This window comes from Dryobates pubescens, chromosome 11 (genome assembly GCF_014839835.1).
Source record: "Dryobates pubescens isolate bDryPub1 chromosome 11, bDryPub1.pri, whole genome shotgun sequence".
Lineage (NCBI taxonomy): Eukaryota > Metazoa > Chordata > Aves > Piciformes > Picidae > Dryobates > Dryobates pubescens.
Window position 1 is genome coordinate 29,402,725 of NC_071622.1, and position 254,329 is coordinate 29,657,053.

At 42.8% G+C, this 254,329-nt stretch overlaps 3 protein-coding genes across 7 annotated transcripts in view; 2 read left to right on the top strand and 1 right to left on the bottom strand.

Annotated features, from left to right (window-relative positions):
- KANK4 (KN motif and ankyrin repeat domains 4) overlaps positions 1 to 22,535 on the top strand; it is a 25,784-nt gene extending 3,249 nt beyond the window's left edge. Inside the window, exons 1-9 of one of the 4 annotated variants that reach the window (XM_054165096.1) lie at positions 5,994 to 6,817; positions 10,476 to 10,558; positions 12,530 to 14,464; positions 15,620 to 15,731; positions 17,089 to 17,319; positions 17,903 to 17,990; positions 18,410 to 18,629; positions 19,967 to 20,109; positions 21,896 to 22,535. In XM_054165096.1, the coding sequence (XP_054021071.1) occupies positions 10,543 to 10,558; positions 12,530 to 14,464; positions 15,620 to 15,731; positions 17,089 to 17,319; positions 17,903 to 17,990; positions 18,410 to 18,629; positions 19,967 to 20,109; positions 21,896 to 22,192 (3,042 nt within the window). In that variant the 5' untranslated portion in view covers positions 5,994 to 6,817; positions 10,476 to 10,542 and the 3' untranslated portion in view covers positions 22,193 to 22,535. Of the gene's footprint in view, positions 1 to 5,993; positions 6,818 to 10,475; positions 10,559 to 12,529; positions 14,465 to 15,619; positions 15,732 to 17,088; positions 17,320 to 17,902; positions 17,991 to 18,409; positions 18,630 to 19,966; positions 20,110 to 21,895 lie in introns of those variants that run through there. The other 3 variants (XM_054165097.1, XM_054165095.1, XM_054165098.1) reach the window with 3 other exon arrangements.
- Positions 22,536 to 33,781: 11,246 nt separating this feature from the next.
- On the bottom strand, positions 33,782 to 201,822 carry PATJ (PATJ crumbs cell polarity complex component). The gene is made up of 45 exons (XM_054165049.1): positions 201,761 to 201,822; positions 196,358 to 196,413; positions 196,109 to 196,275; positions 194,310 to 194,501; positions 192,796 to 192,935; positions 190,802 to 191,000; positions 188,998 to 189,126; positions 186,727 to 186,939; positions 182,645 to 182,747; positions 180,926 to 181,014; positions 179,659 to 179,797; positions 179,225 to 179,359; positions 174,051 to 174,127; positions 171,132 to 171,188; positions 169,776 to 169,910; positions 166,514 to 166,678; positions 164,494 to 164,622; positions 149,095 to 149,304; positions 148,098 to 148,211; positions 144,885 to 145,256; positions 141,626 to 141,737; positions 140,673 to 140,829; positions 137,997 to 138,068; positions 136,957 to 137,134; positions 135,568 to 135,678; positions 133,401 to 133,478; positions 128,506 to 128,620; positions 103,224 to 103,420; positions 93,589 to 93,680; positions 81,849 to 81,921; positions 77,422 to 77,514; positions 72,638 to 72,709; positions 72,017 to 72,134; positions 71,227 to 71,360; positions 57,469 to 57,552; positions 55,342 to 55,535; positions 53,231 to 53,378; positions 52,026 to 52,112; positions 49,118 to 49,235; positions 47,295 to 47,332; positions 46,888 to 47,010; positions 45,637 to 45,741; positions 40,708 to 40,811; positions 38,725 to 38,848; positions 33,782 to 36,968 (listed from the first exon to the last, which is right to left on the bottom strand). The coding sequence occupies exons 2-45, from the start codon at positions 196,377 to 196,379 to the stop codon at positions 36,822 to 36,824; spliced, it is 5,661 nt and encodes a 1,886-aa protein (XP_054021024.1). The 5' UTR covers positions 196,380 to 196,413; positions 201,761 to 201,822; the 3' UTR covers positions 33,782 to 36,821.
- A 3,531-nt stretch (positions 201,823 to 205,353) lies between these two features.
- On the top strand, positions 205,354 to 226,976 carry TM2D1 (TM2 domain containing 1). 2 transcript variants are annotated; one of them, XM_054165277.1, is made up of 7 exons: positions 205,354 to 205,554; positions 206,686 to 206,759; positions 209,190 to 209,298; positions 213,309 to 213,400; positions 216,823 to 216,896; positions 218,117 to 218,235; positions 225,498 to 226,976. In XM_054165277.1, the coding sequence occupies exons 1-6, from the start codon at positions 205,397 to 205,399 to the stop codon at positions 218,225 to 218,227; spliced, it is 618 nt and encodes a 205-aa protein (XP_054021252.1). In that variant the 5' UTR covers positions 205,354 to 205,396; the 3' UTR covers positions 218,228 to 218,235; positions 225,498 to 226,976. The 2 variants fall into 2 exon arrangements, with proteins under 2 accessions (XP_054021252.1, XP_054021250.1); XM_054165275.1 differs by lacking the exon at positions 225,498 to 226,976 and having other exon boundaries at positions 218,117 to 220,106.
- Positions 226,977 to 254,329: the final 27,353 nt, after the last annotated feature.

Below are 254,329 nucleotides of genomic sequence, written 5' to 3' on the forward strand. Positions count from 1 at the left end.
TGTGATAATGTACTGCCCAAGTAGACAATTTGGTGCAGTGAGAAACAAGAAATATGGTAGAAACCCCACCTGCAGGCAGAGGATCCAGTCTTCCAAATGTGATTGTCATGAATTCATCATTGCAGCCAGTTCCTGATCCATCAGGGCTGAATGTGAGCCTTGGTGCAAATGAGAAAGCTGGAAACACCTGCAGCCTGAGCATGGTCAAAAAAGTGGAGGAAAGCCCTTGTTTCCTAAACCCTCCCCATAACCTGTGTGAGCAGGTGGGAAACATGGCTGCAAGGCTCCAGAATCCTGGCATCCACATGGAAATCACTGGCAGAGGAATAAGGTGGCACATCCCCCCTGTGATCCTGATCAACATGGGGAGTAGTTTCAGGGGGCCTGAACAGTGATTCTTCCTGTCTGAAGAGGTTTTGAAACCTGTTACGGGTGTGATCAATCTGAGTCTTGTTGTCTCAGGCCAGAAATCAGTATAAGATGGCCCTGTGTCACCATGGGGGTCTGCAGTGGTTGCCCAGGGAAGAGGGAGAAAAGAGGAATGCAGAAAATAAGGGCTTTCCTAAAAATCCCTGAGAGTCCTGCTTTCTGCAGCAGAGGAGCTGTATTAGTGATGAGACCTTTACTAGGATCAGACAGGACAGACACTGGATTGCCTGTCAGCTTTCACAACCACAACTGCCCTTTTTGGCAGTTTCTCAGGCTGGTGGCTTTAGGAAACCCTGTTTGTGTGTCAGGATGGGTTTCTTCAGTTCCACAAACTCCAGTGTTTAATTTCTCAGTAAGCACAAAGGAGATCAGACCTGGTACAACAGCCTTCCTTCCCTGTGCTGCCCTCTCCATCTCATGTCTTGGTAAACAGCTGAGCAAGAGCAAGGTGCAAGAGCCTCTCCTAACAAGCAGGAGAAAAACTTGGTTTGATGGTTCTGCTCCACACCCAGCTTCTGAAAACATCCAAAAGATCCTATTCTTCTTCAATAAATGGAAGATGTTCCCAGCTCGTCTTGTGCCAAACTTCTTGTTCCTGAGAGCAAGATGAGCGCAGGAGCCCCAAGGATGCACCAAGCCCTGGCCAAGTCAAGGACAACCCCGTTGTTATAAAGTTGTTACCAACTTCTTTGACCACATGGAAGTTATTTGGCACTGTAGCAGCAAACTTGACCTGTCCCACGGTCAACTTGTGGGATTGAGACAAAATAACATTGAAAATGAGGCACTTCAGATTTTTGTGCTGCCTTCTGACCATGGAGCACTTTCACTTCATGGCTTCTGGTGGTTTTTCTGATCGCCTGCCTCTGGGAAAGAAGACTTTAGGGAAAATGCCACAGTTTTCAAGGCATGGGATAGAAGCATGAGAACTGACCAAGGCTTTTGTAATACTATGGCTAGAATGAGCTGAAGGTCAGTTGGAAAAGAGGTTATCAGAGGAGGGGATGAATGTGATCGTTTTCCCCTCCTGGTGAGCTATAAAAGGCAGCAAGAGTTTGGATATTTGATACCTTCAGGTCTTGTCCTGACCCGTGTCTAATGGAAATGCTGGCAGGAAGCTTGTGGCATTTATTAAACAGCAATAAGCAGCTTTAATAAAATCAGCATCTGTACAGCTTTATTACTGCCATTTGAAAAGGTGCCTGAAATAGGTGTTTAAGGACCACTGGCTGCTGAGGGCTGCCTGCTTACGCTGAACGTGATAGTTTCCTTTATTAAGTGGCTCTGGGTTAATTATTCAGGTTCCTCAGGAGCCCACTGCTCTCTCAAACAGCAATGAGGCTCCACACACCTCCAGGATATTTCCTATGGGAGCAGTGCTCCCATCACCCAGCCAAGGAGTGATTTGTTGCAGCCCCCATCTGCATGTTCAGCCCCTCTCTCCAGCTTCATGTACATAATTTTTTACAGGGGGTGATGGCTGATGGAGGGCTGAACACAATGATGCGAGGCAAGCCCAAATCTCTCCATCAGTGCAATCACAAGCTGATAGGTTGCAGTGGGAGCTCATCCCACTTGAACACCCACAAACCACTTCCAGCTCCCAGCTTTTGTCTCAGGGAGCTCCAGGCAGGCAGCAGCTGTGTGAGCTTCAGCCTTGGTTTTGCAATAAAACATCGGCCCAAGCACCACAGGGTACTTGTTGTCATAAGCCTGTCTGTCCTCTTGCCCTGGGACAGAGGGTGAATTTTAAGCAGGCATCTGGACTGTGGAATCAAAGAATCATGGAATGGGTTTTGTTGGAAAAGACCTTGAAGATCGTTAAACCCAACTGTTAACCCATCTCAGTTAACAGTTAACTTGGCACCACAGCTGCGTGGCTCCAGGGGTGGGGACTCCACCACTGCCCTAGGCACCCTATTGCAGGGCTTGAAAACCCTTTCAGGGAAGAAGTTTTTCCTTATGTCCAAATTAAACCTCCTCTGGTGCATCTTGAGGGCATGTTCTCTTGTCCTATTGCTTTTTACTTGGGAGAAGAGACTGATCCCACCTCATTCCAGCCTCCTTTCAGGAAACTGAAGAGAGCAAGATGGTTTCCCCTCAGCCTCCTTTTCTCCAGACTAAACAAACCCTGGTTCCCTCAGCTGTTCCTCACAAGACACGAGCTCTAGACTGCGCATCATTTTGCTTCTAGAGAGGTTAAAGCTTTATGTCCTTTTGCTCATCATACGTTTTCACCTGCTGCCTCCACTCTACCCATACAGTGGCTGGTTTTGCATCCCTGAATCTATGCCTTGCTCCACTTCAGCAGATGCCGCTGGGTAACTCCAGCACCAAGAGAAGCCTGCCCAGCTGCATGTGGCTGCTGAGTGTGTGCCAGGCTGGGATGAATCTGGTGTGCCAGCTCACCGTTCTGGGTGCTGATAGGTTTACAGCAGCAGGCTTCCTGGGGCTCTGGCATCATCTGGTATCCCCACTTTAATTTTGGGTCTGCTCCCCTGCCTTCTGCCCTTCCAAAGGAAGCACAGAGTAGTGTGCCCATACTCACTCTGGTCCCAGCTGCTGTTTTTGAGGATGCTATGGGGTGTGGGGCTCCTAACAGTGATGGAGGAATGGAAAAAAAAAATAGAAATGGGTAGATTCAGATTGGATGTTAGGAAGAAGTTCTTCCCCATGAGGGTTGTGAGATACTGGAACAGGTTGCCCAGGGAGGTGGTAGAAGCCCCATCCCTGCAGGATTTTAAGGCCAAGCTGGTTGCTGTGAGCAACCTGATCTAGTGTGAGGTGTCCCTGCCCACATCAAGGGGGTTGGAACTACATGATCCTTGAGGTCCCTTCCAACCCTAATAATTCTATGATTCTATGTCAAATACACTCAGGAAGGTGATTGATCTGGCTGAGGGGATTGAGTCAGTCATCAGTAAATTTGTGGGTGACACCAAGTTGGGAGCAGGTGTTGATCAGTTAGAGGGTAGAAGGGCTCTCCAGAGGGATCTTGACCATCTGGACAGATGGGCAGAGTCCAGCATGATGGCATTCAACAAGTCCAAGTGCCAGGTGCTACCCTTTGGCCACAACAACCCCATGGAGCGCTACAGGCTGGGGCCAGAGTGGCTGGAGAGCTGCCAAACAGAAAGAGACCTGGGGGTGCTGATTGACAGCTGCCTAAACATGAGCCAGCAGTGTGGCCAGGTGGCCAAGAAGGCCAGTGGCATCCTGGCCTGCATCAAGAACAGTGTGGCCAGCAGGAGCAGGGAAGTCATTGTGCCCCTGTACTCAGCACTGGTCAGGCCACACCTTGAGTACTGTGTCCAGTTCTGGGCCCCTCAATTTAAGAAGGACATTGAGATACTTGAACGTGTCCAGAAAAGGGCAACGAGGCTGGGGAGAGGCCTTGAGCACAAGTCCTACGAGGAGAGGCTGAGGGAGCTGGGATTGTTTAGCCTGGAGAAGAGGAGGCTCAGGGGAGACCTTATTGCTGTCTACAACTACCTGAAGGGAGGATGTAGCCAGGAGGGGGTTGGTCTCTTCTCTCTAGCAACCAGCACCAGAAAGAGAGGACACAGTCTCAAGCTGCACCAGGGGAGGTTTAGGCTGGAGGTGAGGAGAAAGTTGTTCACTGAGAGAGTTGTTAGCCCTTGGAATGTGCTGCCCAGGGAGGTGGTGGAGTCGGCATCCCTAGAGGTGTTCAAGAGGGGATTGGATATGGCATTTGGTGCCATGGTCTAGTAGGCATGAGGTCTTGGGTGACAGGTTGGACTTGATGATCTTTGAGGTCTTTTCCAACCTTGTTGATTCTATGATTCTATGTGTTCCCATGATGCCAGATCTCTTACAGCAGAAACCCTCTTTGCTCTCACATTGGGACAACCTCCTGACAAACTTTTGCAATGTGAGCCAGGACTTTAAACTGCTTTTATTTACTCCTTTATTTATTTAATCTCACAAAGTTTCCAAACTTCTTTTTTTCCCTTTCCTTCTGGAAGGAAACTCCTTCCATGCCTGTGCCAGCCGCTCACAGCCCACCACCGCACCATGGAGATCCCACCCTTGTGGAGGTCCCCAGCAGACTGGAAATGAGTTATTTTTCTTCCTTTGCTGTGAAAACAGAATTGAAAACTCTGTACAACAAATATTCCCCAAGAGGCTGTATTTATTCCTGGTATGTCCACTTGCAATAACAGCTCGGCTGGTTGTTGTGCAATCCAGCAGACCGCCTGGATGGACTGGGTTTGGGTGTAACCCTTTGGGTACCGAGGGTTAGCTCCATTTGTCTGTGGGTCTCTGTAGGTCTGTGTAGCAGTGGGGGAAGCCCAAACCTGCTGTCTCACAGCGGTTCTGCCTGGGGGAGAGAAGGAAGGCAGCTGCTTTGCCCATTGGCCCTGTGAGCATCCAAGGGGGCAGTGGTGGTCATGGTGGGAACGGGCCAGGACCAATGGGATGGCTTTTGAGCTGTTTCATGGCCGTCTGTTTCCTATCATTCATGGGAGCAGCCTGCAAAGCAAAATCCCCCCTGACAGCTCTGGTGTATAACATAAAGCAGCAGAAATTTTAGGCCATGACCCCAGTCCACACACTTGTGGGATGATCTCAGGTCATGGCCAGGTGAAACTCTTCCCCATTTCATAGTATCATGGAATGGTCTGGGTTGCAAGGGACCTCTAAAGGTGATCTAGTCCAACCCCCTCTGCTTTAAGAAGGGGCATTCTCAACTAGATCAGATTGCCCAGAGCCCAGCCTGTGCTGGCCCCATTGGGCAAAGTGATCAAAAGTCGATTGTAGCTCCATCAAGCACCATTGTTTAATGAATTTGTATTTTTTCACTCCATCCATTTGTAGTTCCTAATTAAAAGCATATTTAAAGGGACATAGACTTGAAGACCTTCTTCAGGCCCATGGGGAATTACATCTGGGAAAATCTGTAGGTTGCATATGTGTCATTACAATAAGGAAATGCTCCAAATAAAAGCTTCCTGCTGGGTCTTTCCTGTGGGAAAACAAAACCAGTCTTTTAGGCTTGCTTCAAGATCAGCACCATATAGAACTATATATATTTTCCCATGGTGGAGAGCACAAGCAGCAACTCCCTATGAACACGCTGGGGAGAGAGGTGCAAGCATCACTAAACCAGAAAATATTTGGAGTAAACATGAAATGAGCCAGCGTGCTCTCAAGTTTGTTTTGAACCCCAAGCACAGTAATTGCTTGTGAAAGCAGCAAGCTGTCAACACGGAGTCAGGGCCCTCGGTGGTGTGGGATGCTGGAGCTGCGTGGGAAAGGCAGCATTGAACTGGCTGCTGAAGTGAGGGGGTATTTTTCATTCCTTGGGTAAGAAGTTGACCCATCTGTGCCTTGGGGAACATTAGCAAGCACTAAGGGCTGCTGTTTCTCTTCACATCCAGGCTATTTTGCTTCCTGTGAAGGCAAAACTTCTCTGCTTTTCTTCAAACTTGACTTGTTAAAGTTGCATTTAGTAGTTGCACAAGCACAGGGAGCCCTCAGGAGCGCCTGCAGCTCTGCTCTGTAGGCAGAGAGTCATGAAATGTGTTTTTCCCTGCTAACATAAGCATTTTGATTGTGCTGCTTGTTAAGTGGTGAGAAAGGTGCTGGTGCTGCTCCATGATGTGAGTCCTTGGTGAAAGCCCCCGGTGAAAGTTCCTGGCAGAACCAAGTTCCAGTGGGATGCCTCCACTTTTCTTTCACAGCCCTCGAGGAGGTTCACAGATCAGTGTCTGATCCCTTCCGCCTTTGCAAGCCTGAAGTTGTTGCAAATTCAGTGCAGAAGCTGAGGATTCTTTTTCCTTGTTGTCAGCCTGAGGCTGCAGCACTCCGGGCTGCCCGATGGGAACCCCAGCAGAGGGGCTCGGGATGGCTGGTCTGCCCATCACCGTGCACAGAACCACACCGCGGCTGCTCTGCCAGCTGACTCCTGCCCCCTATTTGAAGTTTGCATTGATAAGCCCACTGCAAAGGGCTGGGACTTTTTATTTATAGACTCCCACAGGAGGTTGGGGCGGGGGTTGCCTGTCCCTTCTCACAGCAGCGCGGAGAGCCAGGCATCCTCCTCCTGTGCTGCGGTTACACATGGTCGCGTTCCTGCCATCACCGCGTCCTGTTCAGCATCTCCTGGGGACGGCGGCTGGCTGGGCGCGACGTGAGGGGCCCGGGCTGCGGGGCTGTTTCTGTTCCACTCGTGGGAACGGGGCTTCAGCAGGATTTATTACGGACGCTGAGACCTTCTGCGGCTCCTGAAGACGCTGCCTTCTAGTCGCGGCAGGCGCTGGCGTTTCCTTGGGCGAGGCGCGCAGCAGAATAACTAATGAATGCCTTCAGCCTGGAAGAGTGCAGCATGCGGAGGGCGAGCTCCGGCCGCAGCCCGCAGCACCAGGTACAGTCAAAACCCCATCGTTAATAATTGACTGTCTGTTCAATAATCTCTCCTGAATAAGGCAGGCAGCCCGCTCACAGCCCAAGCTCAGCGGGGTTGTGTTTTATGGAAGAGGTAACTATGCTGTGAGGAGTACCTCGCTGTATAGGGTGGGCTTCAGCTGTCCTCGGAAAGGTCGCAGGAGATCGATCAGCTGCTTTATTAGAAAATTAATCCCGCTTTTATGTTTCTTGTTTTAAACTTGCATTTGCTTTCCGAGCAAGGTCACTGCTCAGCTGACCAACTTTTTAGCAACTGGCAAAGGCAGGTTTGCTGCTACAAACCCTTCGCTGACCGCTCTTGGTGTGGGAAAAGATGCTTTTGAGGGAGGAAAGTGTTGCTGCTTCCCGGTGGGCTTGTAGGTGGGAGTGTGAGAGGGCAACACGTCGAGGTGCTTTTCTAAACGTAGTTTTTTCCTTCCACTATGAAATGCTAAAGCCGTTGCTGCAGTGCAGAACAGGCAGAGCTCAAAACATGTTGTGTTATAGCTAATGAGACTCTGTTAATGTACAGCTTCGCAAGGGGGAATTATCTTCGTATTTATAGGCATAGGGTCAAACGTTTCCAACTTCAAATGACTAGTGAGAGGCTCTGGAAGGATGAAATTCATATACATTTTTCTTTGTGGTTGAGTTAATTTTGTTCTCTAGGACTGCTTGAGTGTAATGGTGCTCTCCTTTCCACTGGCTGGAGTGGAGGGGGGAGCAGGTGGGTGCTTACATTTCTTGGTGAGTGGGACAGAGCACAAGAGAGGTTAAATGTGACTGTAAAGAGCCAGTGTTGGAGACAGGGCTAGTTAAAAAGGCAGTATGTTGTCCCTGCAGATGGGCTGCCCCAGGGATTAAGCCCACTTCACTGTGCTGGTGCCTTCTCACATATTTGGCTTCTTGATTTCCATTTCTATCTATCTTTATTCCTGCCTTGAGAAAAGCACCGTAATTCAGATCTGGATGAATCCTCCCCACAGCCTTTCCATCTAGGGAAGGTGAAAATCAGCAATGCTGTGCACGTGGCCATGTTGCCTGCCTGGAGAGAGAAATAAGTGCTCTTCAGATTTATTCCACGGAGGACAACTCAGCACATACAGAACCCAACAGAGGGTTGACTTAACAAGTATTAGCAGGATGGAGACCCACCTAGAAGTACTGCCATGCCCCAAACTGTGGGCCAGACTCTGTACATCCAGGCATGCTTTTTCTGGTGGATTTCTTCATTTTTTAAATCTCATTTTTATTAGGGGCAGACACTGGAGAGCAGCCATAGGGTCTAAAGAACCATGGGTTTTGGCTCAAAGCTATCCACCCTGTGTCTGAGTTGCCCCACATGGGGACAGGAGAACATCAGCAAGCTGGTAGGGAACATTCAGCATCCTTTTATGAGGTGATTTTGAAGTAGATTGGTCAAAAGGGAGAAGTTGTAGTATCAATTTGGGCTGCAGAGTTGGGACCAAGTCAGCTCATGAATGAACTGATTAGATGCAATTATCTAGATATTAAAAAGCATCCTATTCACTAGCTTCTAAATAAATGCTGGAAGAGTGAAGTGTAGCTGGTCAGACTGGAACTGGGATCTGTAAGTGCTTCATAATTGACTGCTATTGGAAAACAAACAAACCCCCCAACATTTGAGAAAGAGGTCTGTGTTGGTTTTGGCACATGCTGTTTATTGGCAGGAGGAGAGGGAAAAATCACTCTTTATAGCAGAAAAGCAGTGAACTGAAGAGCACATCAGGAGGCTGCTGGTCAAGGTGTTTCAGAAGTTTGTATAGTGTTCTTTGGTCATCAATGTTGCCGTCCAGCCACACAGGCATCAAGGAGGTACCAACCCTGGAGGTGCTTTTGAAAGTTTTAATATTCTCCTTGGGTTGGGACCCTCCAAAGTTTCCATCTGGGATATGAATTGACAGTAAACTTGCATGCCTGAATGATAGAACTAATTGTTTCAGTAAAGGGTTTTGGTCTTTCGAAGTATCCATCCTATGATAACGATATGACAGGACCTGGCTTTGTTTTCCCGCTGGTCTCCATTGTAGTTACAGCATGTCAGGGGAATACTTCTAGAAGAGAATGCTAGCATCACCTGTATGCTCTGCATGTCCTTGCCTGTACTTCATGTCCAGTTATCTTGCTGTTGCCACAAGAAGAAAGATGACTTGTACAACACAAAAATAATTATGCCATAAAAGGAGTATATAGAAGCTGCAGAATGGAGAAGACCAACAAGACAGACTTGCTCCTAAGACAGTGAATGAACCAGAGGTCTCCAGAGATGTTTCTGGTGGTGGATGTTGCAGAAGAAAAAGTAGAAAGGTGCGCAAGACTGCTGCTGGGTAACTACGTGGTGAGATGAAGCGAGGGGCTGGAGGCTCTTCAGGGGGAGCTCTGGAAGCATGGTCGAGTGCTAAAGCCCTCCTAGGCAAACTAGTACAAGCAGAGAATGAATCCAGAATCTGATGTTTTGATCAAAGAGAAGAATGGGATCAGGATTCTGGAATAACTAGTCCTGGCCCTGTCCCCAGCTGCTTTGGGCTGGCTTGACATGGGCTTTGTGCTCCTTGGTCCTACCCTTGAGAATCTTGCCTAACAAAGGGATGCACCGAAGGCAGAGGTGGACTTCCAAGCTGCTGTGGCACCAGGGACCAAATTAGATACTTGAAGGAAAATTCCAAACAAGCAACCTGCTCTCCAAGAACACCCCCACTTTATGCTGTGTAGTAGGAATTAAAAGACAGACTTTCTCACTCTGAGCAATGTTGTTCTTCTTGTACTAGTCAGGAAGCCTCCTAATGTGATGTCCAGATGCCTCAGTTTCGTCCATCTTTGCCTGTCTTCTCCTTGTGTCTTTCTAAAGGACATGGAGGAGAGAAGCTTCACCCAGGACCTTTCTTGGTTGTTTCCAGCCTTAATCTCTTCGCATGCTCCAGAAGGGTATCACCTGTGTCCATGTGATGGGAAGAGCTGGAGAGTAATACAGACCAGGATGGGTGTGAAGTTCATCATACAGGCTGTGGTAGATCTCCATGTGAAGCTTTTCCCTAATGTGAAAGCAATGTGTCTGGGTTATAGTACAATTTGGAGAAAATTCTTTACAACAGTATGGACATGCTCTGCTCTAATGGATTTCAGTGGAATGAGATTTAAATTCAATTCTGAATCTTTGGTTGCTATGCATTAAAAAATAAAAAGGTGTCAAACCAGTCAGTTCTGTGTAGAGTTTATATCCCTTGCTGTTCTCAGAGATGTCATTTTATGTTGGATATATCTATTCAGCTTACAGGAATCAAGGAGAAGTTCCTGGGCTGTCTGTCTCAAGCCCAGTAGAAGTTATCCTCAATGTCTTTCGGTGTTTGCAGCCAAATCCATCTGTAGTGCAGGAGATGGTTTGTATGAAGTAGCTGCTTGGGATGTGTCTGTGAAGCACGAGTCGTCACCAGAAAAGGAACTATTGATCTGAGCGTCTTGAAAGTGCTTAGCAGACACAGTCAGGCTGCAGAATATGAGCAAGATGAAGGGGGGGGTGGCCTCAGAAGAGTTATGAGGCTTTAAGGAGAGAAGAAGTTCAGAACATGGAGCTGTTTTAAAAAAAAATTAAGTATCTGTTTGTGGTTTTTTTTTCCAAGGGTGAAGTGACTCATCTACCCTAGCTTGTCAGAGGATGTTTAACTGACGGCCCAACTGGACCACACCATGGAGAAGACAGATGGTATGGAAGCTGCAGGGTATTTGTTTGCTCATTTGTTTCTGGGAAAAAATCCTCAACAAACCCCCAAAGTAATTTCCTTACCAGAAATACTGTAAATAACCTGCTATAGAGATGTGGTAGGGTCAGGAGATGAGAAATGCATGGTTCATGTATTATGCAGACTTCCTAAACCACAGCAAAAACTTGGTCACAGCAATCACTTCAGCACATATTTGTCCTCCTGTCCTCTGCAGCATGTAGGCAGAACTGATCTCCTCTGCTCCCACCATCCTGGCTTTGCCTTTGTGCTGTGTGACCCCAAAACAGATGTTTTCCCTCTGTTGTTCCTCTGACTTTCATGTGCTGTTGCCCATCAGAATGGTGTCTGCATCTCGGTGATGCTCCGTGACAAGCATCACCGAAAGCTGTGCCACATTCTCCCAGTCCCCACACAGCTGCTGCACTGGGATGGAGACAGAGAGAGCAGCTGGGAAACCTGTTTTCTCCTGGTCAAGCTGCTCCTCATCATCCTCACCAAGCTGTGTTCGTTTGCTCAGAGGTGGAGAGCAGCTTCAACCACTTTGATTTCAGGGATGTGCTGCATAAGGAAAACTGAGCAGCAATGCAGAGGTTTAACTGTTTGGACCCTGGAGCCTCTCTCTTATGAGGAGAGTCTGAGAGACCTGGGGCTCTGTAGCCTGGAGAAGAGCAGACTGAGAGGGGATGCTCAGCAAGAGCTAGTGGGTGGAGATCATGGGGATGGGGCTGGGTTCTTTTCACTGGTAGGTAGTGACAGGACAAGGGGCAGCAAGTACAGTCTAGAACACAGGAGGTTTTACTTGAACTTGAAGGAGAAAATTATTTGCTGTGAGGGTGCTGGAACCCTGGAGCAGACTGCCCAGAGAGGTTGTGGAGTCTCCTTCTCTGGAACATTGTGATCTGGACATTGTGATCCTGGGCAACCTGCTGTGGGTGACCTGGCTTTAGCAGGCGTGTTGGAACGGGCTGCCCAGGGAGGTGGTGGAGCCACCATCCATGGAGGTGTTCAAAAAAGAATTGGATGTGGCACTTGGAGCCATGGTTTAGTTGTCATGAGGTATGAGGTATTAGGTAATAGGTTGGACTTGATGGTCTCTGAGGTCTTTTCCAACCTGGTTGATTCTGTGATCCAGAGATCCCTTCCAACTCCTACCACTCTGTGATTCTTTGATTCTGTGACCCAAAATTTGGGGGGCTGTGAATTTTGGCAACCAGGATCTAACTGCATGAAGTGCTGATCCAGGAACCTGGTGCTGCTGGAGCCATGCCATTTGCTTGAGACAGACGGGTGGGCAAACCTGCTGCCACACATTTTGTGGCCATTTTCCTCAATTAGAAGCTGTGCTGGGTGCCATGCAACAGGTCACCTTGGGAGGCATGTGCTTCACTGCAGCTGCTGCTGCCTGCAGCTGGCTTCTGCTTGCTGCTGCATTCATCTTTTCTAAGGGCTAATTTGTGCCCCTGTGTTTGCAGATGAAACAAAGCAGTGATTTTCCTGTTTGGTGTGCACTGCTTATGCCACTGAGAAGTTAACACCAAACCCAATGCCTTGGAAAACGTAGTTGTCACAGATTGGTTCCACCTCCTGGTTTTGAGCTGGATTTATTACACGTCAGGCAGCTTTTTCTGCTTGCGCAGATATGTAGCTCCACCTGCAAAACCTGCTCTTTGCTTGATTGCCAGCTACATCTGTGATTCTAGCACATTTTCAGCTTCCTCAGTGCAACAGTTACCTGATTCACCTTTGGAAAACTGGATCAGACCTTTGCATGTGTAGCTGCATCTCTGTACAACTTCATGAGCCTCCATGATGGCAACCTGCAGCCCCTCACCTACCTAAAGCTGAGATGAGCAAAGCAGGAACATTTTCATCCTGCTTTAAACATACTTGGTTTTTGTTTTGTAATTGTCTTCAAACCTCAACCATCTCTTGGCTTTTTTGGGTTGTTTCAGCAGATGGCCAGCCACCCAAACCTGACGGGGAGAGGGAGCAGCCCCGCAGCCTCCCCTATTCTGTGGAGACACCCTACGGCTTTCACTTGGACCTGGACTTCCTGAAGTACGTGGATGACATCGAGAAAGGGAACACCATCAGAAGGATTCACATCCACCGGAAAGCCAAACAGCCCAAGTTCAGCACCCTGCCCCGAAACTTCAGCCTGCCCGAGAATGGCTCCCGTGGCTGCACATCTGCTCCCAGCAAGAGCTGGACGGCCACCTGCTCCTTCCCCCAGCGAAAGGCATCACTGGGGTCAGAGGAGACCCCCCATCCCCTCCCGCCCAGCGAGGCAGCCCTTCCTGTGGCCGATGAGCCGAGTTACCGGAGAAAAGCACTTCTGGCAGAGACACAGCGGCAGGTGGAGCTGGGGCGGCCACAGCTGCTGCGAGCCTCCAGCATGCCGGCTGCATTGCTACCTGGGCAGCCCCTGCCAGGGGATGGGAGGGTGCCCTCACCTCTCCGTCCACCTCCCCAGCACTGCCATGACCAGGTCAGCTTCAGCTCCAAAAGCACATTTCACCCCACAGTGCGTTCACCCAGCTCCAATGGCAGTGTGTTACATCTCCCCCAGGAGATGAGCTTCCAGCAAGATGCCTCCTTGGGGCAGAAGGAGCATCCTGATGGAGGAAGCCCAGGGCTGGGACAGATGCAGCCCCCCTGGCAGAGCCAGCATCCCACAGCACCACAGCTGCAGGTGGTGATGGAGAGCAGAGGTGAGGAGGGTGATGCCATCGATGACAGTGGTTGCTCCACCTTGGCTGGGAGTGAACAAGCCTCACTGGCTGCCCTCCAGCTTGCAGAGGAGAACATGAACCCTGGGGAAAAGGATTTAAGTGTGAGTGAAATAGCTCCAAAAGTGCTGAAGAAATCTGAGGAGGGGAGTGTCCAGGCTGGAGAGAACAAGGAGAGCTGTGTTGCTCAGCCTCATGTTGCTGGAGAGCCCGGTGGGGTTGCCGTGCTGAAGCAGCACATTGCTGCTCTGGAGGAGCAGCTGGGCAAGAAGAAGGAAGAGCTAGAGCAGATCAAGGCTGTGCTGGAGCAGCAGGATCAGGAGATCAAGGAAAAGGAAAAAAGCATTAAGTTACTGGCCAGCTCCAAAGCTCAGCTGGAAGAGAAGCTGCTTTGGGAAAGCAGCACAGAGGGCAAGTTGCCATCCAGGCAGAGTAGGGGAGCTTTGGAGTGCCACGATGCTGCAGTGAACACCGACCTCTTGCAGGTAACTGGGGCCAGGCAAGTCCATGATAAAGGCATCAACGTGAATATTCCAGTCCCCACCAAATCTGTGGGGTGCAGCATCCAGAGAACAGACAACATGAACACACAGACCGGGGAGCTGGGTACTTGGAGAGATCTGCCAGATGCTCCTGCCAGTGTCATTGGGGTGGGACCTGGACATTTGGGTGATGCCAACATTGAGTCTGGACTTCCCACACTGTGCTTTACCCAGCTGAAGGCTGCCGAGCGTCTCAGCGATGACAATCAGAACCACAGGAGTGACTGCTGTGCCCAGAGCCTTGCCGCGCACCCCGGGCCTGCAGAAAGCTATCAGGCAACAAGAAACAGCTCAGGCAGGGGAGAAAACAAAGCAGGCTCTGGAGAAGATAAACCTCCAGATGGGCTAGAAAAGGAAGGTCCCCATGACCACGAGGATCTCCCTGCTGTTGACCCCATTGGCCAATATGTAAAAAAAATCCAGGAGCTTCTGCAGGAGCAGTGGCTGTGTTTGGAGCATGGCTACCCTGAGTTAGCGAGTGCCATCAAGCAGCCGGCCTCCAAGCTCAGCTCCATCCAGAACCAGTTAGTTAATTCCTTAAACTCGCTGCTCTCTGCCTACTCTACGCGAGGGTCCGCCGATAAGGAGAACTCCAACACACACTATCAACAGTTGGGTAAATAATATTGGCGTAGGTTCGACATGGCCGGCCACAAATCTTCCCATTTCTTCAAGTGTTGAGCAGGGATGATGAGGTGGGATGATGAGTACCTGTCAGATCAGAAATAGCCCCTCCTAGACATGTAGGAGGAAGGCAAAGCTCTGCACTTCATTAACTATGTGGTCTTAAATGATGAAAAGAAAATAAACCCACCTAGGAGCTGGTAAAGCTTGTGGCTCAGTTACATGCAGCATCAGCTTCCAAACGTGGCTGCTCTTGTGTCTGTCCCATCAAATAACCTGTTTTCTTACTTGGTTTGAGCAAGGATTTGCAAGAACAGGGGACTTGTGCTCACCTGGGGTAAATCAGCATGGTGTTTACCAGAACCACGCCCAGTTCAAGCTAACTGAGCAAGGAGGCTGGGAGAAGACCCATCCCCACTCACAGCCCTTCGTTTCAAATAATGTTAGCTTATGTGAAAATGAGAATCCAAAACCAAAGGTTGCCTGTTCATGGTTGAAGGGGCCTTGCAAATAGATAAGTGACCTATGAGGAAGTTCCATCTAAACATGAGGAGGAACTTGTTTACTTTGAGAGAGAGAGCACTAGAACAGGCTGCCCAGAGAGGTGGTGGAGCCTCCTTCTCTGGAGTAATTCAAAACCTACCTGGATGCCATCCTGTGCAAACTGCTCTAGGTGAATCTGCTCTGTCATGGGTTTGGACTGGATGATCTCCAGAGATTCCTGCCAACCTTTATAATTCTGTGATTACTTGTAAGCAATACATAGTGAGACTACTTAAAGCCTGGTGGAAAGGCTGATCCATGTAGTATTTAGAAGATGTATATAGGAAATTCCCAATATATTACTATTTTAAAAACTAGAACAAAAACTATATTATCAAATATATCTTATATCCATAGGACACGTATATAATTCCTAGTCACTTCTTTTATATTCCCAGTCACTTGGAGATGTCTGAGATCCACATTTTAGGGGTGTCAGGGCAAGTTCCAGTTGTGGCCAGGTTCATCCATAGCATTGCAAGACATAAAAAGAGTCTCATGAGATGAAGTAAGATGCTTTGTAGTTCATTGCTGGAAGTTGGGAAGAATGATTGATAATTACTGCACATCTGCATAATTAATCTATTATTTTGTATTTTGCTAGAAACCTCTCCAACTACAAGTCTTAAATCTATCATGAAAAAGAAAGGTTATGGTTTCCGTGCAGGAGGCAATGAGACCAAAAAGAATCTTCAGTTTGTTGGGGTAAATGGTGGGTAAGCATCCGTTCAGAAGATTGAACTGCCTTTTAACATGTGATATTCTCTGTATGGCTGAAGGAGTCATTCTTCTCTTCCCCTCTTTTCTCCTCCAAACCTCTTGATTAAAAGGCTATTTGAAATGGAGCCTCTCTTCTCTCTTTTTTAATGCAGCTCTGATAACCTGTAAGTAACCCTGCAGAAAAGATGTTGGTGTGTTCAGAGCAGTGAGGGGGACACCCTGAGGACTGGCACTCTCTGCTCACCCATCTTTTGAGGCTTCATCCAAAACCCATAGGAAGATTCTTACTAACTTTGGTGGGTTTGGGAGGAGGTCAGCATTGCCTGGATGGGTATGCTGCCACTAACCTGCTTCCACACTCCAGTGACAGCCAACAAAAGTTGGTTCAGGGACTGAAAAAAACACTCCAGTCAGTAAGAAATGACCTGGGGGTGGAGACACATATTTTGAAGTTGTGCTCCAACACCCTGTCCCCTGTGTATCCAATATCTAACACCCTTTGGCCTTCAAGCTAACTAGATACACCAGCATGTGCTGTAGACACATCTCTAAGAGCAGCACTGGCACATCTTACATACATGTGCTGGCATGACAAGGGCAGGATGTATTGTTCTCTCCCTTCACTGTGCAAACAGCTGTGTGTGCAAGTGTGGTTGCTGGTTTCTGCTGACATCCTTCTCCAGTGTTCCAGCTCAATGGCTGCTGCTGTTGGGTTCATCAGGTGTTACTCTTGTTGCTTAGACCTTCTACCAACTGAAACAGGTACAACTTTTAGCAAGCAGAGGAATCTCATCTAGTTTGAGAAAAGTTTTGGGATCTCGCCGAGTGAAATGTTCTGATCACGGAAGATGTTGTTTTTATTAATACTTATGGACAACCAGAAGAGAAGTCTCTTTAGCAGAGCTGCTCAAATGGTGGCCTCAGGTCCATGTTGGAGCTGAAACCCAAGATTTTGTCTAGTGGTTGCCAAGGTTGCTGACATGCTGCCCTTGCCATAAGGTCCATGTGCTCCTCAGCTCCTCAGCATGCTGGCAGCTCTCAGCAGGGAGGTGGCACACAGCCCTTGCCTGGCCATGTTGAGTCTTGTGTGATGGACAGCCCTCCAAATCGAGTAATCCCTGAAGTAACCTTGCCTCCTGCTAATTAACTGCTTCTGTCACCCTCCTGCTGGCTTAAGAAGTCAAAACCAGACTAAACCTCAAGCTTGTTTGTGGCTCTAACCTTTTAACTTGCATATCCCTCTGGGCTTTGTCCAAGGCCCATTGGAGTCAGTGGGTGTCTTCCATGAGTCTTGGTCAGGCTCTGCAGTTGCTGATGGGAAAGGAGTGAATAACATGTGATGTCCTCAAATAGCTATGAAACAACTTCAAGTGAAGACACAAGTTGTGAGGACAGCCAGTCGGATGGTGACACCGAGAGTGAGACGGAAAGAAGACTCGATGACTTGGAGCCCACACAGGTGGAAGCTGGAGGTGAAAGCAAGGAGGCTTCCTCAGGGACCTCCTCGCAGGAGAAATGCAAGGATGATGGCCTTCAGAAACCATCGACAGAAGCAGCACCTTGCACTCAGCACAAGGCTGACAGGTAACCAGAAAACCAGCCTGTGATTGTGCTGTCCCTCTTGCTTCTGCAGTCACAGGACTTACAGCACTGCATTCAGTTGCTCCTACAGGGCCTCATCTGCTTGGTGGAAAGGCAGCTGCTGACCTCCACAGAAATGGGAAAAGGCTTGAAAGAGCTAAATAATTTTTGAGTTACTACAGAATCTAATGGGGATTGATTTAGGCCCTAGGCTTGACTGTGGAAAAGATGGAGTGAGTCATGTTTGGGAAGAATTAGGTCATTTCTCCCCTCTCATGGAAAATTTCTCAGTGAAGTCCCTTGCAGAGTCATGAATATGTTTTTTGGGAGTTTTTGTTACCCATTTTAAGGCATCTTCTAAAAGATGAAGTTGAGCATAAAGATCTGGAATTCCAAGCTGAAACACTTCTTTAAGTGCTTAACATTGTACCTGTGCCAAGCCAGTGGGACAAGTTGTGTCTGTGAAGTTAAGCACTTCAAGAAGCGTTGAACGTGTTCTGACCTAACCTGCATGTTCTCCTTCCTGCTTCAGTACTTCCTGCAAGTTCTGTCCCACAGTGGATTTACAAACGCATTTTCCCTTCAGATGCAAACCCTCTGAAGCTTTCCTTGCCAACTGCCAGCTCCTCAGCAAGCACCTCTCAGAAATCAGGACCACAAGTGACAAGCATCTGGTACTGATTTTTTTTTTTACTATTTTTTTCCAATCCCATTTCAGATGTGGTTCCCACCCTCTGTTACATTTAATGCGTAAGATTATCTTCATGGCTCGTTGCAGGCTGTGCTCTACCATGCCAGCTTTGTGAGGAGATGGGGGTGAGATGGCCTCTGAGTTACTCTGAATAGCAAAAAAGGAAGAAAGAAAAAAAAAAAAAAAGAAAAAGATGAATGCTCTCTCTGCTTACTTATTCAAGCTACCACAGGAAATTCCTTTCCCCCTTGAGTTACAGCAGTAATCCCAAACCCACAAGCCAAATACCATCTGGGTGATGCCGGAGCACAGGACCCAGCAGTGTGGGGCGAGGAGAAGGGGCAGTGACCAGTTTGCAGGATGACTGCCCCAGGAGTAATGACAAACCCTTGGTGTTTTTAGCGGCACATCCTGAACACTGTCTGCCAGGAGTGGTTCCGGGTGTCCAGCCACAAGAATTCCAGCACAGAGGTGGTCGCAGAGTATCTCAAGGAGCTGGGGGCCATCCAGCCCCAGATCCTGGACATGGTGGTGAACCTGGCTGACAGGAACGGCAATACAGCTCTTCACTACAGTGTTTCCCACTCCAACTTCCCAATTGCAAAGCTCCTGCTGGACACAGGTAGGAACAGCCATTCTGTGTAGCCATAGGTATGAATATGGCACTTACTTTATGTCACTCTTGCCACCGGGCATGAGATGACCACGGTGTGCAGAGCTAGGTAATGGAGGCCAATCAACCGTCCCATACATGGCAACCAGTGAATGAAGTCCAGGGTCTTCTCAGGAAGTTCAGTCAGGAGCAAAATGAGAGGTAACAGAGGTGGGGCTGGGGACCAGCTACAACTTACAGGCAAGGGAGCTATCGAGTAGACAAGCATGGAGCTCAGGTTCGTCCAGGAGACAAATGTGGGGCCAAGGTCCATCCAAGATACAGGCATGAGGCCAGGTGCCACTCAGGAGACATTGCTTCTCTGAAGACCAGCATCCTGGGCCCATGAGTGTAGGCAGGGAAATCCCAGCTGAGGCTCCTCAGGGTCATTAAGGCTCATTAGTGCCCACAGAGCACTGACCCATGTCAAGAGCTTTGCAATCTGACATTGGGGATGGCTCAGGATCCCCTTTGGCTAAGGGGTGTCTCTCATGGCCCCAGTCCAGGTGGGATTCTGTGGCTCCCCCAGCTTCTTGGTAGCAGCAAATGTCACATTGTGGCTTGGAGCAGGAGGATCAGCCCCCTGAGATCGTAACAAACCCATCCCCAGAGCAGAAAAACTCCACATTAAACTATTGAACTTTGCGCTTGCACTGCAGAGAAAGAAAAGTCTCAGCTGAGCTTTTACAGGGCAGGGGAAAAGAGCACGTGGCCCCCAAGGAATAAAGGCTCTTTGGCCTTTTCTCATGGGCCAGACAATCTGCTAAATGTTAGGGAAATGGCAGATTATCATACATATCTATAACCCAATTGTTGCTGCGGGGAGCCGCGGAGGCTTGTCCCCTCCTGCCTCTCAGTGCCTGTGGCGGCCGGGCCCTCGGGACAACGCTGGCCCTGAGCCCTAGCCAGTTAGACACGGCTTGTTCCTCGTGATGGAGTTGGAAATAGGCTCTTTGGGGTGAAAAGTGAGCGAAATGGGGCCAGGATGGCTTTAATCCACCCATTCATTGCTCTCTTGATGCAGGAATTGAAGCAAACAGCCCACAGCTCCACAACTGGCCTGTGCCCAAGGCACTAATTATTCCCCCCTCTCCCCCTTTTTTGTGTATAACGGTCTTCAAAGTTAATTAAGTTGACCCCAACAATTGTAATTAACTGTAGTAATTGCATAGCACCAAGGGCCCTTTAATGCAGTGCTCACGAGACACTAGATACTTAACAGTGATAAATCTCAGTGCTGTCTAATTCCCTGTTCCTGGGAATAGAAGCTGACACAAATCTGTATTTGTGGGTGCATTACCCACCAGGTGTATGCTGCCTGGACTTGCAGAACCGCGCCGGCTACACGGCAGTGATGCTCACCCCACTGGCAGCTGCTGAGACAGCTGAGGACATGGAGGTGGTGATGAAGCTGCTGAAGGAGGGGGATGTCAACCTGCGAGCAGCACAGGTGCGTTCCCAAAGTTCTGCTGTCTCTTAGAAAACTGAGTGTGGCCCCACAAGGGATTGTGCCAGGACTGAGGGCAAAGGCATCTGCAAAGGGACTCCTGCTGATCTTGTAGCCTGTTGATCACAGAATCACAGAAATACTCAGGTTGGAAAAGTCCCTCAGGATCACCAAATCCAACCAATAACCCTACTCTACAAGGTTCACTACCAAACCATATCCCCAAGCACCACATCCAAACCACCTTTAAATATATCCAGGGTTGGTGACTCAACCACCTCCCTGGGCAGCACATTCCAATGCCTGACCACTCTTGCTGTGACATTTTTTTTCCTAATGTCCAGTCTAAACCTCCCCAGTCAATACCTTGAGGCCATTCCCTCTTGTTCTATCACTAATTAGCTGTGAGAAGAGACTAGCACCAGCTATCACTGTGTGATTCCAGTTCAAGCTTTGGCATTGTGTAGATGTTGTGCTGAGCGACATGGTTTAGTGGTGAGCTAGCAGTGTTGGATTATTGGTTGGACTTGAGAATCTTTAAGGTCTCTTCCAACCAAAATGATTCTGATTTTGTATTCATCATGTCCCCACAGAGATCTAGAGCTTGAGTTGTGGAGGGGATATAATTCAGATTTCTTACACTGCTTGTGCAGCACTAGACTGACTCTCAGGAGTGGGTATTAGGTTGGAGTTGCTGCTTCCCAGAAGTTACAAAAGCAACCTCAGCTAAATTGCAGTGTGGCCACCTACCCTGTGAGGGGACACAAGAGATGCATAAGCTCAAGGAGCAAAAGGGAGGCTCAACAATTTGCAAAATAATTTTACTGAGCTAAAAAATTAAAGTCTGAAGAAGTGATACCAAGGAGGAGCAGTGTGGGATGGACTCCATGGCATGGGATCTAGGGAGGCTTGCTGATGAGCAGTGTTCAGAGTCACACATTTCAGTCTCAGAGATGACAGTGGCCTCATCCCGCTCCACTTCCAAACAGCTGTAAAAGTTAAACATCCCAAGAGGGGCAGGAGGACCCCTGCCTGGGAGCAGCTAGGGGCCAGGTGGTTTGGTCATGCTGCTGCTAATAATAATATGCAATAAAATGTGCAATATGCAATAATTATAGAATCATAGAATTGTTCTGGTTAGAAGAGACTGTTAAGATCAAGTCCAATTGCTAACCCAGCACTGCCAAGTCCACACTAAACCATGTTCCTCAGCACCACATATACATATCCCATAATTGCCTCAAGGATGAGGACTCCAGCACTGCCCTGGGTAGCTTCTTCCAGGACTTGCTCACCCTTTCAGGGCAGAGCCTGCTCCCAATGTCCAACCTAAACCTTCAATGGCACAACTTGCAGCCATTTCCTGTTGTCCTGCCACTTGCTACCTGGGAGAAGAGCTGAACCCTGACCTGGCGCCAACATCCTTTCAAGGAGCAAGAAGGCTTTCCCTGAGCCTCCTTTTCTCCAGACTAAATAATCCCAGTTCCCTCAGCCACTCCTCACCACCCTTTTCTTCAGACCCTTCACCAGCTCTGTTGCCCTTCTCTGTACACATTCCAGCACCTCAGTGTCCTTCTTGGAGTGAGGAGCCTAAAACTGAACTCAGTATTTGAGGTGCAGCCTCACCAGTGCCCAGTACAGGGGGATGATTATTGCCCTGATCCTGCTGACAACACATAATAATATGGATGATGATGACTGTTGTCTGAATGTTATAGCTATAGGACTATATAGGATTATAGGAGTTTGGTGTGTTGGAGGTGCTCATCCTTTCCCTGTGTGGTTGCAGGGGGGCCAGACTGCGCTGATGCTGGGGGTCAGCCACGAGCGGGATGACATGGTGCGAGCTCTTCTCTCCTGCCAGGCCGATGTCAACCTGCAGGACGAGGAGGGGACGACGGCACTGATGGTAGCCTGCAGGCAGGGCAATGCCGACATCGTCAAGCTCCTCTTGGCACAGCCTGGCTGCCAGGTCATGCTGACAGACAATGTAAGGCTCAGCCACTCCTCACCAGCCCTGTTCTCCAGACCCTTCACCAGCTTTGTTGCCCTTCTTTGTTCAGGCTCAATGTCCTTCTTGCAGTGAGGGGCCTGAAACTGAGCCCAGTATTTGAAGCACAGCCAAGTACAGGGACACGATCACTTCCCTATTCCTGCTGGCCACACTAATGTCTTCATCTCTTCCCTTCCCACAGGATGGTAACTCAGCCCTGTCACTGGCCCAGCAAGCTGCCTATGGGGACATTGCCACACTGCTGCGAGCCCACATCGAGCAGAGCCCATCGCTCTCTGTATGACTGAGTTGGGTGAAGAAATCAAGATGGGGAGTGGGAAACAAACAGCTCCTTCTTGTAACAGTCCCTCTGCTGCAGCCAACATCATGGTTTTCCACAGGTGCAGGGGGATGACCCCTGTCAGCTGTCTGCATACATTCCCCATGTCTATTCTCCTTAAGCCTGCTTATGTCCCCCTACTCTATGCCCATTGCCACAAAATGACTCCAAGCTCCCCTAGATGCTCTTCCCAGTATAGACTTGGCAGGTGAGTGAGCAAACTGAAGGAGAAAAGCACATTAGGAAAGCAATACTTAGTCTTTTGTAACCTTAGGTTATGGTTGTCCTTTTAATCAACTGCTTAACTGTATCTCTTTTAACTTGTAAGTTTGTGTCCTAATATTTATTGTGAGCTCTTCTGTAGGTGGTGGCAGGTGGCGATTACTCCCTACATGTAACTACAAACACAAGCAGAGTGGATTATGTAAAGTATAAAATCCTGTTTGTGTTTGCTCATGTGGGTCTGATACAAAGTGCAAAACTAATGCTCTAGGAAAATATTTGAGCCTGTCAGACCCAAACACACAGACATTGTTTTGTCTGCCTTCAGAATTACCATATGGCTCTGGTTTCTTCTCATGAAGTTTGAGCTGATGGGGAAATGCAGCCCACTGACATGCACCATGCATCCAGGCTTGCAATGCTGAGGCACAGCAGATCAGGTTAGCCCAAGCATGGCATGATAAGTTCACAACAGATTCTCATCCCAGGATGTGTTAGCGTTGTCCAAGAGTTTTGTGGAACAACTGTACTGATAGATGCTTCTTGGGCAAACATCTGCTCTTTGCTTTCCCTCATGCTTAATATTCAGATGCCCAAAACTATTCCTGTGTAAAGCCACTGCGTGATTTAGCTGCTGGAGTTGGCCAGTGCCAAGATCTCCCCCACCACAGGGTACCCACATGGTTGGCTCAGCATCACCTCAGATCATACACAGGACAGGGATTTTCTTCTTGAATCCCTTCTGTGCTGTCAAAGAAGGAGGTCTCACGTCTCACTTTTCCAAACATCTTTTTACTGTCATTAAGCCACTATCTGCCAGGAAATGTCCTTCCATGAGGCTGTACTGTATCAGAAGCCAGTGGATTATCTCTGTAGGCTTTGGTGGACCTGAATGTCATCACCATTTGAGCTGGTGTGTAGAACACCACTGTAATAACAGATGTACTTGGCATCACTAAAAGCACATGTCTCTAGTTAGCTAATTATATTTCACCTGAATAAGCAGAAGTTAACGCTGGACTTACTGTGGTTGTAAGTCAATTCACGTTGTGATGAAGTCTCTTTTGAGATGACTTTCTACCTTTCCTTATACTACAAAGTCCTTGCCAAGAGCCCTTGTTCTCACTCTAGCAACAGGGAGGGGAGGACAGCTCTGCCCGCCATGCTCTGGTTTCTTTCCTTCACATTTTCAGTCAGAAGCATTCATCATCTCAAGAGTCTGCCATTTTTTGACTCAAAATGCAGTTACCTCCTTTATGTCTAAATAAATCGGATCACAAGCTTATCTTGTGTTTGCTTCTGTGCCTGTCCCCATCACTGTGGTGCTCACCTAACAGATGGACAGACACCATGAACAGCAACAGGGTGGGAAGAGACAACCCTCAGCCCATGGTGGTTGCACATACCTGCACATTATTAAATCAGTGATTTCTGAAGGGTTTCTTCAGATCAGTGACCCCTAGGATGCCCTAGGCATGAGTTTACCACATAGTGATTTGCATTCCTGGGTGTTTAGCATGCAGCACCCAGAGCCAACATAGGCACCTGTTGCTTCACCACAACAGAATCACAGAATAGTTTTGGTTGGAAGACTCCTTTAAGGTCATCAAGTCCAACTGTTAACCCAGCACTGCCAGGTCACTGCTAAGCCATGTCCTTCAGCACCACATCTACACAGCTTTGAAACCCCTCCAGGGACTGGAACTCCACCACTGCCCTGGACATCTGATTCTGTGTTTGACAACCCTTCCAGGGAAGAAGCTTCTCCTAATATCCAAACTAAACCTCCACGGTGCAACTTGAGGCCATTTCCTCTTGTCCTATATCTGGTTTCCAATCCCCACCTTACTCCAACCTCCTTGTGGGGGGGTTGTAGATAGTGAGAAAGTCTCTCCTTGGCTTTTTATCCAGGGTAAGTAACCCCAGTTCCCTCAGTTGCTCCTCACAAGATTTGGGCTCTAGACTCTCTGCCAGTTTCATTGCCCTTCTCTGGATGCACTCCAGCACCTCAATATTCTTCTCATAATGAGGGGTCCAAAGGCCCCAGCTGCAAGCAAAAAGAGCCAAAATACTATTTTGTAAGAATTGTCACTGAGATTTTTTTGTCCCTGGCATTGCACTCACAGAGAGGAACTTTGTTCCACCTCTCACTGCTTCCCAGAGGGAGGTGAACTTTCTGGCTTCAACATACCAAATGTGGGAGATTTCCTACTAAGGATCAGGGTGGCTTTGGGAAGTGCCTGCAAGATCAGATCCCTTGGGATATTTGGCTTACCACAGAGTGGTCTGAGGATGTTATTTTGGGGGTGTGCTGCAGCTCTGAAACAGTGGCCTTTGCTGCCTTCCCCCTTCTTCATCCCCCTTTCCCTCTTGTTCTTGTCCCTGCAGCCCAGGCTGGATAACTACATTCCCAGAATGGTTATTTTCATGCCTTTGCCTCATATTTCCTCTTTTCCCCTCAAACCATCTCCCTGGGGAAGAGCAACTCCTCCCTCCTATGGACCCTGAGGGACCATGGATAGTTTGACACTGCCTTTGACATCTCCCAGTGCCCAGCATCCTGCTGTCCATGTTCCAAATTTCACAAAACCAAGAGAAAAATAATCTGTAGGGTCTCAATGGCACAAAGAGACCCAAGCCAGCCTTAATTTATGTATTTTGATATCATGGTAGAGATCAAGCTAAATATAGGCAAGCACAAACACATACCCAGTGCGAGTGCTCCACAATACAAACAGAGACGATTCAGTCACAGCAAGGAAAGAAATTAATCTCATGATCTTTACAGACTCACCATCTTGGAGCTATGAAGGGAAAGAATGACAAGAAACTTCAGCAGAATGTGATTTTTCCACTCTCCTTATGGCCACTTATACTGTGTTGCTTTCTTTTGCTGTAAGGAGAGCAGGGACTCGGTCTTATCCAAAGCACTTCCATCATCACAGGCAACCATGATGCTCTGCATAGCCTTCAGTGTCCAATGCTCCTCTGTTTCTTCCCTCTAATTTACTGATAACCTTCAGAGAAACCCTCTACCACTCAGACATTATCCCCTGACCCACATGCATGAGAGCCCATTGGGTGGCTCCAGAGACAGCATGATTGCATGATGCTGGACACCAAGTGCTCTGGTGGCAGAATGAGAATGGGAAGTGAGGATGGTGGTGCCAAAGAGAAGATGCCAAAGGAAAAACAGTTGCCTCCACTCAAATTCTGTCCTGGAGAGAGGGGGACATTCCAGGTCAGGTTGTCTGGGGCTCTAGAGCAACCTGCTCTAGTTGAAGATGCTGAGGCTCACTGCAGGGAAGCTGGACTAGATGGCCCTTAAACAGTCTCTTCCAACCCAAACTAGCCTTTGATTCTGTGCCTTATACCTGGAGACCTCATCCATGGCTGGCAGACTCCAGCTCCATGGCGAAAGCTGGGTTTGAAGCAAATGTACAACCATGTGGTGTGTGACCATGCAGAAGCCTCTGCTGGGGCTTGGATCCCTAGGGAAGTAAAGCCTCCAGTCCACCCTGTGGCTGCCATCTCTAGCACTTTTCTGCCAGCTCTCCTCTGTGCCCCAGTCAACCTCAGAAGAACTGGACCCAGACAAAGCCACATGAGACCCTCTCACCCCAGCCAGAGCCACTTGAGACCCCCTCATTCCAGCCAGCCACCTTCTGCATGTGGTTTGGTGTCCACATCCACAACAGATAATACATACAAAAGAAACAGCCATCACCTTCCCCTGCTCCTTGCTGAAAATCAAATGATCCAAAATTGTTCATCCAGCTGCTTTTGAGGTGCCATATTTCAGGAGTGATGCCTTCCTGGGAGCAGCAGGGTCGGAAGGCAGTATCCAGAAATTTGGGGGGAAAACACATGGGAAAATGGCCATGCTGTGACCCACTCAGAGCAGGACAGCTCCCACAGCCACCCTCACCCTGTCCTGACATCAGCTGTCAGATATGCGAGGAATGAAACTGGCAGGTCTGTGGCAAAATGGGTGGCCCCTGTGAGCCAGCAGGCTGGGACAAAAAGCTGCTTGTGCTCAGCACCCGTGTCCGTGGGGTGGTGAAAACATCCTGGGGCTTGTGCAGCAGGCATCCAGCTGGGAAAAGGATCAGAGAATCATTTTGGTTGGAAAAGACCTTTTAGATCATTATGTTAACAATTTTCTAACTCTGCCAAGGCTGGTGCTAAACCATGTCCCTCAGCACCACATCTCTGCACCTTTTAAACACCTCCAGGGGTGGGGATCCAACCACCTCCCTGGGCAGTCTGAGTGGCAAAGCAGACTCCATTCACACTGCAGGGGTTTGGATGGATCTTGCGCATCAGCTTGAGACCATTTAGAGCAGAACAGGGGATGAAATAGTGGCAATAAATCTCTAATGTTGTCCAGGCCACTGTAGAAGTTGGTGTTAGCTTTTGTTAAAGGTGAGCCAGTTTCTTGCGCTGTAAATCTCAGGTATGCTCAGCTTGTGGTGCAGTGGAGGACTTGGTGCCAATCCAGGCTGGAGGATGATGGAACTGAGCGCAGCCCAGTGGAGAAGGAATTTGGGGTGAAAAGCTGGACATGAGCCAGCAACATGTACTCACAGGCTAGAAGAAAGCAGTATCCTGAACTGATCCCCAGCAGCATGAGCAGCAGGTGGAGAGAGGGGATTATGCCCCTCTGCTCTGCTGAGACCCCACCTGCAGTGCTGGGGCCAGCTCTGTCCTCAGCACAGCAGAGACATGGACCTGTTGGAGGGGTGCCAGAGGAGGCCACTGTAATGATGGGAGGGCTGAAGCCCCTCTGCTATGAGGCCAGGCAGAGAGAGTTGGGGTTCAGTCTGGAGAAGAAGAGGCTCCAGGAACACCTTCTGGTGGAGTTTCAGGACTTAAAGGGCCCAATAAGAAAGATGGAGACAGACTTTTTATCAGGGCCTATTGGGATGGGGAAAAAGTTGATGGCTTAAAACTAGAGGAGGGAGATTTAGACTAGATCTAAGGAAGAAATGTTTTACATGAGGATGGTGAGACACTGGCCCAGAGTGCCCAGAGACACGGTACTCGCTCCAGTTGAGAAATTCCCTGCTAACACAGAGAACCCTTAAAGATCCCTTGTAATGCAAACCATTCAATTAAGCTATGAAGTGGGGCCAGAAGCCCCAAGGGCACACAGGTGTGGAGAGAACAGGGTTGGGGAAAAGCTACCAACCTCCTAAATGAGGCTGTGGACATATTCAAAGTGCAAGGAGAGTGCAGATGACCTCAAGCCTGCTGTACACACAAAGTCCCATGCAACTGGTGACCACATCCTCCACAGTTAATTAAATTAGCAGCTGTTCCAGGTGGTGTGGATGTGCCTTGGCTCAGCTCCTTGAACATCCGTGGGCAACTCCCGCCCAGTGCCTCTGCACAGAGGATAATGAGTGGGTGCTGGGATGAGCTCTTGAGAGTTAACGCTGGGGGAGAGGCAAAACCGACAATGGGCAGCTTCCCTGGGTTTGAGTCAAAACACAGGGCATGAAGCACAATTAATTCTCCTCTCTGTTTCCTCCTCCAGTCTTACTCATCACCTCTCATTTTATCACCCAGGAGCTGCTCTGTTGGTGGCTTGGACAGTGTCAGCTCAGTAACAATCAGCAAAATTTAATATTCTTAATAGAGATGAATGTCCCAGCAGCAAAGGCGGATTTATTTGCTGCAGAGCAATGAGCTGCCACAGGGGCACATCAACAGCATCTCTGCTTTGGGGTCAAACTGACCCCTAGCATCCTGACCCACCCCCACAGCTCAGAGTGGAAAGGTCACTTGGCATTGCTTTTGTCCAAGATGGAAGATCATTATTATGAGGGGAGAGATGGGCTGTGATTTCATTTCCTGGAAATCTCTCAGTGTGGTATCCAAGCATCTCCTCCGGCTTGCAGCGCCCATCTCTTCACAGGGGGAAAAGCCAGCTCAGAAGTTTGGGTGTGTGTTTTTGGATCTGGGCTGAGAGGATGAAGCATCTCAGAGCATCCCTCGGGACAGCCCCTCTGGCAGGGACAACAGGCCCTGGCTGAAGGCAGCAGAAACGCAATATTTTGTCAATTGCTCCATCTAGTGCCATTTCGGCAGAAAAAGCGGTGGGAGAGCAACGTCTGGAGCCGGGGCTCCGCCGCCGCTGGCGCCTGTGCAGCTTTCCCTGGCTGGTGGCTGTAGGGGCTTGGGGAGGCCATGGCAGGTCCTGGTCCCGGTCCAGCGGTGGTGACATCCCCTGGTCCAGTGCTGGTGCCATCAGCTGATGGCAGCCAAGTGTGAGGGTCTCCCCTGTATCCTGCTGGGTGGGATGAAAATAAGAACAAAAGTTGTAAATGATTTCTTACCAGCTCACAGGGAGTATTACGTTTCTAATGGCAGACGTTTCTAGGTAAAAGGTTTATTTTGAGGAAGGTGACAGAAACACAATAAGTGAAGCAAATGCTCTTGGATCTGCAAGGTAAGAATAGTTTTGAAGCTCTGTCAGGCTGAGCTCAAGCCGTGGAGGAGATGAGAACCAGCTGCCCACACCAATGAGTCCCAGGTGTCACCCAAAGACCAGAGACCACCTACTGCCATGTCCTGGCAACAGCTACAACAGAACCAATTCTGTTCAGTGGTTTTACCTCCCAGCTCAGTCTCTCCTCAGTGAGGCACTTTCTGCAGTTAAGGACAGGTTTTCACAGCCACTGTCTGCTTCTAGCAGTGAGAATATGATGGAGAGAGGCACTGCCAAGGGCTGGGCTGCAGATAGGCTCTGACTTGGACTTGCTCCTGTGCAGACCAAGGGCACTGCCACAGCTTGTGTGTTATGTAGGGATGCAGTAAGTGAAGCAGCTGCATTTGCACCAGGGAGGGGACATTGCAGGTGACCCAAAGCTGACCAACAAGGGATTCCATTCCACGTAAGTCATATTCAGTATAAAGTTGAGGGATCACAAGGATTAAGCCTCTTCTTCAATGGCTGGGACCTCAGAAGGACTGTCTGTTTTATGTTTGATCCCAATCCATGAGCTTCTGAAACCAGTTACTGAATCCCATTCCTGTCTGCTGCTGAGTGCAGCTGGACTCTAGGGAACCCTCTGGACTGAGGGTGGTGAGACACTTGCCCAAGGTGGTAGATGGGGGCACCTACTAGTCCAGGTCAGGTTGGACCAGGCTCTGAGCAGACTGATCTAATTGCAGATGTCTCTGCTCAGTGTGCAGGGGCTGGACAAGAAGACCTTTAAAGGTCCCTTGCAACCCAAACCATTTTATGGTTCTGTGATCCCCATTCAAATGCAAACAAATGCTTTCCCATAAAACATATTTTCTTCAGGAAAATGAGGCCTTTGAGGACCTATTTTTCATTGGCTCACGCCTTCCTTTGGCATCTCACTGGTGAGTTTACAAACATTACTGCGGTGCCATGTAATTTCTGGAGAGAAAATCCTTTTCCTAGGATGCAATGGAAAGGAAAAGTTGATCTCAGCAGATCTGCTTCCTGCCTAGGGCATCCTGGATGGGAACACAGTATAGAATAACTCCATGTAAACATGCTCTTAATTGGTACAATTACCTCGATTAGGATGTGGTTTTTAATTTTAATGGAGCAGTTACAGAGGCACAGAACCTAGAGCGGGGGCTGTGCTGTTAGGAATAAAGAGGGGTTTGTGCTGCAATTGCAGATTGTCCTTTTTGTGCAGGAACTGGGAACAAACTCCTCTTCAATCCTACAAGCCTTGTGAAACCAGCAGAGACCTAGAAGCCCACTGGGACAAGGCTGAAGAAGTCATAGAATCATAGAATGCATCAGGTTCAAAGGGACCCTTAAAGGTCATCTTGTCCAACCCTGCTGCAGTGAGTAGGAACATCAATTAGATCAGTTGCTCAGGGCCTCATCACATTTTTTCTCGAGTGTTTCCAGGGATGGAGCCTCCATGACACTTTTGGGCAACCTGTTCTAATATTTTACCAACCTCATAGTGAAGGACTTCCTCCTATAGTCCAACCTAAATCTGCCCTGCTCTATTTTCAAACCATTGCCCCTTGTACTATCACTACAAGGCCTTCTAAAACAGTCCCTCCCCAGCCTTTCTGCAGGTCCCTTTCAGATACTGTAATGTAGCTACAAGGTCTCCCCAGAGCCTTCTCTCCTCCTGGCTGAACAGCCCCAACTCTCTCACCCTGTCCTCACAGGAGATGTGCCCCAGCCCTCTGATCATCTTTGTGACCCTCTGTGTTGCTGTATAGATGTTTGACCACCCTGAGCAAAGCTTCCAGATCAAGATGTAATCAGGCAGAAATTTATTATGTTATACAGCAAAGTTATACAGTCTATCAGAAGGCACATGTGTCACATCTTAATTGGTTATTTTCTACTGGCATGCATGTAATTAAGGCATACAATAGGTCAAAATAACAAACCAATATTTTAACACATCCAACCAAATTCTGCCTAGTTTCTCTCCTTCAGTTACAAGATATTTACATTCTTTTCCGAGTCACAGACTAAACATAGCCTTCTCTAATTTGAGCAAAGGCAAATCTTCCCCTCCAAAGCTATCTGAAAACAGCCTTGTCCTACACCTCTGGACCCGCAGCCACGGTGATCCTTGTTCCTTTTCCATTTGGGATACTGTAGAACATGGATCTCTGCGATTTGTTGCCATCCTACAAGGTCCAACTGTTACAGGATTGCACGTTAGAGAACAAAATGTCCATTGCTGCTGAGAGGTAAAACAACGGCCGTGAGAGGGTGTTTAAGCAGAATGTAAATACAGCTAAATTATGGATGTAGAAGTGTGAAACCGTGGGGAGAGACGATAATGGAATTATGTATCAGTGCTCAGCACAACTGTAAAAACTAATGTTTTATACATGTGTGCCGTTGAATGAACTCATTCCAGTTCTTGCAGGCGAAGGTACATTAACTGCTCCATCTCGCCGTAATCATATTACCTCAACAGGCTCTCTAGATGTCATACTTCCAGGCTGGTAATCACCATCTGATTACAGGGAATTTAGAGACATTATGGGGATTCCTTATGCAGCAGCGCAGTGTGAGAGAGGCCACTCATCCCTCCAGATTTACCTGCTGTCCACAGTGACCCACCCTCCACCACCATGGCTCTCATCATTGCCTGAGCACCCTCCCAGGCTGCTTCTAAAGCTTGGCAGCAGAGATCATGCTGAGACAGACATTACTTCTCTGTGAAGCTCACATGGTGAGGAGGACACAAAAACTTCAAGCATCTCAGGCTCAGCCTTTAGAAGATGTGGTAGGTTGAGAGAGGGCCTAGCTCTCTCTCCTCCACAGAGAAAGAAACCACAGCTAACCCAGTCAGAGGAGCAAAGCTATATATTTACAAGCATATATGGAAAGCAGGTTATATATAACACAATATATACAGGTATTTACAACATATACACAGAAATATACAGCAAAGAGAAATAACACAACAAAAATCCCTCCCCGAGGGATTCCCTCCCTTTAACACCCTCTCTCCCCCCCTACCTCCTTTTTTTCCCCAAAAAGGGGTTAGAGAGAAAGAAAGGCAAGTTATAAAGGAAAAGAGTTGTTAGTAAGCTTCAAAAGCCCATGCAGGATTAGTTTTTGCTTATCTGAAGGCCACCTCCAGCTAGTTCACGAAGAAGCAGGCTGAAACCCAAACTCCCCCAACTCCCAAACCAAACTGAACTGAGAAAAAAAAATTCCAACTGCTTTACAATTTAAATTTGCATTTTATCCATCCACCAATGAAATTCATTTAGAATATCAGAATGTTTTTGTTCTAGTACCGAAAACATTTAGCCAGAGTGTCCCAGCACTGTTTGTTCTTAAAGGCACAGCCTCAAACGGTCACAGAAGAGGTCTAAACATATGTGTAACTTGCCTTTTTCTTTGTAGAGTTAGGCAAGAAATGCCAACAGCCCTAAGACGGCTCCTGGTGATGTCCTTGATGTTGCTACTGCAAACTGCAGGTTATTCCATGTCTCTGCAGGCGAGGAATCTGATGGAGGGACAGTTAACAGCACATGGTCCTTCTAAAAGAAAAGGCTCTGACAACTGAGACCTCAATCCAAGGCAGGAGAACTCTTCCCACCTGCATGTGCATTGAAATGGTGGTGAGTGGCACCTCTAAAGGGCTGCAAGACACCTATGGTATAGATGCTCCTCCTACAAGCATCCTTCTGGTTGATTTTGATTCCTTCTGGCACAAGAAGGATCACTCGGCACCTTCATCTCTTGGTTTTGCTGTCCATGCACCAAATCCTTTGTGCCTCATTCAAGAGTTTTTTTGGTATTCCCCTGATTACAACCTACTTACCTGTCTGGAGCCAGCTCACTGGGCAGCTGGAGCTTTCTGATGGAGAGCACTGGTGCATGGGATGGCTCCCTGTGACTGTCTTATGTGGGAGCAGTCCTACTCCCTGGATGCAGAGCTGGCTCTCACCACAGTTGGCTTCCACCATTCCTACAACAACTGCTGCTCCTGCTCAAGAAGGGCAACACAAGCCCTGCTTGGAACAGTAGATCAGAGAATCACAGAATGCCAGGGGTTCTAAGGCACTGCCTGAGGTCATCAAGTCCAACCACTCTGACAAAGCAGGATCACTTAAGGCAGGTCAAACAGGAATGCATCCAGATGCGTCTTGAAAGTCTCTAGAGGAGACTCCACAACTTCTCGGGACAGCCTGTTCCAGTGCTCCATTGCCTTCACAGTAAAGAAGTTTCTCCTCATGCTGAGGTGGAACTTCCTGTGTTTCAGTTGGTATCCATTGCCCCTTGCTATAACTCAGGACACCACTGAAAAGAACTGGGCCCCACCTTCCTGACATCCACCCTTCAACCTTTATAAACATTATTAGGATCCACTCTCAGTCTTTTCCTGTCCAGACTAAACAGCCCCAGGTCTTTCAGGCTTTCCTCATCAGACAGATGTTCCAGTCCCTTCATCACCCTCACAGCTTCTGTTGCACACTCTCCAGTATATCCCTGTGCCTCTTGAACTGGGCAAGCCCCAGATGTGGTCTCACCAGGGCAGAGTAGAAGGTGAGGAGACTCTCCCTTGACCTGAACTTGTCAAATGAAAGAACACACCTCATGCAACAGATGTTAACAGCGCCTTCAAACAGAAGAACCCAAATCAATAAACCCACAACTACTTATGCAACCAAGCTTTATTCAGAATCTTTGAAGTCATAAAATGTTTGATTTTACTGATATACATAAACATACAATCAGGAGCTTTCATTGCTTTTTCCCTTGTGCAGAAATCAAAGTTTTAAACAAACCAGAACACCCTAGCCCAGGCAAGCGTGATGCAGGTTTAGCTCTGTGGTCCTGTACATACAGCACACGCTTCCCTGCACGGGCACTGGTTTATCAATTAGTTACAATACTTTTTAATATTATTTTTTTTTGGCAGTAATATATTCAACACACAAAGTGCAAATTACAAGAAGCAAGAAAATGTTCTCTCTCTCTCATCAGCAATGGAGAAGTGCAAAATGTCCCAGCCCATAAATTGTACTCAATGAATATGAACAGGGTATGCACAACAGGCTAATAAAGAGCCATGTAAAACTGTATAGATTAAATGTGGCAGCATCTTAAAGTAGGAATGCAAGGGTTGTAGAAACATCATCAGAGCAATCATTATGTTTTGTTCAGGAATTCCAGAGGGTGCCTCTTCAGATTTCACCTACCTGCACTTAACTTCTGAGGGAAATGGGGTTGTTTAGCCTGGAGAAGAGGAGGCCCAGGGAAGACCTTATTGTTGTCTACAACTCCCTGAAGGGTGGTTGTAGCCAGGTGGGGGTTGGTCTCTTCTCCCAGGCAACCAGCAACAAAACAAGAGGACAGAGTCTCAAGCTGCATAGGGGGAAGTTTAGGCTTGATCTTAGAAAGAAGTCCCTCACATAAAGAATGATTGCCCATTGGAATGGGCTGCCCAGGGAGGTGGTGGGGTCAGTGTCCCTGGAGGTGTTTAAGAAAGGCCTGGATGAGGCACTAGTGCCATGGTCTAGTTAATTAGTTAGGGTTGGGTGATCAGTTGGACTTGACGATCTTGGAGGTCTCTTCCAACCTGGCTGATTCTGTGATTCTCATACCTTGGATATTTCTGCAACCAAAGGCAGTTAAGGAATCTCCAATTTGCTACCTCTGGACAAATTCCTGGGCTTCTACAATTGAGGTTCCACAGACACTTCGCTTGGCAAATCAAACAGTACAGTGGGAATCCACTGAAAATATCAAGTCTTTTCCAGGCACTGGTAATGAAATACCCACCAATGGTTCCAGCAGGCTAAATGCACTTTGTGATTACCTAAAGAAAACTTTTCAATGAAATTAAGAAACCTATTTCCATGAGAGCTAGTCACACCTTGCTTGCTTTGGTGTAGTTCATCTCACTTCATGGAAAGTGGGGGCATACCCACTTCTAGCTAAGCCATACCAAACAGCACTACCTTTAACACACAAATCCTGTGCTACTCATTTATTATACTACAGATTTATTCAGTTATTGTACCACAGATTTGGAATCTTCTTTTCATTTCATTCCAGGGATTTTTTTTCCACTGAAAATGAGCAGCCAATTTTGAACCCTGCCCACTTTTCATTTCTCCCAGCCACATCATCATTATAAATTATACCAAATAGTCCAAATCAGACTGGGCTGCTTCCTCTAAAACCCTACTGCTCCTCTGGATAGGAAGATTAAACCTCAACAACTTGCACCACCATTAATCTGCCTGCCAAATTCATTTGCTAAATCACTAAGGCCACAGTCATATAATCACTGCAGAAATGGCTGCAACACGGCTAACTTTGGGTTGAACCTTCCTGCATCCCAGTGCAAAGTGCAATAGGCCTTGGGAATGATCCTCATGGGCTTCAGCACACTTTCACCTAGCTGAGCTTAAACCAAAAGAAATAGTCTGGGGCTTCAGCTGAGCTGTCCTGACTTGCTGAAGGGACATGAAGAACCCCTGCCCTCAAAGGGATGGGCATGGCAGCCAGCCCCAGAAGGACATCATCTTCATCTGCTGCAGCGATCACCTCCCCACTGACTAGTATTATCCAAATTTGAACAGCAGCCTCAAGAGAGAATCATCTTCTGTGATGCATGAAAGCCTCTTCCTGCACTATCTGATGCTGGGGAGAGTCTTGGAAATGTGAAACGGTTTGCTGGTTTGGATTAACTTCATCAAGCCTTAAAGACAAGGTGCAGAGGGACTGCTCACCATCATTACTAGAATTATGGGATCATGCTGCTGGAGCTAACTTTTTGTCTTCATTAAAGTTTCAGGATGAACAATTATGCTGCAGCTTGGCACAACAACAACTGCCTTTGTATGCAACATGCCTGGCATATATCAACACATTTCTTCTTCTTTAAAAATATAATTAGAATAGAATGAGATAGGTTGTTGTTGTTCATGCTGCTTAAAGATCTGAAAAGGCTCAAATACTTTAGAAGCCTAAAAAAAAACAACCACACACCACCCCACACATTTCCCTCTCCCCTAGTTTATTTTTCACGCTAAAGGCAGCAAATTGACACATCACAGTAATTACCTCTGACTAACTTGCATAGACCTACCCAAAGAGATAAACATGAGAAGCTCACATTTGACTATCAGACTTACTGTGCCGAGCACAAATAATTTCCCAGAGGAGAATTTGATATTTCATCATTTGGAACAGTGGTAATTTAATTACATTGCTAATGTTTTCTGGCATACTTGAAAGGACAATTAGCATAAGTAAATCATGAGTGAGATGACAAGTCACTCGGCATTTATTTCTGCTCATCAGATGAGATCGGTTGACGATTGGAATTCTGTTTTGTGTGTGAACCGATTGCAGGTTCAGCAGCTGCAAGTGGGGTTCAGACCTAGTGTGGATAAACTGCTGTCTAAATACAGTCAAAGAGGATCTTGTTCTTTGAAGTCTCCCCATTAAACTCATCCAGAGATACCTCAAAAGCCACCAGACATAGGGGAGGGTGGGAAGAAAGGGTTGATAAGTGAGGAAGGCTTAAATGAAGCTGGAGATGCGCGCTACCCTTTCTGGCAATGCGGTGAACACTGATTCGGTTTTGCCAGGCTTTGCTTTACATCCTGCTGAGGGCTGCAGGGCATTATTAGAGCTCTGCTGATGTTCTAAAATAACCACATTCAGGACAACACTGTTAATGTTACAGTTCCTTTCTGGCGCTTCAGAATGGCCACAGCTTGCTCGTGGGTGACCCCTTCCAAAGCTTCCCCATTCACCGCCAGGATCTGGTCACCACGCTTCAGTCTGCCGTCGTCCGCAGCTGCTCCCTGCGAAGGGCAGAGCCATTTGTTAGTGGCCAGAGGCACGGAGCCCTCACACCTCTTGTTGTGCTGATGGGTGAAATGAGGAGGGATGTAGTGCTGGAAATCCTACCCTGACTGGGAGGGGACATGGGAAATGATAGTGATGAAGCCTCCCACACTGCTTGGACTATTGCCCATCACTCAGCTTGCTGACCCAACCTCGCATGGTCTGGGGCAGCGTAGGTGGGTGATGCACCCCTGGAAGAGGTGAATTGGCTTGTCTCTGAAAAAAATGTGGTGTGAAGGCTGGTTCTGGCTTTTGGGATTATGGAGAGGATTGTTAAAGCAGCACTGAAGTGTACTCCACAGACAGTGCTCAGAAATGAGCTAAAATATGGGGAGAAGAGGGACATGGAGCTCATGCAGCAGAACAGCCTGGGTATTGCCCCAAGCCCCAGAAGGAGCTGGGCTCCACTGAAGGCCCTGAGAAGCTCCCACAGAGCTTTAGAAATGGATGTTCTTCTGCAGAGGCCTCAGTGTGGCTCTTTAACCCAAATCCTGAGCCCTGCTCTGCCCAGAGGCCTGCTCATGGCGTTAATTTCTGCCCTCCATGGCCCCACCAGTGACTACAGTGTTTTCGCGCTTCAATTTAGGATTTCTCAGCTCTGCTTACATCTAGAAACTTGCAAATCTAGGCATCAGTTTAATGACACAAAGTCTCACCATGATAATAATTGAAAATTGTAAAAAGACCAGATACTTGTGGTTTGAGCACAGCAGTCACAGAAGCAGAGGAGACAGGACTTCTACTCAATCTTCAGATGAAGTCTTAATTATGTTACCTACACTGCTGGAAGTGCTGACAGAAGTGGCAGCAAGTAGGCACAGAACAAGCAAGTGCGTGTGACTGACTTCAAAGTTGCTTTGTGGAAAACATCCCTAATTCCCACTTCCTCCCCACCCCCTCCCATTTCTAGGACTGTCTTCAGGTGGCCATGTCTGATGCATCTTGCTGGCTCACACTGAGCAAGGGGATGGGTGGGAAAAGGAGCACTTCTTCCTTCACACCAGTGGCCATTCTGGGACTATCTGCCTCGAGGCTGTGCTGTGCTACATTTCTTCCTCAGCCTCGGTGGACACAGCTGCTGCTGTAGCTAGCTGGGACCCTCAAGTCCTCTCTTGACATGAAGCTGGGGTTGGAGATGGACTGAGACAGCCATGCCATGAGCACTTCCAGCACATGGGGATGGAGCACTCGTGGAGAGGCATGAGAGAGAAGCTGGAAGCAGGCGAGAACAACTGGAGCTGGGACTGATGTGTAATCCAATTCAATTTTGAGCCACCAAGTATGGTGTTTTTGGTGGGTTTCCCCATTGAGGTGACTATCTGGACACGGGAGCTTAATGCTGCTTTTCCACCAAGATACAGCATCTCTGCAACTGCCTCCTCTCCTGTACAGTGGGAAAAGTGATGTCTGCATTCCTCCTGAAAGGCACTCTGATATGTACAGATAAAAAACTGCTTTAATAAGTATTTTAATGTACAAAATCAAATTTCCCAAGTACAGAGAACAATTTTGCTGAGATAGTGTATCTTGTTTCAGCCATCAGTAATATGAAATATAAACCGAGAAGCCAGCTGTGAGATCTTAGACACATCAAATGTACTTAGACAGTACATTTTACTTTCTACTATATCATCTATTATCCAAGCCAAATCTTAGCTTTAAAGATAATACAGGAAAAGGGAGAAAACAACAACAACAAAAAAAGAAAGATACCTTGGCAAATATAGTCTTGACATAAATGGGCAGGTCTCCATGGGGACTTCCATACCCCCCTACAATACTAAATCCCAGTCCATCAGAGCCTTTCTCCAAAGTAATAATCTTAGGCTGAGGTGCTCTGAAAACACAACAAATATCACTTAGAATAGCAAGGTCTGTCTCTGGGGAACACAGCAGGAACACTTACAGAGACACTGATCTATCAAGAAGGTTTTCATACAGTCACAAACCATGACTCTTGCCCTGACACTGCAACACACTCCTGTACAGCCCCAATTCAAACACTGCTCTGTGTACATCAACTCCTCACTTGGAAAGGCCTTGTTTTTAACAAGAGCTCAACAAGAGCACTTATCTCTGCCGCAGCGAGCGAGGCTCTCCTCATCTGCAGTTGCTGCACGTGCCTAAAGGAGAGTTTGCTTCCTCAGTGGCCATGCTGTCATCCTCAGTCTGCACAAGTGGCAACTGCAACAATTTCCTTGCAGCATGAGTTTATTTCATGGCTTGAGAGGAATGAATCTAATAGTGTGCAGCCAGGAACCCTCAAGTTTATAGTCTCAGCTCTACTGCAGGCTGTTGGCCAACAATATTTGACCTATCTCCCCATGCATCATAACCCCAGGGGCTAACTCCAGAGACCCCCTCTACTTGGTGCACCACTGAGAGCCTGAACGTCTCTTCAGGGGCTTTTATGTCTACATTGAACAGAGAAACAATTTTGGAAGATTTTTTTATTGTCTACACTGAGCAGAGGAAGAATTCTGGAAGATTTTTATTGTCTGCATTGAGCAGGGAAAGAATTTTCGAAGATTTCTTATTGCCTGCATTGAACAGAGGAAGAATTTTGGAAGATTTTTGTCTACATTGAACAGAAGAAGAATTTTGGTGGAATTCAGACTGCTCAGCCCTATATCTACCTCAAATTCGAAGAGGGAAAAAAAAAGAAGTAGTAATTTCTACATATTTAGAAAGAATTACTGTGGACAAAAGCTGCTTGGCACCTTCCACCTGTATAAAGGTGCAGCCTGTGATAACCAGTATCTAGGCATTTCTTTAGGACAGAAGGTACACATAAACCTGATTCTGCTTCATATTTTCACATTCAAATTTCCTCACTCTTTTGAAATGAAAGTAAAAATCCTTTTGAGAAATAAGCAATTCTCCTTTGAGAGCAGCAACAAACCCAGCATCTCACATTGTAAGACTAGAGAATGCAGCATAAAAAGCTTAACTTCTATACCCCAACCCCCCTGAGGTAGGGCAGCAACTTGCATCTCAGCTTCTTAAAATAAATAGAATGAATCAAAGAATGAATATGAAGAACATAATGATGCTAATGAACCAGAATGAAGATCAAATGAATTTCAAAATGATAATTGGAATGTTATAAGCTGGCCTAAAAAAGCACACAACGGGGATTGATGCATGGCCATGGGAGGGGTGGATCTCTTAACTTGCATCACCATACAGAAGTGCTGTGTAGAAAATTCTTTAATCAGACTTTTTCAAACTGTAGAGCTAAAAAGATTCCAAAGACAAAGTTTTGGGACATGTTTTGAAACATTTGTCTCTGATACCAGGCTTTTGAACACCTCTTGCCTTAGCCTGCCAATGACAAATTATTTCAAATTGCTATGACTGTAACTCCTTTCAGGCAAGGAAGCCAACAGACAAGGCAGAACTCTCATGGCAGCATAACACACTAGAAAAGGAGGTACTTTTGGGCAGCTGGGGGGCAAATGTCTATAACTAGTGCTTGGAAGCACATTTTGTGCTTATTTACTCAAGTTTTTTCTGTCACTGGGAGAAGATGGAGCCAAGTCCATAATCAGCTTGGAGAATGTCACAGTTTTCATTTTGGAGGTGATAGAAAGTTAGAGACAAGCAATGGGAGAGACTTCCTTCACCAGCCCAGGCTTTTCCCTTGCATGGCAGGTAGAAAATCACCTCAGCTGTGCAAACTAAGGACAAACTTACTCAGGATCTTCAGAAGGATGCTCGGAAGAAGAGTTTAGGTTGCACCCTGCAGACATGCTCTCCAGCTGGGTGGCAATGGCACTGATGTTGGTATCAGCCACAACCTGAAGAGAAAGGATACAATGAAATACTCTCTGTTCACTTAATACCAAAGACATGTTGGCTAATTAGTATGTAGAAAACAGCTGATACTTTAGGAAAATCAATTGCTGATGGTTTTATCCAAGCACATTCCAAATACAAGTCCTACTCTCTTCAATGTCCTGCCAATTCAATGCTTTCCAATAAAAAATAGTAGTAGCATTTGTTGGGCTTGGAAGGAAAGGTCTTCCATGGAGAGCACTTTAGGCTTCAAGAAAATCCAGAGATCCAAAGCACTACTGGACAAAGGCCTTGAAATAATTTGGATCTGTTTGTTTGCTGAGCAGGGAATAAATTAATCCTTGGGTTCAATTCTTCTGCAATTTCCAGCATGAGTTCACCAAAACAGATTCTTAAACCTCCCAGGTCTGGCTCCCGTATTATTTTGAAACTACGACTGCCACCACACGGTAATTAACAGTGTTAATGGGGGGCTGGACAAGATGGTCTTCAGAGGTCTCTTCCAACTTCCATCATTCTGTGATTTTGATAGCTTTTGGAGCTCAGATTTTTAAAGCAACCATAGCAAAGAGAAGAAGGCTCAGGGAAGACCTCCTTCCTCTCTACAACTCCCTGAAAGGAGGTTGTAAATGAGGTGGGGGTCACTCTTTTCTTCAAAGGCCAAGAGGAAACACCTCAAATTGCATCAGGGAGGTTTAAGTTGCATATTAGGAGTAATTTCTTCACCAAGATTTGTCAAGCCCCAGAACAGGATGTCCAGGGAAGTGGTGGAGTCCCCCTCCCTGGAAGGATTGAAAAGTTGTGGAAACATGGTGCTGAGGGACATGGTTTAGTGGTGACCGGTCAGTGCTGGTTCAAAATGACTATGATTCTATATTGATGCCACATAGGTTGTGTACAAAGCCAGCTACGGCCTTCCTGATGAAACAGTTGCACCTTGAGGCCCAGGGTTTGCTGTTTACAAAGGTTTAGCCTTGCAAGGACAAAAGCTCACAGCTCCAATGGGATTTATTAAATACCAAGTGTCAATGCCCTCTCTAGCTCTTTTTTTAACCTGTCATTGCACACTAATTTTGTATTTCTGGGGGAAAAAATGAGGATATCACAACGAAGTCTTTTGGATTTTAAGTATCTACAGCTGAAAGGACGTGGATTTCCTAACAACCACAAGCTGTGGTTATCCCCTAGCTCCATCTCCTTGTGATGAGATATTCTTCTCTGCTTGATGTGTACTGTACAGCGCAAGAGTTCAGCTCAGAGACAGCAAGAAATGCCCAGTAAGTGTATTTTCAGTATCTCCTCTAGCTATCCATGGTGTTATCTTATCAAAACTGACAGGTACTTTTTCCACCCCTAGCTGTGCACATGGCTCAGGGGAAAGGTACCTTTTTGAAATTAAAAACAAAAAAAATCCATTATATAAATCCCTCGTTTTAACTGAATGCTCACAATTCTTCCACCACAATATTTCCCTCTTTCTAATCACTTGGAGCCAAGAGGGTGGTAGTGGTTTTCCAGGAAGGAAGATTAGTTCTCATGCAAATTGTGCATCCCAGGACTCAGGTTCTTGGATGCCCAAAATGAAGGGGTCCAGCAGACAAGACAGCTGCACCTGGCTCAGCCAGCAAAGACACCGCTAAGTTTTCCTTCCCATTGCAGTAGGGGAAAGAGTGCCAGCCACTATTTGTTGTATTTTGTTGTTAAATAAAACGAGGGCAAAATAAATCTATATTCAAAAAACTTCAGTTGGCAGTAAGAACGCATCAGAGTTCAACAACCTTGTAAAAAAGCTTCCCCTTATCTCATTACTACACCTGCAGAAAAGAAATTAAATTAAACCAAAGCATCAAAACAGCCGAAAGGGATGATTGTTCCCCTGAGACCCTAATCTCCCATTTGCAAACAGCATTTGCAAACTCTTTTAACCATCCTTCCCAGGACGTACTGATAATAAGCCTTTCCACACCACTGCACACAATTATCTGACCTTTCAAAGCAGTTTGCCATGAAGTGGTCTAACCTGATAATAAATAGAATTACTTAATGACACATCACTCATGATTATCACAGCGATAGGATTATTCCATTTAGATTGTTTTAATAAAACAAAAAGCAATCTGGTGACGGAGAAGTACCTGTGGTTAGTGTGTAAGGCAACCACAGCACCATGCTTTAAGGCAGCCACATCACCGTGTTTATGGCAGCCCCAGCACCATGCTTGAAGGTAGCTACAGAATCAGAGAGTCATAGAATGGCTTGGGGGTTGTCAAGGGCAGGAACACGTCCCACTAGGCCAGGTTGTTTAAGGCCTCATCCATGCTGGCCTTGAACACCTGCAGGGAGGGGGCATCTACCACCTCCCTGGGCAATCTGTTCCAGTGTTTCACCACTCTCACTAGAAAGAATTTCTTTCTAATCTCCAGTCTAAATCTCCACTCCTCAAGCCTCAATCCATTCCCTCCTGTCCTATCACTACCAGCCCTTGTAAAAAGTCCCTTCCCAGCTTTTTTCTTCTCCAGGCTGAAGAGCCCCAGCTGTCTCAGCCTGTCCCCACAGGGGAGGCGCTCTAAGCCCTCTGATCATCTAGTTGGCCTCCTCTGGACCTGCTCCAGCAGTTCCATGTCCTTCTTATGCTGGGGGTACCAGAACTGGATAAAGAGCAGAGGGGGAGAATCACCTCCCACATCCTGCTGAACACATTTCTTTTGATGCAGCCTAGGACATGGCTGCCTTCTGGGCTGCAAGTACACATTGCTGGCTCACGGTGAGTTTTTCATCAACTGACACCTCCAAGTCCTTCTCCTTGAGACTGCTCTCAAGCCACTCCTTACCCAGCCTGTGCCTGCTTAGCATTGCCTTGACCCAAGTGTAGGACCTTGCAGCTTGGCCTTGTTGAACTTCACAAGGTTGGCTTGGGCCCACCTCTAAGGTCTGCTTACAGCAACAACATCACCATGCTTATGGCTTCAACACTACTCCCTGCCCATAGGAAAATACATAGAATACATAGAATACATAGAATAAACCAGGTTGGAAGAGACCTTCAAGATCATCGCGTCCAACCCATCAACCAATCCAACACCGCCCAAGCAACTAACCCACGGCACCAAGCACCCTGTCAAGTCTTCTCCTAAAAACCTCCAGTGATGGCGACTCCACCACCTCCCCAGGCAGCCCATTCCAATGTGCAATCACTCTTTCTGTATAGAACTTTTTTCTAACATCCAGCCTGAATCTCCCCTGGCGCATACAACACCCCACCCGCCCCTGCCAGATCTTCAACAGAGGAAAACAGATTCTTCTATCAGAATAAACTTAACATTGTCTGTAAAAACAATTAAGCCCCTCTGAATCTAGACAGCAAAACCGTGGAAGAAACCCCAACAACTGGAAACCCCATCCAGGCTGGATGAGGCTCTGGACAGCCTGATCTAGTGTGGGGTGTCCCTGCCCATGGCAGGGGGGTTGGAACTAGATGATCCTTGTGGTCCCTTCCAACCCTGACTGATACGATGAACTGCTGAACTCAAAGACATTTCTGGAAGAACCTCTTTGTTTGTGTGAGCAGCCAACTGATAGCGTGCTTCATCAGGAGTATTTTTAACTGCATGATGAGGTGGAGTTTGCTGTATTACAGCTTTCAAGATTAGCAATTTTGGGTTCTGCAGCAAGCATTCATTTTCTATTCAGGGAATACTGTTGACACGAGAAGTGAAATTACTCAACATTAGTAACAATATGATAACTATAATTTAACAGAAAATCCTCAGCTGGTCTATATCTGTGTATTTCCTTCAACTTCAATGGAACTACACAAATACACCATCTGCTCTGGAACTGTCTCATCACTTAACAGGTCAGCAGTTCATGGGCAGACAAACCAAACAGTAAGCAAGTCTAAAACTAAGTTTGTTCTAATTTAATTTCCTTTTTAAAATCTTTGGGGTTTTTTTTTATTATTTTTAAATTTTTTAATTTTTTTTTTCCTGCCCAGTTTTTATAGTCACATTTGTGTTGCAATGAAAGCAAGAAGCCTGCAAAAGCCTGTCAAGATGTGTTCCAATCCAATGTGCTGTGATGATGAAGAAAATCAGAGCAGATTTTAGTGGTAGGTCTTAAGCTTTTTTTCCAATTGTGACCATGATTCTGCAAAGCATTTTGAATTCTCTCTGGCAAGCATTCTTCCCATTTCTTTGTGTAAACATAAAAATAAGCTGAAGATGAATATACTGGCAAGCAGCAATTAGAAGCAGAGTGGCAGAACATGCCTTCCTTTTAGCTAGCATATAAAGGGGGCTGTGATAACACTGTTTTCTCTCTCGAGTGTTATTATTCATTACCTGTGGAATAATCCATTCTAGGCAGCACTGTCTTAATGATGATGCTATCATTTTTACTAAATGCTGCTAGCATTTCTTTCTTCTTCACCTTTCAAGAACAAGGAAATTAACACTGTGGGCAGTTTGGTCACAGTCTAGTTGCATGCATGCATACACACACACACTCACATAATTTCTTGTTCCTAGTTAAATTAAAAAAAAGGCAAACTTGGAAGCTTGTTGATTTATCATGTGTAGCAACAAGTTATTTTGTTCTCTTTGTTATGCTTTTCTATAATCATGCTCACAGCCTGTATGAATGGCAATAAAGAATTTTTGAATGAAAATGATTTCTTGCTTTCATTCTGCTTAATTCCCATCAGCAAGCACCCTGCAATTCTGTGATGCCTTCTGCCAGTGATGCTTAGGGTTGGGATTTTTTTTCATTTCCCTCCTGAATGCCATTTATCTACCCTCATGCAGCTGCATGTTCAATTTATCACCATACCTGCAGGATAATGCTCCCATAAGCATTCTTTAGTAGATTAACCGCATCTGCATGAGACAGCCCATCCAAAGGTTGCCCATTAATACTGACAATCCGATCTCCAACCTGAAAGTACAACAGTAATGGAAAATTACTAGCATTAGGGAAAATTAAAATTAAGAATGCTTAAAAATTCCTCCTGAACTTGGCACTGCGGAGTCATGCTTCTCTTTTGCAGGATCCCTTTTGTGAGAATTCTCTGTTGCCAGTGATCATTCACCATTCTTCAGAGCAAGTACAATATGGATTTAAAAAAAACAAAACAAAACAATGAGATCAGAGAAACAAAGATGGGCTGTATTTTGTTATTTCCATTTCCAAGCAGACAGAGGGAGATTTTCACCCGCCCATTCAGAAAGGATTCGCCTGTGTCCATAATTGCAGAGAAGTTCATTCTAACCGACTATGTATGCATGGGCTGACTGTAGTACAGGAAAGCTGCTCTTCTGATATTAATCTAATTAATGTAGATGATTTCTTCCTCTTACACGTAAAATGGTCTTGACCCTGGCACTTGGTGCTATTGTATAATTCTGTTAGAGGCTCGGCATGAATGTAGCAGCAGGTACTAATGAATCTCATGGACCAAAGCAATCCTACCTATCTGACAATAAATTCTTTTCAACACTAATGATTCCTTAAAACTCTCTCCAAAACTGTAAGTGTTCACCACAGTCATCCCTGGAAGTCCAAATATCCCAGGGGTCTGATACAAGTGTCTGTCTTTAGCATTTCCTTATCAGGGTCTTAACATCCAAACAACTATCAATCTAGATGATCTTTGGAGGCCACTTTCCCACCAGGCTGGGATTTTGTGATTCCGGTTTCTAGTTGGTGTGAGCCCTAAATGATGCCCACTCTGCAGTCCCCTAAATGCCTATGCTTTCCACAGAGAATGCTGCTGCCCTCCCTGGGTCTGCATCAACACACACACACTCAAAGACCACTGCAAGGACATTTAGATTCTTTCCATTAATGTCACTTTTCCAATGTGGGCAACAATTGCCATTATCCCAAGATGCAACAAAATTAAAAAGGGAGAAGGAGGGCAGGTTTGGTTTTCAGTGTTTGGGTTTTTTTTATATAAAAAGAGGCAGAGTAGTCTCTGAGACATTATCAAAATGATGGTGCACACAGAAGTCTTTAAGATTCTTTCTCTGTGAGTCACATGGAAGATGAAATAGGAAACACTGAGAGGATCTCTTTACTCACTCTGAGTCTTTGGGTACGTGCAGCCACACCACTGGCTTGAATCATAGCAATGAAGATGGGAATATCTCCTAATGGACTTCCCTTCCCTCCTGCTATACTGATACCAAGTGCATCATTTGGTCCCTAAAACAAAGCAAACCAAATCAACATTTGCAATTGGAGCAACTTGTAGTTGCCAGCATTCAGGCTACAGCAATGACTGGTTTGATTTATGGAACAGGGGGAAAACAGACACGTTTGACAGACACGCACACCCTCACACGCGCAGCTCCCATAGCACAGGCAGGCATCCAACAACCCACTGCAAACATAAACAATGCAATTTTCCTTCTGAGAAACTCTACCAAAATGAACAACTTCAGTTAAAGGTGTCAGCTTTTTGAATGGGTAGAAAATAACTCACTGACCCTTGTTATCTCCACAGTCCTTGGGCCTGTATCTGCTCCTACTAATAAAGAAACAAACAATTAGCTTCTGTAATTAAGAGATAATATAATTAAGAGATAACACCGTCAGGTGACAATGGTCCCTTGCTGCCTAGTCAGAGTTATCACCCAGCAGAAGCAGAGCCTTCCTGTGCCAAAATAGGCAGTGCTGCTCACATGAGGAGGACAGGGTTTGTGTGATACCAGAGCTGAATACGGCTGGAAGCCGTCAGGCTGGTGGATGCCACCGAGCCGCCGCTCACCACAGTCTATTCAACAGCAGTGCTCTGCAGGCGTGGAGAAGAGCCCTGCTGTGCATTTCACTCCATTAGACACTGTCCTATTGTTCATAATTCACAGTGTCCCTGCCACAGAGGGTAGGGTCTGAGGCTGCTGAGGTTCCATTGATTTCCCCTTCTAATTTGCATTGTATTAGTAAATAATAGACAGCCAGGATGTCTGGCTGCCACATATCCAGCCGCTGGCCTCTAAATACTATACCTCAGAATTATATCTTCCTAAGGTACATATATAATTACCTATAATACAGATAATGGTATGAATCTATCTTATATCTATATTTATCTGTATTACATATAGATATCATATAATTATAAATGTCTAACATAAACATATATTAGTAAATATTTTAAAAAGTTATTATAAAGGGGACAGAAAAAGGGGAGGGGACAGAAAAAGGGGAGAGGTTCGGAGACATTTCAAAGGAAGAATCTGAACCAAAACTAAATCAGTCCTAGACCTCCTTGTGGCCTTTCAGGACTTAAAGGGGCTGATCAGAAAGCTGGAGGCAGACTTTTTAGCAGGGACTCTTGTGACAGGACAAGGGAGGATGGTTTGAAACTAAAAGAGATTTAGACAGGATAGAAGGAAGAAATGTTTTACCATGAGGATGGTGATACCCTGGCTCATATTGCCCAGAGAGGTGGGAGATAGCCTTTCCCTGGAATGATTCCAGGTCAGGTTGTTTGGGGCTCTGAGCAACCTGTTCTAGTTGCTGATGTTCCTTCTGACAGCAGGGGAGCTGGACTTCAAAATAGAATAGAATAAACCAGGTTTTAAAGGCCCTTCCAACTCAATCCAGCTCTGAGCAGCCAAGGTAGGCCTGATGAGGTGCTGCAAGGTCTGTGGCAGCAGGAAGCCCAGCCCCAGGGATGCTCAATCAAGGAGTGCAGACATGCAGTCTTAGTGCTGCATGGGCCTTCAAAATGGTACAAGGAAGGCTGCCCAAAACATCCCATGACTCCTCCACTGCATGCAAACTGGCAGAAGAAATGTCATCTTTTGCCTGTCGTCAGACAGGAGTAAAGGTGACCAACATCTGAGGTGGGTGAGAGCACACAAACATGGAGTTTCTCCACTCGCTACTGCAGGGTGAGGATTTGGCACTTGCTAAATCTGCAAACTGGACATTGAGACCTTCTTATTACAGAACACCCCTTTATATGCTCAGGAGCAACAAAGATATAAATGAAGTGGTGGCAGCTTTACTCCTTGAGAAATCCATTTCTAAAGTGAGAAGCTTGCTTGTGCTAAGTCTCTGACAAGGACATTAGGGAATAGCAAGGGAGAGGAATTCTGCTCTTTAAATAGAGAAGCCATAGCTCTGTTAGCAGATATAAAATCAGTGTCATCTGTTGGGAAGTGTTTGGGTCTTAAAACATCAGTGTTGTGTCTTCTGGGAGGCTGAGTAGGCAAATCAGATTCAAGTATTAGCTTTGCTTTCAAACCAGCACAAACATAAAGCAAACAACACACAGCTATTCTGACAGCTGCCCACAGAATACCTGAGTTTCTCTGAGACACGTCTGCTGAAGATCTTTTTGTGCTGACAAAATTCTGTAAGGTAGAGAGGACTGGAGCAAGAGCAGGGTGGAAGTGGCTATGGACATTCTGTTGGTTTGCCTGAAGACAAAAATAAACCAAAATCTGTGAGTCATAATCAAATGTTAACCCTGAACCAGTTCCTGCAACATATGGACACAGCTGTGCTGTATGCCAACTCCACTGGAAACACCACATCAACCACACAAATTCAAACTTCATTTCCACAAGCACCTACTTAAATCTATCCTTGAACTGTAGGCAACACCCAGAGCACTGTTCACAGTACTAAGTGCACATCTAACATCTAATTTGTTCAGGTCTGCTCTAGAGGCCTAACAAAGCAGGATTAAACTCCTTTGCTTTTTCCCATTTTGTCTCAGAACATGAGAGGGGGAGATGATGGTTGCTGATAAAGCTTGTGGACATCTTCCTCTACAAGTGTGTATGAAGCACCCAGGACACCTAACAGCTCTTCTCACACAAGGTGGGCTAACACTTACACCCATTTTGTTACACAGCAATAATCTACAAGCTCTGTTATTTTACCTGAACTATCTGATTACAAGGTCCTGAAACTGACTCCAAGCAAGAACCCACTCTTATTTCCAGAGTAACACCCTGGGTGCAGGATGAGATGCCTGTGTAGTACAGCTGACAAAAGGGAAAGCCTCCAAAGATGGCTGCTTGTACACATTACCAATGCTTGGCCATCCATTTCCAGCCCCCTTTTTCCCTATCTCCATATCTGGCTTTATCTTCAGACTCTGCCCCTCAAGGAAACATCATTATAAATTTAGGAAGTGTGTCTGAACAACAGGTTTCACCAAGGGCCAGACCTTTTCAGCTAAGCTGCTTTATACAAAACAAAGATCTGGTCTGTACTCCTCCATCCACAGCAGACCTTTCTGCCTCTAAATGCATTAAGGCGGCGAATCAAAAGCTCTGGCAGCATTTATCTCAACTGACCAGGGTGCAGCTGTCAGTGACAAACAACAGGCAGAGCACAATTTCCACCTCGAGCTGCCAATTCATGGGTCAGTTAACAGAATTTGCAATGTGCGTGAAAGAAATCACTGTCCTGCACCACAAGGCTTCAATTTCTACCATTAAAGGTATGCAATGGACCAAGAAAAAAAGCCAACTGGGGACAAAAGTTCTGGCTGCTCTTGGTCAGAAGCTTCTAAAACATTGCTTGCAGTTGTGCAAATCATTCAGGCTGATTTGCTGCATTATCTGCCAATAGTTTTAAAACTCTTAGAAGTGTTTTGCTGAGAAACATTTCTTCAGTATTTCAAAAACCACCAAGTCAGAAGTAGTGAGATGAAAGCTCTCAAATCACTCTCTGTTAAGAACAGCAATTAAGATTTCTTGCATTAAATGAAATACAGACATTGCCAGGTTCCTGCACAAGTCTCCTTTGCTACAAAGAAAAGGGCATGATGTCTGATTTGATTTTCTACCTAGAATCATGTTAGATACTACAGCATGTTGCTTCCTTTTCAGCCATGATTTTTTACACAATAAAACCAGGTGGATAACTCTTAACCATTGCCTTTTGGTTACAATGCTCTTGCTTAGGGTAGTCGTGGAGGCAATGACCAAACCCCAATGATACTCAAGACTGTTGCCTTTACTTAAAGCAATCAGCATAATTTTCCTCTGCTCATTCATTTCTCCTTGCCTCCCGCATATGGTGCAGATGTTTCTCTAATGATATTTAGTCACTATTTTTAAAGCCAGGCTTAGCCCAGCTGTTCCCACATGGCTAGGGGCTCTTTAGCCCTTCCTCGCACCTCGCCCACCCAAACAGCAGGCTGGATCACTGCTGGCCTTTGCAAAAGTCAAGAAATCACACCGCGTGACTAGGTTTTTGGCACCCTTGTTGGGTTGTTCATGCACAACATCAAGGACAAGCCTCCCCGCTTACTGACCTCCTTAAAAGCATTCCTGCTTTAACTTACACCCCCCTAAGCCTCCTACAGCTCCAGTTCCAAACTCAAGCCTTTCCTTTAGGATTTGTGGTGGCTGATCCCACTGGTGAGTAGCCTCCTCTGCCTGCTCACACATCAGCATGAGAAGGAGGTGCGTGGGCAATGTCTCCCAGGTCCCTGACAGCTGCCCCTGGACAAAGAGGGAAAAAAATACTCCAGAGCAATAGCATGGCTGTGAACTACAGCTTGTCTCTCTCAGGGACACTGGCAACTTACATATAACAGCATAGCAGTCAGTCTTCAGAAGGAAAATCCATTAAGAAAAGTTTTCTAAGTCATCTTGCCTTGTTTTTCTCCCCTTGCAGTACTCAGACTTTAATACTAACAGTATCAGTGTCTGAGCTGATTGAGGGGTGCAGGGAGAGGGGAAAAGCCCTGCACTGATTGAAAAATGAATTGTTGTCCTCGCTTCAGGTAAAAAGCAAGTGAAGCAGGAAATTGCTCTGTGTTTTCTTTGAGAGGAAAGCAGCTCTCATGTGGTTCTGCCACAAGATAGGCGAAGATACAGTTCAGTTTCATTAACTCGTTTTGATTGACAAAACAGCTGCAGAAAAGACATTCAGCATTTTTTGCAGGTCTAAAAAAAATAAATTATTTCTGGGCAGCATTGCTTGAGAAAGATATTACATATTTTTTTGGTATGTGTCAGGAAGACACTCCTTAAACAACAAAAAATATCTGTTAAGTAGCACTTCTACTTAAGCAGCCTTTCAGTGTGACACTTGCTTTGCAGTTCAGGACAGAAAATTGTTGTGATAAAGTATTTTGTTCCACATCCTCAGCAGTAAGTGTCTGTGGAAGGCTGAGCCTTCCTGTGCACTGTCCCCGTGCCCTGCGCTTCCCAGCTCCACTTTCTACAGCTGAATTTGTCACTAACCTGACTGTTTTGGGATGTTTTCCGTGATGACAGCCATGATCCAACTCGCAATCTCCCAAGCTCAAGATGTACAAGGCCTTGGGCACACTTGGAAAAGAAATAGAAATAAAATATACAATATTAAAGTAGATACAGAATATTTCATGCTCTCCTGGAGAGAATTATGTTTATATTCAGCATCGTGGCTCCATGAAGAAAACCACAAGGAATGCTCAAAACATTAACATTTGTATTTAGACAATATGAAAAGTGCCTGTCCTTGGATTAAGGTTTGTTCTGGAGGTTTCTCCTGGTTGCTGAAGCCAGTATGAATTTTCCTACTGGCAAAGTGCAGATGGACAATTACTCAGTAAAAATAAACATAAAGCTCCCAACTCTTAAACAGACATTTGCCACCAAAGCTCATGGGAAACACTTCAGAGGAAAAATGCTGCAGAAAAGGGTGAATTTAACACACATGCATTCAACCCTTGTAGCCCAAATTTCTAATTCTTAAATAGGTAAACTTTTGGCCAGGTACCAACCCCAAATGGAAAAAGCAAGGAAATAATTATCTTTTTCCTTCAAGAATGGAAGAAATCATATGGAGAAACACTAGTGGTGATGGTAGGTGAAAAGCCCTTGCCTCTAGGTGCATAGAAATGGGTCTGCAGCATTGCCTCCACACAGCCTTTCATCCCTGGTCCAGGCTGATGTTGTATGGATGAGCTCACATGAGGCACTCACAGCCAGGTCATCCTCTGCCCTCTCCTCTGAATCAAGCAGCAACATGCAAAAAAGCAACTTCTCCCAGACTGTACCACTTCAGAGCATAAAATCACTGCCGGAAGAAGGAAAGCTTTGCAGAAATGGAATTAAGCTGCCAGGTTAGTGCAGCAGAGCCAAAGGCATTCTATTTCAGTTCTGATTTGTATGCCTCTCATCTTTCCAAATATTTTTCTAACCTCTGAAATACACAGTTGCATTTTCAAATAAATGCTTAAATGCTACAAGGGTCTTTGTTTTCCTACTTCGTATCATCCCACTTCTAAATATCCATGGAGAAGTGATTTTAAGTGAATCTCCCAAAGTTATTTCAAATGAAATTCCTGTGTCAGTAATCAGTTTGAGCTGTCCTACTCATGTGTGAATAGCACTCCAGGATAATTACCTTGCATAGTATCAGTAACTGCAATTCAATACCTTAAAATGCATTATGTACTCACCTTAAGTATAGTGGCAACAGTCTCTTGTGAGGCATTTCTCATATCCTCTCCATTTACAGACAAAATCTGATCTCCTTGAATTAATCTTCCATCTAGGTCTGCAGCTCCTCCTTTAACAATGTCAGAGATAAACACTCCACTTCCATTTCTAACAATGCAAGAAGCATATGGCTAATTACACAATCCAATATTCTGTGGGAGACCAATTTAGATTACTTGCATTTAAGAGACATTAAAAGAAACCTGTGAGCAGAAGAAGGAACTAGTTTTACACCCCACTCAACTGTTTGAGTGTAAAAATTCAGTGAGTTTTAAAAGCAAGGCATATTTTGCTATATTTAATGCTGCCTTCCCCCTTGAACTGTTAGTTCTGACTGTATGATCCATAAAGATTCATAAAAAATACCACTTGAATGAATAAAAGGTTGAGGATGGGTCTAAGATGGAGTTAAACTATCTCCTGATATGCCTGATATGAATTATGCAGCCTCAGAGTTTTTCCTGTGCTCTCCCTAAAGATTCAGCTCAATTTCTTTACTAGAATTCTGGAGGCCCCCAACAGAAGAGCAGGGAGAAGTCTGCCGGAAAGACTGCTGTAAGTTTGCTTATGAGTTATGCAACAGAAACCCCATCTCCATGGCTGTCCACCTGCAGCAGGCAGGCAGCAAAGCTGGTGAGAGCGTCAGGCCATGCAGCCAAGGAGAATGAATTTATTTATCAGCTCCAACCTTCTCCCCTCCCAAGGCTGAAGACACCTCTGTGCTGGTCCCAGCTCCCCAGGCTGGCTGGTGTGAACTGGTTCCAGCTGCAATGTCAAGATTTGGCACCAGGTATCCTTCACCCTGAAGGACACGACACTTCACAACCTGAATGATAGCTGGGTACCATACAATCAGCTTCAGAAATCAGGCTACCTCAAAGGTGTAAATCCCCACAAGAGAAGCACTTAGCAATGGTACAGAAAGTTTTGCAAAGATGGGAGGGCTGGAGACTTGTGATTACCATCTGTAGGGTAATTTACATAAGCTAAATTAATTACCCAGCCCACAATCTGCTCACAACACCTGGGTTAAACATTGGCACTCTTGTGAAAAAAATTGCCACAGAAACTTTACTGACCATAAGCAGTCAGGATAATGACAAGATGATTTGTAATTGAGAAAATAAATTCTTTATGGCAATACAGAAGAGGAACCATATGACTCTTATGCACCAACACTGAACGGGTGCTCACCAGTGTCAGGCCATAAATCTCTTCTTGCAGTGAAAGCTTAGATCTACCAGTGCCCTGCTTCCAATGATCTAATAGCAATGGTTTAGAAATACATCAACAAAAAGTCACATTTTATTAAGCAGCTGCTACCACTGTATCTCATATTCTGTTTCAAGCTCACAGAACTGCTGTCTGCAGTGTGGTACAGTCACTTTGGTATCATTTAGTATTTGAGTCTAACTCAGCTTCTTATCTTCCACTGACACTAGCCCCTCTGAATTTGAGGAGCTACAGCTAACTCACAAATCTGTTTTAATAGAATGATAGAATGGTTTGGGTTATAAAGGACCTTAAAAGCTCACCTAATCCAAAACCCCTTCTGTCAGCAGGGACATCTTCAACTACATGAGGGTGCCCAGAGCTCCATCCAGCCTGACCTGCAATGGTTCCAGGGATAGGGCATCTACCATCTCTCTGAGTAACCTGGGCCAGTGTCTCACCACCCTCATGGTAAAAAAAATAAATTTAAAGGCATATCCTGGTATTTGGAAACAGGAAGGTTTCTGTTCCCATTTTGCAATCAGAAAAGCCTCCAAGCCCCAAGACAAAGCTACACTGAAGCCAGCAGAACAGTGAGATGATCCCAGGACACCTGCTCTGTGCACACCAGGAGCTCTCTGAGGCAACAGCAACCCTTAATACACAAGTATCATTGTTCTGACCAGGAAGCCAGGACCACAGCCCCATGGCATCCTTGAAAATACTTAGATCCAAAATTCTGTTCCTTACAGAGCTTTTCCTTGATTCCACAGTCCATTTAATGGTTACAGTTGTTCATGCAGCAGAAAGCAGAGCATTCCTCATTTGAAGTTCAGCCCAGTCAGCGAGACGCTCTTACCGTTTTCCAGCTATGCTGAGCCCTAGTCCTCGGCCTGTTTTCTTTTGTATGTCTACATAGAAAATCTCCAGGTTTTCTTCGTCTTTGTAATGTGCTTCGTCTCTATAAACAACCAACTGCACCTTCTGGGGAGTCTGTCTCAGGGCGGTGATAGCTTCTTCATGGCTGGCATTGCGCAGATCGATCCCATTCACCTGGAATAATCAGTGTTTTCTTTCCAAATGACATGTATAAATGATCTTTTCATCACACTCTCCCTTTTTGTGACAGGAGAAATTTGTCAAATTGACACGCCTTGGCACTCTAATCTAGTGCTCCCATTTCCAGAGAGTTGAGCTTCTGGATCTCCTACTGAGAGTGAGTTTGGTGCTTTGTGGAGTAAATCACAATAATCAAAACATCTGGCATGTAAGTTTTGTGGGTGTTCTTCCCCGCTTTCTAAATGATAGAACCTCAAACAATGCCTCTTTCTTACAACTAGACAAAGTGGGTCGTGCTCCTTTGAGCTTCCTAGATCTGCTCTTATTGCTCAGATTCCTTCTCCCCCAGCTTCACCAAGCTGAAGCCAGAAAAAGAATCAGAAACATGAGCAAGTGGGAACGGCAGAGGCCAGGAAGGACCTACAAAGTGGTTATTTTGCTTTGTTCCAATAGATGGCACACAAGACCGCTGCTGCAGCACTCGGTTACACTTAGCATAACCTGAAAAGGTTTCAGCATTTCAGCAACACCAGACAGAACAAGAAGTTCTGACTGAAATGCTCAAGTATTAAAAAAACCCCACTGTTGGAACATGAAACTTAATCTCTTCATTTTACCAAGCATGATCCACAGATGCCCTTTGAAGGTGTCTGCCAATTTCCTCTTGATAAAATCATATTTAATTTCTTAATAAGAAAAATAATAAAATCAATGCTTAAATACTTCTGGGAAGCCTTTTAAAGCAGTAGCATGAACTGCTATCAAACAACAGAACAATGTTAATCCACTTACATAGTAAGTTTTAAGATAATGGTAATATTTCTCAGTATTTCTAGATATGCAAAGTTATAATAATTCTTGATTTTACATTATGATAACTAAGCCTAATCTATAGTAATTATCATCTTTTGTACTAGTTCTGCACACATTTATTTACATACTGCGTCGGCCTCCTTTCCTCAACACCGACTTTATCATCATAATCTGAAAGTAATTCAGAGTTGTCTTTTTGATTCATTAGTAGGGCTTTTAAAAGCTGAAATAATAACAATATTGTGGCACACAAACATTAGCACTTTCCTGTTTGGCCAGAGAAGAATTAATTAACCTTCCCCCTTTTTACCCCGTAATTATTGTGCTCTGGTAATACACAGTTATTTATAAAATGAAAACAACATTCAGTCTTAAACGCTAAAAAGAAAATACAGTATTTTCAGTGAAAGAGCTGTAAAGACAACTCCCCAAGTACCCCTTGCTATTTTTCTAACCCTACACACCAAAGCCTTAATGGCCATGCTGGGAATTTGTCCTGATCTGACAGCGAGACGCTGCAAGCAGCTGCGCTGAACCCCTGCCTGACGCAAGTTCCATTTGCAGACCAACACTTCTCTCTTAACCCTTTCCCTCCTCCAGTTCCAGGCTTCTTTGTGGGAAGAACACTGCACTTATGACAGAAATAAGTCTGTGTGTTGTCTGGTTTTATGAGCCACGGCCTGAAGCTCCCCCAGCAATGCTCTACGTGGGTGCTGAGTTTTGCAGCAGGGATGCTGCTGGTGAGGCTGTGGCCACCCTTACCCTCTTGCCCTATGTTCTCCCAGCTCGGTGCTCCCTTTCAAGCAGCACAGAGATACTGGAGCAGGCTTCAAATGAAAGATTAAACAGATGAATAATACTGAGCTATTGGACATGACAGCTGAACTATGTAATTTGAGAACTGCCTTGCTCAATTAAATTTAATATATTCTCAATTTGTACCTTCCGTTTATATGAATATAGAAGGAAATATGAATTTGCCAGGATGTTCTTGGTGACAGAAAAGAAGCTTTGGGTACAGATGCTACTCAATGAGCTCTCTTTCCCTGGGCTGCACTAAAGCATACACAACAAAGGTACAACCAAGAATATACATAGAGAGAGACTCATTTACCTCCAGAATTTGATCCCCGGCCCAAAGCCTGCCATCTCGGGCTGCTGCCCCTTCTTCATACACTTCATGGATCACTATGGCATCCTGTGGGAAGAAGAGGGTGGTGTGAATCCGCCCTTCTAATACCCCCCAAACAAGCAGCCATGACCTGCCCCACACAACTCACTGCCCTACAGCAAAAAGGCACAGCACTCCATGGCAGGAGGAGCAAGGCTGTAATAGCTTTAGGTATTACTTGAATATTTTGGGATAAGAAATTAACTGCCATGACCAAAATACAGATAGCCAGTAGAACAGTAAAGAGGATTTTGTTCACCACTTCAGGGTAGCCTTGTCTAAAGCTTCTTAGGCTTCCATCACTTTTTTACACTGGCATTAGCAGGACGTGAACTCCGTGTGAACCACTGTGTTAATATCATCTACTTTTTTATGATATTATTTAAAACCAGATTCTTTGGAGCTATGAATATTTTTAGGGACTTGGCACAGAACTCAGCTTTAAGCAAGAGCTGAATGCCTTGTGGTAAATAGCGCTGGTTAAATCTGTAAGAAATGAAATCCAGAAGAAAGGAACAATGGCAAATGTTAGTTTATTACTGAGGTTGGAAAATGTAGGCAGTGGCAGATGTAGCTTCAGGGAAGGTTTCAGTGATTTAATCTTATTGCCAGCAATAGATGTCCCCAAAGAAAAAGCATTACAAAGAACATACTGTTCTCTTGCTGGTGCTTTCCCTTTGCATTGTTCTGGTTTGTTGGTTTTATTTCCCCCTGAAACAAATAGGTGAACATCCTGCTACACCTCTTCAGCTGCAGTCCTGACAGCTATCAGGATGGGACAGTGAACTGTGATTTCTCCAGCGTAACCAAGCAAACACTAGCCTCCAGCAGAACTGGCTTTGCTGCAAACTCTACAGCGGCTCGGGATAAGAAGGGGGTGATTTTCAATTAGACAGGTAGGTCTTGGATGACTCATTCTCAGGCTAACAGGCCCTTCAAAACCACTATGGTTGTGAAGTTCCCTCACCAGCCTGAAGCAGAAGTCAAAGAGGAGCCTTTGCGCAGCGTTTGCAACAAAAGGCAGTGAGGTTAGCAGCGTGCAAGCCCTGCTGTGCACCACCTTCCTGGAGCAGGAGCAGGAAATAGCTGCTGGGGTAGAACAAAGTACCTTGGTGTTTTGAAAACACCGTTAGATACTACATCTCTCATCACTGAGTTAACCCCCCTCCATGTTGCCACAATCCTTTCCCAGCACACATGGTGCATGTTGAACAGAGAGAAAACTCAAATGCCCTTAAGCTAGCGCCTCTGATCAAGACAACATTGAGAGCATTATTCTTTTTCATTCCCACTACACCTTATTTAATGATGTGGACTTGTATCTACAGCTGCCCTGCTGCTGCTGGAGCACAGCATCACTGTCACAGGCTCCCCTCTTTGATACACAGTCACCAGTCAGCAAGAAAAAGCCTGGAGGATTCTAATCACAAATGGATTACAGCTGATAAAAGTGTCCCAGATGTGGGAGAAGATTTCAATCTACATAAATGAAGGCAAAATACTATAAGCTGTGTAACAAGGTAATTAAGAAAATCAAAAGAACAGTTTGATTAAGAAAAAAATTATATATATATATATATACACACACATATATGTATACACACACGCAGACACACTACTGACAACTGCAGGGTTTTCTGAAATAGCTGAAGCAGCTATTAAGCAGTGGAACAGAGTAACACATGCACATCCATCTCAGCAGCATTGCCAAAATCCTCTGCTACATGTCTTAGATCTTTGCTCAGTTGTGGGGTTTTGGTTGTTGTGGGTTTTCGGTTGTTTGGTTTGGGGTTTTTAGGTTACCTTTGTTTTGGAAATGATCATATAACTCTAAGTCAACAGAAGAGACTTTTGCCTGGGTGAAAGCCAGGAGGGTGACAGTGATGTATATTTTTTCACCTGAGGCTGATCATGGGTAACTGAAAAAAATAGCTGAGTCTGTGGTTTAGAATCTCCACAGCACACTTCACTTCTAGTTTTTTAAATGTTTTTACAAAGTAAGGCACTTAAAAATGGCTTAATGAGATAGCATAAAATATTGACCAGCTTGTTAAGGTAGCATCATTCAACTAGGACACACCAGGGCCATGGATGAAGATGAGGTTTAGTAGAAAAATGGCAACGTGACCACGTAACAGCAGGCTGGGCACACATCCAAGATGGTCAAAGCAAGCACTTTCATACTGTGATTAATCTGGTATTTCCTAACCTCTGAGCAAGGAACCTTCAATCACATTTCTTTGAGTTTGTTTTCCATTTGTGGTCACAGTAAAGATGGTCATCAAACTGGAGTCACCAGCTGTTGCCAACACTGCATTATGAAATGTAAAACTGCACATACCTAAAGCTCAGATTCAGGAACCACCAAACACTATCAGACTGAACAATCTGCATCATCTATTTGAAAAGGCAACAATTCAGCACTACCCTGCGGTTCCTGCATGCATTAGAAGCCAGACCTAGAACTAAAAATACATATGGCATGAAGAGGTACATTCCTGTTCAGTCTGTGCCTTCCCTGCAGAAGGAAACTTCTCACTGATCTGCCAAAGCACTGTTTTGCTTAACTAGACGATTTTTTCAAAGCAGTATAATTGAATCAGCCTTATCAAATCAATTAAAACCAGAATGAAGCAATGTGTCCCTGATTTTTAAATAGTCCATAAGCATAAATATGAGAGTCTCACCTTTCTTGGCCTATAAACTATGACAAACAGGCATCTTTAACACTTCTGGGATCAGCTCAAAGTACATTTATCCCAGAAGTTATCTTTTTCCATTGGATCTAGCTGGATCTGGATAAGACTCTGATAGTTTTGATCATCCGTGACAAATCACTAAACCCAAACTACTGATGTTACTGAACATTTTTAAGTCCATGAACATCTTAAAGCAGTTTAAGCAGTAATGAGATGTAATGTCACACTCCATCTAAGCAAGCCCTAAACTGGATGGACTCACATTGAGTTGCTGGAGCATGTCCAGAGAAGGGCAGCAAAGCTAGTGAAGGATCTGCACAACAAGTCTTGTGAGGTGTGGCTCAGGGAACTAGGGATGTTTAGTTTGGAGAAGGCTGAGGGAAGACCTCATTGCTCTCTACAATTTCCTTAAATTAATTTCCTCTTATTCTATCACTAGTTACATGGGAGAGGAGACCAGCACTGACCTCACTTCAATCTTCTTTCAGGTGGACATGAAAAATGTGGATATAGCACTTCAAGACATGGTTTAATGGCCATGATGGCCCTAGGTTGACAGTTGGACTTGATGATCTTAGAGTCTTTTCCAACTGAAACAACTCCATGGTTCTATGACATGGTCTGGATTTAAGCTGTAACATCCTTCTCAGTGCCTCAGGAAAAGAACAGAATCTATCCTGACTAAAACAATACAAAATGTTTATTTAAAGGATGAGTTTTGGTAGCTGAACATCTTCAGTTCCTGCTCACCAGCTTCATATCTAGTCGGGTGCTTGATATCTCTAGAACTCAAGGCCTAAATAGCTCAAAATCAATTGATGAATCAAGAGGAAGGAAGGGAGAGTGTCATCAGTGTTCAACTAGAGGCTGTGAATTCCTGGTGATTCTAGATGCATTTTCACTCCCATCCCTCCAGGTACCAGTTTCATATAGATTATATAGCACTCCATGATATAGCTTGGCAGACTCACAAAAACTGTTCCCGTAGATGGGGGAAATAAAAATGCTCTCCTATCAAGAACGTGGTTGTTTAAAGAAACAGCTGCTGAAAGCACATACTTCACAAGGTTTACAAATCCATTCAACAAACTGGAGCTTTAATCTTTGTATATTTTGACAAAGAACAGCCTGGGACCATTATACAAATGGGGGACTAATGCAAAGTTAGAACATTTCTTGTATGGGAAGGAAGGATGAGGAATACAAGCCAGGGCATATAAGCAGCATTTTCCTATGCTAAACAAAGTCCACATTCACAGGTGTAACCTTAAAGTATCCAACTGTGACAACACTGAAAGACAAAAGAGGGGGGAATGTCTGCTATAGCTGAGGTTGTCATCCTGGGCTGAATGTGCTTATACTAAAAGGTCTGCAGTCCAGTCCAGTGATATTATTAGAGAACCATAGAATCATTAAGGTTGGAAAAGGCCTCTAAGATCACAAAATCCAATTGTCAACCCAACACCACCATGACCACTAAACCATGTGCCAAAGTGCCACGTCCATATGTTTTTTGAACACCTCCAGGCATGGTGATTCCACCACCTCCCTGGGCAGCCTGAAAACTCTTTCAAGAAAGAAACTCTTCCTAATATCCTACCTAATCCTCCCCCTGGTGCTACTTGAGCCCCTTTCCTCTTGTCTTATCATGCGTTACTTGAGAGAACAACATCCACCTCACTACAATCTCCTTTCAGTGAGTTGTGGAGAACAAGATCTCCCCTCAGGCTCCTCTTCTCCAGACTAAACAATCCCAGCTCCCTCAGCTGCTCCTCAGAAGAACCTTCACCAGCTGTGTTATCTATACTGTATGGTTAAAAATAATCATCTGCAAGCCAAGTTCCCAAACATAGCAAGAGCAGGCCTGATTTGTGTATAACGTGCACCAAATCTGTTCTCAAGTGGTAATACTTATTGAGCCTGCCAAGAGGTACACAAGACAGTATGCTGTAAGATTCAGACTTGAGCTGTGGGACAGTTACAGCCCCACCAGCAGGATAACACTGTGATAGCACAGTCTTCTTCACCAAAGGGAAGTCACATGAGTGACAACTCTTACACTGACTGACAAAGTGAGGTTTTGGTTGTGGAAGAAAAGGTAGACAAGAAATCATGGAACCTTAACTGACACCTTGAAGAACAATGCTGGTGAGGACTACTGAGCAGTAAGGGCAAGATAACCTCATAGAAATTAGCACCAATCCAAAAATCCACTTACGGAAAGCACAACTTGTAAAATGTGCACTTGCACTGCCTTCCATCTGAGGGAGCGGAGCAACCCTGAACTCTTGGGAAATCAGATCTCAACTCCCCCTCAAGCCATGGATTTTTTTTCTGCTTGAGTTATAACGACTTCAGAGAGCTGGTAGGGAAATAATATCACACTCACCCATCAGCAGAGAGCACAAATAGAAATGCAAGTGTTCACTAAGAGTGTCAGTTTAATCTTTGTATCTTGATAATTAAGAACTGCCATGGCAAAGACCCCAGGCAATGACCAAATAGCACTGTTTTGACTGACCCTTTGCGAGAAAGGTGGTAAACTCAGCTTCCTATTCAGGAAAATCACTGGCCAAGTGAACCTTAAAGCCTGCAGGACCATAAACAGTGGTGAGAAAGTCTCACAAGCTGTCTGGCTTCAGGCTTGGACTTCTCACATGCTTTGTGCAAGTTTATAGCTTCTGAGCCAGTCTTTCAGTGTTTCTTTTCTTCTATGCAGCTGTTCTTCAGAAGGACAAGCAGCAGCTTGCAACACAGGTGCCCTTCACCATTGAAAACCAGCCTCCAGACTGTTACTTGTAAATGCTGGGAGTGGAGAGAGTAAAAGGACAGAAGACATGAAGGAGGCTCAAACATTAAATACTGTGGATAGATTGATGAAGTTCTACCATGACAAAAGGTGGATCACTATGCAAGAGCATTCAAAAGAACTGGAGTAGAGAAACCCACACACACAGAGCGCTGGCTGGATTTGACAAGAGAATGGTCTGAATTTTGGTTAAAGAGGCTTCTTGAATAGTGCAGGATCCTTAACTACTGCAGATCAGTCACAACAAGCCATTTCTTTATCTGAGCTAATATTAGCTCTGATTTGAGTTTATCTTTGCTGTGTTATGAGATCCAGTCTTTATTTTAATAGGATCAAAGGTAGTCACAGAAGTAAGGTGAACCACTACATGATGAGGACTGAATAATCACCAGCACAGAGTGACACCGGGTAAGAGGGTAAAATATTCAGAAATGAGTTGTTTTGAAAACCCCAGACCATTTTTTCTAAGATATGCATTTTAAGGTTGCAGTCTTTAGACAAAAGAATCCTTCAGACAGCCCTGAGAGTAGAAACCAGACCCACAGCTGTGCCCTCTGGCTACAAGGCTATCTACCACCAGCCATTTGTCCCAGACCATGGGAGCATTATATGTGGAAAAGCTCCTGTTTCCCAGACACTGAGCACACACAGACAATGATGAAAGCCCAGGTCAATGCAGGGACACCAGATTTTTGGGAATCTATGTGGCTGGACAGTGCTAGAAAGCAGGCAGGGCAAACTGTTGGAAAGGCTGAGTGAACTGTGTCTCTTTAGCTTGGGGAAGAGAAGACTGAGGGGTGACCTCATTCATGTTTATAAAGATATAAAGGGTGAGTGTTGGGAGAACAGTGCCAGGCTCTGCTCAGTGATGTCCAATGATAGGACAACAGTGCAATGGGTGCAAGCTGGAGCAGAGAAGGTTCCATGTGAACACAAGGAAGTACTTTTTCACTGTGAGGGTGACAGAGCCCTGGAACAGGCTAGCCAGAGAAGTTGTGGAGTCTCCTTCTCTGGAAACATTCAGAAACAACACGGAAGTGTTCCTGTGTGAACTACTTTAGGTGGTCCTGCTCTGGCAGAGGGGTTGGTCTGGATCACCTTTCAAGGTCCCTTCCAGCCCCTAACACTCTGTGATTCTGTAGTTAGGTGAAGGAATCTCACCACTGCCCATAATTATGTACTTGGGGTAAGAAATTAAACTTTCTGCATGGATTAGAACACTTTCCTGAGGAAGCACAAACGTAAGGTACATATAAAACAACACTCAGGAAAAGACGTTTTCTGTCTTGGTTGACAAGTCATGTTTTTGTAAGCTAATATTACATAGTTTCAACAAATTTGCTACATAGCTGCAAATGTTATACTAAATTAGCATTCAGCACCAGTTCTAGGTCCCTCACTACAGGAAGGATATTGAGGTGCTGGAACCTGTCCAGAGAAGGGCAATGAGGCTGGTGAAGGGCCTGGAGCACATGGCCTAAGAGGAGCATCTGGAGAAGAGGAGGCCGAGGAGAAACCTCATCACTCTCTACAACTACCGGAAAGGAGGCTGAAGTGAGGAGGGGGCAGCCTCTTCTCCTTGGTGTCAAGTGACAGGACCAGAGCAAATGGTTACAAGCTGCATCAGGGGAGATTTAGGAAATATTTCTTCTCTGAAAGGGTTATTAAACATTGGCATAGTCTGCCCAGGATAGTGGTGGAATCACCATCCCTTGAGGTGTTCAAGCAGGGACATGGTTTAGTGTTGACCCTTTGGTGGTGGGTCGAAGGTTGGACGAGATGATCTTTGAGGTTACTTCCAACCGGATGTATTCTGTGTTTCTGCGATTAAAGATAATCAAGCTCCGAGGAGTTTTGCTGACTGCAGGATTACAGATTTATCTCTTTCCCAGGGCAAGTACGGTATCATTAGTCATTTCCTTTTCAACTTTTATAATATTTTGTCCAGAGTAATAAAATTGTCATTTCATTTTTATAGACTGGTTCACAGATGAAGTAGAAATCAGCTAGCTGCCCAGTGCATTTTGCTGAATAATCAGCCCCATAGAAGAATCTCCCAGTAGTTCAAATAAATCCAGCTGCTGGTTACTTGTAGGCAGAGGAAGTTTCAGCACTTGTATTATGATCTATGATCTTCCATTTGCAGATCCAAATGGAATCAAGAGATAACAGTTCAGCAACAAAAGCTGTAGGTCAACCCCAAGCAAATCCCTCCACTTCATAAAGGGGTTTATCTAATGCATGGTGCTGCACATCCCTCCTTCTCACACTCCCAATATTTTGCAACTGCCAGCATTCACAAACTATTAGCAGGCACCCAAAAGCCTAAGCCAAACACTACTGTTATAAACCAGGCTCTCTAACGTACAAATGTATTAGAGTGTTAATGTAAAAATGCTTTACATTGCACGATGCTGGAAAACTTCTCTACCCAAGGTCACAACAAAAGGCCTGTTTCCCATTTAAGAACAAGCCCTTGCAAGAGATGGCGTTCCCTTGCCAGCTTTCATAAAAAAAAGATTAATCCACAACATCAATATGAATATAATTTTTCATACTAAAATACAGATTTATTTTAAGGAAGTGGATAATATTTGTATTACATTTTATAGGCCCCTATAGTTACATCTGGTCCTTATTTATTTAAATTTTATTCAGCTTGCATAATATTTTTGCTTACAGTTATATTCTCTAAGATCAGAAAAGCTAAAACCTGAAAATTCAATGGCACTATTCATTAACATTCCTTCGGCCTGTAGTCATAGACATTTGCAAGCTCTCCTTTGATTCTGAAATAATAAAACTAAGGTAATAAGATGTTTAGTGTAAAAATATATGACTTAAGTCCAAATGATAGAAAGAGCTATGTTCCTGTGAATCACATGCCAAAGCAAACCAAAGTTTTTCACAAAGTATACATGCCCATTTTAGAGGGAATAATAAAACACAGAGCTACATATTAAAATGTTAACTCTCTCACTCTCATTATTTTATCAAATAAAAAAAGGGATGACAATTTTCAGTGTACAGCATAGAGCACAGGTTAGAAAGAATGCAGGAGATCCTGAATGTGTGGGGACAGGAAGCAAACAGCCAGTAGTTTCTACCAGCAGCAAGCAAGATCCTCCTGAAGTCCATTCTGACATGGCCTATTGCTTTCGTATATCGTTAGCTTAAATTTCATAGTTGATTTACAGTCCTGGAAGACACCGACTCCATCAAGCAAGGCAGTACTACGCAAACTAGACGTACAATCAGCTAAACCCTTGCCAAAGATCCATCAAAGGCATGGTTTGCAAAACTTACTACTCCAATTCCCACTTGGGATAAGTGATGTACAAAGCAGTTTGGTTCTTTTCATGCTGTTCTAAGCTAATGTCCTTCTGGAATGATGATGAATTCACCAACTTCACTTTAACATTATCCAAGCAAGAGTCAAAGCAATTCCTCACAATTTCAAGCTAACTGCTTTTACCACTCTGTCATTAAATTGCCTTATGTTTTATGGATGTGGGTGATGGTTAGGAAGTGATTGCACATTTTTCTCTCCAAACCACAAACTTTTCCTCTACAATACCAAAGCCACAATTAAAATCTTTGGACTTCTATTATGGCTTTTCATTCTATTGTTCCACTCACTGTGTGATAAACTTAACAGTACCTATAACCAATATAATGCTGACACTCTCCTGAGGCCAGTATCTTCCTTTTCATTTGTAGTTACAAAGTAAGCAGATTCCACTAGAATCCTTTCAGTCTTACCTGAACTTCATGACCGTCCAGGAAGTTGCTTAGACCTTTACTGTCTACAACTGATGAAGTTATTTTTGTCTGAATCTGAATATAACTGAGGTGAGGAGAAGGGAAGAAAGCTCAGCCAGGGGAGAAGTTTTTTGTTTAGTGACATGGAAGTTGCATTAGTCTTCATGTTTAGGTAGGTTCCCATTGCTGACTGCAGTATGGCACAAAACAGAGATATCAGCTTTGGCTTTGGTATTACTAACAGCCTGCTCTTGGCAGCGTGGAGATCCTAGAAGGGTAATTAGCCCTCACAGCTCCAGGGGCAAACATCGGGGCTTGAACAGCTGCAATTTAAAGTCAGTTTTCTTGATTATTCCCTTGCCCTTCCTTAACAGATGGGGTTTATGCAAGGTATGACTCACCTGGACTGACAGAATGCATCTAAATATTCTTCTGTCAAACTGCATCCCCACCACCATGAAGCTCCCCCTGCTCCTCCTCTGCCAGCCAGAAAACCTTCTGGGCTAACTGAGGTGATTAAAAAAGCTTTTTCCCCCCCTGTGACTCCAGCTTAACCAGCACTCACACCAACTAGTGTTAGCTGAGCACAGGCATATTCTGTTACATTTTGGAGCGCTGCTAAAGTGTTCCAGTTCCCAAGCTTCATGGATCACTTTATTTTACAGACAGAGTAACCTGAAAGTTTGTTCATGGCCTCAAAAATGCTTTTTATTAAGGTCAGCTGAAAGCAAAAGTAAAAAATAAATAAATTTGCCAAATTCAAAGTAGATAACCCAGTATAAAAATTCTGCAGAAGAGGTCTGCTGCTGTTTTGAATAAAGACACAATAAAATATGTTTCTCTCCTTCCTTTCTATGTAAGGTTCAGATGATTACCATCTCCAGGCTACTTCATCTCCAAAGAGCCTCATGGTTCCTGCTCCTGCAATCCTTTTGCTTTTATATGGCAGGTGTCTCTTCAGTACTTAACCGTGGTTTCAAACCCTCCCAAGGTTTGCTAACTCTGCCTGGGGGGAAATGTCCCTGTACCAGCCTCCACCAGTCTTGAAACTGCTGAATCCCTTCTGGCATGTCTGAGCATCTTAATCACCCGGGCAGCAAATACCAAGTCAATAACTATGAGTAATCAACTCAACCATTGCCAAATTATTCAGCTGGAAGCAAACCAGAGCTCTCACCTACTAAGAAAATGTTTGTGTCTCAGAATGATGCTTTCTCCACATACTGTCAAGAATAAAATCCCTGTCAATTGACAAACCTGATTTATAGAAAATGGCTCATTCCAGATTGCTAACCGGACAAGGCAACACAGGGTTTGGGTGATTTAACCTTACATGCCCCTCTGGAGGAGTACCAGGACACTTCCTTTCAAAAGACACCTTGATGCTCTGTTCTCAGATCATTTAATATGAAACTTTCTAGCAACACAGTTCTGGAGGAAACAACCCATTACTTTAAACTAAAACTGAAACGGCCCTTGCGCAAGGGGAACTTTAAGATGGATATTAAGATGGATATTAGAAAAAACTTCATTACTGAAAGAGTGGTCAGGCACTGGAACAGGCTGCCCAAGGAGGTGGTGGAGTCACCATCCCTGGAAGTGTTCAAAAAACATGCGGACATGGCACTTCAGGACATGTTTTAGTGGCCACGGCGGTGCTGGGTTGACAGTTGGACTTGATCTTAGACGTTTTTTCCAACCTTAATGATTCTATGACTCTATAAATTACTTGCTTTGAAACAATTTATGCAGAATGCAAAGAACCAAAAGCAGTATAACTGAGGAATATTTCCTAAATTTATGGTTAACAACTGGACTATCTGGTGCTGCCAGTCCTGTATCCTACAGGGTCCGTTAAGCATCCCAGACCCACAAGGTCCCAGCTGGTGCATCCTTGAGCCACTTGTCCATGTCAGCAATGGCCTGCTCCTGTGAACTGAAAAAGCCTGAAAGCTGAACTCCATGTCTAAGAGCCACAGCTTGTCCATGCTCAGAGTTAGCAGCCCAAGCAGCAGTATCCTGCCCAGCAGGTTGGGTTTGTGGTGCCTGCAGCTCTTGAAGCTGCACTGCAGGCACTGCCCAAACAGGTCTGCAGCATTCATGAAGCCTGAGCATCCTGCAGCTGGAGTGGTTCAGGCATCCCAGGAGCACTGCCAGCTGCTGAGTGACAATGACACCCCTGTCAGGTTTATGGCTGCCATTAGTGGTGGTGGAGCTGACAAGAATTTATATACAATTTTGCAACTGGGAGGACAAGAGGGCAGGATGGTGTCCTGGGGAGCAGAGTCAAAGCCTCAAACCTCATTTTGCGATGTTTCTGAAAACACTTTGGTTGGTTTTGTTTTTTTTTTCCCATTTAAATTCCCCCTCTGAGGTTATTTTTACAAGTTTGATTGGCCTACAACCAAGAAAAAAAAATCTCTTCTCACAAATATAGAGGACTGTACTTCAGCCAGCTCCATTCTGCAGTTTAATTGCTTTAAAGTAGAGGCCATGTGTTGTGTTCTCTCAGGGGTACGTGGGAAGGGGAAATGAAAGACAGTGAGGGGAAAAAAAATGAAAAAAAATCAACCAAATAAAATTAAATAGGATTGCTTGAGGGCTACAGCAGTTGGAAGATAAACAACATGAAGACAACTCTCAAGGACAATCCTTTCTTCCCCATGTCATTAATACAAGCACTTCTTTCCATCTGATGTTCTCCTGCTTCCCTGAGCACACAGCCACAGTCCTGACTTAAAATACAGGAAAGACTTTGAAAGTTTAATGGGATGGTCATCTTCTCAACTATTTAACTTCCCAACCTCCTGAATCAATTCACCTCCATATTCACAGGCTGTATTTTCCAAGCCTCTACTTGTTGGTTTCTGATGAGATTCCTAAGATTATGACTTAAAAGTTGCATTCAATATTTCATCCTGAAACAGTGTGTCCCATTAGTGGGCTGTCAGAGTTATTACTCCAAAAGCTGGGACTGTACATCAAGTGTTTAAGAAAGATCCAAAACACTCTGAAGTGAGCTTTCTCATCACTTACTGAAACCCTAGGAGGAGCCTTTAATGAGTAAACAAATGAAAGTATACTTAACCAAAGCCATTTACTCAGTTTAAGGAATAAAATCCTTTGCATTTTCTTCATCTGCTCTGTAAAGCAGACATTTATAATTTTCATTTATTTATATTAAAATCTCATGAAAGACATGTACCAGATTGTGTCTGACAGGCTGCCATGCATTATTTCCAAAATCCAGTTAAATGAAAAAGCAGAGAGATGACTAATGTTGAAATTCTTACTTGAATTTACTCAACAACGAAGATCTTGACAAAAAAGTTTGGGTACAACATGGCACATGGCTAGGCAGAGTGAAAACTATAAAGGAGGATTTGAGCCTTCAGCATAACTCAGATCTCTCTCCATGTCAAACAGAACAATTCATCCAAACCCTAATGGGAGATTTGGATAAATGGGACCAAAAGCTGAACCTTTTCCAGTTCCAGGTTTAATATTGCAAAATGAAACCTTCTTTTATTGTTTCAACTTCCCTGTTTGTTGGTTTGTTTTTTTTTTCCTCCTTAGTTTTTGATGGTTTGGAAAAGGATTTAGTGTAATACTTCAACTGTTTGTAGCTGCTGATGCTCTCAGAACTTCACTGCTTAATGATACACCACCATATTTTTGGGAACAATTACATGTAACAGGGCAGCTCTATTGTCTTAAGCAGGGGATTCAGGAGACCCCAGTAAAGACACCTCTGCAGTAGACTTGTTTACTGAAAGAACGGAATTTGACATTTAAAACACCCAGTCTGACATTCTGTTGTACTGTGACACAGCACCTCTTACATGGAAAGTGGAGTGGAAACAGAGACAGAGAAGGGTTTAGCATAATTTAACTTGATGACTTCACACTTGGACTCATACATTTTAATGTAGTTGAAGACATTTAAAAAAAAACAAACAAAAAACCAAACAGCATAACCAAGAGCAAGATTAAGCAAAAAGACACAAAACAACAAAAGATCACCTTTGGTTTACCTCTGTTCAGCAACAGCTTTTGCATTTATGCTCTCCAGACAGAGGTCTTAACCTTGCTGAAGTAGCTCTACCTCTGTGACATTCATTTCTAGTCCAACCATTCTGGTAACTTACCTGCTTGAAACTCTCAAGTCACAGTGGTTAAGAAAGAAAACATATCTGCCAAAAATGCATGACTGAAACACAAACCTTTCAATTTAAACATGAACAGAAAACAACTGATCTGCAAAAGGCAAAATTATCAATCTGGTATTGGAGATTGTAGTTGCTGGTTTATCCTCCCTGTACTGAACAATTTATTAGAGCAATTACAGATTAATGGCATCAGTAACTTCTATGTTTTCTATGTCTTCTATTCCTTCAAGAGACAGTAAATATTAGTTTAACAGAAACTCACCAGTGGAGTGTCTTTCCCCCCGACGATGCTGAGTCCTAGGCCTGATCGACCCTTAGATATCTCTATAGTCATCTCCTGCCCTGAAACTATAGGACACGTTGCTGGATCCACAGACAATGGAGATGGAAGGATGTCTGAGAATATGGAAAGGCAGAGAAAGAAGTCACACTAATTGATCAGAAAATGAAAACCATCAAAAGAATTGTATGAGAGCAACTAATGAAGCTCTTGTATTTTGCTCTCCACCTTTACCAATCTAAAATGAGCAAAAAGACTGCTCTGATTTACTTCTGAAGTCTCTAAATGAGAATGACTCTGGAGCTCTGGGAGTAAATCTTCAGAGTAAATGCCTGGAAGGACAACCAATGCAAGGTGCAGTCCATTCAGGACAGATAAGGCCATGTTTCAAGGGTTAGCACCAGACTTGGTAGCGTCAGATAATGGTTGGATTCTGGTCTTATAGGTCTTTTCCAACCAAAATGATTCTATGTTCCAGCAGCATGGGATGGACAGGATGTCCCAGATTGCCTTTCCTTCTGTTATAATTAAAAAGAGAAACAATGCTTTTGTAAGTCAAAGTCAAGAAAAGCAAGCAAAGATACCTTTAAGCTCTCATAAATTGTAAAAATGAGATAAAAATACAAGCACTTCATAAAATAACTTAAAATAGGTTATTGGATTTTCAAAGGAAAACATTTAGCAAAAGATATCTAGAAAACAAAATAGATATGTCCTGGATTAGTGTGCTAAAGATCCACTGGATTGGTGGAAAAAAACAACTGCTTCATACTATGGCTAGTGACTTCTGCCTCTGGAGAAAGGTAAGTAGGTGCTGGCACCAAGGGGATCTCCTGGAAGTTGACTGGTACTTTTGTTGAAGACTTGGGTTGTTTGATCTGGTTGAGGACCTAGAAGTAAAGCAGAAGCCAAAGAGATCAATTATCAACCACAGAAAGATGTGTTGTGTTGATATTATTATTAGATGTTGATTATTGCAGTTTACTACATCTAATATGTCAATAGAAGGGCAACAAGCAGTAAGCACAGATGAAGTGAAAACATTCTCTTCATACATAAATGGAAAATCAGGATAACTGGATAAATTGTGCTTCCAGAAATGCTCATGAAGGATATAAAGACAGGACTTCACCTTTCTCAGTTGTGCCTCTCCTACCAAACAATGTGGATTTGTTGCTCCTTTTGTTTCCTTTTAATCAGCAAAGAACATCCTTGACTCTAGCCTGTGTGACTGTTTTCACATACTTAAGAGAAGCCATCATTTTGTAAGTGTCCATTCAGAAAATTGTTTTCTTGTCTCTCTAGTTAACCCTGTCCTTTCATAAATCACTCCATTTTCAACTAGGTGAAGCCCCCAGATCCCTTCCTTATTGGTTAACATAAGCACACATACATTTTCCGGGAACTGCTCCTCTGTATCCTGCTGATCTGCCACCACTGGTTTGTCAGCTTTACTTTTCACATCCTAAAAAGTCAAGAAAAAAAGTGAGGTGCACTGAAACTGTCCCAGCAGCTGAAATAAAATATCCTCCACACATCAAACCGATGATTCTGTGCAAACACAGTGATTTTTTTTTTCATGTAAGGACATTTGTAGCACAACACAAAGCTGAAGCCCATAACTTAGAAGTAGAGAAAAAAACCCAGTATGAATACAGGAAGTAGTAGAAATTAGTAAAAGCACACCCAACAGTTTTGAAGGCACACAACATAAGGAAGGGATTTTTTGGGAGGAGATGATCATGCATGGTCTACATTGTTCCTGAGCAACATGAAGCTTTAAAGAAGGAAGTGTGTCCTCTGGGCTGACTGGGACAGCCTCTAGCACACAAGTAGTTGTGCAGGCCCTTTGGTGCCTACAGCAGGAAGAGGTTCAGATTCATCTGCTTTCTTTCCCCCTCCTTTTGTTGCTAGTCCTCAGCAGCACCAAGTATGCTGTTAGCAGTTACATAAAGTAACTGCTTAAAATGCATCATCCAGCCTCATTATAAATATCTCAAACAATGGCACTTCAATCATGCTCTCCACTTGTATCCTAATTTCTTCCCATATGCTTCCAAGACATTTAAAAACAAAACCCTTTTCTCTCCTCCTCCTACAACTGCTTCCAGGCAGTTACAGTGTCCTCCCCTTGTTAGCTCTTACCCAAACTTAGGCCACTTTGATCGTAGTATTTAGTTATCTTATCCCATGATTAAAAAACCTGATAAACAGTCTGGTTCCCAGAAAAGCTGAGTACCAACTTCAAAAGACAACAGAGAGATTCTGCATCTCAAAAGAATTTCTAATGAAGATGACAACTCATACATTATAAAAAATAATGCATAAATCAAATTTTAGGTAGCTAAGCTTGAAATACAGGCCTTGTTTCCTGGACTTTTATGATGTTAAATCATGCCAGGCCTCACGGGTTGGTTTTCTTTTTGTTTTTCCTTTTCCTTTCCTTTCCCTGTGTTTTCTTTTTCCCCTGCATTTATTATCCAAATGGATAACAAGAAAAAAAAAAACAACAGATAAAGTGGTGATCTCATTGTATTATCAGAGGTGTCAGGGGAGAAATGAGAAGACTGCTTTGTCATTTTATGAGGAATTGTTTTAATGAGCAATGAAAAATTATTCCATACTTCCCTTTCCCATTCTGGTATATGACTAAAATCTAAAGCTTCATTCTGGACATTAAGTGAGCACCAAGCATTACCTTTAATTCTCTCTGATCTTCTCCATTTAACTCAGACTAGAGGTACCTCAACAAAGTAAAAAGATTCCTAGCCCCTCAAGCTCTGATTGTACACTCAGCCATTTGTCATGAGCTTGAGACCTGACTTGTTCAACCTGATTCAATTCTCTCAAACGCATCTAAAAGCCTTTTTACAAAGCCCCTCCTCTGACAGAATTTCAAGGGCACGTTTTATGTTTGTAGTAAAGAGACTGCTGTTCTAAGTTCAGACCTTTTAGGGAAAATTAATCCATTCTCACATACCAAACCTTAGGTTAATTACCCCATCTACAGGACACTGAATTACATACATGCTCTGCCAGAACACTAACGATGCAAGGTGCTTCAGATCACACACAGCCGCTGCTCAAGCCATCTTCACCTTTGCAAAGTTAAGAGTTTTGAGAACATCTCAAATCCCCATGTAACAATTCCTTTCTAATGACACTTTATGGAAAGGCAGATAGCTGCAGTGCTCACAAAACTACAACCTTCTACTAGGCCACCTCAAACCTCAGCTCATAAGCATCCAGACTTTGCCTAACACTTCTACTGGCTCCAGTTCAAATATGAAGTTGTTTTCTTTCCCTCTTCTTATCATCCAAGTTCAAAATGATGTCCATTATATAACTTTATACTTTTCAAAGTGATGAAGTGACAACAAAAAGTACCTTGGGAGAGACTGACAAATTTATCAGCAACAAATGACTAGAGAATGATGTGAATTTTTTATTTTTGTTTAATTACAGCTGTCCTTTGGTGAGACATCCTGCCTGTGCTTTGAGCTGTGCCTACTTGTGGAAGATCTTTGCTGATAAGCACACACTTTTTATTTACTCTGTGAACTTGATCTTACTTGTTGACTTTTACATTCCTGATTTCTCCTACGATATGACTGAGAAATTCAGTAACAATGGTCAAGTAGCGTTAGGCTCTAGCAGCAACCATCATACTATGAAAAACAAGGCACTGTTTTCTTTTTTGCCTCAACAGCTACTAAAAGACTGTAAGAGAAATCTGTTTTTCTCCAAATAATGAGCTGCCTCATGCAGTGTCAAAGTCTTCATGTCAGTATCACTACACACCCACTTCCTTCTGGTCAGAAGGGACAGATCACAACCATCAGCAAGAATAAGAATAATAAGATATATAGAGAGAAATATTTGCCATCAAATCCTGATTGAAAGAAATTCTGAAATCATTAAATTATTCACCACTATTTCAGCACTATTTTTCATCCTCTAAACTATGGGTTGGTCCAACTGAAGGCATTATGGAATGAGCAGCTAGATCTATAAACATTCTCTAAATCCACCTCCCAGTTTTTCTGTATCTGTTGGAAAAATCAGGGAGTCACCTCTACGTAAATATCCATTGGATGAAGGCAATGACCAGAGAATGAGATACTCGTTGGCTTGTTTTCACCAATGACCCAGGGATAGTGGGGATAAAAATGCTGGCCCACTGGCTAAAGTATTTTGGATTCCTGAGAGAAATGTAAATAGTAGGAACCAGTTGCTGTTGCATGAACAATTTAAGTGCAAAGATGATATTAACTTGGTATGGACAGTGGGAAAGATAAATTAAGTACTTTACTGATGTTCTCCTAGCCTAGAGGCTCTCAACAAACCCACAGTTTTGTCTTCTCTTACCTTTCTGCCACTGCCCTGTTCTGGACAACTCTCAGCACCAATGTTTTATGCTTTCCTCTTTCAGTCTGAAATACTGTAGCTTCTACTCTTTGGCTCAGGAGTTCTCTTCCTTATTGCTTCAAATTTCAAAAGATGTCAATATACTGTGGGTTGTCTTGTTCCAGTGGCATCTTCCTTCCAAACCTGTCTTGGGTTGTTGCAGTTTTTTTTGTTTTGTTTCCCCATTGAAATTATGCTTGCAAAAAGCTGTGCAGCACAGTCCAGAACCAGAGAATCATACTGGTTGGAAAAGACCTTTAAGATCCTCAAGTCCAGCCATTCTCTAACTCTAGCAAAGTTAGTGGTAAACACATCGATGCCTCTTTTAAACACCTCTAGGGATGGGGATTCAACCACTTGCTCAGGGAGCCTGTTCCAGCGTTTGAGAACCCTTTCAGTGAAGGATTTTCTTTTAATGTCCAACTTAAACCTCCCCTGATACAACTTGAGGCCATTTGCTCTTGTGCCATGACTTGTTACCAGGAAAAAAGACCATCACCCACCTTGCTCCAACCTCCTCCCAGGTATTTATAGAGAGCAAGGAGGTCTCCCCTTAACCCCCTTTTCTTCAGAAGACTACACTACACCAACTGTTCCTTTTTGTGTAGTACATTTTATATAGTTTTATCCTCTTCAGTCTTTGAGCAACTTTGTGTATTATCCACTAATCCCTCAAATGTTTCTTGTCAAACTGAGCAAGAACAACAATAAAACCAGGTAACTTACATCTGTAAATAAAACCCTGATTCATTATATTCCAAAGAAGGGTTCTGCACAAGGCTAACATACAAATAATCCAACTTTTTTGTAATCCATTAGGAACACAAACCAATCTATCCTACATGGGTGACTACTCAAAGTGATTGAATAGCACATAACACTTCCTAACTCCTGGAGTTCATGGAGTCATTAATTAACATCATGTATATTCAATTAATATTTGTAAGCTCAGGACACTCTTTGCAAAGACTTGATGGAGCAGGAAGAAGATGCCTAGGGAACAAACAAATCAGGTTTCCCTAGCTGAGGACAGCACAAAGACTGTGCACACATAGCAATCCTCAGCCAACATGCTCCTTGAAAAAGATTGCTGGACTAAAAGACTGCCTCAGCAAATTTGATGTACCTCTAGGTTAGTCACTTCTCAGAATGTTTAGTAGTTTCCCATTTTAAACTTTTAACACAGGATCCAAAAAATGAAGATTAGAGCTGAGCCCTGCAGGACTTTCAGGTTTCTGATAATGCATAATCTTGACATATTAAGCAACAAAAAACCTCCATCTGCATCAATGAGAAATTCAGTATTTGTTACAGTGCACTCTGACAGGACCACATTAAATCAGGAGTTATGGGCTTGATGTAGAAATTACTGAGAGTAACTCTATAGCCATGTTATTCAGGAGGCAAGACTAGATTATGATAATAGACATTTTGGCCTTAGACTTTATGAAGCTATGAATATAAATATGATTTACAGGCCATGTTTTCTTCTGAAGCTTGTCACACATGTATGGCAAGCATGGAAACTCAATCCCCTCACTGGGAAAGAACTCAAGATGGGGCCAAAATGCTACATAAAGCTCTTATCTCAATCTTTGAACATGTTACACTGACTGCTTAGTTCATGATAACACTCTATGGATGTAAAGGTAAGAACTTGAATCTACTCTTACATGCACTAGATATTATTTGACAAAATGCAAAATGAAGTTAATAAACCTCCACTTTCTGAGATTTAATCACCATCAAGTACCAATTTAAGTCTCTTACAGCTTTGTTGGATAGCTCATCAGTCAAGCTTTTCATAAGAACTTCCAAACTTGGGTCTTCTTCGCTGCTGGTAGGTTCTGTGCCACCATGATCCTGGTAGAAAGGATTGGTAACAGGTTTTTAAACAGAGCTGTGATCCCCCATAATAGCTAAAGAAAAAAATAAATAAACCACCACACAATTTTACCTTTTCTTTTGTTTTTCTAAACAAGTAGCAGCCCAAAAAAGTAAAAAGATGCAAAATTAAAACAACCTAGTATCAGGAGACAAATAAGTGACACAAGTTTTGAAAGACATACTTTGTTCTCCACTTGGCTGGCCCAAAGTACTCTGAGTTAGTCCAACATTAGCACTTAGGTGAAGATCTGGGTCACCTTTCAAGGCCAGACTAATCCCTACCAACTATGAAAACTGCTAAGCTTCTATTAAGAGGCCTCCTCCTTACTCTTGTTGGGAGGGAGAGTCTCACACATGCTCAGTACATTAAAGGAAGCCAAATTTCCTTCACACAGTCTGAACAGGCTGCTGGCAGCAGAAACCAGTGCTCCACCCTGCAGGAACTGGTAAAGCTGAGGACATGGCCACTGAGCTCAGCAACCTTAAGCCAACAGTGGAACACATTCCTCAACCTGAAGTGTAAATCTATCCTCCAGATTCGTATTACTGTGAGAAGAGAATAGAATACTGCAAATGACATTCAATGACAACTACTGGGGAAGCAGCAAATGTAAGGCATGTCTCAACAGAAGTATTTTCTCCTAGATGGGCTCCAGAACTTTCTTCTGCAGGAAGATTTTCTGTAGAGGATTCCCAATAAAAATGGCCCTTGAAAGATAAAATAACACCATACTAAGTAGAAAGGCTTGTCTGATCAGGATTTTTTCCTATTTTCTCTAGGTAGTAATTGTTACATATTTAAGAAATATAAGCTTGCAAGAAAAATTATTTCCTTCCCATACTGACAATTAAAGATAGATGGTACCTTTTCTGGGAAAACATTTACAAGGTTAGAGTATCATTAATCCAGTTACAGGTACAATTTAATGTGTTAATTCTCCTCCCCTTCTTTAAATCAACCAGGTCCTGAAACTGAAAAGAATTTTTTATCTATTATTTTGATTTACTTTGTTTTAAAATAGGTTTAATACACCTAAGCCTTTGATCCAAATTTGGAGCTCTCGTAAAAGCAAAATGGACTATGTGCACTCAGTCCTAGAAGTGAAATTGTTTCCAAATTCTCATCAGACATTTTTAAGCACACATGGAAACAGACTGAGAGAGTTTGGGCTATTCAGTCTGCAGAAGAGAAGGCTCCAAGGAGACCTTATTGTGGCCTTCCAGCACCTGAAGGGGGCCTACAAGAAAGCTGGGGAGGGACTTTTTAGGATGTTGGTCAGTGCTAGGACTAGAGGGAACAGAACAAAAATAGAAATGGGTAGATTCAGATTGGATGTTAGGAAGAAGTTCTTTACCATGAGGGTGAGACACTGGAACAGGTTGCCCAGGGAGGTGGTAGAAGCCCCATCCCTGGAGGTTTTTAAGGCAAGGCTGGATGGGGCTCTGAGCAACCTGACCTAGTGTGAGGTGTCCCCACCCATGGCAGGGAGGTTGGAACTAGATGACCCTTGAGGTTCCTTCCAACCGTGACAATTCTGTGATGAGCAGGTAAAGTATCTCTGCATTTGCACAAAGGCTCACTCTGTTCACTGTTGTTCCAAACCATCTTGTTCTCTGGCTCTCTGATGAATGAAACTTTAAAAACCATATTTTCCAGTAATTGATATTTAATATGCTTTGCTTCTGGTGGCTAGCCCACAGTACTACATCACAATATAGTCTTACCCTATCCTGTTGTTCCATGCAATGAAGCAAGACCCTGTTTATTGTTTTCCATACTAAAATATCTTAATGAAGATGAAGAGATAAGATGAAGAAAATTAAGAGAACAGTACCAGCTAACTATGGCAGCCTGGTATTCTGTTACACCAGCCAGGCTGTTTAATGTGATCTGACAAGTTCCATGTGCATTGTAACACCCAATGTTAAATATTTATTTGGTATTTCAAAGATATTTGAAGATATAATTTCAAGACTTAATGCACAGTCAGTTTTGGTTTGCTTTATTTAAAGGCAGGAAAGCGCTGGAGATTTCTCCACAGAAACAATATCTTTTGGTTACATTTCCTTTATATTATGCAAAGATACTAACTAGAAGTAAAATCCTGCAATCACTTACAGAACAGACACAATGTAAATATTAAAAGCTTGCCATTAATGCATGAAACTCAACCCTCAAGCATCTACCTCTTAAAGGCAAGCACTGAACATGAGGCTGAGCACTTCGGGTTCCCCATGCTGAGATACTCTAATTACCATCACAGTGGGATCAAGTGCACTCTCAGAGAGTTTGCAGATGACACCAGAGGGGCCTGCACAGGCTCGAGTGGTGGGCTGCTCCCACTCTTAAACAAGGTCAAGTGCAAGGTGCTGCACCTGGGTTAGGGCAACCCTTGGAGGATGAAGGAATGGAGAGCAGCTAGTACTTTACACCCAGCTGGGGTGCTGGTGTGTGAAAAGCTGGATGCAAGCCGGCACTGTGCACTCATAGCCCAGAAGCCAAACATATCCTGGGCTGTATCCCCAGCAGCATGGGCAGCAGGTGGAGGGAGGGGATTCAGCCCCTCTGCTCTGCCAAGAGCCCAGTTGCAGTGCTGGGACCAGCTCTGGAGTCCTCACCAGGAGACATGGACCTGTTGGAACAGGGCCAGAGGAGGCCACAGCAATGATGGGAGGGCTGGAGGCCCTCTGCTTGTGAAGCCAGGCTGACAGTTAGGCTTGTTCAGCCTGGAGAAGAAAAGGCTCCAGGGAGATCTTCTGGTGGCCTTTCAGTGCTTAATGGGGCTTATCAGAGAGCTGGAGACAGGCTTTTGAACAGGTCCTGTTGTGGCAGGACAAGGGGTGATGGTTTGAAATAGAAGAGGGAGATTCAGATTAAAGTGAAGGAACACTTTTGACACTGAGGGTGGTGAGACCCTATGCCAGGTTTCCCACCGAGGTGGTAGATGTCCCATCCCTGGCACCATTTCTGGTTAGGTTGTTTGGGGCTCTGAGCAACCTGATCTAGTTGAGGATGTTGGGTTGAACTACGTGACCTTTAAAGGTCACTTCCAACCCAAACCACTCTGTGAATCTATTCTTCGACCACAGCACAGCATGTGCCTAAATAAAGCTTTGTGGTTCATCCTAAAGACACAAATATTAAACAAAGCTCAGAACAAATGCAGGTATTAAAGAGTCAACAAAAATAAAATTAACTTGGGCTCTGTAAATTGTAGAGTTATTTGCAATTTACCAGCTGCACCTGGGACAGGCTGCTTTTATAGAGAAGAGAATGAAAAGCCAAAACACTGTCCAAAAATGACACAGACCCAAACAAAAACTAAGCAGCTCTTGAACTGTACAGCCCTACACCTGTATGGAAGTAGCCATCAGTGGTAATACAATCTGGAAAGCAACAGCAAACGTGCAAAGAGTAGATTAATCCAGGAGTGTTACCTGGCACGGACTGGTGCTGTGGGATCATCATAATGCTTATTGAAATACCATGAGTTCAGTGCACATGGATTTATCAATCCAAGGCAAGACCAAACCTCAATTGAATTCTAAAACATGTTTTGTCAGCTCAAATAGAAATAGAATTGAAAAGCAATAGCAAAGGCCAACCACATACTTCATCTAGGAAATTTAGTTACACCATACTGAGATGTCAAAATGATAACAATGTGGTGACACTGCACAGGTCTGCGGTGCACATGAGCCATCGGTCTGCACTGGGGCTGAAATGCAAGCATTGGACAAACATTGGCGACATTATCACACAATTTTTTTGCACTGGAAGATTCTCTGCTACAACACTTGTGTACTAGAGCTCACTGTTTAAGCAGCCCTTGTCTGCTCCTCCAGGGACAAAGTGAGAAGGAATGAGAGAGTTTGGTGCTGGAGCACAGGATGAAGTGATAGACCAGGGCTCTCAGGTTGGGATTGTCTCAAGAGGCTCTTGTAATGCAAATAAATCCTCTTCTGTAGGAGGATATCAATGTCCCAGGTAAAAGATCCTCACCACAACTACTTTTAACCAGTTGAAAAAGGAGTGGGACAGGAGATGACAAGGTTTTCGTTTGGAGATTTTCCTTCCTCCTGTACAGGAATAACCTGTCATTAATGCCTTGACAGCCCTTTATTTGATGAGATCAATAAAAAAGAGAGAGGAAAAGATGCCTATTAGGTCAAGTTCCTACCCAGTGCATTTTATGATTCAGGGATTAATTAGATGGGGAGCTTGAATTTATAATGAACTGCTAATTATGATTAATCTATCTAATTTAGCAATCCCTAATTAAAAACAAAGAAAGAAACAAACACCTTACCTCAATAGAAGAGTGGGAGCCAGAAGGTAACGGGAAAGGAGTAACAGCCATCTGATTGACTGCATCTTCACTTCTGTAAAACAACCAACAACATAGAATAGCTTTGGCTGGAAAAGACCTCCAAGATCAACAAGTCCAACCACCAGCCTAAGACCATCACGGCCATTAAACCAAATCCTGAAATGCCATGTCCACAATTTTCTTGAACACCTCAAGGGATGCTGACTCCACCACCTCCCTGGGCAGCCTTTTCCTAATATCAAACCTAAATCTCCCCTGGCACAATTTCAGGCCATTTCCTCTATCATCTGATAGCAGGGAGAAGAGACTGACTCCCACTTCACTGTAACCTCCTTTCAGGGAGCTGTAGAGCACAATGAGGTCTCCCCTCAGTCACAATGGCCAAAGTTTTCTTTTGAGTTGGTTTTACCCATTGAGAAAGCAATCTCACAAGCATAAAAAGTAACTGCTTCTTAGCGGAACTTAGAGCTTACAAAAGCACTTCGCTGTTGATTTTGTTCTTTGCTAGCAGACAGAGCACATCCCTTCTTGGGAACACAGCAGTTTCATGTGGCACATACTGACATTGCATTCTTGGGAAATTTGATATGGTGTGGATTACCAAAGGATGCAGTTGGAGTTTATGGTCCCTACACATCAATATATGTGCTAAAACTTCAGTAGCCTCTTCTAATGATGTATTTGTAAATAGGTGGGCATTAAGAAAAGTGTGGCCAGCAGGCACATCTGGAATACTGGGTCTACTTTTGAGGTCCCCAGTATAAGAGAGACAGGAAATTACTGGAAAGAGTCCAGCAGAGGTTATGAAGATGCTGAGGGGACTGGAGCATCTCTGTGAGGAGGAAAGGGTGAGAGACCTGGGGCTGTTAAGCCTGCAGAAGAGCAGCCTGAGAGGCAATCTTCCCAATGCTCAGCAAGAGCTAAATCTCAATGCTGAACAAGAGCTGAAGGTGGGGTACAAGAAGACAGTGGTGCCCAGTGATAGGACAAGGGGCAATGGGCACAAATAGCAACCCAGGAGGCTCCACCTGAACAGAAGATACAAAATTCTTTGCTATAAGAGTGCTAGAGCCCAGGAGCAAACTGCCCAGAGAGGCTTTAGAGAGGCCTCCACACTGAGAGGTCTCTTCTGGAGAGATTCCAAACCCACCTGGACATTGTGATGCCAGGCAACCTGCTGTGGGTGACCCTGCTTTAGCAGAGGAGGTTGTACTGGATGATCTCCAGAGGTCCCTTCCCACCCCCCCCACCCTGGAATTTTGTGAAACTGCTTGTTTACAGTCAAGCATTCACATTGCTGAAATATAATACCTGGTTTATTACAATAGATTGGTTTTCTTCTTTTTTGTTCATATTTGCTGTGGTCTTTTCTAAATGATTCAATATAAAAAAACCTTGGAATAAATTTTATAGAATGCATGGAGAAGAAAACAGATGAACATTGATTCCCTCTACATATAAAGTATATTATTTTTCCAAGATGCTTATTATTTATGGCATCTTTTCCTCTGTTCTTTTTAAAATGCACTCCTAAGTTGACATGTGATTATTTTGTAACTTTCAAAAGCCTTTTAAAAATATTAAATAGCATTCTGCCTTGCTAATGTTTTTCCTCAACTGCCATTTCCAATTATCTGGCTTGTGGAATTAGCTCTGCCTTTTTTGGGCCTCTGTAAAACTGGACCAAGCAAAATCCTACTTCAGTGATCTTGTTCAAGATAAATCTGAGGCATATGAAAAAAACAAAATTCTCCAAAATTTGCTTCAAAAACTCTACTGATGTACCTCTATATTTTGGGGGTGAACAAGTCACACAGAAGCCAGGAATGTGATACAAACATCATTTTGCTAAAGATTCAGTACTATCCCCCAGCTTCTGCTAGCCAAAACATGCCAGAGGAGGAAGCAGCAAGACTGCTACTTTGCAGATACAGATCTTGAGATGTAAGGACATGACTTCTCATGCAGCGGGTCTTCTGGGTTTGAGTTCTGGTTCCTATCTACAACCTTCTATGTAACACAAGCAGAATTGTTTCCTTTTTTAATTTCTGGGATAAAATATTAGATTAGTGTGCGTTTAAAACCATTCTACAGGAGTGCCTGAAAGAAAAAAAACAACCAAACAAATAAAGTCTCATTTTATCCCTCAAGAGTTAAGCACATGAAGCTAGCATGTTCTGCTCACTGAAAGACAACACTAAATCAACAGCTCTCAGCAGAGCAGCCTATGGGAAATTCAGTCACAGGCATTTGAAATGATAAATCCTGCAGGCAAAGGTTGGTGAATTTATTTACTTATCTTCAACCAAACAGCCATACAATTCAAAGTAATTGGTTCTGAGCTGCTCATTTGTGTACTTGCTCCCAGCCTCTCCTCTTCGCCCTGCTCAAAGCCTTGCAGGAGTGAGAAACCACGCTAAGATCAAAAGCAGAGTGGCCCATGATGCAGAAACACATGTGCACGGGGCCAGGGCAGAAATCTGAGGAATGCACAGAATCCAGCCCATGAATTTCAGAAGCATTTCACAATTTCCAAGTGCATTTTACCCCATACGGCAGATTAGACAAGGACACTTTTATCATCACAAGACATCGATCTAATGATGTTGCTTTCCTAACCTAGAATAAACCAGCAAATATCAAGTGTCTAAGAGACCTAGCAAATTTTCACTTGACTACAGAGGTTTTTCTGACAACAGTTTGTATGAAGCACAACAACAACATGAAAACCAGTTCCACTTCTGTAGCTTACAATGCATGCTTACAATGCAGATCTTACCATTAGGAGCATACTTGAAAATAACAAGGTGTGCAGAAACCTTTTTGAGAAATATTCTAAAAATGCTAGACAGAAGTTTCAAGATCTGCATCACAAAGTGGGGTGTAATTAATTACAAAACCTAGTTTCTACTTCAGATATACACTGGAAATGTTTGTTTTCCAATTTGTTGGGCAAAGCATCTTTCTGCAGTTGGAAATGAATGGCCATTTTCATTCCAAGCAATAAAAAACCCCTCCCACTTAAAGTAATTCCCTGGGGGAAATAAAAAAAAAAAGGCAAAAAATACCCCTACCCCCCCCAGGTTACGAAGTGTCACAACTTGTAATCTCCCCCTGCTAGGACTCGTACATATTTAAATACTTTAATGCTGCTTCAAAGGAGAATGCTTCAAAGCAGAATCAAAGTGGGAACATATTTTAAAGTGACAGATCTAATAATAAATTGCTCTTTCTGCTCTCCACTTCCATAAGTGTCCTCAACTAAAACACGATTTTATTTACAGCTAAAAGGAGCAATCATTTTCTTTTGATGCAGGAGCAGACAGCTTAGAAGTCAGAACTTCATATTCAAATTGCAGTGACTGCAAACGAGCAGTCAGTGTATTTGCCAATAGTTGCTACAGATCCACCTCCGAGAAAGCTGTTCTCAGTTACCAGCACTCAATATTGCTTGAGGTTAAGATGTCTAAACCCTTCACATTCAAGAAACAGCTTCAGACTCTCAGGGTCAAAGAAGCATACAATGCAATTTATACAGCAGGGACGTTCAGACACTTCCCCTCCATTATCTGCAAAAATGATAAGCATCCACCACTCCTGTTCCAGCTCTAACAGTGGTTTGTGTAAGATGCTTGGCTTGGCAGCCCACCTCTTTGTTGCGCTCATGCACAAGAGAGCTGTTTATATTTCAGCAGTTGCACATAAACTGAATAGGGAAGGAATTCATCACTCCTCCCACAAATATGTTTATTGCTTCTAACTTCTCAGGATGAGTTTCTGAGTGAAAAGGGGAATTAGATCTGCTTGGAGGTTAGACTGCCTATTGATTGTACCAACAGTGTGACACAGAGCTCAATACAGAAGAAACAGGAAGCTTTCCTCACTACAAGTATCACAAGAACCAAGGTTAAAGAAATATGCAAGTGGCAAACACTCTCTAAACTGCAGAAAAACTCATACTCTTTCAGCTTTATTTGATTACGTATCACACTTTATTACAGTTCACTTCCCTTCTGGTCTACATCGGACTCCAGGATGTCCCCTGTCCTTTCTCACTGACCAAAGAGATGTTTTGCTCCATCTAACAACCACACCTCTGATGAAGGGGAGGGATGTGCAGTTTAAACAAAGGGAGACACATTATTATTGACTCATAATTAACTACCATAAACACTTGGCACAAAATAAGCCCAAAGAGAATGATATGCAAATATAAATCCAAAGGGATTACTCATTCCATGCTGTAGAAAGTAAGCCTGAAGGAAAGTTAGAGTTGTGTGCTGCAAGGCTTCAGCTAGGCTGCCCTGCACTTATCAGAAAGCTGTCTCTGGCATGTCAGAGGAATGTCACACATAGCTGGAATGGTCTATGAAGCATTCAGAAAGTTATCTTTGCAGAGATGATAACCAGAAGTCACAGCCTCAGCCAAATACAGGGTTGTGTTGTTGGGTGGGTTTTTTTCATTGTTATTGTTTTTTCTTTCTTTTTTTTTTTCTCATTTGCTCATTGATCTCAGACTTGCAATTCTTGAATTCAGGCTCCCTGCTTTCCTTTGAGGATATTTTCTGTTTTCCATTTTACCTCCTCTTAGGTCTCAGGTTCGTGATGGCATAAGCTCACTAACACTAAGAAAATCCTTGCTGAGCAAAGCAAGTGAGATTCGTTACCTGTCTGAAACAGAGTATCTTGTCTAAGATAGTGTCCAACCTTCTTCTATGACCAGTACAAAACCAAGACAAATCCCAAACCAGATCCACTCAGAAGGGCAATTCATCCCAGCATCTAAACTAGCCGATTTAGAACAGGATGAACGGAATTGCTCCCCTAAGTATCTGACAACTGTTCACTAACCAAAGTAGTTCAGATGACTTCTAGATGTCTAAACCAAGGGAGACGAACCACCAGCTAAACTACCTGCAGCTACACAATCCAACCCTTAGGACTCCCACTGGTTGTAACATCAGGGCATAAAGTCCTGCAGTTATTGAAAACTTCTATTAGTCCATATCCTGCTTGTTAAAAAAAAGAGGGAAATCAAGTCAGGATCTCGTATTTTCTCACCTTTGTTCTCCCTCTAGAAGTTCCTTTGTAAAATAGGAACCGCAGGAAAACTGCACACTGAAAAGGCACACTGGATTTTTCCTTCAATTGGGTCAAGGCAAGACCTTTGTCTTGTGCATCTTCTTGAAACACCTCTCCTCCTAACAGCAAGAACAGTCTTGTTCTCCATTTCCCCTCCATCCACTCCTAACTATGGGAGAGCCAAATGCATACAGATATTTCAAATGAGCAACTGTTTATATAAACTACAGCTTAGGTCATCAAAGGTTTGAAAGAGCCCAAATTACTTAACTTCCTCAACTGTACACTTGTTCCCACATGTGTATGACAGCAAGGAGGAAACAGCTCTGGAGAAAACAGGAAAGGTTCAAACTTGCACGCACAGTGTCTGGCAAAGGCTTATTTTTAAAGCTTTCCCACATGAAAGAATCTAAACAATCAAAGCAAGTAAAAACAGAGTTTACACTATTAAAATTTGAGCAATTATGTAAGTTAGAACAAATTTAAAGTAAAAATAATTTCTAAAGCATGACAGCATTTGAGACTCTGGAATATAACATGCAACATTACTTAGAGAGGCTTGTCAGCCTAGACAAGACACTGGGGGGACCTTATAGCTGCCTTCCAATAGCTGAAGGGATCCTACAGGAAGGCTGGAAAGGGACTTTTCATAACAGTGTCTAGGGACAGGACAAGGGGGAATGTTTTTAAGCTGAGCGAGAGTAGGTTTAGAGTGGATCTGAATAAATTCTCCAGTATGAGGGTGCTGAGATACTGGAACAGATTGCCCAGGGAAGTTGTGGATACCTCCTCCCTAGGGGTGTTCAAGGCCAGGCTGGATGAGGCCTTGAGTAGCCGAGTATAGCTGGGAGATGTTCCTGCCCATGGCAGATGATCTCTGAGGTCTTTTCCAACCTGAGACAGCCTATGATTCTATAATAAAAGATGAACAAAGACTCAGTGACAAAGTCATGGCAATGGAAAATATTAAACAACACCAAGAGCTGGCCAACCTAGCTCTCAGCTCTTGCTTTACCAGTCCTCAGAGTATCCGGATCTCTCTCCTTTGTGTATCACCGTAAATATATCAAGAGATCAGTCTTTACAATTGCACTTAGAAACAGAAGGAGGAGTTAGGTGACAGAGATTTGTGGGCTTCACTGAGAAGCTACAATCCCATCACCAGAAAGCAACGATAACGGAACGAATGACTGCAGTGTGGGAGGATGGCTCTGGACAGCTAACAGATGGTATTTCAATAAGCAAAATCCTACAGTGCCTTACTCTTAAAGCATTTCTCATGTTTCATCACTGCACAAGGCTATTTTCTTTTAAGGGATAAAGGTATGCCAAAGAATGAATCACAGAACAGAACACAATGGGACGATGGTTTGAAAATCAGTGGTGCTCACTTTGATTCAAGCACTCAAACCATATTTGATCTGCTTATTATACCAACACTGAAGCACCAAACCAGATTAAAGGCAGTTAATTGAGCATGCACAAAAAAACCCATTGAATTTGCTGAATCATAAAATTCTCACTGTAAAGGAGCACTCTGATATAAACTGGATTTCCTACCACAGATGTAAAATCTAATTATATTGTTATAGTATGCATCTTAAAAGGATGGACTTATAACACATGAACAAAACCCACAGTGGATACAAAATCCATTCTATTTTGGAAACTAGGCCAGAGAGACTACTACAAGCAAGTCTGTTTCTCACCTTACTAACTAGATAGTTCCTGTCTGTTTGAGATTCAGAATTTCAAAAGGCAAACAAGACCTGGAGTGATAGGACAGGGGGTAATGGTTTTAAATTTGAGAAGCATAGATTTAGATTGGATGTTAGGAGAAAGTTCTTTACAACGAGGGCGGTTGAGCACTGGAACAGGTTGCCCAGAGAGGTGGTTGAGGCCTCATCCCTGGAGATATTCAAGGTGAAGCTTGATGAGGCTTTGAGTGACCTCATGTAGTTGAGGATGTCCCTGCTGAGAGCAGGGAGGTTGGATTAGATGACCTTTAGAGCTCTTTTCCAACCAGGGTGATTCTATGATAAGACCTTCTCATGCCCCTCTTGGCACTGACTTCCACAGCAAGACTCCTTTATACACCTTGGAAAACTGAAGTCGAATGATGATTTACATCTGATATTCAGCAATCAGAAGACGACCCCTGTTTGCCATGGTAGCTTGGAAGTTAATGCAGCAGCTGTAAGACTCCGAGGTCAGATAAAACGTGACTGGGTGCTAATCAAAGGAAGCACTTGAGCAAGCCATTTCATCTCAGGAAAACGTTGCTGTGCTGGAGCAATTGGTTTGTTTCTTTCATAAACTGGGTGAGCAGGTTAAATGCCTTCAAATGGGTTACTGTAGAAGGCTACAAAGCACAAGATGCACTGAATCTTAACACACTCACACACACAAAAGTGACACTATGACTGCAAATCTTTTAGATGCTGTTACGAGCTCTTGTAATTAATGAGACCACTGGGAAACTGTGCTGTGTTAAGACATGTATTTTGGAATTGGGCCAAAATCAACTGTTTTAAACAATCATCGTCAACTTAATTGAGGAAAAGATGCTCATAAACCAGAGTGAGAAGCTTTCAAATAGAAGGGGACGCCTGTGATTCTCACAACACCTAACTGCACTATGTCTCATCAGCAAAAATTGCAGGAAAGGGTGGGAATGCAGCTGTAACCCTACCTGGGTATAAAAAAAAGTGTGAACAGATTTTTATAGTGCAGACGATAAGTTAGGATTTTAGTAGAAAGTCAATGGCTTGAAGACACCTTCTAGTCTTTTATTCCTAGAAAAAATAAACGTGGGTGCAATGAAATCCAAGTTATTTAATGATCATTACTACAGTTCTCACAGAAAGGCTTTTCTGTGTGCAGAAATTTCTGGGCTTCTTTTGCAACTGACTAAAGAGTTTATGGAAACATCCCCTTGCCCTGCACATGAACCAAAACACCAGAAATAGGAAAACCTTGATGCTGTTTCCTGCTTCAAAGTAAAAAGCAGCCTGCTTATCGCTGAGTATCCTTCATGTGAGGAAAATGAGGCTTCACAATATCAAAGAGGGCACTTTTTAGTAATAGCCCAAGAGTTCCACCAGTTTTGCTTTTATGTCCTAGGTCAACTCAGTCAGGCATGCAGGAGCTTTTTAGGCTGTTGAATGATGTGTTTCTGGAAAACTATAACCTCCTCAGGCCTTTCATTGGTGAAGCTCACAGAGTCCCAGCATGGTGGAAGTTGGAAGGGACTTCTGGAAATTACCTAGTCCAAAATCCCTGTGAAAGCAGTGCCAACCCACAGCAGGATGCCCAGGACTGACGTGTCCAGGTCTCCAGAGAAGACTCCACAACCTCTCTGGACAGCCTGGCCCAGTGCTCTGACACCCTCAAAGGAAAGAAGTTTTTCCTCATGTGTAGGTGGAACTTCCTGGGTTCCAGTTTGTGCTTGTTGCTCCTGGTGCTGTCACCTGGTGCCATTGAAAAGAGCGTGGCCTCCTCTTCTTGATGCTCACCCTCTAGATACTGTCAGCATCACAAAGATAATTAGAATATGAATATCTTCACTCATGTAAAGACCAAACCCATTTCTTTCAAAACTCCTGCAGTATGCATTATTTTGCTTTGGTGATCCATGGCTCTTTCTTCCTCTGTGCCCCAGGATGTGTTGTGGCCATGTTACACTACATGCCTTCTACCTTTAAAAGAAGTTGCACGGCTAACAGCACTTAGGAGGAGGAAAGTAGCATTTCTGCTGCAAATAGTTCCTCCTCATTTTCAAAGCATAACGAATGTCACGGTATCCTGCGTTTTCCACATCATTAGAGCCCAGAGGAACATATCTGAAACCAGCCAAGCAGCAAACCTACCAGGAGAGCTGAGTCTGCTACACTCAGTGCTTTGTTCTCAGCTGGAAAAGCTATTGCACGTACACGTACGAGAGATGGATGGAGATTCAAGATGCCTGTTGCTGCTCTTATTTACTACAGCTGGCACTACAATGCATTAAGCAGTGGCATTTCAATAACCTCATTTTATAACAATAAAATAGGTTGATAAAGAAAAAAACACCAAAAAACAACCCACAAAAAATAGCCAACTTTTTCTACCAAACTGTACCACAGACAAGGCTTGTGGGACCAGAACAGTCTTCTGATTTGTGTTTTTAGTCAATCACTCCACACACTGGTTTTGTCATCTGAGGTGTAGGAAGAGGAAGATAGAACAGGCTTATAGAATATAGTTTGCATGAGAAAAAGAAAAATAATTCTAATTTCTCCTTAAAATTCACCATTAAAAGAAACAGTCTAATTTGACTTTGCTGCACTTTTGAAAAACCTTTCTTACCATGAGAAGTTGAACATGTATCAAAGAAAAAAAGGTGATGCTGGTTTTCTTCCCAAGTTAGAGGCAGTGCTCCAGTTCCTAATGACATTCTCTCAGTGGGAGAATTTCTTTGCATTGCTGCTCAAATGGCTGCCCCAGGTCAAGCCATCAGACACATCAGCTGTCAGGGTACTCTAATGCAAGGTCAAGAGCAGTGACAAGGTGTGTGCTCTTGGGAAATGTGAAGATAAAAGTTTACAACCTCAGCAGCAGCATTTAAACATATAAACTTTTTTTTCTTCTTTTTAAACACTAGAGAGAAACAAGAATTATCCAGTAGTATTCCCAATGTCTATTGTTCATGATCATGAAGAAAAATTGTGCCTCAAAATCCACTTCTACACAGATGATCCAAAAAGAGGAATTATCATAGAATCTTCTGGGTTGGAAAGGACCTTTAAAAGTAATCTAGACCAACCTCACTGCAGTCAGCCCAGACACTTTCAGCTAGAGCAGGTTGTTCAGAGTCCTGTCCAACCTGATCTGGAATGGGTCCAAGGATGGGGGTATCTACCACCTCAACTTGGGCCAGAGTCTTACCACCCTCACTGCAAAAAAAAAATTCTTATCAGCCCCTTTAAGTACTGAAAAGAAGGTTTCCTTAGAGCCTTCTCATCTCCAGGCTGAACAACCCCAACTCTCTCAGCCTGTCCATGTCTCCCCTGTACCGAGGCCTCCAGAGTCAGACTCAGCACTGCAGCTGATGCTCACGCTGATGGGAATCAGCCCAGGACAGTTGTCTTCCAGCCTGTGAGTGCACAGCGCTGGCTGATGTCTGGCTTTTCACTCTCAAGTCCTTTTCTGCAGGGCCACTCTCCAGCCCTTCATCCCCCAGGCTGTGTTGATACCAAGGATTACCCTGAAATAAGAGCTCAGATGGCCTTTATGTGTTAGACACAATTAAAAAAAAACAATGACATGCTAAGGATTTCCAAACCGGAGCTCCCACACACCCTTCATCACAGCTCTGCAGAACAAGGAGCTTTGCAGCCAGCCGTGGTGCTCAGTGCCACAGGGCAGGCTGCAACGAGCCTGCACTCTCCACGCTGCCTGACACCACCAAACCCAGCCTGGCTTTTGGTTTCATAAGCTATGGTTCTGCCTCTAGAGCTTCCAACCAGTCACATTTTCCACATGCAATTAGGTAATGGTGAGTGAGTTGTTGTACATGACGTTTAATTTTCAATAGCTGGGGAAAGTAACACGGGAGCTGCAGGCAAGATCATTAATCTCCTCTGGATCCTCTGTGCTGCCAAGTATAGCAACTCATTCTTCACTGTGCTAATGCTGCTCTTCCATCATCTCTGTGTATGCTGTACCAGACAGAACCATGCAAGTAAATGTACACATTTATATGCATTCACCCACAGATTATTACACTGTTCACAGGTAAGTTGTGTGTGCACAAAGAATATAAACCAATATCAAGTATGATGTATATTTTGGAGGGAAGACTACATTATAAAATGGCATGGAATGAAAGTCACAGCTGGAATAGCTACATTTACGAAGTAGCAATATATTAAAGCATGTGTGAGTTCTGGGAAAGAGGCAGCTTCTTCCCAGCTCTCCTGACAAGGTCATAAGGGTAATACTTCCTAAACTACAGAGTGAATGCACAAAGTTGTTATCAATTCACATAGGAAAAGTTTTCATGCTTGGAGTAAAAGAAAAGATGCCCATATGTAATTATGCAGGTGAGAGGTCATTTTAGCATATTCCTTCCTATAAAAGCTGTATCAGTGCTCCGCATCAAGGTCAGGTTCCCCCTCTGTACAAATAAGCCCTAGATCACTTTTTAAATCCTCTTTTGATGTCCATACAAAGGTATCTTTCCCACAATCACCCAGTCCATGCTCCATGTACTCCATCTACACTTGCCTACTCCTCTCACAGCAGCTTTTTCTCCAGCCTCAAGCCTCTGCACCATTTTCACTTTCTCTTGGCAGTCTGGGTAAAGCAAGCTGCCCACACTGCCACTGTGTTGGCAGAACCAACCAAAAGCACTTCAGTAAGTCATGGGAGAAGGAGCAGGACAGCTCAGGTTTTCAGCACACATTCAGCATTCTATTACTGCAGATAATTTTTTTTCCCCCAGCATTTTTAAGGAGAAGTTTTCAACTGTCCTGAGAAGAACAGTCAAGAAAAAGGTTTGTTTCCAAGAGAACTGAGCAAGTTGAGCATTTTCAGACAGTATATACTGTAAGAGGCAGAAGTGCAAAACAAATGGTGTGATGAGAATTGTTCTTACCGTATGAAAACTAGTTTGACCTTTGATGGGGCAGTCTTAATGATTGCAGAAGCATTCTGATGACTCCTTCCATACAATATCTGATTGTTTATCTGTTAAAAGGAAACAAATATTTTCATATAAGTGAAGAACTATGCATGGTTTTTATTTCCACGATCAAGACCTCCAAATTTACTGTGGGACAAAGAGATTAGCGTCAAAGAAAATGCAGTCTACAAAACATGAATCACCTAGACTTTTGAGATTCTTACAGAAAAGAATATCAATGTTGCATTGATAGATGCACCTGCCTGTGCAGTGTTTAGAGACAGAAATTCACAGTATCACAGTATCATGGTGACTCCACGACCTCCCTGGGCAGCCCATTCCAATGACAAATGACTCGGTGAAGACCTTTCTCCTCACCTCGAGCCTAAATTTCCCCTGTCGCAGCTTGAGACTGTGTCCTCTTGTTCTGGTGCTGCTTGCTAGAGAGAAGAGACCAATCACTTCCTGGCTACAACCACCTTTCAGGTAGTTGTAGAGAGAACTACTTCCAGAGCTTAGATACCAAGACTCTCTTTCAGGCACCGCTGTGCTGCAGAAAGACATTGTATGATAAAAGATGGGTGTTTCTCAGCTTGACCTTGGCCTGCCCAAGGCTGTCACACCTCCTCTCAGCCAGCTACCTCCAGGAGAGGGTATGAGTTAGTCTACAACTAGAATTCCTCTCCCAGTTTGAAGAAAGTAAGATGCCTACTGTCTTCCAGTGAGTAGGACTTCAACAAGGACAACATCTCTGAGACGAGTATAGCAGCTCCAAGCCAAGCAAAAGCATACTCAGCATCATTCCACAAAAATAACCAGTGGTGTACAAATGGAATATTTAAAGCATTTCATTCATTTCACAGGCAGGGCTCGTGTTTGACACCTTCCCCCACCTCAGCCTGCCCTCAATGCCCTGAGTTTCTTAGGCTTCAGATCCCCTTTAAGAGGAAGAATGTTCATCTTTCACATCAGGCATTACACAAGCTACAATCATGCAGATCCTATGCCAAACAGAAGGTAGATATGAACATCACAATAAATTTAAAGCAAGTAAAACCTGAGCTGAGTACGATGGAGAAAAAAAAATAAATCTACTATGTCAAGAAGATTAACAACCCCCCTGAGCAGTTTCTTAGTTGTACCCTGATGATTTTCAGATTTACAACTAAACTGAAGTGCACACTCAGCAAGGTGGCGAAGGAAAGCATCCTCCCCTGACATGAGGGAGCAGAACTACCACAGATCTCTTCCTTCAGCTCTGACAATTTAGACTGGAATAAACATCAAAAGAACAATGATCTGTGAAAGAACAATTATTTACCTATGCTCAAACACCTGAAAACTTAAGACACTGAAACTAATTCAAAGCTACATTTTGCATCCTGAGGTTTGGCCATAAAAGAAGGCAAAACTTTAAAGACTGGGGGGGTGGGAGAGGGGAAATTTGAAATTAATAGTATTCAAAGTCATGATGTCAGTTCAGGTTCATGGATCAGGTTGTCCTGAGTCTTGCCATCTATCTAAGCAAGCATTGGAGGCTTCCAAGCATGCAGAATGATCTGGTATTTAACTCTGTCAAAATTCTCACTCCAAGCATCTTGATTAGATTAATGGAGTTGGAGTGCTCATGTACCCTTCCAAAGGAAGAAGCCAGCTTTGTTTCAATACTGCAATTTTCTTGCTCCCACTCTTAATTCACAACATAATACTTGCATTCACCTTTAAAATACCAATGGAGTTTAAAATGATGATAATGGAGACCAGGAACAACTTACTAGGGATTATAAAGAGTTTTGGTTGCTGAAAATGTTTGTATTGGATTTTGGCTTTGTGCTCTTGGAAGATTTTATTCATTCAAGCAAGAAACTGGACAAGTTTTAGTCTTGCATCATGTTATTCTGACATAGGCTGCCCACAGAGGTGGTGGAGTAACCATCCCTGGAGGTGTTAGAAAATTGTGTAGACTTGGCACTTTGGACATGGTTTAATGACCATGGTGGTGCTGGGTTGATGGTTGGACTTGAAGATCTTAGAGGTCTTTTCCAAGTAAAACAGCTCTATGATTCTGTAATACTATTTGGTCATATTGGCAACTTCACAATACTCCTGCCTTTTTTAAAAGAGGTCAAAACAACATCTAAGTTCATCAGTTAAATAAGGACAATGCAAGGACAAGAATACAACCCTTAGAAACTTGATTATTCACACACATCAAAGTGCAAACCATTTACCTACCAAGGTGCTTACTGAACATGGAGCCAAGAAAGGGTCTAAAAGAGTCTGAGTTGGCACAAAATGGCCAGTACTAAGCAAATGCCTCCTCAAAGCCAGGTTGGATGAAGCTTCAAGCAACCTGATCTAGAGGAAGGTGTCCCTGCCCATGGTAGGGGAGTGGAACTAGATAATCTTTAAGGTCCCTTCCAACCCAAATAGTTCTATGATTACACCAATTGTTGCTGCCTGGTGGCAAAGTTAGGCAAGAAGCAACATTCCAAGACACACGTTGTTAATCAAAGGTACATTCAGTGGCAGTGGCTTAGCAATAGTGGTGGGATAGTGAGTTCTAGATGAGCAGTTGGACTTGATGATTCAAAGATATCTTCCAACCTTGACAATTCTATGCTTCTAGGATTTAAAAATCCAGTGGCAAAAATGAATGCTCAGCTGCATTCTGGCTTCAAGCTGGACTTGAAACTTTTAGCAAGTTTGTTGACTTAATTTCTCTAAGTTTGAAAATGAATGATTCCTGGGAATGCTGTATGCTTTACAAATTGTTTGGATTTAGTTAAATTAACATCAATTTTTCTAAACAGCAGACTTCTTAGATTAAAATTTATAGTCGTTACTCTGGGTAAATTAATCCTATTCACTAGACAGATCAAGCAGTCCAAAATGTAATTAGCTGTGAGCTGGGTCTGTAAGTTATAATTATTTAATTACACCAAAATGAAAGGATAATCAAAGTAATATATCTCCACAAGGTTTTGGACTGTCCCACATAGTTACTACAGCCAGTATTAATTTTTCTTTTTGTTAAAAAAAAAAAGAAAAAGGTCTCTTTATTTTGCAAAGCAAATTAATGGTCTCTTAACTTCAGATACCACAGTGATGAGTAAAGCACAAAAGCCTACTTAAGTGAAACAACAAAAAAAAAAATATTAGAAGAGAACATGCAGGATTTCCTAAGTAACACCATTTAGTAATCTTTCAAATTAGATAAATAAAATGTCAGATTAACCAAAAAATACTCCAGGAGTCAAACTCCATAAATCTGTGCTTAAGGGTTTGGTTAGATTTTTTTTCTTTTTTTCCCATTAGAGATTAGAAAAGAAAAATCAACACTTTAATTAAGCAAAAAAATAAACAAACTGCTCTAAATAAACCTTAACTCTTCTCTAAATGTCTCTTTACATAATTTCTTGGCCAGAGAACAGAGAAAGATAAAAAACATGCTATAGGTATGAGGTCAGGTCAGCACGCTTCAGTTTAATCTCAAACATAAACCTACACTGATTTTATCACCTATCCCCAATGTACCACTGCCTTCACCTACACAAGTTTTGGTTTACAGTTTAATATATTAAAGTAGCAGAAAGTACAAACTCATTGAAATCTGAGCTCTTAAGAGCAGGGGAAAGAAAAAAAAAAAGGTAAAGGATTGTTTGCCTCTCAAACTTTAATTTGCTGGAGAGAAACATTAGATATGGATATATTTTTTTTTAAACTATGTGGCAGTGGAGTTCCAAATACTATGTGGATTTCCAAATCCATAAAATTAGTATCATCTGATTTTTATGAAAATCAAGTTAAATGATACCCCAAAGCTAGTAAAAGAACTGGCACAGCTTTCTATAGTAAATATATCTTTGCATTAAGTTCCTTCTAGCCACAGAAATTGTAGCATTTCCAGATACAACCAGACTTTCTAAAACAATGGGAAAAGTTTCAAGACCTTTTTGATCAGTCAAATTATACAGACTGAAACCCCATAAAATACACCAAACCCCCAAATAATAAAGCATGAGGAAAATACTGGAAAGAAAAATTAATTAATTAGAATGTGCATACTTCTCTCCTCACCAAATTTCTTGCCTGGCACATGTTCAAACATGTGTATCATCTACAACGATCAGCAGACAATAAAATCCATAAAGATGGAAAAATCTCCTGCCCTGCCTTGTAACTGAGCTTTGCTGTTGGCTCGGTTGGCAGCTGAGCCTTGTGGTTCCCTACCTAGAGAGTGTGGGAAGGGAAACAGGATGACAGTAAACCGCAGACTGCCTGTGCCCTCGTGTACAACCATCTTTGGGTTTGTAGCTTTACCTCATTTGCAGCTTTAAAAATCACCACCCAGCACTAACCTGAACTGGTAACCTGCACACAGAGTACATAACTATTTGCATCCCCCTGTGAAAAAAACAAAAGGACACTATCCCTCAATGTTACCTTCACTAAACGCATCTGAAAAGAACAGAAGCATGGCTATTTGGTTTAAATTGGAATAAAATAAAGGAACACCACGAGTTCCTCATTCGAGATGACTCTTCCAAGTAAAATAAAAAACCATCATTAGAATTAATCATTTAAGATGACTTTTCTCATGTGAGGGCCTGACTTTCTACATTCAAGTACTGTTCCTCTTGAGGGACAGTGCCACTTGCCTAATGCAAAGTAACTGTCTTGGCACAGGAAAAAATTAGCAATCCCACAACAAATCAACTGAGAATAAAATGCCAGTCGCCCCCTCTAAAACAGAAGTGCCATTGTGATTTTGGCTGTGTAATTTACTTGGGTAAAATACCACAGTATCTATCTTGCTATTAAAGAAGAGAATCATAGAATGCATCAGGTTGGAAGGGACCCTCAAAGGCCATCTTGGCCAGCCCCCCTGCAGTGAGCTGGGACATTTTTATCTAGATTACGTTACACAGGGCCCTATCAAGTTTGACTTTGAATATCCTCAGGGATAGGGCCTCCACCACCTCCCTGGACAATCTCTTGCCATACTTCCCTACCCTCATTGTGAAGAGTTTTTTCCTAATGCCCAAAGTGATAAAGCTATATTTATCTAAGATTAACAGAAATTAGCAATCAAAGACTGAGAAACTTGGGGCTGTTTAGTCTACAAATATCTGAAGGGTGACTGCCAGGAGGATGAAGCCAGTCTCTTTTCAGCCAATAGGATAGGAAATTCCATGTCAACAAGAGAAAAAGATATTTTTACTGTGAGGGAGATGGAGCTCTGAAACAGGCTGCCCAGAGAAGCTGTGGAGTCTCCTTCTCTGGAGATCTTCAAAACCCATCTAGATGTGTTCCTGTGCAACCTGCCCTAAGTTGTCCTGCTTTGCAAGGTGGTTGAACTCGATGATTTGTGGAGGTCCCTTCCAACCCCTAGCATTCCATAATTCTTCTCTGCAAGGTTTGTTGAGCCCTGGGACAGGCTGCCCAGGGCTGTGCTGGAGTCTCCATCCCTCGAGGGATTTAAAATACTTGTAGGTGTGGTGCTGAGGGACATGGTTTATTGGTGACTTGGTAGTGCTGGGTCAACAATCTTAGAGGTCTCTCCAACCTAAATAATTCTAAAAGGATATTTAGTACAAAAGCCCTCTGGCTTTGAGCTACATCCAAAATGACATCAAGAAAAAGAAGAAAAAAGAATTCCTTCCCATGCAACTGTCCAGAATGAATGACAGGCAAACTTGAACAGCAATTCTTGATGACCAAGAGTGGTTCTTACTCTCAAGAAATGCTGTGGCCTCCTAGACCAAAACATCCAAAGGAGAAGTTTCCCTCTACCTCCTGTCCTATATTCCACAAGATAAACAGGGACAGGGAGATGGCAGAAAATCCCAACATCAGTAATTCAGTATAACAGGGCTCTGAACAGCTTGGTTTATTAACAGAATGTTGACTCTCTTATGGAGAGATGATAATAATAATAACAAGGTGGATTATTCAGCGTGAATAAAACCTACCAAGAGGACAGACTCACGCAGAGCCCATGAGCAGCAGGGCTGAACAACACAGGTACAGCACCTTGGGAACCTGCTGTGAGCCATGCTGGGCACAATCAGCTGCAGGACTAAGCTCAAACTAATAAGATATGAAGCAGTGCAGACAGCTGCACTAAAACAGCAAGAGTGCAAGGCAGGAGCACCACAGATGGCTTCTGTGCTTGGAAAAGGAACAAAAAAAGCAGAACTTGCCTCATGTGAAAAATACATTCTTTTGCACAGGGACCAAATTCTGACCCAAGTAAATTTTCCCCCAAGTGTGAAAGTTGGATGAAAGGACCATCTCCCTTCAAAAGTTGTTTTCTCCAGCAACATACTCATATAAAATACATCACAGAAAATGCATTTAAAAAAATAATGATATCACATAATTTTTTATGTGACCTGCATTTCTCTCAGTGTACACAGGCTGGACTGACTTTAAAAAGAAGCCAGGACCATGCCCTCCAAAAGATTACAGTTGTCTGCAGAAGCTAAAAGTTAAATGGTATTTAATTAATTCAGTAACAAATGATTTTATGAATAAGGAGCTGAGGCAGCCTCCCACCTCCTTCAATTAAATCCAGTCAAACCCTAGTTCGGAACAAAAATGAGGAGCTTGTATGTCTCCCTCTCTATCTCTGTATCTCCAACTCTAACCTGCAGTGATCAATCATGGGGAAAATGACCTCTAAGGCTTATGACAAAGTGGCTGCAAAGTCCAATAGGGTTTTTCCTGTGGACTAACTATATATTTGACCAGTGGGCAAGGGCCAGCAGCTCAGTCTGCAGGAAGAACATTTTAAAAACTGATATAAAAAGAAGTTAAGTTGCTTCATCAGTAAAGATTGTCCATCCAGGTCTCTGAATGAAGGAAGGATAACATGGGTGAGATAAAACACTTCTGCAACTAACAACCATATTCACACTCTTGAATTTTATATCTTTTAGTGGAAAAAAAAAACAAAACAACCTGGATTCTGTAATTTCCTCACTTCTGAACATTTGGCTTCATCATTAATGATCTTTTAACTTATTTTGTTGTAAAAGACACAGTAAGTAAAGCCAGGTGACCACCTTGACCTCTGCATCATTGGCACGGAAGAAGCACAAAATGATATGGAGATATTCAAAAGCCACCTGGATGCAGCCATGAACAACTAGCTTGAGGATGGCCCTGCCTGAGCAAGAGGGGTTGGTCCGGATGACCTCCAGAAGTCCCTTCCAGGTCCAACTGTTCTGTGATATTCCTACCTTGCTGATCTGTATACTTCTTGGGTATGAGAATTCCTCATGGTTACTGAAATAGTTATTGAATACAATCTGCCAAGTAAATGCCCATTAGTTCCATTTCAATGCTCTTCTCATAACAATAAAATGCTTTTAAAGCACAAAAAAACAGAGCAGTGAATAACTGACCACTGGTATGAACATGACTAATGCACAACCCATTCCTTTGTAACACAGGATGTTTTGACACTGGATACACACTCACTGGGGACCAGAATGAGGTCACCACATCCTTTCACAGAAGTAATGGCACTGGTTACACACCTTTTAATTTGGTTGCAAAGGTAAACAAGAGAGGTAGTTACTAAAAAGCCTCTTGGAACTTGAGTTTATTTGGAGTCTGGGACTTTTGAGATGATGAACACTTTCATTCCACTGAAGATAAAAACCCCAATACAACAAATCATTTTATCTTCAGCTTGACAGGGAGAGGAATTAGGGCAACACCACCACTTTGGAAAATGCTACTTATAACAAAATCTCAAGCCTTGAGATATATGTGATGAACCTCAGATGGTACATCTTTCAAGTACTTCTAATAATACCTAATATTAAATAAGTACTGCAAAAATATAACCACTGAGGTCTAAGAAAATTTTAACAGATCCTTCTTTATGGGAAAGTTTGATGTAAAATGCTCTACCTCTCCTCTAGCAGGAGCTAGACCTCTAGTGTTAGAGGTCTTTAATAACCAAAACAATTCTACGATTCTAACTACTTGGTCTATGAGATACACAGAGGAAAACAGTACCATGAGTCCTTCCAACTAGTAAACCCAAAATTCATAGAATGGCTCAGGTTGGAAGGGACTTCAGAGATCACCTACTCCAGCCTCCCTGCCTCTCAACTAGACTCAGCTGCTCAAGGCCTCATTCAACCTGGCCTTAAACACCCCCAGGGAGGAGGAATTCACAACCTCCCTGGGCAAGCTATTCCAGAGTCTCACCACCCTCATACTGAAGAACTTCTTCCTAAGATCCAATCTAAACCTACTCTCCCTCAGCTTCAAACCATTTCCCGCTGTCCTGTTGCTGGACATGCTTAAGAAAAGTCCCTCCACAGGATCCCTTGAGGTATTGGAAGGCAGCTCTAGGGTCCCCCTGGAGTCTTCCCTTCTGTAGGCTAAATAACCCCATTTCCCTCAGCCTATTCCCATAGTGGAGGTTTGTGGTTTGGTTTTGAGTTTTTGTTTTGTTTTGTTTTTTTACTGTTAAAATGTGGTGCCAGGGACAGAAAAAACATGCATTTGAAAGAGAATGTTATTTTCCTACCCTATTCCAGCACTGAATAGGCCTTCATAGCATTTACCACATGTAAAAATAAAATAACAAACTTCTGACAGTGTTATTATTAAACAAGTCTTTTTTGTACTATGTGTATTGAAACCCCATAATTACAGAACTGTTATACAATGACAAATGCTTAGACAACTCCGAGTACTCCCAAGGTATCCCCAGACAGTCAAATTGCTCTTTCTAAAGTCAAGAAATGTGAGGAAAAAATAGGTGGCTCTTTGATGGCACAAAGAGTTGCTGCAAGATCAAAAAATCACCACCCATGGAGAGCAGTAGGTCAGCATATACCTGCTCTTCAGCAGAAGCTTCTCTCTGAAGGGAAGATCCCCAGGGATGCCTGATTTTTCAAACTGCTGAAGCAATCATGAGATGGGGAACCTCTGCAGGTATAGCAAAGTGTCATTTTGCAACAGCCAAAAATCAGATGAAGTGTAGAAAATCTGTGTTTTCAATCAGAAGGTGAAGCAAGGAGATAGGGAAAAAGTGAAGACAAAATACTCTGCTTGCTAATGAGCTCTCTTGCCTCATGGGTGAACTCGTGGCAGACACAACTAAAGAAAATAAGTATTTGAAGTTGCAACAGATGAAAACAGATTACAGCATGAAATTTATTTTCAGGATGGGGAATGTCTCTGTCATCTGTAAAAACACATATGGTGACTTAGAGGGAGTTTGGGTTTGTTTTTTTTCAATGTCAGGTGTGAATTTCCCTGTAAAACCACATATGCACTATGAGGATAGATTTACAGTCCCCTTCCTGCCTTTCAACAGTCCCTCCCAACCATAGCTTGTGAACATGCTGAGAGCACAGACTTCACTCACAAGACATTAGTTTTCACAGGCCAATGATTTTTGTTTCACTGAAAACACATTTACCTGCCAAAGGCCAAGTTCTCAGTTGGCATAAATCAGTGCAGCTCCTTGCCTCAGCCACCTAATTCCATTTGTGGGCTTTATTTAAGGTTCAAATGATAGCTTCACATATGCCTCTCCCTCTCTCCATATGAATCCTGCTTAGTAGCTACCTTACCTCTAGAAGTTCATCACCAATATGCATCCTTCCATCTCGTCCCGCAGGTCCATCTGGATTGATACCAACTACAAAGATGCTCATACGAGACCGGTCCTTGTTGCCAGCAAGGCTCAGCCCCAGCCCATTTTTGTCTTTCTCAAGCTCAATAATGTGCAACTCTCCAGGTAGATCTGCATATCTTTGCCTGATTTTTTCTGGAAAGATCAAGAAACATAACGTGGAGTTATAACACAAAGTAACTTACATGCAAGATGTTCAAGAACACACAGGAATGCACTAAAAAGGGATGGTTTCTCAGCATTTACTCTTTGTTAACAGAGGGCTTTCCAGCACAGACTCAAAACGTCATTTGCTGTGCCTCTGTCACTCACACAGCAAAATGCAGCAGCAGCTGCAAATACTTTTCACATGAAATCTGCATGATTTCAATTATTTGCACAACAGGCTGGTTCTAAACTGATTTTTCTTTTTCTTTTTCTTTTTTTTTTAAAGAAGAGTAAACAAGGGAAATCTGGAGGAACCTCAATCTTATCTTCCATAAACTATCTATTTTCAGGAAACTCTCATGAAGTTAGAGCTGGTTCATTAACCTCTGTGGGAAACTGTAATGCTTACATTGCTAGCACACTGCAAATTCACATCTCCAGGTAGAATCTTTTGACTTTTGCTTCTTCCTGGTGACTCCAGAAAATGCTCACCATGCTCTGCTTAACATTATGCGCTACTGTGCAGATGGATTACTCAAAGCAGATGTCAGTGACAATGGATATAAATTATTACAGTTTTAAATGCACCCTCACTTGATATTAAAGTAGTTATTTGTTTTTCATCTACATTTCTGTGGCAGGGTGCAATATCCTTACAAAGTTATTTGGAGCACATTGCACGTCTGTGGATGCTGACAGTTTAATCTGAATGCTTTTTCACCACCGGCATACAAATATTTAGAACTACTTTTTTTCCTATTTGTCATTTTAAAGACAGCTTTGTAACACCACCTGCATCAAATGCTTCAGCTGGGCCGTGCATTAAAAAGCAAGTCAAAGTTTTCTGTCACTGGATGTCACCTTTAGTACACAGCCCAAGGTGAAAGAAACTGCTGCATTATGCATTAAGAAGAGAAATAAGAGATATTTTATGTTCAACTATATCCCTGAGTCAGCAGCAGTACCTAGATCAATATTAGCTACTACCGTTCCACTGGGAAGCATATTTCAGTAGTATGATTTTAACCACTGTAGTGAATGTTCCCATGACAACAGGGAAGAGGGGAAAGAGCTGAGAGGAAGGTGAGAAGGAAGCGAATAAAAGTGAAGAAAAAAAACCTGCTGAGAAGTCAGACAGTAAAGTGGAAGTGTTCCTTCCACAGTTCCTGTGCAGGCTGCCTGGGTGATTTAGCCGAACTTGGGTCCACTTAGATGGCTCTCCTCTCCAAGGGTCCTTCTACAGCAATCTACTAACTGCAGCAGCCCCTTTTGCTTCATCAGGGACCACTAGAATATGTGGAGCACTCTCCTGTCCCCAGTCCCTGACACACTCAGAGCAACATAGACAAAAACCAGCTTTCCTGTTGTTGCATTTACAGGCCAGTACTCTCCTGCCACACTCAAAATCCCCAGTGGCCTGGAGTCTGAGCCTAAAATCCTGGGGGTGTGTATTAAGGGTGAGATGTTATCCCTGGAAAGCTGTAAAGCCCTACAGAGGTCTGCACAAAATCAGAATATCAGAAGAAATTAGAAACCTCACTTGTTTCTATCAATTATATGCCAAAAATGCACATAACTGCATTACATAGTAATCCATGGAGCAGCGTAGTGCTTGAACATATTCCTTAGCTAATGGGGTCAAAATGTAATTAGAGGTGTGATTTGCTACTTGAATTTGGAAAGTGGGGAATTTTTTTTTTCTTTTTTTCCTGCTTAGTATGCAGGATACCTCCTGCTGAAAAACAGTGAGGAGAGGTCTTGAATATGGTGCTTTTGGAAGTACAGCAGATGCAAGCACATACGCAGCCACACGTGTTTTGTTCACACCGCCAAGGTTTAACACTCTTTTCCCATTAAGTGAAGTCCAGAGCTGAAGAGCTCTAGGACATTTTCTGCTCACCACAAACAAACAACTCACTGCAGAGCAGCAAGAAACAGCAGTGTGTGTTTGCTATAAGAATAGGTCATCAGCAGAAAGAGGATTTCTCAGTGATTATGCTTTTGTGCATAAAGCGAAGCATCAGTGCTCTGGAGGGCTGCTGGTGACTGATCACTGCTGTGCCACTGTTTCTTCCATTGCTCATTTTACATGGATGACACATCTCACTTTCATTTGCTAGAAGCAAAATACAAGTCTAAAGCGTGTTTTTAGCAATGAGTACTCAGATGCACAGAAAAGAAGTGAAGGAGCAATGCTGAACACACTGTACAGATATGATGTTGCACATCTCCAGAGTCTGCTTCCAAATTAATTTCTTGCTTGTCTGTAAAAACTCCCTGAAACAAGTGAGACACAGGGGCAGCTCTGTGACACTGTACACATGGACACATCGCTGCAGCCTCTATCTGCAGACAACTGCCTGCTGAGCTTGCCCATATCAGTGAGTCTGAACTCTGTGGTGTTTCCTCTTCCCGGAGCAGCCCAAAATGAGTTTTCTCACATGGGAAAAATGCTAGCTGTTCAGAAGTATGTGTGTATTCCTGTTCCATGCTGGGCTGAAACTAAAAGCAATTTTTAGTCCTCTAAAAATTAGCCATTACAGCAATTGCCTGGGATGAGACAGAGCCCCACTGAAGTTCCTGGTCTGCCAGGAAATGGAAACCTGGTGAGCCAATGCCCAGCTCAGTACTCCAGGTGTAGCCAGTAATGCCCCACTGCAGGAACAATCCTTTGGTGAAAGAAAATAAGATATGGGCAAAAAAAACCCCAGAGGCTAATTCCACGGGCCATCAAGCTGCTTATTTGTTTAGAGTTGGTCTTGTTTGTCTGTTTGGGTTGGGTTTTGTGGGGTTTTTTTGTTTGGTTGGTTGTTTTTTTTCCCCAAAATATTTTCCCTGCTGCATGTTTTGGATTGAACAAATTCATACTTAGAACAGAAGGAAACCTCCCTGTAGACTAAGTCCTTTATTAAAATATCACATTCATTTATGAAGCAAATGATTGAAATGGCTGGATTAGTAAAATAGTGGGAGACTGTGGAGGAAAGAGTGAAGATGCTACACTTCCAGTCTGGCAGGAGAGCACCGTTACCAATTTCTGCTGGAGAAGACACAAGCATGTGTGAACATGTTCATGAACATAGGGACAAGCAGAGACACCCCTGCTTTTAAAACCAATCCTCCCTGAGCAGGACATGCTGTCTGCTCCCTGAACAACAGAAGGTTCTGGCTCTCACATGCCCCACCTCCTGCAATTAAACACTTCCAAGGGCTGTCCTCACGAGCCAGCCTTGCAGCGTAAATAGTAACGCTCTATTCCCAGCGGTTACTCCTCCAATCTGCATACAAATATCCTCTGGGCATCCAGCTGACTTCTTCTAACACTGGAATTGTATTCTCAGCTTGCCTCTTAATAAGAATCTCGTAAGATTATTTTAAACAAGTATTTACTGCTTAAATAAACGTGCATCCACGGCATCTTCTTTTCAATGCCTTTCTCAGCTTTTTATTTTTTCCCTCTCCTCTCCAGCTGGTATCACTTTTCAGTCCTCTGCCTAGCATTGGGGAGCCAGTTAGCATCTGCTTTTGCAAAGAATTCCATTATCTGCCTTCATTACCAGACACTTTACACAAGGCGATTGTAATTCTGTTGTTGTTGCATTACACACAGGACACAGAGCTTCTCCTTTTGGCACTACACAGAGTTGCCTCCACACTCAGAGACTACATGCCCAAATCGCAACTTCTGCAAACATACCTCACCAACAATATTTAACCCGCTAAGGGTGCACCCAGATCCTCTTAAAGACACTATACAGATGTAAGATGAACTAAAAGCACAAGTACATGCTTTAGTGATGGCTCCTGCAATATATCTCCCAGTTATACTAGCAGACAATTACATTGCAAAGAGAAACCCTGGAAACAGAAGACAAGTGCTTGCACATAGTATACTATTGTGCTGCCATGTATGTTTCCCTGCTTCAGCCACTACCCCTATTATATTAAACAGAGAGATAAAAGAAATAAATGGGGACAATATGGCCAGGATAGTAGTTTGCATGATCTAGTATTGCAACAAATAGACTATTTATCTACGTGAAAAAAAAAGCAAAAAAAGCCAGGCATCACTTCTCAAGAAGGTAAGCGGCTCTTGAAATTACAAAGATATACAAAGCACTTGCAAGTGGCTGAGGAGTTCATTTCGCAAACCTGCTGAAACCTCCAGTTAAATGAGCTGAAAGAGAAGAGGTGTTTCTTTGGAAAATGGTGTCTCTGCATGATGCAAATTAGAGTCCATCTAGAACGGTAAAAAGAGGAAAAGAAACAGCTCTGGATGACGCAGCCAGGGGACTGCTTTCAGTACCAAGTGCTCAATATTAAAACTGTCAAGGCAAAATAGAGAGAAAAGAAAGGGGGGGAAAAACCACCACAGAAAATGATGACAGATATTTGCCTATAGAAGGTGATACTGAAGATTTTACATTCCTCTTGCATTGCCTCAGATAACTATTAAGCAACATATGCTGGCTTTTGAAGACGACAATGGTCTCATTTATCAGCCTGGGTTCATTTTAATGGCTTTAGCTACCATTTTTATCACATGGCACATAACTGGGTTACAGCCTTAGCCTTTCCTGAGATTACTGTGCGCAGGCAGCAGTGCTGCAGCATCACAACCAGTTTTTCACTGAGTAATGATAGCTATCAGAATGCAGCTAGCATCCAGAACACAGAGCCAACCTTGCATATCAAACAAGTAATTCCCTTCTTGATTTCACTATCAACATTTAAAAGTAACCAAAAAGAATAAAAAAAGTAGGAAGTCCCCTGAAAGCTAACCCTGGAGCTGTGAGGGCAGCATGTCTAATTTACTGATTACAATTTACAAGAACCTAAATAAGCATATTGAAGGGACCATAATTGAACAAATGGGGTTTAGAATTCTCCCACTACTAATAATATAACAAGCTTATTGTTTTAATCTTCCCACTAGCTCTCTATTCAGCTCCAAGGAGACAGAGTTCTTCAAACCTTATCTCAAAAGTGATGTCCTCATCTGTTTTCATAAGCTTTAAATTGAAAAATAGGGAGAATTTCTGTAATGCCTTCTTAAATTCCATAAAATTCTAATTCTGCACTCAGTGATCAGCATGCATTTGAAAAGCAGGGCAACTGTATTCAAAACTAGCAGATCTAAACAGAAGAACACTGATCACGTTATGACCATGCTTCCCTCAGACAGTGAGAGGACAGGACAGTTTGCTGGTACTCACATCATTACAAACACTGTTTTCTCCAAACCTGAGGGCAGGGGGATTCCCTGCAGTGGGATGGGGCAGCGATGGGTCCCCCATCTGATCCAGAAACTTAGCATCCCCTAGGATCTCCCTTTGACAGCCACACCATCCCTTCGGCAACACCTTGCTTTGTGTACACCATTTGGAAGTCACTTACTAAAAGTGAAACAATACTTTTCAGAGAAAAATAAAACCCCAAGCCCAAGTCTGTCATATATAAGGCTCCCTCTCTCCCTTCCTCCCCAAAATACTGTGAGCCCAAATACTGTAACCTTACTTTTAAATAAGTGAATCAGAGAGCATGCACAAGGTGCCAGATAGCCAAAGCCTTCTCTAGAGGAGCAGCTGCAGTGTGGGCTTTCATATTCTCACATATATAACTCACCTAAACTCAAGTGAAAATCCAGCGTGCATTAATCTGTCCTGAGATAATGTTCTTACCCTAACTTGAGGACTGCATCTGTTCTTCAGTTTTGTATGAAGGTTTTGGGCTATGTGGGATCTTCAAATTTCTTCTCTTCTAACTCCTTCCTTCAAGCTCAGGCTCCCATTCCTTTTTCTCCTCTCCTGCCATGTTAACGCTTGCAGCAGCTTCTCGTCTCACACAAGAAAACTTTGACTCTCCTCCAATGCTTTCCTTAAATCCCACTTGTCCCTCACTTCACTCTTTCTCCAGCAGAAGGTAAAAAATCTCAGCTAGTGATTTTTAACTAATCCACGAAGAAGGGTATAATGAGAGCCTCCACAATCCACTTCAAGTACCATTTCAAGTTTGTTCCTGTGAGCAGGTGACATTTGGAAACAGTTATCATTAATTTTTTTCTTCCTATAATCAAGGAATAGTCACACTCGAAGACAACAGCAGAGAGAAAAGCAACATTCAGCCCTGGCTGACAACCAACATAACTGCAGTGGGTAACATCAGGGAGCACCTCTAGTGCTTGCACCAGCTCATGTCAACATCTTGAACAAATGGAATTCTTGCCAACAATTTTTTCCTTGTTTCAGGCCCAAAGCTTCACTCTAAACCTGCAGTTCCATTACACAACACTTAAGCTCTCTCAGGAAGAAGCAGTGTTTGTTTCCCCCATGAGATGGAAGAGACACGAGTCCATTCGTACTGATGTTGATCCAAGATCTTTCATTGCTTTTAAAAGAAGATTTAGTGCAAGTATAGTAAGCAGAGCATCCTGATGCTCATAATTGCTGATTATAAGAGAATCTGCCCTCCCCTGCACACAATACTTCCACTAATTTGCCTTTCAAATGATGCATTAACCCTCATCAAAGCACTTGGATTTCCTTAGCAGTGACCTCCTCTGGGTGCTGTGATCTTGCAATCAGTCACTCTGGTGAAGCGCAGAGCTCAAAGTGCCTCTGCTCCAGCTAATGATCCCACAGCCTTACAGGTTTTGGAGGAAAGAAGTGGGAAAAGCTTCTCATATGTTCCTTACCTGCTGATCTGGGATTGATAAACTGGTTGGTTGGTAGAAGACACACCAAATGGGTGACCTGCTGACACATCATACTGCCACTACTTGATTAAATACAGTCAGATAGCAACAAAGATTTTTCTGCTGGAGAAAATTCTCTATGAGGTTACAAATAGTTACAGACAAAAACAAATCACATCTTGGTTGATGTCTGAACTCACAAAAGGCCCAACCTAAGGCATTTTGATCTGATTACACCCTTAAAATGTGGGGTAGCCTCAAAAGACAGCTGCTGTAGACCCCATTTTAAAGCTGTTAAAAAGATAAGTGAGAAACCCCCCATTTAAAGCACTCTGCTCGATGACATTGCAATATATTATATTGTACTGTGTATTTTAAGTCATCTTAGACCACAATGTTGCAGCCTTCAGAGCTTTCCAGCCCTCTTGTTGGTGATGGCACTGAGCAGCCCAGAGATAAGGCTGTTATCACAGCAGCCAGACTCCTGCACACAAGCCACACCTCCCAAGAGGAAAGTGGTCTTGCTCCTGCTCTGCTGAGGTTTGCCTAACAGTTCTTGGGGAAGCTAGGAAATGTTAGCAGTGTAAGAACATTAAAAATACTGATTTCCATCTGCAAAGTCTCAAGGAAAATTGAAATGGCTCTAAACACACATTGCTTGCATCCCTGGCATGCTGCATGATGGCTATCACATGGCATCAACATGGCCACCACGTGTCAGTGATCTGCAAAGATGTATGACATGCAAACACAAACCCATTTTACAACGCAGTTTGGGAGAGAAATCTTACAATTGGGAGAGAAATATCTTTTCTAAGCTGCTCCTTCTAGTAGCAGCAGGTTGTCCAGTTTGGTCCTGACCACACTGCTCTGCTAGGACCTATAGTCCATCCCTCACAGCTGTATTTCAAAGCTGCTTGTTCATTTGATGGCAGAACAAGACTGTCTGAGACCAAACAAAGAATATTGGGGAGCTCTAATCCATTGCTTTTCTGCTTGGTCTCAACATGAACAAATGAATAGTGCGAACATTTAAATTCTCCCTCCCTTGACAATAACACAGGGTAACTTGATCTGACAGTGTTTCATCTTTAAATAATGATGTTCCCACAAAGCCACTGGCGCAGTCATTATCTTGGAATCTTTCTGCACTGAGTCTAATTAAAGAGAGCAACATCAGACTATTGTCAGAAACTCAAAAGTTGGTTACCTAACAAAGGCTGTTACTGGTCCAAAGTGCCAACTTTCCCAGTGATAAGTAATTGTGAACGGCAGTCCAGAGGACGCCTCGCAAAAGTCAAGGTGATGAGACATTTCTCACAAAGATTTTCATTCCTAATTTAAGAACCTGTGATGAGAGCCTGAACATCCACCATCTAGAGGGATATGGGATGAGAAAAATGGGGAGATGTTTGGACTTAACAATAAAGACTTTTTGGCTGGCAAACATAACTTATAGTGATGAGCCCCAAAATCTAAACAGAACTCTTAAAGGAAGGTCTCCAAGGGAACCGCCACCATTTGTGAAATGTAGATGAAAACCCATAAAGCTTCAGAAAATCCCCCAAACAGTTGTACTAACAAGCCATAAATATAAAAAACGACTAAGAACCTGGTTGTAAAAGAGCAGGTGAAGAGGAGGTAATAATACTGTGCAGCTGGGCTAAGAGATGAAGTCGAGATGGCAGGAAGAATATCCCACCCTTTGCTGTAGCAGCACAGCCTTGCGATGCAACAGAACTACATGAAATTAGTGTGACTTGACTAGGACTAAATTAAATGTTTGGATTTAAAAAAACCCACCACAGGAGTTTAAGTTTGTTTATACAGCAAGTTTTAAATATGCTGTGGCAGCGATTAGAAAAGATTAACGTTGGATGAGTCATCTGGGACTGCAAAGCCCAGGAAAATACCCACAGAGCTATGCTGGAAGATACAGTGCAAGTCTTAACAGCAAGAAGAATCAAGGAAGAGAGATCATGATCAGCTGCATCAGTTGTGATTTCATTCAATGGTGATCCTGTTTAATATTTTAAGTTTTTAGTTATTTGGCTAAAGACTGATTGTAACTAGTTAATCACTACAAAACCACATTTATCTACAATAAAAAAATTTGGATTTTTATTGTGAGTTCCTTCTTTAGGCCAACTATGAGGATAAAATGCTGTTTAAGTATGTAAGGAAATATAAAATTTACTACACATTTATTGATGAGCTAGAGATTTAACTCACAGCTCTGGAAGGACATGGACCTGATGGAGCAGGTCCAGAAGAGGGCCATGAAAATGATCAGGGAACTGGAGCACTTCTGCTATGAGGACAGACTGAGGGAGCTGGAGTTGTTCAGTCTAGAGAAGAGAAGGCTCCAGGAAGACCTAATAGCAGCCTCCCAGTAGCTGAAGGGGGCTACAAGAAGGATGGAGAGAGTCTGTTTGTGAAGGCCTGCAGTGACAGGACCAGGGGCAATGGTTTGAAATTGGAGAAGAGGAGATTTAGACTGGGTGTTAGGAACAAGTTCTTTACCATGAGGTTGGTGGAACACTTCAATAGATTGCTCAGGGAGATAGTTTAAGCCCCATTCCTGGAGATATTCAAAGTCAGGCTTGATGAGGCTCTGAGCAATGTGATCTAGTGGAGGATGTCCCTGCTGACTGCAGTGGAGTTGGACTACCTGATCTTTGGAGGCCCCTTCCAACCCAAACCATTCTATGATATGCCTGATCACAGAACAATTTAGGCTGGAAAAGACCTTTAAAGGTCATCTAGTCCAACTCCCCTACAGCAAGCAGGGCCATCTTCACCTTGAGCAGCTTGGTCAGAGCTGCATCCAACCTGACCTGGAATGGTTCCAGTGATTTTGTGACATTGTGAACAACCTTTCTTATGTACCACATACTTTTCATAACAATATATACTGTTCCTCTTTGGACAGAAATTACAATGCAATTGAAATATAAGCAACAGCTCTGTAAAAAAAAAATATTGCCTACAAGAATGCCAGTTGTGATTAATAGAAGAAAAATGTTTTTATTGCATAGTTACAATTTAAAACTGGAATATTAAACAAAAGCATTGTTATTCTCACAGCAGATAATGGAGGTTCTATGCTGATCAAAACCATTTTTAAACTGTCTAATTTCCACTTTGTCAAAGATTCCCTTTTGTTGGTCTTTGGGCCTTCACAAACACCTAGTTAACGATAAACGCTGCGCAGTGACCTCGCAGGAGGTTCTGCTGTCACACCGTGGCCACAAACACTTCCATAATTTTCCAACTGACAACTCTCAACTTCACACTCCTAGTTTTTATTCACAGACCAGAAAAGAAAAATATCCCATTTCAGCTCCTAATAAGTTGTTCAAATTTGATAACCTATTTTCATTCCCACAGAATTAGTTCAGTAAGACGTGGAGAGAATAGGTCTTTGTTTCAGGCAGTGGAAGGAAAAAGTCAAAAGCTGGCTTTTTACTACAGCCAGTTCTGGGTCCAGCTTTCTCTCAAATCTCTGGGTGCACATGTACTTGTCCTGATTAGTTTTTTCATTGAAGTTACACTAATAGCTTGGAGTATGCTCAGATCTTTCTGTAGATTGCCATTTAAAACCTTAAAAGCAGAAAATGCTTCATTTAAATTAACTGTAAATCCAATTATATTAAAACTAATATTAAAATAGATGCATATCCAGCTTTTAGAGCATATATGGTGATAAACTGCACTCTGCTTATAGAATAGACCTGCCCAGCCCCACAACACTTTTTAAGTATCGTTCATCTCCCTAGATTCTTTTTAATTTAGGCAACTATACAGTATTCTGCTAGGTTCATATCTGGTTAGGCTTTCATCAAACTGACTCCTCTTTGACTTTTAGGATCCTCTCTGTTTTTGCACTGGCCACTGCAGCCATTCTTTCTGATTCCTTAGTGCTGCTGAGAGGTCTGTGAACTTCTTGAAGACCATCCCTGCACTGTGTTTGGTGTGCTACGTACCTACCTCATCACTAAACACCTCTGTACATGAAGTTCAGGAAGCAAATATTAAGCACAAAGAACAGGGCCAGTCCACCCCATACCTCCCCACATCATGCAATACTCGCACAGTCAAAAAAATTCAGAAGAGGAAGTCTAAGTTGGTTCTAGGTTCTGATTTTGGTTTTTTGAGCTATCACATTGCACTTGAGTAGTTCTTAAGCTTTTTGCGACACCAAGATTGCTTAGAGGCTTTAAGTATAAATCTGATATCATGGCTCTCTTCTGATTGCTGAGGAAAAATGACTGCAACACTGGGCAATGCTGCAGTCTACTCATTTCTGTGCCTTACAACAAACCAAATTCATAGTTATACTATCACTTTAAAGCCTCTTCTATTAACAAAACCCCAGTAATAATTATTCTTCTATAGCTTTCAATATCTTCAGCTATGATGTGCATGTTCCATGCATGATGTCCAGTGGATTAGGCACAGTGTTACCTGTCAAACAAGTACACAAGCTAATGGTACAGCTGCCACTAGGCAACTGGTAGGCAACAAGCAGCTCAGAAGACAGAGACCTACTCCCACCTCTAGTGAGATTTCTAATACAGCACTTGCCTCTCCCATGATTAAGAGAGTACTAATACATATCTTCAAGATCCCTTTCCCCATCTAGCCACTAAGCTACAGGACATGGCCAAGAACAAATGTCCATCTTTACCATGGCCCTACATTCCCCTCTCATTTCAGGAGAATCAAAATGCAGCTCCCCTTTATGTGCTCTGGTTTCTTGTCAGCCTGGGCCAGCTGGCAGTGCTGTGCAGAGCAGTATTTGCACAGCCCACGGCTTCTCATCACTTATTTCGCACTCAGCCCGTACATTTTGTTGCTAAGGTGGCACCATAGCCCAAGTTGTATCCCAGGCTGAAGATCTTTTCCAGCCTAATAGAGAAGAGGATGAAAGAAAGGGACCCACAGCACTCTAATTTTAGATCATGGGTTTAACCCATGAGAAGTCCCACGCAAAGTAGAGCTGAAGAAGAATGTAACATCCTCTCTCCTCTAATTTAAGACTCTCGTGCTCCTCAGGACTCTGTGTGTGTCATCACACCCCCCCCCCGAAAAACATTCCTCTTTAATTGTGAAGCAGTTTTCTGAGTCAAACAGGCTGAGGAAGGGAAGAGTAACAAGCACCCAAGTACCATAAACAACTGATAAAAGCAGAAATGGGGGACAGGTAAATGGTGCTCCCCATTTCAGCTCTCAGATGTCTCATGTTGAGGAGCTTCAGCCTGAGAAATAGCAGAGTATTAGAGAAGGGTGATGAAGTAAATACTTCTCATATGGCTGAACAACTAAAATGCAAAGTTCCAGGCTAACAGAGTATCATTTGATTAAAGCTATTATTTCCAAAAGAGAAAGGCACCATCCAAGGAAAGAATTAACTCAAATGTCTCTTATTAGGATGAGAAAGCAAAGGTTTATTACTTGGTATAAGTTTAAATTGTCCTATGTGATATAATCAGAAAAAACAAGCAGAACAGGAATACAAGTTCTTCTGGTACTGCAAGTTTCAGTCAGACAGCAGCTTTTGCATTTACACAGCCAAATGCCATTATCTTTCTCCATTGGATGAGACAGGGGGACCTGGACAACAATTCTTCCCCCCACAAAAATCCTCATTTAGTATCACTGTGGAATCCTCAAAGAGTCACTGTATGCTCTCCCTAAACAAGCCATACACATCTTACTTAATCAGCTGTCTTGAGACTCCATTCAAGATGTTAATCAGGTTTATACTGCACTTACGATACCACAAAACTAGACAGATTTGATTAATTATGACAATATTTGGGTGTCAAAACTTCTATTCTGATTGGTTTTAATCTGTCCAAAGACCAGAGTCTGGCGGACCTGTTTTCCTTTCCACAAAGAGTAAAATAAAAGGATTAGGGTCAGAGACCTTTGCTTATCCTACATTTCAAATAAGAGGTGATAAGCAAGGCACTCATTTCTCAGCAGAAGTAATATGACATCACAACCAAGCAAACAGAGTATTTTAACAGACTTTTTTTTTTTTTCCCCAGTACCAAAAATACATTATTAGGTAGCAAACAGATTCTCTTTAATGTATTTAATGAAATACAGATATTAATGCAATAAGCTTTGGGCAGTTTCTAAATGAGCACAATTATAATCAGGAAATTGATGGTGTATGTGAACAGGGACTTGTAGTAAGTCAAGCACTCTCTCCTCTCCTTCTGGCAAAAGAAATCCATCTCCACGGATTTATCCAAGAGGAAGAGCTAAACGGATAAAGTTCACTATATTAAGTAGACTTACTTTTTCCACTCTGACTGGAGGAGGAAATCAAGTGAGAGAAAGTTAAAAAAACAAATGCTTGAGGGAAAAATAAGAGTAGAGCATGGTAGGTTTTTTTACTGTAATCCTTCAGGGTTGATATCCAGCTGATCTTTTGTCTCCTGTGGAATGAAGCCTTCAAAAGGAATGATTCAGATGGATCCATGGCTTGCTCCTCAGGAATAAACACTGTCTTTTGGGTAAGCTGGAATTCCACGGATCCTGCTTTTAATTTTATCTCATTTCTAAATTTAAATGGCCATCTAACCCCTGGAAACTGGCATGGTGCTCCAGAAGGCTCAAGATGCTTTGTGTATCTTATAACAGATGGCTAACCAAGACATCCAACAGACGGTAACCAAGTCAGAAGAGATGCCAGATCCTCCAAACTGCAGTCCAGGGGTTATGCTCTAGTGTTTATTAATTGTATTTTAATGTCTTAATATAAATTAAGTTTAATTCTAATGTGGTAAATCATTTTATTCTCTTTTCCTATAGGAACAAAGCTTATGCAATCATACTCTGTGCAATCCAAGCTCCTGCACCAAGACCTTTGAACCTGCTGGCTAATTTGAAGCAAATCTGGTGGTGGACTGGGGGTCTCAAAGGCACTGTAAAAGGCTCATGAAAACAGGCAGCCATGCAGAGGAGAGAAACCTGATAAATACCCTAAGTGGGGGAAAGGCTTGGGTGTGAGATCACACTTTATTAAAGCGTCAAAGAATTCCCGCGAGAGTAAGCCCTTAGAAATGCTGTAGCCACAGGAAAAAGCTTAAATCGGAGCTCACACCTTCTTTGACACCCAAAGTCAGTCAAACAGGAGACACAAATCTGTAGGAATCCAACTTCATTAGCTGCAGTACCTACAGAAGTACTCATTAAAAATTTCACAATACTGCACTCAAGTCCTGGCTGAAGGCAGCGCAGAGAGCACCCAACCAGCACCTCTATCCTCCCTGCACCATGTCTCCTCTGTGCCTTTCCAAGCAGAGCACAGAAATAGCCAGAAAGGAAAAGGGGAAGGTCTGCCAACACATGGCTATCAGGGGACAGGGAGGAGGGGCTGGAGCAGATGTACCAACTGGCTGCCATACAGCCCCATCCACGGAGACTCAAAGGGTCAAGCCCATTGGTTTGCTCCCATGCCAGGAGCCATCCGCTCGTGCTGCCAGCGGCTGCCATGGGTGCTGCTGGCTCCGCCCTCCTGAGCTGCTGCTCTCCCTGACGCGTGTTGCTGTGCAAGTCCTACCCATTTACAACACCACAATATGCCTCCTGCACACACAAAAGGATGACCACATCAATCTGTCCCTGAAAAGCTTCGCTGATCTCCCCATTCCTCACAAAATCCCTTTCAACCTCTTTTCATGGCCCTCGTTCATAAGCTGCCCTTGCTCATTCTTGCATACAGCTCTACTTAATCCCTCATCCATGACATCCCAGTCTCTTCTCATTTTTTCCTCTTCCAGTCTTCTCCCACCCCTTCAGTGACACCTAACACCCCACACTGCCAGACTTTTCACTTAATGGATTTCCTCCTTTGCAGAACACTATTTACACAAAAATCATATCCATATATCCTTCAATACTTCTAACGCAAATCATATCCTTCTCTAGTTCTAACAACTCAATCCTGTAATGAGCTCTTGCTGCAAAATAACTGCATTGTCTATCGAAATATATTAATGATACACAACAAAATTGACTGCATTAATATTCAAACACCATGTCACAGCCCTGAGAGAATAACAGGTTATGAGATGGAAGAAAGTACAGTCGAACCTTGCAGGGTTTAAACCAGATTTTTAATATTTATTTTTTTCCCCCAAACACTTGATTGAAATATAGCTTCTGGTTCAGAACACAGCTTGCATTAAGGTTTAGAATTCAGTGCAGAAAACCATCCAGATTTGAATCTCAAAGTGGCAGGTGAACCTAGTACACAGAGAGCAGGAGGGTCCAACACCATGGGAATCTCATCCCTCCTCCTCCTTCCCTGAGCATCCAGCAGACTGGCTGCAGCTGACCAGCCCCAATGAATGTGTTACAAACAGTCATGGCTCTACCAGACTTGACAGTTTCAGGACCATTGCACACTGCAGTAGCACACGATACACTTTGTTGCTGGTTTAATGTACAGCAAATGCTGCAGCTTGTTTTTACTCCCAGACCACCTGGAGAGATGAAGACTTAATAGCATAATATCTTTATAACCATTCGGATGGTGTAATCCCTCCCTGATCTCACAAGCACAGCACAAAGAGCCCTAACTTACTCCACATGCATGTGCACACACAAAGAAATGCCATGTGCTTTCATACTGCCTGCCACTGCCATCCAAACTCCTCCCAATTTAGGCCTGGGAATCAACTCTAAGTAACAGCACATGACAAGTATAAGAATTTATGTTCAGTATTTCACAGTATTCCCAGGAGCATCACGCCATGGAAGTGATGACTTGGAACCTCACTTTATAGAGGACCGGGTTCAGTCTGCTACATAAATTCAACATTTACAGGTCAGAAAAAGCTACTTAAGCTTACAGTTCTGAAATGGCAGATAAAACATTTATAAACATGTAATAGCTAATGCACTTGGGTTTCAGTTAAGAGTCAAAAAACCCTGTGAAAAAACCTAAAGCATTTTTAAAAAACCCTCCCAAGACAACCATTAAAAGCATTTGGTTCTACAAAACAATCACAAAATGGTACAACAAAGTCAAGTTTTGTCATGCATGGCTTAGAGACATCATATGTAATCCACCTGTAGATCTCTCCACTAGCAGCATTACACTCATCACCTGAACAGGAATTCCCAAATTTAGGTGGTTGTTGGGACAGCAGTGGCTCCTGGCTCTGCGTTCATCTATCCATAAAGGCATGCAGAAGAGCAAGGTTCTCCTCTGCACATCAGTCTTGTCCTTCTCCCAGATGATGACCCTAAATAGTCTCCTTACCTGTTCTATTCTCCTGTTGCACGCTCTAACTCACAAACCTCATCACTCCACCTTGCTCCCCCTTCTCCCTTACCTGCTCAAAACAACCCCAGAATAATAATGCCAATATCAACTCTGCTCCTGAATCTTGAATTCCTGCTGTGGATCCTGGTAGCAGGATTCCCACAGCACAGGTAGCATGGAGCTGGGAGCACACAGCACCAAGATGCCCCTGGTCAGTGGTACCTGAGGTGCCATCTTGCTTTTGGAAACTCACCCATTCACTGAGGTAATCTGGATTAATGGGTGTCTTGATGGAGATGTTCACCCGATGCCTCTGGGGAGCACATTGAGGGCCCACACAGAATGAGCACAGTAACTATGGACTGCCCACACACAGCTCTTTGCAGGGGGTGCCAGCACAGCCCAAGGTCCTCTGCTTTGGAAAGCTATGCTTTTCAGACCTTCATTCCATCTCTGCCCAGCACACGTGCACTTTTTTCAATGACAGCAGCAGAAGTTTCACATTTCCTTGATAATCCCCAAAAGCTCAATGCCTTCAATAATTCCTCCAACAACTTTTTTGAGAAGCAGCAACAGAGAAGCATAAGCCATGATCTCTATGCACTGATGAAGACATTTCCATGCTTACACTAACAATAAAAGGCTCATTATTACTTGTAGGGTAGCAGGAAAAAACTACTTGCCCTTTTGCCAGTTGCCACATCATCTCTTCTAATTTCAGTGTGGCAAAAGAATTTTGCATTTGCTGATAAAATAAAGATGCTCATCTGATGCAAGCAGCAGACTTTTCCACACATGCACACACGTTTATTTATATATATGCAAATGTGTATATAGATCTCCTTCCTAAAATCATTAGCTGGCAAGTAATTTCCAGTGAGCATGTGGCCGCTACAAGGCATAAAGGGCATTTTTAAAGGTCTGTCACTATGTACTATAGCTAGCACACCTGCAGACAAATATTCTGGATGGCTCTTTAAATGCCAGCTATCCTGATAAAAAGCAATTACATACCTGCTCCAAGCAGGAGCTAAATTGATGACCAGCCCCTAAACCACCACACTCAATAAGGGAGAATCAAGTCTTAAGATTGAGAAGCAAAAGCTACCTTCAACTTTCTCACATAGTTAAAGAAGCTATTCTGGACAGCTGCCTCCATTGCTGCAGTACTGTGGAAAACTGGATAACATCTGTAAAGAATAAAATTATTGTCATTTAACATTTTTACTTTCCCTTCTGTTAGAGCCTTAATTCCACTGCATATTTGGAGCTGCTAGTGTTTAAACTGAGCAGAGCATTTTGGAACAGAGCTGTTATGCAAATAATCCATTCTCTGGTCTAACTAAAAGCAGTGCTGTGCTGGTCTGGACAAGATATGATGCACAGTAGTTTCTTTTTAATTTAATTGTGTGTGTGTGTGTGTGTGTGTGTAATGGAGCAACATCATTTGCAATGGCAATGACGAAAGATAGTTTCCTATCTAAAAATCAGACATTCAAGAATCTAAACACAAATTCATCTTTTAAGGGCTGGAGTTTGTCTTTCATTTATTGAAGTATTAACATCCGTTTTACATATTTTTAGTTGCAAGTCATTGCAGTGATTTAAGTGATCCTCAATGAGAGCAATACACAGATCTACTCCTCTTACCCTCTCTTAGCAAGTTTGTACCTGTGTATGCAGATTTGTACCGCAGACATCTTCTATCTGTAAGTTATATGAAATTACTTATCTGTATCATCTGAGTGAGATCAAAGATCCCTAACAACATAAGCCACCTGCACCATGCCTTCAACAATGTAATAACCTTAAACCCTCAAAACCAGTATATTTCATGCCTAGCATTTTAATGCTATTCTCTAGATACCTGGCTTGTGTTGGAAGAAAAGATCATACCTAAGAACAAATGCAATCTAAAGCAATATTTAAAGATTAGATTATCCTTCATTGCAAATAGCTCATTTGTTTACTATCACATTGCTTTATTCTTGCTTTGCCTCCTTATACCATGAAAATGCTGAATATTCAGTTTAGATTCCCCAGCAGCTTTTTATTTTAGTCTAAAAACATTTACCTAACACATTCTTAACAAGCAAAGTGAAGAAAATTCAGCCATCTGTTTCTACATTACAACAACAGTTATGGAACAGTCGATTATTCTATACAGCAAGAAATTTAATGCTAGGAATTCTTATACTTTAAGCACTGCGTGCTCACATCAGTTTTGTATATAAGAATGTTGAACACCAATGTACACAGAAACAATGATTTATAAGCAAACACAAGCCAAAATACCTTAAAGATATTAAATGCATTTCAATATTCCAGTCATGCTATATGTTCATGCTTCAAACTGAGAGAAAAGGGAAAAAAATATAAAATTATCTGTGCTATTATTTTCTTATCTCCAGCACTGCCCTAGTTCTAAATTATCACTAAAAATACTTAAAATGACTTGCTGGAAACAAACACAATATATAGAGAGAGCTGAATCCTTACCTGGGAAACCCCCTTGTACCATTGCTGTACCAGCATGTACTTCAGGATATCTGCATTCCTGACAAACATTCAATCCTGTAAGCAGCTCAAATCCTCATCATACACAGACTCAGTGCCTGTCTTTCTTCTGACGACCTTGGGCCTATTTTCCTGAGATTTTTCTCTCCTTAAGGGCAAACCGTCTGTCTGTTTCTATTATGAGATGCCATCAATTATATTAATTTCGAGCTACCCACAAGCTAACAGTTACATCTGCCAGCAGATGAAAGCTGCCTATGGAAGTATGCAGGGAGAAGCAGATCTCTGGTTTCCCACATCTGACCCACGGATGCTCCACGGCTGCTGTTTGTGCTCTGGCTTACTCTGCTAGCATTCGAATGACATCTCTATCCCCCAACAGCAGTCACCTCAAAGGGTTGTTTGTATCGCTGTTAGATGCAGGTACTACCGCACTTAATGACCCACTGCATGGCAAAGTAGCAGTTAATAGATGTTATTTATCTGAGCATCCTTTTCATGCAAGCCACGGGGGTTAAAAATTAATTTCTCTTAGTCAAATGGCTTCATTAAATGCATTCTTTGCCAGTGCTGCAAATCTTGCAGTCTCCCAACACTGGTATCTGCTCATGGTGCAGGGTTTGGCTGTTTTTGTTTCTTTTTTCCTCTCTTGTTAGAAAACAAAACCAATCTGTTACTATAAGCATCAGAAAGATTTGACTCCACCACAACTTGCATTTTGCTGAAATCTTAAACAAGCAATATTAGTTTCACTGCAGTAAGTGTTGAAAGGAAGGTCTGAAAAGACTCAAAATCCTTCATTTACTAATTAAAATAAAAAAGATAAAAATCTCCCCCTACATTTATCAGCACACTTAGCTCTTTTGGGAAGTCCTTACTAATTCTCTTATCCAAATGCTACATTTAAATCAACTAAAAATACTCACTTATTTTGTTAATACCATTAATTTGTTCATTTTTAAAGTTCATTATCCTTGCTTTAGAATATGTATTGCAGCAAACACAAAGCCATCTGTTCAGTGCATTATGTACACAGTTTAAAAAAAAAAAAGAGAAGTCCCAGCTGCAATTTTACTATTAATTCATCAAAAATGTAATTTCCTTTCCACAATACTTCAGCAGATGATGAGAACTCTGCATGTGAGTCACAAATGGGGGGGGGGGGGGGGAGCCAAACCACAGCCCAGCCCAATAACAAACCCCTAAACTAACCCACAACCTCAAACTATAATGACAGCGACATCACCATTCATACTCCTGTAGCACAACAGCTTGTGAGTCTGCCCAGCATGCACAACCTTTCTGTATCCGATACTGGGGCTGGTTACTAAACTTAACATATTTTAGCTAATTATGGGTCAGAACAAGAATGGGTAAAGAAGATTAGCAATGTAGAGTCACATTAAATAGAGATTAACACAGAGCTAAAAAATGAAAGTCACTGCTCTGTTAGGCTAATCCTGGCTCTTGCATGATCTTTGGAAATCCACCATGCTAAATACACTTGTTACTATATGTAAGGAAATGGAAGAGCACAATTACTATTTTTTTCAGTATTTTATTTTCATAATGCCTGAAGCATTTTCCAAGCTACCTCTTCCTCTCTGAGCATCATCTCTGTTTGCTGTTGATTGCAGTGACATCTATTGGAGAGGCAGTGTTTGGCCACACAAGCTGCCTCACCTGAAGATTGCTGCATTAGGGTGTCCCCCCCCCCCCCAAAAAAAAATTAAACTAAAATGAAGAATTGCTTTTCCTTTGTTTTAGCATGTCTTTGCATGAAACAGACTCTAAATAGTCAGGCCCTCAAGAGTAATACTGCTTTATCAGTGGGTGTGTTTCTATGTACCCATTGTTAACAATTCTGGCACTTTTCCAAAGGGATAACAGCAGTACATAGACCCCTTCAGAGGTCATATGTAACACCCCATGTAACTGGGTCATAACTTCTACAAAGTTTCAGCTGAACTCTATTCCTTTTCTTCATTTTTTGTTTTTAAGGGAAGCCACCATGCTCTCACATGACTAGAGTTCCTTGACACCATGGAAGTGGCTGAAAACCTTAGAATTACAGAATCTTGCAAACATTTTGGTTGGAAGAGACCTTTAAGACCATCAAGTCCAACCGGTAACACAGCACTACCAGGTCACCACTAAACCATGTCCCTTGGCACCACACTTCAGGTGTGATGAGGGCACTCCACTCAGAAGCCTTTCTAGCCCCAACTTTACCCAGCCAACAGGTAGCGTGAATTTGTCTGAACCAACCTACACACCAAGTCTTCCCTCTTGCACCATGCACAGCCCCAGATTCATCACCAGATGATGAATCAGCAAAAGATTTTAAACCTTCTCTGGTTATTTTGACCATCATTTTAACCACAGCAGGAATGCAAAGTTGAAATAACTAGAGAAGATTTGAAAGTCTCTTGCTCTGGTAGGGAAACCACTGTTCCTCAAAAAGCATTTTAGGGAGATAAATCATTATGCTTCATCGATTTCTGCATTATCTAGAGGTAAAACAAAAGGAAGGGGGCATTATTATCCCCTTATTAGATACAGTTAGATATCCTTGCAGACAGGAAGTCTGAGCACAGCAGTATCTAGTCCATTACCTTACCCACTTTTCACAATTTTTTCATTATTATCTATTTTTATTATTTTAAGCTTATTTGAAACCAACCAGGTCAATCTCAGTCAACTAACTTGACTAAAGATTTTACTAAAAAAAATTTTCTTTTAGTTGTTTTCATTTTCTTATAGTGATTTTAAGGTCTTTTCTACCTAAGTTACCATTGCTTCAATCACAAAAGTCTATCTGTATTGTAGGGCTGTGAATGCCCCAAGGAAAACCTTACAAAACATTCCATTACAAACTGCACTGCCCGTCCATTTCCCCTGCTTCTTTTTACTACTAACCCCTCATTACAGCAATGAGCCACAACAGGGTGCACATTAGTCTATTAGCAGATTCTTAGTGCACACCTACAGCTATCCACCACTCAGGGAAAACACACCAATGCCTATTGATGCAGCCTGTAGCGCAGCTCCTTGTAAGTACAAACAGCTCCTTTGTATGTTCTCTCCCTCTTTCTACTTGATTTGGAAAAAAAGAAAATCCTAGTCAAAACCTGATGTTTTTCAGTTTTGGGGAGCCTAAAAAAAATGCTTCATGGAGAGTGATAATAACCTCTGACATGAACAAGCATTTCCAGCCTGGGAAGGAAAAACTCCAAACCTGTAACTTTTTCAGGTCTGGAAGATAAAGCATTTTGAAGGTTCCTTTTATAGGAGAATGCACATGCTGCAAGTTTTACACAACTGTTTTAAAGCATAAACTGCAAGCCTTAAAACAGCAAAGTCAAAGCAAAGAGTAAACAAGACCCACATCACACAGGGTTAGAGTTGCATACTGATAAAGATGTGCCACTGGAAGGAGAAATAAAATGAGAGGAAATACTATTTTCAGTTGGCCTTCGAGGTCTAGCAAAAAGTAATATTGGACTACTGGTTCCAATGAAACTGAAACACAAAGGAGAAGCAGGTCTGAAACTAAAGATCTTGGGTGCAAGAAGATGTTTGGGGGGGGGGGGAAACAACACAAAAACCCCAACAAACAAACAAAACCAAAACCACCTGGAGCTTCTTTAAAGTTCTTAAACCACAGAAACACGAAGGGCATCTGGAGTTTCTCTAAACCATGAACTACCTAGCAGTTCTATTCCCAACAAGGACTCACCCTGTTTGGATCAAAAACAACCTTTAAAAAGAAAAGGGAGAACATTGACAAGAAATGACTGTTTGTTCCAACAAGTCAGCAATGAAAGCTACAGTTTCAGTGGTAGAAAAGCAAAAATAAGAGGGAGCATTGCCAAAAGGCAAGTGGATTTTGTTCCCACAGGGGAAATTAAATCAATACCAAAAGGTTATTCATCCACTTTAAGGGGAAAACTGACAAAACAGGGAGACTGTCAGGCAGTATGGATGGGACAGAAAGGAAAGAAAAATTTTCTAAGTATGGCAGGAAGATTAACAATGCTTTGCTTTCATTTTCAGTATGGGGAATGACGAAGGACAGGGAGACAAAAGATGAGAGCATGGGTGGAAAGAAATTACAAACAAGGAGAAACAAAAATCTCAAGTGGAGCAAAGCATAGCATTTCTGAAGTATGAAAGAAATTGATGAGCAGGTTCATGACATAGCAGCTGTATAAATAAGAATGCTAAAAAATAAAATAAAATAAAATCCATCAGCAGCACAACCAGAAGACAGATTTAATAGCTGTCCCACCTCAAAACACCTGCTCAGACCTCTGACACTGTTGGCAGAGATTGAGAACTACAGGGCATAAATAAAAGGACAGGCTATGAGGTGAATTTACCTGAGCCAACACAATTTCTTCCTTTTAAGGTATCTTATTTTCTAAATAAAGACAATGAATCTAGTTACATGTTCACAGAAGCTCAGAAAATTACTAGTTGAGGTTACAAAGCCAGTAGGATTAGTAGGTAAGGAATAGATCAACATGGGCATGCAAATGGACAGTGTTAAAAAGGTAGTACTGGCCTGGGTTGAGGTTTTAGGGGAAAGTGCTCAAGAATCAGGCCAAAGTTATGAACACAAAGAACACTGTGCTGGAATTTACAGGAAAAAAACCCCACACTTTTGTTTTTCAAGCGATCACAGAAAACAGACTCTGTAAAAGCCTGCTCCACAGCTGCCAAGATGCTTAATATCATTAAGTGCAGTTAGATCATTTCTAACATGCTTTTTTGCTTCAAGGGCTGAGGTACAAACTTAGTTAAAGCTTCCTTAACCTGTTTTGGTTTTATTTTAAAGAAACAGAATGAGGTTGGGAAGAATAAAATGGAAAATGCATTCTTAATTCTTGGGAAATATGGCTATTGCAAAGCATACAACTTCAGTCAGTAAAAAGTGTAGAGAGAAGGAAAGTCATCTGAATAGATCTGCTTGCTGCTGTCTAACCCGGTAGGATTGATGAATTCAATATCAGAAGTAGCTTTACCTTTTTAGATATTAGACTCAGCTGGCAATATCATTAAGGAGGGCAGAACAGCTAAAATACAACCAAGCCCATCCATAAGAAATTATATCTGTGCAAAGTATTAACTTAGGTCTAGGAAGCACTCAGATTGAGGCATATCCTAATTAGATAACCCAGGTGTCAGGCTCCTTATCAAAACTGTCCTTTAACTGGGAATTATAACTTTAATAACAAGCTGAATTCAGTTGGCTAGAACTGGAGGTTTATTGAGTTGGTTTGAAAGCTCCAGATACATTCAATTCATCATCCACAGAGTCCACAGTCAAACACTCCTCCTCACTCACCTCTCCCCACAAAAAACCTTATTGAGGTGGTGTACTCCATACAGATGAGATGACAAAATTTGGTAAGGGAAAATTCTGGAAAAATCTTAGTTGGTTCAAGAACTTGCAACTTTCCCTTAAAGCAACAGAGGTTGAACTGCTTCTGTGTCCCCATTACTGTTTCTGTGAGAATAACCTTCCCAAATCCTTCCCATCTCAACCAAAGCAGCTCCAGAAGTGATGAACCAACCAAACTCGTTAAATTATCTTGGCTTCAATGGCATATCATTGCCAAGGAAATCAGCAAGAGTAGCTGGAAGAGCTTTTGCACCAGGAGGTCCCAAGTTAGGAGCTTCCCTTCTGAATGGGGTCCATGGTCACTTCAAAGTCAAAGGCATCTCTCTATTTTGGCTTACCCATAACTAAGGAAACAAAAATCTCTCCAAGACAAAAGAAGTTAAGAAAAAAATCACTGTAGCAAAATAAACCCTGACCCCCTATGACAAAAAAAAATAATCCACGAAAGCCTCTACATGTATGCTCAACTTGGTATGAAGTATAAAGAGGACTCCTAACTGCAGTTCTAGCATACATAAATATTTTACTGTAAGATAAGATATGGATAATACTACTCCATTTACCCAAAGTTGTAATTAACAGAGTAATTTGTAAATCCACAGAGTACATCTTGTCATAATTCACTGCAAAACCCAGAAGTGGACAATTGCAGAACCTTTCCCATAAAAGGTGCTGCAAGAAAAGGGAATTCTTTTTGCAGTAGAGTCTTGAAACAATATATCAGCATATTTTACTTTTTAACAAGAAAATATTTATCTTGAACAGCATCGCTTGAAATCAGCTGCAGGCTTTTGTGCACAGGGAATACGCACCAGTGGTTCTCAACCTACATCTGCTCAACTACCACTGCAGTTACAACAGCAAAGCACAAGAGGCGGCTTCTCGTGCTGATATCACTGCCAAAGCAAATCCTCTAAACACTGTTTAGACATTCTTAGACTGAAAATAAACAGAGCCCTTTCTAGATCTCTTCAGAAGAGCAGAGTTTCAGGAGCCTAGTTGGGGATAGAAGACTTTTTATGTTACAAAACAGCAGCCCTTGGTAAGAACAAGGTTGAGGACTAGATGCTATTGGCCCACTGAGCACTAGCCAAGCAATAAATGGCAGATACATTTATCACAATCTGATCATGCTCCTCAAATGTAATCACCATGGCACTACTCACTCTCTGCATAAGCATTCTCATCCTCCTCTTCATCCATGCATTCCTCTGCACGTCGTCTTTCAAGTGATCTATAAGGAGGTGGCAATTTCATCGGAGGTGGAGCCCCATGTTTTCTCTAATGGATTCAAAGACAAAGAGTTACATATTTTGCATCCTCCACACACAAGAATTCTCGTCTCCTGCACTACACGCGTACATAACACAGCACTTCATGACAATGCTGAATTCTGCAGCTCCATTTTATGCAAGAAGCCAGCCTGAGAAGTGACCCTGAACACCAAAACAAGAAAAAACAATGGAGCATGCACATCTACTTATTGACAAAATACTTGCATATCATTGTAAACATGAACCCATGAACATTAATCAAGGGTTAAAAATAAACATTAAATTATTCCCTATTTCTGATTAGAGACTCAACAACAAAATTGCCTGGGTACTGATAAATGTCAAGCTTTTAAATACAAAGGAAGCACTCAAAGTCTTAGTGCATCTACAAACTTCAACATAACAGTTTATCAATATTTTGGCTTAAATGTAAAATATGTTGAAGTATAACTTACAATAAAATTCTATTACCTCACATAAATACAGACAGCTCCTATAATGATGCATATAGCAGTGCATAGCAAGTGTGAAGAACAGACTCTGAATCTAAGCTGCTTGCCCATCCCAGCAACTGTTTTTATAGCTCCAAGTAACAGGATCATGTCTTAGTTTGCTACACGATTTCACTCAATTGCATTCAACCCTGTCCCATGCCACCCCACTACTAATAGCAGGATGCACTTAGAAAGGGGACACCACGTACAATAGGCCATTAGAGCGATGAGAATGCCCGTAATTATTTTCTTCTATATATCTGGGAAATACAAGTCAACAGCTGACCATCAAACTCTGAGTAACTTTTTTCACAGTGCAGAAGGAAAGCTGAACCTATGCACGGATTTGTACAATCTGAAGCCTAGATTTGTATGGAATAGTTTAACTAGCAAACTGCAATGCAAGCAGCAGAGAAAAATGTGAGACAAGACATTAATCATCCTGTCCATCTAAAACACATTACAGGAAAGTGCTGCATTGAAGAGAGCATAACAATAATAAATGAAATTAATTCAATCCAGTAGCAGTAAGGGGTTATAATAAGAGCACTTGGAAACATGACAGCAGTTTCCCTGAAGTATACAACACACAGAATACGCCTCCCACTTCTTGCTTGATGTAAACACAGGTAAAACTGGTGGATGAGAAACCAGATATAAGACAACAATGCACAACTGTAGCCCAGAAGGCCAATGGCATCCTGGGCAACATCAAAAGAAGCATGGCCAGCAGGTTGAGAGAGATGATTCTGCCACTGCTCTTCTCTGGTGAGACCTCTCTTGAAGTACTGCCTTCTGTGGGAGTGACACCAGAGGAGGGCCCTAAAGGTGATCAGAGGGCTGGAGCACCTCTCCTATGAAGGCTGAAAAAATTGGGGCTCTTCAGCCTGGAGAAGAGAAGGGTCCAAGGAGACCTTAGAGCAGCATTTCAATAGCTGAAAGGGACCTGCAGGAAGGCTGGGGAGGGACTGTTTAGAAGGGCTTGTAGTGATAGGAGAAGGAGCAATGGTTTGAAACTGGAGCAGGGTAGATTTAGGTTGGTCATCAGGAGGAAGAGCTTCACAATGAGAGTGGTAAAATACTGTAACAGGTTGTCCAGGGGTGTGGTTGAGGCTGCATTCCTGGAGATGTTCAAATTCCAGAAGATTCAGGAAGCATGAGAGGACTCAGGTTCTACATAAGAAGGAAGAGGGAAAACCTGCAGCCCCACTTTCAGCTCCTAGGACAAATCAGTGGTAGTCTTATAATTTAGTAATAAATCTAAATGTTGACCCTTTGGCTTTTTCAGACTTTAAACATTTGTTAGAAGGTCTGTGTGAAATTGCACGAGTCACCTAAGGTTACCCAGCAGCTCAGGACAATCTTCTCTCATTCCTCCTGACTCACTGAAAAGCCAGATGAGTCAGTTGTGCCAGAACACTCCATTATGCTGTGGGTTTGTATTATACACAGCTCTCGCCAGAACAGAGGCAAGAGCACAGCTCACATAGCCAGCCAGCTAAAGAATGTTAATATCTGGTTTGTCCACAAGAAGCTCAATTGTTTTAAGTGGTTTTATATTAATCACTTTCAGTGACCATTTTTTAAAACCCCAGATCAATAAAGGAGGATAAACACCAACAAATCAGAGAAAACCTCCAGTACTGAAAAGAGAATTCATCATACAGGAAAAGGCAGATTTTCCAGCTGGATGTGGCTGCTTTCAAATCATACTCTTTTGTGACAATTTGACTAGAAATACCACTGATTCCCCATAGAGACAGGGACTAGTAATCCACTAATAGCAACTCTTTCCAACTCAGAGATGCCCCTCCTGTAGCACAGTATGACTGCTTTGTGAATCAGTGTTCAAAGCTAAAAAGGAGCTACATATTTATGTGCGAGAGCTCTTCTATATTCCACCCACCAGTTTACAGCACCAATAGATGAAAAAGGGTTGAAAAAGATTAGGCTTCCTCTTTAACCTCCAAACGCTGGAGAATGCAACGCGCTGGAGTCCTCGAGATTAAAGGCAGCACACTGCAAGAGGATGAGCGCTTTGGAGATGAGAAATAAAGATAACAACATCACAGAAAGGGGCTCGCAACTGCTTCATTATAAGCATTTTCCACTGGCATGAAAGCATGACTTCAACACCTTTCAGGACTTTTTGGAATAACTGAGCCTCATAGCTTCTGTATCTGAAAGAGATTTTACAAAAACTTTTGGAGGCAAGAGGGACTTAAATGACTTACCCATCACACACCAGACCACTGAGCGAGATCACATGAGAAGTTCATCATATTTGTAGTTGGTTTTGGTTTGGGTGTGTGTTTGGTGTGGTGTTTTGGTGGTTTGTTTTTGGTTTTCTGTGGTTGTATTTTTTTGTGTGTGTGGTTTCTGTTTTTTAATTGGTTTGGAAGGGACCCTCAATAGTCATCTTGTTCAACCTCCTGCAGTCAGCAGAGACACCTCCAACTAGATCAGGCTGCCCAAGGCCACATTCAATCTGATCTTGGATGTCTGCAGGCACAGAGCCTCAACCACAACCCTGGACAATGTGTACACTCTTACTGTAAACAACTTGCTTCTTATAGTCCAAGCTAAATCTAGTCTGCTCCAGTTACAAACCATTGCCCCTCCCTCCTATCACTACAAGCCCTTCTAAATAGTCCCTCCTCAGCCTTCCTGTAGATCCCCTTTCAGGTACTGAAATGCTGCTATAAGGTCTCCCTGGGGCCTTCTCTTCTCCAGGCTGCACAGCCCCAATTCTTTCAGCCCGTCTTCACAGCAGAGGCATAGAGTTAGCATGTTTAAACAGCACCAGGCAAAAGTTACTGTCTGCATTAATTCAACATTTAACAAGTCCGAGTGCTGGGTGCTACACTTTGGCCACGGCAGCCCCATGCAGAGCTACAGGCTGGGGTCAGAGTGGCTGGAGAGCAGCCAGGTAGAGAGGGACCTGGGGGTACTGATTGACAGCCACCTAAACATGAGCCAGCAGTGTACCCAGGTGGCCAAGAGGGCCAATGGCATCCTGGCCTGCATTAGGAATAGTGTGGCCAGCAGGAGCAGGGAGGTCATTGTGCCCCTGTACTCTGCATTGGTTAGGTCGCACCTTGAGTACTGTGTCCAGTTCTGGGCCCCTCAGTTTAGGAAGGACATCGAGACACTTGAACGTGTCCAGAGAAGGGCAACAAGGCTGGGGAGAGGCCTTGAGCACAAGCCCTATGAGGAGAGGCTGAGGGAGCTGGGACTGTTTAGCCTGGAGAAGAGAAGGCTCAGGGGTGACCTCATTGCCCTCTACAACTACCTGAAAGGTGGTTGTAGCCAGGAAGGGGTTGGTCTCTTCTCCCAGGCAACCAGCACCAGAACAAGGGGACACAGTCTCAAGCTGCGCCAGAGGAGGTTTAGACTCGAGGTGAGGAAAAAGTTCTTCACTGAGCGAGTCATTCGTCATTGGAATGGGCTGCCCAGGGAGGTGGTGGAGTTGCCGTCCCTGGAGGTGTTTAAGAGGAGACTGGACGTGGCACTTGGTGCCATGGTCTAGTCATGTGGTCTGTGGAGACAGGTTGGACTCGATGATCCTTGGGGTCTCTTCCAACCTGAGTTATACTGTGATACTGTAACTCTGCTCCTCAAAGTACCTGACCTACACTCATCAGTCAGCACAGTTTCCACAGGAAAACACCTAGGCCATTAGAGCAGTCTGGCTGGGAACGAGAAATTAAATTTTTCCCTTATTGCAGAGATTAAAACAAATCCACTGCTTTAGACCAAACAGATTTATTTTTTTTCTTCCCCTCATTTAAATCTCCTGTGAAGTTGCTTGAAAGTTACTGTGCAGTAATTGCTTCACAATTAGCTGGCCAGTTACAGACCACTCGGTCATTTCCTTGTTTTACACAGCCACGGGAAGCGGAGAAGACACAGCGGATTTAATTACCCTCTAACATGATTTCACTGAATTTCAGCCAGCCTCATGTTAAGGATATCATTTGTGTACATGTTATTATTTCTTTGTTTCTGCTAAACAAAGAGAATCAATTTACCTTCACAAGAAGCAAAGCAGGTACTTCCAGAGAGATGCCAGTGAAGAGCTGCAGTAAGTACAGGGTTTCAGCGCCCACAAAACATTTGACAGAAAGCTGCCTTCTATTTGGCAGAAATTTGGCAAAAATTTACTTGACTCAAAGATATTTCAACACTTAAAATTTCATTTCAGACTTCAGAGGGAGCTTATCATAGATTTATAAAGCTAGAATACTATTTGATTTCATAGAACTTGGGTGTAGCATTGAACGGAATAAATACCTTTTCACTCCTATTTTCTTTGTCTGCATTCTGATCTTTGCTGACTTTGATACCCTTAGGCTGTAGGGCAGGAACCACCTGAAACACAATGCATGTATTACACACATTAGAGCACTAGAGCTGCAAAACAAACATCTGAAACAAAGCTATCCAGCCACTCTTCATTTTGCCTCACACAGAAGGGCACGGCAGTGCAGTTTTTAAATTATGTATTCACTGCATTTACAAACGTTCTTTAATTCTTCTAGTGCTCACTGTTTGCTATCTAGCCCCATCTCTTTATTCAATTAAACATTACTCTGAAGTCAACAGACTTGATACAGAGCTCAGGATGGACTCCTGAAGTGTCAATTATTCAGACACCAGCAGCACAGAATCCTAGAATGGCTCAGGTTAGAAGGGACCTCAGAGATCATCTACTCCAACCGCCATGCCATGGACAGGGACATCTCTCAACTGGATTCAGCTGCCCAAGGCCTCATCCAACCTGGCCTTGAACACCCCCAGGGAAGAGGCTTCCACAACCCCCCCCCCCCAGGCAACATATTCGAGAGTCCCACCACCCTTGTACTGAAGAACTTCTTCCTAAGATCCACTCTACACCTACTCTCCCTCAGCTTCAAACCATTCCCCCTTGTCCTATTGCTAGACACCCTCATGAAAAATCCCTCTGCAGCCTTCCTGCAGGCTCCCTTCAGCTATTGGAAGGCAGTTCTAAGGTCCCCCCAGAGTCTTCTCTTCTCCGGGCTGAACAATCCCAGCTCCCTCAGCTTATCCCACAGCAGAGGTGTTCCAGCCCTTGGATCATCTTTGTGGCACTTCTCTGGACTCACTCCAACATCTCTGTGTCCTTCTTATGATGGGGACGCCAGAAGTGGACGCAGTATTTGAGGTGGGTGTGTCCATGCACATAGACACCTTATAAAAGACAGCAGGTCTAGCCTCCAAGTGATACTCTAACATTTTCAATGGGAGACTTTTAGAGCATTTTGATTACAGCTGGTGGCAGACATAAGTTTTAGGTCAAAGAAAGAAGTAAGGAAAATGTGAGTAAATAATGGACCTTGTATTGTTGGGTCGCACAACAAGGACATATGAAAGGAAATAGTTACTCTTGGCCTCCTTTTTAGCTTTGTCTTCTACTACATCAAAAAGTATAATATATTTCTACTCTGGCAGCACCTTATTTGGGTGAATGGAGTTGGGACTGCACAGCATTGCCAAAAGTCTGTGAATGTCTCCTTTTCTACAGCCTACAGTTCAAAGCAAAGCAACTGAAATGTCAAGTTATCTGCCTTTCCCTTTATCTCTCAAGCATGACTGGAAAAGTAAGGGTCAGAGCTGTGTCTGAACACTGGAAGTTGTGATAGTTTCTTTGTTAACTTTTCTTTGAAAAAGCTGATAGAGAAAGGGAGCCAACTCAGCAACCATCACTGTGATTTTTACCATCGCTGCTTGAGCATCTTCCCAGTGTAACTGGTTAAAGACTATATAGATTTTGAAAGACTCCCTGGAGCACTAGAAAATGGACACAGGTGTGCTGGATTTGTCTACAACTATCAAAAAGGATCTCCTCAGGTCTACTAATTCATAAAAAATACCAATTAACTTCTAAGATTATACTACAGGTACACAGAAGTCCGGGGGTTTTTGCATGGAATTTGAAGCAGGTAAAATTATATGCCTTTTCTTACTATGCCTATTAAAAGGTTTCTTGCCTTGGCCTTAAAGATAAGGAAACATGAAAAATCTCTTGAAAAATCAACTTGCTCCCAACTAACTCCAGGTCCCTTTGGCAACACATTTTATACAGAGCTGGTGTGGCGATCTGACTTACTTTAACTACACTTCTGTTCATTTGTTCAACAGAGTTTAATTGTGAAATGTGAACAAATTAAAGTACACAGGGACAGACTCAATTACATAGATGGGAGAATGGAATTAACACCTAGCCAACAGATTTACATCTAGCTGATTTACATCAGAGAAACAAGACTTCAAATCAGGTCAGACAAGTAATTGATCAATCATATGGTCTATAAGCAGAAACTTTGACAAAGAATGGACATAAAAAATTGATGAAACTGAAAGGAATTCAGCCAAATTTAAAATAGGATGCATATCACACAGTGATGAAGTTTTGGAATGAGAATAGACATAAACTTACTCTTGGTATGCTGGCCAAACCCTGAACTATAAACACCACGGGATTTCCTGCGTTCTTGATAGCTTCTACTGCTTCCTCGTGCGTGGCGTTTTGTAGGTCTATCCCAGAAACCTAATAAACAATGTTTGTTTTGATTAGGTAGCATGTCCATGGCACTGAGCAATTACAAGAGATCACACACATTTGCAGAAGATAACAGAATCATAGAATTGTTCTGGTTGAAAGAGACCTTTAAGATCATCAAATCCAGCCATTAACTCAATCCTGCCAGGTCCCCACTAAAGCATGTCCCTCAGCACCACATGTACACAGGGCTTTTAAATCCATCATAGAAGGGGACTTCACCGATGTCCTGGGCAGCCTGTTCCAGGGCTTGACAACCCTCTTGGGGAAGAAATTGGTTCTCATGCCCAACCTAAACCTCCCCTTGAGGCTATTGAATCTTGTCTTATGATTTCTTCCTTGGGAGAAAATACCAGCTTCAACCTCCTTTCAGGGAGCTGTAGAGAGTAAGGAGGTCTTCCCTGAGGCTCCTTTTCTTTAGGATAAACAATGCCAGTTCCCTCAGCCACTCCTCACAAGATCTGTGCTCTAGACCTTTCACACCAGCTTCATTGCCCTTCTTTGGCCATACCCCAGCACCTCAATGTCTTTCTTGGAGTGAGGAGCAATTATCATGGTGGCAGCTACCCTTAAGGCAATGAAGTTCTTGGTCTCATATAAAATGCATGTTGTGCAAATAACCAATTCCCCAAACCCAGATAAATATAATACTAGGTATTATACAAGTCTTTTAGATTTTACTTGTTTGTGAACTGAACCATTTGGAAACAATTTTTCACATGCAACCCTAAGGCACACACAGTAATATCAGCATGGAAACCCAGATTGAGAAGTATTCATTTGGAGAAAAATGAGGAAAAAAAACCCCAACCAACCAACAAAAATCAAGAGAGAGAGATGAAAAGCAGGAATGGCATTCTCCCCTACAGGACAGGGATTTACCCTGAAGATTAGTTAACCTGACTGTTAATCACACACACTAAATAAGAGCCCAAATTTCAGTATGAAGAGTTTATGTTCTTCTCTCTATTATAACTTATGCTTACAAAGGTTTACAATAACATATTACTTATACAGGAAGAGGGCATTTCCAGCATCTGCCTTTTCTTAAATATAGAGGAGAATGTTAAAAGAGCTCCACAGTCAGACCTTAAAAAAAAAAAAAAAGAAAGAAAATACAACACCAGGGTTTTCTTTTGGTTTTCAGTCCAGAGTGTTGTCAATACTTCATGAAGTGGTGGCAGTATTTTGTCCCTCTCTCCTCCCAAAGCTGTTTGAGCCAATCTTTATTTCTCAGAATGAAAAGGTAGGTTTATCTGCATTTACCTCAAGTATTTTATCTCCAGTTTTTAAAGCCCTTGTTCTTCCTGCTGGGCTATCTTCCAAAACTTGTTTGATAAAGATCCCTTTAAGTTCTTCTCCATTCTTTAGGCGCTTTATGACAGTTTGTCCACCAACAATACTGATTCCAAGTGACACGTGAGGGTCTCTGAAGATCTCAACACTGAAAAACAATACATGTGGTAGTTTCACAGCTTGAAACAGGTTTTTTTCAACTATAAATGCAAGGCCTTTAGTAAATGTAAGCTTCTGCTCTTTAAAGAAGATTTAATAAAGGGATAGAGTCAGAAGCCTAAGAATGTTCTCAACAGAGTTGCTTTTTAACCCTAAGCAGACCTCACTCCACAAAAAGAATAAAATTCTTTTGCCTACTCATCCCCACTGGGCATAGGCTTTTATTTCAGAGAAAGCCAGGGTAAATCAGGCAGGTCTTCAAGAAAACACTCAATCTCTTTCAGTTTGAGCAAGTTGTCTGGAAATGGCAAACATTGCCAAGTGAAATGTTAGACAAATCATGAAGTGCTTCATGCAACTTTCTGAACACTGACTTCAGTGTATAAGATGCATGTTAATCAGCTTAGACAGAAATGTTCTGATCATATTTTATTTAGGACTATAAAACCAATTCACCTAAAAATATTAACAATACAACAAGGATGTGGCTAAAACTTGGCTTGGCAACTTGGAATTCTGCCAGTAAGTTTAGCAGAGAACCCCTGGAAAAGGAGACAGCAGCACTATGTGCATTGTTCACACCTAATAGTTATTAAATGAGCAAGAACTTATAGGTCATCCACAACATAAACCTGCCAAGCTTTCCCAAGTCAGCTGTATAAATAGAAGGAATAATTCTGTTGAACATCTGTTAAAAATTCACTGTATCTATGAAAGCCCAAGGTACACAAGTACCTTAAAGTTATTGGCAGATGAAGGAAGAAAAAAAACCAACACAAGTAACAAATAGGGCTCACAGAAAAAAAGACATAAGGTAAATGGGAAGAAATAAGGTAATCATAGGAACGTACATCCGTGGTGGTCCCCAGTGGCTGAAGTTTGGAGTTTCTTCTCCTTCTCCTTCTTCTCTCTCAGGTAATTCACTAATTGGGGGCAGAGGGAGAGGAGGGATAAAAAAATAAAATCAAATAGGCATCACCCATTGCCAGGTCACAATTCCTTACATAGTTTGTATCTGGCAGTGAGACAGCAACGCCTGCTCACACGGTCCAGTTTAAACCAAACGTGCAGAGTCAACAGACTAGACAGGAATTTTTGTATTTAGGTTTAAATGTACTAAAGGAATGTTCCAGAAATAAACATGATGGGCAGGCCAAATTTATAAGCTGCTGTGTGATATACAAATCTGCACTGCATTTACCGATTTGAAACAACTATTTAAGCAATTAACATTTATTTTGTGATAAATATGCTGTGACTCTTATAGATGGACATAAACATGATAAAACCAGCCTAGCTGACCAGAAAGTACATTATGATCCATCTGGGAGAACAGATCCCCTATGTTCCATTAAACAGAGTGTTCATTCAAGTTTTATACTGTATGTGACTCACTTATTGACAGAATAGGAATGAAGTAAGGAATTGTATGTTCTCCCAGAAAGGCTGAAACAATACATCCTTACCCACATTTTCTATAGATTGAGAGCTGTAAATGCTACACTTAAACTGCAAAAAGGAAGAAGGATGTTGTGCTGGAGAAATAATCTCCTCTATTGTCGGGCTGCTTTCCCTCTGAAGGAAGACAACAGATGAATTAGGGAAGCAGTGAGGACTTCAATCAACAGGTCCCAAAATCATAATCCACTCCCTCAAAAGTGGTGGGGAAAGAAATGGGACACTTGGCAGATGTGGCAAATATCCTCAACCAGCATCAGCTCAAGGTCAACACTTAGAGGATGGCCAAGGGATCAGGCCCAGCCAGCATGGGTTTAGGAAGGGCAGGTCCTGCCTGACCAACCTGATCTCCTTCTATGATCAGGTGACCCGCCTGGTGGATGTGGGGAGGCCTGTGGATGTAGTCTACCTGGACCTCAGCAAGGCCTTTGACACCGTTCCCCATAGCAAACTCCTGGCCAAGCTGTCAGCCCATGGCTTGGATGGGAGCACACTGCGATGGGTTAGGAACTGGCTGGAGGGCCGAGCCCAGAGAGTGGTAGTGAATGGTGCCACATCCAGCTGGCAGCCAGTCACTAGTGGTGTGCCCCAGGGATCAGTACTGGGCCCCATGCTCTTTAACATCTTTATTGATGATCTGGACGAGGACATTGAGTCCATCATCAGTAAATTTGCTGACGACACCAAGCTGAGGGCAGGAGTTGATCTACTGGAGGGTAGAGAGGCTCTGCAGAGGGACCTCGACAGGCTGGGCAGATGGGCAGAATCCAATGGCGTGAGATTTAACACATCCAAGTGCCGGGTTCTGCACATTGGCCACAACAACCCCATGCAGAGTTACAAGCTGGGGTCAGAGTGGCTAGAGAGCAGTCAGGCTGAGAGGGACCTGGGGGTGCTGGTTGATGGTAGACTGAACATGAGGCTGCAGTGTGCCCAGGCAGCTAAGAGGGCCAATGGCATCCTGGCCTGCATCAGGAACACTGTGGCCAGCAGGAGCAGGGAGGTCATTCTGCCCCTGTACACTGCACTGGTTAGGCTGCACCTCGAGTACTGTGTCCAGTTCTGGGCCCCTCAGTTTAGGAAGGAGGTTGACTTGCTGGAACGAGTCCAGAGAAGAGCAACAAAGTTGGTGAGGGGTTTGGAACACAAGCCCTACGAGGAGAGGCTGAGGGAGCTGGGGTTGCTTAGCCTGGAGAAGAGGAGACTGAGGGGTGACCTTATTACTCTCTACAACTACCTGAAGGGAGGTTGTAGACAGATGGATGTTGGTCTCTTCTCCCAGGCAGCCAGTACCAGAACAAGAGGACACAGTCTCAGGCTGTGCCAGGGGAGGTTCGGGCTAGATGTTAGGAAAAAGTTCTATACAGAAAGAGTGATTGCCCATTGGAATGGGCTGCCTGGGGAGGTGGTGGAGTCGCCATCACTGGAGGTTTTCAGGAGGAGACTTGATGGGGTGCTTGGTGCCGTGGGTTAGTTGTTTGGGTGGTGTTTGATTGGTTGATGGGTTGGATGCGGTGATCTTGAAGGTCTCTTCCAACCTGGTTTATTCTATGTATTCGATGTATTCTATAAGGTTTCTATGTATTCTATAAGGTTTCTCAGCACCACTGGCAAGACTGAAATTTCCTGCACAGGCTTGAGAGCCATGGCTGAACTGCTCTGCCCAAAAGGAAGAACAAGGAAAAGGGAAAATAAAGACGACAGAGCTATCAGCAGCTATGGGGAGAGCTCATTAAGCTAATGGCCAATGCCGTCACTAAAGCCTACATCACTCACTCCCCAGCCATATCCACAGTCCTCACTTAGTCCTCACTGTGGACTAAGTGAAGCAGGTGGCAGAGTCATTCACACTTTTCTCTCCCAGTACTCAGGGGAGGAAATGCGGTAAGTAAGGATTCAATAACATTATAAGGCAAAATTCAGCCCCTTCGGCAAAAGGCATTGAACTGGCCATCTATGTACATCCTACTCTTTCACACAGTTTTTGATAATTAGTCAGCTGAGTAAAGCAAGACAACAGTTAGAATCATTACCTGAAAACCTTCCAAAACCTGAGATCTTTTCCGTACCTGCACAATGCTGTTCTAGGTTGAGCTAATGTGTTTACTCTCCCAGATTCCAAGTTCTTGGAAAAACCATCATCCTCCCCTTTCAGTTCTTCCTTTTCAATAGCTTCCAGATCATCCACAAGCCCAGATCTTTCGGAGTCAGTCTGAAGCTTTATACCTGAAGAACAAAAGGTGTAGATGGGAAGTTTTATTTCCTCTCCCCCTTCATCTAACAGTTCTCACCCTTAGAAACAGAACCCTAAGCTCACCACGTTTCACAGAACCCCATCATACTGGGGAAGACTGATGTCATTTTGGTGACACGAGCGTCAACATTAAGTGCACCACCAAAGCTCTTTGCAAGAGTCATCAGTTTGCCAGCGTGGTTTACACAGTGTCTGCTGTCCAAGACGCAAGTGACAAAGACAAAACCCCAACTGCCTTTCTCCTAACCAGTAAGTGCTGTCTTCTCTGATTTTCTACCAAATTTTAGCCATCTATCAAAAAGGAGAAACTGCACCTGAGCATAGATTACAAAACCAAGATATGGGGCAATTACCTGCCATAGAGTTCACATGCAAATTCTGGTACAGTTACCCTCAGAGCCTGTCACATTTCTTTTTTTAAAGTGCAAAAATCTTTCAAATTGGCAGTCAAAAGTGACTAAGAAATTCCTAACATAAATTACAGGCACTTATCCCTGGAGTCCTACTGGGCACAGAAAGAAATGGATCTCCACAGGCAGGATAAAGATGCAGCCGCTTCCAGCATCACTTGTAACAGCTATAGGAAAGACTTGGAGAAGAAAGCAAGATCAGAAAGTTGAAGCCTATTTAAAACCAGACTGTCCTGGGCCTGCTGAAGTCTTCATTTGAATATTTTAGCATTTGAAAGAATTTGTGTTTTGGTATAAAATTTAAAATTTGCAAATAAGAAATTATAAGATAAAGAAATACCCAAAACTTCTTACAAACCTAAATCCATCATGCTTTTTGCTCCTGACTGGGTAGCTTCAGTTTCAAATATGTCTTTTTGGTAGCTGCTGTGTGCTGTGGTTCCCATAAACAGCAAAGCATTTTCTTCACACTTCACAAAGGAGAAAAGAAGTCATTTAAGATAAACAACAACAATACCAACTTATACAGGGGTATGGCATGAAGACTGATTTTTACAGCAAGCATTCACACTTACAGAAATACCTTCATATTGAGATGGATAAACACCTCTGCTATGAGGATAGGCTGAGAGAGTTTGGGTTACTCAATCTGGAAAAGAGAAGACTCCAGCGGGGGGCCTTAGAGCTGCTTTCCAATAGCTGAAGAGATCCTACAGGAAAGCTGTAAAGGGACTTTTCATAAGAGTGTCTAGAGACAGGACAAGGGGGAATGGTTTGAAGCAGAGGGAAGGTAAGTTTAGTCTGGATCTTAGGAAGAAGTTCTTCAGTATGAGGGTGGTGAGACTCTGTTTCTATTCTGGTTGCCCAGGGAAGTTGTGGATGCTTTGTCCCTGGGGATGTTTAAGGCCAGGTTGGATGAAGCCTTGAGCAGCCAAGAGTAGTTGAGAGGTGGGAAGGTTGGAGTACATGATCTCCAACCTAAGTCTTTCTATAGTTCTATGATTCCATGACAACTATGAAATACTAACTGCTCATGTATGCACTATATTAAGAAGAGGCATGATAAAACAACTGTATCTACCTACCTGCCTATAATACAGACAAGAATCATAGAACTGTGAGGGTTGGAAGGGACCTCAAGGATCATCTAGTTCCAACCCCCCTGCCATGGGCAGGGACACCTCACACTAGATCAGGATGCTCACAGCCACATCCAGCCTGACCTTAAAAAACCCCAGGGATGAGGCTTCCACCACCTCCCTGGGCAACCTACTCCAGGGCCTCACCACCCTCATGGAGAAGAGCTTCCTAACATCCAATTGGAATCTACCCATGTCTATTTTTTTTTACATTCCTCCTAGTTCTAGCACTACCTGACACCCTAAAAAGTCCCTCACCAACTTTCTTGTAGGCCCCCTTCAGATACTTGAAGGCCACAATTAGGTCTCCTTGAAGCTTTCTCTTCTCCAAACTGAATAGCCTAAACTCTCTCAGTCTGTCCTCATAGGAGAGGTGCTCCAGACCTCTGATCATCCTCATGGCCCTTCTCTGGACACATTCCAGCACCTCCAGATCCTTCCTGTAATAGGGCCTCCAGAACTGGACACAGTACTCCAGGTGGGGTCTCACCAGAGTAGAGGGGGAGAATGGAATGGAATGGAAGAGACCTTTGAGATCATTGAGTCCAACCTATCATCCAACACTATCTAATCAACTAAACCATGGCATCAAGCACCCCATCTAGTCTCTTCCTAAACACCTCCAGTGATGGTGACTCCACCACCTCCCTGGGCAGCCTATTTCAATGGCCAATCACTCTTTCTTATTCCTAACATCCAGCCTAACCTCCTCTGGCACAGATCAAGACTGTGTCCTCTTAATCACCTCCCTTGACCTGCTGGATAGGTTTCTCTTGATGCAGCCCAGGATATGTTTGGCTTTCTGGGCTGCAAGTGCACACTGGTAGCTCATGCTGAGTTTCTCATCCACCAGGACCCCAAGGTCCTTCTCTTCAGGGCTGCTCTCAAGCCAGTTGCTGCCCAGCCTAAATCAGTGCCTGGGATTGCCCTGACCCAGATGCAGGACCTCGCTCTTTGTCTTGTTGAACTTCATGAGGCGGTCATGGGCCCACTTCTCTAGATTGTCAAGCTCCCTCTGGATGACCTCCCTTCCCTCTAGTATATATGCTGCACCACACAGCTTGGTGTTGTCAGCAAACCTGCTGAGGGTGCACTCAATGCCACTGTCCATGTAGCCAACAAAGATATTGAACAAGACTGGTCCCAGTACTGATCCCTGAGGGACTCTGCTTGTCACTGGCCTCCACTTGGACATGGACCCATTGACAGCCACCCTTTGGGTGCAGCCCTCAAGCCAGTTCTTTATCCACTGAATGGTCCATCCATAGAACCCCTCCTGCACCAGCCTAGAGACTAGGATGTGGTGCAGGACAGTATTGAAGGCTTTGCTGAGGTCCAGATAAATGATGTCAGTTGCTCAGCTTTCATCTATTGATGTTGTGACCTTGTCATAAAAGGCCACCAGGTTTGTCAGGCAGAATTTCCCTTTGGTGTAGCCATGCTGATTGTGCCCAATCACCTGTTTGTTATTCTTCTGCCTCAGCAGTGCCTCCAGGAGGATCTGCCCAATGATCTTACCGGGCACAGAGGTGAGACTGACTGGCCTATAGTTCCCTGGGTCATCCCTCTTTCTTTCTTTCTCAGAATACCTGTGGAGAACTTCTTTACTCTTGCTTACTTCTTGTTTTTAACTAACAAACCTCTCAGTTTAACAGTAACGCTGTCCCTAGAAGCTGTATTTTAGCTTGTTTATGTACATAGTGAATGAGGGGACAAGCCAAGCAGAACTAGATATTCTCTGTAGCTGTGATACTTAGTCCTTTTCCAACTCTTTTTTTTTTTTCCCCCATATTAAATCGTACATTTCAGAAGCTAATGCATGAAAGGCTGATATTATCACTTTGGCAAGTAAATGAACAAAGACTCAGAATGAAAAAAAAAAATTTCTCAGAATACCTGAGGAGAACATATAAACAAGAGTCTTGCAATTTACCTGGAGCTTTGTGTCTCCTTCTGCTCCTTTGCCCACTAGTAGACTTGTTACAGTTGCTTCCACTACATAATTTTTCACTCAGCTGCACTATCAACTGGCTCCAGAACTGATTTGGATTAAAAATAATGAGGAAAAAAGGGCACTCCTTTCACTGACATTGCTGCAGAACCCCCTGTGCTATTAACATGGCATTATGCTATTACTGATAATCACCATATTAGTGCACTTGGAAAAAAAACAACCAACCGAAACCAAAACCTGAGCTTACGAGTTGGAGATGGGAAAGAAGACCCAAGTACAGGAGGTCTGTAAGTGAAATACACCAACCACAGAATGTATCTCATTCAAGCAGTTAAATATACAAATGCTATGTAGCCACAAAAACCTTCCAAAGGATAGACTGGTATCAGTTAGAGGTACCCAGGAATCTCATCTAGTAATTAAAACACTCAAAAGACTCCTTACAGAGTTTAGGTCTGGAATTTGCCTTGAGGTGTGGGTCCATGGACAGGGTACAGCACCAAGACCAACACAGAATTCCTTACCATCTGATCTTTACTGAATGGATATTCCAGGGACTCATTTGGACTTAAGTTAACACTGGACCTTAAGTCTTGTATTTCATTAGTCTCAAGTTGCTTTGCCCATCGTTCTGTATTGACGTTCCTCTCCAAAGCTGTCTTCTCTCCACGTGATGCCTTATATTTCAGGTAGCTCGAATCATCTTCATACTCATCATCCACCAACATTTCCCGTTCTTCATCCATTTCTTCTGTTCTGGGTTTCAGAAATTCACGCATCTCCCAGGACTCCTTCTCACACCCACTGTCATTTTGAGAAAGCTGGAATGACCTTCCCAAGGTCAAGCTTGGTTCATCCACAAGCTCTTCTCTAAAAGGTGTTTCATCTCTGAAGCCCTGCATAAAACATTACAGGAATATAGACTTTACATCACATTTCTTGTTAACTATTCTTAAGATATGCTTTAAGTTAGGCCTATATTAAAAGTACATCTTGATTTTCAAAGTGAGAATCCTGTGTTTTTTTAAAAAGAAAAAAAACCCACCATAATTCAGAGAGTGTATTAACACCAGAAGTATACACAGCTTAGACATTGCTGCAGACATTCAGAACCACCAATGTGGACTGAAGTTAGGGAAGGAGAATTATTATGTAACACTAAAAATGCTACAGGAAAAAGCATATTTAACATGTAATTAAAATATCTCTGTGCTCAAGGTTTTTCTGGTATGACTTTATGAATGTATGGACATTTCTTACAATACCATCAGTTAAATAGCAGATAGCTTTACTTTGCTTATGTAAGAGTATCAGCAATTAAAAAAAATAAACATATATAACCCAAACCAAAAGCTGTACTTGGCTCTCCTTTGGGTTTTAACTTGGGGGAAGAGGAGAAATGGATGGCCACGTACTTATAAAGGACAAAAAAAAAGGGACATAACTGACAGTCCATTATCTAATTCTCTTACTGTCTTAGTGTTTCATAGAGAACTCAACTTTCTACTGAATTCAAACCACAGTGCAAGAAACCAAACCAAACCAACCAACCAACCCCAAACTACAAAACTGAGGGAAAAGTTCTTAAAACCCACTCAAAGATCATATTCAACAGCTTTTTTTCTAGAAGTTGTCACATCCTTCCCTATTTTCTGTGATTCTCCTAAATGAGGTGCTCATGGAACAAGGCTGCACAGGTGCCTCTGTACCTTTTTTGCACCTTGCAACACTACCAGAAAGCTTGCCACACAAAGAAAACTTTCCCTCTCTTCACCTCAGGCCACCAAGTATGAATGCCCAAACCTGATCTTCAAGACACTGAAACCCCAAATATTGAAACCAATCTACAGATCCAGGGCTGCTCAATCAAAATGGTTTTCTTTCTGCTTCCTGCTCCTTCCCAGACTCCCCAAGGTACTTCACCATTTCTGACCTTCAGTGTCAGAATCCTGTTTTGTTAGGTTTGTACATATGCAGAAGGAAAAAATGCATACATTGCCAAAATGTTTACATAGTTCAAATGTGACACAGGAGAGAACAAGTGACAGGCAAAGGCATTAGGAAGCAATGCAATAATACTAGCTGGCACGAAGGCAAAACATTAGTAATCCAGAAATTAGCACTTTTTCATAAGCATTAAATATTCCTTTGATCTATTTGACCTGTGTACCTCAATCTCAAAAAAGACCCAGTCTGAAGAGATTCTAATTCCCTTCATCTTTCCTTCACTTCACTTCCCTTCTGCAGCATCACTCTCCAAACACTTCTGTAAGAGGTACCAACTTCATTGTTATATGAAACAGTTGAGTTAGCTGAGAACCACAGAGCAATTTGTATTGCCATCTCCTGATGCAGCACTTAGGTCTGGCTAATCACAGACTGCTGCACTGCAGCAGCAGACGCTACCAATGGAACAGGGAATACTGCAAACATGACAGTAAAGTCTACTGTTGTAGCATATAAAATCTTCAAGTTCCTTTGTCAGCACTCTGATAGTGCAGAAGAGTGGAAGTCATCATGACTTACCACTCCTTGCTCTCGCATGAGCAGGCAAGATAATAAATGGATAGAAATGTTATACTACTGCTGTAAGCTACTTGGGAATGCTATCATACATAAAGTAAAACAAAATGTAAGCAAATACTTCTGTATTTTGTACAAATTGATTATTTCAATTTCTATATTCAGCAGGACTTGAAGAGAAAATAGTTTATTTAAAAATATTTAGTACCAGTATTGTTATTTAGGAAGCAGAGAAACAAGCTGAGCTGGCAGAGGACTAATTGCTCTGCCAGGAACCCTTCCTATGCACCTGGAAAAACAACAAACCCCATTCTACATCAAGAAAATTAGTAAATACCATACCCAAACTAATTTCTACATACTATACCTACATCTACCCCATAATATTGCTCTTTTTGTTGGTTCTCACACACCATTAAAGATATCTTTCTGTCCAGAGACAGGTAGACATGTTTAGCAACAAGAAAACCTGGAATGTGTTTTTATTACTGAGTTGCAGTATGTATGCAGTCCTTTACATATTGTACTTTTTTGGTCTAAAGCAAATGCATTTACCACCATGAGTTAATAAATATCTTGCAAAGCACTTGAGAACAGATGAAACTTAAAAAGTATCCATATCTGTCTCACTCTGCAGAGGTCAGTGTTGCACCTACTACCCTGGTGTCTTGCGTTTCTCACTATCTTTAGTGCCTCATCCTCCCACAGAAAAGAGAATGCTTTTTTCAGAAAATAAGAAAGAGGAGAATGGAGGAAGAGATTAAAGAAATCACTCAAGACCACAGAGGAAGTCTATGAAAAAGAACAGATTTCAAGCTTGTCTTGCACACTAGACTATGTTTCTGCTTTGCTTTATTATAATAAACAGTGTTCTGCTTCCATACCTTATTTTCTTTGCAAAGCTGAACCAACTCCTTATGACTCCTAATAATGTAGCATTCCTGTTTCATATCCAAGGTAACCCAAGGTATTTTAATGACACAGTAAATTTGATAAGGCAGTCTGGGAACTGCATGGGTAAGTGCTATACATATGCTTAGTGTTCACAGTACAATTCCTACACAGTTAGCTCTTAAGAGTCTTTTTCAGAGGGAATCTGGCCTGAAGTCTATCCAATCCTTAAGACTTATCTCAAGGATATGCAAGTTTTTTACTTTAAAACATTATTTCCTGTTCATATAACCTTTAGCTGAACCAAAAGAGCAGCAAAATACCTGTGGTGCTTCGAGTATTATTGAGAAATTATCTATTGGTTCTGGTGTTCCAGGGCTGGTTTTAATGTTGTTGGAATCCACACCATGCATGTTCACTTCCTCTGTGGTTTCTCCCTACAAAAGGCAGTCAAAATGATGAGTCTGGGAAACAAAAATTCCCACATTTTCCAACAAGCTAAAAGGGAGAGGAAGAACCAAAAGAGATGGGAAAGTTACAAAATTATGGAAAAAAAAAAAAGAAAAAGCCATAAATTAAGAAAATTAAGACAACAGCTTTTAATCTTTTAAAAGATTAGTACAGATACAGTGAAAAATAAAGAGATGTGTAGAAAAGATAGACAAACACAAGGATATGAACAACAATACACCACATTTTAGAAAAGGAAAGAATATACTTACAGCCTTACTACATTCCTATTTCACCACTCCTCTACCACTCTGAATTACAAGCACTTTCTATTAGATGGTGCTTTGCTTTAATTAATTTTGCCTGGGTGCCCTTGATGAACAATACTGCAGTGTTCTCAAGTAAACGACTGTCTGTTCCAAAGCCCTCATTCTAGAAAAAGGAAATTCTACTTGAATTTACAGTCTTGACTTCAAACAGATTAAGTTTCTTTGATGTCAGTGGAGCTCAAGCAAGCTCTTAGCAGTGTCTTAGAGTGAAATGGTCTTCAGCACATATTTAACTGATTTGCTTGACCCATGTTATGCCTATGCATAGGGTCAGCGAGCATAGGTTTGTCCAGACCTGTCTTCCATTCCCACATGGATATTCTTTCAGGAGAAACTTGAGAATGTTGGTTTTCCACTCAGACCTTTTGGGCATCGAGCCAGCCAGAAATTCTGGACATCTCAAGGTGTGTGCATAGCAACTTAGTTGTTTTCCAACACATATATACTTCTGCCCTGAATTCCTTCCTCCCCCACCAAACACAATGATCCAGTCTACACACATCATAGAATTAGATATACAAAAGTTAAAATCAGTCCTTACCACCAAAGGCTTGCAGATTCCAAGAGAAACTGTACCTGGGGGCACAGATTTCAATACTTCCACTGCCTCTGCTAAAGTGGCACTATCCAAATATTTGTCATTTACAAACACCAAACGGTCCCCAGGTAAAAGCTCTCCCCCACGTTCGGCCACTCCACCTGCCACCAAAGAGCTGATCACAATGGCTGTTCTTGCTGGATCTAAGGGATCCTGGAGGAGGGAAAAGAAAATTTTAAAATATTAAAAATAAAGATGATGTTTTGTGTATGTAAAAAGCACTTAAAGCAAGTTCATCACCTAATGCTACAGAAGGAAAGCTTTTCAAAAGGACTGCCCACTAAGAGTGCCAAGCCTTACAGTTTGCATAAAGAAAGGTTTGCAGGAAGAAGACATTCTATCACTTGCCTAATCCATTAAGAAATGTTGAGATTTGAAAGCTGACTGATACCCTGCCTGCCCTCTTCCTACACACAGAGAAACGGCCAGGCCAACCTGCAAACAGAAAAACAACACTGGCACTCTTCCACATGCCTCCATCCAGACTGTTATGTGCTAATGTTACATAAAACAACCGCTCTGCGTGCCACTCAAGAGCTTCAGAGCAGCAAAACTGATGGTAAGAGAAATCACTGCAAGATTAGAAATTTAATTAAACATATTACCAAAGGAAAATTAAACAACCACCCAAAAAAATCCAAGTAATACTTGCTCTATTCCTGCAGTGCTCCTGCTTTGCTGATCTGCAGGACTACTCATAAAAGACATTTTCTCCAACCAGGAAGCTTCCTTAGCATACAATGGACAGCAACAGAAGAGTAACCAAGATTATTACTGCAGCCAAGGAACACCGTAGTGGTGTAGACAGAAGGCAGCGAGGTAGAAAATATTATATACATTGTAGAGACTGTAAATTGACGCAAAGATATTCACTTAATTTCCCCCACCTCAGTGTTAGCTTTTGTGTTCTGTCAGGTACCATTCCTATCATGCAATCAGACATTTAAAAATTCCTCCTCAATCCAGTGAAATGATCATAAGCTCTTTTATGGTGGCAGAATGAGGTGCAGAACAAATTTATGGACTTTTGTGTTTGTTTGTTTCCTTGTTTGTTTTTTGAAGATTAGAATTAGCCTTCCTCCCCTTTGTTGAGGGCTCATAAAGGTCAGAAAGACTCCTTGTATGCATTGGGTCTTTTAAAGTGCATAATCATGCATTATTATTCCCTCAGGACTTGCATCTTATTCAGGGCACAGGAGGGATTTAAAAAAAAAAAAAAGGGGGGGGGGGGCAAAATTGAAATCACAAAGACCACCATGAATTCAGCACCTCAGTGTTAATTTGAAAACAGGAATGCTTTTTTAACTCTTTATTTTTATATACCTAGAGATTGCTTTCCAGGGGAACTTGTTTTTTTAAGGTATGTGCAAACATACAAGCCAATGAATGTAATATCTGTAAAAGGCTGAAATTAGAGAAGCGAAATTTGAGTTCAGCAGGAAAAGCCATGAATTCAAGTAAATATATTACTAATACCTCTTTCCCGCTCCACTGCTTAATCCTGCCATTTTTTAATCTTCCCAAACACTGGGGATCCGCATGGTAACAGAAGAGGCTTCCTTGTGAGTATCATGTCTTGATAATCAAGCCCAGCAACCTCCCTCTGCTGTGCACTGGTGTTGTGCCTGCTGAACCCCTGCCAACATGCTTGGGCTGTCCGACTGTTTATGCTCAAACCTGCCTCACACAATGCCGAGGGGAAAGGACTGCGTTTGTTTCAAGCCATCCATGTTCGGCATATGCTTTGGAAATTTTGAGAAACAAAACAAGCCCAAGTGCAGGAAGGCCAAAAGAAGGAGCTAAAGACGTAAAAGAAAAAAATTATTAAAAATAGTAATTAAAAAAAAAAGGTTTTGAATGTTAAAAACGTAAAGTTGGTGCTGCTCTTTGTGTAGAGATTCGGCTTTGCCTGCCCTTGTCGACAATGCCATGTGAGGAACCATCCTGATGCCAGCTGATCACAGAACAAACACTCCATCTGACATAGGCTTTTGAGATGGTTTTTATTTGAGAGTTTACTCTGATGCAAAATAAAAAGAACCTTTTTGACTTCTCTGCAAAAGCGGGATGGTGTTAAGACAGCTATTTTCAAGCAAGTTAGGCACTGCTGACATTAGGAAGGCTTTGCTAATAGAACTAAACCAGCAAGTTTTTCTATCGTGGGCTCAACTTGCCATGGCAAGCGAGGTTTATGCTGGTTCCCTAAATGGCTGAAAGCTCCCTCAGCAGAACTACACCTTTGCTGACATGACAGCTTTTAGACAAGGACTTTTGCTGGCTTAGCTATATTGATAAAAAATGAACAAAACAAAACCAGCATTCATCCTTACTGATGCAGATAACCTGACAAAAATTTGTGAGGGAATGATTGACCCAGTAATTGTGCTGCTGGCTGAGAATGTGGGAGAATAAGGCTCGAACCCTTGTTCTGCCTGACCCAAAGCTGCAATTTTTTAAAAAATGGCTGGGTTTTTTTTGAGGTTCCAGATGAGAACCACTTAAGCAGGACAAGGTAATCACACCTTTAGCTTCTTCTATGCAGATATTCAATGTCAGCAGCCCAACTACCATATTTCTGACGGGTAACAGGCTTGTTTCAACTTACATTTTCACTGAAATAAAATATTGGCTTGGATAAATCATCATGTATTGATAAGAGATAATTTAGGTGGAAAAAAAGTGTTCCAACCAGCTTTAATCCTCATGCTAAAAATGAGGCTAGAGTTCCTGCAAGCACAAGCAGCTAAGTTTTGAGAACAGCATGGTTATCTTTGCTGCTCTGCAATGTGCCCAAGCCAAGCTACGTTCTGGAACTGCTTGATGAAGAGCAGAGGCAAAACCCATAAAAAAAAGGGGCCCATATTGTAAACCGTTGATCAGGCAAAACCAAACAGAGCTTATAATCGCACTGCTGTTTTGAGTTTTCAAGCAGAGGGAGCTGTTGCACTGGAAGAGAAGAGCAGCACAAACCACACAGTGAGAGGGCTAAGCCAGCAAGGCGGGCAGCGCTGTAAGACGCCCGAGCGTTTGTTAGCAGTGACTATGAACAGCAACGCAATTGCCACGAGGAAGGCAACAAAAGCTGCATGTGAAGACACGGACCTACTGAATGCCAGGCTATAATCATGATTCCCATGTTCTCTGTCACTTAACATGAGGGTGATTGTAACTGAGGACTGCACCATGTGTTTCTTACCAATACAAAAGGTGGGGTTTTGTAAACTTGCCTTATGATTTACACTCAAACCCAAAGGCACCCTAAAGAAAACACCTGCTAGAACAAGGCGGCAAACACTGAGCTCACATCCACATCTTGCACACAGCCAGTGCAACTGGACTGCGTGGGTTGTCGCCTTGTCTTTAAAAGAAAGCAGCACTAGCAGCAGGCAGAACACCAGATTCTTACCTTCTACACTAACTGCAGAAGGCAAGTTTGCTCCTGCAGTGCCCTGATGGACTTCAGGGCCACCTCCACGTTAACAGAGCAGCTAGAGCCATTTGAGGTTACTAAAGAGCACTAACTGCTACTGCACACCTACCCTAAGGCTCTTAATTCATTTTACTTGGCTCCCATCAAGTCAGATAATAGTGATTTTTAGTCACTGGCAGCCAGGACTGGATTTGAGTCTCTGCTTTAAAGTGAAAGGCTCATTTTCTTGGATGGAGTTAACAGGCTGGGAAGAAACTCCTTCCCCAAACCCAGAGTTAAGATGTTGCTGTGATGGGTACTCAGCTGGAATACAGAAATGATTCACCTTCAGTAGTTCAAGAACTTATGACATGACTTTGCATTAGAGCAGAGGCTGTGTGCACAGGACAACCCCTCACAATTTGTACAGCTTAAAATGGGCATGAACTGGGCTTGGTACATTTAAAGAGGAACTTTTAGCTTCAGCTTATTGCAGGACTCCTTTACACAAATGAATCATTTATGAATAAGGAAAGGAATGAGACTGCAAACTAAGGGTATCAGGAGACAAAACCTCTTAACTCACGAGCACTGACAGAAACTTTTTATGTGTAAGAAGCTTGCCTCTTGTATAAATGATGAAAGTTGACCACTGCCATGCACCAGCAGCAGCCCAGTGTGCTGGCCTCCAGGTAACCCTTTGAGGAACTCAAATGTTGTAGCTGTTGTCTTTTCCTTTGTGCTTAAGCCAGCCATAGAATATATGAACTTGTTTAAAATAGTCCAAATTTATTCATACTTAGCACACCATATATTTAACTATGTTAAACCATAGGTTTTCCCTTCCCCCCCTACTGCTCCTCATCAAAAATCCACAAACATTTCCTGAAGTCCAGGTGTCAAATTTTTCTTATTTTCAGAGCCTCATTTGTTCTGGATTCATTTAGCAGTGCAGAGTCAAGCAGGGGCCACTGCAGTTGCTGCCTCTGGGATCCCTGGATTCAGAGCACTATGAAGTCTCTTAAAAACCTGAGCTCTGCTAAAATGTTAAGAGTCCCAGGAGCACCAAAGTTAACAGAGTCCTACGTGCAATGCTGTTGGAGTGCATAACATCGTTGTGGCTTCAAGTGGGGGATTCAGATTTGCCATGGGCACCAAAGACTTACGCTATCAGAGGTCCTTAGGAAGCAAATCTGGAAATATGCATCAATACAGCTTTCCTCTGTCCATCACGCTGGAAAATTATAACGGTAACAACCGACTGCCTCGTTCCCAGTCCCTACCAAAACGTGAGGTTTCTGTAGCAGCCAAGAGAGGGCACTCCAGGCCAACCCAGCTCCCGCACCACCGGAGGCGTTTCATGCTCTGGCAAGTCCATCCCCATCAGTCCAACCCTGGCTGAGCGGGGAGGATGAGGAGCAGCCTCTCCTTGCAGCAAGCTGAGGAATAACTCGATTGGATATAAGCAGCTACCACGTTTTCTGGGGTTTTGTTTGTGTTTGCCTTTTTTAAAGGCTCATATGAAAATGCAAGACAAAGCTGTGGGTGACTGACATTGACTGTGCAAAGTCACTCTCACTTAGTTACAGGCTATATTAGTTTTGGCGTCACTTAAGATCTAAATTCAGCCAGCCTGACTTCCTAGAATATTTCAGCTTTCTTCGAGCAACAAACTGCCTGCTGCCACAAAACACTCCTCTGAAAACACACATCAAAAATAGCATGGCAAAAGGATCCCAAAAGAAACAGTTTGAAACTTTTTTTCCTGTACCAATTTTGATTTATCTGAACAATTTTACAAGTGCCAATTTGTATACTGCAGGTTTTTGCAAGAATGCCAAAGCAAACACATGTTAGAGCTCAGAGGTCATAGCAACCCAGCTTCATTACATTTTGCATGGGACCACTTCCAGGTCTAACATACATAATCCAGACTTAAAACTCTTCAGTTTGCAAGTGAAGATACCAGACTGAAAGACTCCAAAGTACAGCACTGGAGCATACTGTACAAGGAACATACACTCATCAACAACAAAAAGGGCCAAATATATTTTATGTCTGTCTTGCTATTAAGTAGTACAAAGGCAGAACTGCATATGAAGTAATTTAGCTGTGTGCTCAGTGTTGTGAAATTACTCAAAATACTCATCTGTGCCCTCACCTTGTGAAGTGCCATTTCTTCTCTTTGCGGAGCCACCCTCCACATACACACCAACAATGCCAATGTGATGCAAAAGTCAAGAAGGATATGTAACCTGCAGCCTTTTCAAAGGCACTAAATACTTCCCCCAACAGAAGGGGAAGAGAGGAGCCAGATGTCAGTGACGTTCAATCTTCTCCTTAAGGTGGCCTCAATTTAGGATGGAGACTCAAGGTCAAAACCTTCTGGTTCAATCACTCTACCACATTTAAAGGAGTAGGCCATAGGAACCACCATAAGGTACTCTAAAGCCTGAAAAATCATCCCTGAGAAACTGCTCAACTAGGTGGTATTAGATTCACTGCATGGGCAATCACACTGAAATGCCAAGACTTGTCTCTGCCTCTTCCACTGCTGTTGAATTGTGGTCAGCAGGAAGAAGACTACACAACATGCATACTCTGTCTGTACCAAAGAAATACACTACAGGTTGATGTGCTGAAGTCATATAAACTTAAATAGAGAACAGCATTCAAGGAGGAAGCTGAACTTTTCGGTGATGGAAGCCAAGGCACTGGAAATAAAACATAAGTATTTATTGATCTGCAGTGAGGGAATAAAGCAATGAATTTCAGAAGCTCTAGTGTGCAGCCAGCATTAATCAAAACCTCTGTGGTGGGAAATATCAGCAAGGAAACAGGAATTCACAGAGAAATTAAAAAAACAAAACAACATAAACAAAACATCCAGAGCCACACCCAAAGGAGGTGAGAGAACAGCAAAATAAGAGTAGGTGGCACAATGCGTTTCCCACACTAGGCTTTCATCATCTGTAATCTGAAATTATATCAGTCTCCTACAGCAAGAATGAACATGGTAGCCAGCAATTACTCAAACCCACGTAGGTCTGGCAGGGCTGGCAAGCACTAGGCAGTCACTGCTCATCTGCTGTGGAAGAGGCATACACAACAGATAGTTGGGACCAAAGTGCCTCCAGGGAATGATCAAAAGGAAAAAGAAAATCTTACACACTACTGCTATTCTCAAATAAAAAGATAGGCACTGACTGTGGTGGTTTTGAAAGTGTCACTGTGTGCAGTGGACTCAGGTGCATGTCACTATCTTTTAATTTATCAAACTTCTCGATCAACCTAAGGTTTCAATCGCCTTTCATATTTACTCTCAGAGCTGAAGACACAGGGATTACATTCATTAGACTCTCTTACTATCTTCTACTTTCAGACCTTCCAGCTCCAGAAAAAACACACTGAATGCTGACTACAGGGAAAAACCACAGAGATAAGGAAAAAAAGCCCTGAACTCATAAGGAAATGGAGGAAAGCCACTGTGTGATGAGATAAAGAATGGATAAGATGTGTGGGAATAAAGAAAAAAACACTAACGAGCTATGGGGAAAATTATACACAGTATCACCTCTGTAACATGTACTCAGTAGCCTGGGTTCACATTCTGGGTTTGATCAGCTTTCAAAAATCAGTAACCCCTGAACTATAAATCCACCATGACAGCCCAGTGAGCACTTCCATCTTTTAGGTGTGCTACTAACAGGCTGTAGAAGTGCAGTACGTGTTTTCAAACAAACCAGAGCTCTCCATGGAGGGCTTGCCTCACAACCAGCAAACACAGAGATTATGGAAGATTTGCTGCTGAAAGAACTGCAGAAGAAAAGTGGCAAGATAAACAGGCCAGTTTTTGCAAACAGTGATTTGGCCCAAAGATGACTTTCAGCAGTATGGATATGGAGAAGACAGATGGGTAGGCAAAAAGGTTACTGAGAATTTTAAGGCCACTGTGAAATGCAGTGAGGACAGAACAACTGTAGCTATTTGGATTTGAGAGGTAGCATTTTCCAGAAGGGTGAGGTGTTAAAAAAAACAGAATACCTCATCACTCCATGAGTTTTCAGAATTCTTCATGCTTATCCATCGGCACCTCAAATCTCATCAGTTCAGAAGAGATTCAGAGCTACCTGGGCTAAGGTTTCACACACCCATTGCTTCACCATCTCTGTGTGTTCACTAAAAGACTAAGCACAGCTTTTTAGATAAGCAGCACTCAGTTGCATGGTTTCCTCTAGTCTCATCTACACTATCTTGCCCATGCTGAGATCTGCCAAGTGTTTAACAGAACATCTAGCTACAGTTTTGTCCCTTTAAATTCTCGCCTTCTCTTGCAGGCAGAAGACATCTGTGGAATAATAATGAACTTCTTTGGTTTGGGGTTTTTTGTTTTTATTAAAAGCTATTCTTCCCAGCAGGAAATGAAAAAGAACAACCAGATTGGAGAATTTGAGGAAATAGGGAAAACATTTCTAAAGGTTAATAATAATACTGCTTAGCATTTATTTCAAGGCTATGTGACAAACCAAAGCAAAACAGATGTTCTCAGGACTGCTCCAGTTTCCCTGCAAACACAGGTACTGTCCAGAGCAGCTCATAAAAGACAGGAAGGCCACCCCTATAATATGCCACTCTGTGCATGAGATTCCTTCCTAAGTTCTCACTGATGACTCCCCCACCATCACAGTATATCCAAGCCCTAACCTGACTTCCTGCATTCAAGTTCTCCAGCTTCTCTACCTCAGCAAGCTATTCCTGTGTATAGGTCTGTATCTCATGCTGAGATACACGGTCTCTTTGATTTCTTATTAAAGTGGTTTCTGGTCTCCCAATGCTTTTAGTGCTGCTGCATGGAGGTTTCGGAAACCACTAATCACGAACACCCCAGAAACTTCACCAGGAATGTGCTCAGTTACATTCAGCAGCTCTTCATTCCTGAAAAGTAGTATTTGAGCTGAAATCTAAGAGAATTTTTCAAAAAGCTACATTGAATTTAATTCATGGCACACTATTAAGAATTATATTTCAAATGAAGCAGCTTAATATGATTTAAAGGATGCAGAACTTTCCCATAGGGGGAGAGAGGCAAATCCTCCGTGAGATGAGTACCAACACAGTTGGTACTGAGGCTTACAGAACTTTGATGTTAATGAATGTGGATGGGTTGTAGAGATGGGAGAAAAGCTGCCTTTATCAGTTTTCCCAGTACCAAGCTGATAGCCATTGTAAAACTGCTTTTTAGAACAGCTGTGCAGCTTTTGCCAGTAAGCCACAGGTTTCCATCACATGACCAGGTGAAAATGTGCTTAACAAGGACTTGAATATCCTTCTTTGTTCATAACAAACTTATCACAGGACAGACAAAGCTCAAATTATCACAAGAGGGCAAACGTTTAGGCAGAAACATGTCAAAGCATTCCAACCCACATCTCACTGGTGAACAATCCAAGAAAGGAAAAAAATACTATCTAGTTGAATACCACCTTCTACAAATAAGAAGTCAATTTGCCTTTTTTCTAAGTCTACATCTGGAGCCTGTTTGTTTGGGGCATAAAGAGGAAAGATATTTGGAGACACTTAAATTGCTTCACTTCCTGCCGTGACTGACTATGCTGTGATTTTCTTATAAAAAAGAAAACAATTGTTTCCCATGCTCCCCTGGGAGAAGGACAAAACATAACCTGCTGTATGCACAGCAAAAAAAGACTTCAGTTCCACAGCAAGAACAAACTGCTAATGATAATAAAGATAAGGCCAGGGATAAGACGGTTGTGGAGTCCCTACTGCTAGACTACAGCAAGAACCCCTTCAGCACTGACCCAGGCACAATTCATGCTGTTTCATGTCTGGGTAATGTGAAGCTCATAAAAAAAATAATAAAAGGGGGGGTGGGGGTGGGGAAAGAGAAATGCTTGTTAGTGTTTCCATGGATAGGTATTTACACCCACATTGGCAAGGATCACCTGAACCAGGTGAGCCCATGAGCTCCTAACAGCCCCAGAGGTCTATAGGGCAGATGGATACTGTGCAAAAGCAGCCATGTACTGGGGACTTCCCTTTCACACACGGAGATAAAAACAGCATCTCACAAGCACTCCTAAGAGCTATATAACATGTCAAGCTTCTCTATTCTAACCCTCGCCCTCTCCAGTTTCATGCACTTTCAAGCAGCTGCTTTAAAATACTCTGACTTCAAAGCACAGTAAATTAAGCTCCACAGAAAGTCCATTCAGCTTTTTGTTTAATTTGATAAAAGCTCATCAGGCCATTCAAGTTACCTTCTGGTCAATACTGCCTCAAGAAATCTGCAATTCAGCTACCTGTGGTTTTTCCAACATTTCTGTAAGGCATTACTGACAGGATCTGTTGGCCTGCAAGCATCAGGTCTTTGGTAAACACTGTTTTCAGAGCCACTTTTTGTACCTTTTATACTGCTGTGAACTCTTCCCCTCCCTCCCACCCACCCCCCATGCCATACACGTCTTAATCTTGCGGGATTTTTTTCCTCTTGCTCTGACACCCTGGGATCACCAGCATTTGTCCTGTTTTAACCTGGTGACATACCATACCCTCTTCCATTCTCATTTCTTGCTAAGAGAAAGGACTGGTCTGAGCAAGAATGGTTTAGCTCTGGCTAGGTTTAGCTTTAGGTTAGACAAAGTTACTGTTAAGACAGATACTGTAATGTCTGTTGATGAAGAACAATAAATATGCTCACCAGAGCCCCTTGCATCACAGAGGATCCCAAAGCACTCTGCAAACAGGGTACTGGGTCCCTCATTCACCATCAAAACATTCTTGCCGCTAACTGTGCCAGCAACACTACATAAAAGTTAGTTAAGAGGTGAAACAGAGAGCAACTCCTCCAAGTGAAATTACAAGGAAATTAAGGGAGGTAGAGTATATTGCTTCATGGAGAAGTTGGCCAGAAGACTGAACAGCACACCTTTTTAATGGCCAAAAAGGGGGGCAGGCTCCCTTTTCAAGATAGAATCACCAGCAATGCAAGGCTGCTCCTCAGGTCTGTGCTGAGCCTGATGTGTTATCAGCTGAAGCAAGCACAGCGCATGCAGAGCCTGTCGACATGGCTCCTGTGCTTCTCACTCCACAGGCTTTTCATCTAAGCTTTATCAAGAAAAAGCAATGTGCAGCCTAAGAGCTTTGACAAGATCCCAACACAGTGGTAACAATAGAAAAATACACAGAAGATTTCATGTTAAGACCTCTTCAATGTTTCTTATTTAAATAAGCATCACAGTGGGAGGTGAAAAAATATCCAGTGAAACAGATCATTTAAAAAATACACAGGATCAGCCTCCCCATCCACCTCCCCTCTTGCCAAGTATTGACCTTGCTAGCAGAGCAGCAGTCTCAAAGATCTGAGATTTCCTACCACATAATTACAAATTAGAACATTCAATAAAGGGGGAGAAAAAAAAGAAAAAATTTTTTTTAATACATAGTGATCATGGGGAGCTGAACAGTATCCTATACAAATACAGGCCTGCTAGAGTAGATTTTTCCCTCTTTGCTCTGTTTGTCTAATGGCATCCCAAAGTTTTAGGAATGTGTGTACAGGCCTTGCAGGAGGATCTCATTAGAAAATAAAGAAGGCAGCTCTGTTTTAAGCTCGTAAATCCCTAAAGACAGACAAAAGAAAACACAGGACAAAGTAGAAATACTATTGATTATGCATAATTGGTATAATTAATTTGTAATTAGTTCATTAAAATATATAGACATTGGAATTATGCTTGTACATTTCTGGGAATAGCCTGCAAGCCACTTGGGATAGGCTTATCATTTATTTGATTGATGAAACATTATTAGAAAGACAGCCTATTAAAAATTAATATATGAGAGTAATAATTCCTCTATCTCAGCATTCAGGTTTCTATGCACTTGGGTTCCTATCCTACCTCCCAAAGAGTTTTTAAGCAACACTGTTTTTCAGAGTGTGACCTAGGAAGCACAGCACTGTAGATAATTGAGGCACAATACCCTTTATGTCAAGCGTGCAGTCAGTTCTGAGAAAATAAAGTGACAAAGACCATACATTGTATGCTGTAAGAGCATTCAGTACCTCTAATTCTATGATCAAAAAGAAGTTGGAAAGGTAGAAAGCCCTGTGCCTCAAAACAAATACCAAACGTGAATGAAAAGCAGAAGGAAGAAACTTCCACAGCCCCATAAGTAGCCTGTTCTCCAATTGCTTAGCACTCTTCCACTTCTGCAGTGCATCTGGCATCGCTCATTGTCATAAAGCAGCACGTCTGCACAAGCAGGATTTCAGAGGTTCTGAAGGACTGCAGATAACAGTCACCAGTCTCTCATAAGAAAGGGACTGAAATGGGCTGGTATCCACTGGTACTGTAGTAGTCCTCCAAAGATGTTATCATACCTTGATGCGGGGGAAGTGAGATGGAATAACTCCATTCTTAGTGACAGTCAGTCCTTCAGTAATTACAAGCACCATGAACAGACCTTCCAAAAAGTTTCTTCCTCCTCACCCTACCTCCCTCAACACCAATGGGAGCCTAGAAAGCCTGGTCTCTCACTTATGCACTGATCCATGAAGCGAGGCCACATGAATCATAAAATTGTCAGGATTGGAAGGGACCTCAAAGATCATCTAGCTCCAATCCCCCTGCCATGGGCAGGGACACCTCATATTAGATCAGGTTGCCCAGAGCCCAGCCCAGCCTTAGAAACCTCCAGGGGTGGAGTAATTATGTAATTACTCAAAAAGAGCAAAATTAACATACATGGTGCAAATAGTATCATTTGACATTATAAGGTTTGAATCTTTTCTTGGAAAACAGAGCCTGTGCTGCCAGGGGAGGTTTAGGTTGGATACTGGGAACAATTTCTTGACTAAAAGAGTAGTCAGGTATTGGGACAGGCTGCCCAGAGACACGGTACAGTCACTGTCCCCGGAGGTGTTCAAGAAACAAGTAGACCCACTTCGTTTAACGGCCATGGAGGTGTCAGGTCTTTTCCTACTGAAATGGTTCTATGATTCTTAAAAAAAAACACCTTCTTTGTGTGTTTTTTGTTTGGGTTGGTTTGGTTTTTAAAGATTATTATTTTTTTTTAATTGCAGAAAGAAATGCGGAAAGCAGAGTTAGATCTTCAGGTCCTTTAAATCACAGCTAAACAATTTGTTATAATTTTTTGCTTCTCAGCAAAATCTGCTTTAAGCATTCTGCACAGTCTCCAAGAACCATATACTTTCCCCGCCCCCCCCCCGCCTCCAATCTAGCATGGGCAATTATTTATTTCCTTTGCCCTGTACTCCAGAGCCTGATGGTGTATTTACATAAACACGCACACACTCACAGATATCTCTCTATAAAATTAATCTGCAGATGATGAAAAGTGTAAAAGATCTAAGAGGCAAATCCCAAACAAAAGAGCATACTTTCTACATAAATATCTTGAAATTATAAAGATCTGAGATTAAGTGGTTTACCACTCATTTAGAATTGATTAGAATGTATTTAAATTTAGCTGAAAGTACCGCAACATTGCTCATGTATTTGCATCTGCAAATAAGTAAATAAAAGCCTGTTATTAAAGCCTTCATTAATTCTGATTATATGAGAACTTAAAAGCAAATCTGTGTATTACTGCTCTGCAAAGACTCCTAGCAACTCTACAGTAAAGCTGGCACTGCTACACAACATGTGTCAGCGAAAATGACTAACGGGATCTATTTTCAGTAATCTTAAATCACACTGGTAAAATATAGAATTAATGGCTTTGCATAATACTGCAAGTATTTTTTATTCTAATTCATTCCCAATTCGTGCCTTATTGTATAAAAGAAAAAGTAAATTTCATATCACTTGACATTTATGCACAACAGTTGAACACATTTTATTAAATGACAATGTTTAGGCAGCGCTCAGATGTGATGTGTATATTATTATGAAGAGTGATCCAGCTATTTTATTCCCTTTTAAATATGATGGTTGGAGGTTTAGAAATACATCATTTGAGCTAGAAACATGAAGAGCATTTCCTGCTGACTACAGATTTTGAAAGTTTCCATATATTTTAATTAAGGACAGTACTTTTTAAAGAAGGATTAATTCATTTCAGTTAAGTTTCTTCTAATTAAAAACCTTCCTGTTGATTTCTAAGGAGTTTAGCAACTAAGTATATAACCTGCTTCAATTGGTGGTTCTTGGCGAAATCAAGTCTGAAGCTATGATCGACTTCTGAAAGTCAAGTTCTCCCTCCCATCCCAAAAATTCTACCAATATCTCTGGCATAGTGGTTTAATAGTTTATGTAGAGAAGTGTAACTGAAAACTTACTAATTAGGTTCTTCAACTTGATACTACTAAATTAAATAAATGTGTTAAATCAGATCTGTGTTTACAAAAATTTCAGTTTGCAAGACTGATTCACTTGTTAGCCCTGACTGTCCTAGCAAAGCTACCTCTGCAAACTCTACTTTCCATGGCTTGACTCAAATCCTGAGTGAAACTTCCTATGACTTGAGTGGGACCACAGACCTTAGACCACCATGTGTCTATATTTCATTTATAAAACAAAGGTGATTTGGGGCACTGAGTAGAGAAAAAGCAAAAGACTCATTAAATTTGGTACATGGGAAATGATGTTACAATAACTAAAGTTTGCTTGCCACATTCACAGCTGAAAAGTTAAAACAAAATAAAACAAAACTCTACCTGTCCCCAACATTTATCCATTAAACTCAAAGTTATGAGGTAGAGTTTTATTATAGATTCTGTACATTATCATGACTGATAGAATAGAATTAACCAGGTTGGAAAAGACCTTCCAGATCGAGTCCAACCTGTCACCCAACACTAACCAACTAAACCATGGCACCAAGCACCCCATCAAGTCTGTTCCTAAACACCTCCAGTGATGGTGACTCCACCACCTCCCTGGGCAGCCCATTCCAATGGCCAATCACTCTTTCTATGAAGAACTACTTCCTAACACCAGCCTAAACCTCCCTGGTGCAGCTTGAGACTGTGTCCTCTTGTTCTGGTGCTGGTTGCCTGGGAGAAGAGACCAACCTCTGCCTGTCTACAACCTCCCTTCAGGTAGTTGTAGAGAGCAATAATGTCACCCCTGAGCCTCCTCTTCTCCAGGCTAAGCAACCCCAGCTCCCTCAGCCTCTCCTCATAGGGTTGTGTTCCAAACCCCTCACCAGCCTTGTTGCCCTTCTCTGGACACGTTCCAGCAACTCAACATCTTTCCTAAACTGAGGGGCCCAGAACTGGACACAAGACTCAGGGTGTGGCCTGACCATTGCTGAGTACAGGGGCAGAATGACCTCCCTGCTCCTGCTGGCCACACTGTTCCTGATACAGGCCAGGATGCCCTTAGCCTTCTTGGCCACCTGAGCACACTGCGGGCTCATGTTCAGCCTACTATCAACCAGCACCCCCAGGTCCCTTTCTGCCTGGCCACTCTCCAGCCACTCTGACCGCAGCCTGTAGCACTGCATGGGGTTGTTGTGGCCAATGTGTACAACCCTGCACTTAGATGTGTTAAATCTCATGCCATTGGACTCTGCCCATCTGTCCAGCCTGTTGAGGTCCCTCTGCAGAGTTCCCCTATCCTCTAACAGATCAACACCCGTCCCCAGCTTGGTATCATCTGCACACTTACTGATGATGGCCTCAACACCCTTGTCCAGATCATCGATAAAGGTATTAAAGAGCATGGGGCCCAGCACTGATCCCTGAGGGACACCACTAGTGAGTCTGATAGACTGGTTTAGATCAAACTCTACACTATATATAGAGCTGGTCCCAAAATACTTTTCCCTACACCAGTTTGGCACTTGGGCCTGGAAATGATTACCTAGTAATCAACATCACAAAACTTTTTAAGGCTCTATACAAGACAAATGATGAAAAGGAGTTTTAGTTATACAGAAAAGTATACCTGATAGTCTAAAATGCTGAATCCTAAACCACTTTTGTCTTTCTCCAGTTCAATAACCTTCACATCAGGAGACCATAGCGCCAATTCCCCTTCTTCCTCCTCAGGATTAGTGTCTTCCTCTGTGTTCACCTGAAAAATAAAAGCTCTAGTTCAAATGCTATTCTTCCAGTTCTTTACAAACACTGTACCTTCAATATTTTGGTTATTAATGGCTCATACATGCCCTAAAATACAACCTCATTGAACAGTACACACCGAGCTTGCTGCCTTTATATTCCTCTGGGATTATGCCTACATATTTCAAGCACTGGAGCTCAACCTGGCATACAAATACCCATGTATTAGTCAAATTAACTGTTATAATATTACTAACCTTTTACATCTTGATCAACTTCAGCTGTCCCATTAGATGCATGAAGGAAAAATAAATATTTTAGCATAAAGGTTTAACCAGAGACAGCTAATAGAAAGACCAGACCATCAGGCACATCTGATACTCATGGCATTAAATATGCAAACAACCAATTCTTGTAACACAGCTATAAAAATAGTTTATCATTTTAAAAAGCTGTTTCTCTCACAAATTTTGTGCTAACATGGTAAAGAATGAGGTATGGTTACCTAATTTTGTCAGGGGGTAAGGAGAGCTTGATAAATATGTCTTCCAAAAAGGCATATCGTGTTGTCTAACTTCAAATGTGTGTTTTACCATGACTGCTATTTTCTCAATACTATCTTTATCAAGAATCAATATATGAAGTCCCAAGAAAAATGTTAAAATCTTGTACCATTAACTTCACACTGTTTTAACTTGATTTCTTTAGACAAATATGCCTTTTACACCTCCATGAGGCAAAAGGAGGAAAGTTCTCTTTCTTGGTACTTTTGACAAAAGAAGGCAGAAATATTGCAAGATCGCTCTAAGCAGAAGGCTGCAGCTCACTTATGGCAGGAAATGATGTGTAAATGACAGCAAGTGTGTGGAAGACACTCAATAATATGCAACATCAAAACCCACAGTGGAACAAGTGATACTGCAACAGAGAGGGCCTTTTACAAAAAGGCATAATACTGTACACCATATCCATGAAACATTCATATTTCTTTTTTAACTCTCCACCTGAGAGGAAATTAGATCAGAAAAGATGAGAAGTCAAGGTGTAAATACTTTGTATACATAGGAACAACCATTACAAGTGTCAAGCTTTAGTCTGAGACTTTAAAGCCTCTGCAATGGAAAGAAACATTAAGTTTCATTTCTTTCCAGTTCTATAAAAACCTACTCAGAACATGGAAGTAATCAGCTAATGGTGGCAAGGATGTGATTTACTATAATTCAGAGCTCTCACTCACCTATTAAGTGTAAGAATGATGAATGGGATGTCCATAGTCAGCATGCTAGCTTGGTGATTTACCTACCTTGTATTTATAGTACAATGAAGGTTCTCATGACCAACCTGTACAAACTACAGTAAAAGCACCAGCATTGCAAACTATGTTTCACTGAAAAATGGCCATTCCTTACAAGCCCAAAGTGATTCACAGAACAGTTTAAGTTGGAAGGGACCTCAAAGATCATCTAGTTCTAACCCCCCTGCCATGGGCAGGGATACTTTCCACTAGAGCAGGTCACTTGAGGCCTCATCCAACCTGGCCTTGAACACCTCCAGAGCAGGGGCATCCGTGACCATCCTGGGCAACCCGTTCCAATGTCTCACCACCCTCACTGGAATTTTTTCCTAATGTCCAGTGTAAATCTCCCTTGCTCAATCTTCAATCCATTCCTTCTCATCCTATCACAACAAGCCCTTGCAAAAAGTCCCTTAGCTTTATATGACAGTTTAATACAAAATTGCTTCATATAACTAACATTCCCTAAAATACATATTTGAGGCTGAAAAGTGATCTTGATCAAACAGCAAAAGGAAAAGAGAAACGCTGTCTTTAATAAAGCTAAATCACTGCATTTTCTCCCAAAGTTATTGTTCTCTTACACAACTGAATGACATGAGAAGCCTACCTTTTCTTCTTGGAGGGAAGCTCCCACGGTGGGTTCATCCACCAGAGACTCGGTGCCATCGTCAAAAAGTCGCCGACAGCAAATCAGGGTAAATGGGGGCGGCACCTCCTTTAGAAAAGTGATCGCCTCCCGGCGCGATTTGCCATAGAGCTGAACTCCATTTACCTATGTGCAGCAGGAAACACAGCCACGCAAAGATAATTAAAAGGAGACGAAGCAGATTTGTTTTTTTTTCCCTGTGTACAAAGAATCACAGAAGTGTCTTCACACAATGTTAAGGGTTGGAAGCGATGTCGAAAGATCAAGTCCAACCCCCCTGCTAGAGCAGGATCACCTAGAGTAGGTCACATAGGAACACATCCAGAAGGAAGCGTTTGAGATCATCAAATTCCACATGAATCAAAGCACAGTAAGCAAGGACAATTGAAGATTGTCTTCAACACTTCATTCTATACCCAAACTGCAATGCTAATGTAGATGAATCCACATCTGATCCTAGAAAATACAGCATGTAAATATGCAACATACAGCCACACACCTCTACCCATGGGTACTTAAGACAGAGTCTCAAGACATCTCATGTTACTCTGCTCTGATAAGACCTCACCTGGAGTACTGCATCCAGCTCTAGAGCCCTCAATACAGGAAGGCCACCAACATGGTAAGACAAACCTGCTATGGATATATTTTTCTGTAAGAGCTATCAGGCTAATCCATTAGTTAATTATTTAAGCAGAAGTATGTACGCATAAGGATTTTTTAATGCATTGAGAGTGGCAGTGTGGTAGAGAGTTACCAGCACTTCTCAGCATGCTTTGATTGATGGAGAAGAGCTACCACACGCTCCCAGGCAGACTTGGGGACTCCTGTTTCTTCTTTTGCAGCTGCCAGAAATCAGCCTCTAAACACACAAGGTGCCCTACACCCCATTCATTCACCACACCACTCCAGTTTAGCTGTGCCATCAAGTAGGAGTAAGTCAAGTTTTATAACAAAACTAGAAGGACACAAGGAAGCAATTTACTCCTAAAAACAGAGCACAATGAAATTAGCTGAAATTAGGGTGGGGGAGAAAACAACATACCATGCTTTCTATCACAACTCAAACACATCATTAAAAATAATCAACATTCACCCTCACTATATATTAAAAAAAATTCCTTGCTGATCACATTTTAATCCCAACTGTATCAGGCCCAGGTAGAGCTGCTTGTTTGGGGAATGGGGCTGTCACTTTTTCCACTGCAAACCCCTACTTAAGGGGATTTATAACTTGGCTGCAAAAACATACTCTGGGCTGAACCTGGCATATATAGTTTTAGCCCCAGAGCACATTTTTATATTCTTGGGTTTTTTCCCCAGCTACAGAGTAGAAAAAAATTTTATGCTCACTAGTCCTGGACATATCTGTGAACTTAATTAAGTACACAGTAATAAGTAAATCTGTTAAAAATATACAATTAAAGTTTCCTAAGTTACTCTACAGCACTGCATTATTACTTTTTGTACAGTTTTTTGTTTAGTGGCCAAGGAATTTAAACAACACTTCCAGCATCCCATTAATCCCTTCCTTTAGGAATCAAGTTTTCCTCCAGTAAGCAATAACTGAAGAAAATGTTTTAGGTCTTAGTGACATCAGTATGAATTTTTGATGTTAAAGGGTGAACAACAAATAAAAGCAAGAGAACTGTATGTCTAACAAATGAATCTTTCAGAAGGCCTAATTCTGTTCCCGTTAATGTCAATTAAATGTTCTTTGCATCCACTCTAAAAAAACGTTCAAATTAAAAATATTCCACAAAGAGCAGATATTTAGTAGGAAATTAATGTGTTTTCATTTGCAGGCTCAGATACTGATAGACAGACATATACATGCACACACAAAATTGGTAATTTTTTGATGCTGTCAAACACTTTTCCTGAGCAAAAAGCTCTGGTCTGATTCTGATAACATCGAAGTTGCCCAAATGCCTCTTTATATATATTTAAACAAAGTGATATACTAGCTCATACACACAAATGTCTTTCAACACTCAACAAGCAAGCCATAATACATAACAGGAACCACTATTCCTCAGATTGTTGTAAATCTTTTTAGGAGTGACAAATATTAAGAAAGATTAGCCACCAGAAAGGGTAATGTCAAATTGGTCAGAAGACTGAGCTAAAGGACTAGAGGTAAAAATGCCTTCAACCCAAATATTATCTGTTAAAACATTTATCTCTGTTAAACATCTATCAAAACATTTATCTATGCATGTATCTCCGTTAAAATATCTTGTTAAAACATTCCAACCATGAAGTCACTAAGAGGTCACCGGAATTTGACATTTTGTCCATAAAGGAAAAATGAAACAGAGAAAAAAATTAATTTGACTTCCAAAGCATTACTCCTGCTGCTTCCACAACCAACTCTTGAATGCAACCACTGCACAACACAGAGGCCAAACTAGAATTTAATGGAAGCATTTTTAAGAAGGCTAAGCAAATGGGATGTATATCTACTTGGAGTGAGTAGAGAGGAAGGCCACAAAGATGATCCAAGGCCTGGTGCACCTCTGCTATAAGGATAGGCTGAGGCAGCTGTGGTGTTCAGCCTGGAGAAGAGATGGATCCAGGGGAACAAAAGAATTGCCTTCCAATACCTGAAGGGATTCTGCAGGAAGGCTGGAGAGGGACTTTTCATAAGGGTGTGTAGAGACAGGACAAGGGGAATGGTTTGAAGCTGAGGGAGAGTAGGTTTAGACTGAATCTTCAGAAGAAGTTCTTCAGTATGAGGGTGCTGAGACTCTGGAATGGGCTGCCCAGGGAAGTTGTGGATGCCTCCTCCCTAGCAGTGTTCAAGGCCAGGATGGATGAGGCCTTGGGCTACCAAGTCTATTTGAGAGGTGTCTCTGCCCATGGCAGAGAGGTTGGAGAACATGATCTCTAAGGTCCCTTCCAACCTAAACCATTCTATGATTCTGTGATTCCTTTTGTCTTGGGGTGTTTTGGGTTTTTTTGTGGTTTTTTGTTTGTTTGTGGGTTTTTTTTGTTGTTTCCCCCCCCATTTTTGTTTGGGGTTTTGCTGTTGATTTGTTTGTATGTTTGGTTTGTTTTACCTCCAGAAGTTCATCCTCCACTTGCAGAAGACCAAGCGTCTTGGGGTGTTTTGGGTTTTTTTGTGTTTTTTTGTTTGTTTGTGGGTTTTTTTTGTTGTTTCCCCCCCCATTTTTGTTTGAGGTTTTGCTGTTGATTTGTTTGTATGTTTGGTTTGTTTTACCTCCAGAAGTTCATCCTCCACTTGCAGAAGACCAAGCGTTGCAGCTGGACCATCTGAAGCAATTGATGATATATAATGATGTCCATCAAACGTGTCAAGCTCAACTCCTAATCTCAAAGTGTGGATGGGTAAGAGCTGCCAAGAGATAAGTATGGCTGAGAGTTAAACTAAGCACAAGTAAGATGATTAAAACTCCATACTGCCATTGTCTGCATTACAGCACAAGTAGCCATAATTTCTCCATACAAACTGTCTGCACAAATAAAATCGTCCAGCCTGTCTTTCGGGGAAATAAGCTATTTGAACTATATTTTAAATAAGGTTATTATATTGGGAAAAAAAGTCTACCCCACCCAAAAGTTGAGTTTCCACAAAACTGAAAGAAATTCCATAATTCCACAGAAACTCATCACAAGATCTGCCTTATTCCCTTAGGAGCTGCACTACTTTGGAGGCAGGAAAACAGATCCATGAAGTGTCCTCTGCTAATAATACTAGTATCCTTGTTTCCGCAGGGTGAAATCATTGATTTTGTGTTAGCCCCTTCCCAGAGGGTCTCCTTAAATTGGAATTTTCCTCTAGGGAGCCTCCAACCAGTAGCATCTTAGGTCTGCAGTATAAAACCGATATGCTACCCAGTCAAGACAGCAAAGCCATGGCAACTTGGAGAGAAGACATGATCAGCAGTATCTGCTCCTTCAGTTTTGTCATTTTCTGGGTTTTTATTACTTAGGGTGAAACACCAGCTATCCCCGTTTCAACTTAATTCTGGATGTTCAAGTAAAAGGAGCAATCCATTAATCCTCAACATTCCATCACACCTACGTCTGATTTTACATACTTTCTCAACTGAGACATCCCAACAAGTATTTATAAAAGCATCACTTCCACAACCCCCTTACACATAGCATTAACATACATATCTTGAAAATCAAAGACAACTGAAATTAATTTCAGCTCTGATCATTTTGATTGAAGGATCTCCCTTTCCCTGAGCCAGGATCGCTACAGCAAGCTCGTTCAGCAGTTTTGACTTCTGCTCCATTCTGTACTGGCTTTCAACAACTGAATTTCAATACATTTGAGGCTTATACCCATGGTTTGATTTTTGCGTTCATTTGGTTTGTTGTTTGTTTTGTTTTTTAACATTCTGGGGTGTGTGTGTGCATGTTCATTTGCTCATATGCTAGCAAAGAGGTACTAGACCACTCCAGAATACTGGCAGCCTTTTCCTGGAAAAGTCAGAGCCACAAACCCACTAAATTTCTGAAATACATAAATCTGGAATTGTGTCCTGCCCTCCTAGTATCACCCTGCCAACATATACCATGAAGGAAACCATGATCTAAGTCATACCTTTGAGTACTTCTGGAGCTCTGCATCATCTGTGATGGGCATATCCACATTCACAACCTGAAAAAGTTTTACATCACAACATTTGTCAATAGCGGGACAAAAAAGACTTTGCCAGAATGATGAATTCTGGTAAAAATGAAGGGGGAGGGGAAGAAAGAAAAAGAAACTGTACTTAAGCAAAGTCACATTGATGCAAAGTAATTTAAAATAAGTGTTAGAAAAATCTTCCAGAGGAATGTAGTGATTATATTCTATTAGCAGACTGCAGTATTATCCTATTCCCAAAGCAAAGTGCCCATTTTATTCAAGTTCAGTAATCTTGCATAAGCACAAAATGCCATTATATTTGACACAAATGCCCAAAGTGACTTGCTAGTCAGAATTTGAAAAGCATGATAGCTGAAGTTAGCACTTCAGTCATCTGACATCCAAACTAAACCACCATCTTCTGCATCACGTTTCTAACATGGCTTGAAATACACGAGTTTAATTGCCAAATGTGAATGCAACGTGAATTAGTTACAACACTGACAAAAAGTCCCCTCAGCATATCTTAATTTTTCTAATATTCATAAAATAACTATGCTTACCTTCCCCCCACCTCCCCTATGCTATTTCTTAACATAATTTATCTTGAAAGTAAACCTCAGAAGGTTATTTACTCTGATTTTAAATGTAGTAAGACAAGATCTTAGACAATGTATGGATTGGAGTTTGGGGCATTTAAGTATATTTAGGAGGATTCTTTCCCTTGTTAGCTTTGGAATATATCTATCCTTGAAAACAAACAAACAAACAAAAAACCCCAGGTAACTGGAGGCTCTTTTGGAAATTTCTAGCTTTACAAAGTATCTACAAAACAACACTAAGCTTCAGCTTTTGCTTTTGGCTTATTTTTAAACAGGGCTTCCAGCATCTTGTTTTCCAGTGCCTAGGGTATTTTTCCCAACAGAGAATCTATTTCATGTCCATTCAGTTGTGACTAAATGAATCTGTGACTAATAATTCCTCAACTTGACTGCCCACGCTTAGGTACCTGGCAACAAACACCACACAGATACCACCCTCCCCATGCAGACTTCCTGGGTATTTCTTTATTTCAGCAGGACCTCAGCTCCTTCCACTGCTACCACAAAGAATTAGCAACACAGAAGCAATGAGTGACACCAAACCCTCTTCCAACAGCTATTTCCTCTGGAAATAAAAACTTCTGAGAGAATACCAAAATGCACAGGCACCCTCAGGGTGACTTTCTACAAGCTGAGTGTAGGAGTGAGGACAGTGTGAGGCAGGGACTGCATTATCAGGCTGAAATCAGACATTGAGGTGCTGGAGTGTGTCCAGAGAAGAGCAACGAGGCTGATGAGGGATTTGGAAGGCATCATACAAGGAGCTGAGGCTGTTGAGTCTGGAGAAGAGAAAGCTAAGCAGAGACCTTGCTGCTCTCTACAACTACCTTAAAAGAGGCTTTAGTGAGGCTGGTGTCGGTCTCTTCTCCCAAGGACAAAAGGAAATGGGTTTAAGTTGTGCCAGGGGAGGTTTAGATTGGGCATTAGGAAAAAGCTCCTTTAATGGGAGAGGGGTGAAGTGTTGGAACAGGCTGCCCAGCGAGGTGGTGGTGCTTCCATTCCTGAAGGCGTTGAAGCAGCTGTAGCTGTGGCACTTCAGGACATGGTTTAGTGGTCATGGGAGTTGGGTATGGTTGGATCTTAAAGGTCTTTTCCAGCCTTGGTGATTCTATGATACTGAAGGCAGCCAGACAAGACTATAGGTAGGTACAGACAACAAGAGCTGGAATAACTTTCAAAACGAGATGCTACAGCAGTTTTATTCTATTATTTAAAAGGACCAATCGTTAACATTTTCACTCCTGGCATTTTACTGACAGCAGCTGAAGAATTAGAAAGGAACGGTTTCATGAACTAAGCAGGTTCTTGTCCTCTGTGGGAAGTGTGATAGTGCTAAGGGGGAAGTAATATCAGACTCTTGAAATGTAAGGATGGGAATACCAAGCAACTGAAGTGGGCAGCCAAACAGATTTATTGCATCATGTACATAATCTTACACGAACTTCAGATCTTAAAGGAGTGCTAATGGAAAGAAGAGAAGCAAGTTTCTCAAGGCAATTCTTACAGCTACTTTAAATCTTCCAGCGAGTGACTGGAGCGACGCCTACTCCAAGTAGTAAAAATAAGTGTCTCTAAATCAACTGGACAAGCATCTCAAAGACAAACAGGGCATTTTCGTGGTGATGGTGAGAATTTTTTAAGTCTTCAGGAAAAGCCCTGTCTGGAGTCTTTTATCTGTACTCACTGGCTAGGACAGCACTGAAAAGCAGTAGTGAATTATAAGTTCAGTCAGCTCCTTATGACAATTCATCAAAACAATCTTTTACTTGGCAATTACTTAATGTGAAGTGAAGAAATATCTAATAGACACTGGCACCACAAAGTTGCACTACTGTGAATTACTTCCTCCTTTCCCAGCACATTTGATAATCATTCTTTCATTCTTCTAATAAAATTTTAGGATACTTTGTGAAACGTAGGAGCTCTTTGCTGAGCCTTTTTTTCCCAGCGCACAATAAAATAAATAGATCATAAATGAAATCATAAAAACACCACATATTTTAAGTGGTTGCTGTGATGCAGATTTAAAAGGTCAGTTGATTTTCTTAAGTCACTCTTCCTGTCTTGTATCTGTATAACAATACTATCTATATAAACATAATAAAAGAAAACCCCAACTCATCATAACACTCCTATATTTCAGCCTTGGTGTTAAGGGAAACAAAATTCAATGTTACTGATCTGTTCCAAACACTAACCTGTTCTATAAACAGGCTGTAATACTAAGTTCACAGATCTGTAATTTAAAGAAATAACACACATGACTGTAGTTTATTGAAAGATAACATACCATAACTTCATATTCAGGTCCCAGCAGGTTTTGCCACTTGGATTTCAGCTCATGTGCTGGAGGGAGTGGGACTCTTCCTAAAAATAAAAGTGAATATTACATTTACAAGCATATTGTACATTCAGAAGTGCATTTACTTCTAAATACTTCAATAAAAACTCACTGTAAACAAAAGATTATAAGTAATAAACCCAAAAAGGAAAGCACATTAAGCTGGATCTATATCACACAGTGCAAATCAAAAATGTCTTTCTTAGGAAAACAATGCAAAATGTCAGCTGCTGCTAACATGTGATTTATTCAGCTGAGAAGCAGAAGAGGTGATGCTTGCACTGATGAGATGCAAGTTCTGCACCATATAGTACTGTAAATAAATCATTCTTTCAGGCTGCAAAACAAATTTCACACGACTTCATAATTTGTTGCTATAAAAACTGCTTGCCACTCCAGGGAAGCATCATCTCCCACCAGAATGAACCCCCTTAAGAAGTAAAACACCTGACAAGATATTGCTGTTATCAAGGGGCTGTGTCAGCACAATGCAGTTACAGACTTTATTTATACATTTGGCAGGTATAAAGGCTTGTCTAGTTTAATTAGGCCAGTCAGTAACATGAGCTTTAATATAAACTCCAGTTCTAAACCAGTCTTCCATGGGAACTTGGCTATCTTGACATTTATATCTTTTCAGCTTTCTTACTTATGCAACCAAGGCAGTATTACATTCATGTAAGACAATTTGACAGAGCTAGACAGCATAAAATGACTGGCTGCCCTGCATTTGACCTCATGCAGAAGCTCAGTGCACATATAAAGTTCCAAGGTGAAGCAATGTTTAACTGGTAAGAATCAAGCTCTAAAGCAAATTCCATCTAGCAGCTACAGCAGCAGCAACTGAGGGCTGAATTACCCAAAACTGTTTTTTTGCCCCCCACCCTGAGTGACTGTTACAGTTTGTCAGATGTCTAGACAAGGCACAGACCACTTAGTATTGCTGATGTGTCATGCTGAAATTTAGAATGTAAATCACAACCTCACATTTTGCACACAAACTAGCGAGTCAAATATCTCGAGGGGGGAATTCTGATGACACCCAGAGAAGCTCAGACCCTACCAACTAGCAAAAGCCAGCACAAAGGGGATGTCAAGCTGCCTCTGCTTTCAACACCTTTGTAGACTGCAAAGATGAAACATGAGCTTTTCAGACAATCCTCATTACATCATTCATAACTTTGAAGTTTTCCGCTCATTAAAAGCAAAGATTTAAGATAACTTGATAACTTACACAGCCACATAACTAATCACTGTATCTCTTCCACTCACTTTCTGTCATGCCAGACCGGCAAATTGTCTAATCTGCACCGAGAAATCACACCCCTCAGAGCCTAACAACTTAGCTCTCACTTGGAAATATTCAGAGTACCTTTAACCCACAGGCTCAGGGAGATATGGATATTCAAGGATTCCAGCAATTCAGATAATTATTTTCTATCACCAAAAAGAAACTTCAAGAACAAAAACTTCTAAGTACAACCCACAGTTCTCTCTGTAATACACTAACTCCCAAAACCAGGAAAGACAAAACGTCCCAAAATCCTCAGCTCTGTGTTAAGGTTTTTTCCTTCCATTGAAATTTCACTGAAGTGTCTAAGAAGTTGCCTTTTTGAGCTTTGCAATCAGTCTTGTTGAGGCTGATCACTGAATGTACCTCCTAACTGTAGCAAAATCAGAACACCAACACATTGTTCTGCTTCCTCTATTTGCAGAAATACTTTAGTCTCCTTTTCTGCTGTTAGAAAATTACAGCATGAACACACGGGACCTAAGCACCTACAGTCCCTGGTGCAGCCAAATACAGATTTTAAGGTTCACCAGGAGTAATGAATCTCAGGGTCAAACTCCAAGTTCAGCTTAGTAACTGTAAGCTGTGTTCAGGTGGCTGCATACAGATTTTTTTGTCATTTCCCAAACACATTACCAAAATCTACGAGTTGTTCAGAGCAGGTGCTAATGTATGTCCCCATTTGAAGTTTCCTCTCGTTCTTTCAAACATGCTTTGAAGTCTTTGCTGGTAACTTCCCCAGAGCTGTGAAAAAGTTGGCTGGAGGGATTTCAATTAAGTACATTCAATTCCAATGACAGCGCCCAATTCACATTAAATTCTCCTTCCCCTTCCCCCTACGCAACAGATTCTTCTACATGGCAGCTAATAGGAAGTTTCTTTCTAGTCCCTCATCCAGCTGGATTTCTCATGTCCTGGGATACATACCACATCTTCTATAACGTGCAAGGCCCCAGAAGTGAAAACACTTCCCAGGGACAGCTTCCATTAGCAACAACTTCCAGTGTATTTAGTCCGTCCTTCTGCCTGCACTTCATACAGTTTTACATTTCTAATTAGCAAGAAACAAGAATAAATCACAAGTGTATTGTAAAAATAATCTTTCTGGGTCAAAATTCCCAGCATCTTCAAAACTAGGACCTTTTTTTCTTGCAATTTCCTCCTGCTTTCACAAACTTACTCTAGAAGGATGTGTACTGTACTCTAGTGCACTTCATTAATGCACTGCCTTTATCTGCTTTACTGATGGATATTTTTTCCCAGCCATCTTTAAAGTGCCTGACTAGCATCATCATATCTTTTGGGTTTTGAGTACTGCTGCAAGGCAAAAGAAAGCAGTTCTGCCCAGTCTGCAGTCTTGCAGATGCAGCTGTGAAGTTAATTGCCTCTAGTCTGCTAGCAGAAAGTTTCAGGCCTTGTGCACACAGCATCCTAAACCACGCTGCCCTTGTAACAGAACTGCTTCAGCATGGCTTTGCCTGGCCAGAATTATTATTTAATACCTCTCCAGGAAACACAATTTAATAAGAATTTCACACAACTGGACTTAAAGGGAAGTAATACATATTTTATGAAACATACCTTTTACATTAAACTTCTAAAAGCACTTCCAGAGTTTAGTCAGAGCCTTAAATTAACAGTATTTACTTTAGCACCACTATAATGAAGTGCCAATCACCCTGTCCAAAACAAGCACCTATCTTTGGAATTTAGAGTTAGCCATTAAATTCTATGCCAAGGTGAAATCTTAGACCTTGTATTTCAGCAGGAGTAAAATTTGCAACCAGGTATTTTAAGACTTTTTAAGAGAGATACACACACACTTCATAGTTGTACAAAGCTTTTGCAGAACCCTGTAACTTAAAGCAGTTTTCTTGCTGTGAAAAAGCCCAGTTTAAGCTTGCAGTGATACTTGCTTACCACTGCATGCCATCCTGCTGAGTTTGTTTCTCCCTCTCCAAGCCATGCCCCTCAAATCATCCTGCTGGCCCATGGAGGATCAGCACTGCTAGATGGTATCACAGGCAGCATCCAACTGCAAGCAAACAATATCTGCACCACGCTCTGCAGAGCTCTAAGGAAGGGGATTATGAGACTAGAATTGAAGGGAAGCCACTCATACATACAACTTGGTTACACACTTCTGAAGCTATGGGCTGTGGTGTATTTATGGGGAGGCAGTGGATCCACATCAAAGCAGCACACTCGCAAACTACGAAAGGGATCAAGAATAGTTTGATTTTCAGCAGAACAGGGATCACTAAAGCATAGTTAGATAACATACCTTAAATCTAACAGAGTTTGGTAACTTTAAGCCAGGTAAAAGCAATTTTAGTTCTTGGCATAAAACAATCCTGGCATTGATATCCCGTATTTGTACAGCACTAGGTATTATGTAACAAATTCCTCACAAAGTTCTCTTTGCATCAGGGCAGACATCTGCAGCATGTGACGTGAGATAACCCAACCATGAGCAGTCAGGAACTGACTGCAGAGGTACTGTTTGCTTCAGTAGAAAAAGACAATACTGCATGCATAGAAAGTCCCACAGTTAAAAAAGGACTGGCCAAGTGACACAGGACAGCATATGTTGCTCTTTTCTAGCCTCTGTCATAGCAAGTGGAAGTCCTCCCAGCTCTTTTGCCCCTAACTATATCCCTTTGCTAAATCCGTAAGTTATTCATCTACAGTAACTATAAATCAGTATAAGCTTTTCAGCTCATGCAGCTAAAACAATGCTTTGATAACCTCACATCTCAGCTACTCAATCACCTCTGTTTTGGCTTCTTATTTCTGGGAATATGCAAAAGTCACAACAAAGGATGTCTGGTTACAAGGCTTGGATGGAAAAGTAAACCAGAATGGAACATAGGAACTGCTACATTTCTCTCGTTTCCAGGTTGTCTTTAATGCTGACAGATCTTCCACAATCACGGCAAAATTGTTATTCATTGACAGCCGTAATTTAGAATCCTCTATTACATCTACATATCTTAGAAACTACAAGGCATAAGGATAATTTATGCTGACTTTAACACAAGCTGTAGAAATTCATCCAGAAGTTCCTGTAGAAGAGCCCAGAAATCTGTAGGAAATTGAAGGATGCCTTCTGGAAAGATCTCCAACCTTGATTCAGAAGTCAGCTAAAACCCAAAGCAAGCCATGCCAGCTTTGTGAACTGCCCCTGTGTCCAACTGCCATTGCTGTTAAAAAACACTTGCCTAATCTGAACTCTTTCAGCCCTGGAAAAAACATGAAATACTTCCTCATGGCCTCTATTTCCAAAGATAAAAGCGATAAGAAGGCAAATCAGGAACAGTGAATCCAGACTTGCCAAATAACTGACCAATCCGACTGCCAAAGCGGACATGTGGATGAAGAGTGTAGGACACCTCAGCTTTACCAAAGATTTTGACACCATTTACATCAGCATTCTCATTTGGAAACTGAGGAAGTATGTGTTTCATGACTCCTAAACAAGCAAAAACTAGAGGGATCACAGACAGCATTAACTAATGGCTTGACAGCCAGTTATGAGACGAAGTCAACAGCTACAGGGACTTATACAATACAGTATCTTCACCCGTGACTTCCATGAGGAGACAGAATGCACTCTCAACAAACCTGTGGAAAGTGCTAAATTTTAGGGATAATATTGGATGGAAGAGTTGATAGACCCAACAGAGAGACTTTTATTCAGGCTCCTCAGAAGAAAAGCTATTATATTACAAAAGCTAAAGACGGAGTAAACCACAACAGGCCATCAGTATTGAAAATGGATTAAAGACAATTCTAAAGGCTCCAAAGAGACACTGCAAGATATCCTATCCACCTGTGTTATGTGGAGTCTGCTTCCTGTCATTTTGAAGATTATCCTTCTGTTCTTGGTTTTCCTCATTCTTCGTGTCCACACTAGTTTCAGGCCCTACAACTCCAGGGAACGTAAAGGTTGGAACAGTTGGCTGCACTGTGAAAACAGATGAAAAAAATAAATCACATGCTGCAAAATATATGAAGTAGGAAGATCATTAACTACTCTTTATTTTTTTTGGCTACACATAAGTTTTGCACTCAATTTTGCTGAATCCCTCATTTCTGTTTCTTTCCATTTCTCCTCAAGTATTTCATTTTCTACAGTGTGCCCTTGCAGAATGCAGGGTCATGTGGTATCTAAACCTAACTGTTAAGTTAGGTAACTGTAAATGGAGAGAAAAATAAAATTAGTTGCTGAAAAAATAATAATAAAAATACAATAAAAAGGATTACCTCTATCTGAAGGTCCTTCTGAAGAAATAGTGGAAGAAGATTTCCTTCTAAGCAAGGTAAGGCGTACAATCTGTCCTGTATTACGCAATGCCTCTACCACTTCTTGGTTGGTATAATCCTGTATGTTAACTCCATCAACCTAAAGCAAGCAAACCACATCAGATAACAGTAATCACATTACCTTCTTAGGCTGCATCATACACTGTAAGCAGCATTCACATAGTTTTGTGCAGAAATTACAGGGTTACTCACCCAAGACAGTAGTGTTTGCAAAACAATCTCATTAAATCAGTTACATCTCACTAATTAGATGACATTTTCAAAATGCAGTTTTAAAAGGAAAAACAACAGTAATTTCTTCTGTCTTCATGAAGCAACCACAAAACAGAATTTACTCCTCCGATATAAATATGCACCGAGTTCCCTCTAAAATATATTTGCTTAAGGACTACTGTGGATGATGCTGCCCAGCAAGAGTAGTCAACCTAGAATTCAGTTCATTAGAGCCATTGGTCTTCTCATGGATTTCTCACATGCCCCACACAAGCCCATATAGGTAACTCATACAATCCACTTTGAAAGTCATATCCTTACATTAATTCTCAAATACTTTAATTTACACCCCAAATACTCTGTTCACCTCATTGTTAGATCATGCATCAACAGCAGCTTTATGTGCAGCTTTGCAGAAGAAAGCACAGGGTTGTACCAATTTTTGCCCTCACAAAAAGGAGAAGCTGACTCTGGAAGGTCTGGCATAGCACATTTTAGAAGTTATTTAAAATCATATCTCTATAAATATTATCTCTTAAAACAAAAAGACTGTGTAATTCATTCCTCCTTGAATGTAAAATTGGCCATTATTCAATTCACTGTTATGCAGTGGGTTTTAATTTTCTACACATAAAGCTTGGGTCTTAACCACACTCAAATCCCATTCAGTTCAAACAGAAGCTGATGCTGCTCATCTTTTCTTCAGACCAAAAGCCAAGATACTTCACTCTGGAATAATCCAAATGCTTTCCTCTTCCATAGTTAACTCCTATTTATTACTACTTTGAATATAAAATCATATTTTAACCACAGCAAGCCAAAGCTCATTCCTGTTACAAACCTATGCAAACAAATAGGAGCCACCAAATTACTTCCTCTGCAATAGAAGGAGATTTTAGTTTTAGAAAGTTTTTACTACATTTTTCTTTTAACACTGAGATGTGTAATGAAGTCGTTCTTCGACAACAAAATATAAGGAGACTATTTTACTTACAGCAACAATTTTGTCATAAACATGGATTTGGCCATTGTAGTCAGCAGCACTACCAGGTATTATATTTTTCACGAAAATCCCTGAAGGTTCTGTTGGCAGGGGGAGGAGCAGAAGAGAAACAAGTCCATTAACCTAATCTGTTTCTTTTCTTAGTATGATTTTTAATTACAGTCTTTTTTCACACACCACTTCTGGCCACAAAGCTATGATTCTGTAAACCAGCAATATTTCAAGTTACCACTCACACAGCTTGACACAGGATCTCTGGTGGAAAAAACCCAGAGCGGACACCAACACCTCTGCACCGACCTCAAAATATTTCACTTAAAATGTCTCACAGAAGGCCACCTCTTCAATGCTCCTCGTGCTTACCCAGGCTTTAAACCACAACCACTTAAATCCATGCTGCATTTGATTTCAATAGGACTATCTAAGCTAAAAGTAATGTACGTGCTTAAGTACTTTGATCAGGACTTCAATCATCTTACAGCTAAAGAATTTAGTACTTTAAATCTTAATGAAATAGGCTTTTTCTTTTTAAAAAAATAAAAAAAGAGAAATCAGGAAATCAGAAAAGCTGTCTTTTGTCCTGCTTGATGTTAGGTTATTAATTCAAATTTCTAGTTAGAACACAGAAACCAAAATCCAATCATGAGCTGAAATAGTAACCCTTCCCTTCCACAACATCCTCCCAGACATGAGATGCTGCTCTGTAACTCCAGTCAAGCTTGACACTTCATCCTTCCTTTCCCGGGCACTAAGCTTCTTCATTGACCTGACCAACATGGTTTGTCCATGTCTTTTCCCATTGTGTGGCACATGCTCCTCCTCAACCCTTTTCACAGTGCTCAGGGCAGTGGCCTGGGATTCCTGATCAGCAGCCCAAGAGGATCTTCTGGGAATGAAGAGGGCTAGAGAGCAACTGGTCTGTGGTGACAGGTTGGACTCGATCTTTGAGGTCTCTTCCAAACTTGGTGATACTGTGAACTCCACCTGCCTCACCTTCCCAGACCACATTCTTCAGTCCCATGAATAAGGGGAGTGATAAAAAGCACTACCCCTTTGTGTAAAACTGCATAATCAGTTGACTCAATTTTGAAGATATTATAATTTGTGGAACCAATATTTGAAAGCTGAGTAAACAGTATTAATTTAAAGAGGATTCAGGAAAAAACCATAACTGAGTCCGCATTCCCATATTCTAGCACAGCTACTCTAACCTGTTTGGCCACTCCAAGACCTCATCTTGTGAAGATGGCATACACATCAAGCACAGCAAAGCTGCATGTTGAGCCATCACGTATATATTGAATGTGCCATTCAGAAGTTAATGCAAACTCCGGGGACATCCCATACTCTGGTTTTGAAATTCTTTTTAAAATGTGCTGTCTGAACTATGCTGTATACCACAGGTGCCAAGGACTCACAGCCTCTCTGGGCAGCCTATGGCAGGGCTCTCTCACCCTCATCATAAACAAATGCCTCCTTGTATTGAGGTGGAGCTTCCTTAGTTCCAGTTTGTACCCATTGTTCCTTGTCCTATCACTGGGCACCCCCAAGAAGAGCTTGGCACCTTCACCCCTCAGACATTCATAGACATTGATAAGATTCCCCTCTCAGCCTTCTCTTCTCCAGACTATACAGCCTCCTTCTCCCCATAGTATAAAGGGTATATGAGAAGTCCCTGACCTAGACTTTACCATGTCCTGTAGAACTCACCCATATCACTTGTGCCAGCATATCCAACAATTGTTATCCCCAGGCTCTGCCCATTCTTTTTTATAAGTTCAACATCGTAAGTCTCAAAAAGATTGGTATCATCCTAGAAGTAAAGCACAAGACAGTATAAAACAACTTGTCAGTTCACAGCTCTGTTACAAGACTGAAGACTAATTAAGACATTCAGAAGTGAGTAGGGATTTTGATTTTCCTATTTTAGGAGGAAAATATTTTCATATTTGCAAGAGAAATAAGTAAGGTTTGCTGAAAATAAGGTGCCATCCAAAGTTATTAGCTGTTTTTAAATTTCTTTCATTATACTTTCTCCACATAACTGTCCAAGGTATAATATTTACATCTTATGGAAAACAGAGGTTTTCATCATCCCTTTCCCTTTGGATTCCACTGTCACTTGTAACACCACCTCAATTAATTCACAAGACAAGAGAAACCCTGGAAGTGCTCAGAATTTCTCTCCCTTTCACGTTAGTCCTGATAAACAGGGTGATGAATCCACTTGCCCAAGCTTTTGCTACTGGATAGTTTAAAAAGCATGAAAACCTGCTATAAATACACAGAGTTATCATACCACACATTCCTGACAGAAAAATTGATGCTTATGTCTCCTTGTTATCACCTACTAAGAAAGCGAGGGGCAGAAGGAAAGAGTTCTCTAAACAGAGAAAGGCTTGATGCCCTGAAATGAAAGAAATCACATCTACAGAGTAGGCACACCTCTACTACAGAAGCAGCTGCTTATTTAAATGCAAACATGGGAGATTAGAAAGGTGTTTGAGCTTATTGATTGTTTTGATGCTAGATCCCAAACCACAAAATCACTCCAAAAGTCAGCCTTCCCACACATCAGCTTACCGAGTTTGATAGGATCCTGTTCAGATCTCAATGCCACGAAAGGGCAAAGAGCACTGGAAGCCTCCAGGTTGTCCAAGGCAATGGGGAGCAAGAGACTCCTTAGAAATAATTTTCACTAAATGCAAACTAAAACCTAACAGAGGAAATGCATTTGCAAATGTTTTATCGTTTAAGTCATTAGATGGCTTCTCCTGACAAACAGTATTTAGAAAGAGAAGCACATAACAAACCTGTAACAAGCAAAGGGTTTGGAGAACGATTACCAAGCCACTAGGTAAAATGATCTGACCTTCAACTGGGAAAGTGCAGGGAAAAAAGGTTCTTAAAAAGCTGGCCTCAGTATCTCTCTGCAACTCTACTCTGATAAATACAAATCAAAAGAGTTTAGACAGAACACACCAAAGCCATTGGTGGTACCAAAGAGGAAAACCAACCAAGCACATAGATCTGAGATTGCAAAAGATTAAGATACATAAAGTTGTTTAGTTTTAGTAATCGGATACAGCCAAAGAGATGAAAAAGAAGGTCTGTTCTCTTTAGTGTGAGGTAACAGAAGGAAGGGAAATGGCCTGAAATTGTGCCAGCAAAGGTTTGGGTTGGATATTAGGAAAAAATTCTTTCCTGTAAGAGTGGTTAGGCATTGGAACAGGCTGCCCAGAGAGGTGGTGGTGGAGTTCACAAAATGTGTGGACATAGCACTTGGGGACATGGTTTAATGGCCTTGGTGGTCTCAGTTTGACAGTTGGGCTTTTCCAACTGAAACAGTTCTATGATTCTACAATGAGAGCAAGATCTGTTAAAGTGATGAAATCAAGAGGGATGGTGTCACTGCCAACAACAAAAAATGGGCCAAGAAACTGGAAAACATTTTGTAAGAGTGATAAAAAGAGAAGTTTAATCAAATGCTTGCTATGTATCAGTTTTAGAAGGACCTGTATTAAAATCCAGCTCAAAGTTACAACTGTACCCATTTCACTTTTTGATGGGGAAAACTAAACTAAAATAAAAAAAATCAATAGGCACCTATCTCCTTATCTCACACACATCCCTCCACTAGCCAACTCATTAAGCTCATTAAATGCTTCCAACTCTTTTGCTCCATAAGATACCGATAGAGATGAAGATAAGTTTTGATGCTTTGTCACTTATCTTTAGGAGAGGGAACTAAACCAGTAAACATGCCTATAGAAACATCTGAAATGGAGCTAAGGCCCTGTGAATCCTGCTGTTTTGACAATCAAAAGTCCTTCATAGTCAGTGCTCTGTCACTACAGATACTTTCTCTAAGTAATGTTACTGGTAGGATATGAAACTGTACAAATGGAGTTTGGAAAATTCAGAGTCCTAATACAGTCAGCAGCAGTAGGCTGCTAAGATTGCCGTCACTAACTTGGACAGTACAGATAATATGGGAGTTTGTACCCATACACAGACACAAATACTTTCAGTTATTCTCTACTACAGGAAGTTTCAAGGAGAGAAAATATGAATATTAAACTGAAAAAAAAGTGAAAACCAAACACCAATGTCCCCCCAAACAAGCAAACAACACCACTACCCCCCAACCTCCCAACAAAACCCCCAAAACAACAAACAAGCAAGCTTTTCTGCTGGTTTGCAAAATAGACAAGGCAAATGTTTTCCATTCCTAAGTTCACAGGTGGTGAAAGCACTTAGAAAACAGAGAGAAATTAGATTAGAGGAAAGAATTCTGTTGTAAGTCAGACATGAACTGAAAGGTGGAGCATTAAAATCATCATTAACAGATATATTCAGATTTGCCACTATTTTTTACTTCAGCAAATCTCTCAAGAATCAGCAAGAGGAGTTTCCTCAAATTTAAATACAAAGGCACCAGGTAGTTCAGAAAACAATAGCTGACATTCAGAAAGTAGATGAAATTGAAACCTGAACTTATTTCCCCCCCCTCTAAACAACATAGCAAGAATAAGGAGGATGCTGAAAAGACATCCACAAGGAATAACATTTTAGAAAGGGTGCAGCATCTACAGTGCCAGGTGTTGATTAGTGACAAACAGCCCTGCCTTTTAGAAGCAGAGAAGGGAATTTTTGTGAAGAAATAAAACATACAAGGCCTTAGAAAACATAGGACAGCCAGCAAAGTACAACCTCATAACAATGCTGATTCTCTAGGAAAGCCTTTTTCTCCAGAGTAGGTACACCCACTTTTAAGAGTCTAACCATAGGTACACAGATTGCCCTGTCCCATCTCTCTGCCACTTGTGTTTCCTATTACACCAATCCCTCTACTGAGAGTTGAAGCTTGAGAAGGACGCAAAATACTTGACTGACAGCTTCAGGCTCATTTTCCTGAGAGACATAAGACATGAAGCTAATGGCTGTCTTTGCAACAACTATATCCAGTAAGCGACAAGGTGAGTTTGTAACTCTATAACTGCTAGTCTGACCTTTAAAGATGGTGCTTCAAAAAAATAAATAAAATAGCTGCTTGCACTCATGTTCAAGAAACTTGACAAGAAAGAAAAGGCTACTCAGATTCTACACCTAAATCTAAGCAGCACAGTAGCAGCAGATGGTACACAAGCACAGCTTTGTTTATGTTTCGAGACCTACTGTACACTTAGTGTAGCATTTGTTGATTTTAATTACTCAAAACTGAAGAGAATGACTTCAAAAACAAGAGACTTTGATATGACCATGATAAGATTTGCTAAAACAAGTTTCAAAATTTTTAGATATATTTCCTATCACAGACAGTAGCGTAGACTATGAAAACATTGCACTTCTGTTTCATAAAAAGATGATTGTGCTGAATAATTCTGGTGTGGCCATAGCGCTCTGGATTTCAGACTAGGGAAAATTCACAGGCAAGTTTGAAATCCACTTACAAATGATTGATTAGTAAAAATGTAACGAGCTAAGGGGAACTGAAACTACCATTTATTGATAACTCTGATGGACTTGGTAATTAAATTACCTGCACTGAAATAAATTTTGCAAAGATGGTCATTCCAACGCCAAGATTATTGGTATTAATAACATACAGGAAAAAGGGAAAATTACAGAAGGAAGGGCTGCAATAATGACCACTTAAATGCACACATATGATATCTAGAAACATAAAAGAGAAAAAGCACTCTAGGTCTCAACAACACCCTGTTCTCCTCCTTTCTGATCACAAGCCACAAACATACTTAAAATGTCATAAGCAGATACCAGATACTTACATTTCCATTTTGAAAGGAATGTAATGTACTGACTGGCCAGCTCACAGGAGTTGGTGGAGTCTCCATAATTCCACATTTTGGGTCTCTTGCAACAATCAACCTAACAGAATTCCCACAGTTCCGCAGCACTTGGGCAACTTGTTCACTGGTCATTCCCTGCACGTTGGTCCCTCCGATCTGCAGGATGTGATCTCCTGTCTGAAGCCTCCCATCCTTCAAATAGAAATAAAGTAAAATGTTTCCAGTCTATACAGAAAATATCTTTTTCACCACAAAATTGAAACTGTTGACGGACAACTTCATGGCCATGGGAGCCAGTGCAAGAAAATACCATAGAACTGACCACCATGGCAACATATTCAATAATTCCAGGAAGTGTTTGCATAACCACACGCTTTTTTTCCACAGCAGTTAAAGGTGGTAAATCAACCTTTCCAACTAAGATACACCAGTTGAACAACACCACTCCTGAAACAGTGTATATTTCCCTCATTTAGGAGAAAATAGCAGCAATGTCTTATGTTCCCACAAGTTGTTTATGTATTGCTGTTTCACAGAACACTCCTCATTGGAGATGAGTTAGAATAAAAAGCACAGTGTTTTGATTTAGGACTTGAAAAGGCTCTCCCTAGGACATAAGGAAAATCTCCGTTCCTTTGAGGGTGCCAGAAACCTGGCTCAGGCTGCCCAGAGACGCTGTGGAGTCTCCTTCTCTGGACAGATTCCAAACCTGCCTGGACATTGTGATCCTGTGCTGCTGTGGATGTCCCTGCTTTAGCAAGGGGGTTGGACTAGATGATCTCCAGAGGTCCCTTCCAACCTCTGCCATGCTGGGATTACAGAATCACACAAAACATCCAGTTGGAAGAGACCTCAAAGATCGTCCAAGTTTGACCCTCAACCCAGTACAGAAGGTTCTGTGGCTTTTTAGAGCTTTTCCTAATGCTTCTATTAGTCTGTCAATTCTTTTCTCATCTGACCAGCACCAACTCAAGTGAGTAAATCCACTGAAGGTAACAAGACTCCATATACAAACTATTTTTCAGATGATGATTATGATTCATGACCTACATCATTTCTATTATAAGCAAGCATTCATAGGACCAAATCCTCAGCTGGTATTGATCTGCACAGCTCCACCACCTTAGGTGCATTGATTTATACAGCAGTCATAGCAGATATTCCCAGAACTAACTCAAACTCATTTGCAAACTCATCCAATTTTAACATATATACGTGCTCATTATTTCCCATGTTCTTAATGATGTCTCATTCAGCTGAGAATGATGTGGTGAGTTCTTAACTTACATGCCTCATTCGTAGCCAAAACACTTCATTCCTTACAGCAAAACAGGTGTTCCACAATAATTAAATAAATACTCATTTATACATGACAGGTTCCGAGGGAGGCAGTCAAGCAAAAGCCAACATTTTCCAGTATCTCAGAATCCCCAGTTTTCATTTCCACCCTATGCTACAGGAATCACCTTAGACCCTCTCTCTCGTGTGTTACTAGATCTTGCCTGCATGGGTTCCAGACCTCAAGTATCTTAATTAGTTGTGACCAAGTTCACACTAAAAATCCAAATCTGTTTTGCTATTGCATGTGCTCTACTCCTGAAATGTAGCTACACTTAGCACTGAGTGGTTAAAGATTAGCAACTAAAGTTTCAAACTCTGCCTGTGCCACTTTAAAAGATATTAGTAACTTCAAAGGGTTTTGCATGAATCCTAAGTGTCTCCTTGAACTGGTCAGACCACAAAACAGGCATCAAAATCCACTCAAAATGGGACATCTTCAATCTATAAACCAAATTTTACAATGCAATTTCTGCAACAGGGAAGATTCTCCTGCCTGACAAGTCATTTGGAGAGTTTGTCCCTATAGAAGCTGCCAAATTCTAGAGAGAATATGAAAATTCATTAGGAGTATTCGTGTCCCCTCCAAGACTGACCAAAGGCTGAATGTATCAAAAGTACTGAAAATATTAAAAGGGTACAGGACTTTTTTTTTTCATTTCTGCATGTGTAACCATGTTCTAAAAGCCAAAGAGTGTCTGAGAAACAATTTAATTCCTATCAGGCGCTGACTTTCCCCTCAATCATACCTTCAACATATTTATTTATAAAGTATATGTTGGCATTCAGACTTTGATGCTATCAGCTTCCTTTTGTTTCAGCATTTTAGCTTCTTTTAAGGCTTTATTTTTGTCCAAAACAGTTAATTATACTTTACAATCAAACCAGAAGTGACATAATATAACAAATTACCCGATCTGCTAATCCTCCAGGAAGAATTGTTCTTACAACTACTCCACTTGACTTCCCTCCTACAATTCCAAAGCCTAATCCCGAACCGTCGTTAATCAGCTCAACCTCTTCAACGTGGCCCCAGTGAATCTGCAAATAATAAAAACAGGAGATTTTCATTTCAGTCAATCTTTTAATGTTTCTCACTTTCACATGTCCCAGGAATGAGCAGAATTAATCAGAGCAATTTTCTCTCTCTGCCCCACATATTGGAGATCTGTTGGATTTGGTTCAGTCGGCTTCATTTCCTTATAAATACGCAGTGGGATTTCTCATCTGTTTTTTTAAACATACATTTTGTCCTTCACTTTCAGGCTAACAGGATACCAGGAAAAAGAATGCCTAAGAAAAAAGCAATTTTAAAGATTTTCTTGCCAAAATGAAAACTATCCTTTTAGTTTTTCATAAATCAAGACTACTGCAAACAACAGAGAAAAACAGAGGCAAGGAGCTTGCACTGGCCTCATTTTCACTTCGTGTTGCCCAAATTCTTACTTCTGCTATTTCAGTTACACACTCTAAGCATCCCCCAGTATTCACTGAATTAATAGTGTGGTACAATATTCTGTCACACTGAAGGGGAAGCATGTTTCTAAGCTACGCTGTACCATGACCTTATGTTCTACAAGACAATCTGAAAATAACAAAGCTGTTAAGCAACTCAAACCCAGCCAATGTTTCTGTCAGATTAATATCTCATCGAAACCAAAATGGAGCAAAGTAGGCAGATTTAAGCCTTCTGTGAGTAAAGGATTTATTAGCATACTGAAATTCTTTGCCAAAGCCAGTTAAATATCATAAAAGAAGTTTAAAGATCCCCTGTAGAGATATATATTTGTATTTTATTTTGTTAGTCTGTTCAGCACAGATCTTTCAATGAAAAAGCAGTTAAAGTTTAATTCTTTAAAATTTTCAGTGCAATAAACAATATTGATTATCCACTAAAACCTTCAGATTTCACTAGCTCTGTAATAATCATGAGGGAAATAATTACTGAGAATAAGGACAATCACTTCACTTAACCAGATTTTCAGCAAAACCTGCTAACGTAATAAATTAAGACTCCAATATTGCAAACCCCGGATTTAGGTGTGCAGTTTGACCAAATTCAGTCAAGCCACCTGGACCATATGGTTTGAACACAGATGGAAGTTCAGCCCCAGCTTATTACACGTCCCAGTGACAATATCTCCTTGTTCAAGAAAACAAAAGGCTCCTCAATCAATGAAATTTGCAGATAAAAAAAAAAATCCCCTGATAAATAAACAGGGATTGAGAGGTTCTTTGACAGACACTTTTTGTTTGTTTTTAAGACAAAGACAAGGCTTTTTCCTTTGAGCAGTTTAAGTTTAAATTGGTTGGGATATTTCAAGCAGTGCTCACGATAGGTTATGTTTACACTCTTCTAAGATGTAATCAGAGCACCTTTAATTGCTGAGCACAAGGAGGTTTCAGCTGAGTATACTCATAAAATGCTTTCACCCAGCCTATGCTGAACAGACCCTGCTGCTAAAAATATGTTGATCTACTAAAGCTTCTACTATCCCATAAAAACCCAGGATCTATTTTACAACAACTTCATGCAGCTTTGCTATGGAAGCCTTATACTTACTGCATGATCAGTCTAAATGAAATGTCATCACAGAAAATCTGATTAAAGAACAAAATCCCTAAATGTAAAGCTTGCTAAAACAAACACTTCCAGCCACAAAAAAATACCCAGCATAGTTCAAAATCTGATTTTGACAGTATTGCAACAACTCACAGTCTCAGGTGGATTTATATCACTTAATAAGACAGCCGAAGTTCTGCTGTTTCCTTGAAGTGGCTCCCTAGCAACAACCAGATGTAGAGATCCTGTGGCTTGCTGGAGGAGGGCAATAGCGTGCTGATGGGAAATGTTCTGATCCAATGGGGTGCAATTAATGGCCAGTATGTGGTCATTTTCCTTCAGTCTTTGATCCCTGAACAAAACATTAAAAGCAATTTTCAGACGCAGTGCAGTGACTTCACAACAGGCTCATGTAATTGAAATATGAACATGCAAAACACACAGTTATGCAAGGTTAAGTATTTAGATATTAAAACAAATCTGCTTATCAGACTCTCTTCACCCACATACAAACTGCACACAATCCACACTGTACTGAGCTGCCCAGCCAGATTTTGTTCCAACTCTATCAGCATCCAGAAATTTGCTTTATTGTTTCCTTTGCTTCTATTCAAAATTCAATTAAATTCCCTCATCCTTTCTTGATGATACTGGAGAGCAGAAAAAAACTTGGAGTTTTAGGGATACAATGAACTAGAAACTATCTTGATTACGTTTAGCTCCACATGATAAGATCTCTAAGCACCTGCAGTTCAGGCTGTGATATGGGTTTGTGTCATTACTTAGCCTAAAGACAGATGAGCTGTATATTTATATTTGACTCAAAATTTACAGCACCAAACTTCAGACAGCAAACCTTCTTCAGGCAATACACAGTTCAACTTATACCGTAAGAGAACCTAAATTTCACAGTTAATTCACCCATAGTGATTAATTTAGGTTTGTGACAGGAGAGAAGCCATCACTCATCTCCTTTGTTAAATATTCATTCTGAGTACAAGACCAAACTGTTACATAGACCGACACTGCTTTCAAAGCTCTGTAGGAATCAAAAAAAAAAAAAGCCTCCAGGAGATCCTGTCTCAGAAGCAAAACGGGAATCATGCTGGGGAAATTTATAAACTCCAACCCAATATAACTGCACATCTTAACTAACGCATTTGAAACTTCCTCTTTATTGTGCCACGTTTAAGATGTTTCTCAGAAATCACTTTCTTCAAGCACTAACCATATTTCAGATTCTCTCAAAGAAAGTGAGCAGCAGGTCATCAAATCCTAAAGTGAGACATTCACCCTCCTTTGACATCCGGATCAGTCCATCTGTCTCCACTTTGAAAGAGCCTAATATGCTTTTCTTTAAGAGTTCTCTAGTGTGTTCTCTGTGGGCCCATAGCCATTATCATTCCAACCTCTCCCCACTCTTTTTGTCATCCTGTGTTGGCACTTCCTGACATGTGTTATTTAAAAAGTGACACCAATGACTTGAAATCTAGACACATTTTCTTGAAACATAATTCCAAGCACTGCATTTGTCTCATGCCAGCTCTTGTGGTTTTACAATCACATTTTATTTTTAAAGGACTGCTCTGTCTTTTGTTGTTGGGTGAAAACCCACAGACAATACGGGGAGAAACTGCCTGAAGCCTTGATTCTATGATGACATCTGTGCATGGATCTGTCAGGAGGACTGGATCTAAATTTACACAGGAAACAAACAGTAAAACCAACTATAAATAGGACATTGTCATAGGCACATAAATAATGAAACAAGGGAGGGGGTGATGCGAAGATCTTTCAGGGACACAATGCCTAAAAATCCAGACAGAGCCTAATTTTTATTTCCCTTCTATTCTTTTCTGGGTTTTCTTTTGTTTTTTAATCAGTACTGAAGAGTCTCTAAAGTGAGTCATGATTTCTGGAAATTCAATTTATGAATGGCTTGGATATTTAAAACTCTTCTGAAAATCTGATCCTCAAAACATGAGTCCATTCAGTTGAAAAGCCAGAACTCAAGATACCACTAACAAAATACCCCACCAGATAACCCAGACAAAGGTGATAGTCTGACAGAGTTTGCAGCATGCAAGTTGTGACTTTTCCCTTTGTGGAAATACTGTAATTTTAAAGTACAATTATAAAGGTCTCACCTGTCAGCTACGCTTCCTGGTTGGACTTCCTTGACAAAGACACCAACTTCTCCCAAGGTGGGATTTTTAAGGGCAACCACACTAAACCCAAGACCTCCAACAGAAGGCTTTTCGATTTTTATTGATTCTATTTGTCTCCCCTGACAAAACAGAAAAAGAGAAAAGATTTGCTAATTTTTAATGCGATAGAACGAGCTAGTGTAAAATTTATGAACACTGGGAGAATTATTCTCCTCCTAAGACTAAACAAAGGTGAAACACCGAATATGTTATTTCTATAAAAGCTCCTCCATTTATTATTTTTAATATAGCAGAGTATTGGATATGCAAGCACTCTGAGGTTCTGAAACCTCAGGGAATTTAAGAGCTGCTTTCACACTTCATTCACATTATGAGATGAATTCCAAACTGGATGAAAACTATGAACGAAGTGCTGTCTAGAGCAATATATTTGGGATTTCTGGAAATGCTACACAGCTAAACTAAATTACTTGTCTTTTGGCTTCCCTTGCTTTTAATGCTGATTTTTAGGAGTGCATTCAAAAGACTGCAGCTTTTTAACAGGGAAATTAATTTCCTTCTCCCTGCAACTTCACACTTACAGGAAAAAAAAAAAAACCAAACAAAAAAAAACACGTCGAAGTTACCTTTTGCAACTGCCTGCTTTTCAGTTCTGACACAAGATTTCTGGGGTTGTTTACTGGGAAATACTACTTAAGAGAATGTACTGCTACCACAGCTGTTTTAGCCAAAATAATGTGCAGTCTTCACTGCTAAACATTTTATCTGATGAGTTAATGACACACTAATGAGAAGAGTTATGCTCAAAATATTACAGCTACATTAAGGTCGTCAATTAGCAACAGTTACTTAATATAGAAAGGCATGACTAACCAATTAAATTAATGGCTCATAGTCACACAGAACAATGCATTTGTGGTATAAATGCCAATCCCACATGGGTGGATGTCTGCACCTGTACAACTTCCACAAGCATCTGGTACATGCTACATCACATGTTAATGAAATTGGTGTCTGCCTGGCAAAGTTAGGACACACTAAATGAAGAGTTCAATAAAATATCCCATGCCAGTTCTTTTAATCATTTGCACTGTTCACATGCTAACGAAGCTGGTGCCTTGCCAATTTAAAATGTGCTTGATAAAACAAGTTTCTCCATCAAAACAAATTTCTGCAGAAAATATCCATTTTCAGTTAAGTGGCATCAAACATTTTCTGGCAATTGAAGTATCTTCTCTGCATTGTTGTGTTTGGTAGAAAGGAAGACCAATAAAAGCCAAACCAACAACTGACCAAGAATAAAACCACAAAAAGCCACCAAACCACCGTCTACTGCTGACATCTTTCACAGGGACAAACTAGCCTCAGCATTACTACCCTTTTATAGTATAGGAGGCACCATACTCCCAGATGCACAACAAAAGACCATGTTTGAAAATGTACTCCAAAAGCCTGCAAGAAAAAGTTTGGTTCACTAAACCTGCGAGCCTTACCTTTGCCATCCGTTGGATGATGGTGTTGAATTCATTCACTCCCAGGTTTGGAGTGAAGGTAGATGCTTTGGGTTCAGGTGAACTGCAAGGTGTATAGATACTCTCAACAGCAACTGATTTGTCAGCAAACACTAGCAGCCCTCTCTTAGTAAAATCAAAATCTACTGACCGGTCAGGAGGCATGTAATTGAGCTGTTAAAAAGGAACAAAGGTGCAAAAAAGCTATTAAACCCAAAAGATTTTCACATATATCATTTTGTGTGAAGACTGCCAAAGCAAGCAAGCATGCGTATGTGCCCATTCACACAAATACACTCACCAGTATAAATTAGGCCGTGTTAATATATAAGCTATAACCAAGCTACCATATCAAGTTTGATCTGTTTTCCTTGAACATTTCAGCTCTGTTTCTACTCCAGTTATTTTCTTTACTACTTCCCTATTTTTCCCTGCCTGTGCCCATTATCCTCTTTTTACCCTGATATTCCAGAAGCAGCACATGCAAAAACATTAAAGAGGCACTCAAGCACTGTTGCAACTCAGGCAAACCCTGACAATTTTGGCATGAGAATCCACATTTTTTAAGGGTCACTTAGTCACTCAGGAGCCAAACGCCTGGTCTGTATTACCTCCTCCCCAGGGAGAGCCTAGGGTACAAACTAACTACCAATGGTGGAACTTGCAGTTCAATTTGTAGTCCTGACAGATAACAAAGGAATGCAGAAATATTCCCAGTGCAACACAGTAAAACAAAGATCCCATCCTGAGTGAGACTGCTCTCAAGAAACACACCTGAAAAGGATGTCAGGATAGTTCTGAACATTCTGGATATAAAATCCATTATGCACCAGTCACAAACTATGCTCTTAGATACATTTGCATTTTCATACATCTTCAATAGCTTGCAGACACACATTCAAGCTTCAGGAGGAAAAAACAGATGCAGCACCTATGTGAATGCGTGGAAAAAATTAATGGCACAGCCACTACCATGCCACCCAGGCAGGAACACATTTGCAATACATTTGTCAATGACAGCAAGGTGGCCTCGTCCCCCTGACACCCACCCCACTCTATCTGCACCTGGGCAGGTGCTGCAAGAGCAGATAGGGATTGCTGCTGCTTAGGGCATGTCAAGTTAGTCCCTGATTTTAAGTCTTCATGCCTGACTCTGCTAACTGCTCAGTGAGGCCTGTTCATGCAGATGTGTCCTTGATGCCCATGTCCAGAAAATCAGGGTCAGTTTGCATTATAAACTAGCCCACACAAGTTCCTTTCACTGATGAAGCTGAAGCCTGGGTATGTCTGCATCACAGCATGGTAAATCTTCAAGAATGGTCTTCTAGATTTTATTTCCCAAAGCAGATTAACCATTCTTAAACAAGTCAGCAAGAACTCAGTGAGTGTCTTAAGGAGAAAAGATACTGCCAGTTAGCTGATAAACTATTTAGTTTCCCTGAAAAACACAAGATCCCAGTTCCAACTGTGTTCAGAACTCCAAGTACTAGTGCTGATTTCTTTTGCAGATGCTTTTTTCTAACTGATGTAGTTCTCAGCACCTACCTCTTCTTCAACCCTTTCAAAGCATGCTGTCCCATGATCCCTTTGTTGCAATACCATTCCTCATTTTGGTACTCTGTAGATACTAGCTTGACCAGAAATAAAGCCCAGCATTCACTCACACCAATTTACATCTTATTAATGAGAGCACTATGGTTAACACACTCCTACAGACCCTGGTTTAGGTTCCAACATCACCACAGTTATCATCACATCAACAACTGTAATTGTACACTCACTTGTTCCTTCAGTTGCTTGATGGATTGCTGTAGGGTCAGGATCTGGTTAAACAAAGGGCTCCTGAGTGTGTTACTTAGAACAGTCAGGTTTTCATTATGTTGGGAGTCTCTTTTCTCACGCAGTTTGGCTTGCAGACGATCAAGGATCTGCAGCACCTGCTGTTTATCTACACCACAAAGTAAAGCATGTTAAGAAGGGAGCTTCATTTCTCACTGTTTAACAAAAGTCACCACTTTCAAACTACATACCTGCAGCAGGGTTTTCAGGCATGTTGAGGGATATTTTTGGAATTACTCAGAATAACCTAGATGAGGTTTAAAAAAAAAAAAAAATTAATATATTATATATCCAAGCAGAATCACAGAATTGTTTGGGCTGCAACAGACCATTAAGACTATAAATGCTAAGCATTAACCCAAAACTACCGTGTCCACTGCTAAAACCATGTCCCTCAGCACCACATCTACACACCTTTTAAATCCCACCAGAGATAATGACTCAACCACCTCCCCGGCAGCCTGTTACAGTGTTTGAGAACCCTTTTTAGTGGGTAAGTTCCTTGTAACACCCAACGAAAATGGTGCAACTTGAGGCCATTTCCTCTCATTCTGTCACTTGTTAGTAGGGAGGAGAAACCAACCCCACCTTGCTACAACATTCTTTCAAGTAGTTCTCCCTCTCTCTTATGTGAGCTTGCCTTTTTCTTTTTCTACATGAGAAGCTTTTAAGGAGCAGAAATCCTTTATCATGCTCCTCTGCAGTGCCAAACAGAACAGGTCTCCAACCGGGTCCAGCGCCGAGGAGGCAGGATGAAAACAACAGACGTGCAATTAGCAGCAAGATTAAATTTGTACTCTTACTCACATGTCATTACAGGGATGTGGAGCCTGTCATTCTGAAACCTATCAAGGCAGTTACACCAAAACATACACTAGAAACAAGATTTCTTCACTTAGTACAAGCTTCACTGAAAGAAGTCAGCCATTTCATAGCATGATTTACACAACTTTAACTCTACCCAGTGTATTATAGCAGTGCAATTTCAGAATAATATCTGTGGAATTATTTGGGAACAAAAATAGTCACATGTAGATCAAAAACAAAGCTCTGCATTTACTTTTTAAAGCTTGCAATTTGAGAGTGGAAAGGGTCATAAGAATCTGAATGTAATACCAGAGTAAGCATATCCCAAGGGCTCTTTCCCAGCATCACCTCTGATCCTTTCAGCCCTGCCTGTGACACTGTCTGTGCTCACACTGAAAACATTGTTGAGTTCTGGCAGGACACTGCTGCATTTAACGAAATATTAATTATGCAGCTGAATAGCTTCTCTTCTCATGAAGAGTCAGATTAAGTTGATTTATTTAATGGGGGGGAAATTTAAAGTGGAGGTGTGTCACAAACCTCAATTTCAGATTTATGCACCCTTAACTGTATCTGAGAAGCTTTGGCTCCTGGAGGAATTCCTGCAGAACTTGGTGGGTCTGCGTGGTTTCTACCTGAGGCCAAGCAAAATGAGTTGCCTTGCAAGACCATTAACAGATTTAGGAGTTCATTTTAAATCAAACTCTTAGCAAGAGTTGAACAGCAAACCCTGAAAGATTTTCAGGAATGCATCTGAACTTTAAGTGCTGCAGCTTTATTTTCTTTTCCATTTGAAATAAAACACTTCTAAGAGCACAGAAGCCTTTGATTCCGTGCTGAGATCTGATTCTGAAGAACAGATGAAAATATCATTTCCTTATATACTCCTGAGTCTTCAAAAAGACAAAACTTAACCTCTTTGACTAAAAATACTGCAAGAATCTTAACAAAACAGGGCAAAGAATGTGGGAAATTGTTCTTTCTTCCCAGTTCAACTTCCCATTCACTTCCCTCTTCTGTTTTTCTATCTCACATCAGCAGTTAAGAGGGGAAAAAAATTTCTAAAGCAAGTGAACCAACATCAGAAAGGGATACAAAATAACTCATTCATCTGATCCCATAGGGAGCTGGAACAGGGAGCTAAACATGCAGAAAAAACTTTCACGTTTTGGTAGGGTGAGCTTTCTGCCCAGTTAGGTCCCGACTGCCAGCACCGCCACACAGGAGGGGGCCGGGATGTGCTGGAGAAGCAAGACCACACCTTGGAGCAGCAGCAACAGCTGCAGCAATGGGTAGTGGTTGCAGCAGCTCAGCTGCACTGACAAATTGCACCATGAGAAACAGCCACCACCGTTCAAACCCAGCATCAAAGTGCTGTGCTGACAGGCTCAGAGATTGATCCTTTTTTCCAATACAGCGGCTGTAACAATAGTGATGATGATGATGGGTACAGCCCCAAGACAGATAAATTTAAGCAGAAAAATGTAGGTATGAGATCTAGGCTCTGGGGAAGGAGGTACAAAAGAGGTGGTGGGGAAAGAGTGAAAGTTTCAGCTTCCTGCTTGAGCTGCTCCAAAGCACTGCTGAAAGCTGCTGCAGACCACTCTGCACTGACGGTCACCAAAGTGGACCTCAGGTACAGTTGGTGCAACAGTTCAAGTTTACACAGCACTTTGGGATTCCTCGTGCTCAAAACTGGCCTCCAGCCAGCTTGTGATGATTTTTAATGATTTTGTGCGTGTGCGCAATAAGTTAAAACCACCCTCAGTATTTCTTTGTTCTCCTTTCATTAAAATATGGGGGGGTGGGTAGAAGTGTGTTATATTTTAAAGTAGAGCTTATCCTTAAACAATTTTAAAATGCTAACGCTAAGTCCAAGCAAGGTGGCAACAGACAGTTACTATACTAGGAGGTCCATGCCTAGCTGGTAATTTTGGTCTTGTCTTATTAAAATCAGTTCACCCACTCCAGATTCAACTTCTTCAGCACCACTCTCTGATTTCTGCAGCCACTTATTTACCTTATTGGTAGACAAAATGCAAACCTCAATTCACAATTTATATCACAACCCCCAACATAACTGTAAAATCTCGGGGAAAATAATGCATTCCAGAAAGTTGTCTTTTCTAACACCCCAAACCCCCACACACTACAGCGCAGCACGCAGCAGGGTTTTGCCCATCTTCACTTTTGAGAGCTGAACTCAGAACATCATAGGGAGCAGGGAAGTTTCACAAGGTTTTGTGTAAAATCCTATGACTTGGATCTTCTTCAAAAGCAGACTAAGAAAAAAGAAATTCCCCCATGCTGATGCCAGCAGAGGTCATCAGAAGAGCTGAAAGGTTTAAGTCTTCCATTGCCATCACCCCAGTGCCAGATGCCTGCCATTTGCACAGAGACAAGGGGTGCTGCCACAACCCTGCTACATCCCAGAGCCACAGGGGTACACAAGGTCCCTGGCAATAGCCTTGACAAACACCTGCCCCTTACAAAGTGCTGCTGAAAGACAGAAACAAGGGGCTTCCTGCTGGGATCTGGAGGACACAGTTTAGCCAGCAGAGATTCTTCCATTTCTTCCCATCCACCTAATAACTAAGACTGCTTCTGCCCTATGCCCTTCAACCTGGCCTCCAACAAACTGTCCTTCCAGGAGATGTTCCTGCAAAGGAAAGCCCTGCCTCAGAGTAAGCTCTCATTGCTCAGCATGGTTGCAAACTTTTGGAACTTAAAATGCCATGAGTCCTTAATGCCAGTGTCCTAACTGCTGCTATTTTTCAAAGGCTAGAAGCACAGCCAGCCTGAGCAGCCTGCCACAGGAACGGCCAAGGATACATCCCAATACAAAGTCACCTTTCTGCACTAGTGCAGTTGTAATTTTTCCTGGCCCTGTTTGTCAGTAATGACTGGTACAGTGCATATCATCTTCATTAGAGAGCTCTTTGAATTGGAAAATTTCAGCCCAAACAACTTAAAATTTGATAAAGGCATAAGAAAGGGGAAAAAGGCATTTGCTAAAGTGGTCTTAATCCTAAATTATCCTGACACAGCATCATCTGCAAATTCAGATATTAAAAATTACATCATTTACATGCCATCAAGTGACTATGTACTGTGAAATAACACCACTGCTCTAACACCTATTTTGTTGTCCTACATGTTATGCTCAGTTTTCCATCCTGCTAATATACAGAAAAATTCAGTCCAACCAAGCTCAGCATGCAGGCACCTTTCAGAAGAAACCACCAAACCCTGCTGTTCTGTGTAATGCTGCAGTTATTTATAAAATCAGAGCACAGGCTGACTGGTCCAAGTACTTGAGAGAAGGAAAAGAACCAAACAAATACATCACACATCTGCAGGATTGAGCAGGTCAAAGTTAAATATTATTAAATGTAAAAAAACCTACTCTGTGGGCAAACTGAGCATGTCCTGTTGTTACGTATGATTAGTGACCACATGATGAGGAAAGAAAGAAAAAAACCCAACCCCAAGCTCTACCTCTATGACAACCAGGCTCCATGCAAATCAAGAGGAGCCTTACTCACTCTCAAGGCATGCTAGCTTTTAACAAGCCGAACCTGAATTCCTGCAGACCAGCCTCAAGAGAAGCACCAGGTTCTTTGTTGCTTCTCTAAGAGAAAGGTGAGCTCACACTGAAGCCATTCTCCACAGAGCAGTAACATGGTCTCAGAAACTTATTCTCACAAAGCTTGTGGAAAGCTCATTTCTGGAAACTAAATATTGTCATATTCTACTGAAATTAGCCAGTAAATCATAGAATGGTTAGGTTGAAAGTGACCTGAACACCCATAATCCTAAAAGTTACTATGATGACAGTGAACAAAACTAAACAAATCACTTCACCAGGGTTGTTAGACCTAGAACCATGCTTGCTTCATTTCAAAGCTTCAGAAATTTACAAGGAATGCAAATGAGCCCTTTTTCCTATTGATTACTCCTAAATACAGTAAAAACTTGCTTTGTTAAGAATGTCTGAATTGATAGGCAGTGACGAAAAGCATTGCAAACTGTGCATAACTTCCCTAGCACCTCCTCCGTTCGTCATGACACAGCCTCTCCAAGCAAGGGACACTGCATAACAACACGACACGCTAAAATGACTCCTGCATGCTTTGAAGAGTCTTCACCTGCTCTCCCCAGCCTTTACCAGGGGTGTCAGAGCAGCTGAGGCTTTTTGGTGCATGAAACCTAGAGGGCTTCGTGGTGGGAGGCTCTGAGTGAGTGCAGGTTGGTGTCCTACCCATGGCGATATTCACGTTGAAATACAGGTCAGGTGTGGTGTCCTGACCATGGCGTTGTTTGCATCAAGATATGGGTCAGGCGCTGGTAGGAAACGCTTCTCCTGAGGGTCTATGCCACAACCAAGCATAGCGCACAGCCTCCGTGTCTGAACAAGGAACTCAACTCCTCCAGAAGAGCCCTCAACACCAGCAGACTCTACCTGCCAAGGAGAGACGCCCCCTCCCAAGCACCACACCTACAGCCGCTGGGTCGCCGAAGGCAGCGAGGCACCCCCCCATCCCGGGCGCCCGGCCGGCCGAGAGCAATCCCCCGCCCCTCTCCCGGCCCCACTGCCTTCTACCGACAGTCACGCCCACCACTCCAGCCCGAAGGGGCCGGAGCCGAGCAGGGAGAAAGGGGCAGCGTCGGGAGGGTGCTGAGGAGAAAGGCTGCGCTGCGCGGCCCGGCCGCGAGCGGGCAGGGACCGGGAGCGGCGGGCGGCGCTCGGGGCAGGCGCGGGCGCGGGGCTCCCCGCCGCACGGTACCTGCAGGCGGGACGCGGCGGCGGTCGGAGCAGAGCGATGGCCGCCGGCTCTCACCTGGGCGGAAGCGGGAAGCGGGGGGAGGGGGGGGCGGGCGCGTCTCACCTGCGGCGCAGGAAGCCGGGGCGGCGCGGCTGGAGAGCCGCCTCCCGGGGGACGGCCGGGCCGCAGCCCTCCGGCGGGGGCGGGAACGGCCCAAAGACCGCGTCCGGAGCGCACATAGCACCGGTCGCCCTGCGTCCATTGAAGGCTCGGGGAGAGGCGCACCTCCGGCCGAGCGGTACCGAAGAACAGGGGCGAGCCCGGAGGTGCTGTGAAGAAAAGCGCACGAATTCGTTTGGGGGATCCGAAAAGGGCAGGGCCCAGGATTTCGCTGCTGCTTCTGAAATGGGAACGAAAAGTACTGGGGTGAGGGCCTGCAGAGTAAGTCTCAGGCCTGAAGCTCACGAACAGGACGTTCGGACTGGTCACAGAGACTAGGGTAAGCTGCTTGGTGAAAAGCAGTACTTAAAAGCCAAGTTAATTTGCAGATGAACCGCACCTGCCAGTGTGTTTATAAATCACAAGTGTAAATGGTACAGCTGTCAACAACAGCCATCAGGCTCCCCAGAGAAGGCAAAATGTGGGTGTAGACTGGTTTGAGTTAGAGGGGTCTTTAAAGGTCATCTAGTCCAGCTCCTCTGCAGTCGGCAGGAACATCTTCAACATGAGCAGATTGCTCAGAGCCACATCCAACCCGACCTGGAAATAGTTCCAGAGATGGGGCATCTACCATCTTTATGAGCAACCTGGGCCAATAGCTCACCACCCTCACTGTAAGCAAGTTTGTCCTTATATCTAGCCTAAATCTCCCTCTTTTAGTTCAAAAACATTACCCCCTTGCCCCATCACAACAGGCCCTGATGAAATGTCTGTTCCCAGCTTTCTGATCAGCCCCTTTGAAGTCCTGAAAGGCCACCAGAAGGTCTCCCTGGAGAAGGCTCCAGGCTGAACAACCCCAACTCTCTCAGCCTGTCCTCAGAGCAGGAGGGTTTCATGTCCTTCTGTTAATACCTTTGGACTGAGGACTGAGGACTCCAGAGCTGGATACAGCACAGCAGGTTGGGTCTCACCAGAGTGGAGTAAAAGGAAAAAATCAAATCTTGTGGAGACATTTCATTTTTAGCGATTTCCAGTAAAATGGTGTCCAAACATGAATTCAGAGCTGTTTTGAACTCCAGTTCCCACAGAGGCGAGGTGAGCTGTGCTCAACCTCATCAGTACAGCTTCTACCACTTCCACAGAAGGGATCAGCAGAAGCTGCAGGACAACAGGGACTTTGAGTTAAAGGATTGCAACACTTCCTCCACAGAGCACCAAACCTCAGTCATGCACAACTTCTCAGCACTCACCACAACCAGGACTGCTCCCAACAGCACACCATGTTACCTGTGGCTTCTCTGAGAGACATGGCACATTGCCTGAGATAGCAATAAAAGCAAAGTTTTCCTACTGCTACTTGAGAAACACTGAGGCACTATTTTAGCTGCAATTAATTGCAGCAATTGTGGGTGCTTTTTATGACCAAAACCTGTGTTAGCCTCCTTTCAGATTTTAAGATATATATGTAAACACATAAAAAGGTCAGATAAAACTCTCCAAAACCATTTATCATTCTGCTACACTTTTTCACTAGCTCATTTGCAGCAGATCTTGCATAGGATAAGGGCTAAAAAATTTTGAAAATTAAATTCCCTTGTAACTTGGGATTGATTTCCCCTTGCATTTTGTTCTGCTAAGCAACAGCAGTTGCACTAGAGCCTGCAACATGCTAAGAAGGTACCATTTTCATCATCCTTTCTTAATCATTCCGATTCCAAATGCCTAACTTCCCAGCCCTTACTCTCAATTTTAATTAATGTAGCGCTTGTGAGAAGTGACAATTTTCTTGACAGTGATGAACAGCAAGTCGTATATTTATCCATCCGAGAGATGCACTGCAGACAAAAGAGCCAAGCACTTTTGTAATCAGTGCACCTCAGTCTCCATCTCAGAGGGCTGAGTTCATTACAGAGTGCACTCTGGCCCTGGCCTTTTGCTTCCAGTTGCTGAAAGCAGTATCAATTTACATTTGCATACTTTGTCTGCTGAACTCTAGACTGCCAATTTAGTTTACACAAATCTCCCAAAAAGCTGTTAGATGGTAATATTTCACATCACTGGCTGAGCTCTTTGTCAGCCATCCACACATTTCAAATCCATGTTTTTACTGATTCTTGGAATATCGGGGATTGTGACAAACCTTTCATTGGTACTGACAGACTCGTATACCAGTCACCATCCATTTACCAAAATAATGACCAGTAAAACCAGAAGACTTCCTGAAAGGCTGGGTAACCACAACATTGTCTTTAATACTATCTTGGAGGTGCTTTTAGCCTTTTTCAGTTTCTAGGTCCCTACTTGTATTTCAGCAAGTGGTTCTAGTTCTAGAGCAGGTAAAAACTTACAACAGTAGTGCTGCCTTTCCTGGGCATATCTACCCAGAAAGGCATCTCCATCTCCTGTTAATAATAAAAAAAATATTTATTTATATATATATACACATATTTAATAAAAAATGGGATCCCCAGACGTTCAAAAGTGAAAACTGGCACCCAGAAATACTAGAAAAACATGAAATAATTTTCAGTAAAGTGAGAAAACGGAAAGGGTGCTAGTCACCACAAAGAGCAAATGCTGATGAAAACAAAAGCCTGCCCGCTCCAGATATTTAGTACTCGTTTCAAAAAGCAGAACAAGCCACCAAAGAATCACTGTATTTTTCACAATACAATCACAATTTTATGTGGAAACAGAATAACAAATTCAAGCTATTTCTTTAACCTGACTGGACACAGTGACAACACAGAGGGCCCATCTGACCCACCTAACTGCCAGGGCATCCTAGTTCAGCAGGCACGTTTACTAGCAGGTGCTGGCAAAGCGGCACAGGCCGTGCTTTTAACCTCTCCAGCAGTTCTTCAAATTCGTTTGAAAGCGCCCAGGTTCACCTCTCACCTCTCGGGATGTGCCCTCAACTCGTCCCGGCCTAGCCCTTCCACCACTAGCAACGCTCCCGCCCGTCGCTCGGACCCAGGGGCCAAGACTCGCTTCCCCGTGACAGCATTCAGGACCAGGACCAGGACCAGGACCAGGACCAGGACCAGGACCAGGACCAGCCCCGGCTCCCCTCTGCCACGGGGAGGGCGGCTTAACGCCTCCCACCACTGGCCCCACATCGCCTGAAGGCCAAAGCCAGAGCGCTTCAGGGCCGACATCTTAAGTAAGGGCAGGTGCCAGTAGCGGGCGTGGCCATCTTTACTGAGGGCCCGAGCCCGCCGGTGTCGCCGCCGGCACGGTATGAGCGCTATCTTGAGTGGGGGCACGTTCTGCCCTCAGTGCTGCCCATCAGCTGCCATATTTGCTGAGGTCAATCCCGCCCCCCAGAAAACAAAAACACCATAAAAAAACCCCAATCAACCCCCTCAGCAGCCTACCACAACCCACAGGGCCCCCAGCCCAGCCCCTCCCCGCAGGCACGGTGACCGGTCCCCGCGGCGGGGCCGCCCCTCCCCGCTGCGCCGCCTGAGTCAGCTGACGGCAGCGGCGGCTTCCATCATGGCTGCCCGGCTAGGGCGGCTGCCGGCGGTGCTGGCAAGGCGGAGAGGAGCGGCAGAGGCCTGGATCCTGCTTCTTCTTTGGTTCGCGGGTGCAGCCGTGGAGGGAGCGGCGGCCGCGGATCCGCCGCTCAAGTGCGACGAGTTGAGGCTGGGGCAATATCCTGACCGCGGCTGGGGCGGGCGGCGGGGGCTCGGTTGCTATGGCGATGAGGCCCGGGAGGGCGGAGGGGCCGGTGGTGCCTCGCCACGGGCCTGGTTTACCTGAGGGGGTTCGCATGCCCAGCTGCCTCGGGAGGAGAGGAAGGTGGAGATGGAGGGTGTAAGGTGCTGAGAGGGCAGAGGTGTCCCTCGGGCGGCAGGGAAAGCCTCAGGTCAGGCGCCCGAAGGGATCTCAGCTGGAAGGAACGGGACAGGGCACGGTTGCAGCGGCCTAGGTTTACTTAGGGGTGGTACAGTGTGTACCTGTGTGCAGGTTTGGAGTGTCTCTCCGATTGTCGAAGAGACAAACCCATCGGATGACAGATTTCCCCTGCCCCTCCACCTTCTTATCTTTGACAGGTCTGAGACTGGATGGCTTTGCACAGTACTGAGTCCTCCTCCACAGTCTACAGGAGCAGGGCGCAGGTGCTGTAGACTATAGCTGCCAGGCTTCTGACTCTCCAAAGGCACATCAGGCCTTCCCCAGAAAATGTTTGTTGATGGTAGCTGACAGTTATTGATGTAACTGCAGATGAGAAGTGTCAGGAAAGCAAATCCTGGAAAAGTTAACTTCATCTCCTGCTTTACTTGACCATGGGAGTTCAGATCTCTGGAAAGAAGTTCCTGACGAGTTGGTTGTTTTTGTTTTTTCTAGGCCAAATTCCTGGTGTTTCAGATGTTCATTTTTAGATGGTCTTTGAATTTTGTGTGTTACTGTAGATTCAATTTTCTGAACCAAATGCCTGGGTTTAAAGGTACTCTGATGCTAAAATGAGGGAAGAACACTAGATTAAGCCTGCTACCTTGTTGTCTTCAAATACAGAGGCAGTGACTGATAAATATTGTAGTACCTTTAGGTAGTGCCGACTGCAGCACTAATTAACCGTGGAGCTTATGTGATATATTGGTGTATTAAATTGGATTAGCAGATTTGCTATATGGTAATGTGCTGTTCCTATTTGGGGGGATGGATAGGAACTAACATCAAGGTGCATCTTAAATCCCCAGGGTTTAAAAAGGGTGGAATAAATTACTGTTGAACCTGTTGTAGTGTTTGATATGAAAAATGTTTTCCTCAATTACCTGAACATATATGTGCGATGAGCCTAAAATAGATAACAGCACACAGGAACCAATGAATTGCACAAATCACACAGCATATGGTAAGGATTTCTAACTTAAAACATGTATCGACATTTTGGAAGTGTTCAATTTATGCATTTGTATGTCTGCTAGATGAGGTTTATAAAACATGGGATTAGTAATATCATTAGTATGAAAGCCTAAAACACTTGTGTGGATTGGATGCCTTATAAAAATGAATAAACACATTGTCTCCAACTGGTACATTTGTAAGTAAGCTTTCTGGTAAATCTCCTCAATGTATGATAGTTCCTCTAGGCTCTGTCCTGCACTTCTGTGATTAAAACAAACCATTCCTGTCGTACTGATTTTGCATATACTTATGGAAAGAATTGACATGTGACAGAACAGCCTTCAAAATCTTCTGTTTTTTAGCATTTTTTAAAGGAAAGATGGTGCCTTCCATCATCAGGCGATTTTGGTGCCGCGAGGCTCTGTTTTGAAAGCACTTAAGATTTATTTTGATGTTAAGTTCTGATGTAGTTTGGAGTTCAACAGAGAAATGCTTAAATTGATCACTTGGTTTACTACATATGTTTAGCTTTTCTGATGTTCTCAGGCATTGAAATAAATAGTCTGTGTTTTAGCTAATAGTACAACAGTTTCACTTTATGTGCACTTATGTTTAAAGTACGTGCATATGCTTCTTGTCTTTCATATTATGTTTTCCATAAATACTGGATAATTTTTTGCACGGGGATGCTCAGGGATAGAGAAGGTACTTCAGAGACTGGATGAAAGTACTATCCAAAATGGATCCTGTTTTAAGTTTTCCAGCCCTTTATGTCATCTTTGATGTTATGTCCCTGATTATAAATGGCCAGTCATTGAGCAGAAAGAGTATTAGTTTGAAACTGATCACAACTGAGATTGTTATTGACTAACCAGTTACCAGCTTCAGAATATGGGAAGTTGCTAAATTAATAGTTTGAAACGAGGTGGGTAGATTTAGGTTGGGCATCAGGAAGAAGTTCTTTACAGTGAGAGTGATGAAATACTGGAACAGGTTGCCCAGGGATGTGGTTGAGGCCCCATTCCTGGAGACACTTAAGATCAGACTCAATGTGTCAGCCTGATCTAGTTGGAAGTGTCTCTGCTGACTGCAGGTGGGTTGGACAAGATGACCTTTGAAGATCCCTTTCAACCCAATGCAATTTGTAGATCTGTGAATTAATGTTTTCTTTGCCTATAGACAGACACAGTGTATAGACACAAAGTATTTTTACACACAGCAGTTTTTAGGTTGTCCCTACAGTATTTGGCACTGCTTCCTGTTTCAGTATTACCTAAGTAATAAAACATTATTCTTTGGGTCATGCTTGAAGCACTACTGTTTCTGAACACCTTTCTGGGATCCATCACCCAAACAGAAAGGGGTATAGTTCAAAGCCTCCAAGTAGTCTCATTGAGCAGTAGATTTGGAATCTTACTGGCATGACATTGACAAGAAAACTGTGGTCTTTCCTAGACTGTTGTATTTTAACATCTCTGCATTACTTCTAAGTAAAAGAGATTGCTGCTTTCTTACCTTAATTTTTTTTTACAGGAAAGAATGTATGGGTTTTTGTATTTGTCCTAGATTAGGCACATTGATCAGTAGCATCCATGTAGGACTTGATAGCAACTATATCCAGACATAAATTTATTTTGGTCTTGTATAGTCCCTATGTAATATGGGTAGATAGTGAAAAAAAAAAAAAGTACAGATCCTAGTCCTCTTGCCTTTGCATATGATTGAAAAGTCTGGGAAGAAATGTTGAACCTGGCTTGCAGTTATGTTGGAAATAACCAACAGGACTCACAAGTACTGAAAACTGAAAGTGGGCTAAGGAGTGGGATTTTTCCCTTGAACACAGACTTCAGCATAGGAGAGTGACTAATATTCCAGTAATACATTGCAGACCTTTAGTAGATGCCACTTTCTGCTGTGATTTCCATTTTGGTTCTCTCCAGAGTCAAGCCCTACCTTAGAGTAACAGGATAATTTGGGTTGAAAGAGACCTCAGGAGGTCATGTAGTCCAACCTCCTGCTCAAAGCAGCATTGGCACTGGATTCAGACCAAGTTGCTCAGGGCTTTGTGCAGTCACATCTTGGAAACCTCCAAGGATGATGGTGGCACCACCTCTCCAGGCAACGTATTCCAATGTTTGCTGTTCTCATGATAAAAACATTTCCTGTACATCAGGTTCTGATTTCCTGTTGTCTCGTATTGGAGCCAGCATGGAAATCACAACAGAATTAAGGCAGCAGTTAGGTTTGTATATTTTTCTTACTATGTTGCAAGTCAAAAATGAAAGTTAATCATAGGACTGGCTTTAAAAGTAGTTCCTTTTAAAAGTAGTATGCTTTGCATCAAGACTGTTGCACAGTAGAACTTCATTTGTTATTTCACTTGTGTCTTGTTGGAAAACCAGTTGCTGCTTAATTTCAAACAATTTTTTGTCTTCAGTTCAATGTCTGCCAGCACCAAATATTACTTGCAAAGATCACCTTGGCATAGAAAGAGCCTTTACGGGACATGAAGTTGGATTTTACAAGCCTATTGCGTGTCGCAATGTGTAAGTACACTGTTGGGGTTTGTAATAATTTGTCTTTGTTTTCACATTGATGTTTTTCTAAAATAGTTTGATGTGTTGACAGAAGGAAAAGGAGAAGCAACATAGAACTGTACACATTGCCCAGTCCTTAATCCTCTAAAAAACAATGTGTATGCTTATAACTAAGTCTGTCTCTGCTGTGGGTATGTTTTTTGTTTAGTTATGTTTGTGCCTTTGCTTTAGCTTAGTATTTTATCTCTGCTTTACTTAGTACTTCACCATGGCAAAAATTTTCCCCAATGCTAAGCCTACACTTCAAATATGCTCGAAATCCACACAGCTGCTGGAAGAAGCTGTCTGAGGACACTTCCCCATCCCTTCTCCTGATATACCCACTGGATACTGCATCAGGGAGCTGATCTGGATGTAAACTAACTTGGATGAGTTCCCCAATTTGAGTCACAGTACAGTTGCTTCAAGTGCTTGTGCCAGCGCAGGGATGAGGGCAACTCAAGGATAAGTGAGTGGAGAAAGGTGGGCTGGGCTACTCTTCAGTAGCAGTATAGCTTCACGATAGTTTAAATTGTGCCTGTAGCTGCAGCTTAAGTTGTATGCAGGAATACTGGGTGAGTTTGAGTCTCCAGTTCCCAAAAATATCTCTTTTAGAGAAAGTGTTCTCTATTTTTAAACAACCTTTGTATTTAATCAAATCCTTTGTGTCTTTCAAGAGCCTCTTTCTGAAACATGAAAATGATGGGTCCAGTTTTTCTAAAGCACATTGTGAGCAGCAGAGAGCTCTGGGTACCAATAAATGTTCCAACTGCCCAATGCTAATGATCAGTGAACACCTGTCAGTGCCATTTGTTCCCCCTTTTTGTGGGATTCATGCAGGAACCTTTTTCTTTTGTCCTACTGGAATCTTTGGAAATTAAAACTCCAGTACTATTCACTGGGTGTTCCTTATCACACTAGTAGGCAAATAGCTCTGATGTGATCCTTGCTGCTTAATAATTTGCCTAGCTCCGAAGTACAGCTCTGCCTCATAGTTTCATAAACATTTTCTCTGTGTTTAGTCTTCTCAACAGTCAAAGCTCAGCAAATTGAAGAAAACATATTATTACGTCTAATCAAATTTAAATGCTAGCAAACTAGGCTACCGTCACATTTTTGTCCAGAAACAATTGTGTTCTAGTCCCATCTGTAGTGGGGACTGAGAATAAAATGAGATATGTTGATTTAATAAGATTTCTTCCTCTTTGGAATAGACAGTGATTCTATGTTGGAAAGGTTTTTCTGTATGCATGTATTTTTGGTTTAATAGATTTTTCTCAAAACATTTTTAAGTGTAGCTTGCTTTTTTTTTCACATTTCTTAAAAACACCCCAAATCTATGTCGACAGAAGATTGTTGTCTTTTTTTAGTGATGCCTGTTACTTGATTGTAACTATTATTTAGGATTAAATAGCCAGTGTTTACACTACCAGAAGAACTGGATGTAGCTTTTCCAATCCCATGACTGCTAGTATGGCAGAAGAGGAAAAGAACCACTTGTTTGAAAAGTAGTCTAATCACTGAAGATTACACAAGCCTCCCATAAGGCATTTTGAATGTTACCTTTGTTTTAGAAATATCATTTTAAGCAGGAATTTCCAGTTCCTACAGCAATAGGCCTACCCTTTCTACTGCTTTTTTGGAGATTTTCCAGCATCTTGCATGAATTTTGATGAAACTGTAACTGTCTTCTGGCAGAAGTAGCTGCACATCTTCCTGTATCAGGAATATCCTAGCATGGGTTAATCTCTAGCCTTAGCTTTTGGAAAGGACAAAGCAGTGAATTGTCCTTAGCCAACACTGTAATTTAACAACAGTTCTGGGATCCAGTTATTTTAGAGCAAGTCCAGGAGATGCTACATGTGTCCATAACTGGATGTGTTGAAGTTCCTTTGCTCTTAGTATTAGTTCAAGGAAAAGCTTTTAAGTGCTAATAAGGTTGCTTCAACAAAGTATTGTGCATCAAGATTGGTTTGGTTTTAATTTCGTATCTTGGAGGTAGGTATTTTTGGGCCACATTCTCACTCTTTTATGTTGTTGCCTTAGCATGGGCTGGCCCTGGTTCTAACAGCCTTGAGATGTCCATTGTTCAAATACTGCCATTCCAGGCCAGGAAGCCATAAAATGGTAGGCTGAAATTCATGATGTTAAGTGTGGGCAGGTCTTTGAGCAGTGCACAGAAGCCACTGAAACCTACAGCAGTATCTGCATGTTAGCAACTGGTGTGGAAGAGCTGGAAGAAAATGTTTTTTAACATGGCCGCTGGAAGAAACATGCAGAAAAAACAAAGTTTGGATGAGGTCAAGATTCAAGAAAAAAATCAGAAGTGGAGTTGAAAATTGCATCTTTTGGCCAGTTGTAGAAATTCCTGTAGATGCCTGGCATGTGTTATTTTTCTACTCACTGTTTTAGTCCATGGTGCACATTTTTATCTGAAAGAGTGAGTAAGACAATGGAAATACAAGAGTGGATGCAGTCTTGTTACAAGATTAATTTGCTTCCACTTCATAGGAGATTTCTTCTGCCCATCAGTTTGATGTTGACTAGCTTGCAGACGCTTCTGTTTTTAAAAGCATCTCAATGCATAGGCGAGTGCTCAGTTTATTACTGGGTTTGACCAGGAGCATTTCAAATTAAATTGCATTCTCACCTTTTATGTAAGAGTCCTTTCCTGCTTTGAGTGTCCTTGGAGGGTTGTTGACACTTTGTAGCTGATAAACAATTTCCAATGGTTTACCTCAACTTTTAAATAAAACCATTAGTGTTCTTTACAGTGGGAACAAGGCAGTTCTAAAGATGATAATTTATGTTACATCAGGTTCCAGGAATGCCCGGTATGTTCTGTGTTGCTAATAAGCTCTAAGTAACAAATATTGAAGTAAGAGTCATGATTTAATCACTTAATGTTGCCATTAAGTTTTAAGGTCAGTAAATCTAGATAATAAGCAAAAAGGTAGATCTTTATTTGGCATTACAAGTGCTTAATAAAGGTGCTTGGACCTTTCTAGACTACTGTCTTTGTGAACCTCTGTGTTTTAATCAACTGGCAAACAAGAGTTTAATTTGGGCTTATTAAAAAATTGCTGGCACATAGTGGTGCATGTATCAAAACATTGAATTATTGAATATTTTAAAGTTCTAATTAGATTTGGGGTTGCTTTTTTTTTTCAGAAGCTAGCAGTTTGCCAATGCAGCCGAGGGTAGAGCAAGCTGTAATATTGATAGCTGTGTGTTTTTTAGCTCTCTTAGCAGTGTAAAATTCACATCAGCAGCAACTGAAATGTGCTTAGGTGGCCACATCAGACAGGCACCCATTAGTATAAATCACAAAAAGTCTGTTATATCTGTATTTGGGATGACTAATCATGGAATGCTTAACTTTAGAGTACCTGTCTTTACCTTCTGAGTTTGTTCCATTTACTACCTTTAGAGTGTGGTAAATGGATACATGACTTACCCTTTTGTTGAATCCTTCCTGCAGCTTCTTCAACTGGTCGCCATGGTTCAGTTCTCCTTCAGCTCTCATTGCAATTACTGTCTCTGCTGACATCTCACCTGTCTATCCTGTTCCCCTCGATTTGGCTGCATGTGAGACTAATGTCTAAAGACAGGATGCCTGCACCTCTTGGCTTTCTAGGGTTGTCTCAACAGGGCTGAACTGTTAGGAAATACTCTGTGAAACTGGGAATGTATCAGCAACTGAATTATGTCTTGTCAAGAAATCATGATTTAGTTTCAGAATAATCTGTATTCTGCAAGAGTATACTGCAGTTGCAACAGCTGAGGTTGCTTCGTGGAGGATGCCTACTCAGTTTGAAAGTTTAACATTATCAATTCTGTATCCATTAATTGAAGATAAATAACAAGTCTGTTGTGTATTTTTTTAAACTGAAGCAGCAGGCAAATGAGTCACTACTTTAATTCTCAAAAGTGTGAGTGAATGTATTTTGCAGTCATTGTCTACTTGTTTCTTCTGGCAGCAATGGATACTCCTACAAAGTGGCAGTGGCTCTGTCCTTATTTCTTGGATGGTTGGGAGCAGACAGATTTTATCTAGGCTATCCTGCATTAGGTAAGTTTATTCCTTGTTTTTCATTTGAGGTAAAGCCTATTTTAATGATTGAGTTGTACATGTATGCTTATATTTTCAGTAATGAAGGCTGACAGTCATAGTTTTAATATTTACAACTAGAATCTTTCTTTTATTGTCAAGATAAAATCCTATATTATCCTCTGCTCGCTATTCTGTTGGAGTGGTGACAAATAGTTGTCCAAAGATAAAAGCCTAATAAACAAACTTGATTATTGCTATTCATAGTTTTCCTTTACATTTGCTTTGCATTGATGTTTACCACAGCATTCTTTGGAGGCACTGAAACAGAAGTGGTTTTGGCTCATGTGCCAGCTGCTTGAATAGTGCTTGATTTTACCAGGAAAATACTGGAGAAACTTTACAGAAAACTCTGTTTTGGGATATGGAATTCATTCCAGCAAATGCATACCTTCAGGATAGCTCATAGCATTAAAACAGTTCTGCAGAAGCTGGGACCTTTGATAAGACCTACCTTTGGCTAGCAGTTTTAGGAGCTGATTCCCAGGGTGATGGTGTCACTGACATAATGATTATGTTAGAACTTAGTATGTTGGAACTGTTCTGTTTCTGAATGGGACAAAAGGAGTAAATTTAAGTCTAGATATCATGGAACAATGAATTGGACAAAGCTATGCATGTTACTGTCACTTCAGCTGGGAATTTTGGGTTTCTGCCCATTAAATGCAAACCGTTGTGTTTTTAATAGCATTATCTGTCTCTCCATAATCTCATGTTGATATCTCTCTTTTCCCCATAATTCTATAATTCACACTTACTTTGTGCATCCGTATCACAGAAAGATACAGTTTGCAGAGTGGTCAGTAAGGTGCACCTTTTTGTTTCACCATTGGATTTGGAATCATAATTTGCAGTAATTGTTTTATCATATGTTGTAGTAATATGGGTTTGTAAACCCTTCCTTCTTCTATAGAAGTTATTTATGGCTCATGCTTGTTTATCGTATTGGAGCATGCTGTAGCCAGTAACCAAAGTTAATAGACTTAAATCTTCTAAAGTCAAGTTTTCAAGCTTTTGAAAGGTAAAGGAGACAGAAGCAAATAGGTAAGAGCAGAAAAGAAAAAATCAGTAAAAAATCTATGCATTGGATTCCTTGACAGTGGTGGGATTGTGGATTTTTTAGGTCATCTATGCCTTGGCAAAAAGTTAAGAAATGTTAATACAAGTATAATTAAGACTGTAAATACTGTGAGTTTTGTTTTTTTTTTCCCTTCTTTTTTTACTTAAAGAGCACACAAATACAAGCAGGCTATTGAATATGAAGAACTCAGGAAAGCAACCTCTTCCTCTCCCACACACTGTGAACTAAACCTTAAGTTATTACTGCGTAAGAACATTATTTTTGCCCTCCATGCTTTGAGCAGTTTATTTTCTCAGTGTGATCTGCTTGTGAGGAGGGAAGTGAGGAGGAAGAAAAAAATCAACTTTACTCTGCACTCCAGAAATATATGCCAGGCTCAGGAATGGTTCTACATCCAGCAACATAATGGAGCAGCCAGTTCAAGTATATTAGAGCTGCTGCTGGAACCAGCAATAGTAAAAGGACTGCTGGGTTCTGAAAATGCCAACTGTCAGTGAGGTTCACAACCAGAGTTTGAGAGGAGATGGTATAAAGGGCATCACAAATAAATGGTGACTGCACTCAGTGTAGATAATGACAAAGTAAACTGTTCACCAGAGTCTGACATCATTTATTTGTCTTAACTGCTCTTTCCTAAGGCTAACATTTCTTCAGCTGGCTGTTTCCCTTAAGTTTTGTTATGCTACTGCCAGCATTGACACCCAGGCTAAGACTGTCTGGCTGCTGCAAGGCTTGTGCATCATGCTCTGGGAACAAGTTCTTTTAAACAACCATATACTTCTTTTTTTTTTTTTGCATGTTTAAGTGGCACCACTTTAGTTGTAATGTGCACATAGGCTTTTCTTCTAATCATCTGAAAGACCATCCTGCTACTGTAATTTATCTTCTTGGTCATTAGGTATTTTTCCCTGTTCTCTCTGACTACTGTGTTGTTCCACGGAGAGATGATAAACTCCAGGGAGACAGTTTATAAATCAGGCTGGTTTCATCTTGTCAGCTATGGGAGCAATATCCAGACAGTGGGATGCTCTTCCTGCAGCGTGCAAGCAGTTCTTCCCCAACTCCTCCATACACAGCCTCATAAACAGGGCCTGGGGGAGAGGAGGTGGTATGTGGGACAGATTGCAGCTTCTGAGAGAGGGGAGCGTGGAGGAGGAGGTCAGGGGACCTTGGGGTGTTTGACCGAGAGCAGACTCATTCTTTTGAAAGCAGCTGTGTGGTGTTCCTAGCAGGAATTGTGCAGCACAGCACAACTTGAGGCTGTGGGAGGAGGTGCTCTGGGATACCACGCTGCCTGATATTATCAACGTGCTTTCTCTTGCCTCAGAAGTGTGCTGGCCCCTGTAAGCGCAGTCAGGACATGCTTTTGAGCAAGGAACTGTGTTTTCCCTGTACTCACCATAGCCTACAACTGACCTAAGCACAACAAAGCTGCATTCCTTTTCATAGTGTCTATGCCTGGGTAAAGAGACAAAGCTCCTCATGATGTGTATCTCATTCTTAAAATAACCTAGACACTTGCCTGGCTCAGCTGCAGTATTACAATATGTGTAATACTCATTGTGTTATCTTCATTGTACAAGAAACTACTGATATTTAAAAAAAAAAAAGTCATTCTAAGACAGCCTCCTTCTTCTGAAGGCATTTTCCAAATGAAGTCTGCCGTGCTTGGCAAGTGCCAATGAAACATTTATCTGTTAGTTGCTATTCCCATATATTTTCTATTACTCTTTCATTTATTCACATTAAAAAAAAAAGAAAAATCACACCATTTTTGAATGCCAGTCAAAAGAAATATTTATTTTTATATACAAAGTAAATTCCTATTTCAGCAAAAATATCAAAATGATACAAAGGATTGTTCTCCAAAGGAGCATGTTCTGCAAATCAAATCAGCATGTGCTGCAAGTCATGAGATGGTAGAATGTCTCATTCTATTCATAAATAAATGTTTCAGCTGAAGTTGGGATATTTTTTTCTGTCTGTGCCTCAAAGAAAGGAACATTTCCAGTAACTTGCTTACAAATTTTTGCCTTTCCTTGTTTCAGAATTTTTACCTGCTAAAAAATTTAAATGGTCAATGTTTAAAATCTTTAAAGTGTATTCTGCATAGAAATATGAATATGTGGTTTGCTTTTTTCCCTGATAGTTAAAGATCTTTAAGTCTGTTTCTATGTGTGTACATACATACATACACTTCACAGGATGGGAACAGAGTTGGGGTGTGACTGCCAGCAGAAACTTATGAACTTCCTAGCAACTGACTTAAAGCTACAGTTCAATTTTGTTTTCCTTTTTTTAGGTTTGTTAAAGTTCTGCACTGTAGGATTCTGTGGCATTGGTAGCCTAATTGATTTCATACTTATTTCAATGCAGGTAAGTCAGGGCTTTCAAAACAAGATACAGACCTGTGTTTGTTAAAGCTTTGATTTAATTGATAATTCTTTGTTGGGATTTTAGCCTTAAGAACCTCTATGTATTGAAAAATCAAGGCATTTATTTTAGCTCTGTTGGTAGAGTGATGTAACTAGAATCTGGATGCAAAATACCAATATATTTGTTGTTTGAATTTAAAAAATAGATTAGCTATCCATAAATACTCCTAATGAACAGCTTGGAAACTCTAGCACCTTATATTCCCTTATATTTCCCTGAGAAAGCTCTTTATGTGAGACCAAGTGTTGGACTTTGCATGAGATGTCCCACTCTGGTCAGAATCCTGAGGTTTGATGCTTCCATGTGCTGTATACTGCTGGAGCCCATCTCCTGGAGTGTCCATGCAGTGTGCAGGAGTGAAGACACTGCCACTTTTATTTTCCTGTATCACTTGAGAGTTGTGTCTGTAAGATTCATGGTGGTTAAATCCCCAGCTGGGCTGACATCTTGTGACATCACACAATTGCCAAATTGCCTTATTTTACAGTGAATCCATTTAGCATGAATTCCACATTTCCTGTGATGGACTTGGACTGCATTGCGGTTAGAGAAATTGTTTATATGAGTTTCTAGAAAAATATTTTTAAAGTATACATCTTTGTATATACAACTTTAAAAGTATATACATTCTCAAATTCCTTTCTACGCTATCGCAGTGATCTTGCCTCAGATCACTTACAGATCCAGTTGAGAGTATCTTTCATCTCTCCTTATTCATCTCCCTGGTGACCCCACATCAGTTTAGCATTTCCAGAACAAAACAGCCATGATCTTCTCTCCATTCCTTACCTGTGCAGTATTTCAAAGGTGCTTCTCATCACCCTAAGTCTCTCCTGCCCCCCCTCCTTTGTTCAAGGAAAGTGGTTTGGAGCCCCCTCATTTCTTAGCCCGATTTTTGTGACTCAAATCCTCATCAGCTTAACCTAGTACCAGTGCCTGGCTGTGTAATTTGGTTGATTAGAAGCCCTTGGGAAATATTCCTTCTGAGACAGCGCTCGCTAAAATAGTTAAACTACAGCATAACTTCAAAATAAATCTAGTTTCTGTTTGACTAATTAAGCATGACTAATTTTATGATGGGAAAATTAGCAGTAATTGAAACATTAGCACAAAGTATATATTTCACTTCACATTGAAAAGTCTGGGTTCTTCTCCTGTAGATCGTTGGACCTTCCGACGGCTCGAGTTACATTATAGATTACTATGGAGCAAGGCTGACACGGCTCACCATTACCAATGCAACCTTCAGGAAAATGCAGACCTATCCTTAACCCTGGCAGTAAGTGTCACAAATGTGTAGGTGCAGTTTATTTGTACAGGTGGATCCAGTCATCCACTACACTTGCTGCTGACTTATTAATTGCACTTCAAAAGAACTGAATATTAAATATACATCGAACAAGGATGATTAAAAATACACAAATTCCTCAAGCGAGTGAGTTTACCTCAAAGGCACCGAGTTCCTTTACGACTGCTCTGTTTCTGTGAGCACATTCTTTTTTGCTAAGTTGTACCATTTGTGAAATGTGCAGATTTCTGCAAGTTGCACTGATGTTGTTCTGTGTCTGTAAGTGTAATCTAGAGTTACAGAAAGGCAGAGAAAGTTGTTCAGGATTGCACCTGGGGAGGCTGTGTCTCTTTTCGTAACTGTATGTGACAGTTTGTAAACGAACTTAAATATACCAAACCACAGAAACTGCCTTTCTTCTCATCCTGTTGAATTAAAATCATGATGGCCCTAAATCTTGTGCTGGTGTATCCTGTGGAATTCTGTTAATTGAAATTATTATTCTCATAAAGCTTAAAGACAAAGTTGGGTCAAGTTGCAAAATACGGTCAGTGCTGATCAGCAGTAGAAATATGGATGCATAAAAAATAGCACCATAGGTGACACATTGCAAAGACAGGAGGGTGGATGTTGGGATGCCCCAAGGTTAGAATAGGAAATAATTCTGCTTATTTTGACAAAGGAATGTAGTGACAGGATGAGAGGTAATGGCCTCAAACTGGAAGAAGCTGGATTTAGATTGGGCATTGGGAAGAAATTCTTCCCCATGAGGGTGGTGAGGAACTGGAAAGAAAAGTTCTGGAGGCTCCAAGCCTGGAAGTGTTCAAAGCCAGATTGAATGGACCATTGAGCAACCTGGTCTGGTAGGAGGTGTCTTTGCCCATGGCAGGAGGATTAGAGTCATATGATCTTTAAGGTCCCTTGCAATACAAACTATTCTGTAATTCTATTATTCTGATCACTTTTCCCTCCCTTGCAGTTATCCATACCTTCTTTTCCTGAAAATAAACTGGTGCATGTGTTTTACAGCTACAGAATGTCAAAAAAATTGATTCTTTGTACTAATAAAGCCCTTAAAATGCTCTTACTTTAGATCAGTTGTGTTTCAGTGAAATAAATTTTGTGTTCTCCAAAGCTGTTTGACCAAAGTCTTTTACAACCAAGATTTACCTTGACATTCCTTGAAAGAAAAGTGTATACACACAGAGATAGAAACCATGTCAACAGAACCTTTGTATTATTTGGCCAATTTTAAACATTCCTTTACCTCTTAATGAAAAACACTAGTAACTGAGTGAGAAATTCACATGGTGGAAACTTTCATGTAGATTTTGTTCAAAAATTTGGCCTATTCTTTTGTTTCTCAGATGAAACATCCAAAATGTTATTAATCTGTCCTCAAAATGTGTTTTTAAGGGAATTACAAAACCTTGAGATTCCTAGATTGATTTCTAAAAAGTGCAATTTGTGGGGTTTAGTTTCTTTTAAACCTACTTTAAGACTGGAGCACACAAAGCTTTGTGAAGAAATCCTGTGTTGTGTTTGGTTCCCCCCTGCCCCAGTCGACATAATCTGACATCATGTAGCGAGAATAAACCACAAGGAATACTTTGTGCTGAACCTTCATTTTTCCCTTCACACAAGAAAGATGTTCTGGAACATGTGCTAATGTGTGTTTTATTTGTGGGTTCAAAGAGACAAGAATGCTCTCAGCTTCCTTCACTTGCCTGATGTGTTGCATCTCCCTTTGGTCTCTTTCACTAAATGCTCTTTGTGCATGTTGGTTTTGTTGTCTGAAAGACTTTCAGAAACACATAGGAAGTGGATGCAAAATAAATATTTGAATCAAATAAAATCTCATGGCTAAGATCATCCTGTGATTTGTCTGCTTTTTGGTTTGTTGGGTTTGTTTGTTTGCTTGTTCTTTTCACCCTGAAGCTGATTATATAGCTGGGAAAATAGGAAGATACCACAGACATTATGATAAAAAAATAGCCTTGGGCAACTCATCACACAAGATTTCATTCTAAAATGTATCTCCATGTGTACAGGTAGCAGAGGGCCTGACTTAATGCTTTCAACAGTCTATCTTGTGCTTCATTACCTGTAAAAGAATATGGGAGCCATTTTGTGTGAATCAGATGAAAATATGATTAGTTGTGAGGCCTATCAGATTGTTGCGAATTCCACAAACCAAGTAGCCAACAGAGAGAAAGATTTGTTATTCAAAATTACAGTGTAAGCCATTGGAATGGGCTGCCCGGGGAGGTGGTGGAGTCACCATCCCTGGAGGTGTTCAAGAGGGGATTGCATGTGGCACTTGGTGCCATGGTTATGTCATGAGGTCTGTGGTGATTGGTTGGACTTGATGATCTTTGAGATCTCTTCCAACCTTGGTGATTCTGTGTATCTTCAGAAACAGAAGATATGCGTGAACCAAGCCAGCAAATAAAAATTGCTATGGCATTCTTTCTCTCTGGGTTGTTTAGCCTGGAGAAAAGGAGGCTGAGGGGAGACCTTCTCACTCTCTACAACTCCCCGAAAGGAGGCTGGAGCCAGGTGGGTTTCCGTCTCTTCTCCTAAGTAGCAAATAATAGGACAAGAGAAAACAGCCTCAAGTTGCACCAGACGAGGTTTATTTTGGGCATGAGGAACAGTGTCTTCCCTGAAAGGATTGCCAAGCTCTGGAGCAAGTTGCCCAGGGCAGTGGTGGAGTTCCCATCCCTGAAGGAGTTTAAAAGCTACATGGATCTGGTTCTGAGTGACATAGTTTAGTGGTAGACTTGGCCGTGCTGGGTTAATGGTTGGACTCAGTGATCTTGAAGGTCTTTGATGATTCTCTGATTCTCTCTCTGGTTTGTGACAGCAGTGCCTGCTTTCATTAGGACTGCTTTGTCACAGCAATGCGAACAAAGCCACGGGTGACCAGACAGCAGTATTTTGAGCCTTAGCAAAATTATATTTCTCTTCCCTTTAGGTGGTTTTCCACTTGATCCTCTTTCTCATACTAACAACTTTGCAGTCCTTTCACAGCCTCCTCCTTTGTCCCTAAAGCCTTTCAGAAATAGGTGCCACTGACAGTGCAACCTTTGGAGCTTGCATTGGTGGCGTTGGAATGACATTCTCTATCTGAGCACACGAACCTGCTTCTCTGTGTGCTGAAGCTTAGAGAGGGATAACTGAGCAAGCAGACAGTAGTGCAGGGCCAGGAGAGAGTTAGTGAGGTCTTTGTTTTCATCTTGTAATTGTCAGATGTGGCATGTTTACCATAAGGGCTGTGAAAAGTGTGATGCAAGATGTAAAGCTGTCCCTCTGTGTTAATAATAAATTTGCTACAGTAGTATTTGTCAAAGTGTCTGTCCGATGATGATTTTCTGTGTTGTTGCCTGCTTTAGTTTTCTCCTGTCAATCAAGATGTCCATCCTAATGTTTCTGTAGTCCTGATTGCTTTGACTGCACTGAAATAATCCCTCTGGGTTGTTTTCCCCAAAACAGTTGCAAAGCAATAAAGATAATTAGACAATGTACTATGTCATCCTCCTGCCTCCTTCCCAGATAAAATGATATTTGCTGACCTTGCAGATCTTCAGGAATCCTTTTAACATTCCAACAAGACAGAGAAGTATTATTCTGTATCTGCAAAAGTAAAGAACATAAAAAGTAAAGGCCAGAGTTTAAAACAAGAATTTGAAGTGCCTAGCCTTTAAAAACCTGCATAAAGCCATTCACTGACAATGCTGCCAGGAGTTAAATCCAAATCTTCCCTAAGCACCAGTGCAGTTCAGTCATTGCAAATATGATTCTATAAACCTGTCCTTTTTTTTTTTTTTTTTTTTTTTTTTTTTTTAAATGTCCATTTTAGGATTTTCTGCAATGTGCTTAGCCATGGTCTGAAAGAGCAGTAGCTGCTGGAAACACAGCTTTGTGTAGCTGGTGTTCGCTCACAGAGTGCAAAAGAGGTCGTGCTTAGGTGTGCTTCCTGTATGAATAAATTCTTCTGGAGTGTGTGTTCAGGTTGGTCAACCTCGGCATCTTAATACAGGAAAGACATCCAGGTGCTGGAGCAGGTCTAGAGAAGGGCAATGAAGCTGGTGAAGAGTCTGGAGAACAAGTCCTGTGAGGAGCAGCTGAGGGAACAGAGGTTGTTTAGCCTGGAGGCTGAGGGGAGACCATCTGGCTCTTATCAACTTCCTGAAAGGAGGTTGGAGCCTGGTAAGGGTTGGTCTCTTCTCCCAACTAATAGGTGACAGAAAGAGAGGAAATGGCCTCAAGTTGTGCCAGAGGAGGTTTAGTTTGGATATTAGGAAAATTTTCTTCCCAGAATGGATTGTCAAGCACTGGAACAGGCTGCCCAGGGCAGTGGTTGAATCATCATCCCTGGATGGATTTAAAAGCTGTGTAGATGTGGTGCTGAGGGACATGGTTTAGCAGCAGGCCTGGTAGTGTTGGGTTAATGGTTGGCCTTGATGATCTGAAAAGTCTTTTCCAGCCTAAACAGTTCTTTGACTCTATGAGCTTTCACTTGTGTTCAGAGATAATTTTCCAAAAGAGAGGATTTAGAGATATTTTAGAAGCAACTCGCTGACTAGTTACTCCAGCAATGTAAATCACAACTATACTATGGCAACTTCCCGTGACAGTATTCTGTTCTCCCATTTCCTTCTCCACCACCACCCACCACTTACTACATGAAGATATCACTTCTGCTTTCAGGACCTGCTAACACCTTAAATGCTGGGTTTTGTTGTGTTTCCAAAGATACATTACTGTAAGTCTGCCAGTAAAACTTCTCAGCTCCACAGGAAGGTCTTTGTGTTTAAAATGCTCCGCTAGAATTTTTTTGGAGAACATCTGTTGTCACCCCATCAAGAATGGTTTCCTTTGTTCCTCAGGAGTATATTCAGTTATATTTGCTTACACAGCTCTTGTCTGTTCACTCTTCTTGCATCTCTTCTTAGTGTTTTTGGGTTGTTTGGGGTTTACTTTGTTTAGATTCATTAGGTGTTTAGTCCAGCCCTACACAGAGAGCCATTCCTGTTGCTTGCTCTGCAGTTTTCAAGCCTGTTTCCTCCAGAAGATGATGTTGAATACAATAAGGTTGGGTGTTTAAGCACCCAGTTGGGGAAATGCCAAAGGCAAGATTTTGCAAGCCACCATACATTTCCGTTGCCTCACAGGACTGGCACTAATTGTGTGATTGCCTATTAGTTCACTAATACATCACATGGTCTTTCAAACTCAGTGTCGTCTCGTCCCTAACTGCTTTCCCATTGTCATTATTATAAATGGTCACGCCATGGCTTCTTTAAAAAAATGCATCATTTTAATTCATTTAAACCATGCTTTTAACCAGCTCCTGGGTTCAAGTCTGCAGCAGAGTCTGCTGAGAGGTAAGGAACAAGAGATTGTTCTCTTTGCATCTTCTGCCTGAATCTGAGGGGGAAAAATAGCTTAACTTTAGGCATATGCCTAAGTGTTTTGCTAGAGTGAAATCTGATCAAGGCTCTTCCCACTATGTTGCTCTCAATCTATCTGTGTTACCCAGAGAACCTTCCTAATTTCTGTAGGAGAAAACTGTGTATGGAAACCTGAGCACTGACAGTGTAAATGGCTCTATGGCATCCTGTGTGCCTCAACTTCTTTACCTCAAAGCTGTGTTTCATTGGCTTTCATTCATATTTCATCTCAGTTTGTTCATGTATCAGCTGCCTTTAGATATCCTACCACAGGTTCTCAAGTACCTCCAGCAGGAGCTGGGTTCGGCAGAGCTGAATCAAGTATGTAGAAATGTCACAGCATGAGATCAGAGGATCTTTTATGTATATGAAGCAAAGACGTGTTGAGGAGCAATAGATGTCAGTAAGAAGACGTTGTAGGCGGAAAGGTTTCTGCAGAAAGTATGCCTGAAACTTAAACCCGTGTGGTCTCTTTGCCTTCTGCTTCCTGAAGGTGGAGCCAAACCCCCTATCAGATGTCCAAATCTCCTGAAGTTGTTCTTTATCCTACAGCTCAGACTTAGCACTCTGGTATTTTTTGCTTGCACAACAGGAAAAAACAAACAAACAAACTGGAAAGTGGATGTGGGGATTCTGTCTGATCAAGATGCATTTTGCACCATGCTCACCGAAGTAAGACTGTGTCAAAGGAAGAGAGAGGAAACAGAAGAATAGCAAGGACAGTCTCAACGCTGTTTGCACCATGGGTGATGAAGCTCTAGTTCCATAAACTTCAACAAAATAAAGTGCTTTAAAAATTACTGCTTGTCTCAAATACAAACTCTTTTCCCGGGGTTTCTGAGGCTAACTCTTGGTGCTTCATTATCATCTCGAACACCCTCATGCTCCGCTAACTCCCCATTAGACATTTGAATGGCTGCTTTCAAGACCGCAGTGCTGTCTCTGAGAAGCACAGTTCTCAGGCTCTGCAGATGCATATGACACAGCAGAATTTTAGGCAGTATAAAAATTACAAAGATCAGTTTCCATTACTGTAATTACTATATAAATCCTATCTTTAGGAGGCTTAGGACAGGCCTATTTAACCTTGGTTTGAGCAGAGGCTTGGTCCAAGTCTGATAAGTTGAACACCAATTTTTTCTTTTCTTCTTTTTTTTCTGTTCTCTGCAGCATCATAACTTAGCAGGGAGCAGGGTGGGGAGGGAGTCAGATCCTTCACAGCCTCTGCACTCTGTCTCTGACAGAGTGGTGGCTGTAATCAGGCAGTATACTTGTCCCCAGCCAACAGCAAGACTAAATGAGATGTACATTTTGTTACATCTGCAAAGCACCATTTCTCCCCTTGGAACCTGTGGCTGCTTCTCTTACACAAGCCCTACTCCAGGGCAGGTGTGTGAGATGGCTCACAGGCAGATGATACACAGAGTGCAACTATGTTGTTTGCACCACCTCGATGAAAGCCAAGGCGTTGGCTGCCCTGGTGCTTCCCTTTTGGGGTAGCTGAGATGCCTGGAGCTGCGTCCAGCTGCCTTTCAGGTCAAAGCATTCAAAGCTGAGAAAGAAGTTGGCAGCATCATATGCAGAGGTTGGGGATCTCCTGCTCTATTGCTTAATCATGCCAGACTCTTAGCTGCGGGCCAGACAGCAGCTTTGATATGGATAGCCATTACTTGCTCAAAAGAAAGTCTGGCACAGCACTTTCTATGTCATGAACCTGTTCTGCGGTGGGTGCTTTGCCCTCGAGTCAGCAGAGCTGTAGAAATGAATTTATTCATGTATTCTGTTTCCTTTACACAGAGTCTTCTTCTAAGTTCCTTGGATTTACCGTGGGGAAAACATGGCAAGAACATGTAAGAGGATCTCACTGCCTGCAAAGAACTGACAGAGGGTTTCACCTTGAGCCTGACAAGACTGCCCACCATATGGATTGTGTTGGCAGAGGCCTGGAGAATGCAGAGGTGGGGGCTCCTTTTTAGTGCTTTCATTCCACAGTCCTGTTGGTTACAACTCTATTAGCAGGATGATGACTGCGACTTTCAAGTTATTTTGTTAACTAAGTGTAGGCAATGGCTGTGTCATGCTAACAACCATAACTGCTGGTGTGTCTAATACACTATGTAAGTGCAGTACAGTGAATTTAAAAGGTTGTGGTAATCTAAGACTGTTAAAAGGGAAATGTGTGCCTGGGGGGGTTGTGGGGGGTTGGGGAGAAAAACGACTTACTTGACATTCACTGTCTTCCTCCCAGCTCCTTTGCTAAAGTAGGAACAGAATCAGAACAAAAAAATGTTTGTTTTACAGCTGTACCAAGTTACGGCGTGGACTCGTGCTCCCCCCCCTCCTCTCCCACTTGCATCAAGTACATCCTGTACTTTTGGCAACATGTTGACTGGATATTTAAAAGCTGTGAACTGTTCTGAAAGTTTCACATACTGGGTTATGGGCCATGTGTGTTTGATCAAAATTCAATTACTGCACTGTACCATGCTTGGAAACCTATCATCCCAAGTTATGAAGTATGACGAAATAGGCTAATCTAATTGGTTCAGTATGGGAGCAGTATCAACCAAGCTTGTTATGATAAATAGCTTCCTGTGTTAAAGGTTCTCTAGAGCTTAAGTATCTTGGCTCACCTCCCTCTACAAAATAAGAATAGTGTTCCCTGGGAACAGTTACATCACTGTCCCTCTCCTACAGTCACAATTAAAGGCTTGTGGATTTTATTTTTTTCATCTTGCTATTGCTTGAAGAGATAAACTGTAGCTATCTCCCTCATTCTTCACTTCCTTCTCCTTCCTCTCTCCTCAGGTTAGGTTGTCTTTTGCTCACCATGAATCTGCCTGTTCTGTTTCAGGGCCAGGTGAGGCAAGCTTGACCAGGAGGCTGATGTGTCAGTTACATATAGCACTTCTGTTTATATATTTGGAAATTTGGATGTTAAGTTAAACCTGGGAGCACTTTAGGCTTTCTAGGCATCTAATAAGATAACTTTAGTACAGTGAATTTTGTACCTATGGATGTGCTATCATCTCCTCAAAACCGGAATTTTAGTTCATCAGTAGTTAAAGACAAATCCAGTGTGCAAGGGCTGGATTAGGAGTTGGGAAGGACTATGTTCTAAGCCTGGATTTGTAGTCACTAAATTTGTCGCTAAGACAGTGAGCTGTCTCCCATGAGACGATACTGGGTTCGTGCTTTTATCTGGTCCATCTTTGGCAAGAAGTACTTAGCTGGGATTTTGATGTCACAGTAACGGACAGTGTCAAGGGAGGGGGGAAAAAAAGAAAGAAAGGAAAAAAAAAAAAACTCCAACCTGGAAAAGTGGTTCCTTATGCTCTGGAGATTCAATTCTTGCCTTTCTTGAGCCACACCCCCCACGTGTCTCCTAACGCAGAAATCCCCTTCAGGCAAAATAATTATGTGATGATCATCTTACAGAGCCATAATGTAGGCCTGATATCGCAAGGGCCTTCAATGTCTGTGAAATTTCTCATGAGAATGAAGTTATTCCCTTACTTAAGAGCAGGTAGAATGAGTCCTTATGTAAGTGAGTCTTCGTATTAGCCCCAAGACTGCCTAATACCTGGATTAAGCCTGTATGGTGATTAATGCCTATTTACTATATCTGTTATCCCACTGCATTTTGCTCTTCAGCCTTGATTAAGCCCTTTGCTTTACCATTTAAAATGCCCTGCTTAACCTTCTGCTTACAAACGTACACAGTGCTGAGGTCTGCATTTTTAACTAGAACAAGTTCTACCATAAATAATAGCATTTAATTTTAAAGTGCAACAGCTACAGTCACCTCTTGATTAAATGACAAAGAACAGCCACAGCAAACTGGGGAACACAGAGTTTTTCCCAACCAATGTCTACAGCCATGTAAGAGAAAAAAAAATAATAAAATATATACCTTCCTGCTGCTGATTAGCACTTTCTGTACAGTTCTTTATTTCACATGTTTCTCGAAAATTATTACCCAAAGTGCCTAAGCAGTGACTCTCTGTGATTTCCCCAAATATCTTTTGAAGGAGATAAACTAGATTAATCTCTCTTTATAAAGTTCCCACAAGAAAGCTCACAGACACAGTAGCTTTACCTTCAAAAATAGAATGTGACTGTAGGCACTTATGCTAATCTCTTTTTTGGCAAATCAGCTTTTTTGTATTGAATCTTGCTTGATTGAATAGCACTGGAGCTGCCAGAGTAAATGCTATTATCAATGTACAGTAATTAAGGAAATAGTCCTTGTCACTCCAACAGTGTCCAGGCAGTGCTTCTGTAATAAAGTTAAATGATAAAGAAATCTCTTCAAGGTGTAAGTACTGGACTGGGGGAGCTCTTGACATGCAGGAAAATAATGCAGCATGGAATTACAGGTGAGGGGGGAAAAGCAGAAATGCCCCTGGAATTCATGCTAAATGCAGGTTTGATGCTGAATGCCTAAATAGATGCTCAGCACTAAAACACATAATTGTTTAATTTGTCGTGTAATTTCCTGACTCAGGGCAGTTGAGCATCTCCCAGTCTCCACCCTTTAAAAAATGTCTGTGAGGGAGAGAAGGGGGGAGACCCTTCCATCATACAGCAACTTCAAAGATCTTTTTCCCCTTCAGGCAGCAGCCTGCACAAATGATAAACCTTGCTTTAAGATCAGCAGAGCTGGGCTCTGCCAAATCCATTTGGGGAGAGAATTTCAGTAAAAAGAACTTGTCATTTCTTCCCCCGCCCTTCCGTTTCACTTTACAGCCTAGCAGGACTTGGGGGGATCACAATTGTTCCCGCAGCACCCGAAGAGAGAGATCCCCCAAGGAGAGAGAGAAAAACCTTTGGACATCTCCTGTCACACACACCAAGCAATGTAAAATGTGGTGAAGTAGGATAACTCTCAGATAGCAGAAATGCCACTTTATAAACAGAGAACCCTGATCTGTACTGCTGGAGTTTGAGTTCTCAGAGCTTGTCAGCTGCAGCCCCACACAGAGCTCACTGCAGCAAACTGCTCTGGCCTAAAGACCTGCTGAGGTCTGCAGTTGATAGCAAAGATCTTTTGTCCAGCAAAGGTACACGCAGAAAATATGTGGTTTAATGGGCAATAAATAACAAGGAAAGGTATTTAATCAAGTGTGCTGGGAAATACTGCTCACGTGAAAATACATTTCAGAAGATCCAGCCTGGGAAGCAGGGAGGGAGGTGAGGGAAAGGTGAAAGAGTCCATAGCAAGGCTGCTAAGTTTCACCCCACTACTTGTAAGACACAAGCAGAAGGATTCCGTCCCCTGTGCTGCTTTTCCCCAGCAGCCTGTGTCTCATCTCAACTCTATATCATAATTTTCATGTTTCATAAGTCTGGCAGTTTTGCCTGGGTGTATGCAGCTGGGGATTTTAACATTCCCTGCAATGCTCCACTTTAATGCATTGACATTCTGAAGGCTGGGCCTCCTAACCTCTCCATTAAATCTTTGACACAATGAAGTGTCTTCTAAATAAAATAATTCAGAGGGATCGATCCAGTGAACTTCAGGGTGCACCTTTTCAATTATTTTTTAAAGATGGAAGTGTTTTGTGCATATTGAGCTCCAGATTTGTAGGGCTGGGAGGGAGGGAGGGAGGGGAGTCACGTCTCGAGAGTGGACCTGAGCTCCACTCCAGCAGGAGCTTACAGAAACACTTGGAGGGGAGCGAGCGCACGAGCTGTTCCCGTGCTTCCAGCACGACTCCAAACTTGGCTTTGCTGGCTCCTGGGCCTCTTTTCTGTTGCATGTAAAACATTAATGTTCTATATACTGTTCCAAAGGATTTGGTTTTTTACCTACCCCTAGCTTGACCTCCCAAATCATCCGCTTGAATCTGAACAGAAGTGTTCTGGTTAGAATTCAAATAAAATGATAGCCCAGGCAGCAGGGTTTTTAATTGAGGCATGCCAAATACCAAAGGCAGATGCTTTTTCATTCTGTAGCTCCTGGATACACAGTCTACTTTTTGGTTTCAAGGACAAAGGAAACACTTATGCAATTAGATGAGGCATGAGATTGTGACATACGGGCTCTTTCCTTAAAAAAAAAAATGTTGGAAAAAGATATTTGACCCTAAGTCCAGAAGTGCTATTAAAATAATGAATACTCCATAAATCCAGCCATACACACAGCCTGCCTTCACAGCCACGCCGGTTTTGTCACCCAGAAGGCTGCGAGGACAAAGCCCCACGCACCTCGCTTGTCCAAACCACACTGAGGGCCTTACTTTTAAAACACACTATACCAAAGAATGAGCCAATTAATCTGCCAGGCCGACTTCTGATCTCTTCTCTCATTTGACATCTCTGTGGAGTCAGCTTGGATAATATCAAGCATGATCTGGCTGTCAGAAGAATTGTGTTTCCTCCACGCACTCCACAAAGGAGAGGGAATTTCTTGCTCCTCTTCTGAGATTCACAGGAGCTGATGTTTTAGCAGCAACGTGGCTTGCCCAAGGCAACGTGGCTTTTATCTGCTGTCGGGAGGAAACAGTTAATCCCTTGTACATGTCATACCTGAACCTTCAGCCTCCTGGAAGCACACTTGAACCTTGGCATGAGGAGGCACCACACATCTTTGTTAGAAGCTGGGTGCGTTTGGGTCAGTGTCTTTTCGCTCCCTGTATCTTGAGATGGAGGAAATAGACTGCAAAATAATTACAGCTTTTCTGCTTCCAGCCCCAGACATGTGAGCTGTTTGCTTTGGTCTTAGCAGTTTACCAGGCAGCTGGAACTGTTGACTGATAATTGCTGTGAGGTCTTGATCCTCCAGGAGAGTGAGGAGCCTCCTCCACCCTCTGCCTGTTGCTGGTACCATTTGCTTTGCTGGAATTGTTGCAACTGGGGTTGTGGACACTGCACAGAGAACCCGAGTCTCAGGTGCTGGGAATTAATGTGGCCTGTTTAATTACATCAGTTTACAATCTGATCTGATATCTGTCCTTCTTCACATAGTGTTGCTTTCTTTTGCAACGTTTTGTCAAACTGGGCAGTACTGGAACAAAGGGAAGTGACTGGAAAATTTGCTCTTGTTCTCCCAGATGGGTCCAGCTGCCATTTTGATTTCTCTCCACCTTGGTGGCTGTCTCTGGACCTTCACAGCGTTCATTCTGCCATACATATTGCAGAATCATTAGTTATGTGTGACACCTAATGAAGCTTCAAACCATGGTGTTCTTAGTGACATTTCAGGATGCTGGGCCCCCTGGTGATCCTGGCCAGGCAGCAGCACTCTTCAAACCCTTCCCAGCCCCAGCTGCAGCTCAGATCAATCTAAAAGCTGCATCTGTGCCCATTGTTGAGGTCCCAGTGGTGGGAAGTTGCAGCACTGAGAGCACCAATGCCAATCCCCACCAATGGGAACCTTCCTGAGCTGCAGGAAGCAGGAAGCAGTAAAAAGCTGCCTTCATGTAGCCTCTGGAGAGGCAGAACAAATGATCATAGAATGGTTTGGGTTAGAAGGGACGTTTAAAGGTCATCCAGTACAACTGCCCTGCAGTCAGCAGGGACATCTGCAACTAGAGCATGTTGCTCAGAGCCCCAAACAACCTGACCTGGAATGGTTTCAGGGATGAGGCATCCATTTCTCTCAGCAGCCTTGGTCAATGTCTCACCACCCTCCCTGTAAAAAAAAAAATCTTTGTTCTGTCTAGTCTGAATCTTGCCTCTTTAGTTTAAACCATCACCCCTTGTCCTGTCACAACAGGCCCTGCTCAAAAGTCTGTCCCCAGCTTATCAATCCCTTTAAGTATTGAAAGGCCACATGAAGGTCTCCTTGGAGCCTTTTCTTCTCCAGGCTGAATAACACCAACTGTCTCAGCCTGGCCTCATATGAGAGGTGCTCCAGCTCTTGGATCATTTCTGTGCCCTGATAATACTTCTCCTCTTGTCTGCAGGAGCTGCAGTGTGTCAGAGCACATTATTAGACTGACACATCCCAGCGTCCAAAGCAATACACAGGGCTGATGCTCCTTCTGCCACCCACAGAGACAGTGGCACCTGAAACACCACTGAGCCTCCCCTAGACCCCTCTTCTCTGATCCCCAAAGGTCATTGAAAAGCTGAGGTCGATGCCATAGCTTGACTTTAGGCTCTGCTGCTTTGGGCCAGCTCAGCACTCTTGCCAACAAGCTAAAACCTTGTGTAATCGCATTACTACTGCTCCCATTGTTTTTAAGAGACCTTCTGCAGAACTCTTATTTCTGCAGTTTGCACACTCATAAAAACCACCCAGAATACAGTGAGGTGAGGAAGAAACACCATGAATTTTCATCACATCAGTATTTCTTGCACAACTAACATCGTGACTGTGTCCCTGATGAGGAGGAGCAATAAATACCCTCTACAAAGCTCATATTGCGATTGATGGGAGAGGAAACAACCATCTGAAAGGTGTCACATTCTGGAAACCTGACCTGGAAAGAGGGATCCACAATTAACGAGATGGGTAAAGGAGGCTCTGGGTCCTAGCAGAGCCCTTTGATTATCATAAAAAGGGAGCGGGTGCCAAACAGTTTTAAAGCCTCCCACGTATAATCGATGAGTTTTCTGTTGATAGGAAGGACTCAAAGGGGTGCTATTAGCATTCTGGGCAGAGAGGAAGCAGATCTATAGCACAGCTCTAGATAAATACGCTGCTGCAGTAAACTTCTTTAGCACTTTGCAATTCACATCTGATCTCTGCTGACCCTTTTTTTTTTCTCCTAATTAAACCTTTAGCTTGCAAATGAGCCATTTCCTACATCAAACTGGTGTATGGCAAAGGAGGAAATTCTACCCACGATTTATAGGAGTTGCTGGTGACCTAACTGTCTATCACAACCTTTCCTAATTGATCTCTCTTTGAATTAAATTTGACCAATTACTTTCTCCTAGGTGAACAATGCTGAAACTATCTTTAAAAGCTATCGTGCCGCTGTCAGGGAACAAAGCCGGGTGTAGGCAGTGGATGGAAGATAAGGACCTGTTTTGTGTATGCAGGGAGAAAGCTGGAGGCCAACTGCCTCCAGCACCCAAACCCTCTGGTTATCTCAGCCAGCTCCTTTCCCAGAACACTTTGTTTGAAGAAACTGGGTTTGGAGGGGTGTGCGTGGGAATGACTTTGGATGTTAGGAACCAGTTCTTTACCATGAAGATAGTGGAACACAGGAACAGGTTGCCGAGGGAGGTAATTGAGGTCCCATACCTGGAAATATTCAAGGTAAGGCTCAACAGGGCTCTGGGCAGCCTCATCTAGTTGAGGATGCCCCTGCTGACACCAGAGAGGGTTGGAATAGATGACCTTTGGAGGTCCCTTCCAACCCAGACCATTCTATGATTATATGACTTTCACTGCTGCTTTTGCAGGTTCTTCTACACGAGGCAATGCAAGCCTGCTGTTGCTCCTGCCCTCTTCTTGGAGCGCGATGACCAAACCAAGCTCTTCCAGGTTGCTTGTGCCCCATAGTCCTCTTCCAGTGGCAGTGCTGCAGCAGCAGCCTTTAAGACCCTTACCACTATTCCATCCAAGAAGTCCACCCAACTGTGCCTCCACTGGTCTGTCTCATGATGAGGACTTAGGAAATAAAACATCTGAGATGAGTGTAACAGCACGTCAAACTGCTGAGCTCAAGATTTTAAACATAGCCCCGGCTGCACTAGAGAGGTCTTTGTGTTTACAGACGAATCCGCTTCCCCGTAGCTGAAGCGCAGAGTTCGACTGGGGCAGTGTCCCATGGATAGCAAGAAGCTGGAGGTGCAGCAAGACAAAGGGAGTTAAATCAGTCTAGTCCCTTAAAAAGTTGTGAGTCTTACCTTAAAGAATTCTTCAGAATTCTATTTTATCTGATTTTTCCTCGTTTTCTGGCTCCAGACCTAGCAACAGGGGGTTGATCTGTTCTCCCAAATAAGAAGCAACAGGACAAGAGCAAGTAGCCTCAGGTTGTGCCAGGAGAGGTTCAGGTTGGACATTAAGAAAAAATTCTTCCCGGAAAAGGTTGTCATGGCCTGGAACAGGCTGTCCAGTGCAGTGGTGGAGTCCTCATCCCTTGAGGGATTTAAAAGATGTGGTGCTCAGGGGCATGGTTTAGTGGTGACCTGGCATTGCTGGGTTGAACTCAATGATATTAAAAGTTCTCTTCCAATCAGAAGGATTCTATGATTTTCAAACCTTTCTTCTACAGCTGAAATTATGAGAAATTGTCTTTCCTGTTTTGGGATCCAGGAGGTTCCTGTCCATGCAGGACTACTCACACTGCTGCAGCATCACCAATACCACCAAGCTGCAGGATTTCACACCAGGTGCAAAGGCCACCACAGCCAGCTGCTCTTTCCCTATAGCACAGGCTCTGCTGCTGGAGCACCCTGATGCTGTGTCCTCTGTGAGGAGAGCTCACCATCACTCACCCTTTATACCTTTCACAGCATTGCACTAAGCTATTTTCTCCTCATTTTCATCACACAATAACTGAGATAATTCCAGCCTTTTCTTCTCCTCCCTGTGCTGCAGGGAATGAGACACCTTGATGGCTTGCTTGTCCTGAATTCAGGGTGATCAGGGTGTCACTGAGAAAATCTCTTCCTCTCCAGGAACTTCAAGCACCCTTGTTGCATGTCACCATTCACCTGTACCCACCAGTGCTGTGAGCAGCAGCCAAACAACTGGTCATCGTCCACCTTCCTTTGGAAATAAAACCAAAGCCCCACCCTAAATAACTCCCACATGGTGCAAAAGTATTAGAAAAATGAAAAACTTCCCCAAGCCTCAGGTCTGGGGGTGGAGAGGTGAGGGATCATGGCTCATTGACACTGACTCTCAACTGGGGAAGCATCCCAGCTGGGAAAATGGCTTTTCCTGTCTCCCCTGTTGTGGGAGGGCTCTGATGTGAGATGCTGAGGGGAGAGGGGTCTTTAGGAAGACCCCTGTGGGATCTTTGTATTGTCCCTCTTTAATAAGGAAAATCAACCTATCTCCCTGCTTGGAGAAACAGGCTGCTTGGCAAGCCCCGGGGATGGGACTTGGGGGGCAATGGGTTCCCACTAAGGTGCATGTTTCCTAAATAAATACCCACCCTGTGCCTGGTTGAGGGTGTTCTTCAAGTCACAAACCTCCCCTTTGGTGACTTCGTGGCATACTGACTGCTCCAAGACGTGCCTGTTGCCCCCTGGCATTCCTCAGGCTGCATCCTCACTGCCTCCCCTGCGATCGGGTTCAGGAGGTTAAAAGTTGTTAACTGAAAATGGATGGAAATAAAGAGAGTCCCATCTGCCGCAGTACACAACTCGCTGCCCCGCACTGCGGGAGCCGAGCCGCAGCGCCCGGCCATGGCTGCGCAGCGCCCGGCCATCCCGGATCCTCATCAGACATTCACAAGGGATGGGCAGTGACCGAGAGCTGGTCGTGGACAGACAAACAGCCTCATTCCTCCGGCGCCGGAGCTGCCAAGTGCTGCTGCCCAGCACACACCAGAGCGTGAGTGCGGATGGTGGTGATTAGAGTTTGGGGAGCGGCCAGCCACAAATGATGCACCAGGACACTCTGTGGAAACCAAGGGGAATTGGCACAAGAGGAGGACAGGGCCAGCCCAGCTGAAGTGCCTCTATGCAAATGCACACAGCTTGGGCAACAAACAGGATGAATTAAGGGCCACTGTGCTGCTGGGATGCCATGACATAGTGGCTATTACTGAAACTTGGTGGGATGATTCCCATGACTGGGATGTAGGGATAGACAGGTATAAGCTCTTTAGGAAGGATAGGCAGGGAAGGAGAGGAGGAGGTGTTGCCCTCTATGTCAATAACCAGCTGGAATCAGTGGAGCTCCACCTGGGGAGGGATGATGAGCTGGTTGAGAGTGTATGGGTTAAAATTAAAGGCAAGACAGGGGAAGGAGATATTACTGTGGGGGTCTCCTACAGACCACCTGACCAGCAGAACCAAGCAGATGAGGCCCTCCACAGGCAAATAGAAGCGTCTTCTGGGTCACAAGCCCTGGTCCTCAAGGGCGATTTCAACCACCCTGACATCTGCTGGAGGGACAACACAGCAAGGCACCAGCAATCCAGGATGTTCCTGGACTGCATAGAAGACAACTTCCTCCTCCAAATGGTAGAGGAACCAACAAGAAAAGGTGCTATGCTGGACCTTGTTCTCACCAACAGGGAAGGGCTGGTAACCAATGTGAGGCTCAGAGACAGCCTTGGCTGCAGTGACCATGAAGCAGTTGAATTTAATGTCCTCAGGGCAATTAGGAGGATGTATTCTAAGCTTACAACCCTAGACTTTAGGTGTGCAGACTTCAATTGCTTCAGGAATCTGCTAGCCAAAGTGTCATGGGACAAAGCCCTGGAGGGAAGAGGGACCCAGGACAGCTGGTCAGTATTCAAGGACCACCTCCTCTGTGTCCAGAAGCAATGTATACCAACAAAGAGAAAAGCAGGAAAGAATGCTAGGAGGCCTGCCTGGATGAGCAAGGAGCTACTGGACATGCTATCACTTAAAAGGAAACTCTACAGGAGGTGGAGGAAAGGACAGCTAGACCAGGGGGGATATAAGGAAGCTGCCTGAGCAGCAAGAGACCTGGTTAGGAAAGCCAAAGCAGAGTTTGAATTGAATCTAGCCAGGGAGGTTAAAGGGAACACTAAGAATTTCTACAGATATCTTAATGTCAAGGAGAAGACTAGGGAAGGAAACTGGTGAAATGGTCACAAGTGATGTGGAAAAGGCTGAGGTTCTCAATAACTTCTTTACCTCAGTCTTCACTGCAAGGGCCTCTAGGCACACTGCTGGAGTCATGGAAGATAATGGCAGGGACCAGGAGGAAGAACTGCCCATCATAAGTGAAGATCAGGTTCGTGATCACCTGATGAACCTTAAAGTGTTCAAGTCCATGGGACCCAATGGGATACACCCATAGGTACCGAGAGAACTGGCAGATGAGGTTGCTAAACCGTTATATTCCTAAAGTCACGGCAGTCTGGGGAAGCCCCCACAGACTGGAAAAGGGGAAACATTACTCCCATTTTCAAAAAGGGTAAGAAGGAGGAACCAGGGAACTACAGGCCAGTCAGTCTCACCTCTGTGCCCAGAAAGATCACAGAGCAGATCCTTCTGGAGGCACTACTGACTCAGAAGAATAGTGAAGAGGTGATTTGGAACAGTCAGCATGGCTTCACCAAGGACAAATCCTGCCTGACCAACCTGGTGGCCTTTTATGACAAGGTCACAATATCAATAGATGAAAGCCGAGCAACTGACATCATTTACCTGGACCTGAGCAAAGCCTTTGACACTGTCCCACACCACATCCTGGTCTCTAGGCTGGTGCAGGATGGGTTCTATGGATGGACCATTCAGTGGACAAAGAACTGGCTTGAGGGCTGCACCCAAAGGGTGGCTGTCAATGGGTCCATGTCCAGGTGGAGGCCAGTGACAAGCAGAGTCCCTCAGGGATCAGTCCTGGGACCAGTCTTGTTTAACATCTTTGTCAGTGACATGGACAGTGGCATTGGAGGGCTGAGCCCAGAGAGTGGTGGTGAATGGTGCCACATCCAGCTGGCAGCCAGTCACTAGTGGTGTGCCCCAGGGATCAGTGCTGGACCTCATGCTCTTTAACATCTTTATTGATGATCTGGATGAGGGCATTGAGTCCATCATCAGTAAATTTGCTGACAACACCAAGCTGGGGGCAGGAGTTGATCTGCTGGAGGGTAGAGAGGCTCTGCAGAGGGACCTCGCCAGGCTGGACAGATGGGCAGAGTCCAAGGGCATGAGATTTAACACATCCAAGTGCCGGGTTCTGGACATTGGCCACAACAACCCCATGCAGAGCTACAGGCTGGGGTCAGAGTGGCTGGAGAGCAGCCAGGCAGAGAGGGACCTGGGGGTGCTGGTCAATAGTAGGCTGAACATGAGGCTGCAGTGTGCACAGGCAGCCAAGAGGGCCAATGGCATCCTGGCCTGTATCAGGAAGAGTGTGGCCAGCAGGAGCAGGAAGGTCATTCTCCCACTGTACACTGCACTGGTTAGGCCACACCTTGAGTCCTGTGCCCAGTTCTGGGCCCCTCAGTTTAGGAAGGATGTTGACTTGCTGGAACGAGTCCAGAGAAGGGCAACAAAGTTGGTGAGGGGTTTGGAATACAAGCCCTATGAGGAGAGGCTGAGGGAGCTGGGGTTGCTTAGCCTGGAGAAGAGGAGGCTCAGGGGTGACCTTATTGCTCTCTACAACTACCTGAAGGGAGGTTGTAGACAGGCAGAGGTTGGTCTCTTCTCCCAGGCAACCAGCACCAGAACAAGAGGACACAGTCTCAAGCTGTGCCAGGGGAGGTTTAGGCTGGATGTTAGGAAGAAGCTCTATACAGAGAGAGTGATTGCCCATTGGAATGGGCTGCCCAGGGAGGTGGTAGAGTCACCATCATTGGGGGTGTTCAGGAGGAGACTTGATGGGGTGCTTGGTTGCATGGTTCAGTTGATTAGGTGGTGTTGGATGATAGGTTGGACACGATGATCTTGAAGGTCTCTTCCAACCTGGTTTATTCTATTTGTATTTTCTGTTGAGTGCACCCTCAGCAAGTTTGCTGATGACACTAAGCTGTGTGGTGCAGCAGACATGCTGGAGGGAAGGGATGCCATCCAGAGGGACCTTGACAGGCTGGAGAGGTGGGCACAAGCCAACCTCATGAGGTTCAACAAGACCAAGTGCAGGGTCCTGCATCTGGGTCAAGGCAATCCCAGGCACAAATACAGGCTGGGCAGTGACTGGCTGGAAAGCAGCCCTGAGGAGAGAGACTTGGGGGTGCTGGTGGATTAGAAGCTCAACATGAGCTCTCAATGTGCACTTGCAGCCCAGATGGCCAATCAGATCCTGGGCTGCATCAAGAGAAGTGGGGCCAGCAGGTCAAGGGAGGTGATTCTCCCCCTCTACTCAGCTCTGGTGAGACCCCACCTGGAGTACTGCATCCAGTTCTGGACCCCTATTATAAGAGGGTTATGGAAATGCTGGACCATGCCCAGAGAAGGGCCATGAGGATGATCAGAGGGCTGGAGCACCTCTCCTAAGAGGACAGACTGAAAGAGTTGGGGCTAGTCAGTCTGGAGAAAAGAAGGCTCCAAGGTGACCTTCCAGTATCTGAAGGGGGCCTACAAGAAGGCTGGGGAGGGACTCCTCAGGATATCAGGTAGTGCTAGGACTAGGGTGAATGGAATGAAGCTGGACGTGAGGAGGAAGTTCTTCACCATGAGAGTGGTGAAGCCCTGGGAATGGATTGTCCAGGGAGGTGGTTGAGGCCCCATCCCTGAAGGTGTTTAAGACCAGGCTGGATGAGGCTCTGGCCAGCCTGATCTAGTGTGATATGTCCCTACCTATGGCAGGGGGGTTGGAACTGGATGATCCTTGTGGTCCCTTCCAACCCTGACTGATTCTACAATTCTATGATTCTATAAGAGAAGACACTCAGAGTAAAAGGATACCTACAGACAAAACAAACAACAAAAAAGGTTATTTGAAATGGAACTTTCAGCTGATTCTCAAATATTCATGTTAACAGTTGGATCTCCAGCTAGTCAGTAGACATGAAAGTAGAAAGTGCTGGAAAGGCAGCAAAGGCAAAGAATTCTTTGTAAACTCAGAATTATCTCAGTGTTCCTTTTCTCCATTCAGTAAGTCTTTCTACCTAACTGGGGAGCCACCAGGCCTTTGTCATCCCCCCCACCCCACTTCACCTTCCCAAAGCAGCTCCTGCTCCCTCTACACCATCCTCCACCCTGCCTAAACAGATCCTGCTCCACCATCCATCCCAGAGCTGGGGACAAGACCCTCAACCAGCCAGGACACCACCCAGAGAAGCTCAACCTCAGTAAGGAGACCCAGCTAGCACCTGTGGATGATATTGGAGTAGTCATCAATCATTGCCCTAACAACTGGGGGGCCACCAGGCCCCCCAGCCTTTGTTGTCACCACCACCATCACCCAGTGTGCACCATGGGCACTCACCAGCAATGAGAGGAGGATCCTCAGCCCGGATGGGCTCAGCTTGGGGCTTCTGCCTTTCCTAGGGGGGGATTAAGAAGGGGAGTGGGTGGGGAGGGCCAAGTGGCCACACCTGGGAAGGGAGGAGACTCAAACAGAGCCCAGGTGCTCTGGGCTTGAGGGGAAAAAGTGGGAAAATGGGGTGGGTGGGGTGGCAAAGGGGTGGATATGGTGGGAAAGGGGAGGTGGTGGTGAAAGGATGGGGTTTTAAAATAAGTTTATTTTCCATAAATCTTTCATAATGCACAACTGCAGTTCATGGTTTGCTTTGCCTCCATGCAAAAAGAACAAACCCATCAGAATACAGAAGCACAGTGGTGGCTAGTACAATGACATCTTTCCATCATTATAATTTCTCTTGGTGGGAGAACCTGTGCTTTGCAGATCAAGAGAACAAGGTTTAACAAAACAAAAAAGTTCTGCAACAGTGAATTTTTTCCCTGGATACCAGCAGACAACACCAGGGTGATTGAGGGGCTGGAGCACTGCTCTATGAGGAGGGGCTGAGTGCCCTGGGGCTTTTTAGTTTGGAGAGGAGAAGACTGAGAAGGGATTTAATAAATGTTTATAAATATCTGAGGGATGGGGGACTGCGACTTGGCAGTACTGGGTTAACAGTTGGGCTTGAAGATCTGAAATGTCTTTTCCAACCAAAACAGTCCTACAATCTAGAATATTAAGTGAAGAAGTGGCAGAAGTGGTGAGTTGAGGTTGGGCTGGGATCACCATAGGGGCAGCAGCGGCACATGCTGATGGATTTTATATCAGGACAAATTGCATACAGGTAGAAGTGTGTGGCCTGAGGGACCACCTCCCATCTTTCCCATTGTTGAGGCTCTCAGACCTTCTCTTTGTTCCCACTAACTAGAACCATTATGTCATGAGGAGCAAGCAGGGAAGAGAACAAAGGGGATGGAAATTAAACAAAAAATTAATATTTCACTAAAATTGACAGCTGAAAAGAGTTTATCTGTGATTCAGGCCACCAGTGGAAATGGTCCAACACCATTTTTACCATCACTGAAGGCTCCAGCAGGACAGTGAGGAGGGGGGATGCCCTTGCCCCTGCTGTCCTCTCGCAGAATAGAGAAGTGATGGCTTCCCTATAGCTGGAGCTACCTCATCCCCCCAGCACCTCTCCAGCCCAACCCTGCCGCCCTAGTCTGTATTAAAATGAGTTATGTGGGTCATGGTGTGAAAACAAACAGTGTGTGGATGCATGCAAAGAACAAAAGCAGAACTCGAGGAAAATTTATATCACAGCCAGAAGACTGAGGAGGGAGCGCGGAAAATGTCAGCCGCCTTGTAATGCCACCCTGAAGGACCTCAGGGGGGTCTGGCAGGCCTCCTCGGTGCCTCAGAGCGCATTGAGATCCTCCCAGATGCAAGAAAAATTAGTTACCAGGATCTTTCCTCTGGCAAAGTAGTCAGTAGGGGCCTGCTTCCCCCAGGATGACTGATGCTCTGGGTAAAAAAAAATAAAAATCACTTTTTTTGAGATTTAGTTTCCAAGAAGAGGTCCTGCTGGGCAGCTGCAGCCCCATCCTGTACCCAGGTGAACTTCAACAACTGGAAATCCTCCAGGCTGAGTGTTTTTGGCAGTTCCACTGCAGTCACGTCCAGGTTTACTCCTGGCTGGTTGAGCAGCCTCCAACCCAGCTCCTGAGAATGGACCCTTTGCAGGTATGGGAGTCTTCAGAGGCAACCCAAGAGCCATCCCTGTCCTTCCTTAGCCAGAAAACAACAACAATAATAATAATAATCCAATCTCCTTCTATTTTCCCAGGGTCTCAGCTCTACACAACAAGGCCAGCCAGAGTCCCCAGTGCCTCGAGCAACGGCTGGGGAGAGGAGCTGGCCCTACGCCTGGCTCCCACTGCAGATGCACCAAATGCTGCGTGTCCTTCATCTGGCACATTCAAGCTGTAATTGCAACAGCCTGAACCACCACACGGTTTTATGTGCTGATATTTCATGACATTTTATGTACATAATCTGCATATGTTATTTTTAGCAAACTTTCTCCCTGGGACAGCCTCATGTGTGCCACATCTTGTTTCCATGAGCATGTGCTGCAGTTGGGAGTGGTTTGAGGTTTGGGGCTTTTTTTTTTCTTGTTCTTCTTCCTTGGTTTTTTTTTTCCCCTTATTCCCCCTGTCAAGACCAAATTTTGGATAGCAGAAGCAGCAGACACCATAATGTTGTTCTTTCTTTTCACTAAGCTGCTTTAGAGGGAGAAAGAAACCCCAACAGCAAAGGCAAGTGAGATGGTTCAGCTGTCATTTCCAGGCATGTCCTTGCTTGGGATGTTCTGGGGTGAGTTACTGTCACCCTCAAAAAAGAAATAGCATCCTTCTTGGGTGGGAACAGCATTATTATTGGTGGAAATAGCATCATTCTTGGTGGTAATGGTATAATTCTTGGTGGAAATGCCATTGTTCTTGGTGGAAGTACCATTGTTCTTGGTAGTAACACCATCATTCTTGGTGGTAGCACCATCATTCTTGGTGGCAATAGCATCGTTTTTGAGTATTTTTTGAGCAAGGAAATTCTTTTTGGTCTTTGCTGGAAATTGTTTGTGTGGTTCACAAGGCTGCAATAAGTGTTGTGCTCTTGGGTGGTTTTGAGGAACTGTGGCTCCAAGCTGAAAGTACAATTAGGGAGATGCAGCTCTCACCTGGAGACTGTCAGTCCCTTGTCAGGGAAGACCCCAAACCTTGAAATTTAGGTATGCTGTAAATATTTGGTAGAGAAAATATTCCCTGAGAAAAGAATGGTTTTGTCACACCCAAAGCATTTGAGGAAACTTACTGGTTGACACATGAATGCTGGCCTTGGGACACTTTTGCATGGTGGGGTTGCTGGTCTGTACATGGAGGAGATGACTGATGTAGAGTGGAGACGGTCCATGCAGGGATGAGTGCATCCATGCAGGGAAGGGGTGGTCTGTGCAAGGAGGGGTGGACCACATGGAGATGAGGGAGTCCACATAAAAAGGATGGAGTCTATTCAGGAAGGAAGGGTCTATGTGGAGTGGAGGAGTCCATGCAGGGCAGAAGCTCTACAGTGGAACACAGCTATGCCCAAGCCCATCGCATCATTGATGCAGCAAGAAGCCCTTTGCCTGAGGAGCATGCCCTGGAGATGGTCCCTAAAGGCACCAGTAAGGTCCCATGTGCTCAGCCTCTGTGGTTACAGGCAGAGCCCAAGTGCCATGAGCAGAACTTGGCCAAGGCTGTTGCTTTTTGCAAGAAGACTGCTTCATAAAACTGGCTTTTAATTCAGAGGCTTTTTGAGATCCAAAGCTGACCAGGACCTTGGAGTTTCCATTTGTACTGGACATCAGCATCTCATGGGCTTCATCATCAGGTGGCCAAGGTCTCTGCTTCAGCAACCAGAAACTTGTTTGTGCTGCACTTAACAACAGCTCATCCCCTAGCCCATCAGATATGGAGAGGAGAAGAATTTGTTTAACTTTGGTGGCTCACTTGGCCTTTCTCCTAACAAGGTTGTGGCCAGTGCTCCAGGGCAGGAAGAGCAACACAATTCACAGGTCCAAGACACCCCAGCCATGACCTCTGGATCCACAGGTGCAACAGAGATAGTGCAGCAGGCAGCGGTGTGAGCACTTCTGCATGAGATATTTGGAAGCATGGTTCAAAGCTCTTCTCGAGCACTTGGCGCAACAAACCCTCATTTTTCTTCTTTTTTTTTCCTGAGGCCTCGTTGTGTACAACTGAAGAAATAAAACAAACATTTGGTAGGACCCCGGCATATGGTTATTGTTTGCTGCAAGGACAGGGGGAAACACGGCTCCCCGACGTGGCGAGAGGGCTGCAGCTGCAAGATTTCATTACAGCGCCACGCTTGATTTAATAAAGCCTCGTCCTGCCGCCCGCCCAAACAGCATTTTTCCTTCCCCCCCTCCAGGCCCAAGAGGTGGTTTTGGTGCCTTCTGCTGCGATGGCCGCAGCGGGCTCGCATGTGCCCTTCGTTAGCTGAAGAATCTGCTTCCAATTCCGGCCCTTCAGATTGTATTTTCACAGCCACTCGTTAGTCACCCAACGCTGACAGGCTGCTGTAAGCGTGCCATCTCGCTCATTGTTTATATGCAAGTGCAGCCACCAACACGATTTATTTAAGTTTTAATTAAAATTTGTGGATAGGCCAGTGAGTTTGAGCAGGGCCAGGTCTAATTTGTGGTTGCCAAGGGCACAAATAAATAAATAATTGAAACGGATAACCTTATAGCTTTTCCAGTGTTACCTCGAGTGGTTATACCCTGGTGGTCACCTTCCTCCTGCACAGCTCCACCAGGGTCCGTGTCCCAGAGCTGGCAGAGATGTAACACCTCCGGTTCTCACATCAAGGACTACATCTGGGATCTCCACAGCAGGGAAATCCATGTCCTGTGAGTCTCATGACACCTTACCCAGCTCTGAGTTGGTGCAGAGTTGCAGCAGTTTAAGGAAATGTATTTAATTGCATGTGTGGCATCACAGCAGCACCCAGGAGGGAGATGGGTAACATGAGAAAGTGGCCAAGCCTGGTGGTCATATAGTCACAGAAACACAGAATCATAGCATACAAGGTTGGAAGAGACCTCAAGGATCACCTGGTCCAACCTCTCTTGGCAAAAGCACAGGCTGGCCCAGCAGTCTGGACAGCAGGAAAAATTTCTTTACTGAAAGAGTGATACAGCACTGGAGCAGGCTCCCCAGGGAGGTGATGGCGTCACCAGTCCAGGAGGTGTTGAAAAAGTCATGTAGACATGGCACTTTGGGACAGAGTTTAATTGTCATGGTGGTGTTAGGTTGATGGTTGGACTTGATGATCTTTGCAGTCTTTTCCAGCCAAAACAATTCTGTGATTCTATCCAGCCCAGTCTTAAAAGTGTCCTCATAAACAAGACTGATGACTTGTTTGAAAGCAGAAGTTTGGACTCAAAAATGCTTTGGGTGGGGTGGGTCACCTTCTCCAAAACAACTTGGGGTGTCTTCCCCAGCTCCAGCATCCTTCACCTCTATGGAGCCTGGCTGCTGAATTGCACATCCTGCAGCAACAATAATTTATCTTGCCAGTAACTTCTTCATGACTCAAAAAAGAACAACTGGGAGCAAAGGGATGAGGAGATTATGAGGGGCAAGTTGGGAAAGCTCTGGGCCAGGGAAGTGGTGAAGTCCCCATCCCTGGAGGTGTTTAAAAGATATTTGGATGAGGAGTTTAGGGACATGGTCTAAAAGCTGTGTACTGGAAGATGTTAAGTTAGGGTTGGACTCAATGATCTTCAGGTCTTTTGCAACCAGGTGATTCTGTGTGACCATCAAGATGTATTTTCATAAGGTGCAATAAGGCACTAAGAGACAAAATTTGTGTCCACCCCTCCCCAAATTAAGAGGTTTAGGAGCCTTGTTTGGCCTAATAGCATGGCTCGAAGCAACCCCCGTTCTTACCTGACGTAAATATATATTAATTAAAGCACTTTGTAAATGCAGAGCATTGACCTAAGGTGCTGTAATGGCTCTTCTGGAACAATTGAAATCCATCATACAGCTATGTATTTTGGGAGAGGGTTTATTTTGGAGATGCATTCTTGACCTGAGGGTCCTGGGCAGTTTCCTGTCCTTACACAGACCCTTCCTGCCCCAGAGCTCGCATCCTCCCTGAGGAAATTGCTAGAGGGGGAGTCCCTAAATCCTTTAATTTGAATAAATAGGATGGATTTCATCCTGCCCCCTCCCCACCACATGCCTCCTCTCCCTCTCCCCCTTGCCAAGGGCACTTTTGGGAAACACACAGAACAAAATATTTATACATAAAAGAAAAAAAACCAAAAACTTTGTGCTTTCCAGTGGTGGAAACCCTTCTCAAACAAAGCATTCGTCTCCTGAGACTTACACCTTCTAATTTAATTTCCCCCTAAATCAAACAGTGTATTAATCCCCAATAGAAAACACGTTCCAGTTGCACAAACAATATTTAAATGGTATAACAGGGACATCTTTTATAAATACTTCTAACAAATCCTGGAAACCCCCCGAATGTGTGGGCTATAATTAATGGAAATGCCAAGTGCCAGCTAACCAGGAAAACTCCAGCATCATAAATCTGCCCTGAGCTTTCTCACACATGCTGATGGATGGGGACTTGCAGCTTAAATATTTAACAATCAATAATTCAAATACCTCTCCTACCCTATTAAATTTGTCACATTTATTTAGAAAGGCAACATCCAGCTGAATTTTCTCCAAAAGTTGGGCATCTTCCACCCCATAACAAAATGCAGTGTTTGGGGAGAAGAGAGTTTCTTTAGCTTTGGAAAGGGGGGAAAAAAAAGAAAAAGCAGAAAAAGGCCCTGGGTTAGGAAATTTCTATGGGGGAATGGTGAATAATGGGGGCAGGGAAGAAAATGAAACCACATACACCAAAAAAGTTGGCTACATCTCCATCCCTCTAATAGGCTTGGATAATGCAGTGTGCAGGCAGGTGTTATGTTGTATGAATCACATTTATAGGAACAGTTCCCATTTTCTTCACTGCCCAAGGCAGGGAGCTGCTGCAGATGAATATTTCTGTGGCATGGGGTGGGCTGTGGCCCCTGCTCATGCATAGCCTCCTGTCCTGAGCAATGAGTGCAAATGGCCACTAAAACTCTAGAGAAAGAGGTGGGTTTGGGTCTGACCTGAACTGCAGAGAGCTTTGCTTTGCCCAATGCAAGGGAAAAGTGGGAGAGAAAGAGATACATGATGGTCCAGTGCTGGCAAGCAAGGGGCTATTCATAGAATTCATAGAATGTTAGGGGTTAGAAAGGCCCTCTGGACTTCACCCAGTCCAACCTCACCTGCTAAAGCAGGGTCACCCACAGCAGCTTGCCCAGGTGTGCAATGTCCAGGCAGGTTTGGAATATCTGCAGAGAAGGAGACTGTACAATGTTTCTGGGTAGCCTGCCCCAGGGCTCCAGCACACTCAAAGAAGTGTCTCCACAAGTTCAAGTGAAATCTCCTGTGTTCTAGTGTGTACCCACTGTCCTTTGTCCTGTGACTGGCCACCACTGGGAAGAGCCCAGCCCCATCCTCATGAACTCCACCCTTTAGATATTTATATGCATTTATAAGATCCCCTCTCTGTCTATGTAATAGATAGCTATCCTTCACTGGCTAACAATAACAACAATAATAACAGCAACAATTATATTACTAGAGCTTGCCAGTTAGCAGCACCAGCAGCCTGACTACTTATTTCAAAGGTTTTTGGGAAAGCAGGGATAATTTCATACTTTATCAGGTTGTTCCTCTCCTCTCAAATGGCCTTGATAAAGATAACAACAGGGAGCACTCAGCTCCATTTCCATCTCCTCCACTCAGAGGAACAGGAGGTGGCTCAGAGCATCCTGTTTGCCGCTGGAGACCTGACCATGCATCCAGCCACCCATGGCAAGGAGGGTCCCTTTGGTCCCAGAGCATCATTTATTTTATAATTTATTAATTTATTATTTTATCAGTACCAAGACTGACCCAAAAGGTCATGAAACTCCTGGACTCAAATTTATGGAAGGATTTAAAATAATCATAGAGCTCCCTATGGGTAAGCGTGGTGGGGAGCGCTAGCGATGGACCCTGTGCCCCCCATCCCCACCAGAGCATGCCTGCAGGCCCAAGCCCAAGTGACGGTGGCATAAATCTCCGTCTCAAATTGATTGCCATAATTTATCAGCTGATGTTGCAGAATGGCCAAGCAGTTAATTTTAAAATGAAGTGGTGCTATTTTCATTAATACCCTTGTGCTAACTACCTAGCAAAACATGCAGAGGCAATTAATGCCGTGTTGCTGAAGTACCAGACCAATAAATATTTTCAGTCTTGCCTTGTCTTTGGTGGATAAAATACATCAGAGGAACCCAATGCCTTGGTAATGCTCCCTGGGTCCTTTTCTTGTTGCATCACCAAGAACATTTAAATTAAGAAGTTAAGTAGCCAGACTGGTCAGTAACAGTAACACAGTGGATCACAACATGTGAGTAACCTCATCAGGAGATCTGTGCAATGATATGCAGCTTGTGAGAAGATTGAAAAGCGGTGACACTTACATAGCAGTGACACAAAAATAATTCATTACCATTTGCATTTGGGGAAAGGAAGATGGAAACGTCCAATGTGTCAAAATCAGTATAAATACTTTGTCAGTACCCTGCTTGCTGCAGCTTTGCCTTTTGAGGTGCTGGAGTGGGCCCAGAGACAGGCAATGAAGCTGGTGAAGGCTCTGCAGAACAAGTCTTATGAGGAGCTGCTGAGGGAACTGGGGTTGTTTAGTCTGGAGAAAAGGAAGCTCAGGGGAGACCTGCTGGCTCTCTGCAACTCCCTGAAAGAAGACTGGAGCCAGAGGAGTGTTGGTCTCTTCTCCCAAGTAACAAATAATAGGACAAATGCAATAGGACATAGCCTCAAGATGTGCCAGTGGCAGTTTAGGTTGGACATGAGACAAAATGCCTTCCCTCAAAAGATTGCCAACCCCTGGAACAGGCTGTCCAGGGAAGTGGTGGAATCCCCATCCTTAGAGGGATTTCAAAGCCTTGGAGATGTGGTGCTGAGGGACATGGCTTAGTAGTGACCTGGCAGTGCTGGGTCAATTGTGGGACTCCATGATCTTAAAGGTCTCATCCACTCAAAATGGTTCTATGCTTCTGTTCTATGATTCTAGGATTGGTCACCCATCACACTACAGAGCCTGTCTTTGAGGGAACAATGGCTCATGTGCAGGCTTTGGTGTTTATGGCCAGAGTGAAGCTTTCAGCCCATATTTCTTCCCCTGGATGAAAAACCAAAGGGTGATAAATAACACCTCAACTCAACAAGGGAGTGTCAGGGTGGCAGGCTCCTCACTTTTGTGCAGATCCTTCATGCTGTATGAATCTCCCTGGAAGCACATCCCGGTGCTTCTCCCCCCAAGGCAGAGCAGAAAAGCACCCACATTTCTCCTCCTACACACTGTCCTATACTTTTTGCACTGAAAGCTTCTGATTTCCTGTCAGTGGGCTATTGTGTATTCTTCTTGCGTCCCAAGGCAAGCTGACACATTTTGATAGCAATAAATAATACATGGGATTTATTGCCTTAGATGCTGATGGAGACCTTTTCTTCTTCAGGAAGAAAGAGAAAGTGAGAAAGAAAAGGTGCAAGAAAAGCAATAAGAAAGAAGGAGATGGTACCCAAGTCTTAGCCCTCTGGGTGCCTGCTCCCATCATGGCTTTCACCCTGCTTGGGGCAGGGTACTGGATCCCCCCCTGGCTCCTCCACCAAAACCCAGGGCAGCCTCAGCCAAGGGCCTCAGGAATAAAGGGTATAAATAAATAATAGTGAATGATTTTTTGTAGGGGGAGGCGATGGATGAGAGAATGGGGGGCAGAAGCCAAGCGTGAGGAAGGGGGAGTGTTAAGGAGAGCTCAGCATCAGCTGTCTATTGTAACTGCACTTTTTTTGAAAGCACATTTTAATTTTCTTGTGTGTATTCGTGCAGCAATGTGTGGGGGTGAGTCTCTGGCCTTTCCTCCCACCCCTGCATCCCCTACTTGGAGGAAGCATCCAGCTCCTGCTATCCCGTGGGGTAGGTCGGCCCATGCCTGGGCTTGTTTCCAAGCCAAAGAGTCATCACCATGATTTGGGCTCAGTTTTCCTACCCTGAGATGAGCTTTCTGCCCCAAAGTGGGAGCCCTCCCCCACTCTTGCCCCCACCCTCCACAGCTTGCAGAGCATAAGGGGACAAGTGCTGCTGCTGAGCCCCTGATTGGGGCACTGCATTTTCCCTGAGGACACATTTGGCTTTTGCTTCACATCTAGTCCCTTCGTGAGACAAAAAGCTAAATTGAACAGGCTCCAACCTGTCCTCAGCTGCTACAATGTGCACTGGTGCTGGCAGGTGCCATATCTGAACCAGTGATTGGGACACAGCGAGGGGCACCCCCCTCTAAGGACAGTGGCATTAGAGCTGTGCCCAGCCCAACCCTCCCATCCTAGCCGTATAGCCAAACCTGGAACTGCATGGAGGTGTGAGAAAGGAAATAGCAGTGGTTTATGAGTGTTAGAAAACCCTAACTTCCCTTCAAATAAAATGGAAGAGCTGGTATAGCAGCGGGTGCTGCCCTGGGAAGGGCTGGATGTCACAGTGGTCTCTGTCTCCTGTCCCCCAGGGGCACACAGCAGAGCTGCAGCAGCCCTCACCTCTCAGTGCCAGCTTTTGAGTAGAATCAAAGCAGAGTGGCTTAAATACAAACACTGCCTTTCTGCAACTATGAATTTCTGCACAAACCTTTTAAGAGAAAGGTGCTGCACAGTGAAAAACTTTGAGGAAAACTTAAAAGGTTGTGAGCAGCTCTATTTTTTCCTTGTTCCCCCCACCCACAGAAATCTTGCAGAGTGATGCAGGACATCTGGGGCTGAGCAAGGATGCTCTGCCTGCCTGGGCTGCAAGGCCAAATGGCCAAATTGCAGCCAACATCTGGTACTGGAGCTCTTCAGAAATGCCCTAAGATCTTTTAAGTTTGGCTACTTTCGATGCCATATTGGAGCATTTGAAGAATTAATGAATCTCCTCAGGCTTTACCAGATGTGCTTTGTGTCTTCAGATGATGTAATCACAGAATCATTTTGGTTGGAAGAGACCTTTAAGTCCAACCACTAACACAGCACTGCCAGGTCACCTCTAAACCATGTTCCTCACCACCACATCTCCACAGCTTTGAAACCCCTCCAGGGATGGGGACCCCCACCACTTCCCTGGGCAGCCTGGGACAGGCCTTGACAACCCTTTTGGGGAAAAAATTCCTAATATCCAACCTAAACTTTCCACAGTGCAACAAATCTGCAGCGGTTCACTGCAGATTAATCTGCTGTCATGCAAGGATCCGTGTTGATCAGACACTGAAAGTACCACCAATGCGAAAAGGCACTTTGAGACGTGGTTTGATGTCTGTTGGTGGTGTTAGGTTGGTGGTTGGACTTGATGATCTTGAAAGATCTTTCACAAATGAAAGAATTCTATTGATCTGTAACAGTGACTCGATTTAATCAAACATCCTCATGATTTGGGATGAAGCTACTGCTTGGGAACCCCTAAACCCACCCAGGTCAGACTGAGAGGTCAATACCATGATGGGCGACGATGACCTCAGCCCTACCGCCGCCCTCCCGCCCCGTGCCCTGCTGAAAGTAAATCACAACGCAGCCTGTTAGCATTAGCAATTTTTATTTTCCTTTTTTGTTGCATAGGAAATGCAGTACTTGCTTCCAGTAATTGTATTGTAATGTGAGAAGGTGGTAGCACTAATGGTTGAATACAAGAGTTAAACTAATCCACACCAGCTCAAAAAACCTGCGGAGACTTAGTTGAATAAGAATGGATGCCCACAGTGATTCTCAACCAATTACAATTTTTTTTTTTCACAGAACACAGTAAAACTAAAATGGTAACTATGAGAGTCAATACAAGTATACTAGAGGCACGAGGGGCCTGACTCATAAAAAAAAAAATGAACACGACATGGTATTAACACGGGTGTCAAGTGAATTTGCAGCAGATCTTTCACACGGCCAGTGGAAATTTTAGCGCCCCGAAATTTCCAATTGACGCTGAGGGATTTGGCTGGGCCAGGCTCAGGCAGCGGGGACAGGGCTAGGGCAGGGCTCAGCCGTGCGGAGAAACCGCACGGCCAGCCAAAAAGGGAGAATTCTCCTGGACTGTGTTTCCAAAGCACAGAATCTCACAGACCTTTTCCCCAAGGCAGCAGCAGCAGCAGCAGCCGGGCACGGGGCGCCGGTGGCAAGAACAAGCAGCGGCGAATGCCAAGCCGGGCTCTCTCTTCCTACCACGCTCTGTCTCCAAACTCATCTTCTGTTGTGTATTTGCCTTCCCCCCCCCCCCATATTAATTTGTGGATGCAGATAAAAAAAGGGGGGACTCCACCCCACACAATTGTTTTTGTTCGTGCTCAAGCATAGAAGATTAACTAAGTGGAAAATAGTCTTCCCTAAAAAAAAAAGCATACAAAGTACAAAAGTTCACGTTGTGTACAAGTGTTTGCCTCTAAGAAGGATTTCTCTAGAGCTCGGAGGTAGCTATCTAGTGGATTTTTACGGACAAGATCTCTTTTGTAAGCAAGTAGCCTCGTCCCACTGTGTCACCACACCCTGGCATGGGCCAGTGTGGCACAGGGTCCCCCTCTGCCCTGTCTCCCTTTTCTCCCCTGCCTGCTTGCGCCTGTGGAGGTGCGTAGTCCTGTGCTGCCTCACCGCATCCTACCCATTCATCCATCCATCCATCCATCCCTCTTCTCCAGTGGGGTTAGGAGAGGCAGAGAGTGGAAGGAGAGGGAGAGGAGAGCCAGCACAGGCACACGCGTGTGCTGAGGGAAGCGGGGGCTCGCCAAGGCGTGCGCTGGCAACGAGAGCCACCCTCAATTTGGACGAGAAAAGCCCACCAGCCTCCTCCCGTGTTAATAGCAACGCAGCTTTTATGAATCGGGCCCAAAGTTTGTACAGAGTTTGTCTGAAGAAAAATATTGCAACTGTGCATGAAACTAAACAACCACATGAGTTTTTTTTTTTTTAATTTTTCCTTTTTTTTTTTTTTTTTCTTTTTAAAGGTTTTTTTTTTTTTTTTCTTTCTATATGAGGAAGTCTGGTGTGAAGAAGGGTCAAGCATGGGTACCTGGTTAACCGCTGCCCATTAAGAAATCTCTCACCACGTGAGCTCAATTTCGTTTGTGGGTTTAAAGGACTGTCCCTTCAATTTGAACTTTATGCATCTGTTCTTCAGAGTAAACTCTCTGAATTCTTAGGGTAGCTTTTCGAGAAGAAAATCTTACCAGGCACGGATTTCTGGTCTCAAACACCATGTCCTGCCCTCTAAGGAGAGAAAAAAAAAAAAAGAAAAAAAAAAAGGAAAAAAAAAAAAAGGAAAAAAAAAGGAAAAAAAAAACCAAAAAAAATAAAACCAAAAAAAAAGAAAAAAATAAAAAAAAAAAAAAATCCCAAAACACAAGTAATACTGAATTTAAGTAAAATGTATACCTCCAAAATACTGAAAACACCCCAAATCAAGAAAAGACAGAATTTGCGTTCTCAGTGAAATATCTTTAAACCTATCTGACAAGAACCAAGTCAGGAAAAAAACAAAACAAAACAAAACAAAAAAAAAGACTAACATAACTTTGAGTAATATTCATACAGCTACTAAGCATTATGGAATAGCATGCATTAATATTGTACGGTTATTTTACATCACCTATATCAGAAGGTTCTGACAGACAGCGAAGGCTACCGGTGTAGAAAAAATCTTACTTCAGAAGAGCAATATAATACAGATTTCACAGGCACTACATTTTAATATATCAGGTATTATGCTGGTTTTTTTCTTATAATTCTTTCTGTCCTAAAGCTGGCATTATAACAATGACCAAAAAGGCAAGGATCGAAGTAAACGGAAAAGTAGATACCAAAGTTGATATATTTTCTTTTTTTTTTTTCTTTTTTTCTTTTTTTTTTTTTTCTCAGATAGATTAGTGCATAGTTTTCATGCAGATAAACACTGCTATGCATTTACATTGTTGGAAAGCAGAGTGAATTGAGCCCAAGTTGTCACATTTTTGTAAATCATTTTGCCAGCCTGTAATAGCACCATGTAATGGATTTGCATTAAACATTAAATTGATTTCAGAATTGGTGACACAGTATTCACTACAGTTAAGTGCTATGGAATAGCTTCAATGTTACCTGCTATATATCAAAGCAATTTTCATCCCACTGCTTTTTTATTGGAAAAAATAAAAGGAAAATGTACTCGATACTAATTAGACTATTGCGCAGCCTTGGACTTGATGATGGCATAGCTGGGTTTACTGTCAAACAGTAATACATGCATTGACTTCAAGACAAAATTGGCATTGTAAGCTTGATTTAATGAAAATCCTGCCTAGCAGGCAGTGTTAACTTCACAAGACCTGCCTCCCGACAGACCTCATGAGGTTTTTGTTTTTGTTATTTATTTATTGTTTTAGGTGCCATTGAAGCTCTCCTTACATTGTCATGCCGGTTATGGTTTTAATTTTGTTCGATGGAGGCCTTCTACCAAAAAAAAAAAAAAGAAAAGAAAAAAAAAAAAAGAAGGAAAAAAAAAGATATTTCCAGAGACACAATGTAAAGTACAATATTAACTGACATCCTTAAAAAAAAAAATAATAAAATTCACCACAAGGAAAAAAAAAACTGTTTTAGGCTATGCATCTGGGTTTTTTTGTATTTTTGTACAGTAAATATTTTATAACACTGTTACTACAAAGCTGCAAATATACGGAACAAAGAGAAACTAGAGAAAGAAAAAAAAATGTTAGAGGGATTTTGCATATTCCTGTGGGCTGACTGAATACTGTGGAGTTGAGAAAACTTGGTGTTTCTTTTCCCCTTCAACCTTAAGGGGGGGGGGGGGAGGAAGGGAACAAGCAACAGAGACAAAGTGTACCATGGCTGCCTAAACTCGAAGCCCCAAAGTTTTTCTTATCAAGGAAGAATAATAAATAATAATAATGGCATTGCTGGGGTGTGCGGCGTGAGAAAAGCAAGTG

Bases quoted from the DNA above. Each gene is read 5' to 3' on its own strand.
- TM2D1 (XM_054165277.1), top strand. From the start codon at position 205,397: ATGGCTGCCCGGCTAGGGCGGCTGCCGGCGGTGCTGGCAAGGCGGAGA. The intron at 213,401-216,822 runs GTAAGTTTATTC...TCCTTTTTTTAG, and splicing joins TCTAGGCTATCCTGCATTAG to GTTTGTTAAAGTTCTGCACT. The intron at 216,897-218,116 runs GTAAGTCAGGGC...CTTCTCCTGTAG, and splicing joins TCATACTTATTTCAATGCAG to ATCGTTGGACCTTCCGACGG.
- PATJ (XM_054165049.1), bottom strand. From the start codon at position 196,379: ATGCCTGAAAACCCTGCTGCAG. The intron at 189,127-190,801 runs GTGAGTTGTTGC...TATTATTTGCAG, and splicing joins ATATAAATCCACCTGAGACT to ATTCACTGGGGCCACGTTGA. The intron at 103,421-128,505 runs GTGAGTAGTGCC...TGATCTTTCCAG, and splicing joins TGAGAATGCTTATGCAGAGA to AAAAAATCAGGCAAAGATAT.